This window comes from Mesoplodon mirus (assembly GCF_964341445.2).
Source record: "Mesoplodon mirus genome assembly, chromosome: 14".
Classification (NCBI taxonomy): domain Eukaryota; kingdom Metazoa; phylum Chordata; class Mammalia; order Artiodactyla; family Ziphiidae; genus Mesoplodon; species Mesoplodon mirus.
In genome coordinates, this window is record NC_138990.1 from 50618406 (window position 1) to 50906763 (window position 288358).

Below are 288358 nucleotides of genomic sequence, written 5' to 3' on the forward strand. Positions count from 1 at the left end.
CTCCCAAGGTGGTTCTGATGGACAGCCTGATTCGAGAATCACTATTAACTGCTCCCAAAAGTGGTAATTTTCTCTCAATCCACTCTCTTCTATTTCTCTTAGTTCTCCCCTGAAGTTGATGCCCTTCCCAAACTTCAGGAATTTTTCTCCTATATGTCTGAGAGGGAAAAGCCCTCCCCATGCCATGTGTGTACAGATTTTGATAGGATGTCTGTGGCTCTGATATTACTTTAAAGTGGCTATCCTCTTTTTTATTTTCAGTTGAGGTAAAATTGGTATATAACATTATATAGTTTCAGGTGTACAACATTTAATTTTACGTCTGTATACTCTGTAAAGTGACCACCCCCCAAAGTCTAGTTACCATCTGTCACCATACAATTGACGCCTTCACCCCTTTTCCTCAGTCCCTAACCTCTTTACCCTCTGGTAAACACCAATCTGTTCTCTGTATCTACGAGTTTGTTTTTCTTTCTTTCTTTCTTTGTTTAAATTCCACATATGAGTGAAATCATATGGTATTTGTCTTACTCTGTCAGACTTCTTTGACTTAGCATAATATCCTCAAGTTCCATCCATGCTGTCTCAAGTGGCAAGATTTCCTTTTTTTTTTTTTAATGTCTGAGTGGTATTTTATTATATATACATACCACATCTTTATCCATTCACCCATTGATGGACACTTAAGTTGTTTCCATATCTAGGATATTGTAAAAAAATGCTGCAGTGAGCATAGGGGTGCATATGTCTTTTCAAATTAATGTTTTAGTGTTCTTCAGATAAATACCCAGAAGTGAAATAGCTGAATCACATGGTAGTTCTATTCTTAAATTTTTCAGGAATCTACATACCATTTTCTGCAGTGGCTGCACCAGTTTACATTCCCACCAGTAGCGCACAAGGATTTCCTTTTCTCTACATCCTCTCCAACATTTGTTGTTTTTTGTCTTTTTGATAATAACCATTCTAACAGGTATGATGATTAGTGATGTTGAACATCTTTTCATGTACCTGTTGGCCGTGTGCTTGTCTTCTTTGGAAAAATGTATATTCAGAACTTCTGCCCATTGTTTAATTAAGTTGCTTTTTGTTGTTGAGTTGTATGAGTTCTTTATATATTTTGGATATTAACCCTTTGTCAAGTGTATGATTTGTAAATATCTTTTCCCATTCAGTAGGTTGCCTTTTCATTTTGATGATGGTTTCCTTCACTATGCAGAAGCTTTATAGTTTGATGTAATCCCATTTATTTATTTTTGCTTTTGTTTCTTTTGCTTTTGGAGTGAGATCCACCAACCATTGCTAAGACCAATGTCAATGTGTTTACCACCTTTGCTTTCTTCCAGGAATTTTACGGTTTCAGGTCTTAAAATCTTCAAGCCATTTTGAGTTAATTTTTGTGTATGGTGTAAGATAGTGGTCTAGTTTCATTCTTTTGCATGTGCCTGTCCAGTTTTCCCAACACAATTTATCAAAGAGACTGTCTTCCCTCTGTTGTATCTTCTTGGCTCCTCTGTCATAAATTAACTGTCCATATATACATGGGTTTATTTCTTGGCTCTCAGTTCTGTTCCACTGATCTGTGTGTCTGTTTTTTTATGTGAAGTGGCTATTCTTTTCTTGTCTGTGAACTGATTATCCTCTTAATGCATGAAAGTACATGTTACATTGATCATGTGGATAAGAGAAGTGTCTTCAGATCGAAAACTGGAATTGAGGAGGCAGGTAGGGAGACTGGAAGGTAGAAATCTCCTTTCTTGTTCCAAACTGTAAAAGGACATCACACAGAAGTCTGCTTGTAACATTTACAGGGTGAGAGGCAAGATGGAAATGAAGATACACATGCCATTTTTAGGTTCTTAATCAAGCTAACAAAGTATTATGTGAAATATGTCCTATAATACTACTTTGACAAATATATTTTCATAGCAAAAAATGTGTTAAACTAAGTTTTTTATATACGTGCTAGTCATCAAAATAATTAAAATAATTTATTGGGCAATTGAAGGGCCAGTAATGTTTGGATAAGTAATGAAATAAAGACATACATAATTAACATTATATACTTATTCCATAAAATGTATTTATCTTGCCTTTACTTCTACAAAATCATTAATTATATTTTAATACTTGTATTAGTTCCTAGGGCTGCTGTAGCAAATTACCACAAACTCGGTGACTTAAAGTAACAGAAATTTATTCATTCACAGTTCTGGAGACCAAAAGTCCAAAATCAAGGTCTTGGCAGGGCTACTCTCCTTCTGAAGGCTCTAGGGAAGAATCCATTCCTTGTCTTTTCCAGCTTCTGGTGACTGCCAGCATTTGTTGGCTTGTGGATGCACTACTCCAACCTCTGCCCCCATCTTCACATATCTTTCTTGTGTGTGTGTGTGTGTGTGTGTGTGTGTGTGTGTGTGTGTGTGTGTATAATTTCCCTTTGCCTGTCTCTAATATGGACACTGGTGATGGCACTTTGAATCCATTGGGATTATCCCGGATTATCACCTCATTTTTAAATCCTTAACCACAACTGCAAAGACTCTTTCCAAATAAGGTAACAAGGATTAAGACTTGATGTCTTTGGGGCTACTAGTCAGCTCACTATAATAATCAAGGGTTTCCTGCTTCTTTTAATATTAATCAACTAAAGGATTTAAAAACATATATTTTTATTTAAAGTATATAAAGTTTAAGTGTATTGTTGGCCTGAAACAAATAGACTGCCAGATATTTCTTCAGCAAAGATGGGTTTATTTAGGGTCATCAGAGAGTTGCAATTTGGTGCCTGCAACCATGGCAAGCCACGTGTAAGTACCCCCTTCTGGTCTCCCAACTCTGTTTAATTGAAATGTCTGTTTGTTAATTTTTTACATTTCCCTCTGTTGATCAAGGTCTTTCTCTGAAAGCATCCCTGATCAATAGTCAAGTTTTCTAGTTTCAGTGGCTTTTTGTTCCTCTATGTCAGGAAGGACCTCTCCTGAGTGTAATGTCTCATGTCAGAGGGAAAGTCGACAGATTGGAAACTGATTAAGGTCATATTCAAGTAACAGGACAAGTAGGAGGGAGAACTCTCAGGCACTTTTTGTGTGAAGTCCGTATGTTATCAAGATCATAGACGTTGGAAATCACCTGAAGCATTACATCATCATCAAAGGTTTGGCAACAAAATTCTAACAGACCTAGTCCAGATATCTTGGGAAAGCTGTCTCATCAGATGTTGTTTGCTTCAAATTCAGGAAATCTTTACTTCAGGTCACCAGATGGTATGTAGGTCCAGTCAGGTTTTGGCACTTTCTTTAGCTGTGACATGTGAATCCAAGAGTCTGTTGATTGGAATTTGGGGGCACAAGGGTTGGTTAGCAATACTTGGAAGGGGCCTGTCCAGTGTGGTTGAAGAAAGTTCTTCTGAAGGTTTCCTTTTCAATAGATGAAATCTCTAGGTTGCAAGATGTGATGCTTAAGGTCTTTGTTTCCTAAGGGTTTGCTGAGAAAAGATTGCTCTAACAAAACAAGGTTATTTTTAATAGAAGCAATTAGTCCTTTGCAGTATTGGACTACCTTTCCTTTTATCTGTTGTGGATCAAAAGAAGCAGAGGCCAATTGCATTGGGCATCCTGTGACTATCCCAGTAGGTGAGAGTTCATGAGTTCCAAAAGGGGTGGGTCTGAGATTTAGAAGGACCAATGGCGATGCTTTTGCCCAGCGTATTTGGAGGACCTCTACAAATTTTGCCTGTTGAGTCTTAATAATGCTGTAAGTGCGTTTGACTAAACCAGAGGTTTGAGCTTGGTGAGCACAGTGAAAGTGCTGTAAAACCAGCGAAGCAGCATAGACTTGTTGAAGCACATGGCCAGTAAAATGGGTTCCTCAATCACTGCGAAATTTGAGAGGAGTTTCCCAGGTAGGGGTAATCTTTTCCAAAAGGACTTTAGCCATAGAAGAGGCAGTAGCCTGTCTGCAAGGGAAGGCTTCAGTCCAGTGTGAAAACATACAGACCACGACTAAAACACATTTATATTCACTAGACACAGGAAGTTGTATCAAATCCATTTGCCAGAGCTCGAGCAGTCCATTGGGCAGTTTAAAATGTCTGGGAGCAGTACCAACAGGCTTCCCTGGGTTGTACTTTGGACAAGTGGGACAAGTGAGGTAGGTGCTTTTGTGGCCTTGTTGATATTGTGGCCTTGTTAATAATCACCAATATTGATCCATGCAGGCTACTATTTTGTCAGTAGACCAATGGTTTAATGCATGCACAGTGGTGAGGTGTGGGAATTTTAGAGTCTCCTGTAGGACTGGGTTGTAATTTGGTCCAAACCAGAGCTTTCTCTTTTTATCAAACCAACAATTGTTGAATTTCCAATCTTGTTTTTCCTTTTTTGAGGCTAATTGTTGAACTCTCTAGCCAGTTTTTCTAAATTATCATTTGGGGAAATATCTCTTCGAACCATGACAGAGATTTGGCTGCTTTAAGGGCAGCATTCCTTGCAGCAATATTGGCAGGATGATTTTCCCCTAGCTTTCAGAGAGTCAAGTTTAGAATGCCCCAGTATCTTAAAAGTAGCTAAAGAGGCAGGTAAAAGCATTACATTAAATAATTCCTGAACATAGGGGCCATTTAAAATTTTATTTCCACTAGAAGTTAGGAAGCCACACTGCTTCCACAACATTCCAAAATCACAGGTAGTCTAAAAGCATATCTACTATTGGTATAAATATTGGCAGTTTTGTCCTTGGCTAAAGTACAAGCCCATGTAAGAACATGTAATTCAGCTTGCTGGGCTGAAGTAACCGTAGGTAAAGATGCTGCCTCAACAACATCAAAAGGAGTTGTAGGGGCTTCCCTGGTGGCGCAGTGGTTGAGAGTCAGCCTGCTGATGCAGGGGACACAGGTTCGTGCCCCGGTCCGGGAAGATCCCACATGCCGCAGAGCGGCTGGGCCCATGAGCCATGGCCGCTGAGCCTGCGTGTCCGGATCCTGTGCTCCGCAACGGGAGAGGCCACAACAGTGAGAGGCCCGCGTACCGCAAAAAAAAAAAAAAAAAAAAAAAAAAGGAGGTGTAATAGAATACCCATAACGATATTTACCATTGTCATTTAAAAAATAAGAACCATCAGTGAACCATGTGAAGTCAACGTTACCCAGTGGAATCTCCTGCAGATCATCATGGGGAGTCAGGAGGTGGTCCGTCAGCTTTAAGCTGTCATAAGGGTCTCATCAGTAACAGAGGGAAGAGTAACTGGGTTAAGGTTATTATAGTGTGAAAGAGTTATGTGAAGGACAGTTAACAAAAGCACTTCATATGAGGTGACTGACTGAGAAATATTGAGTGTGATGAGAATTCAGGAGAGCTTCTACAGCATGAGATACAAAAATGGCTAAAGGGAATCCCACAGCGATTTTCTCAGTGGCCTTAACCAAAACGGCAGTGGTTGTAATGGCTCCAAGATAAGGGGGAGGGTAGCCCCATCCGGTTGCTGGCTTTAATACCCTATGGGCTGGTGATGGTTGCCATGTTTTGGGTGAGTACTCTATGTGTCTGTGTTCTGAGGGACACAGTGTTTGGAAAAGGTAGAGGACCAGTGGTGGGATGAGAAGAAAGAATTGTATGTCAGGAGAAGGAAGGCTTTTGGAGAATATTAGTCTTGGGAGATCAGGTTTTAAGCCTTAGAGAACAATTTTTAAAAGACAGAGTTAGAGAGGTCTAATTGACATAGAATAAAGTGCACATATTTTAACTGTACAGGGTGATGTTTTTCCATATGTACATTTCCATGGAACCATCAGCACAATCAAGATAGTGAACACATCCATCATTCCCCAAAGTGTTCTTGTTCCTCTTTATAACCCTTCCCTGCTTTCCTCTCCACCTCTCCATCCCAAACAACCATTGATCTGCTTTCTATCATTAGAGTTTAGTTTACATTTATATAAATGGAATCATATAAGATGTTCTCTTTTTTCTTCTGACTTACTTCACTCAGCGTAATTATTTTGATACTTGTGTATGTTGGGTGTATCTATAGTTCATTCTTTTTTATAGGGGAACAGTATTCAATTGTATGAATATACCACAATTTGTTTGTTCATTTACCTGTGGATGGGCATTTGTGTTGTTTCCAGTTTTTGGCTATTACTAAAAATGCTGCTATAAACATTTGCAGGGCTTCCCTGGTGCACAGTGGTTAAGAATCCGCCTGACAATGCAGGGGACACGGGTTCGAGCCTTGGTCCAGGAAGATCCCACATGTCACGGAGTAACTAAGCCTGTGTGCCACAACTACTGAGCCTGCGAGCCTAGAGCCCGTGCTCCACAACAAGAGAAGCCACCGCAATGAGAAGCCCACGCATGGGAACAAATAGTAGCCTCCGCTCACTGTAACTAGAGAAAGCCCGTGCGCAGCAACGAAGACCCAGTGCAGCCAAAAATAAATAAATATAAAACAGAAACTCCAAAAAAATTTGCAAACATTAAAAAATTATTATCATTATTAAACATGAGAGTTGTTAATGAATATGAAAAGGGATTGAAGGGTCATGAAATGCTGGTTACAATCCTGACTTCTCCATGCTAGTGAAGAAGTTCTTGAGCTAGTGAAAAGATCCTGCCTCCCCTTTACTACCTGCAAGACATGAGATAGAATTAGTTAAAACACATAAATGTATCAAACCTGAAGCTACTTGGAGAAAGGTGTCATTTACAACACAATTTAAGGTTCTGTGTAAACATGGCATATTGAATATGCATCTAATTTCTCTCCTTCAAAACCCATTAAAACTATGGTAAAGACAGCTCATGCAGCTCAATATCAAAAAAACAACACAATCAAAAAATGGGCAGAAGATCTAAATAGACATTTCTCCAAAGAAGACGTACAGATGGCAAAAAAACACATGAAAAGATGCTCAGCATCACTAATTATTAGAGAAATGCAGATCAAAACTACAATGAGGTATCACCTCACACTGATCAGAGTGGCCATCATCAAAAAATCTATAAACAATAAATACTGGAGAGGGTGTGGAGAAAAGGGAACCCTCTTGCACTGCTGGTGGGAATGTAAATTGGTACAGCTACTATGGAGAACAGTATGGAGGTTCCTTAAAAAACTAAAAATAGAACTACCATATGACCCAGCAATCCCACTCTGCATATATCTGGAGGAAACCATAATTCGAAAGGATGCATGCACCCAGATGTTCATTGCAGCACTATTTGCAATAGTCAGGACATGGAAGCAACCTAAATGTCCATTGACAGATGAATACATAAAGAAGATGTGGTACATATATACAATGGAATATTATCAGCCATTAAAAGGAATGCAATAATGCCATTTGCAGTGACATGGGTGGACCTAGAGATTGTCACACCGAGTGAATAAGTCAGAAAGAGAAAGACAAATATCGTATAGTATCAGTTATATGTGGAATCTAGAAAAATGGTACAGATGAACTTATTTGCAAAGCAGAAATAGAGCCACAGATGTAGAAAACAAACTTATGGTTACCAAGGGGGGAAGGGAGGGGTGGAATGAATTGGGAGATTGGGATTGACATATATACACTACTATATGTAAAATAGATAACTAATGAGAACCTACTGTATAGCACAGGGAACTCTGCTCTGTGGTGACCGAGATGGGAAGGGAATCTAAAAAAGATTAGATGTATGTATATGTATAACTGATTCACCTTGCTGTACAGCAGACACTAACAACATTGTAAAGCAACTATACCCCAATAAAAATTAATTTAAAAAACTACGGTAAAGTAGTAAAAAGTAAAAATTAAGACATAACTCTCAAGGAAAGAGAAGATGAGAGTAGTTAACAGTGTTGGAAGCTATGTAACTGATTTCACTGACCGAAGAAAGCCCAATCCTAAAAATGCAACAGGGAAAGCTAAGGCCACATTTTATCTACACTGAAGAATCCCCAAAAGACTCAGGAACTGGGAGCACTAGGTGCCTCTGGGACCGAAGATTATGGGGTGGGAGAAGGAGGGGCTAAAATGAGGAGGACTGCTGCACAGCTGAGTCAGTCGTTTGGAAGGTGCATCCACTGCTTTCCCTCCACCACCCCTGCAGCGGTGTATATGGACCCTGTAGAGAGTCCCATATACAGACTGGGTCCTGAATGCTGAGACTCCTGGCTTTCTTGCTCCATTTGGCTTTGAAATTCTGGCAACCAGACACCATCCAGGTGGGAAATTTAAAGAGTCTCCCTGAGAAATCTGATTAGCATAAGAAAAAGGACTTATAAATAGTGACATCTGGGTTCCCAACAGATCTTCCAGCCAAGGCACTCTACACTGATCCTAAAGTGGACATAGCTCACCTACCAACTCAGTTTCCACTCAGTATTTTCTTTTTAATTTTTATTTATTTAAGTTTTTTTAATTTTTAAAATTTTTTTGATGTGGACCATTTTTATTATTATTATTATTATTATTATTTTTCGGTACGTGGGCCTCTCACTGTTGTGGCCTCTCCCGCTGCGGAGCACAGGCTCCGGACGTGCAGGCTCAGCGGCCATGGCTCACAGGCCTAGCCGCTCTGCGGCATGTGGGATCTTCCCAGACCGGGGCACGAACCCGTGTCCCCTGCATCAGCAGGTGGACTCTCAACCACTGCGCCACCAGGGAAGCCCTGATGTGGACCATTTTTAAAGTCTGTATTGCATTTGTTAAAATACTGCTTCTGTTTTATGTTTTGTTTTTTTGGCCTCAAGGCATGTGGGATATTAGGTTCCTGACCAGGGATCAAACCTGCACCCCCGGCATTGAAAGGCGAAATCCTAACCACTGGACCTCCAGGGAAGTCTCAGTATTTTTTTTTTTTAAATTGAGATGTTTTTTCTCCCATTTTTATTACTGGAGTCTATTTTGTTTCAAGGGAGATTAATAGATTTAATGACTATCATTGTCTCGCAAATCACATTTAAAATAAACCTTGATACAGCAGAACTTAACACAACATTGTAAATCAACTATGCTTCAATTAAAAAAACAAAACAAAACTTGAATTATAGTGAGAGCTCCAAGTTCACCCTGTGGGTCAATGGGGCTCTACACACAAGTGAGGAACTTGGGGTAGTGGTTAGTGTGTTTCTGCAACTGTTGATCTTTAACAACTGTCAAATAGTTCCACAGTGCTAGATTTTGTGCTTGAAAAAACAGATGATCGCACCGATCAAAAATGGTTCCCTGCACAAATACCTTTTCATTACTTCTCAGTGAGAAAACATTCTAGGGCATCTGCTCTTCTCTCACAGCCCAGGTCTGGCTTCTGTTGCCATCTGCTGTCAGCTGCTGAGCTAAGCCGAGCACCTCTTCCTTTCAAAGTCTAGAGGGGCTCTGGGTCCTGAGGAAGAAAGTGAATTAAGAATTCGTAGGAGGTGCTGACTGTCCCCATGGCGGCTGCGCTGGAGCCCGGGCCGGGGGCGGGGGGGGCCGGGAAGGCGAAGGTAGAATTAGAAGATCATGTGACATTTGAGTAGGAGGATTTATCTTGGTGACTTTAGGATGCTGGTTCCATTGTAGGTATAATTATGCAAAGCTAAGAATCCAGGAAAGACTTGCCAGAGAAGGAATTACAAACAAGATTTTATATGAAAGTACCCACCTTGATCCTGAAAGAAAAAAACCCAACTGTGGCAGCAGCAGCAGTTGAGCAGTCTTGAGCACAGAAAACACAGACACAACTCACTTCGGTGTGAACAAAGCTGAGATCAGCTATAGAAAGCATTTTATGTACCATAAGGCTTTCAGTCAAGTAAATAAAGTATGTGTAAGTTGTAAAAAAAAAAAAAAAAAAAAAAAAGAAGAATTACTTCGCTTCTCGCCTTGGAGCCGGTACTGGGCAAGGCTCTTCCAGAACTGCACTTGATTCTTCCATGAATCCCGTGTGGTCAGTGTCACCTTGCAGCTTTCTCCTGGATCGTGTACGGCAGGCGCACTCACGGTGCAGGCTTCAAGCTGACTGGGGCAGAGTCCTGTTCCACCAAGTCTGGCTCTCAGAGCTCCGTTTTGGCCTAGGAGTGCGGCTATGAAGATTAAAAGACGTGCGACTAAGGCGCCAGCTCTGGGCCGGCAGCAGGCACGCAGGGCTGGGAGGTTTCTCACAGTCTAGCCTCCAAAAGTTTCTCTGCACCAGTGGCTGGGCCAGATGTCCCACCTAGTTATGATTTATGTAGTGGCAGCATCAAAACCAGATACTTTTCTTACACTTGAATACATTCAAGAATAAAGACCTCTGCTGACAGGGTTCTTTTTTTTTTTTACAGTATTTTTTTTATTTTAATTTTTATTTATTTATTTTTGGCTGCGTTGGGTCTTCGTTGCTGCACGCAGGATTTCTCTAGTTGTGGTGAGCGGGGGCTACTCTTTGTTGCGGTGTGCAGGCTTCTCACTGCGGTTGCTTCTCTTGTTGCAGAGCACGGGCTCCAGGCGCGCAGGCTTCAGTAGTCTGGCACGTGGGCTCAGTACTTGTGGCGCGCGGGCTTCGTTGCTCCGCGGCATGTAGGATCTTTCCGGACCAGGGCTCAAACCCGTGTCCCCTGCATTGGCAGGCGGATTTTTAACCACTGTGGCGGCAGGGAAGCCCTGCTGACGGGGTTGTTAACCTGGGGTTCACAGACTCCAGAGGGTCTCTTAACTCCCTGAAATGGTACCCCAGTGTTGGTGGTAAGGGTACGCGTCCTTTTGCGGGAAGGACTATGGCTTTCATCAGGTAGTCTGGAGGGTTCTGACCCAAACAGGTTTAGGAATCAAAGCCTTAGACCTTCCAGGTAAACCGCAGCTGAGCAAAATCGCGACTTTGAACGGCATTTCAACCTGCCTCCTCGGTGGGCGGTACAAGATGACTCCACGCCCTCCACTCCTTCGGCAGCACCTCTGGGGGCAGGGCTGAGGTCGGCCACGCCCTCCAAACACCGCCCATTCCCCTGCTCGGGGTGGGGCATTCCTACTGGGCATGCTCAGTACCAAGGACTCGGGTTGGCCTCCTAGGCGGAAGCGGGTTGGCCTCCTAGGCGGAAGCGGGTCCCTGAGAGTTTGTGTGTTCTTCCCAGGGTTCTCCGCGCTACCGTTATGGTCGCCTCCTTGGGCCGGTGTCCGCACATGGGGTTCTGGGGCTGTGGATGTGCTTACAGGAACTGTCGCCACTAGTCTTCGACGTCTTTGGACCCTCTTCCTTTCACTTTCTTTTGTTGACTCCTGTGTGACCCTCGTAGGGTTCTGTTTCGGTTGCACCGATGTCTGAGGTGATGTGGACCCCGGAGCTGGCCCTTCTGAGGGGCTTCCCCACTGAGGCTGAGCTGCAGCAGTGGAAGCAGGAGGGAGTCGCCGGTTCGGGTGAGAGGGGTGCACTTGCCAAGGAGGGACTGAGGCCAGCGTGGGGACTGTGGGGAGGAGGGGTGGCGGCGGCTGGGTTCTTATCCCTTCTGGTTTTATTTTTTTCCTACTCAAATCTATCTGATTCTTAATGCTTTGGGTTGCTGCATCCTTGACATAGTGGGCGCGGTTCAAAGGCTCCGTGCATGTCTTTACCCCAAACTTCTCACCGTCCAGGTTCAATAATAATAATGTCAATTGTTTTTCTAATCTCTGAACATTTCTTCAGTCATTTAATGCTTAGAATAGACCTGTAAGGTAGACACTACTTTTATTCCCGTTTTGCAGATGGAGGCATTTAAGTACAGATTGGTTAAGTAATTTATTCAAGGGCACACAGCTGGTAAGCACAACAGCTGAAATGAGGCAGCAAAGATGTAATCTTGTAAGCAAAGCACATTTACCGGACAGAGAAAGAGTTAAAAGGCACATTTACTAGTGGGTTATAGGCACATCTGGTTGTGGGATTTAGGCTGGACCCAAAAGAGAAATAACAATGTAGGACAGTATATATCCTGTCCTATATATTTGTGTGTGTGTGTATGTATGTGTGCGCGGGCCCGTGTTTGTGTGTATACGCAATAGGTGCTTCAGGAGAGAGGTAGTTTCTGAAGTTTGGGTCTGCAAGTCTTATGGAACAAGTCAAACTTGACCTGATTTTTGTTTAAAGAGTAAGACTGACAAGTGGAAAAGTTTCCCAGGAGGAGTCACAAGTGTAAAAGTGTGGAGGCAGGAATGTGCATATGGATATTAGGGGAACAATGAGTGAACCAGGTTTTCATCAGGGAGGACCGTGGGGGTAGGAGGAGCCAGATCGTGAAAGGAAACTTTGTCAGGAAACTTTTCTGTTGTCAGTAGGAATTCTTTTGAATTCCCAGCAGAATTCCTTTTGATGTTACTTGCTAATGAGGAATATTATTTCTGGGTCTAACTTCTGCCATGCTATTCATGGTATGAATGAGCTTCTAATTCTAGGAAAAGTGATGGGCATTTGCTCAGTGCTTTGTGGTTAATGTATAGGAAACATTCTAAGTATATACATTTTTTTTGACATGCTGAAATGGTAATAGTGTTACCTTTTACGGTATGAAAGTAGTTGTTCTTTGGATTATTGGACTAATTTTTTTCTATTACAGAGAGTGGATCTTTCCTGCAATTGCTGCTAGAAGGGAACTATGAGGCCATATTGTTAAATTCATTGACTCAAAGTATTTTAAATTCAGCAACGATGACTGAAGAAAAGATTGACAGCTACCTAGAGAAGCAGATAGTAACATTCCTGGATTACTCAACAGATTTGGACAAAACCAGAAGGTAGAATTTTATTTGAAATTTTCGTAGGGAAACAGATTCTGAATACATTTACTATTGCCTTGACAGTGTAAGGCACTGATTTTTGCAGTTGTTGAAAAACCTGGCTTTATGTTTACTCAGGACTCATGATGTACCAAATAATCTATGTAAGAGTTTCTGTCCAGAGGACCATCGAGAATGAAAAGGTAAAGTGGTGTAGGATATAGAGGTTTCATATATAACACTGACTTATGCCTGGGTGGTAGCTGCTAACCCACTGAGTTTCTAAATGCTTAAGTCTCATAGGTTTTAGCCATAGACAAGACTTCAGACCTTCTTTTCTTTTAACTTGAAAGTGTACACTCTCCATCTTGCTGTTTGTAGATCGCTGAGTGATAATTGTAACTACTTTTATTATGTTTTAGGTAATCTTTAATGTTTTTATTATGGAACCCTTGGTTTATCTTCTTCCATTGACGTTTATGTAATTTTATAGGGTTAAATATAATGGATAGGTACACAGCAGTGTAACCTAAGTTTTTCAGTGGCTTATATTTTACTGTTGTTAGTTTGTTAATATACCTTCCTTTTCTCTACTATCTCTGGCAACCACATCAAGCTTTAGTTGTCTTTAAAACACAGTTTTGTTTTACCATTATTTCTAGGGAATGGCTTCATTTAGTTCTTCAACAAATCAACTACTGGCTAGGTGTTGAGGTTGTGAAGATGAATAAAACATAATCTGTATCTATAAGGAGTTCACAGAAGAGTGCTACTGTAGGCATTTTATTTAAAAAAATTAGTGTCATTCATTTTTATTTTTTTGGTTTCCTAGAAGTTTACATTCCTCTGATGTCATTCTTGATTATTATTTTGCTGTCAGGTGTGTGTGTGTTATCATAGCCATTAGCTTTGTGTGGTGCACATGAAAACACACATACGCACAAATACATTATACACTGGTGGACCAGAATTCGGCTTGTCACACAGAGCTGAGAAGAGACATTTCAGTTACCTCATTATGAGGTATTTGGAAATTAAACTCTATTCTCAATTCCCCTTAAGGATTGTGATTTTTAGTTATGACAGTTATATTAAGGCTTTCAGATCTTGCTGCACACCTGTTTCCTCAAGTTTCCTAACTTCTAATTACAAGCAGCCTCTTTTGTCACCTGTTTTCTGCTCATTCTTTGCTGTCAGTTGTGCTGCATCCAGGGCATTCCAGCTACCACAGACTTGTAGGCTTGTTTTTGTTTTTGTTTTCCTTAAAGAATCTTCCTTTTGAGGTAGGGCCTAGGGGATATGGGAAGAAGAGGGTGAGTGCTTTTATTTTTCCTTCAATGTGAAGCTACAGGATTCTCTGGCTGCTGTTCGTTAGAGTTGAATCCCCACCTATTTGTGTTTTAATCTAGGGGTTGGCACATTACTGCTGGTGGAGCAAGTCCAAAGTGCCTAAGAATGATGTTTACATTTTTAAAGGGTTGGAAAAAAAGAAACACGTGTGACCCACAAAGCTTAAAGTTTTTTTTTTTAATCTCTCCTTTGCCGTATAGGTTTACCTACCCACTCCTGTCTTCAGCCAAAGTAGGATTGAAGAGAAATGGGTTCAAGTGAAATTTCTAGGGTTTTTTTTTTTGTTGTTGTTGTTCTAATAGTTGGTAGTACAGGATCAGTAAAATATTTGAAAACTTTTTGTTGTCAGTTTTCTTTTGTATAAAATCAGTTTTCCATCCAGTCAGTGTCAGAGCTGTTAAACAGAACACAAGACAAAATTCTAAGTGCCTGATAGGGTCCTAAACCAGTGCTGTTCAGGAGAACTTCCTGGGATGATGGAGATATTCTGTATCTACGCCGTACAGTACGGTAGCCAGTAGCCACGTTTGGCCATTGAGCACTTGAAATGTGGACAGTGCAACTGAGGGACTGAATTTTAAATTTTATTTAATTGTAATTAATTTAAATTTAAAGCAGCCATATGTGGCTCATGGTAATAATATTGGACATTGCAGATCTAAATTGTTTCAGAAATTTTTTTTGTAATACTCTCAGATAATCTCAATAAATGTTGATATCTTACATTTTTCTTAATAAAACTGAAATGAAATAATGTGTTTGTGGTTATACAGTGATAGTGGCTCGTGTTTATTTCTTTATTCTTATATGCAGACAACAGCTGATATTCCTACTTGGTGTGAGCAGTTTGCAACTTTTTGTTCAGAGTAACTGGACCGGGCCTCTTGTTGATTTACACCCTCAGGATTTTTTGCCGTCTGTTGTGTTCCAGCAGTTTAGTGAGGTACGCTTCTTGGAAATGTCATATATAGGCATTATTGTGTTGTTTATTCTTTAGGAACGGCTCTTTATAAACTGGAGTTAATAATAGGTAGGAGAGAAACATGACTTTATTGCTTGTACAGAACCTACTAAGAATGCTTGTTCATTGATCAGATTTTCAATTCCAGAAGTTCCATTATCAGACTCAAACTCCTCTTCAGATGCTCCCCATTTTATGGAGCTCTATTAGCTGCTCTTTTTATTAAAGTGCAGGCAGCTGCACCAGTCACCCAGCTGCATATGTTACCACAGTTACGTAAAGATCTTTTCTGGCAAAGTAGAGAATGTGGAGATCTGTTTAATTTTGTTGCAGGAAACTTTTGCTGCTGTCCTTACTAACAGTTCCCAGAGGTGATTTCCTTTATGTCACAGATATACTTATTTGTATATACTTAAAGTGTCTGGCACAGAGGTGCTCCATGGCGATAATGATTCTTATTATCCATATATGGAGATAATATTATTGACCTGCATCAGTAGGTCATCAGTAGAGCTTTCAGTTTGAATTCCTCAGTACTGTTTGAGCACATATACGCAGGGCTTGGGGGATATGACATGATCTGAAAAGAAGTATGGTAACTGATTTATCCAGCCACCTCAGAACTAGAGCATTACTGTCGATCACTCAGCCTGGAAGGCTGCTTAGCATCCAAAACTTGCACAGCAAAAGGGACCTATTTACTGTTACCTGGTTTCTCAGAATTAGAAGTAACAAATGAAAGGGGAATGGAGTTGTTAGAGATTAGTGTTAATAATTTGATGGTGGTTGGAAAGAGAAATACAAAAGCAGTCATAATCTGAAGCCTCTGTACACATCAGTTTGAGTCATTATGTTATATTGCAATAGAGTAATTGAGATTCATAATGCCCCTAAATCGTTATTGAAAGGTTAAAAGCTCTTCCGTATCTTATGTCTAAGAAGGGAATTTAATCTATACTTTACAAAAGTTTTCATCCAAAATGGTTAAAATAAAATCCCTAAGATTTTGGCACTTAAAGAGATATGCTTCAGTTATCTAGGAAATTACTTGTAAGGAATGTCTCATTCCCTCTCTTACTGTGTACGAAACAGTTTCTGGCCTCTCTTGCCCTATAGTGCAGGTTAGAAACCCACCAGACAAAGTCATAAATACGTACCGAGTGCTAATGTGTGGTTGGAGTGGTGCTTCATTCACGTATGCTATATCAATTTGACGTATTCTCCAGATGAGAAGACTGATGCTCACAGTGGTGAAAGAAACTTGTCAGAGACCTTGTAGCTGGGGGATTGGAACACACATTTTCTGGGTCTAAATTCAATACTCTTTCTGCTATACTAAAGTAGAAGCACCTGTAAAGTTAGGTAACAATTCAAACAGTACAGAAATGGGTTACATGAGAGGTTCAACCTATAAGAAATACTGAAATTAGGGCTTCCCTAGTGGCGCAGTGGTTGAGAATCTGCCTGCTAATGCAGGGGACACGGGTTCGAGCCCTGGTCTGGGAGGATCCCACATGCCGCGGAGCAGCTAGGCCCGTGAGCTACAACTACTGAGCCTGTGCGTCTGGAGCCTGTGCTCTGCAACAAGAGAGGCCGCGATAGTGAGAGGCCCTCACATCGCGATGAAGTGTGGCCCCCGCTTGCCACAGCTAGAGAAAGCCCTCTCACAGAAACAAAGACCCAACACAGCAAAAATAAATAAAATAAATTAATAAACTCCTACTCCCAACATCAAAAAAAAATACTGAAATTAATGAAGACGTGTGGAAAGTGAATTTTGTCTGAGAAGACCTTTTCGTCAAGAGTGGACCTTGAGTTAGAACCTGAAAGATGATGAGGAAATGGACAGGTAGAGAAGAGAAAGAAATACGTTCTAGGTGCAGTCACATGAGCAGAAATTTAGAGGGGAGAAGAGTGTGGTGTTTGTGGGAAACGGATGCTTTGAGCCTGTTGGAGCAGCCGTAAAAGGTCAGCCTTGATGGGGCTCAAATCATAGGAAACTATAAATAAGACCTTGATTTTAATTTTTTTATTAGAAGTGCCTCATATGGGACTTCGCTGGCAGTCCAGTGGTTAAGACTTTGCCTTCTGATGCAGGGGGTGTGGGTTCAATCCCTGCTCTGGGAGCGAAGATCCCACATGCCTTGTGGCCAAAATACCAAAATCATAAAACAGAAGCAATATTGTAACAAATTCAATAAAGACTTTAAAATGGTCCACATTAAAAAAATCTTTAAAAAAAAGTGCCTCATACATTCCAAAAAGCATACAGAATGTGTACAGCTTAAATAATAAAACTCCTTTGTTCCTACCACCTGGCTTGAGAGAGAGAACATCACCAGCATTGTAGAACAGAGCTTCCCGACTGCTGTTCCCCAGGTGTTGAGCCCCTTTGCCATTACAGTAGCTGTGTGGGGCTGGGGCTGGGGGGAGCCTTTGAACTGGTCTCATCTGGTGTAGTAGCCTTCTCTAGTTACCTGATGTGCACTACATATAATAGCATCTTCTGCATTTGCTCTGACTTGGAAAGAGTTGGGAAATACAGGGTTACAAGGTCCCCTGTGTGTGCTTCCTGGTGGTATCCCTGGCCCCCTTTCTCGTGAACCACTCTCTTGAATTTTGTGTTAACATTCCATTGCTTTTCTTTTTTTTTTTAAATTTTATTTATTTATTTGGCTGCGTTGGGTCTTCACTGCTCCAGGCGTGCTTTCTCTAGTTGCGGAGAGAAGGGGCTACTCTTCGTTGCGGTGCGCGGGCTTCTCATTGCAGTGGCTTCTCTTGTTGCAGAGCACGGGCTCTAGGCGCACGGGCTTCAGTAGTTGTGGCTCACGGGCTCTAGAGCGCAGGCTCAGTAGTTGCGGTGCACGGGCTTAGTTGCTCCGCAGCATGTGGGATCTTCCTGGACCAGGGCTTGAACCCGTGTCCCCTGAATTGGTAGGCGGATTCTTAACCACTGTGCAATCAGGGAAGTCCCACAATCCTCTTTAAAACTTGGCCATTTCCCAAAACCTCTGGAAGCACATTTAGAATTCGGTTGGAATATCAGTATTACGTCACAGGAAGATAGAAAAGCATTTAATTTTTTAATGATGGTGATGCAAGGTAACTCTAGGAAAAGAAGTTTATTTGTTTATTCATGCATTCACTCCTTTATTTATTTATTATTTACCCTATTAATGACATTTCCAGAGGACTTAGAGTAGGAGGCTTGGTAACCAACTAAACCTTTGAGTATCAGAGGTAATGAGATCCAAGTAGTATATCATGGAGTATCTCTTTGTGTCATTTTTTATTTGTTGCCCTGTTCAATTACCTGTCTTATCTTTAAAGATTTCGTTTAGAAGATAATGATTTAAATTTGTGCTACAACAGGTAGGCATCTTTCTCATCTCAATGTGATTAGAATAAGGATTCTTTTTCTTAAAGGCATGTCTTGTACTTCACCAGCTTGGTTTGTATGTTAGGAAATAAAGACTGTTAAATCCATCTAAATGGCAAGATGATTTGATGAGGCTGCAGGTCCAGCTTGGGCACATTAGGCGGGGTCTTCTCTCTAGTCCTTTTTTAAAATTAATTAATTAATTAATTAATTATTTTATTTTTGGCTGCATCGGGTCTTTGTTGCTGCACGCGGGCTTTCTCTAGTTGTGGTGAGCGGGGGCTGCTCTTTGTTGTGGTGCGCGGGCTTCTCACTGCGGTGGCTTCTCCTGTTGCAGAGCACGGGCTCTAGGTGTGCAGGCTTCAGTAGTTGCAGCACGTGGGCTTCAGTAGTTGCAGCATGCGGGCTCAGTAGTTGTGGCTCGTGGGGTCTAGAGCACAGGCTCAGTAGTTGTGGCGCATGGGCTTAGTTGCTCTGCGGCATGTGGGATCTTCCTGGACCAGGGCTCGAACCCGTGTCCTCTGCACTAGCAGGTGGATTCTTAACCACTGTACCACCAGGGAAGCCCTTCTTTCTAGTTCTTAAGCAGTAGATTCACTTGTGTATTTGGTACCTCCACTTGGAGGTCTCACAAGGTACCTCAGACTCATTGTGTCCAAGACTGAACTCATGGTGAGGCTCTTCTCCAAACCAGGTCTTCTTCTGGTGTCTCTGTCTCAGTGACCCACACCACCATCATGCAGTTGTCCTAGTCAGAAGTCTAGAAGTGATCCTGGCCCTGTCTTTGAGGACTTCCTCATGCTTAGCATAGCCCTGGAGCTTGCTGAGGGGCAGGAAGAGGTAGAGAGGTCTGAGGGGAACGCAGCATGAGGTGGCAGGAAGAACACTGGTTTGGGAGTTGGAAAACTTGGGCTATAATGTCTGTTTAGATGCTGATAACTTCTGTGTGATTTTGTACTGCACTTAACTTTTTTGTATCTGTTTTCTTCTGAAGTTGAGGCAGTTACAGTACTTCAAAATAGTTCCTTGATTATTGAACTTAAAAAAAAAATTCCTTCTATCCTCAGTGTAGGTAACAGTAACCTTTATTTGTGGTTTGGTGGTGGTCATTCACTTTGTCTTTATTCCTCTAGTACACTTTTCAGTAATGATGAAGGTTATGCAGAGGATGAACCCACAGCTATTACTTTCTTACCTTTATTGAATGTTTCAACAAAGCATTGAGCCAGACACTGGCATCACTTGGATTGTTTAATCCTTACAAGAACCCTGTGAGTTTTAGGTTCTATTATTTTATTTTATAACTGATGAAACAGAGGCTTCAGTTAAAAAAAATTTACCTATGCCCACAAATTAATAATCAGAAAAAGGACCCTATCCTGTGTCTGTGACTTAGAGCCCATGTTCCTAACATTGAGCATTCCTACTATCGATTTTGCGGTAACTGTCAAAATGATTCAGTCCACTTTTTAAAAACACAGGTGCTTGGTCTGTTGTAGAAAATCTCTGTTCAGTAAGAAGTAGATTTTTCAGAGGCATCCCTTTTGGGCAGCCTCTGTTCACATTGGTCCATGATTGTATGCCTACTCAGCATTTGATATGTAAGACCTTGTTGTTTTTTGGCTTTATAGTAATTATGGAGCAGCAATGGTTTGTAATGACATTAGCCAGCTGGTGAGGCATATATGAAATGTAGGTGTTGAATATGAATACTTTCACATAGGGATGGTTTTTATTGAGAAGCTATTTTGTTGTAAGTAAATCTGTAAAGTCATGATGCTTCTTCAATAGTAGCATTTTCTTGGGCTTCCCTGGTGGTGCAGTGGTTAAGAATCCGCCTGCCAATGCAGGGGACGTGGGCTTGAGCCCTGGTCCTGGGAGATCCCGCATGCCACGGAGCAACTAAGCCCAAGCGCCACAACTACTGAGCCTGCACTCTAGAGCCCGTGTGCCACAACTGCTGAAGCCTGCACGCCTAGAGCCTGTGCTCCGCAACAAGAGAAGCCACCCGTGCACTGCAACGAAGAGTAGTCCCTGCTCGTCACAGCTAGAGAAAGCCCATGTGCAGCAATGAAGACCCAGTGCAGCCAAAAATAAATAAATAAATAAATAAAATAAATCTATTAAAAAAAAAAAGGGTGCAACTTGGGAAAAGCAAATTAAAAAAAAAATAGTAGCATTTTCTTGATTGCCCTGTTCTCTAAAGTACAAGCAGGCGGCTGTCTGTCTGTCAGGGCAGGCTGGAATTGTAGATCTCTAAGGGCATTTGTAATGTTAGGACTCCGTCCAGTGCCAACTGCTGTGTAATAGATTAGTGCCTGTGTTTCACAGCTGATTACCTGGAAAATATGTATTCTTGTAAGACATATAAAGATTAATATGTTGCTAAATTATATCATCTTAAATTTTTTTTTTCAGGTCAAAGGACTGGATGCACTCGTTCTGAGTTTGCTCATTCTAGATGGTGAATCAATCTACAGCCTGACCTTGAAGCCTATACTGCTATTATTAGCACGAATTTCCCTAGTGAATGTAAGACATAGGCTGACAGCTATTCAGGTAAGAGAAGAAAAGGAGCCAGGAGATTCAGACCCAGGTGTGACTTTTGTGCTGATTAGCATAAAACTTTAGGTGTGATGCTGAAAATGTCTTGTTATATTTGTTTTCTAAGTCTTCTTTAGGTGTTTAATTTTAAAATCTGATGAAAATAAGCAAAAACTCTCTCTCATGAGATTCATCTAGTATAAAATGAGATGTTGAGCCTCTTTAATGCGGTTGTATATATGTGTTGTGTGTATATTTGCATGTGTATAAATGTTCATTCTCTGAATCTTAAAAATAGGTTTAAAAATACCCTTCATGGGCCTCCCTGGTGGCGCAGTGGTTGAGAGTCCGCCTGCCGATGCAGGGGATGCGGGTTCGTGCCCCGGTCTGGGAGGATCCCATATGCCGCGGAGCAGCTGGGCCCGTGAGCCATGGCCGCTGGGCCTGCGCGTCCGGAGCCTGTGCTCCGCAACGGGAGAGGCCACAACAGTGAGAGGCCCGCATACTGCAAAAAGAAAAAAAAAAAAAAAAAAAAAAATACCCTTCATAGTTTTTGTGAATTTCATGTAAGGATAATGAGTAGCCAAAAGTATAGCACTTTCAGTAGATCTTTTTTTTTTAATTAATTTCACTTTTTACTGTTTTTTACTAAAGCTCCTAGAAGTTTTTTTTTAAATAAATTTATTTATTTTATTTATTTATTTTTGGCTCCTTTGGGTCTTCATTGCTGCACACGGGCTTTCCCTAGTTGTGGTGAGCAGGCTTCTTATTGCGGTGGCTTCTCTTGTTGCAGAGCACGTGCTCTAGGCGTGTGGCCTTTAGCAGTTGTGGCACGCGGGCTCAGTAGTTGTGGCTCATGGCTCTAGAGCACAGGCTCAGTAGTTGTGGCGCATGGGCTTAGTTGCTCCATGGCATGTGGGATCTTCCCAGACCAGGGCTCGAACCCGTGTCCCCTGCATTGGCAGGTGGATTCTTAACCACTGCACCACCAGGGAAGCTGTTTCTTGATTACTGTTTCTTGGCTCACATCCTACCTTGTTTCATATTTGGGTTGGATTTAGTAGAGCATTTGTTGAATGTCTGTTATATGGTTTCTTTAGGTCACATATAAATTAGCGAGAAAAGCACTGATACAGATAGCTATTATGCAGTAGAAGGTGACAAAAACCACATGAGAGATTCGAAGAAAGTCCTTGAGGTGTAGTGGAGGTTGTCAGCTGTGCAGTGTGCAGGCTCCGTCACAACTACTCAACTCTGTGCACATAACTATTCAGTCTGCCTTGTAGTGTGAAAGCAGCTGTAGATGATATGTATGTGAATGGGTGTGACTGTGTATCAATAGAGCTTTATTTATGGACACTGAAATTTACACTTCATATGCTTTTCACATGTCACAAAATATTATTTTTCTCTCTTTCTTTCTTGCTTTTTTTTTTTTTTTTTTTTGCAATGATTTAAAAATGTAAGAACCAGTCTTGGTTTTAGGCTATAGGAAAAGAGGTGGTAGGCTGGTTTGGGTCCATAGGCTGTAGCTTCCTGACTCCTGTCCTGATTGTTGCAACTTGGGCATACAGACCTTGTATTTCCAGAAATAGTAAATCTAAATTTTATGTGAGATCTCCCAATTTCCAAGAGTTGGCTGAAAAAGTTTAAGAAACACATTATTTCTATGGGCAAAATGTGGACTTGGTCTGTACTGTATAAGGGCTTACTTTCCTAAGCATTTAAGTTGTGACAAAGTGGAGGTAAGAAAGGAATCATGCCTCTTTCAGCAGCTCTCATGAGGACAGATGATTTGGAATCAGTTGTACCAGAAGGGTTTTTAATAGATGGGTTTCAACATATCCTAGCAGATATAAGACCTTATCTTTGATTTTTTGTTTAGTGATGTTAGCTTGAATAAAAAAATGTTTTCCCAAGTTGATCTGAGTTAAATGATCTTATAGACTGACTAGTACTTGGCCCTAAAGGAAGTATCATCAAAGCATGAGGTTGCTAAATGACATTATTTTCTTTCTAGTGAGACTAATGGTCAATGAGTTAGTGATACAGTTTTCTTGGTGGAAAACTTTCATCAGCAAGTACGTTCGTTAAGCATCATTTGTAAAAAATACATGTAGTATCAACAGCTTAGGAGAATAAGTAAATATGTGAACTGCTGGTTGCAGATGTCATAGAATTGGAGAGATAAGTTACCTGAGTTTCTTGGCAGATGCTAAACAGCTTTTGACTTCTGTTTTAAACTCTATTTTCTTGTACATCTCCATGCAAAGATCATTCTGTGCTGAAACCTTGCCTTTCAGTTGAAATGTTATAGTTTTCTTCCCTTTGGGTCTTTGATATATTATTCTGTAAACGATGATGTTAAAAATGATTTCTTTGAGAAATGAAGATAAAATGATAAAGAAGCATGACATGCTTATCCAAGTTAATCTTAACCTTTTAAATTAATTTTGAAATGGCTGGATCTTACGGAACATATCAGGTTGTTTATTATGATTTTATTTTTGTGGAACTATAAAAGAAGATGATTTTCCCCCACCCCCTGGTCTGTGAAGTGGATAGACTAGTGTTAGTAATATGTGAGTGTTGAGTAAAAAGAATTTTGGCTTTGGAATCAGACCAGAGTTTGTCTGGCTCAGCCACTTAACAACTGTGTGGCCTTAGGCCAGTGAATTTCTCTGAATATCAGTTTTCTTATTTATAAAATGGACTAAGTTGGCAAACATTTATTGGGTTTCTTTTGAGTACACTCATGCTGCCTGCCTTCTAGGAGGTTATTGACGAGTGTGACTTGTCAATCAGAATATTCTGTAATAAGTGCTATAATCAGGAGACAGGATCTAGGAACTATCTAAAGCAAGGCTTCTAGTTTTCTTTTTTATTAATGCCTCAAATTGTCTATAAGTGATTCCTGACAGATAGAAAAAGGTACTTTTATTTTCTAGTAGAAAAATAGACTATGCTTTCTTTCTTTGTTTCACACTCCCCCTTCTCCCATCTGAAGATTTTGGGTTAAGAGTTAGTTTATAGATCTGATTTTTAAGAGCTGAGCATCTTACGTTGTATGTTTTCTTAAAAGGACAGTCTCTTTGACTGGATCTATCTAAATTCCCATGTCTAGAAAAGGAAAGACTGCTGCCAGACCTGACTCACTTATTGCTGACAGCAGATAAGGGACAGATAATTGAAATATAGACTGACTTCATCAGCCTAGTGATAGGAAAAGAATGAAAATGACACAGCACCTCAGGGAATTAAATTAAAAATGATGTGAAACTTCTCTCTATTAGATAATTCTACCTTTCCTTTCCTTAGATGGACTGAGGGAACAGCATTAATAATTAGAAAAGATTTTGTCAGAGGGTCAAAATTCATTTGTGATTTTTTGATTGTTGCAGCACTTGTGTGTAGTTCAGAAGGGGAGCAAGCAGTTTTACCCCTTAATCAAATGAAGAAATTAAGTTCGAGTAAAAAAGAAAATGCTTTTGGTAATTGAGCATGATCTCCTATTAGTAGGTATTGCTTTAAAAAAAAAAGGAAAATTAATTTTTCACTCCTTTGTGCAATATAGTTTAGAGTAACATAGTTGTAATTACTTTAGATGATTCAATGTATGATCATACTTGGTAATTTAATGAGCCTATCAAAAATATTTAATACTTACTACTTGCATGTGCGCGCGCACGCACACACACACACACACACATGCATAGCAGAAGATCTAGAAGAATATAAACCTTTGTCATGGATTTTTCTGGGGGAGGAGAATGGCGCTGAGGCAGCAGAAGAGAGACTTCCATCTTCACTGCGTATGCTTCTGTATTGGCTTGTTGTTGTTTGTTGTTGTTTAATAAGGATGTGTTGAAAAGTAAGAGTAAGCATCAGAGAACTGAGAAAAAGCTACTGTGTTCTCAGCCTGTGCATTAGTCAAGGCAAGGTAAAAATGCAGTTTCTACTCTCCAAAATATATGGACCAGGTACTCACACATTTGAAAAACAAGAGCTCTGCAGTGTGGTGCTAACTTCTAAGCACAGTGTGTAAGTTTAGAGAAGTGAGAGACCAGTGTGTGCCCTACTAGTGGGAGAGGGCTTCATGGAAGAGGGTGTGGAAGAAATCTTCCCAGTTTGGGGAATATCTGAACCCAGGATATATCTTACCTTGTAGTTTGCATAAGCATATGTTGCTTCGAGGAGGATACAGAGATGAGTAAGACGTGATTCCTCATCTTGTTGTCTAGATGGCGGACAGCATTAAAAGCTAGGATGGCATACACGAATACGGTGGAGTGTGTCTGCAAAGAGAGGTGCAAACAGTGTGCTGGAAGTTGAGATGAGGGAAAAAAATCACCCCATAGGAGGTTCTTGGGGGAGGCCTCCTAGGATTGTTGGTATTGGATTATGGTGCTGGTAGAGTGTCACAGCAGAGCAGCACGATTACAGTAGGCATTTTAAAGGAGGAAATGGTAAGTTCGAAATGACATCAGGAAGCCCAACTGGCTACAAATACAGGCTTTGAGAGAATGGAGGAGAGATGTTATTCTCGTGGAAGACATGGCAGTGGATTTGGTTTTATTACTGAAGACATAGCAGCTTATCGAAGGGTAAATTTAATCTCACAAATGTAAAAATATTCTAAAAACCGATTTGAATTAATGTGAAATTTTTTTCCTAAGGGTCCTTTTAATTCAACGTAAACACGTTGGTGTTTCCTTTTTCTAGAGCTTGCCATGGTGGACTTTGAGATGTGTGAATATTCACCAGCAATTGCTTGAGGCACGCTCACCTCAGCTCTTTGCTCTTGCTGAAGACTGTATTGATCGAGGTATGTCGCAGATGTTGTTTGCTATGAGCATGTAGCTCCATTCTGTTTTCTTGGCTGAGACATTCCTTTTTCGTCTGTTGTTTGACAGCAGATGGTAACTTTTTGTGTTCCATTCTTTCTGGATGTGGAATATCACAAATTATTAGGATGTCAGATTATAGGATTTCTTTTTTGTCTTTGAATTTTTAAAAAGGCAATCACTATTATTTATATTACCTACTTAAAAAGAGTGATTTATTCTATGTAGCTCACCATGATTTTATCACAAACTGCCTAAAGGTATTTAAATATTTTCTCGGTTCTTTAATGTAAGAAGCCTCATTAGAAACAAGTGTAAACTCCCTTTATTAAAAAAAATCTTTAACTAATTTGAACTGGAGTAAATTGTGCCAAATTGCATGCAGAACAGGAAATTATTTATCCTATATCCTACTGAGTACATGAAGAAAGGATTCAGCTTTTCTTTTTTTTAAACATTTTGTAGAAAATACATTTTACTGAGGATGACAGTGGGTAGAGAGGCATTTTTGCATTTTTAAATTATTTTTTATTTTAGTACATAATGTACATATAGAAGTGTGCCTAGAATATAAATACAAAATTAAGTAAATGATCATAAACCACACACCCCTGTAAATGCCTTTGTTGCAGATGCCTCATATGTCTTTTAGGGAAACATTTTGAAGAAGGGGGAAAATCTTGGGTACCTTGACCCTTGATTTCCCTGGGATTTTGGAACAATTATTCCTGACAAAAGTTGCCAAACAAAAACAAATTCTCTTGTAGTGAAGGAATACAGAACACAAGTAAACTTGAGTTCAGAAATGAACTTCTGAGTGTCAGAGAAGGGATTTGACGTTAAGTGTGCCTGATTCCAGAGCCCTTATTTCTCTCACATCACAAGAGTATGAAGTCATTATGTATGTGGGTTCGTATGTCTGTTGGGGGTGGTGGTTAGTATCACTCTGCGTGGAGGAGCAGTGATCTGCACTTGATTGAGGCGGCACATTGGTGAAGGCGTAAGACAGCTCTTGTGTATGTGGGCATGTGTAATTGCAAGACGCTGCTGTACCTTTCTGGAGTCTGGTTCCTTTAAAGGTGCATCTGTATAGTTACAGGCTAGGTCACAATGCACTAGAGGACATTAGTTTGTGCAGTAACAAATACTACTAAGCTAGAAACTAGTTTCTCAATTTTTATTTTGTTCTGAGACAGAAATACATACACATATGCTAATCTTAGATAAAATGAACATCTATATGTGATTCAAAATGAGAATGTCAGATAAATTCTATTCAGTCAGTATAATTGTTATTTATATACCTGGACTTAGTTTATATTTGTTTAGGATTTTAGGTTATGTAAGACTGTGGAACAAGCAAGAGTATGTTAAATCAGACTTGTACATGTAAAAAAAAAATTAGTCTGAGCTTAAACTTTGTATATATAAAACAATATTTGTTCTACCATGAGATTTAAACCTGACATGTTAGCAGATTGTTTTATTAAATGTAAGCAGTTTACTTTTCTATACAGTGACATTTCACTACATGTACAATGATGCAATGAAGTAACAGAACTGAAAAACAGTATTTCTTTTTCCTGTAAAAGTCTTTGGTTTAATGCTTTTGGATTACAAAATGAGCAAGTTTAGGCTGCTGAACCATCTATATTTTTGTTAAGACTGTAAGCAACTCTCTAAGTTGTGAGAAACTTGAGGGCTGATTTTTTCTTGTTTCTGCTTAATGCCTAGAAAATAATAAATATTTAATGCATATTTGTTGAATAGTGATAGCTAACATTTATTGAGCCTTTTCTACATTCACTTTTCAGGGGAGAAGTTGCAGAACTCCCTCCATTTGTCCTCCATCTTGATAGCAGTTTTTATCTGAGTTTACTTCTGTACAAAAATTTTTCAAAAAGTGAAATGTTATAGAAGTTATGAGAAAATTGATCCTATCCAGATACCCTATGGGATCTTGAATCTTCTCATTATAGTGTTGCCTAAGTGTGGAGTTCTCTTGCGAATGAAATATGAAGTTGGACTTGGAGAAAATTAAGACCTGATGCCCAGTTTAGCAGACGTCATTGTCCTCTTTCTATTTTTAGTAAAATGAAAACTGCATAGACTAAGTCTTCCCGCTTTCATGCCATTTCATATTTTTAAAATGAAGTGAGATACGTTCCATAAACAAACTTAGTGCAAGGGAGACAGAGGAGTGGGGGCTCACAAAACTGGTAAAGTTTTGAAAGTCAGAGATGAGTTGAACTTTACTGATATTAATGGGGAAAAAGTTGATTTTTCCTAAGGTTAGTGAAAGCGTTTGGAAGAAGATGGCATCAGGATTCAGCCCACTATTTAATTTTGTAAAAGGTTATTACATTATACTTTGTAGCATACTATACAGTTTCGTATGCTTCATTATACTTTTATGGAAAATCGGTAAATGAACAAAAAAACAAGGTGTCACTGGGAGTTTTTATTTCTTTTTGTAAAGGAAATCAAGTTTGATGCAGTTGCCAGAGGGAAAGCTACATCTCTTCCCTTTATCCCATATAATATATATAAATCTGCATTTATGTCTACATCTTTACCACATCTCAGTGACTAATGTTCTTAATGATGACCCTTAATTATTAAGAAAAGAAAAAAAATACCTTTTTTATGCACCATTTTAGAAGGTTAGAACCATATGAATGATAGGAACCATTCTCTTCTTAGAGATAATTCTAAGAGGTAAACTTTAGTTCCTAAACAGAAAGTGTTAACTAAGATATCTGGAAGATCTGACTCTAAGTGACTTATTCCCCAACTGGTCTCAGTTCTTTTCTGCAGTATATTTTAGTATATCATTTGCTTTGCCTTGCAACTAAGAATTTTTTATGTTGCTGTTCTAGGCTAATCAACGATATTTTAAATTTTATCTTCTCATAAATTGGTCCATTTTGGCTATGTCTAAGTGTGCACATAGTCTTAAACTGCAACATTTCATAAACAATTTTATTTAAAAAATGTTCTGGGATTTAACCCAAATGTTGACCCAACAGTCAGTTATAACTGAAATATTGTTCAGTGTCCAGAGAAGAATATTATATTTGAAATGTTGCCCTTGAAGGATCATCAAAAAGTTGGCAAGATTTTTTTTTTCTTTAGTCTATGAAACATAAGCAACTGGGATCTTTATATTTTTGTCCAGGAATGTTGCATCATCAGTACAATGTAGTGGAATACAACCCATCAGAATGTCAGCATAACTTTGCTGGACTGATCACATCTCTGAAAGGAGTTGAGTTAGAATCTTGAAAAGTCTGATCCTCAGTGCACTCTGAGATCCTCTTTTGGATGTCATACTGATGAAACCATGATTATCTGAAGGCTGCTTAAGGGCACACAATCATTTATTGTGGGATCTGATACTGAAAACGTGTTCTGTATAGTGCATGAGATGTAATATTGAGGTTTAGGTATTTGAAGATGAGCTTATGTCTAAGAGAAAACAGGCTAAAATGCTTTGTCCGAGATTCCACTGTAACAAATACAGGCAGCTCTGTGACTCTAGGCTTAGATTGTTTCCACATAGAAAGAGTTCGTCAAGAGATTCGTTTCTTGGTGACTGATGAATGCATCGATTTTTAAAGATAAATTTGATACTTTGGGATGGATGTCTTTAAATATACTAAGTATAATTATCTAATTATAATTATCCATATGAATTCATAGGGATTTCATTTTAACATAGCTTTCAGTAATCTCATGAGAAGAGATTTTGGTTTTAGCATACATTTTAGATATATGCTAAATATATTAAATATATGCTGGTTGACATTCTGATCCAGAAGGTCATGAATATTCATTTCCATGGAGAACCTACTGATTTATTAAAATAATAAATATATGTCTGTTGGGTCAACAAGCTCCTCTTTCTATTTACACTTGAGTTATCCAAAGCTTAAAACTTTGTGTTCATGGTTGACTCATTGTTTTCCATCATTCTCTGTATCTAGCCAGTTCTTAAATCTTATCAGTTCATCCCTAAGGGTTCCATATCCATCCTTCTTTTCCATTCCTACAACTCTTATCCTAGTCCATATCTGAAATCTTTAGTTTGGAAAGGCCCTTTAGAGATTATCTTGTCCAGCTAACTCATTTTACAAAGAACTGAGACTCAGAGAGATTCTCCAAGAACCAGAGCTATGATCTGGAGTTTCTGACTCCAAATCTGCTTACTCTTCTTTCCATTACTTTTCTCCAAACTGGTCAGTAGGGCAGAATTCTAACATCTAATAATAATAATACAGTTTACATTTCAGTAGTTCTTACTCCACACCAAGTACTGTTCTCAGTCTTTAAATATGTTAACTAGCTTATTCCTTGCAACAACTCTGTGAGATAGAACTGAAGACTTGATATAGGAAGGCGTAGTAGTGTATTTGTGTGCGCTTTTTTTTGCAATGTTTTTGAAGTATAATTAACCTACAGTAAGACTCATATTTAAGGTGTACAGTTGGTGATATTTTACATATGTATATACTTGGAAATTATCATAATCAAGATAATTAACAGAACCTAGAGTTTTAAGATCTGACTTTCAGTTTCTCTTCTGTCACTGACATGCTGTGTGCTTCAGGGAGCTCGTCTGACTTCCAAACCAAGAGTTTTCTTCTGCGTAAAAATGGTCTTTAAGTCCTTACTAGGTGTAAAATAATGTGATTCTTTGTAGGCCAGCCTCCCACCCATCCTAATGCTGGGATCTGTTGGAAGATTGTGTCCAAAAATGTTATTTCCGGGCTTCCCTGGTGGCGCAGTGGTTGAGAGTCCTCCTGCTGATGCAGGGGACATGGGTTCGTGCCCCAGTCTGGGAAGATCCCACATGCCGCGGAGCAGCTGGGCCTATTAGCCATGGCCGCTGAGCCTACACGTCGGAGCCTGTGCTCCGCAACGGGAGAGGCCGCAACGGTGAGAGGCCTGCGTACCGCAAAAAAAAAAAAAAAAAAAAAAAAGTTATTTCCTTTTTCATTGGGCTTTCTGAGATGACCTTGAGAAGGAGCTCATTCCATTGTTGGGATCTGTAATTGCTACAAAGTGCTTCCTTTTAGTAAATTAAAAAACCTGCTAGTCTTTCACTCGCAACTGCTAGCTAGAGCTGTGCTGTCCAATGTAGTAGCCACTAGCCGCATGTGGCTAATTAAAATAAAAGAAATGAAATAAAGAATTCAGTTTCTCTAGCCCCATTTCAAGTGCTCAGAAGACACCTGTGGTAATTGGCTACCATTTTGGTCAGTGCAGCTGTGGAGTATTTACATCGTTACAGAAACTTTTATTGGACAGTTGCTCCTGTTGAGCCTTGCACCTGACTTGTAGGCTCTTTCTTGGCCTTCCTTTCTTCTGCCTGTACAGCAGTACTGGATTTTTTTTTAAAAATACCAATTTTATCATGTCATTTTTTAAAAATAAATTTATTTATTTATTTATTTAGGCTGCGTTGGGTCTTTGCTGCTGCGCGCCGGCTTTCTCTGGTCGTGGCGAGCGGGGGCCACTCTTCACTGTGGCGGGCGGGCTTCTCGTTGCGGTGGCTTCTCTTGTTGCAGAGCACGGGCTCCAGGCGCACGGGCTTCAGTAGTTGCAGCACGTGGGCTCAGTAGTTGTGGCTCGCGGGCTCTAGAGCGCAGGCTCAGTAGTTGTGGCGCACGGGCTTAGTTGCTCCGCGGCACGCGGGATCCTCCCGGACCAGGGCTCGAACCCGTGTCCCCTGCATTGGCAGGCGGACTCCCAACCACTGCACCACCAGGGAAGCCCATCATGTCATTTTTAAATTAGGAAAATCTTTAATCATTCCCAGTTTTATTTTTGACTTTCTATTTCCTGCCCAACTTGATATTTAATTAAAAAAATTTTTTTTGCAATGATTGCTGAGTTCCAGTCACTGTGGTAGTTGCTAGGGATATCAGTGAACTCGGTGGGATAGGGAATAAAATACAAGTGAAACCGTGCACCTCAGATTGGGACTTGAACCCATGCAGCCGGGACTTGAACCCAGCCAAAACCCTGATTGGGAACTCGAACCCAGGCGGCCAGCGCTTGAACCTGGCCAAAATGGACAGGTGATACCTCCAACTGAGATCACACACTTGGTTTCAGGACTTAATGAAGCTCAGGTTCTTGATGTCTCATCGCAGAAAGAATTCAGTGAGAGACAAAGTGATAGGTAAGAAGTGGATTTATTTAGAGAGAAGCACACTCCACAGACAGAGTATGGGCCATTTCAGAAGGTGAGAAAGGCACCAGGGTATGGGGTTGTCAGTTTTTATAGGGGTGGGTAATTTCATAGGCTAATGAGTGGGAGGAGTATTCTAGCTATTTTGGGAAGGGGTGGGGATTTCCAGGAATTGGGCCACCGCCTACTTTTTGATCCTTATGGTCTGTCTTGGAACTGTCATGGCACCTGTGGGTGTGTCATTTAGCTTGTTGATGTGTCACAGTGAGCGTATACTGAGGCTCAAGGTCTAGTGGAAGTTGACTTGTACGCCATCTTGGGCCCATTTGGTTCTAATCAGTTTTTGTTTTTTTTAAACATCTTTATTGGAGTAAAATTGCTTTACAATGGTGTGTTAGTTTCTGCTTTATAACAAAGTGAATCAGCTATACATATACATATATCCCCATATCTCCTCCCTCTTGCATCTCCCTCCCTCCCACCCTCCTTATCCCACCCCTCTAGGTGGTCACAAAGCACCGAGCTGATCTCCCAGTGCTATGCAGCTGCTTCCCACTAACTATCTGTTTTACATTTGGTAGTGTATATATGTCCATGCCACTCTCTCACTTTGTCTCAGCTTACCCTTCCCCCTCCTTCCCTGTGTCCTCAAGTGCATTCCCTAGTAGGACTGTGTCTTTATTCCCATCCTGCCCCTAGGTTCTTCATGACCATTTTTTGTTTTTTTAGATTCCATATATATGTGTTAGCATACGTTTTTTTCTCTTTCTGACTTACTTCACTCTGTATAACAGACTCTAGGTCCATCCACCTCACTACAAATAACTCAATTTCGTCTCTTTTTAGGGCTGAGTAATATTCCATTGTATCTCTGTGCCACATCTTCTTTATCCATTCATCTGTCAATGGACACTTAGGTTGCTTCCATATCCTGGCTATTATAAATAGAGCTGCAATGAACATTGTGGTACATGACTCTTTTTGAATTATGGTTTTCTCAGGGTATATGCCCAGTAGTGGGATTGCTGGGTCATATGGTAGATCTATTTTTAGTTGTTTAAGGAACCTCCACACTGTTCTCCATAGTGGCTGTATCAATTTACATTCCCACCAACAGTGCAAGAGGGTTCCCTTTTCTCCACACCCTCTCCAGCATTTAGTGTTTGTAGATATTTTGACGGTGGCCATTCTGACTGGTGTGAGGTGATACCTCATTGTAGTTTTGATTTGCATTTCTCTAATGATTAGTGATGTTGAGCATTCTTTCATGGGTTTGTTGGTAATCTGTATATCTTCTTTGGAGAAATGTCTGTTTAGGTCTTCTGCCCATTTTTCGATTGGGTTGTTTCTCTTTTGATATTGAGCTGCATGAGCTGCTTGTAAATTTTGTAGATTAATCCTTTGTCCGTTGCTTCATTTGCAAATATTTTCTCCCATTCTGAGGGTTGTCTTTTCGTCTTGTTTATGGTTTCCTTTGCTGTGCAAAAGCTTTTAAGTTTCATTAGGTCCCATTTGTTTATTTTTGTTTTTATTTCCATTTCTCTAGGAGGTGGGTCAAAAAGGATCTTGCTGTGATTTGTGTCATAGAGTGTTCTGCCTATGTTTTCCTCTAAGAGTTTGATAGTGTCTGGCCTTACATTTAGGTCTTTAATCCATTTTGAGTTTATTTTTGTGTATGGTGTTAGGGAGTGTTCTAATTTCATTCTTTTACATGTAGCTGTCCAATTTTCCCAGCACCACTTATTGAAGAGGCTGTCTTTTCTCTATTGTGTATTCTTGCCTCCTTTATCAAAAATTAGGTGACCATATGTACGTGGGTTTATCTCTGGGCTTTCTATCATGTTCCATTGATGTATATTTTTGTTTTTGTGCCAGTACCATACTGTCTTGATTACCGTAGCTTTGTACTATAGTCTGAAGTCAGGGAGCCTGATGCCTCCAGCTCCTGTTTTCTTTCAGAAGATTGCTTTGGCTATTCGGGGTCTTTTGTGTTTCCATGCAAATTGTGAAATTTTTTGTTCTAGTTCTGTGAGAAATGCCATTGGTAGTTTGATAGGGATGGCATTGAATCTGCAGATTGCTTTGGGTAGTATACTCATTTTCACAATGTTGATTCTTCCCATCCAAGAACATGGTACTTCTCTCCATCTGTTTGTGTCATCTTTAATTTCTTTCATCATTGTCTTAAAGTTTTAAGACCTTAGAGGTCTTTTGCCTCCTTAGGTAGGTTTATTCCTAGGTATTTTATTCTTCTTGTTGCAACGGTAAATGGGGGTGTTTCCTTAATTTCTCTTTCAGATTTTTCATCATTAGTGTATAGGAATGCAAGAGATTTCTGTGCATTAATTTTGTATCCCTCTACTTACCAAATTCATTGATTAGCTCTACTACTTTTCTGGTAGCATCTTTAGGATTCTCTACCTATCGTATCATGTCGTCTGCAAACAGTGGCAGCTTTACTTCTTTTCTGATTTGGATTCCTTTTATCTACTCTGATTGCTGTGGCTAAAACTTCCAAAACAATGTTGAATAATAGTGGGGACAGTGGGCAACCTTGTCTTGTTCCTGATCTTAGTGGAAATGGTTTCAATTTTTCACGGTTGAGGACAGTGTTGGCTGTGGGTTTGTCATATATGGCCTTTATTATGTTGAGTTAAGTTCCCTCTAGGCCTATTTTCTGTTTTTTTTTTTTATCATAAATGGGTGTTGAATTTTGTCAAAAGCTTTTTCTGCATCTATTGAGATGATCATATGGTTTTATTCTTCAGTTTGTTAATATGGTGTATCACATTGATTGATTTGCATATATTGAAGAATCCTTGCATTCCTGGGATAAGCCCCACTTGATCATGGTGTATGATACTTTTAATGTGCTGTTGGATTCTGTTTGCTAGTATTCATTTTTTTTGAGGTACGCGGGCCTCCCACTGCCGTGGCCTCTCCCGCCACAGAGCACAGGCTCTGGATGCACAGGCTCAGCGGCCATGGCTCACGGGCCCAGCCGCTCCGCGGCATGTGGGATCCTCCTGGACCAGGGCGTGAACCCATGTCCCCTGCATCAGCAGGCAGACTCTCAACCACTGCGCCACCAGGGAAGCCCTGTTTGCTAGTATTTTGTTAAGGGTTTTTGCATCTGTGTTCATCAGTGATATTGGCCTGTAGTTTTCTTTCTTTGTGACATCTTTGTCTGCTTTTGGCATCAGGGTGATGGTGGCCTCATAGAATGAGTTTGGGAGTGTTCCTCCCTCTGCTATATTTTGGAAGAGTTTGAGAAGGATAGGCGTTAGCTCTTCTCTAAATGTTTGATAGAATTCACCTGTGAAGCCATCTGGTCCTGGGCTTATGTTTGTTGGAAGATTTTTAGTCACAGTCTCAATTTCAGTGCTTGTGATTGGTCTGTTTATATTTTCTATTTCTTCCTTTTTCAGTCTCAGAAGGTTGTGCTTTTCTAAGGCCCTGTCCATTTCTTCCAGGTTGTCATTTTATTGGCATATAGATGCTTGAAGTAATCTCTCATGATCCTTTGTATTTCTGCAGTGTCCATTGTTACTTCTCCTTTTTCATTTGTAATTTTTCTTATTTAAGTCTTCTCCCTTTTTTTCTTGATGAGTCTGGCCAGTGCTTTATCAATTTCGTTTATCTTCTCAAAGAAGCAACTTTTACTTTTATTGATCTTTGCTATTGTTTCCTTCATTTCTTTTTCATTTATTTCTGATCTGATCTTTTGATTTCTTTCCTTCTGCTAACTTTGGGGTTTATGTTCTTCTTTCTCTAATTGCTGTAGGTGTAAGCTTAGATTGTTTATTTGAGATGTTTCTTGTTTCTTGAGGTGGGACTGTATTGCTATAAACTTCCCTCTTAGAACTGCTTTTGCTGCATCCCATAGGTTTTGGGTCATTGTGTTTTCATTGTCATTTGTTTCTAGGTATTTTTTGATTTCTTCAGTGATCTCTTGGTTATTAAGTAGTGTATTGTTTAGCCTCTATGTGTTTGTAATTTCTACAGATTTTTTTCCTGTAATTGATATCTAGTCTCATAGCATTGTGGTCAGAAAACATACTTGATACGATTTCAATTTTCTTAAATTTACCAAGGCTTGATTTGTGACCCAAGATATAATGTGCCCTGGAGAATGTTCCATGCACACTTGAGAAGAAAGTGTATTCTGTTGTTTTTGGATGGCATGTCCTATAAATATCAATTAAGTCCATCTTGTTTAATGTAAACACATTTAAAGCTTGTGTTTCCTTATTTATTTTCATTTTGGATGATCTGTCCATTGGTGAAAGTGGGGTGTTAAAGTCCCCTACTATGTTTGTGTTACTGTCAATTTCCCCTTTTATGGCTGTTAGCATTTGCCTTATGTGTTGTGGTTCTCCTATGTTGGGTGCATTAATATTTACAATTGTTATATTTTCTTCTTGGATTGATCCTTGATCATTATGTAGTATCCTTCTTTCTCTCTTGTAATAGTCTTTATTTTAAAGTGTATTTTGTCTGATATGAGAATTGCTACTCCGGCTTTCTTTTGATTTCCATTTGCATGGAATATCTTTTTCCATCCCCTCAATTTCAGTCTGTATGTGTCCCTAGGTCTGAAGTGGTCTCTTATAGACAGCATATATGCGGTCTTGTTTTTGTATCCATTCAGCCAGTCTGTGCCTTTTAGTTGGTGCATTTAATCCATTTACATTGAAGGTAATTATCGATATGTATGTTCCTGTTACTGTTTTCTTAATTGTATTGGGTTTGTTATTGTAGGTCTTTTCCTTCTCTTGTGTGTCCTGCCTAGAGAAGTTCCTTTAGCATTTGTTGTAAAGCTGGTTTGGTGGTGCTGAATTCTCTTAGTTTTTGCTTGTCTGTAAAGGTTTCAATTTTGTCAGTCAAATCTGAATGAGATCCTTGCTGGGTAGAGTAATCTTGGTTGTAGTTTCTTCCCTTTCATCACTTTAAATATGTCCTGCCACTCCCTTCTGGCTTGCAGAGTTTCTTATGAAAGATCAGCTATTAACCTTATGGGGATTCCCTTGTGTGTTATTTGCTGTTTTTCCCTTGCTGCTTTTTAATATTTTTTGTTTGTATTTAATTTTTGATAGTTTGATTAATATGTGCCTTGGCATGTTTCTCCTTGGATTAATCCTGTATGGGACTCTCTGCACTTCCTGGACTTGATCAACTATTTCCTTTCCCATATTAGGGAAGTTTTCAACTATAATCTCTTGAAATATTTTCGCAGTCCATTCTTTTTCTCTTCTTCTGGGACCCCTATAATTTGAATGTTGGTGTGTTTAATGTTGTCCCAGAGGTCTCTGAGACTGTCCTCAATTATTTTCATTCTTTTTTCTTTGTTCTGCTCTGCAGTTGTTATTTCCACTATTTTATCTTCCAGGTCACTTATCCGTTCTTCTGCCTCAGTTATTCTGCTATTGATTCTTTCTAGAGAGTTTTTAATTTCATTTTTTGGTTGTTCATCATTGTTTGTTTGCTCTTTAGTTCTTCTAGGTCCTCGTTAAACGTTTCTGTATTTTCTCCATTCCATTTCCAAGATTTTAGATGATCTTTATTATCGTTACTCTGAATTCTTTTTCAGGTAGACTTCCTATTTCCTCTTCATTTCTTTGGGCTGGTGGGTTTTTACCTTGCTCCCTCATCTGCTGTGTGTTTCTCTGTCTTCTCATTTTGATTAACTTACTGTGTTTGGGGTGTCATTTTCGCAAGATGTGGGTTTGTAGTTCCTGTTGTTTTTGGTGTCTGTCCCCAGTGGCTAAGGTTGGTTCAGTGGATTGTGTAGGCTTCCTGGTGGAGGGGACTTGTGCCTGTGTTCTGGTGGATGAGGCTGGATCTTGTCTTTCTGGTGGGCAGAACCACATCTGGTGGTGTGTTTTGGGTTGTCTGTGACCTTATTATGATTTTAGGCAGCCTATCTGCTAATGGGTGGGGCTGTGTTCCTGTCTTGCTAGTTGTTTGGCATAGGTTGTCCAGCACTGTAGCTTGCTGGTCGTTGAGTGAAGCTGGGTGTTGGTGTTGAGATGGAGATCTCTGGGAGATTTTTGCCGTTTGATATTATGTGGAGCTGGGAGGTCTCTGTGGACCAGTGTCCTCAACTCGTCTCTCCCACCTCAGAGGCATGGGCCTGACACCCGGCTGGAGCACCAAGACCCTGTTATCCACCTGGCTCAGAATAAAAGGGGGAAAACAAGAAAGAAAGGAAGAAAAAAAATAAAATAAAGTTATTAAAATAAAAAATTATTATTAAAAATTTAAAAAGTAATAAAAGAAAGAGAGAAGAGAGCAACCAAACCAAAAAACAAATCAACCAATGATAACAAGTGCTAAAAGCTATACTAAAATAAACCAAAACAGACAGAACCCTTGAGAAATGGTAAAAGCAAAGCTATACAGAAAAAGTCACACACAGAAGCATACACATACACACTCACAAAAAGAGAAAAGGAAAAAAATGTATATATCGTTGCTCCCATAGTCCACCGCCTCAATTTGGGATGATTTGTTGTCTATTCAGGTATTCCACAGATTCAGGGTACATCAAGTTGATTGTTGAGATTTAATCCGCTGCTCCTGAGGCTGCTGGGATAGATTTCTGTTTCTCTTCTTTGTTTGCACAGCTCCTGGGGTTCAGCTTTAGATTTGGCCCCGCCTCTGCGTGTAGGTCACGTGTAGGCATCTGTTCCCCGCTCAGGTGGGACGGGGTTAAAGGAGCAGCTGCTTCGGGGGCTCTGGCTCACTCAGGCCGGGTGGAGGGAGGGGTACGGAGGCGGGGTGAGCCTGCGGTGGCAGAGGCCAGCGTGACGTTGCAACAGCGCGTGGCGTGCCGTGCATTCTGCTGGGGAAGTTGTCCCTGGATCAAGGGACCCTGGCAGTGGCGGGCTGCACTGGTTCCCGGGAGGGGAGGTATGGATAGTGACCTGTGGTCGCACACAGGCTTCTTGGTGGCTGCAGCAGCAGCCTTTGTGTTCCATGCCCATCTCTGGGGTCCGTGCTGATAGCCACAGCTCGCGCCTGTCGCTGGAGCTCGATTAGGCGGCGCTCTGAATCCCCTCTCCTCGCGCACCACGAAACAGAGGCAGGAAAAAGTCTCTTGCCTCTTAGGCAGCTCCAGGCTTTTTCCCTGACTCCTTCCCGGCTAGCTGTGGCGCACCAGCCCCTTCAGGCTGTGTTCATGCAGCCAACCCCAGTCCTCTCCCTGGGATCTGACCTCTGAAGCCCAAGCCTCAGCTCCCAGCCCCCACCCGCCCCGGCAGGTGAGCAGACAAGCCTCTCAGGCTGGTGAGTGCTGGTCGGCACTGATCCTCTGTGTGGGAATCTCTCAGCTTTGCCCCCTGCACCCCTGTTGCTGCGCTCTCCTCTGTGGCTCCGAAGGTTCCCCCCCCCGCCATCCCCGCCAGTGAAGGGGCTTGCTAATGTGTGGAAACCTTTCCTCCTTCACAGCTCCCTCCCACTGGTGCAGGTCCCGTCCCTATTCTTTTGTCTCTGTTTTTTCTTTTTTCTTTTCCCCTACCCGGGTATGTGGGGAGTTTCTTGCCTTTTGGGAGGTCTGAGGTCTTCTGCCAGCATTCAGTAGGTGTTCTGTAGGAGTTGTTCCACATGTAGATGTATTTCTGAGGTATTTGTGTGGAGGAAGGTGATCTCCATGTCTTACCCTTCCGCCATCTTGAAGGTCTCCTCGGTTCTAATCAGTTCATGTTATGTCCTCGGGCTATGTCGTTCTTCCAGTGGTTGTGTCCTGCCCCCTTCCCTCTTGTTTCACAAGTAGAAGAAAAGAGCGTAAAGAGGAGGGGATGGCAGCCATTAAAAAAAAAAGAGAGAGAGAAAGAAACCTTGCCATTTGTGACAACATGGATGGACCTTGAGGGTATCATGCTAAGTGAAGTAAGTCAGAGAAAGACAAAAATTGTGTGATCTCACTTATATGTGGAATCCAAAACACAAAACAAAGAAACACCACAGTGAAAACCAACTCATAGATACAGTGGTTGCCAGAGGTGAGGAAGGTGGGAGGGGCAAAATAGGTAAAGGGGATTAAGAGGTACAAACCTCTATTTATAAAATAAATAAGCCATGGAGACTTAATATACAGCATAAGAAATGGGTCAGTAATATTGTAATAATTTTGTATGGGGACAGATGGTTATTAGACTTACGGTGGTGATCATTTCATGATGTATACAAATGTGAAATCCCTATGTAGTACACTTGAAAATGACAAAATATTGTACATCAACTATATTTCAATTAAAAAAAAAGACGAAGGAATGAATGAAAGTCTAACGTTGAGAGACCAGAGAAGGCTTTACAAAGTGGCTAATGCTTGAACTTATTCTTGAAGAATGAGTAAGAATTTATTAGGTGAAGTTGGAAAGGACATAGAATATGTACAAAGAGAGGCACGTAGACTTGAAACATCTTTGTGCATTTGGGAATTCCAGTAGTTTGGAATGGTTGGAGCGATGTTAGGAGTTGTGTGTCAGGTTATGAGGTTGAAACAGGTTGACAGGAGCTAGGTGGATAGGAAATTGGATTTCTCTCTTGTTGGTGACAGCCGTCAAAGGGTTTTTAAATATTTGTTCACTCCTAGGATATTTATTAAACACCAACTATGGCAAGTGCTAGACTTAAACAGCAGTGAACAAGACACTGCTGTGACCCTTACAGTCTAGAGGCGGAGTTATCGCCAAATTCTACCCATCTTTCAAGGCCCAGCCCTTCTGACAACGTTTGTTCAACTATCCCAGCTTTATGAATTTCCCCCCCTTTGGTATTTATGGTCAGTACCACCCAACTTCAAATCAAATTAACTGTGTTGAATAATGATTATTTGTCTTCTCTTCCTAGTGCTTCTTCCTCCATCTTCTTTTTTGCGGAGAGTAGGGCTTAAACTGTGCTGTAGGATATAGCACAATTGTAAGCATATATAATAGTTCAGTAGATATTGATTAAAATTGTGGGATGGAGGAAAAATCAGAGAGGGCAATGTAGGGAAACAAGCTTGGAAAGTATGGAAGTTGGGGAGAAGAGGATTTTTGTTTGTTTGTTTTTTTAAGAAATAAGTTGAAGTTGGCTGTCACTTTCCTATGGCTCTGTGCCTCCCTGGTTTTCATGACTTATGATGGATACCCTCCATCCAACTGTTGAGGATCTTATGAAGTTTCCATTTGGTTGGCATGTTACTGAGGCAACCCAGGCTACATTTGGCTCTGAAAGTGCAATCTGTCTATATTAATCTTAAGTACATATCTAGAATTCTTTTGTAAAGAACTCATCCTCATCAACCAGGGCTCTGTGAGAACCCTAAAATTTGGTTTATGTAGGAAAGGCCAGATATGTTCTTAATTATTTCCTTTATTAGTTGCTAATATTTTGGACTTAAAAAATTTTTCTTGAAACATAAACCTCTAGAAAAGTTGCAAGTATAGTACAAAGAACTTTTTTTTCCCCTCTGAAACCATTTAAGAATAAGTTGCTGAATTGATGCCCTATCACTCCTCCATAGTTTAGGGTGTTTTTTCTATGAAGGCATTTTCCTATACAACCACAATACAACAATCAATATTAGGAAATTAACATTGATACAATACAAATATTTAATTACTGCCATTCAGGATTTTCCAGTTGTCCCTAAAACGTCCTAAAAAGCAAAATGACCCAGTCCAGGGTCAAGTGTTGCATTTAGTTGTCATATCCCTTTTGTCTCTTTCAGTCTAGATCTGTCACAGAAATCATGCTGTGTTACTGTCATTGCATCCTATCAGATGGTGCACGATTTCAGTTGGTCCCATTACTGGCGATACTAACTTTGGTCACTCGATTAAGGTGGTATTTGTCAGTCTTCTTCACTACAGAATTATCCATTTTCTCTTTATATTTTTTTATTTCTGAAACAGCTTTATTGAGATAAAATTGACATGCAGTACACCTGACATACTTAAAATGTATAATTTGTAAAGTTTGGACATATGTTTACACCCATGAAGCCATCACCACAATTGAGATAATGAACATACACTTTGCTCCCAAAACCTTCCTTGTGCTTCTTGGGAGCCCTGTCCTCTCACACTGCCTGATCTCTCCTTCAGCCTCTTCAGGCCACCACTGATCTGCTTTCTATAGCTATATATTAGTTTGCATTTTGTGGAATTTTATAAAAGTTGATTCATACAGTCTGTACTCTTATTTTTTTTTTTTTTTGTGGCCTAGCTTCTTTGACCCAGCATAATTATTTTGATTCATCCGGTAGTTCATTCGTTTTAATTTTTGAGTAGTGTTCCATTGGATGGGAATACCGCAGTTTGTTTATCCTTTCCTCTGTTGATGGAAATTTGGATTGCTTCCAGTTTTTGGCTGTTACTCTTTATAATTAATTGGTGTTTTATGGTGATGTACTTAGACACCATGTAAGTCTCCTATTCCTCACTAAACTTTGAATTTATGCATTTATATATTGATACTAGTATGTGGTCACAGATTCCTAATTCATTCAGTAGATTATAATTGTTACTATAATTGTTTTGATGCTGAAATCGTCCCAGATTTGGCCAGTTGGAGCTTGTTCAAATTGGCTTCTGTGCCCTTTCAACATATCTTTGAGCACTTCTTTATTTTCTGACATAAGAAGATGCTTTAGCCTTATTTTGTATTTCCTTGCTCTGGCCCTGGAATCAGTAATTTCTCCAAGGAGTTCTGGTTCCTTTTAAAGCCTTTCAACAGACATAGCTGGAAAGTATGTGCATATGTATATATAAATACATGTACACATCTGTATCTATTTCTATATTTATCTTTGTATTAAAAACCACGAGTTTACATAATCTCCAATTCCAATCCAATATCACAGGGTTTATTTTAGTCTTCTCTCTTCCAAATTTCTAACTCCTTTCTTTGACAGTGAAAAACCAGGCTCCCATTAACCTCAATATGAGTACTTGTACAATCTTCCCAGCCATACCTCTACTGTGCAGGCTGCTCCCTTAGCTCTGACCTTGGGGAACACACAGCTTAATCCTTGACCTGGCTCTGTTGAATGTTGGTTAAGTCCCTGGCCCTGTTGAGCACACCAGTTGAGACCCCAGCCCTGCAAACATATTGCTCTAGTCTCTGACTGATCCCCAGCCCCAGCAGACTCTCCGGGTGAGCCCTGGACCTTGCATACATGCTGGCTGAGTCTTTGGTCAAGTCACCAGTCCTGGTTTTAGGAACGCATAAGTCACATCTCAAACTTAGGGCAAGCACCCAGCTGAGGCCCTTGTTGAGACTTTGTTCTTGGCAAACACGCTGGTTGAATCCCCATTTAGACCAGGCCCCAGCAAACATGCCTGTTAAGTCCCTGACCCTGACCAAAGAGCTCCAATTAAAATTTAACCTTACAAAGTGTTTATAATGGTATTTATATCTTTTTCTTAAACTGGAAATCTTGTTTCTAACAATATTAATGTAATTACTTGTTTTACTTTACATATAAAATGTTTCAATGGGGAAAGAGTAGTCTTTTCAACTGAGACAAGTGGGTAACCGCATGCAAAAGAATGAAATTGGACCCTTACCTTATACTGTCTACAAAAGTTAAATTGAAGTGGATTAGAGACCTAAATGAAAGAGCTAAAACTATAAGACTCTTAGGAGGAAATATAGGGATAAATCTTTATGACCTTAGATTTGGCAACAGATTCTTAAATATGACACCAAAAGCATGAGCAACAAAAGAAAAAATAGATACGTTGGACTTCATCAAAATTTAAAAAACTTTTGGGTTTCAAAGGACACTATCAAGAAAGTGAAAAGACAATCCATAGAATGGGAGAATATATTTGCAAATCATATATATCATAAGGGACTTGTATCTAGAATATATAAACTCTGACAACCCAATTATAAAAAAAAAGACCCAATTAAAAAATGGGCAAAGGATCTAAGCAGATGTTTATCTAGAGAAGACATAAGTACCTGAAAAAATGTTCGATATCAGGCTTCCCTGGTGGCGCAGTGGTTGAGAGTCCGCCTGCCGATGCAGGGGACACGGGTTCGTGCCCCAGTCCGGGAAGATCCCACATGCCGCGGAGCGGCTGGGCCGGTGAGCCATGGCCGCTGAGCCTGCGTGTCCGGAGCCTGTGCTCCGCAATGGGAGATGCCACAACAGTGAGAGGCCCGGGTAACACACAAAAAAAAAAAAAAAAAAAAAAATTTCTATATCATTAGTCATTAGGGCACTGAGAATCAAGACCACGGTGAGATGTCAGTTCACACCCCCACGACTGGCTATAATAAAAAACAGTGAGATAATAACAAGTATTGTTGAGGACGTGGAAAAATTGGAACACTGCTGGTGGAAATGTAAAATGGTATAGCCATTTTGGAAGACAGTTTGGCAGTTTCTTAAAACAGTTAAGTACAGAATCACCATATGATCCAGCAGTTCAACTCCTAGGTATATACCCAAGAGAAATGAAAACATAGGTCCATACAAAACCTGTATATGAATGTTTATAGCAACATTATTTGTAATAACTAAAAGATGGAAGTGTCCATCAAGTGATATATGGATAAACAAAATATTGTATGTCCATACAGTGGATTCCATTGTAGTATTATTTAGCCATAAACAGAAATGAAATGCTGATACATACTACAATACAAGTGAACCTTGGAAACATCATACTAAGTTATAGAAGCCAGTTATGAAAGACTACATAGTATATGATTTCAGTTATATGAAATGTCCAGAATAGGCAGATTTAGAGTCAGAAAGTAGATTAGTTGTATTTAGGGCTATGGGAGGGATGGGTGGAGGAGAGTGATAGCTAAAGGGTTCAGGATTTATTTTTGAGGTGATAAAAATGTTTTAGAGTTGACTGTTGTGATGGTTGCTGCAGATTTCTTGGAATATACTAAAAGCCATTGAGTTGCACACTTCAAGTTGTTGGGCTGTACATATGTGAATTATCTAAATAAAGCTGTTGAAAAATTTAACCTTGCATGTACAGCATAGTGACTATAGTTAATTCTGTATCGAAAGTTGCTGAGAGAGTAGATCTTAAAAGTTCTTATCACAAGAAAAAAAACTTGTAACTGTATGTGGTGATGGGTGTTAACTAGACTTACTGTGGTGATCATTTTGCAGTATATACATATATTGAATCATTATGTTGTACACCTGAAACTAATATCATGTTATATGTCAATTATATTTCAATAAAAAGGTGAAAAAAAAGATTTAAGCCAGGAATTTCTTAAAATGTCCAAAACCAAAATGAAGTCAATTGTGTAACTTTAGTAAAAATGTTAAAGACATACATACTATTTTCTTGAATAGGATGATCAATATTGTAAAGATGCTAATTGTGCAATTACAGTAAGTGAGATTACATTTTGAAGAGAGAATATGCAAATTGATTTTGGAAGAAAAAGTATGTAAGAATAGTCAAGAGGATTTTTCAAGAGAAAAATAATGATGGAGACTTTCCCTTAGATATAAAAGTTACTCTAAATCTATAGTAATTTCAACAGTATGATAGTAGTAAAGAAATAATATGATATAAAAAATTTAACCTTGCAGTGTGTCAGTATCTTTGATGTCATATTTATATCCTTCTTCTCTTAAACTGAAAATCTTGTTCCTAACAATATAAACATAATTACTTACTTGTTTTGTTGTATATATAAAAAGTTTCAAAACAATGCCAGCATTCCTACTAACAATAAGACCAATGAATAAGGCTCAAGATTTCTTTGTAACTCTCTTTGCCCCTAGAATATGTTACCTTAAGGATGTATACTATGCTCTAAGGCAAAACATTTTAAAGACATTTGCAATAATTCTTTCCCTTGTCACCAACTTGTTATATAGTTAGAGTTATATTTTTCCATTTGTTTTCAATTTTTAGGGATTGATTTTTTCTTTTTGATTTTTTTTGAATATATAAAATAATTACATGATTCCAGAGTCAGAACTCTTCAGAGAAGAGTCAAGGTCAAGTTAAGGTCTCCTCAGAGAAGTTTCTCATCTATCTCTATTTTCCTTCTACCCTATTCTCTCTTTTTCCCTTTATTAGTTTTATTAATTTTTGGTTTATTCTTCTAGTTTTCTCTTTGCTCTTTGGTATTCTCCCTTCCTTCATGTTACACAAAATATTATATATATATATAACATAAAATATGTTTTATGTATATACACACATACACACACACACATACACACACACATTGCTGTTTGGGACTTTATTTCCTTAATGTATTTTGAAGATCATTCCTTTTTACAGCTGTCTAGTATTCTAGTATGTTGGTGTTTCATAGTTTATTCACCTGTCTTCTTTTGACAGACGTGAGGCCTCTGGACTATGTCCAATCTTCTGCTGTGTTTGGATCCTCGAAGGTAGACTTTAAAAATTAGCTGAGGCAAACAGGAGCCCCAGGTTCCCCTAAGTGGCAAAAGCTTCTATTCCTCATGTATTATAATTTGCACTCTTACTTTTCCCTACCCTTTGTTATCTTCCAGAGGGCTAGTTCTACCTGTCCATTCTTGTCCAATTTTGCTGCCAAATGATGTCAGTTCAGATCTTTTCCCCCAAAACAAATTGCAAAAACACTTTAGGTTTGCAGGGATTTTTAAAAATTTCATCATCACAGATAAGGGATTTTGGATGTATAATAGGCTAAGATAAGCAGTATCTTATAAATGGATGACAGGGTAGTTGATAAATGTCTGACTTGGCAAACTTTGATGCCAGAAAGAAGGGCTTACGTGAACTGTAAAGGCTCTGTGGCATGCGCGAGATGGTCTGAGGTCATTGTGGTTGAAGCAGAGAGAGGACAGTGTGGGAGGTGGAGGTCCAGGACTGTATAGGACATGATAGGGCATGTTTAGGAATTTTGTTTTTATCCCAAGAGCAATGGGAATCAGTTAAATGGCTTTAGCTAGGGCATATTTGATCAGTTTTGTTGATGGTTATGCTGTATATTTAAGAAATTAAATAATCCTGTACGTGCTTGTCTAGTTAATATCCATGAGATTCAGCTTCTCATGAGAATGTTGTCACTAGGATGACGGGGCTGCTTTTGGGGAAACGCCAATTCTCTACCTTTTCATTGCTCTTTACTCTTCTAAGTTTTATGTCTTCATCAGTAGCTTAATTAACATTAGAAAGTATCTCTGCTGAAGCAGATACAGTATTTCCAGCAGCTTTCAACTTTTACTCTAAATCAGAAGCTTTAAAAATAGATAAAACTCTCAACGCTCCTTCACACTTGTTCATAAAGAGACTTGGCCTTCTTCCTTTCCACAACCTAAAGATGTACTGTTTTTTGAAGTCTGAAACTGCAGCGTTGGGTTATGGTCCTTGGCTTTTTCCTGTCTGTCTTTGGGCAATGTTTTCTCATTTTTCTCTACCTAGGGGAGGCATGGAGGTAATAAAAGTTATGTTTTGGGGGACTTCCCTAGTGGTGCAGTGGTTAAGAATCCGCCTGCCAATGCAGGGGACATGGGTTCAAGCCCTGGTCCAGGAAGATCCCACATGCCACAGAGCAATTAAGCCTGTGTGCCACAACTACTGAGCCTGCGTTCTAGAGCCCGTTAGCCACAACTACTGAGCCCGCATGCCACAACTACTGAAGCCCGTGCACCTAGAGCCCGTGCTCCACAACAAGAGAAGCCACCCTAATGAGAAGCCCGTGCACTGCAATGAAGAGTAGCCCCCACTTGCTGCAACTGGAGAAAGCCCACGTGCAGCAACGAAGACCCAACGCAGCCAAAAATAAATAAATAAATAAATTTATTTTTAAAAGTTATATTTTTGTATACTAAAAGTTATTTAAAGTAATTTAGTAGTTCAGTTTTAGCAAACATATCTTGGTGATAAATTCTGCTTCTTTTTACTTGGAAATATTATTTCACACTCCTTGAATTGTTGGCTAAAGGATTCTAGGTTCATAGTTACTTTCTCTCAGTACCATGAAGATATTAATCTGTTTTCTTCTGATTCCACTGTTGGCATTGAGAAATCAGTCGTTGGGCCAACTGTTCTTCATTTGTGTGCTTTTTTCCTTTTGCTGTTCTTAAGATCTTGTCTTTGTATTTGGCATTCTTTAGTTTGACTGTTGCTGGACTAGGTGTGGATTTCTCTTTATCTTGTTAGGGATTTAGTGGGCTTCCTGATTCTGAGATTTAGTTTTTTTCCACATCTCTGGAAATGCTTAGCCATTGTCTCTTCAAATATCATCTCTTCTTCATTATCTATTTTCTCCTTCTAGATCTTCAGACACATTAGAACTTCTCATCTGCATCCTCAATGTTCTTTAATTCTTTTATTTTCTATCTCTTTGTTTCCCTATGTTGCCTCTGGAATAATTTTATTTAGATCTATCTTCTAGTTCTCTGGTCTGTCCATTTAATGTTTAATTTTTTTTTTTTTTAAATGTTAGCTCTTGTTATTTTTATTTATTTATTTATTTATTTATTTTGCGGTACGCGGGCCTCTCACTGTTGTGGCCCCTCCCGCTGCGGAGCACAGGCTCCGGACGCGCAGGCTCAGCGGCCATGGCCCACCAGCCCAGCCGCTCCACGGCATGTGGGATCCCCCCGGACCAGGGCACGAACCCATGTCCCCTGCATCGGCAGGCGGACTCCCAACCACTGCGCCACCAGGGAAGCCCTAATGTTTAATTTTAATTAAAGTCTTTTTTCTAAACTATTTTTGGTTTCTTTTCTGATTTGCCTGGTAGATTTCTATAGTTTCTTTTTCCTTGTTCATATTTTCTAGCCTTTTATTTTTAGAAACCTATTGAATATTTCATGTATGGGTATCTTGCAATTTCCGCCTCTGAAGGCTTTGAAGGTGTGTTTCTGCCTTTTGCTGTTTCTGCTAATGTTCTGTTTTTTGGTGGTTGTTGTTGTTTTCTATGAGCTCGTGTTACTTGGAAATTTATCTGTGGGAATTCATTGAATCCTGGTTGATGTTGCATTCCTGCAAAAGAGGATTTTTCTTTGTTTGTGCTACTTCTCTGGGGACCTAAATTCTTGGCTTGAGGGGTAACGTTTTGTTTGTTTGTTTTTGTGGGTTTTTTTTTTTTGACTAAATTTTGTCTACAAATCTGTGTGAAAGCTGAATTCTTATGGTTATGAATTCTTGGGATAAATGCTTTCCCCTTTGCCCACTGTCATTTTCCTTTTTGACCTCTTCTGCGTGGCAGACCTAGTCCTTTTTGAATTCCATTGAAGACACAGTTATTTGGGGCTCAGCTTTAAATGGAGCTCTCTGGCTAGATTGCCTACTTTGGGTAGGTTCAGGTCTCATCTTTTGTCTTTGGTGCTCCTTGCAGCCATCAGAGTGGAATCCTAAGGTCCCTACAGGTTTGGTAGGTCGCCTCCAGGCAGAATATGGCAGACTGTGTGCTTAATTCCTAAGGTGGCAGTTTTCATTTAGTTTTTGTCTTTTGTTGAACCCTTATTTTGTTCTCAGCAGTCATTAACACACAATCATTAACACAAAAATATATTAAAAATTTTAAATCCAGTTTTTTAAAGGTATTTTTATTGGGAGAGTAATTAGTCATGCTGGTGGAATTAAAGATTAAACTTAAAAAAAATTAGTATCTATCCTATTTTTCTAACAATCTTTGACCCCTGAACACGTAAGAAATGCAGAAAAAGCACAGAAGTACAAGATCAGAACCAATTGTACTAATATGTGTTTGTGTATACACACACACACACACATATTTCTACAAGTAGATAAGTGGGTAGGTAGGAGGGACAATAGATATACACATCTTGCTTTGGGCATTTATGTGATTTATGTGTTATTAGGACAGTTTAAATTTGATGGTCCTCCCTAGACCTTTGTGAGTGATCACAACATAACAAGCCTGCTTAAGTGCAGAAATGGCTGTTTTGTGATATTTGAGAGAGGATTTTGAAAAACCCTAGGCAACATCCCTTAATACAGTTTGCATCCAGAACCTTTAGAGAAGATTACTGTCATTGACAATTAGGCGAAATTGTGTCACTTGTGAATTGTGCTAAGCTCATAGAAGGTTATATTTCTGAGAGTAGTGGCTAGACACTCAGGAATAATGGGCAGACAAAAGAAGAGAAAGTTTAAAAAGAAAAAGCACTCACTAACAGCATTGAGTATCATCAGATCCACCTTTTCTTGAGTTTGGTTTGCATGGAGGAAATCTGTTGAAGGATTTTCACAGTGAGAAGTTTGTGTTTGGATGCCTGTCTGCCTTTTGAAGTAAGACATATACATCTTTTAAAAAAATAATTAATTAATTTATTTATGGCTGCATTAGGTCTCCGTTGCTGCACGCGGGCTTTCTCTAGTTGTGGCGAGCGGGGGCTACTCTTTGTTGCGGTGCACGGGCTTCTCATTGCAGTGGCTTCTCTTGTTGCAGAGCATGGGCTCTAGGCACGCGGGCTTCAGTAGTTGTGGCATGCGGGCTCAGTAGTTGTGGCTCACAGGCTCTAGAATGCAGGCTCAGTAGTTGTGGCACACAGGCTCAGTAGTTGTGGCACATGGACTTCGTTGCTTCACGGCATGTGGGATCTTCCCAGACCAGGGCTTGAACCTGTGTCCCCTACATTGCCAGGTGGATTCTTAACCACTGCGCCACCAAGGAAGTCCTAAGACACGTACATCTTGATTTAGTCTCTTTATTTGAGTTAAGAATCTCTTTAAAGGACTGACAGTATATAGAAAAACACTTTGTTTTTCAGACTCATTTTATTTTCAGTTCATGGTAAGACAAAGGATGTCTGTTTCTTAGCTGTAGGTTTCAGTCAGATTACTTGGTGAGAAAGTAGACTAGGTTTTGTAACATCATCTCTACACCTTTGTCCTTCCTCTGCCAACTCCCTCCTCCCGTTTTCCCAACAAGTTTGGATTCAAATTCTGGCTTTGTCATTTAACAGGTGAGGTGACTAGTCAGTAAGCGATCTAAGCTCAGTTTTCTAATGAGTTCAGTGGGGTTAATGTCAACCCTAAAGACATCATTGTGAGAATTAACACAACATGTAAAATACCTAGTGCTGAGCAGAGTAGCCATCGATCAATATCACTTCTCTCTCAGCTTGAATTATAGAAAACTGATTCTCAATTTTTGGACATTCTAAGTGTGTTTTCTATTCATTCATTATACTTTCATTCATGTAAACTGTTTTGTGAAATGCTGATCCTGTTCCCGGGAACATTTGTGAAGGATAGTTTCTCAGGGATATTGTAGAGGGATGGATGAGGTGACCTGTTGGAAACTCCCTTGGTGTATGCCAACTAGCCCCTTTATTATATATAATTAATTTTAAAAATCATCTTATTTCAGATACCATGTTATTAGGCTATTATTCTCCCATCTTTTCATCTCAGGTGTTTAGAGAAATAAAGTAGAATATGACTGCTAAGCCAATACTTATTCATTTTCTATTTGATACTCATAACTGTCTTAGCTCTATTTTGGATATATATCTGTTTCTTCTTTTAAGGGAGAAATTCTACATTCTTTATGTGGAAAACTGTCTGTAAGCTGATCTGTTCATTAGATTTTCATATTGTTTAACTCTTTGCAGATTCACTTGGTATATTGTATCATCACCTTGTGTTGTCATATTTTTTTATTGTACGATTAAGACAAGTACTCTAAAATAAGAAAGAGCAGGGTTATGAATTGTATCTCCTAGGATTGTGTGGAATAAAGGAGATAATGTATATAATGTCCTTAGCTTCAAGCTTGGAACGTGTAAGTGCTCAGAGAATGCTTACTGTAAACTATTATTATATGTGTCCCTCATCTTCCAGATTTGAAATTCTTTAAGGGCAGGAACTATGTAATATATATATTTCATATATTATGGACTCAGTGTTTTACTTATTAATATATTTTTATTCTCATCATACTTTTTAATGCTTCATCTTTTGTCTTACAGTGATGAAACTAGAGGATCTGTTTGTAGATGATTCAGGTCGATATTTGGCTGTTCAGTTCCATCTGGAATGTGCATATATATTTTTGTATTATTATGAATATAAAAAAGCAAAAGATCAGTTCAATATTGCTAAAGACATCTGCAGATTACAAATTGATTTGACAGGTAAGATTTTTTTAATGTTTTATGGATAATTGGTTTATTTTTATGATAAACTAATATATAATTGGCAGTTTGGCTGTATTGTATCGTTGTATTTTATTATCTGTGCCCTCTTGTTTGCTTTACAAAAATAGATTTTAAAGATTTTATTTAAAAAATTCATAGTTTTAGAACAAAGTTGAAATCATATACTTTCTTTATTCCTGCAGATGCCCATGTCTAGTTCGACCTGTCAGTAATATGTGGCAGCTGGGCAGTACACAAATGAACTTTGTGTATTTGATTGTGCATGTGGGCTTCCCAAGGCCCCTCTTGATTCCCAAGTTTAGTTTTCCCTTTCTGTTAAATACCCACCTGCGGCTTCCATCCTGCCTTTCTTGTATTTCTTAAGAACAGAAATTTTTGACTGTTTTGTTTAGATGTTTCTTCATGGCCTTAGAACACTGTCTGGCATACAGTGGGCACTCAGTAAACATTTGTTGGAAGAACAAATAAATTGCAGAAATTTTCCCAAGATCTCTGTGTTTTTTCTGAGTACCAAATGAGAAACATTATTTTCTCTTAATGTATTGCCCTGTCCCTAGTCTCACAATGTAATTGGCATTCTGTATTGAAGACATTCATGAAAGTCAGACATCATCAGTGGGTCACACCATTTATACCTGTTGAACCTGGGCTCTGTGAATGTTGAAACAACAATCTGTGAATGGTGAAATGATTGAAACTATTTGTCCTGCCTAGGCTTGGTCTAGATTATCTGTAAGGCCCATTCTTAGTCCCCAAACTCTGTGCTTATTGAGGTAGTCCTGTCAATAAAATCCTTCAGATACATTATGAGGTAAATGTGACTTTGTGACCTAGTCTGGGATCGTAACCACCTTTTATTACATTGTTTGTATGGGGAGAATTATTAAATATCCAACTTATAACTTTGTGACCATGGCCAAGTGTAAGTTGGAGTCTTGTATTTGAGATATGTAATATAAGTTGTGAGGTTAGTTTCAGAGATTTTGTTATTAAATATTTCGGTCCTAGGAGACTTTTTGGGGGGGATTATTTAAAAAAGCTAGTATTGGGGCTTCCCTGGTGGCTCAGTGGTTGGGAGTCCGCCTGCTGATGCAGGGGATACGGGTTCGTGCCCCGGTCTGGGAAGATCCCCCATGCCACGGAGCGGCTGGGCCCGTGAGCCATGGCCGCTGAGCCTGCGCGTCCGGAGCCTGTGCTCCGCAGCGGGAGAGGCCACAACAGTGAGAGGCCCGCCTACCGCAAAAAAAAAAAAAAAAAAAGCTAGTATCATGGTCTCAGTATAGTCAGCTCAGTATAGTCAGCTTTAGCTGTTGGTGTATTTACTAGCTAGTTCTTCATATTTTTTTCAAAGTTAAGACTGAAGAACTTAAAAATACAAATGTGCTCACAAATATAAAATGAGAATCAGATTATTACTTTTTTCTTTGCAGCTCTAGCCTTACTATAAAAAAGTAAGTTGTGTTAGACCATCTCAATAGCTATTTTTAGTATAACGTGTTTAAATGGTTGTTGTATAAAGTAGAGCCAGACTCATCACAGGATAAAATCCAGACTTCTTAGACTGGTCTTTGTAATCAAGGGTCTTTGTAATCTGACTCTTGCCAGAGAATAGATGTCAGAGCTTTTGCTTCTCTTAAAGCTGTTTTGCAGCAAGTTATTTCAGATACAAAATGAAAAAAAATTTTGGTCTTACGTGGAGCCAGATAGTGTAATAGAAAGACTGTGGGATTTAGAACCTGAAGACCCTGGCTTTAAGCCCTGGCTCTGATACTGAAAACCCTGTGATCTTGAGCATATGACTGCATTTCAGAACTTCCATTTTTTCATCTGTTGTATGGAGAGGATAGTATTTCTTCTCCCTGTGACACCTAATGAGTTATCTGTTTTGAGAAGGGAGGTAGTTTAGTGAAAAAGTAAGTATGTGGAAACTAGTGGCAGAAATCCTGGGTTTGAGTTCTGGCCTTATAACTTACTGGCTTTATAATTTTATAAAAAGTCATTTTAAAGTCATCTTTGGGCCTCAGGTTTCTCTTATTTGAAATGGAGAAAATACCTCATAAGCTCTAAAGCACTCTGAAAATACTACCCTTTAAGATTGTACTATATGTCTGATTGACAAGTTGATACATATAATTTAATATATATTTTTTCAGGTGCTTTGGGAAAAAGGACATGGTTCCAGGAAAATTACGTGGCCCAACTTATTCTAGATGTAAGAAGGGAAGGAGCTGTGTTTTCAAATTATGAATTCACTCCAGCACCCACCGCTCAGGAATATTTAACCAAGGTAAGTAGGATTGTAAGTTATTTAAATTAGCATCCAAGTCTAACAGTTTCCATAGGTGAGTTTTGTAGAAACACTGGATGGGGTGGGAAGAGACTTCTTTTGACCCTTCTTGAGCTTTTTACAAGGTGGCTGGATGTTTTAAACAAAACAAAACAGGACCCATTTTTTTAAGCCATTTTTACCCTTAAATAGAGATAAAATGTTGTTTTTTTCCTAGACTTCAGTAAGTATGAATTAGTAATGCAGTTAGTTATGTATTACTGCCCTTGAAAAAAGTCCAAAAGGCAGACTGAGTAGAGACTAATTTTTCCAGTGGCTACCATATTTTTTTGCTTTCTGTTGATATTTTCAAATATTAAGAGCCTTGAAATTTCTTGGATTTCTTCTAAATATGTAAACAGATGATCAGAATTCCTTTTTACCAGTTTTCTGATCTGTCCTTAGTTACCATGTCATTACTGGGCTGGTTGTTGCCTTAGTATGTTTTCTTGACTTGGCTAATACATTCTCTTGTAGCTTAAATTTATAGCTTTTAGTCAGTTTACCTGCTCAATAGGCCTTTCCATCTGCTTCCATGGAGGCCATTAGCATTTACATTTTCTTATCCCAGAGACCCCAAGCCAATATTTTTGCTTGTTCTTTGGTTGATGTTACCGTCCTTGAAGCCCATGTTTTGCTACTTTTCATTCCAGAGCCTGCAAACAAATTTACTTGGTGCATTGAACACGAAAATTCTGTTGTGTACTGAAAGTAATGCCAAGGGTAGGGACTAGGGAGATGGGAAAGAGTGGCAGCAGCGAGGAGTCCTGAGGAAGGCCTTTGATGTGATCTTACGTCCCTCTTGGGCTTGCTCCAGGTTCTCTGTTTGCTTTTGTGGTAACTTCAGGGTGGGGACAGTTACTGATCTAAGAGGAGAAGGAAGGAAGGAAGGGAGGGAAAGATGGAGAAACTCAGGGATGAGACTGCACAGGGGACAGCCTGTATATCTCCTGACGTAGGTAGAGCCACAGTTGAACAAGTATTTGTACTGCTGTGTTGATGCTGGTCAGGGAACTGTGTTGATAACCTGCTTCCATTCTCCATTTCCTCCTTGTATATACCAGACCCTCCTCCTTCAGCTATTTGATGTAACCCAAGTCCCTCCCTGAGTCTTAGATAAAGTATCATAAGCTGGTTTTTAGGCCATAGCACAGCATCAATGAAAAGAGATTTAATTCCGCAATCTAAGCATTTAATTCAGTAATCCATTGTTTGTTTGTTTGTTTATTAGTGTGGCATTCTCGTATTGAAAATTGTCTCCTATGATTATAAATAGGATGTGATGACTCTTATGAGCAATGTATAAAAATGATGTATAATTTAATACAGAATTTATTCTTTCCTACTTGAAATAAAATACATTCTGATAATTTTATGATCTTCATTAATTACCACTTAAAGGTGGAAAGTACAAATTATGTGATGTAGGTATGGATTAGATAAAAACAGCTTTTACTCATGGATGGAAGATAGACTTGCTTGTTTAATTAGTTATGTATGATATTTCCTTATTCAGATACCATTAGATTATAAAATACACCATCTGTTTAATAACCAAACTCTTCAGGAAAAAAGGAACACTATTATACCAATATAGTAATTATAAAATACATCGTGATTAGGAGTGTTACAATGTGAAGATGTATATCTTAGAATTGAGGAAATACAGTAATTTATTGCCAGTGAGGAACATAGTGTTTCCCTTTGGACCTTGCTATATTTTTAATCTGTTATTAATGGGGAATTACATAGCCTGAAGCTATGGGACTTCAGGCTTTAATAAGCCAACAGTTATGAGCAACCCCAATGTGCACATCGAAGGCGCAGTCTCTCTTCTTTATTATTCAATCATGGGGGCATGGTGTGAGGAGGGAGAATAAATTAAAATTGTATATTCACAGAAAACACAAATACATGATCAGCATCATTGATAAGAAATATACATTAAATGCTGAATATGGTGTGTCCCATGAATTGGAGATAAATTACGTGCTAATTTCTTTTTCTCTTTTTTTTACATTAAGCACAATACAGCAATTTATAAAGATGCTTAAAATGAATACAAAGGGAAATAAAGATCACAGAATTACACATTGTACAGCAGTGTGTCACATATAAGATGGTGTAAATGAATACACCAGGATGGTGTTTAACTAAAGATAAAACAGCACCCATTGATTTGCTGCTTCTACACAACCTGCTTTCATACAGATTGAAAGGGTGTCAATATTAGTAGTTGGAAAGTCAGTTCTTGCATGTGATTTTAGCTTTAAAGTTTTCAGAAAACAGATCTGCAATATCAGTTTTCATTTTTGTCAGCTGTAATGTCAAGGATATTCAGAACAAGAAAAATGCAATAATACAGGACAGTCCAGATTTGTGCCTTATGTGACTGGCCTCTGTTGCAGGATTGTACAAGGTTATGTGCAAAAACAAAGTCTGTCCAAAAGTCCGCACTCTTGCAGTTTCAGGCTTTAGTTTGATTATCTAGATATAACGTTTATTACACAGCAAGGGCAGCATTAAAAAAAGAAACAAATTTATGATGGGTGAGCAATAACAGTATCATAAACATCACTTGACTAGGAGGTCTGAAAGACTGTAGGTAAATTTTTGATTCAGTAGAACGTTGTGAGGTTGGAGTGGGACTAAAGCAGAACAGTATTTTAAATTTGTGGCTTGTAGAACACATAGGCAAGTAGGTAGTGCAGCCAACCAGTTTTAATTTCGAAGAGAGCTGAATAGGAACGTAGAGTATCTTGAATGAAGATTGAAACTATTTTGATCACCTGTTTGTAGCTGAAGAGTAATAAATAATGCCTTGTTGTTAAGGCTGACCTGTCTCAGGTCTTCTGTGGGGGCTGGAGGGGAAGGAGTCCTCGCTGGGATGTGGAGACTTGGGTCCCTGTCACATCTTTATTGTCTAGCCGAGGTGAGAACCTGGGAAAGTTATTGTATTTTTAGCCTCCTCATTTGTTTTTTCCCACATCACACTTTAAAAAAAATTTATGTGTTTATTTGGCTGCGATGAGTCTTAGTTGCGGCACATGGGGTCTTAGTTGCGGCACGCGGGCTCTTGGTTGCAGTGTGCGGGCTTCTCTCTCGTTGTGGCACGTGGGCTTAGTTGCCCCGTGCCATGTGGGATCTTAGTTCCCCGGACAGAGATTGAACCCTGCATTGGACGGCGGATTCTTAACCACTGGACCACCAGGGAATTCCCCACATCACACTTTTTTTAAGGGATCAGATTAGATCTATAAAGGTACTCCACAAACACTGGATATTAATAAGCAGGTTGATACAACCCTATCTGGATGTGAAAAGGTGAGAGTTTTGGATACTCTAGAGCTGCACTGCCCAATATGGTAGCCACATATGGTTATTAATCACTTGAAAGTTGGTTGGTCCAAACTTTGATGTGCTGAAGTGTAAAAGATGTACTAGATTTCATAAGCTGTGTATGAAAGAGTGTATAGTATCTAATTAATAACTTTCTGTTGATACATGTTACAAGGATAATATTTTTGATGTATTAGGTTAAATCACTTAATTTTTGTTTTTTACTTTTTGAAGTGTAGCTGTTAGAAAATTTAGAATTACATAAGTAGCTTTCTAAAAAAAATATATGAAAGGCTTGTATTGAAAATGGTTGGCCACCAGGGTGCGCTGTGCACCTGCCAGCTCTGCCTTTTGAGGTTGTGCGGGTCAGGGAGGAGGAGGCACTTTTTCAGTGGAGCCTGAGTAGCCGCCTAAAGTTGTGTGTTTCTCCTGTCAGCAGTTGTTGGAGGTTGTTGTACTCTTTTCTCTTTTCTCAAAACCTTATAGATAGAGCTAGGCCTACAGTTTAAAGTCTTCCTAGTTTTAGCTACTTCTATTGAATTAGAAAAAAATTTAAATCAGGTTTATTGAGGAATAATTTACATAAAATAAAATACACTTATTTTAAGTGTCCAGTTTGATGAGTTTTGACAAATAGGTAGACCCATGTAACCACCACTGTAATCAAAATACAAAACCATTTCCATTAGGCCAAAAAGTCCACCCATACTCCTTTGCAATCACTTTCCCTCCCACTGGTCTGCTTTCTGTCACAGATTAGAGCTGTTTTTTCCTAGAATCTCAAACAAATGGAATCATATAGTATGACTCTTCTGTGTCTGGTTTCTTTCACTTAGCATAATGTTTTGAGATTCATCTATATTTTGATACCAATAGTTAGCTCCTGTTTATTGCTGAGTTATTTCATTGTATGGATAAGCCACAGTGTGTTTATCCATTCACCTCTTGGTAGACAATCGAGCAATTTTTAGTTTTTGGCTATTATGAATAAAGCTGCTCGGAACATTCATGTGTAAGTCTTTGTGTGAACGTATGTTTTTAATTCTCAGGGTTAAATGCCGAGGAATGGAATGGCTAGGTTGTGTGGTAAGTGTATTTTCAACTTGAGAAACTGCCAACATGTTTTCCAAAGTGGTTGTACTGTTTCACATTCCCACCCTCAGTATATGAGAGCACCAGTCGCTCTACATCCTTGCCAGTGCTTGGTAAATTTTTTTTTGCTATTCTGGTGAGTTGTGTGTAGTGGTTTCTCATCGTGATTTTACTATTTTTTGATGATTAATTTTTTTTAAATCCATTTTATTGAGATATAACTTATACACAGAAAATTTTTAATTGTACAGTTTGCTGAGATTTGAAAAATATATACACACAACCATTACAGTCAAGGTACATTTCATTACCCTAGAAAGTTCCATCCTGCCCCTTTGCAGTTAATTCCCCATCCTCTCTGGCCCTAAACAATCATTGATCTGCTTTCTGTGGCTACAGGTAGTTTGCCTTTTCTAGAATTTCATGTGACTGGAATCCTACAGTATGCACTCTTTTGTATCTGGCCTCTTTTGCTCAGCAGTTGAGATATATCTATGTAGTTGCATGTGTCAGTACTTCCTTTTTATTTCTGATTAGAATTTCATTAAATGCATATAGCATAATTTTTCTTTTTAATCTGTTTACCTGTTGACAGACATTTGGGTTGTTTCCAGTTTAGGGTTATTACAGATAAAACTGCTATGAACACTTTTTAATTTTTTAATATATATATATATATTTATATATATACACACACACATGTTTTTGGGTGGACATATGTTTTTATTTCTCATAGGTAACTACATAGGAGTGGAATTGATAGCTCATATGGTAAATATGTTTATTATAAGAAACTAGCAAACTGTGTTCTGTGATTGTACCATTTTACATTTCTCCCAGCAACGTATGAAAGTTCTCATTGTTCCAGACCCTTGTCAACACTTAGTATTGTCAGCCTTTTAAATTTTATCTGTTCTAATGTGTGTGTACTAGTTGTTCATTCTGAGTTTAATTAGTATTTCCCTTTTGACTACTGTTGTTGAGGATCTTTTTATGTGCTTACTGCCCTTCCTTTTGTGAAGTGTCTGTACAAATCTTTTGTCCATTTTTATGTTGGGTTGTTTATCTTCTTAAGTTGTAATTCCATATTCTGAATACAAGCCTTTTTTCAGATATTTGTTTTGTGAATATGTTCTCTGAGTCTGTAGCTTGGCTTTTCATTTTCTTAACAATGTTTTCAAAGAGCAGAAGTTTTAATTTGCTGAAGTCCAGTTTATTAATTAAGTTTTTCTTTGATGGTTCGAGTTTCTTGTGTCCTCATTTAAGGACTGTCTGCCTACCCCAAAGTGGCATAGCTTTTCTCCTATGACTTTTTTCCTGGAAGTTTTTTTAGTGTTAGCTTCTACAGTAAGGTCTCTGATTAATTTTGATTTAATTTTTGTGTATGGTATGAGATCAGGACGGAGGGTCATTTTTACCCAAATGGATATACAGTTGTTCTAACATCATTTATTGAAAAAACTTTCCTTTGTTTGACTGACCTAGACACCTTTGAAAATCAATTGACCATACAACATGGGTCTAAAATTTTGGACTTTATTCTATTCCTTTCATCTATATGTCTGTCTTCATGCTAGTACAACACTGTCTTGGCTTTGTAGTAATTCTGAAATCAAGTACTCTACCAAGTTCTCTAAGTCTTCAGGTTTTATTCCTTTCTCAAATTGTTTTACCTATTCTAAATCCTATTGAGAAACAGAGGTGGCAGTTGATGTTTTAGATTATAATTTAGAATCAGATTAGAAAGATCTGGTTTTGAATCCTGATGTGTTAGAGGGGCTTTTGCCTACTAGGCTTAATCAACAATAGCAGTCATTCCCTGTTATTGATGTTGTCCGTGCATCATGAGGTATAGATGCGTGTCCTCCATTTCTGCACAGTAAATTGTCCCCAAATATGTGTTTCACAAGAAGCAGCCTATTGACCATATATAGACATTGTAAAATCTTGAACAAAAAGATGTTATCCCCCAGCAATCTGTTGTGTATAGTCTGTTGAATGAATCAGAATTAATTTTTGTTCTAAGTAGATTCTTTTGTATTCCACCAGAATGTTGAGCTCAATGATGATACTGTTCTAAATGAGATAAAGTTAGCAGATTGTGAACAGTTTCAGATGCCTGACCTATGTGCTGAAGAGCTTGCTGTTATCCTTGGAATCTGGTGAGTTAATGACTTACTTGGCTACCTTGAACTTCTAGCATATTGGTTCTCTTGTGTTGGGGAAATCTTTGTTCGAGCAGGTCCCCAGAGTTGTGCATGAATAGAGAATCTTGTCATGGCTTATGAAGATGAAGAATAGTTGGGCAACCAATTAAAGGGTTAGAGATGAGGAATCTCAGGAATCTGCTGTAAGTTGGTATACTTATCCTTCTCTTTTCTTCATAAACAAAATTTCTTTGGTTAACCTTGGCTAGGAATAGACTCTTAATGAAGTATTTAGGATAGGTGACTGTTTTGACCTTTGAGGGTATTTACGTTCAGAGTATGGAATTATTTTTTATTTTATTTTATTTTTTAAAGATTTTTTGATGTGGACCATCTTTAAAGTCTTTATCAAATTTGTTACAATATTGCTCCTGTTTTATGTTTTGTTTTTTTGGCCCCGAGGCATGTGGGATCTTCGCTTCCCGACTAGAGATCAAACCCGCACCGCCTGCATTGGAAGGTGAAGTCTTAACCACTAGAACTCTAGGGAAGTCCCTAGAATTTTTTTTTAATACAAGAGAACCTTGGGGGCTTCCCTGGTAGCGCAGTGGTTGAGAGTCCGCCTGCCGATGCAGGGGACACGGGTTCGTGCCCCGGTCTGGGAAGATCCCACATGCCGCGGAGTGGCTGGGCCCGTGAGCCATGGCTGCTGAGCCTGCGCGTCCGGAGCCTGTGCTTCGCAACGGGAAAGGCCACAACAATGAGAGGCCCGCATACCGCAAAAAAAAAAAAAAGAGAACCTTATGTGTGGTAGAAATAGTTTTTCATTTTATTTTATTTTTCTATTTTGAAATAATTTCAAATTTGGAAAAAAGTTGCAAGGGCAAGGCATTGGAAATAACTTTTTTGAGAATAATTTTCCAACATGATATTCTATCACCCCTGAATACTTTAGTGTGTGTTTTCAACAAACAAGGGAGCTTTTGTGCATAGCCATAATACAGCTATCAAAATCAGGAAATTAACATTCATATTTCACTATCACTTCCTACTCAGACCCCATTCAAGTTTTGCCAGTTGTCCCAATAATCTCCGTTATAGCACAGGATCCAGTCTAGAACATACGTGTTACGTTTAGTTGTCATGTCCCTTTAGTTTCTATCAATCTGGAATAGTTCTTCATTTTTGCTTGACTTTCATGATCTTGATACCTGAAATTTATAAGCCAGTTATTCTGTAGGCTTACTCTCAGTTTGAATTTGTCTGATTTAAAAAAAAAAAGATTAGTTTCACATTTTGTATCATTATCAGGGGTATCAGAAAATGGAGGTTTTGTGGTTCTTATTGCCTCCCAGCAGGTAGAAAACAATTTTGATTTGTTCCTCTACTGGCCATGTTAAGTTTGATCACATGATTAAAGTGGGATCTGCCAGGTTTCTCCAATGTAAAGTTATTCTTTTTTAACTTTTGTTATTAACATGGTCTTTTAGACTATATAAATATCCCGTTTCTCATCTGGAGATTTAGTAATGTTCAAAATAGAATATTTCACAAAGTTATAATATTGAGACTGGTTAAATTAGTAATAGGCAATTTAATAAAGGGAGCATTTATAAAAAAATTTGTGTTTTAGCTCAGTAGAACTTATCTTTCTGTGTTCACCTCATAGCATTTTGTCTCCTTTACACTAACAGTAGGTTTTCATTTATACAAAAGTTAAATTCAGTTCTACAGTCCCCTTTTGTTTGATTAAAAAGAATCACACATGCAGAGTTCTGTTTCTAATCCAAATCAGTTGTCTTATCACATTATTTCATTCCAGTGACAGAATTTATGCTTACTGCCAAAGAATTATTTGTTCAATTCATAACGATACTTAGTATATAAATAATATAAACAATCATTTACAAGCAATGTTATGTGCTAGGAATTATACCATGTACTTTCACACTATCCCTCCTTAATGTTCTAACAGTCCTAGAGGTTGTTGTCTTTCTCTATTTTTCAGATGGGAAATCAGGGTTCAAATGGCAAAATGACTCACTCAGAATTGCAGTACAGCATTTAGGGCTTGAATCCAGGTTTTACAGACCCAAATTCTGAGTTTTCCTTTATGCTATTTCTTAAAAGGTTATTTTGGCAAACTCATAATTGTCAACTCAACAGGAAACTAAATCAAACCAAATATATATATTCCCAGGCTTCTCTCAGTTGTGCTTTAGCTTTATTGAGTTAGACTTCACAGTTGAGAGAGGACTGAAAAACCAAGAAAATGCTTGTCTTCAAATACTTTTTTCCCCCAAATATGATCTTGGTAGAATCTAAATATATTGAACAATTAAAAGTGCTGAATGGATTTCATGGGCAATTTAAATCTTCACTGTTTGGTAGAAACTACTTGATTATATTCTGAATCTTGGGGCATCTGATACACTTTATAAACCCCTGGGTTGGAACATCTGTGAATTGATGATTTGCGTGTGGGGGTCGTGATTTTATTATACTGTCTGATCTCTGCGTGACCTCCGTGGCCACTAACCCCTGTGAAGAGGTGACTTGGACATTGCGGTGGGCTGGGTTCTTTGGAAAGCAGACATAGGGGGAATTCATATAGATGGTGGATTGACCAAACTGTGGGGCCAGCTTCATGCTCCTTTTCTTCAGCTCCTTCCCTTCACTGGCCTCCTGCTTGAATTTGATTTTACCTGGAGGCCACGTGTCTCATACATCAATGTACCTGATTGCTTTTATGTAAAGTAACTGTGGGAGAAATTCCTTAAAATACAGCAATCCTTCAGTAATTCAGACAACTGGAGTGAGAAGGGTAATTGCTTTTGAATTAATAGTCTGATTTTCAGATATGCAGAGTAATATATTCTAAGCCTAAGTTAGTAAGTTATGGTGAAGAGTGGTGGCCTGATTCAGTTACTATATCATAATTACTTGTAATGAGCCTGTAGCCTTTCAACTTTATCTGTATACTTTATGCAGTGAAGTTAAGATTGGAATTTTGTATGTGAGGGATGAATTTTCATCCATTTTGGTTGAGGTTCTTATTTTAGAATGACTTTTGTTTTTGTTCACTTATCAGAGTCATAGTATTAGAACTGAAAGGACCTTAGGGGTTATTTGGATCATCTTGCCAACTGATACATAATTCCTTTGTGCAATCAAACTAGAAATGTCTAACTATGTATGTGTGTATTGTGTGTGTGTATGTTTTCAAATGAGGTAAATTAGAGAGATAACATTGTATTAATTTCAGGTGTACAATATAAAATGATTTTATAATTCCTTCCTTCCATTCATTTATTTTTTTATCAACAATATATTCATTTAACAGTTATTATGTAAACATTTTATGCTCATTATAAAATCCTCCAACAGTATTGAAAATTGTGAGGAAGTGGTACTATTTTGTGAGGTGGTATTTTCTTTTCATTCTTAATACAAGTAATATTTGCATACAAAATAACTTATGTAATATATAAATATAAGTTATATAATATAATAATAAATTGAACCCACCACCCAATTTAAAAACTAGAAGATTGCAAATACCACTTGCTCAGTCTATGTGCTTCTTTCCCATCTCATCTTCCTGCCTCTCTTTAAAAGGTAATCACTGTCCTGAATTTTGTCTTTGTCATTTTCTTACCTTTTCAAAAGATAAATTTATTCACATCTTTTATACCTCTAAGTCACTTGCTTCATTTTGTTTGTTTTCGAGCTTTATAAAAGCGCTATCTTACTATATATAGTCTTCTGTGATTTGCTTTTTTCTCTCACTAGTGTCTTTCTATGACTCATCCATGTTGTTATACATAGCTGAAATTTACTTTGCCGTATAACATTCCATTGGGTGAATATTTTACAGTATATTGGTTTCTTTTTTGGACATCTGGATTGTTAACAGATTTTTCCTATTACACACAATATTACTATGGATATTCGTATGTATGATTCCTGGTACACCTGTTGAAGAATTTCTCTGAGCTCTTATACCTAGGCTGGAATTACTGAGTTTAGGATATATGAATGTTCACTTTACAAGATAGTGCTAAATTGTTTTCCAAAATTATCCAATCAAATCACACTTGGATCAGCAGAATCTAAGAATTCCCATTGTCCTGCCTCTTTGACAATTTCTTAATTTTTGCCTGTCTCATGGTGATACTAAATTTTGTTTTGCATGAGTTTGATAAATAGGAGTTGTTGCTATATTAATTCTTTTCATTTTCTTTGTGGAGTGACACAGATTGGATTTCATTTTTTTCTTATAAAAGAAATTGTGTTGATATTTTGTACACCAACCACATTTCATTTCTCAGCATTTTATTACTTTTTGTACTTATCTTTGGCACACTCATCTCTACATTTCTATATAATGCAGTAATATTAAAATATGTGCTTTCAAATATGTAAATATAATTACTTGCCTTTTAAAAATTATATTTCATTCATTATGACATGCATTCTGGAATTAATTTGCTTTTTTTTTTTAATGTAAAGCACAAATCTCCAGAAGAATAACCCAGTGCATAAGTTAACTGAAGAGGAGCTGCTGGCATTTACATCAGTGAGTAAGAATGTCTTTTTCCTTTCCATTTCTTTTTTTCCTCGTAAATTATTATTAATAATAATATAATAATATAATTATTATAATAATATTATTATATTATTATTCCATTTCTTTTTTTTCTTTTTTTCCTTGTAAATTATTACCTCTGGTATATTCTTGCCTCAGATTGCTCATGATGAAACACTGCCACCTAAGGAAATTGAGGGGAAAAAAGCTTATCATTTTAGTTTCCAAGCTGCATATATCTTGCTGCTGATTTAGACATAAGCATTTTTCTTTGCACTTGCTTAGATTTGAGGGTGGTGACCAAATATTTCTTGTTCTTTGTTTGATCCCAGGGCCTAGTCCAGTATCTCACACATAATAGGTGCTCAATAAATACTTGTTGAATGAATAAATGAAGTGACAGAGCAAGAGTCAACCTTTACTCCAAAGCCAGTATAGTGTGCAACTCTTTCGTCTCAGATTGAAGGTGATGCGACACGGATGTGATGAGAAAGAGGACTTCAGAGAGCGAGGAGGAGAACCAGCAGAGGGAATGGGTTTTGGAGGCTGAGGCAGGAGGCAGTGTCAAGAGCCAGGGGTACTTGTCAGTGTTCAGCAGTGGAGAGCAGTCTGGAGGAAAGGCTGAGGCTTTGATGTTTTGCGTTGCTTATCTCTATGACAGTTTCAGTGGAATAGCTGGGTAGTCACCTTGCTACAGAGAATTAAGGAGGGAATGGGGTGTAAGAAAATAAAGATGATAGATGAAGACCACAGTTAGAGAAGAATGGCAGCAGTGAAAAGGAAAGATAAAGTAATAGATACTTGAGGATTCATGATCAAAGAAGGCTTTTCTAGAAGAGGAAAGTCAGAGAGCAAGAGGTCAGTCAGTATCTTTTTAGCTTTATGGATAAGAAGAAGATACACACGTCTTTAATGAACATAAGTTGCTTAAGATACATCATTTTTTCAAAGGCATCTTTGTTATCATAGTTAGGGATCAAGTTAGAATTCTGGTGTTTTCTTCCTTTGTTATTTTTCAGATAAGGCAAAAATAAAGCACTTTTATCTGGTAGAAATGAAAGCTAGCTTACTTTGTACTGTAAAATAAATTTTGCAAGTTACTATTTTCTACATACAGTTTTGGAACTGGTTGGATGTTAATCTTCTGGGTCTTCTGGGTGCCTGTTTTATTTTCTCACTTAAGTATTCTTAGAAATCTGCTGTTTTTCATTATAGCATATGAGTGTTTAGGTAAATATGTAGAATGTCCCTAATTAGTCATTACATATGCTATAGGGAATTTGACAAGAAAAGTGTTAAACATTTTTTAAAAGATATATATATATATATATTTTTTTTTTTTTTTTTTTTTTTTTTTTCTGGTACGCGGGCCTCTCACTGCTGTGGCCTCTCCCGTTGTGGAGCACAGGCTCCGGACACACAGGCTCCGCGGCCATGGCTCGCGGGCCCAGCCGCTCCGCGGCATGTGGGATCTTCCGGGATCGGGGCACGAACCCGTGTCCCCTGCATCGGCAGGCGGACTGTCAACCACTGCGCCACCAGGGAAGCCCTAAAAGATATATTTTAAAAATTGTTACGTACCTCCCATTTATTCATTCAGCTAATATCGATTGAATACTTCATATCTACCAGGCATTGTGCTGGTTATTGGAGATACAGCAGTAAACAGTCTTTTCCCTCTTGGAGTTTACATCACTTTACACTCTTGTGAGGGAAATAACACAGTAGACAAAAAAAGAAATAGATATTTAATAGAAGTGCTTAGTGTAAATATAAAACAGTATAAGGGAATAAGAATGGGTTGGGGATGGCTGTTTTAGACAAGAAGGTGGGGGAAGATCTCAATGGGAAGGTGATGTTGAACATGGGTCTTCCTGATGTGAGGCACAGGAAAGGACATGGAGGGTCTGGAATGATGGGGAGCTTGAGTCAGTGTAGGGAAGTACAGAGCTGGATGGGGACAGTCACCTAGTATCTAGATGATAAATGATGACCAGGATGCTTGTGTTTCTTCTGATGACTGAGCTAAACAGGATGCAGCATATGATAGGAAGTGTTCCTGCTGTCCTCTCACGGGGACAGTGGTCAGCAGTAATGCCTTCTTGGGTTTGGTTTCATAAACAGATTATTGTGGAATATAGATTATCCACAGTTATCCTGAAATGACATTAAAACACTCTATTTACATTCAAGCAGTTAACTTTTTTTTTTAGTGTTTTTTGTGGGTGGGGTGTATTCTTTAACCTTTTCTTATTTCTTTTCTGATTGTTTTCTCTTCCTCTCTTTCTTTCTTTTTTCTTTTCCTGTTCTTGTTCCTCTGTACAGTGAGGTGTTTCTGAAGTAATTAACTTTGGTAACCTGTGATGGTAGGTGACTCATCCCTCCTAACTTGCAATGAAGGTCGTAAAGTCAGGTTTCATACTTTCCCCCAGGGCTTTATAATACATAATTTTTCTGCTCTCCTCCTCCAGCTCTCTTACAAGTCAGCACTGACCTGAGGACTGATCTCTTTTTTGAGGAAAGCTGTTCAGTGACAGTGCTTTATAGTGCCGGGCCTAACTCTTCTAAAGAGATGAGTTTGTTAATGCCAAGTAAATGTTTAATTGGTAAGAAGTAAGGCAAGGAACTTATAATGAGGAGGGCTTTGAGGAGCCCCAAGCATACTTTGGGCTGTGCACCACCCATTCCATTTCTTATCCCAAAGGAAGCATACGTAATACACCAGAAAAACCCAAATCACCTCTTCCTTTTGTCATTCAGTCCTTCCTCTTATCCCTTCTTTGTGCATGATTCTGAAGTGGGTAATAAGGTGAATTAGAAGTGGCCCCTGGTTTCAATGAAGAATTTCACTAAAATTTATATCCTATATAACTGTATGTCCTGTACATAAATATCCTTTATTTATATCCTATATAACTCCAGAGGAGTGTTTGAGGCAAGAGGGACCACGTTTAAGTGCTACCCTGCTTCTGAACTCTCTTTTAACAAGGATCATATTTGGGCTTACAGTATTGTAATTATTTATGTGTATGTCTTATCTTCCCCATAAGACTATAAACTTCCAGTTTTAGGCACTGGTCTCTGTTCTTCTCTGGGTCTTCTACAAGGCCTACTGCAGTGCTTCAATGCTTTTCTCACAGTTGTTGCTCAAGAAAAGTATGCAAAATGCGGGAATGAATGAAGTACACTAGAACCAGAAACAGGATTTATTTCTGTCCTGCAGCAAGGTGCTGCATTGCTCCACTTAGTTCCATAATATAGGTAGTACTACCACCCAGTGTACTACCTAGTGTATCCTTAGGATAACGACTTATTTCATCTTCCTCTTCAGTAAAATGAGGGAAGGAGTGGTGTGTCCCTCCCTTGGCACTGAAAACTTGTTTTGAGGATCAAATTACAGAATGTATGTGAAAATACTTCAGAGTGGGTAGATAGAGCCTGGTGCCCCCATAGCATTCAGGAATGAGTCAGCTTATCTGGTTGCTGGTTTGTAGGAGCGCGCTACTGTTTTCAAGGAATAGGACTTCCTAAGTGGATAAGGCTGGTTTGGAATTGGCTTTAGATGTGGAAGAGAAGGGAGTAGAGAGGAAAGAAGCAGCATCCTCTTCCTTCCTGAGCATACGTTTCCATGCTCTGGCTGTGGCATGGTGGCCAGGGTCTGGAGTTGTGAACTCTTGAGGCTGTGAGGTGTCTTCCTCTGTTGATAGAAGAGCAAGTCCCATAGAAATCTCAGTCCCCTACCAGAGTATTGTGAGCACTTGGAGGGACAGGAATCACAGTTATTGAACATTTGATGTATACTTACTGAACAAATGAATGGCTTATTGGTCCTGAATTTCGTTCAGTTTTCATGTGCTATCCTAAAGTTTACTAAACTAATGGTGAAATCTCTTTCTTGGAAGAATTTTTGCCAGTGTTTCCATGTTGGTGTAGCATGTTGAAATATATGTGAGATATGTTGGGAGAAAGTTTTAATTCAGCAATGGCAGAAGATTTTCCCAAGAAGAATACTTTACCTTTTTAACATTGTTATTATGTAATGCTCTTCCTGAGATATTCTTTCCTCACATTTCAGGAAAACTGAATGAGTCATAGTAAAAATAACCCACATTGTTCTAGAGAGCCATTTATGTTGTATTGGCTTAATAATTTAAAATTAGCTGTGTTGTCTACGTTATTTCCTTTCAGATGAGCCAAGTCAGTGACATTCAGTAATGCCTTTAATTTCCTTTCATTGTTGAAAATGGGAACAATTTAGTTAATTCATACAGGTGTTTCAGTTTTCATTGGCAAAAGTTCTGCTTAAGTGTGAATTGGTACTGGCAGCCTGCCTTCTGACTGTCTGCCTGAAGCCCCAAGGTCTCTGCAAATGAAAAATGGAAAAAAACCTTTGAAAGTTACACATTATATTGTATGTATTTTCTCTTTCTGCTATTAATTTTAAGACTACTTAATAAATACTTAACTATGGAATTAAAATAGTTTGCTAACCATTTTTGAAGAGAAAAATGGTACCTTTTTTTCTTCTAGGGCATACTTATTTCTTAATTTTAATTTTTTAAGATAGGGCAGTATAACTGTGAGATAGTCATGATACTTCTGATAGTTTGTCCTCGCATTACATGTTGACATGTCTATATTAAGCAGGATAACCCAGGATTTTGATTTTCTTTCTGGTTTGAATACTTGTCTCCCCAGATGTTACTCATGCATTTTAATTTAACAGGCATTCGGATCATGAGCCTTGTAGCTATATCTGGGTCATAACTTGGTAACTTTTAAAGAAGCAGGAGATGGGTATGTTTTGTTTCAGTTTGTGGGTTAACTGTTATTAAACAGAGGCTTAAAAATATTTTTTTTGATTGGAGTTGAACTAGGTTACTTGTATATATCTTACTTCAAGAATAGACAGAGAAAGAATAATGAGTAATAGGATTTGTGGGATCTTACATGACTCTTTTCCTACCATCATCTACTTTGGTAACTGCTAGATTTCTTTCTTCACAGTTAACCATGGCTTAAGGTTAATGCTTATTTGTGGGTTTATTTCTAGCCATGTTTGAGTAACTGGTACTGCATTTGAACTCTCATTGTAAACAACCACAAATCTGGGGCAAAATAAATATATGAAACAGCAGTATATAAAAAGGATAGTAAGTTATGACCAAATAGTGTTTATCTCAGGAATGCAAAATTGGTTTAACGTTAAACAGTCATTGCAATTCATCTTATTAATGTAGTAAAGGAGAAAAACTGAATGATTATCTCATTATATTTATTTATTTTAGCATTTGAAAAAATTCAACACCCTTTCATTGTAAAAACTTAGTAAACTATGAATAGAAGAGAATATCAACCTGATAAAGGGTATCTATGAAAAATCAGAGTTAAAATCATTATTGATGAAAAACTAGTTTTTCCTCTAAGATCAGGAAAGTGGCACTTCTATTCTTCATTGAACTGGAAATCCCAGCTAGTGCAATAAGACATTAAGAAGATACAAAGGGAGTGCAGATTGGAAAGGAAGATAGAAGATTATCGTTTTGCATAGACAGCACAATTCTTTACATAGGGAAACTCTATAAAGAATAGACATGAAAGCTACTGGAACTAATAAGCAAGGTCTGAGAATACAAGGTCAATATAAAAAAGTCAGTTATGTTTATATATACTAGCAGTGAATAATTGGGAAAGTAATTTTAAAACTACTTACAATAGCATAAAAAAACCCAAATGTTTAGTGATGAATTTGACTAAAGTGTAAGACCCGTACACTGAAAATGACAAATATTGCTTTAAGAAATTGAAGATCTGAATAAATGGAGAGACTTACCATGCTCATGGATTGGAAGGCTTAATATTGTTGAGCTGACAGTTCTCCCAAAATTGAGCTATAATTTAAATCCAATAGCAATCAGAATCCAGGAGAACCCCCTTCTCTTTTTTTTTTTTTTGCAGAAATTGACAAGATGATTCTGAAATTTATTTGGAATACTTTTGCTTCTGTGATGGCCAAGTAAGCTCTTTGGACCCATCTGTCTGCAGATAAAAATTACAAACTATGGACAAAATACAAAAAAACAAACAAAATAAACTACCTGATGACATTAGGTTATATGAATGCCCACTAAGAGAATGAAAGATTGTTAATATCACTAGTCATTGGGAAAATGCAAATTAAAACCGCAACAATATACCACTGTACATCACTTAAAAGGTATATTACCATACAGAGTAGTTGGAATTCTCATACATTGTAAATGTAATGTGACATAAAATGGCACAACCACTTTAGAACACAGTTTGACATTTTCTCATACAGTTAATCATCAATTCCACCTCTAGGTATTTGTCTATGTGAAATGAAAGTATGTGGCTCCACAAAGACTTACACAAATGTTCATAGTTGTTTAATGCGTAATAGCTTAAAACTGGAAACAGTGCAAATGTCCATCAACAAGTAAATGATAAATTGTAGTATATCCATCTAAAGAAATAATACTCAGCAATAAAAGGAAGTATTGATACATGCAACAATGTGGATGAAATCTGAAAAGCATGATTTTGAGTTAAAGAAGCCAGATTGTATGATTCCTTTTCATTAGAGTTCTAGAATAGGCAAAACTAAATCATAATCACAGAAAATAGATCACAGATTGATTGCAAAGAGGTGCAAGGAAACAAGGGAATTTTTGTGGCTGATAGAAATTTTGTATATCTTGATGTTTGTGGTGTATACATTTGTCGAAACAGATCAAACACTATACTAAATATGGGTTTATTTTATTGCATCTATCATATACTTCATTAAAGTCACTAAGAATAACTAAAAGGGAAAATGCATATATGTTATTTAGAGCTGTAATATTTAAGATGGATTAGTTTGTCAAAGTAGATTTCGGTTTCCGTGTAGATTAGTCCTTATCATCAATTTCTGAAGTACAACAGAAATACTCTACCTACCTAAAGTGTTAAATGGAAAGAATGTAGAAGGAGAAGAACAAATGCCCAATGGGAAATTGCTCAGTGTTCACATTCAGTATGAAGCTTACTTCTTTTTCAAGGCAAAATCAAGCTAGTTTTACCCAAATATTTTTTGGAAACTTGTGTTTAAAAGAAACCCTAAAATTGAGTGGATGGATCTACTGTATAGATCTCCAACTGGGGGTCCCTTTGACCCTTAGCATCCAACACAGGTTGTCAATATTAAAATGTTTATTGAATTGAATTGTTTCCCTCTCATGATTGAGAGTCAACAGAAACAACAAACAGAAAGATAGGATGAATGTAAACCTTAGGAGTGCACAGGGCAGGAAACTTGTGTATACAATAAAATAAAGTGAGGTACTAATTTATGATTTCAGGTAACTTCTTGTGTTAATGGATGTAAAAGTAGTTAATTAGTAGAATTTAATTATTTTAAATCTGTAAATGCCATCTTTAGTAGAATCTGTATTGGGCCTGCAGATCAAACTATTGGTTGTGTGGCAAAATATTAACACTTGGGTGAAGGGTGTACGGGAATTCTTTGTATTATTCTCGAAACTTTTCTGAAGAAGAAAATAAATTTGAAAATAAAAAGTTGAAAGACGTCTGGCACAAAACTACATGGAAAATGAGCAAAGTCCATCATTGCCTCATTGCTAGATAACCATCCTTATTTTGGGTTGAAGATATACGCAGGCTCTCTGGAGCATACTCGGGCTACCTTTAAACTTCGGTTGGTCTCCCTGTGTCTCTTACTGGGTTTCAACCTTGTCTTGCCCCATATTGTCTTTAGCAGCAAAGGAAATAGGGAGGAGCTATGAAATTTAAAGACGTGGCTTAAAATAAAAGGAAGAAGGGGGACTCGTGGACCAGAGAGCAGAGGCTTTCACGGTGTTAAGACACTGTTAATCTCACAAGAGGTAAGAAAGGTGTCTAAGGAGTCTTCAGACCTGACTTAAACACGTACGTATGTGCATAGACACTCAGAGAAGCCAGCAGCTGGGGTCAGGGCCAGCAATGAGAGGCAGGGAGCCGAGGCCTCGGCAGGCAGCCGTGAGGGATGGAGCTACCTGAAGTAATAGCACTTTCAGAACTTTCCACTGAGCTAAGACTGAAGCAGGCAAGTCTGAAGTGATTGTGAATGCATGGTGCTGCTTGGCTGTGGCAGCAGAAACCAGTCTCTCTAGAGGAAAACATCTCCTAAACCCAAATTAAAAATTGAGCAGTGAGCTCATAATTAAAGATCAATAAACAGAAGAGAAGGCAAGCCACTGTGGTTGAGAGTCAACAAACAGCAGGTTAAAGGATGAATTGCAGTTTTCTCATTCATAATACATAACGGCTATGTGTGAAACGTTTAAAGAAATATAGGGTATAATCACAAAGATAACCTAGCAACTTATGTTAGTTATTAGATGTTCATGATTTGGGAGAGAAAATGTAACTTCTAGGAATAACTTGAAATTAAAAAGCAGAATTAAAAAAAAATGTAATCCATGTTTATCCACATCAGAGAGATGTCCCAAAACACCAAGAAGTTGTGTATAACAGGTGTTCTAGAAATTCCAGTCTTAGAAGTACACCTAAGAAACTCGTGCATGTGCATCAGTGGATGTGTATAAGAATGTTTAACAATAGCAGTGTTTGTAATGGCAAACAAACTGTAAACAGCCAAAATGTTTGTTGACAGGAGAAGGGATAAATAAACTGTGATATCTTATATCACAAGTATGAAATATTATACAACAGTGAAGTGAAAATAAATGAACTATAGCTATAAGTAACAACACGCATGAGTTTTATAAAGGTAATGATAGGTTAAAAAAACCAGTCCCAGGGACTTCCCTGGCAGTCCAGTGGTTGAGACTCCACGCTTCCAATGCGGGGGACGTGGGTTTGATCCCTTGCTGGGGAAGTAAGATTCCCACATGTCACAAGGTACAGCAAAAACAACAACAAAAAAACCAGTCCCAGATTCACAGGTGCTTATATTATACTTTATAACTTGCATTTTAGTTACTTTTAATCTTCTTTGTATATCAAATAATAAAAAAATCTGAAAAGCATTTTGGGCAAGAGCAAAATAATTTACATGTTATTTGATAAACGATTTTAAGGAATAAACGACACTGACATCATTGTGTACATTTTACTTTTAAAGTGAATCTTGCTGTTTATTAGGCTGGTGATAATGGAGAGCATTAATGTAAGGTGAAGGAAAAAGCCTTAAGAAAGGAAAGCTCCTTAGTGGAGCTTCCAGTCCCCAGATAGGAGAAATATATGGGGCTTATAGCTAAGATGTTGATACATTTGATATTGAGGAGTCTTACTCAGACTCATGGCTTTGTGCTTCGGCTTTTGGCCATCACTGAAGCTAAAGGTGTTAGGCCTTTTGACATTACGAATTCACATGGTGTTAAAGGATGAAAAATCCAGTTCAAAAATAATTTGTATGCTTTAAATAGGTCTGCTTTTCATGACCATGTGAAAGGTGCATCTGATACTGCTGATGAACTGGCATCTCCAGAATGCAGGCGATCTTTCTTTTTTGAGGCAACCAAATGACCATCAGCTTGATCTCTCTGGTGTCTGCTTTCTATGTGAAAATTTGCAGAGTGGAGAAAAGAACTTTGAGCGCGTTGTAATAGCAGGAGATCCAGAATCTCAGGATTTGCCAAGCATGCTGCTAGATACTGTGGAAGAAATAAAGGTATAAAACATAAGACTTGCCTTCATGGAATTTTTAATTTAGCCAAGATCAGATAAACTTATGAAAATGTAATTAGCAGTACCAGGCAATTTAAACTACAAACTGATAGAACAGATAAATAAATCCCCTAACTGCTTAGAAAAGAAGAAAATATTTAGAACAGAGCAGTCAAAGAAGGCTTTGTTCACTAAGGGAGGATTAGAGGGGCCTTGAAAGACAGATGGGATCTAGATGGAGTGATAACACCAGCGAAGGCAAGGACATGGCCATGTGTGAGCTGCACTGGGTTCATCTGGCTGTGTTGGAAGGTTTGTTTAAGGCAGTAGTAAGACTTGGGGAAAAATAGCTTTGAGACAGATTTTAAATGGTCTAGAGAGCAAGGACAGGGCATTTGGACTGCTGTTCTACTGGGAATGGTTTATAGACTACATTTGGAACTTAAAGTTATTTGGTACTGATTTTAACAACGAATGCTCTTTTAAACAGTTCGTTAAGAAGGGGGAATAGTTTTGGTTTTTTATAATATTTCTTTGTTCCTTACTTTTATAAGGTCAGCCTGACCTGGGTGGGTGTTGTTTGATTTGCCTTTAGTGTAGCCAAACAACTATGCATCCACAGGAGAGCTCTGAGTTTCCTTGATTTATGTGTAGAAAAATCAACTATGTGAAAGTTCCTTCATATTTAAAGGAACAGACTGGCTGTCTGTCATGTAAAGGGTCCTAGTGACCTCTGGAAGAAGAGTATTTGAAATGTATAATGATAAGAATGAAAGGAAATTTATTTTTAATAGAAACAACACTCCAGATCCTCTTTGATGGTGGTACATAATTTTCTTTGCACTTATCTGGAAATGAGGGTAATGTTGCATATGGTGGGAAATTGTTAGCTAAGTAAAATCATGCCTTGTGTATAGTGTGTCATAATATTAAAATTTACTTTTTAATGTAAGTTAAAGTGGTATTCACTGACTTTTTCAAGTAGTTACTGGCATTTCCTCTGATGTCATCAACAGATGATTACAGCTCCCTTTCTGGTCTGAGCCCAAGCATCAGCTCAGGTGGCATAGTTTAGTGAGAAACTCCTACTGAGGCGTGCAGAGCTGTCTCCCTTTTGCTCTCAAGGTATCTGGTTACACTCCTTATCAACAATTGCTGAAGTGGATTGATTCTTTAACTTATAATATATTCTAACTATAAATAAAAGAGTTTATTTCAATTTTCACAACAACAATAGAAATGTTAAAGTGTGTATGAAAAATGATACATTTGTAGAAGCCTGCTGACTCAGTGAGTAACCTTTCAGCGGTTCTGGTTAATGAGATTTGAGATATGAGAGAACTTTTCTTAAAAAGAGACACACAAATGTTACCACTTACTTTTAGGGGGTTTCTGGCCTCTGCCCTGGTATGTGAAAATGGTGGAAATTCCATTTCACGTACAAGTATATGGTTGCAAATGGCACAGTGTTCTGTAGCAATTGTCCTAATTCTCAAATTGCTGCTAGTTGAACACACCAAATTTCTTTTTTTCTTTCTTTTTTTTTTCTTAACATCTTTATTGGACTATAATTGCTTTACAATGGTGTGTTAGTTTCTGCTTTATAACAGTGAATCAGCTATACATGTACATACATCCCCATATCGCCTCCCTCTTGCGTCTCCCTACCACCATCCCTATCCCACCCCTCTAGGTGGTCACAAAGCACTGAGCTGATCTCCCTGTGCTATGCGGCTGCTTCCCACTAGCTATCTGTTTTACGTTTGGTAGTGTATATATGTCCATGCCACTCTCTCACTTTGTCCCAGCTTACCCTTCCCCCTCCCCGTGTCCTCAAGTCCATTCTCTAGTAGGTCTATGTCTTTATTCCCATCCTGCCCTTAGGTTCTTCATGACCTTTTTTTTTTTAAGATTCCATATATATGTGTTAGCATACGGTATTTGTTTTTCTCTTTCTGACTTACTTCACTCTGTATGACAGACTCTAGGTCCATCCACCGAACTACAAATAACTCAATTTCGTTTCTTTTTAAGACTGAGTAATATTCCATTCTATCTATGTGCCACATCTTATTTATCAGTTCATCTGTCGATGGACAGTTAGGTTGCTTCCATGTCCTGATATTGTTAATAGAGCTGCAGTGAATGTTGTGATACATGATTATTTTTGAATTATGGTTTTCTCAGGGTACATGCCCAGTAGTGGGATTGCTGGGTCGTATGGTAGTTCGATTTTTAGTTTTTTAAGGAACCTCCATACTGTTCTCCATAGTGGCTGTATCAATTTACATTCCCACCAACAGTGCAAGAGGGTTCCCTTTTCTCCACACCCTCTCCAGCCTTTATTGTTTGTAGATTTTTTGATGATGGCCATTCTGACTGGTGTTAGGTGATACCTCATTGTAGTTTTGATTTGCATTTCTCTAATGATTAGTGATGTTGTGCATCCTTTCACGTTTTTGTTGGCAATCTGTATATCTTCTTTGGAGAAATGTCTATTTAGGTCTTCTGCCCATTTTTGGACTGGGTTGCTTGTTTTTTTGATACTATACTGCATGAGCTGCTTGTAAATTTTGGAGATTAATCCTTTGTCAGTTGCTTCATTTGCAAATATTTTCTCCCATTCTGATGGTTGTCTTTTCATCTTGTTTATGGTTTCCTTTGCTGTGCAAAAGCTTTTGAGTTTCATTAGGTCCCATTTGTTAATTTTTGTTTTTATTTCCATTTCTCTAGTCGGTGGGTCAAAAAGGAACTTGCTGTGATTTGTGTCATAGAGTGTTCTGCCTATGTTTTCCTCTAAGAGTTTTATAGTGTCTGGCCTTACATTTAGGTCTTTCATCCATTTTGAGTTTATTTTTCTGCGTAGTGTTAGGGAGTGTTCTAATTTCATTCTTTTACATGTAGCTGTCCAGTTTTCCCAGCACCACTTATTGAAGAGGCTGTCTTTTCTCCATTATATATTCTTCCCTCCTTTATCAAAAATAAGGTGACCATATGTGCGTGGGTTTATCTCTGGGCTTTCTATTCTGTTCCATTGATCTATATTACTGTTTTTGTGCCAGTACCATACTGTATTGATTACTGTAGCTTTGTAGTATAGTCTGAAGTCAGGGAGCCTGATTCCTCCAGCTCTGTTTTTCTTTGAGAAGATTGCTTTGGCTATTCAGGGTCTTTTGTGTTTCCATACAAATTGTGCAATTTTTTGTTTTAGTTCTGTGAAAAATGCCATTGGTATTTTTTAATAGGGATTGCATTGAATCTGTAAATTGCTTTGGGTAGTATAATCATTTTTACAATGTTGATTCTTCCAATCCAAGAACATGGTATATCTCTCCATCTGTTGGTATCATCTTTAATTTCTTTCTTCCATGTCTTATAGTTTTCTGCATACAGGTCATTTGTCTCCTTAGGTAGGTTTATTCCTAGGTATTTTATTCTTTTTATTGCAATGGTAAATGGGAGTGTTTCCTTAATTTCTCTTTCAGATTTTTCATCACTAGTGTATAGGAATGCAAGAGACTTCTGTGCATTAATTTTGTACCCCACTACTTTACCAAATTCATTGATTAGCTCTAGTAGTTTTCTGGTAGCATCTTTAGGATTCTCTATGTATAGTATCATGTCATCTGCAAACAGTGACAGCTTTACTTCTTTTCCGATTTGGAGTCTTTTTATTTCTTTTTCTTCTGTGATTGCTGTGGCTAAAACTTCCAACACTATGTTCAATAATAGTGGTGAGAGTGGGCAACCTTGTGTTGTTCCTGATCTTAGTGGAAATGGTTTCAGTTTTTCACCATTGAGGATGATGTTGGCTGTGGGTTTGTCATATATGACCTTTATTATGTTGAGGTAAGTTCCCTCTAGGCCTATGTTCTGGAGGGTTTTTACCATAAATGGGTGTTGAATTTGTCTAAAGCTTTTTCTGCATCTATTGAGACGATCATATGGTTCTTATTCTTCAATTTGTTAATATGGTGTATCACATTGATTGATTTGCCTGTATTGAGGAATCCTTGCATTCCTGGGATAAACCCCACTTGATCATGGTGTATGATCCTTTTAATGTGCTGTTGGATTCTGTTTGCTAGTATTTTGTTGAGGATTTTTGCATCTATGTTCATCAGTGATATTGGCCTGTAGTTTTCTTTTCTTGGGACATCTTTGTCTGCTTTTGGTATCAGGGGAATGGTGGCCTCGTAGAATGGGTTTGGGAGTGATTCTCCCTCTGCTATATTTTGGAAGAGTTTGAGAAGGATAGGTGTTAGCTCTTCTCTAAATGTTTGATAAAATTCGCCTGTGAAGCCATCTGGTCCTGGGCTTTTGTTTGTTGGAAGGTTTTTATTCACAGTCTCAATTTCAGTGCTTGTGATTGGTCTGTTTATGCTTCCTATTTCTTCATGGTTCAGTCTCGGAAGGTTGTGCTTTTATAAGCATTTGTCCATTTCTTCCACGTTGTCCATTTTATTGGCATAGAGTTGCTTATAGTAATCTCTTATGATCCTTTGTATTTCTGCAGTGTCAGTTGTTACTTCTCCTTTTTCATTTCTTATTCTATTGATGAGAGGCTTCTTCCTTTTTGTCTTGATGTGTCTGACTAATGGTTTATCAATTTTGTTTATCTTCTCAAAGAACCAGCTTTTAGTTTTATGGATCTTTGCTATTGTTTTCTTCATTTCTTTTTCATTTATTTCTGATCTGATCTTTATGATTTCTTTCCTTCTGTTAACTCTGGGGGTTTTTTGTTTTTCTTTCTCTAATTTCTTAGGTATGAGGTTAAGTTGTTTATTTGACATGTTTCTTGTTTCTTGAGGTAGGCTTCTATAGCTATAAACTTCCCTCTTAGAATTCCTTTTGCTGCATCCCATAGGTTTTGGGTGATCGTGTTTTCATTGTCATTTGTTTCTAGGTATTTTTTGATTTCCTCTTTGATTTCTTCAGTGTTCTCTTGGTTATTAAGTAGTGTATTGTTTAGCCTCCATGTGTTTGTATTTTTTACAGATTTTTTCCTGTAATTGATATCTACTCTCATAGCACTGTGGTCGGAAAAGATACTTCATATGATTTCAGTTTTCTTAAATTTACCAAGGATTGATTTGTGACCCAAGATACCATCTATCATGGAGAACGTTCCATGAGCACTTGAGAAGAAAGTGTATCCTGTTGTTTCTGGGTGGAATGTCCTATAAATATCAATGAAGTCCATCTTGTATAATGTATCATTTAAAGCTTGTGTTTCCTTATTTATTTTCATTTTGCATGATCTGTCCATTGTGAAAATGGGGTGTTAAAGTCCCCTACTATAACTGTGTTACTGTCTATTTCCACTTTTATGGCTGTTAGCATTTGCCTTATGTATTGAGGTGTTCCTCTGTTGGGTGCATTAATATTTACAATTGTTATATCTTGGATTGATCCCTTGATCATTATGTAGTGTCCTTCTTTGTCTCTTGTAATAGTCTTTGTTTTAAAGTCTTTTTTGTGTGATATGAGAATTGCTACTCCAGCTTTCTTTTGATTTCCATTTGCATGGAATATCTTTTTCCATCCCCTCCTTTTATGTCTGTATGTGTCCGTAGGTCTGAAGTGGGTCTCTTGTAGACAGCATACATATGGGTCTTGTTTTTGTATCCATTCAGCCAGTCTATATCTTTTGGTTGGAGCATTTAATCCATTTACATTTAAGGTAATTATCGATATGTATGTTCCTATTACCATTTTCTTAATTGTTTTTGGTTTGTTATTGTAGTCTTTTCCTTCTCTTGTGATTCCTGCCTAGAGAAGTTCTTTTAGCATTTGGTGTAAAGCTGGTTTGGTGGTGCTGAACTCTCTTAGCTTTTGCTTGTCTGTAAAGGTTTTAATTTCTCCATCAAATCTGAATGAAATCCTTGCTGAGTAGAGTAATCTTGGTTGTAGGTTTTTCCCTTTCATCACTTTAAATATGTCCTGCCACTGCCTTCTGGCTTGCAGAGTTTCTGCTGAAAGATCAGCTCTTACATACAAGGGATTCCCTTGTATGTTATTTGTTGGTTTTCCCTTGGTGCTCTTACTATTTTTTGTTTGTATTTAATTTTTGATAGTTTGATTAATATGTGCCTTGGCATGTTTCTTCTTGGATTTATCCTGTATGGGACTCTCTGCACTTCCTGGACTTGATCAACTATTTCCTTTCCCGTATTAGGGAAGTTTTAAACTATAATCTCTTCAAATATTTTCTCAGTCCCTTTCTTTTTCTCTTCTTCTTCTGGGACCCCAATAATTTGAATGTTGGTATGTTTAATGTTGTCCCAGAGATCTCTGAGACCGTCCTCAATTCTTTTCATTCTTTTTTCTTTATTCTGCTCTGTGGTAGTTATTTCCACTATTTTATCTTCCAGGTCACTTATCCGTTCTTCTGCCTCAGTTATTCTGGTATTGATTCCTTGTAGAGATTTTTAATTTCATTTATTGTGTTGTTCATCATTGTTTGTGCTTTAGTTCTTCTTGGTCCTTGTTAAATGTTTCTTGAATTTACTCCATTCTATTTCCAAGATTTTGGATCATCTTTACTATCAGTTTTCTGAATTCTTTTTCAGGTAGACTGCCTATTTCCTCTTCATTTGTTTGGTCTGGTGGGTTTTTACCTTGCTCCTTCATCTGCTATGTGTTTCTCTGTCTTCTTATTTTGCTTAACTTACTGTGTTGGGGGTCTCCTTTTTGCAGGCTGCGGGTTCGTAGTTCCCGTTGTTTTTGTTGTCTGCCTTCAGTGGCTAAGGTTGGTTCAGTGGATTGTGTAGGCTTCCTGGTGGAGGGGACTGATGCCTGTGTTCTGGTGGATGAGGCTGGATCTTGTCTTTCTGTTGGGCAGGACCACGTCCGGTGGTGTGTTTTGGGGTGTCTGTGACCTTATTATGATTTTAGGTAACCTTTCTGCTAGTGGGTGGGGTTGTGTTCCTGTCTTGCTAGTTGTTTGGCATGGGTTGTCCAGCACTGTAGCTTGCTGGTTGTTGAGTGGAGCTGGGTGTTGGCATTGAGATGGCGATCTCTGAGAGATTTTCACTGTTTGATATTATGTGGAGGTGGGAGGTCTCTGATGGACCAATGTCCTGAACTCGGCTCTCCCACCTCAGAGGCACAGGCCTGATGCCCGACCAGAGCACCAAGACCCTGTCATCCACAAGGCTCAAAATAAAAGGGAGAAAAGGAAGAAAGAAAGAATGAAAAATAAATAAAATAAAGTTATTAAAATAAGAAATAATAAAAATTTAAAAAATTTACAAGGTAATTTAAAAAAAAGAAAGAGCAACCAAACCAAAAAACAAATCCACCGATGATAGCAAGCACTAAAAAGTATACTAAAAAAAATGAAGAGAAAACGGACAGACAGAACCCTAGGACAAATGGTAAAAACAAAGCTATACAGACAAAATCACACACAGAAGCATACACATGCACACGCACAAAAAGACAAAAAGAAAAATATGTGTATATCGTTGCTCCCAAAGTCTACCGCCTCAATTTGGGATGATTCATTGTCTATTCAGGTATTCCACAGATGCAGGGTACATCAAGTTGATTGTTGAGATTTAATCTGATGCTCCTGAGGCCGCTGGGAGAGATTTCCCTTTCTCTTCTTTGTTTGCACAGCTCCTGAGGTTCAGCTTTGGATTTGGCTCTGCCTCTGTGTGTAGGTCGCCTGATGTCGTCTCTTCCCCAGCTCAGACAGGGCAGGGTTAAAGTATCAGCTTATTAGGGGACTCTGGCTCACTCAGGCCGGGGGAGGGAGGGTACGGAATGCTGGGCGAGCCTGCAGTGGCAGAGGCCAGAGTAACGTTGCAGCAGCCTGAGGCGCGCCGTGTGTTCTCCCGGGGAAGTTGTCCCTGGATCACATGACTCTGGCAGTGGCGAGCTGCACAGGCTCCTGGGAGGGGAGGTGTGGATAGTGACCTGTGCTTGCACACAAGCTTTTTGGTGCCCACAGTAGAAGCCTTAGCATTTCATGCCCGTCTCTGGGTTCTGCTCTGATAGCCACGGCTCGCACCCGTCTCTGGAGCTCATTTAGGTGGTGCTCTGAATCCCCTCTTCTCGTGCACCCCAAAACAATGGTCTCTTGCCTCTTCGGCAGCTCCAGACTTTTTCTCGGACTCCCTCCCAGCTAGCTGTGGCTCACTAGCCCCCTTCAGGCTGTGATCACGCAGCCAATCCCAGTCCTCTCCCTGGGATCCGACCTCTGAAACCAGAGCCTCAGCTCCCAGCCCCCACCCGCCCCAGCAGGTGAGCAGACAAGCCTCTGGGGCTAGTGAGTGCTGGTTGGCACCGATCCTCTGTGCTGGAATCTCTCTGCTTTGCCCTCCGCACCCCTGTTGCTGTGGTCTCCTCTGTGGCTCCGAAGGTTCACCCCCCACCACCCCTGTCTCCGTCTCTGCCAGTGAAGGGCTTTCCTAGTGTGTGGAAACCTTTCCTCCTTCACAGCTCCCTCCCACTGGTGCAGGTCCTGTCCCTATTCTTTTGTCTCTGTTTTTTCTTTTTTCTTTTGCCCTACCCAGGTATGTGGGGAGTTTCTTGCCTTTTGGGAGGTCTGAGTTCTTCTGCCAGCATTCAGTATGTGTTCTGTAGGAGTTGTTCCACATGCAGATGTATTTCTGATGTATTTGTGGGGAGGAAGGTGATCTCCACATCTTACTCTTCTGCCATCTTGAAACTCTCCCAAATTTCTTTCTTAAGTGTCTGTTTTTACTGGAGTTTTAGCCAGTACTCAGTTTAGTGAGCCAACATTTCATCAAATTGCTTTACTTAATAGACTCCAGGTAAAAATAAATGAACTTTAAAAAGATAGCATTTGCAACTGCCTGTTTCCACTTATTTATATGAGGTACCTAGAGTAATCAAATTCATAGAAAGAAAAAGTAGCATAGTGGGGACTTCCCTGGCAGTCCAGTGGTTAAGACTCTGCACTTCCACTGCAGAGGGCATGGATTCGATCCCTGGTCGGGGAACTAAAATTCTACATGAGATGCCCAAAAAAACACGGCCCCCCCCCAAAAAAAGAAACAAACCCAAAACAAAAAGCAAGCAAACAAACCAGAGAGGAGCATGGTGGTTGTTGCCTTGGGGTGGAGTGGGGAGTTGTTGTTTAATGGGTATAGAGTTTCAGTTGCAGGATGAGAAGAATTCTAGAGATTGGTTGCATAAGTAAACTGTACAGTTAAAAATGGTCAAGAGGGTACATTTTATGTATGTATGTATGTATCTTACCATAATTAAAAAAAATTAAAAAGAGGGGGAAAAGATAGCACCTGCAATAATGTTAAAAAACATCACATTCCTAGGAGTGAATCTGTCAAAGGATTTACAAGCCCTCTGTGCTAAAATCTACAGAACACTATTAAGAGCAATTAATGACCTAAACAGAGGAATATGCTATGTGCGTGGGGGGCTCAGTATTTTAAAGTTTCAGGTCTCCTCAAATTAACCTACGTTGTCAATGCAATCCGTAACAAAATTCCAGCGCTTGATTTTTGTTGTTGCCGTTGCTGTTGTTTTTTCTGGTCTTGTGGAACTCAAGCTGACTTTAAAATTCATATGGAAATGTGAAAGGCTAAGAATAGCGAAGCCAGTCATGAAGAATAGAATTGGAGTACTTCCACTGGCAGATACCAAGACTTATTATAAAACTATATCAATTAAGGCAGAGCTTAGCATATTGTGGTTCTTGGACTGGCAGCATCAGCATCACCTGGGAGCTTGTTAGAAATGGAATTTCTCCGGCTCCACTTCACACCCTGTTGAATCAGAATCTCTGGGGTTGGGGCCAAGGAGTCTGTGTTTTAACAATCTCTAGATTATTCTTATGCACTTGAAAGTTTGAGGAACACTGAATTAAGACATTTTGACACGAGGAAATACAGACTAACTAGTGGAACAGATAGAGAGTCCAAAAACAGAGCCATACATACACAGTTCATCTGACTTATGTCAAATCTGGCGTTGCAGTGCAGTGGGGAAAGGGTAGGCTTTTCAATACATGGTACTAGATGATTTATATCCATATGGAAAAAAGCTATCTTAACCCCTATATCATACTAGATATACAAAAAATCAATTCCAAATTGAATATGTGGAAGTAGAAAGCAAAACTGTAAAGTTTTTAGAGGAAAAATACAGGAGAACATCTTTGAGACCTTAGGACGATCAAAAAGGACAATAAAGCTCTAACCATAAAACAAAAAACAATAAACTGGTTGACTAGTAATATTAAACACTTTAAATTTCAGAAGATACTGTTAATATTTGTAAAGCGCTTAGACCAGTGCCTTACCAGCACAAGTATGTGTTGTGTATTTGTCAAATAATAAGAAGAATATGTTACCCTCTTCCAACAAAAAGACAGGGGAGCTTGTGTTCAGAAAATATAAAGAATATTTAACAAATTATCAAGAAAAGATTTTTTTTAATTTATTTATTTTATTTATTTATTTTTGGCTGCATTGGGTCTTCGTTGCTGCATGTGGGCTTTATCTAGTTGCGTTGAGAGGGGGCTACTCTTCGTTGCAGTGCACGGGCTTCTCATTGTGGTGGCTTCTCTTGATGCAGAGCATGGGCTCTAGGTGTGCGGGCTTCAGTAGTTGTGGTGCCTGGCCTTCAGTAGTTGTGGCTCGTGGGCTCTAGAGCACAGGCTCAGTAGTTGTGGCACACGGCTTAGTTGCTCCATGGCATGTGGGATCTTCCCAGACCAGGGCTCAAACTTGTGTCCCCTGCATTGGCAGGTGGATTCTTAACCACTGTGCCACCAGCGAAGCCCAAGAAAATTTTTGACAACCCAACAGAAAACAGCAGGCAAAGGACTTCAGTAGGGATTTAAAAGAGAGGCATTAAAATGGGCATTAACATATAAAAAGGTGCACAACTTTATTAACCAGTAGAGAAATGCAAATTCGTTAGAGAAGTGAAAATTAACCATAACGGAATACTACTAAATACCCACCAGAATGGCTAAAATGTAAAAAATAGACAATATTGAGTGTTGCAAGGTTGTGAAGTAACAAGGACTCTAATGTTTCTAATAAGAGTGTAAAGTGGAAAACCTTTTAGAAGATTGGATGTATTCCTGAAAGCTAAATACTCTGACCTAGCAATTTCACTCCTAAGTATATGTCCAACAGAAACACTTGTACATGGTCACCTAAACTGATGGCACATTCTGATAGCACATCTAGAATGTTCACAGCAGATTTGTAGTAGCCCCAGATTGGAAACTACCTAAATGCCCATTAGCAGGATAGTGGTTAAATAAATTGTATATTGCAGTGAAATATTATTCAGCAATAAAATGAACTTTCTTCAACTATTTAGAGCATTAAAGCATATATATCCTGTTTAATTTTCTTTTTCTTTACCTAATGTCTCATATTCTGATGATTTTTACTTTGTGGGCAGCAGTGTTTTGTAAGATATATTAAACACAGCCTATCTGCAGTTACCTCCTCTTAGAAAGACTTTCCCAATTCTGTATATCTCCCAGCCAAACAAATATAAGATAAATGCATTCTTCAGTGATATCATTATCCAGTCAGTTCCTTCTTTAAAGCTTTTCAAATGTCTGTTTTTCAGATTGCATTTTACTTTCAGCGTTTAGTGAGAATGTTTTGCTTGAGCTTCACATAAAAGTCTCAAACTCTTGTTCTCATGCCAGCATAGAAAACAGTCTGAGTTGGTAGTTTTCTGAGGAAAATATCTCCTCGCTTTGGTATGCAAACCTTTTAAAGCTGGGCTTTAACTGACAAGCCCACGGCCTGTGCTGGCCCATGTGGCATGATGTTATTGGTGTGAAGTGACCGTGTGGCTGGGGACTGTGGGGGAAGACAGAGTTTTCCTCCACGCTCTTAGGGTTCCAGACTGGGTCTGAAAATTAAACTGACAAAGACAGATTAATGGGAAAAAAGTGCACACATTTCTTAATAGAGATTTTGTGTAACACAGGAGCCTTCATAAGGAAATGAAGACCTGATGAAACAGTTCAACCTGAGTATTTTAGTGCTAGGTTTGATGAAGTGTGGGCAGTCGTGGAGGAGTATGATAGTTCAAAGGTAAGGGTAGTAAACTGGGAGAAATTTAGTAAGGCCTGCTTGTTGGGATTCTTCTCAGGGTCCTTTTGTCTTCAGAGATAAGGATGCACCTTTCCTCTGGGTATAGGGAAGGCACCTCTCATGTGAGAGTTTTATGACCTGTTTCAGGAGAAAAGGGCAGTGGGAAGGTCAGAGTGATCTTCCTGCTTCAGCTGTTTTCTCAGACTCCTTCAGCTTAAAATGCTCAGTATGCCCAGGTGCCATATTTTGGGGATAGCTGATGGTTAGGGCCATCACCTGTGCCCACTCTGGATGGTGCATTCCTGCTGAGGGTGAGAGAAGGCATTACAGGAGAAATCCCAGAGGGGACCACATGTGCTTTTTAGCAGGTACTCTCAGAGGCTAGTTAAGTGTTAACTTATTCATGTTTCTTTAATCCTCACAAGTTTGTGAGAGATGGGAGTTACTACTTCTGTTTTAGAGAGGAGGAAAATGAGATCCTAAGAGGTCAGGTGGCTTCCCAAGGTCACCCAGCTAATCACCTCACTTGGTGGAGCTGGGATTCTGATCAAGCTCTGGCTGACTTGGAGATTATCCCCACTGTTCTACAGAGCCATTTCCTCAGTGCTCTTCCATCCTGTCAAGAGGTACCGAGACAGTCCCTTTAATAAAATGAAGAGAAAACAGGCGACCCACTGTAGGTAGTAGAATCAGTGTGCAGATTTACTTATTTCATGTCTTCTGTTTCATCATGTATATATTTATAGTGCCATATAACTGTATTCCAAGGAGATAAAAGTATTTTAATTTGCAAACTTAGTTATAGAAGAATTAGGTTACTTAATAGTCATTGCATTAGAATGTAAGTTCTCTGAGGGCAGGGACCTTGTCTGTCTTGCTCGCTACTTTGTCCCTGGGGCCTTGTGCACACTGCCTTGTACAGAGTAGGCACTCAAGTGAATTAATGAATGAACACATTTCAGTAAGAATTTATTCTTCTGATTCTCCTTCTCCCTTATTTACATATTCTTTGTTTACTCCTCTTCTTCTACTTCCATTTAATAGAGCCGTTTCCTAAAGTTCTTTACTGAGTCCTCTTCTTACATTACTCTACCAGTGTTTCCTGGGTACTGTCATCCACTTCCTTGGAGAAAGTGTTAAGAAAACAATGTAAATATGTTCTGTGGCTGTAACAAAGTGAAATCTTGCCATTTGCGACAACATGAATGGATCTAGAGGGTATTATGCTAAGTGAAATAAGTCAGACAGAGAAAGATTGCACGATCTGACTTATATGGTGAATCTAAATACCAAAACAAGCAAATAAACAAAACAAGATGAAAACAGACTCACAGATTCAGAGTAGAAACAGGTGGTTGCCAGAAAGTGAGGTGGGGTGGGCGAAATAGGTAAAGGGGATTAAGAGTTACAAACATCCAGTTATAGAATAAAATAAGTCATGGGGATATATTGATAATATACAACATGAGGAATATGGTCAATAATATTGTAATAACTTTGTATGGGAAAAGATGGTTACTGGACTTATTGTGGTGATCACTTTATAATGTATGCAAATATCAAATCATTATGTAGTACTTTTTTTAAAAATAATTTTTAGTTTTTGGCTGCGTTGGGTCTTCATTGCTATGCATGGGCTTTCTCTAGATGTGGGGAGCAGGGGCTACTCTTCCTTGCAGTGTGTGAGCTTCTCATTGCAGTGGCTTCTCTTGTTGCAGAGCACAGGCTCCAGGCGCTCGGACTCAGTAGTTATGGCTTGCGGGCTCTAGAGTGCAGGCTCAGTAGTTGTGGCTCATGGGCTCTAGAGCGCAGGCTCTGTAGTTGTGGCGCATGGGCTTAGTTGCTCTGCGGCATGTGGGATCTTCCCAGACCAGGGCTCAAACCCATGTCCCCTGCATTGGCAGGCAGATTCTTAACCACTGCACCACCAGGGAAGCCCTGTAGTACTCTTGAAACTGACATAATATTCAATGTTAACTCTGTTTCAGTTACAAAATGAAAATGGTTGAAGCTCATGCATCCCAGTGCAATTTCCAAAATAAAAGATGTTGTTTTGGGGATCGAGACCAAGTATTAGAATCAGCTTTTGCTTCTAATGAAGCTGTGACACTGAGCAAGTGATCTAACCTGTTGGTGCTTCAGTCTCCTTTTTATTGTAAGAAAGTTGGCAAAGATTTGGAGTTGACAATTCACATACCTATAGGGGCCAGGCAGGTAATAGAAATGATGGAAGTGAGCTGGGCATGGTACAGTAAGACGTTGCAGGGACGGTGATATAGTTTATATACACTCCATTGAAAGACTTCTTGCTAACTTTTAATGAGAATTTGGAGTTACAAGGGAATATGACCAAAAACAAATACGTGTATTAGCTTAGCCTACTAGTTCTTAACTTTGGCTATGCCTTAGAATTACCTGGGGAGTGTTTTAAAAAACACCGATGCCCAGATCCTGCTCTCAGAGATCTGACTTACTTTTAAAATACCAAGAGCTTCTCCTTCTAGTGCGCAGCTAGGTTTTGAATGATTAATTGGACGCTAATTAACTAGGATGTTTTTTATACCTGACTTTTAGAAATAAGCAGATAATCAAGGATGTAGTCAGCTTTCAGACGAATAAACCTTTTGCCTTTCTTCGAAGCAATCTTCACTGAAAGTTATTGTTGTGAATGATCACTCGGGCAGCATTGGTTTCCATGTCATCAGCAAAGAGCTTAAGTTGTGTTCATTATACCAATCAGTCCCTATTGTCTCATAATACATTTTGCCCTTCTTTTCACGCACCCAAAACTTTCACTTTTTCCCCACTACATTTGTGGTCATATTCAGTGGTTTCTACTGCACTCTGTGAACTCATGGTTGGTCACAGCTTTCTCTGGGGCTAGGATTCAGTATGTGCATATTCAGAGTTTTCTTATGAGCCAGTCTTTCTTAAGATGCCCTCTCTAGGATAGCATTTTAACTAAAATTAGAGACTCCCTACCCTAACCAAGACTAGAATGCATTCTCAAAAATTTTAGAGTGGTTTTCTTAAAGTTTGATTTGCATTTGCATCAGTGGATTAGGATATTTAATGAAAGGTACCAGATTTCTAATTATTTGTTTTTGTTTGTGAGTTTGGATGATTTTTAAAAATTTATTTCAAATTTGAGAAAGATGGCATTTATTTTATGTAGTTTATTTTCTCACTTTTTTTTTTTTTTTTTTTTTTTTTTTTTGTGGTACGCAGGCCTCTCACTGTTGTGGCCTCTCCCGTTGTGGAGCACAGGCTCCGGACGCGCAGGCTCAGTGGCCATGGCCCACGGGACCAGCCGCTCTGCGGCATGTGGGATCCTCCCGGACCGGGGCACGAACCCATGTCCCCTGCATCGGCAGGCGGACGCTCAACCACTGCGCCACCAGGGAAGCCCTATTTTCTCACATTTTTTAATAACTCGTGAGATAAAAAGATTTATTAATTTATGGTATGATACATTCTGCTTACCTTTTGATTATATGGAAATATTCTGATTCATTCCTTAAGGAATTTATTCAGTAGAACAGGTCAACTAGGTTAAGTAATGACTCTGCTCAGATGAACACATTCTTCATAAAAAATATTCTTCATAAAAAATATAAAGCGCATGTTGTCTTTTATTATTTTTCACTGAGGTGATTTTCAAATCTGCACTCAGCAGTACCTGATATATTCATTTTGTTATATTCAGAGTGGAATTATCCAGCTTATCCATTCCTTCTGTGGTCTTTTTTTTTTTTCTTTCTTTCTTTCTTTCTTCCCCTCAGTGTTTGCTTTCGCAACCCAAGTTCTGGGCCATTCAGACATCAGCTTTGATCCTCCGGACAAAACTTGAGAGAGGAAGCACACGCCGAGTGGAACGGGCAATGAGGCAGACACAGGTAAGAATTAATGTGGCAATTTTTGTTATTCTTCCAGCTCTTTATTATTATCAATAACCGTACATGTTTGTTGTGAGTATAAAATCATTTTCCTCTAACACGTTTTATTATTGAAGAGTGTTGTTTCAGAGTTTGCTTGGCTCCAAAGCCCAACTCTGTCACCTAGCTCTGTGACCGTAGTATTTAACCTTTCTAAAGGAAAGCTGTTCCGCTACTCAACATTTCTGACGCCAAGTATGTGGGTCTTTCACACCAAGCATTTCATGATTTCCCTGTGGACATCAACTGGGTGTCCTACAATTTAATTCAATTCTGACCCTCCCTGGAATTAGTGCAGACCCCATATGTTAAGGGCTAAGTTCCAAAAGACAGCCTCGCACATCAGATTCCAATCTCAAGTCTTCTACTTCTGACTGACTGGCTATAAATCAGGGGTCCTCACGACCTCCTCCTCACCTCAGGTTTGATAATTTGCTAGAACTGGCTCACAGAACTCAAGGAAACACTTAATTACTATTACTGGTTTATTATAAAGGATGTTATAAAGGATTCCAATGGACGGCCAGATGAAGAGGTATATAGGGCAAGGATCCTGAGCAAAGGAGCTTCTCTGTCTTTGTGCAGTTTGGGGTGCACTCCCCCTCCCAGAACGTCGGTGCGTTTTCCAACATGGGTGCTCTCTGAGCCCATTTGTTTTGGGGGTTTTTATGGAGTATCTATTATGTGGGCATGATTGATTAAATCAGTGGCCGCTGGTGATTACCTTAACCCCCAGCCCTTTTTCCCTCCCTGGACCTTGGAGTGGGGCTGGAAGTTCCAACCCCCCAGTCACATGGTTGGTTCCTCTGACAACCGGCCCCCATCCTCCCAGAGTCACCTTATTGCCATAAGCTCAGGTGTGGTGAAAGGGACTTACTATGGATAACAAAAGACACTCTTCTAACCCTACCACTCAGGAAGTTACAAGAGTTTTAGTTTCATTTTCATTATCTATATAAGGGGGTAATAATAATTGTACTCATAGCATAGGTTTGTGGTGAGTGGTAAAGAGATAATACAAGAGTTAGTGAAAAAGGTATGCAGTTTCACAGACATAGATTGTATGAGGAAACAAAATTAATCCTAATGCAAAAATATTCACTGATGAACTGGAATGAATAGTCTCTATTCCAAAGTGTTTTTTTTTAAACTACTGAAGAATATTTTATTAATTTCTGTATTTAAAAATATTTCTGATAGACACCTCACTAAGCTTAGAGCACTCTATTGATGCTGCTGGAAATATAGTACAAAGTTATTCCTTAGGTTCTGTATCTTTCCTAGCTTTCCAGTTTGAAACCTGCATGATTCTCTGAATTGTGCAGATGATGCTTTTAGATATCAAATAAACAAGATGTGCTTTGCTTGGGGAAAATGGATTTGAAGAAAGAGCCAAATCACCATGCTTTGGCCCTTTGCCCCTGTCTTGGCCTTACTATATCTGGGGTCTCTTCATCTTGCCATGCAAATGCTACGTGATGAAGAGAGTGGTATACCTTTCTACGTGTACAACAGAATGAGGGAGTTGTTATTCCTGCCTCTACGGGAAAAATCAGAGAAAATCTTTTCACTCCCCGACCCAGAAAATTTGGAAATTAGTCAGATCGTGGAACAAGATCAATTAGACAAAATTTGTCTAATATTCTGTTACTTGTTGAGCCATTTACTTCATAATCTGAACTTTTGCCAATTCCTCTGATTCAGAGTTTGATATTACTAATTGTTGAAGTTATTGCATCCCTAAAGAATAAGAGGAAAATGATTTTTAAAATACATGTATACATAAAACAATGTTTTAAAAAAATTCTCTTTTAGTTTCTGTGGAAATCTGTTCCCTTGCTCAGCTGTACAAAGTGGTAAAACAATAAAGTGGTAAAGCAGAAAGAAGAATAGGCTAGAAGGAACTCTTAGGGAAAAGCTTAATCTTGTCACATGAAAAGTTGAAGAAATGCAGGTATGATGAGGTCAGGTGACTTGCCCCAGTTTGCCTGGCTAGTTAATGACAGAGTCTGGACTTTAACTTACACAGTAGCAGGCAGTTACATTGAAGAATGCAGACCAGCTTTTTGGTGGGGTTAATGGCGGACTCCGGGAGTCTCACTCCAAGGAGTGCTTCCCAGTACTTCTGCTGTCAGTGTTCTTGTCCCCGCAAGTAAACCACAGCCACCCACCACCTCTGCAGGAGACCCTCCAACACTAGCAGCCGTGTGGCTGACAGGGTCATGGTGCTCCAGCTGGGTGTCAGGCCTGTGCCTCTGAGGTGGGAGAGCCGAGTTCAGAACATTGGTCCACCAGAGACCTCCCGGCCCAACGTAATATCAAACGGCGAAAGCTCTCCCAGAGATCTCCATCTCAACGCTAAGACCCAACTCAACTCAACGACCAGCAACCTAGAGTGCTGAACACCCTATGCCAAACAACTAGCAAGACAGGAACACAGCCCTACCCATTAGCAGAGAGGCTGCCTAAAATCATAATAAGGTCACAGATACCCCAAAACAAACCACCTGACACAGTCCTGCCCACCAGAAAGACAAGATCCAGCCTCATCCACCAGAACACAGGAACCAGTCCCCTCCACCAGGAAGCCTACACAATCCACTGAACCAACCTTAGCCACTGAAGGCAGACAACAAAAACAACGGGAACTACGAACCTGCAACCTGCAAAAAAGGAGACCCCAAACACAGTAAGTTAAGCAAAATGAGAAGACAGAGAAACACACAGCAGATGAAGGAGCAAGTTAAAAACCCACCAGACCGGGCCTCCCTGGTGGCGCAGTGGTTGAGAGTCCGCCTGCCGATGCAGGGGATACGGGTTCGTGCCCCGGTCTGGGAGGATCCCATATGCCGCGGAGCGGCTGGGCCCGTGAGCCATGGCCGCTGGGCCTGCGCATCCGGAGCCTGTGCTCCGCAACGGGAGAGGCCACAACAGTGAGAGGCCCGCATACCGCAAAAAGAAAAAAAAAAAAAAAAAAAAAAAAAAAAACCCACCAGACCAAACAAATGAAGAGGAAATAAGCAGTCTACCTGAAAAATAATTCAGAGTAATGATAGTAAAGATGATTCAAAATCTTGGAAATAGAATGAAGAAAATACAAGAAACATTTAACAAGGACCAAGAAGAACTAAAGCACAAACAAACAATGATGAACAACACAATAAATGAAATTAAAAATTCTCTAGAAGGAATCAGTAGCAGAATGACAGAGGCAGAAGAATGGATAAGTGACCTGGAAGATAAATAGTGGAAGTAACTACCACAGAGCAGAATAAAGAAGAAAGAATGAAAACAATTGAGGACAGTCTCAGAGACCTCTGAGATGACATTTAATGCACCAACATTCAAATTATAGGGGTCCCAGAAGAAGAAGAGAAAAAGAAAGGGACTGAGAAAATATTTGAAGAGATTATAGTTGAAAACTTCCCTAATATGGGAAAGGAAATAGTTGATCAAGTCCAGGAAGCGCAGAGTCCCATACAAGATAAATCCAAGGAGAAACACGCCAAGGCACATATTAATCAAACTATCAAAAATTAAATACAAACAAAAAATATTAAAAGCAGCAAGGGAAAACCAACAAATAACATACAAGGGAATCCCCATAAGGTTAACAGCTGATCTTTCAGCAGAAACTCTGCAAGCCAGAAGGCAGTGGCAGGATATATTTAAAGTGATGAAAGGGAAAAACCTACAACCAAGATTACTCTACCCAGCAAGGCTCTCAGTGAGATTCGACAGATAAATTAAAACCTTTACAGACAAGCAAAAGCTAAGAGAATTCAGCACCACCAAACCAGCTTTACAGCAAATACGAAAGGAACTTCTCTAGGCAGGAATCACAAGAGAAGGAAAAGACCTGCAATAACAAACCCAAAACAATTAAGAAAATGGTTAATAGGAACATACATATTGATAATTACCTTAAGTGTAAATGGATTAAATGCTCTAACCAAAAAACATAGACCGGCTGAATGGATACAAAAACAAGACTTGTATATGTGCTGTCTGCAAAAGACCCACTTCAGACCTACGGACACATACAGACTGAAAGTGAGGGGATGGAAAGAGATATTCCATGCAAAGGAAATCAAAAGAAAGCTGGAGTAGCAATTCTCATATCACACAAAATAGACTTTAAAACAAAGACTACTTGTATACAAGACACAAAGAAGGACACTACATAATGATCAAGGGATCAATCCAAGAAGAAGATATAACAATTGTAAATATTTATGCACCCAGCAGAGGAACACCTCAATACGTAAGGCAAATGCTAACAGCCATAAAAGGGGAATCGACAGTAACACAATCATAGTAGGGGACTTTAACAGCCCACTTTCACCAATGGACAGATCATCCAAAATGAAAATAAATAAGGAAACACAAGCTTTAAATGATACATTAAACCAGATGGACTTAATTGATATTTGTAGCACATTCCATCCAAAAACAAGAGAATACACTTTCTTCTCAAGTGCTCATCGAGCATTCTCCAGGATAGATCATATCTTCAGTCACAAATCAAGCCCTGGTAAATTTAAGAAAATTGAAATTGTATCAGGTATCTTTTCTGACCACAATGCTATGAGACTACATATCAATTACACAAAAAAGTCTGTAAAAAATACAAGAACATGGAGGCTAAACAATACACTACTTAATAACCAAGAGATAACTGAAGAAATCAAAGGGGAAATCAAAATATACCTAGAAACAAATGACAATGAAAGCACAATGACCCAAAAACCTATGGGATGCAGCAAAAGCAGTTGTAAGAGGGAAGTTTGTAGCAATGCAAGCCTACCTCCAGAAACATCTCAAATAAACAACCTAAGCTTACACCTAGAGCAATTAGAGAAAGAAGAATAAAAAAAAAACCCCAAAGTTAGCAGAAGGAAAGAAATTATAAAGATCAGATCAGAAATAAATGAAAAAGAAATGAAGGAAACAGTAGCAAAGATCAATAAAACTAAAAGCTGGTTGGTTCTTTGAGAAGATAAACAAAATTGTTAAACCATTAGCCAGAATCTCACGAAGAAAAGGGAGAAGACACAAATGAACAGAATTAGAAATGAAAACGGAGATGTAACAACTGACACTGCAGAAATACAAAGGATCATGAGAGATTGCTACAAGCAACTCTATGCCAATAAAATGGACAACCTGGAAAAAATGGACAAATTCTTAGAAAAGCACAACCTTCAGAGACTGAACCAGTAAGAAATAGAAAATACAAATGGACCAGTCAAAAGCACTGAAATTGAGACTGTGATTAAAAATCTTCCAACAAACAAAAGCCCAGGACCAGATGGCTTCACAGGCGAATTCTATCAAACATTTAGAGAAGAGCTAACACCTATCCTACTCAAACTCTTCCAAAATATAGGAGAGGGAGGAACACTCCCAAACTCATTCTATGAGGCCACCATCACCCTGATACCAAAACCAGACAAAGATGTCACAAAGAAAGAAAACTACAGGCCAATATCACTAATGAACATAGATGCAAAAATCCTCAACAAAATACTAGCAAACAGAATCCAACAGCACATTAAAAGAATCATACACCATGATCAAGTGGGGTTTATCCCAGGAATGCAAGGATTCTTCAGTATACGCAAATCAATCAATGTGATACACCATATTAACAAATTGAAGGATAAAAACCATATGATCATCTCAATAGATGCAGAAAAAGCTTTTGACAAAATTCAACACCCATTTATGATAAAAAAACCCTCCAGAAAGTAGGCACAGAGGGAACTTAACATAATAAAGCCCATATATGACAAACCCACAGCCAACATCGTCCTCAATGGTGAAACACTGAAACCATTTCTACTAAGATCAGGAACAGACAAGGTTGCTCACTCTCACCACTATTATTCAACATAGTTTTGGAAGTTTTAGCCACAGCAATCAGAGAAGAAAAAGAAATAAAAGGAATCCAAATCGGAAAAGAAGAAGTAAAGCTGTCACTGTTTGCAGATGACATGATACTATACATAGAGAATCCTAAAGATGCTACCAGAAAACTACTAGAGCTAATCAATGAATTTGGTAAAGTAGCAGGATACCACATTAAAGCACAGAAGTCTCTTGCATTCCTATACACTAATGATGAAAAATCTGAAAGAGAAATTAAGGAAACACTCCCATTTACCACTGCAATAAAAAGAATAAAATACCTAGGAATAAACCTACGTAAGGGGACAAATGACCTGCATGCAGAAAACTATAAGACATGGGTGAAAGAAATTAAAGATGATACCAACAGATGGAGAGATATACCATGTTCTTGGATTGGAAGAATCAACATTGTGAAAATGAGTATACTACCCAAAGCAGTCTACAGATTCAGTGCAATCCCTATCAAAAAATACTACTGGCTTTTTTCACAAAACTAGAGCAAAAAATTGCACAATTTGTATGGAAACACAAAAGACTCTGAATAGCCAAAGCAATCTTGAGAAAGAAAAACGGAGCTAGAGAAATCAGTCTCCCTGACTTCAGTGTATACTAGAAAGCTACAGTAATCAAGACAGTATGGTACTGGCACAAAAACAGAAGTATACATCAATGGAACAGGATAGAAATCCCAGAGATAAACCCATGCACATATGGTCGCCTTATTTTTGATAAAGGAGGCAAGAATATACAATGGAGAAAAGTCAGCCTCTTCAATAAGTGATGCTGGGGACACTGGACAGCTACATGTAAAAGAATGAAATTTGACGCTCCCTAACACTATACACAAAAATAAACTCAAAATGGATTAAACAGCTAAATGTAAGGGCAGACACTATAAAACTCTTAGAGGAAAACATAGGCAGAACAGCCTATGATATAAATCACAGGAAGATCCTTTTTGACCCATCCCCTAGAGAAATGGAAATAAAAACAAAATAAACAAATGGGACCTAATGAAACTTAAACGCTTTTGCACAGCAAAGGAAACCATAAACAAGATGAAAAGACAACCCTCAGAATGAGCTAAAATATTTGCAAACGAATCAACTGACAAAGGATTAATCTCCAAAATTTACAAGCAGCTCATGCAGGTTAATATCAAAAAAACAAACAACCCATTCGAAAAATGAGAAGAAGACCTATGTAGACATTTCTCCAAAGAAGGTAAACAGATTGCCAACAAACACATGAAGGAGAATGCTCAACATCACTAATCGTTAGAGAAATGCAAATCAAAACTACAATGAGATATCATCTCATACTGGTCAGAATGGCCATCATCAAAAAATCTACAAACAATAAGTGCTGGAGAGTGTGTGGAGAAAAGGGAACACTCTTACACTGTTGATGGGAATGTAAATTAATACAGCTAATATGGAGAACAGTGCGGAGGTTTCTTAAAACACTAAAAATAGAACTACCATACAACCCAGCAATCCCACTACTGGCATATACCCTGAGAAAACCATAATTCAAAAAGTGTCATGTACCTCAATGTTCATTGTAGCTCTATTTACAGTAGCCAGGACATGGAAGCACCCTAAGTGTCCATCAACAGGTGAATGGATAAAGAAGATGTGGCACATATATACAACGGAATATTACTCAGCCTTAAAAAGAAACGAAATTGAGTTATTTGTAGTGAGGTGGATGGACCTAGAGTCTGTCATACAGAGTGAAGTAAGTCAGAAAGAAAAAGACAAATACCGTATGCTAACACATATATATGGAATCTAAATGAAAAAGATAAAAGGTTATGAAGAACCTAGGGGCAGGACAGGAATAAAGACACAGACCTACTAGAGAATGGACTTGAGGACATGGGGAGGGCGAAGGGTGAGCTGGCACAAAGTGGGAGAGTGGCATGGACTTATATATACTACCAAATGTAAGATAGATAGCTAGTGGGAAGCGGTCGCAGCACAGGGAGATCAGCTTGGTGCTTTGTGACCACCTAGAGGGGTGGGATAGGGAGGTTGGGAGGGAGATGCAACAGGGAAGAGATATGGGAACATATGTATATGTATAGCTGATTCACTTTGTTATAGAGCAGAAACTAAAGCACCATTGTGAAGCAATTATATTCCAATAAAGATGTTAAAAAGAAAAAGAAAAGATGTAATGGCAGGTCCTAAAGGTGGCAGATTTGGAAGGGATGTCTAAGTGAGTCGTGCCAAACTTAGAAGGGACTGTTGTGTCACACCTAATGGTAAATAAATCAGTATTATAAAATTCACAGAGGAAGAAGGAAATCCAAGTTGAGGAAAGTCCATTAAAAGCACCCTATCTAATGGAAATTATTCTAGGCTAGAGTTCTTTAATTATTGTATCTTCAGGACTATGATGATGGTGGTAATGATGAAGAAAATAATGTTTATGGAAACATTGGTTATTTTAGAATTCAGAAGCAGCTTGTATTAAAATCTTATATTTTCCAGTATTTATTTATACCCTGCTTTTTACCAGTGGGGTACAAAATACCTATCTATCTATCATCATTCTGCTTCTCCCCCACCCCACCATGCCACATCTCATCCAAGTCCAAATAATCAATATCTTCTGTATCATAAGATCACATCTTTTTCTTCTTTCCTTTAGTATGATGAAAGCAATGTATTATACATATACAAATATGAAGGAAATTAATTGAAACCACATACATTCAAGGGAACCGTCTTATTTCCAATCCAAAAAAACTTGCGCAAACTAAATGTCATCATTGTCTAATAACGTTCATATTAGTGTTAGATAAACTCAGTTCAGTCACTGAGGGTTAATGTTAGGTTACTTTATGTTCATTATTAAGTAATTTTGCTGGTGAATTTTAATTACCCAGTTATGTTTTAAACCTTTTAATTTAAATTGTGAAGATTTGTCCCTGTCGAGGTAGTTGTGCCTCTGAAGATGTTTGCATGGCAAGAGTCTTTTCCTTCACCCTTGAATTTCTGGGAGGACATTGCATTGAATTGAGAATTTGAGATTGCAGCAGTTTTCTGTCACTGGAGACTATTCATGCTGTCATTTGACTTTCTTAACTGTGGGAGCTAATTGAGATTTCACAACTTTTAAATGAGTATTTTTAGAACATCTATTTTTTTTTCTTTTTTAACATCTTTATTGGAGTATAATTGCTTTACAATGGTGTGTTAGTTTCTGCTTTGTAACAATGTGAATCAGATATACATATACATATATCCCCGTATCTCTTCCCTCTTGCATCTCCCTCCCACTCTCCCTATTCAACCCCTCTAGGTGGTCACAAAGCACTCTCTTGTAGACGGCATATATATGGGTCTTATTTTTGTATCCATTCAGCAAGCCTGTGTCTTTTGGTTGGAGCATTTAATCCATTCACTTTTTTTTTTTTTTTTTTTTTTTTGCGGTATGCGGGCCTCTCACTGTTGTGGCCTCTCCCGTTGCGGAGCACAGGCTCCGGATGCGCAGGCCCAGCGGCCATGGCTCACGGGCCCAGCCGCTCCGCGGCATATGGGATCCTCCCAGACCGGGGCACGAACCCGTATCCCCTGCATCGGCAGGCGGACTCTCAACCACTGCGCCACCAGGGAGGCCCCCATTCACTTTTAAGGTAGCTATCGAAATTTGTGTTCGTATTACCATTTTCTTAAACGTTTTGGGTTTGTTTTTGTAAGTCCTTTTCTTCTCTGTGTTTAATTTTTAATTACCTACTTATTAGCAGGAATAATTGAGAGTTAGCTAAATTAAAGATTATATTTTCATCTGGCAATTTAGCAATCTGAGAGGAGTAGAGAGCAGCGTTTGTAATATCCTACAGTCCAAATCTTCAGTCGAGTGCCAAAGCTAACCGGAACGGAGCAATCGCTGTGATCACACTGAGGGTAACGTAGAGGTCTCAGTGGGTAGTAATTCACATTTTGGTTGGTTGTATTTTTTTTTAAGGGGAAAGAGGTAAAGGAATTTCAGTTTTTTTCTTATACAGGGTTTCCTAAAAAATGATGAACTGCATGCATAAATCACTACCCTTTGAGGTCATTAGAAGAAGTGATAAGAATTGTAGAGCAGTTATACTCCAATAAAGATATTTAAAAAAAAGAAACGATAAGAGACTGGAGTTCATGAGTTAGCTACTTAATTATCTGGAAATATGTTCACTCTGTATTTCTCAACATACCATAAAACAAAGCTTTTCCTCTATATTACAAGCTGGTCATTTGTTCTGCATTGCAGACTGCTCTCAGAAGTTTTAGTGTCTCAGAATATGCACCTGCTCTATTACATTTTCACATATCTTCTTCATGAAAGTACATCCACATGAATTATATTTGGCAGGCTTGGCATTGACCTTGATGTGTGGCTATTTGCGTGATGGAATATATGGCTGTTATTATGGATGACAGGAGGTGGAGGGGAGCACGTGATGTAGTAATTCAAGCTGACCTTGGCCGTATTTGGCTTACCCCACGAGGGGGTATGGCTTCACAATTTGAGAAGTTGCATTTGATTTTTATACTTTAAATATCCTTTTCTAAATATAAGGTGCTTGTAATAGACAGATTGATGTTTAGAGCTTTTCGAGACTTTTTATACTTCTACTTCAGTACATTTCAAGGACAGGTCTCAGTAGGAAACTTTTAGTTGTAAGGGACAGAAACCCAATTCAAACTGGCTGTAAAAAAGGAAATTGGGGCTTCCCTGGTGGCGCAGTGTTTGAGAGTCCGCCTGCTGATGCAGGGGACGCGGGTTCGTGCCCCGGTCTGGGAGGATCCCATGTGCCGCGGAGCGGTTGGGCCCATGAGCCATGGCCGTTGGGCCTGCGCGTCCGGAGCCTGTGCTCCGCGGCGGGAGAGGCCACAGCAGTGAGAGGCCCACATACTGCAAAAAAAAAAAAAAAAAAAGGAAATTGGTTGACTGTTATAATAACTGGGAAGTCTAGGGGTATTCCGATCCCAGAGTTAGCTGGATTCAAGGCTCGAAGAGATCATCAGGTCTTTCTCTTTTTTCCCATCTCTGCTTTTCTCTGCCTGCTTCAGTGTCAGAATGTCTGTTGTCAGAAAAGCACCAGATTTTATTGTCCATAGACCTCACAATCCAAGAGGAAGAGATGTCACGTACTGTGGCCAAGGCTAAGCACCCTAACCTCTTATGCTTCACTTCCCTTATCTGGAGAATGGAGAGAGCAGTAATGCCCACCTCATTCAGATACTGAGGGGTTAAATGACTTAATATTTGTGAACCCTCAGTAAATGTTGACTGTTTCTATTATCCTGACTTGAAAGGCGGTACAGGAAAATAAAGCTGCCCAATCCTTCATAACTCACCAAAGGCAATCATTACTACCTAGAATAGAATGCTTTAGATTTAGAAAATCCAAAAACATTGGGATAATTACAGTGCTTCATGTTTAGTGTGCTGAGTCCCGCCACTGAGCTTTTCAAATACCTGAGATATGAAATCATGTCTTCCGTTCAGCTCTGTACTTCACCTGCGTTAATAACCATGTGTAGCGCTTGAAAGTTATTGAAAAGTATACTAGAACTTGCTCCTGTGACTGTAGCTATGCTTTTTTTTTTGGAATCATTATAGTTACTACTCTTTATTCAGAACTGTGTACAGTTACTACCGTTTACTGGATACTCATGTGCCAGGTTCTAAATAATCCTAGGAAGTAGGCACTATTTATATTTTTACTGATGAAGAAACTGAAGCACCGAAAATATAAGTGACTTACCCAAGGTCTAATTGAATTCAAACCAGGTCTGTCTTGGATTTCAAAGTCCATGCTTTTTTTTTTTTTAATTATTTTATTTATTTTTGACTGAGTTGGGTCTTTGTTGCCGTGCGCAGGCTTTCTCTAGTTGTGGCGAGCGGGGGCTACTTTTCGTTGCAGTGCACGGGCTTCTCATCGCGGTGGCTTCTCTTGTTGCAGAGCACGGGCTCTAGGCACGCGGGCTTCAGTAGTTGTGGTGCCTGGGCTCAGTAGTTGTGGCTCGTGGGCTCTAGAGCGCACGCTCAGTAGTTGTGGTGCACGGGCTTAGTTGTTCCACAGCACGTGGAATCTTCCCAGACCAGGGCTTGAACCCATGTCCCCTGCATTGGCAGACAGATTCTTAACCACTGAACCACCAGGGAAGCCCCCGAAGTCCATGCTTTGACTCACCATGCTGTATTCTTCTCAGGAAGCTCTGAGAAAGAAGATATCAGTGGAAGACTTGGCATCATCTGGGGGAAAGGGGTTGAACCAGCATAGGCAGGAAGAACTGAATAGAGGCTTTTGTGAGGAAGGTTCGGTTGTAGAACTCAGCGTCTGAAGGCCTACAATTTAGGTGAAAGGAGAAGGAAATGGATTGTACACAATATCAGGATGCAGTCCCGTGTGGGAGAAGAACGTGCACCTGGGTGAGTGAAACTGGCTTCTGCTAAGGCCAAGGAAGGGGGATGCCTGGACAGAGGCTGATAGGCTGAACCAGGATGTGAGTTTCATGATATAATAGATTAGTAAAAATATAGGCAACAATTAGTTCATAAATAAGTGAGATAAAAGAAGGGAGGAGTGATAAACAACATAAAATATTGTTAATAGTTAAAAAAATATTTTGAAAACCTAGAAAGTTACAGAACAGTGAAAACTCAGTAACAGCAGACAAACTTACTAGTGGAATAGAATAAAGTACACCCACTTAAAGCACACTTCTAAAGGCACTGAATGCTAACTTCAGTCAGATTCTAGTCGGGGCACACTGAAGGTCTTTGACAGAGTCAGATTGTGTTGATTGAACTGACACATTGGTTTTTCCTGGGACAGCACCCTGTGTACATCTTAAGAGCCTTATACAATATTTCTCAAACTTGCCTGAACATATGAATCACTTCCAAGGTGCTTGTTAAAATATAGCTCTTCATGGGACTTCCCTGGCGCAGTGGTTAAGAATCCACATGCCAATGAAGGGGACACAGGTTCGAGCCCTGGTCCGGGAAGATCCCACATGCTGTGGAGCAAGTAAGCCCGTGTGCCACAACTACTGAGCCTGCGCTCTAGAGCCCACGAGCCACAGCTACTGAGCCTGAGTGCCACAACTACTGAAGCCCGCACGCTTAGAGCCCATGCTCCACAACAAGAGAAGCCACCACAATGAGAAGCCCACGCACCGCAACCAAGAGTAGCCCCTACTTGCCGCAACTGGAGGAAGCCCGCACCCAGCAACAAAGACCCAACGCAGACAAAAGTAAAATAGATAAAATTAATAAATTAAAAAAATATATATATATATATAGCTCTTCAGCCCAGCCTGCAGAAATTCAGGGTCTGGTGAGGGTGGTGATGATGGGTACGTTTGGAAGAGACTGCCCCTGACAGAGGCAGGTTGTTACTCTTTTGTAGCTCCAGATATTTTCCTGTCTTACATCCAAGTACAAACAGAACAGAGACTAAAAGGGCATTTATCAAGGCCTGGAGGCCAGCGTTGTGATTTAACGGGACTGGGTGCCAGAAGGAACCTTAGAGGTGAGTGTTACTGAGGGCTGCAGACGAGGGCCAGGTGGAATTGAGCTTGCTGAGGAACAGATGCTTTGCATCTGACTGAGAGTGCTCAGGAAAGTAGGGGTAATTATTATTAGACTTAACTACTTTAACTTTTTTAGAAAGAATAATACTGGGAATTTAAAGCATTCATTTAAGTTTTAATAAGTATTCTTTGCACTCTTATAATACTTGCAGACTGTAAACAGACTGACTTTTCTCATTTCCTAATCTTTTAAGACAAGATAATAAAGGAGAACTTCTAAGTATTGCCTTAAATATTAAGCAGGGTCCCCTGGAGAAGTTGTGGGAGAAGGTTGGAGGTGGGCGGCGTCTGGGGAAGGCACGAGAGATTGTGCATCTCCCAGTTCTCGGGGTGATTGTGGAGCCCCGAGGCTCCTCAGACCTTTCAGAGTGTCCAAGGTCACAACTGTCTTCACAACAATATTGAGATACTGTTTATCTTGTCACTGTGTTGATACTGAATCAGCAGAAGCAATGGGGGATCAAACTGTTGGTCCCTTAACCGGAATCAAGGTCAGGACACCATACTGTGCTGGTAGTCATCCTGTGCTTCACCACCACGAGTTTGTAGCTTAAAAAAAAGAAAAGACAGTTTTGTTTTTTGGGTTTTTTAAATTAATTAATTAATTTATTTTTTGGTTGTGTTGGGTCTCTTAGTTGCAACATGTGGTATCTTCGTTGTGGCACGCAGGATCTTCTGTTGAGGCACACAGGCTTCTCTCTACTGTGGCGCACGGGCTCCAGAGTGCATGGGCTCAGTAGTTGTGGCACGCGGGCTCTCTAGTTGTCGCATGCTGGCTCTAGAGTGCGTGGGTTCAGTAGTTGTGGCACGCGGGCTTAGTTGCCCTGTGGCTTGTGGGATCTCAGTTCCCCAACCAGGGATTGAACCCATGTTTCCCTACATTGGAAGGCGGATTCTTAACCACTGGACCACCAGGGAAGTCCCAAGACAGTTTTGTTTATGAATGTCTTTGATAAAGCAGTAAATATTATTTTATTAAGTCTTCACCCTTGACAGCGTGCTTTTTAATATTCTACGTGATGAACTGGGAAGTACTTGCAAAACACTTGTGCTGCGTGCTGAAGTACAGTGGTTGTCTCAAGAAAAGCTAAGCGAGTTGCTTTTCCCAGGAAACACTATTTTTTACTAAGAAGAACTATTGACAGACTGTGGGTATTCATACTTGGGTATTTGGCAGAAATTTTCTCAAAAATGAATGAAGTGAACTCATCACTTCTAGGAAAATAATTGACAGTATTTCTTACCAGTGATAAAATTTTGAGCTTTTAAGAAAAAAAATGAGACTTTTGGAAATCTTTTATATGCATTTATGAATTTGACAGCTTTCCAATACTTCAAGACTGGGCTGAGAGTTTTCTTGTGAGATTATTGGTGATATTAATGCATACAATTTTTAATATTATATGAAATATATCAACATTTGTAAATCTGCACATTTTCCAAATGACTAATACATGATGTAAAAAATCAAGCATGGGTAAAAGATCCATTCAAAGTTCAAGATACATCAGTGAGTAGATTTTTGTTTTTTGGTTTTTTTTAGACCAGTGGATTTTTACTGTAACAGAATATTTAATGTACAGGGAAACATTCATTTATAGGATTTCAAATTCCACATTGCAGGTAACTCTAAGAAGCTACCACATTTTGAATTTTGATGTAGTATCAAAGAATAATATGCACAATTAACTGAAAAAGCTGTTAACATACTTCTCCCTTTTCCAACTACCTATCTGTATGAGGCCAAATTTTCTTCATAAATTTCAACCAAAACATCATATTGCAACAGATTGACTACAGAAGCTGGTATGAGAATCCAGCTGTCATCTATTAAGCCAGACATTAAAGAGAGTTGCAAAAATGTAACACATTGACAGTTTTTTGTTTTTGTTTTTGTTTTTACTTTTTTCTTTGTGCCACTCAGCTTGCAGGATCTTAATTCCCTGACCAGGAATTGAACGTGGACCCCCAGCAGTGGAAGCTCGGGGTCCTAACCACTGGACTGCCGGGAATTCCCAAGACATTGCCAATCTTTTCAAGACTTCTCTTTTTTTGGGGGGGAAATATAGTTATTTTTCATAAAACATATTATGTATGTTAATGTAATAGATTCATTATTTTCTTTTAGAATGGATTAATATTTAAATTTTATTCAGTTTTAATTTCTAATATGATAAATATTGATAGATGATAGCCCACACAAACAAAAGCTCTTTGGAGTCCCTCAATAATTTATAAGAGTTTAAAGGGTCCTACAACATTGTAAAGCAACTATACTCCAATAAAAATTAATTAAAAAAATAAATATAAAGAGGTCCTGAAACGAAATGGTTTAAGAACTGCTAAGGTGTGACTAAGGGGAATGTTCCAAGATCCTTGTCTGGGCTTCCTTGAAGCCTCCCTCTTTATGTTCATCTCTTCTGTCTGGAATCATAAAAAAGACATCTAAGCTCTCCCAGTCCCCATTATAGTAGACCCAGCTCCTACCAGCCAACACATAAAAGTCTTTGGAACAGGGAGTGGTGATCAAAGATCTTCTTGGCCAGGCCACACCCTGACTCCCATATTATGGGATTAGGTGGGGAAAAACCCAGTTAATTAGAGTTCTCAGTATTTTTCCAGTGAGAAGCTGCTTTTTATTTTCACAGCTCTGATAATTTCCACTTAGGAGGTAAGGTTTTAATGAAGCTGTCAACTTAGTGTTTGGAATCAGACAGACTCACCTATTTCATAGCTTTAAACTTCGGGCAAGCCATTTTTTAAAAATAAATGAATGAACGAATGAATGAATGGCTGAGTTGGGTCTTTGCTGCTGTGCTCGGACTTTTTCTAGTTGCGGTAAGCAGGGGCTACTCTTTGTTGCAGTGCACGGGCTTCTCATTGTGGTGGCTTCTCTTGATCCGGAGCATGAGCTCTAGGTGCACGGGCTTCAGTAGTTGTGGCTCGTGGGCTCTAGAGTGCAGGCTCAGTAGTTGTGGCACATGGACTTTGTTGCTCCGTGGCATGTGGGATCTTCCTGGACAAGGGCTCAAACCCGTGTCCCCTGCATTGGCAGGCAGATTCTTAACCACTACGCCACCAGGGAAGCCTGGGCAAGCCATTTTTTTAATCTCTCTGATTCCCTGCAATTCCCTATACACAAGGTAAAACTTGATTAACTATAGGTTTAATGGTGTTGTTGATACTTAGTAGGTTGTTAATAGGTTTTGATTCTCATTCCCCTTGTTCCTATTAGAAATTTTCTTGGGCTTGGGAGTTTGAGGTGACAGTTAGCTTCACCACTGAATCACGGCTGAATGACTGCAGACTCCTGTCAAAGAGAGTAGTTCAGCCCAACTGTTGGATATATTTGATTAAGTACATATTTTTATAATAAATCCCACCCTCCTACACACACACACACACACACACACACACATTGCACAAAAAAGCAAGGTGATTTGGCATATGATCAATCATACCTTTTAGATTATCAGCTAATTTCTACTTGGCTCTTCAGAAAGTGGATAAACACTTTGATATCACGCAAGCAAGAAAGAATAGCCTTCAGTGAAAGTGTAGGTCCTTAGGGACTAGCTCTGTTCTTTTGAAGATATGTGTGCCATACTTTTAGATACGAGCACATAAATAAAGTCTAAATCATACCAGACCTTGTTCAGAATTGTCCTTCTATACAAAATCATTCTCCATGTGCTAATTTTAAAATGTAGTCTTGATCTTCTCTAGTTTTTTGGAGGGGAAGTTCTTTCTCTACTGAAAACAGAGAATTGAAAAGAGAGGACCCATCATTGTTTTCCAGGGTTTTATTCTTTTTTTTTTTTTTTTGCGGTATGCGGGCCTCTCACTGCTGTGGGCTCTCCCGTTGCGGAGCACAGGCTCCGGACGCGCAGGCTCAGAGGCCATGCATGGCTCACGGGCCCAGCCGCTCCGCAGCATGTGGGATCTTCCCGGACCGGGGCACGAACCTGTGTCCCCTGCATCAGCAGGCGGACTCTCAACCACTGCGCCACCAGGGAAGCTCAGGGTTTTATTCTTTTATTCCCCATTCCTTAGAGGTATCTCCTGACCTCTGGTACTGTGGCTCCTGGAAGGCTTGGGAGTCGTTATTGTCTGGGCTTAGAGAATCCATATGCACAAGCACGTTGTCTCAAAGGACACTCAAAGTATAAATGCTTTGCGATGGAGTTTGGGGAGAAAAAGACATTAAAAGGGAGTCTTAAATCTTGAAAACAGTTTCATATCACAGTAGTTTATACATCATGAGGTCATCTTTGGTGTCTCCCAACAGTTATCATACCTGGATTTTCTGTGACTTGGCTGTCCCCCCACCTCCTGACTGAGCCCTAGACTCTTCCTTACTCTTTACTCATCGTCTTTCCCGTTTATCCACATTTCTTCTGTCACCTATGTACACTCTGCTTGCTTTCAACTCTTAATGATTGGTCTAGGGTATATTCACTTCTCTCTCTCTCTCCATTTTTGATGTTACCATTTTCCCTTAAAGACAACTTCTCATACCAGTTTTAACTTATGACCAAGTGCCCATGACTTTCAGGTGTGAAATACATGAAATTTAGAAACTGGAGAGAGAAAATGGCAAGTGAAAGGGTAGGACACTGCTTTAGAGGTCATTTACCTCAATTTCTGGGGGTGTGTGAAAGCTTACAAAGTGCCAGTTTGTCTCTGAGCTCACTGTTTCTGTCCACGTTCACACACACACACATATACACGGTAGGAGCTCGGGCTTGCTGTTCATTCAGTCCCATTCTCCTAGGACTTAATGTCCTGCCGTTGTCTTCCAGACTGCTTTGGTACAGTTTGCCCCTGAGGAATGAACCTGATACTTGTGTTCAGCTAATGGTACCTGAAACTAGCAATCTCCTCAAATGCTTGAAATTAAACAAAAATACTCTTTTGATAAAGCCATATACTCAGAGTGTTTGGAGTGCAAAAGATCATTTAGAAAATCATTTCGTAGATGAGTGCCTTTGTGTTTAAATGACTTGCTTGTTGGAGGTTGACCTAGAACAGCATGCAGGCCGCTTCACCTATCAGCACTGTTTTTCTTGTAAAGGACTCCAGTTCATTTGACTATAATGGGATTATTCCAGAATGAGTCACTAGAAATAATCCTGCTCTGAAAAACCTAGAGATGAATTGTAAATAAGTCCCTGTATTTGGAGTGAGTTAGCAAATAAGAGAGTACTTTGAATTCAGTAGAGGAAATAGACAAATTAATTTGATGTTCTTGGTTTTATTGGTAGGTGAATCTTTAGGTGGTTGTCATATTTAAGGTAGGAAGAAGTATATTCTGTGCAGGAGTGAAAATAGGTTAGAATTCTGTTTTTAATCTTTTATCATACACATGGCCTATTTGAGTTCTTATAAAGCATGGCTGTACTTGTACAGGGGCTTATTTATGGTATCAGATTCAAATAAATGTTCATTCTCTGCTCTCTCCGGTGGTCTCTGACATTTTGGAGAGTATCTGAGAGTACCAGAGACACTCTGAGATCATCTAAAAGTATCTGAGAGTATCTGAAATACATAATAAATCTGTTTATTTTTTAATAAATTAGGAAGTATTTACTGAGCACTGATTAATACGTTTTAGCTAGATGCAGTAAGTACAGCAAACAGCATGAGTTTTGTTTGAAAATCATATGTCTTGCATGTAGTTAAGACTTCATAAAAATAAATGGTGGGATGTTGCTTTTGGCTTTTAATTATTAAATAAGCATTATTTATTTTTTCTTTCCAAAGGAAGAAAAAGAATTTGATAGAAGGGAAAAGTTGCCCCCCTTAATGAAGTAATTCAGTGAACCTTCTATTTTTGTATTGTAACCATATGTATTCAGCCAGAAGTTTTTCTTCTCTTCTCTCTCTCCTACAACTAAATAGCTTTGGGCAGAAGCATGCAACCTTTTTGCTATTAAGTTTCTCTGAAGTAAGGCCAGAAAGCTTTAAAAATATTTTGATCAAGATGGTTTAGGAGTCTGGTTATGACTCAATTTGTTCTGACTGATTTGATTGAATAACATCTTGGATTGTCAAAGAAGTGATGTAATGAGTGTTTTCTCATCCTGCAGGATATTCTTAGACTAACAAATATATCTCCCACCTATTATAATATAGAGAACTTCCCTTCTCCCCCAGGTGAGGAGCAGTTCCCCTGCTCAGAAACTGGTCTCCTCTTACTTATAGTGGGATTTATTAGATTCTTGTCCTTTTCTTTCTCCTGAGGAAGTTTGAACTTGCTACCTCTTACTTTTTTTGTTGCTGTTGAAATTTTCAATTTTAATTTCATAAAAACTTGAAAAAAATTTCAAACGTACAGAAAAGTTTTAAGTACAGGACCAACTGTGTTTTGTATCCTGAAGTTTCGGAAAGTAAGTTGCAAACATAGTGCTTCATCGCCCTCAAATACATGGACGCTCTCCTACGTAACTACAGTATGTGCGTTAACATCGGAAAATTAACGTTGACGCATTGCTGCCATCTAATCCCCGTAAGACAGGCCTGTGAAAACTAGCCAATTGCCAAGAAAAGAGAATATGAGCGCCGCATTATGCGAAAAAGGTCATGATAATTCACAGTGGAGAGGTCTCTGTATAAAACAGAAGAAACATATATGCGTACTGTGTGTCAAATGAGGAGGCAGGTGAAGATGATCACGGTAGTGGGACTACTGTCTGTGTATTGCCTAGGACTCCTGAGCGTCTGCATTCACTTTGATGCTGAATATGTGGGGTCTTGCGATGACTCATCATGTGACTACCAGTTAATGCCGGCCTTTGGCTTTGCGTTTGGCCCTGGTACCTTTTCTCAGAGTCAGCCATCTTGGTCTTGTTGGTCTGCTTCTTGACATAGCCTCTTCGAGTTCAGTTACTTAGTACAAAGTGCAGGTATTTCAGACCAGCAGAGGGATTCCTCAGTGCATGCAGGTTGAAGCTGTCCACTGCACCTTAAGGGTGGTCTCACATGAATGAATGTCCTGCCCTATGTCTCTCTTGCTGAAGAGTAAGAGAACTCACCCTCTGTGATCAAATAGACACATGCTTTGATTTCACTTTATTCGTTAGAAAATTCCTAAATGAAGTTCTTCATGTAATTTTTCTCTGATTTATGTTAGAAAGCGCCATTGTCACAGTGACAGTGTGGCTGTGAAATAGATATGCTGAAGAACAGTTTTTCTTAGAAAAAGTAAAAAGGCTGATTAATAAGGCTAGTTCTTTGAAAGAACTATTATAGGAAACCTCAATTTAAAAAACTATTTTCCTGGGCTTCCCTGGTGGCGCAGTGGTTGAGAGTCCGCCTGCCGGTGCAGGGGACACGGATTCCTGCCCCAGTCCGGGAAGATCCCACATGCCGCGGAGTGGCTGGGCCGCCATGGCTGCTAAGCCTGCGTGTCCAGAGCCTGTGCTCCGCAACGGGAGAGGCCACAACAGTGAGAGGCCCGCGTACCGCAAAAAAAAATAATAATAAAAATAAAAAACTATTTTCCTGGTAAGTTTTAAATGTACAAATTTACATAAATGTTGATTAATTTAAAGGTTTTTTTAAACATTTAAAGAAATTCAAGGACTTCCCTGGTGGCGCCGTGGTTAAGAATCTAACTGCCAATGCAGAGGACAAGGGTTCGATCCCTGGTTTGGGAAGATCCCACATGCCGCGGAACAACTAAGCCCGTGTGCCACAACTACTGAGTCCATGTGCCGCAACTACTGAAGCCCACGTGCTCTAGGGCACGAGTGCTGCAACTACTGAGCTCACATGCTGCAACTACTGAAGCCCTCACTCCTAGAGCCCGTGCTCTGCAACTAGAGAAGCCACCGCAATGAGAGCCCGCGCACTGCAACAAAGAGTAGCCCCTGCTCACCGCAACTAGAGAAAAGCTCGTGCGCAGCAACGAAGACCCAATGCAGCCAAAAATTTTTTAAAAATTAAAAAATTTAAAAATAAAATAAAATTCAAGAAAAAATTCACACATCTCATCACCTTATCAAAGTAACTTGTGTTCTTTATTGTTTATATGTCTGTTTGTATAACTTGCAATAAGAATCTTGTTTATATTAAAAAGTATTGCACATATAGATTCTGATTATGATACGTGTTCTTAAGGCTCTTGCAGACCAGTTTGAAGATAAGACTACGTCTGTATTGGAACGTCTGAAGATTTTCTATTGCTGTCAAGTGCCACCTCATTGGGCCATTCAGGTATTTTTGTTGTTGTTGTCATTGGGTATGGAAAATACTTCGCATTTGAAAGATAAACGCATTAGATGTTTATTTTTGAGTTTTCAAATATTTCAGTGAAAAGAATAAAAGTAACTAGCTGAGGATTGCCAGTTACTTCAAACTGCTATTTGAGTAAAGTGATATTAGACTTTTATAACATTAAAAAAAATTTAAACTAGATTAACTAGAACCACAGAAGTCTTCATTTTCAATGTTTAAAAGCCCTTTAAGGACCTTCTGCTAAAGAATGAACCTTTTAAGCAAGTTGTGTACAAAAGGTAAAGGAAAGCATTTATTCGATACTTGATATTGTGAGATACCCTTAACTACTCTCCTCTTTCTAATGATATGAGAATACCTAGTTTAGCTCCCACACCATGGTTCTCCTGTGTAAGAGGTGTCGGTTCTCTATTTTGTAAAATTTTAAGCACTGAAGGCCACTTAAGATATGTGGTCCAGTTTCTTAATTCTACAGAAAAGAAAATTGAGGCCCAGTGCAATTAACTACACTTTTCCAATGTTGATCATATAGCTGTTCATGAACTACATCTCTAGTTTCCCAACTTTTAGTCTAGTTTACCTCCTTTCCTGTATCTCCATTGGGTTGTAATTATTACACATAATAACAGCCAGCTTTTACTGCACATTTGTTATGAGGTACACATTTTGTTCTGCCTTTCGCACACATTGTCTTATTTTATTGCAACAATTTTGTGAAATAGCCCCATTTTACAGATGTGAAAGCTATGGTGCATAGTGGCTAAGTGGAGTTAAATGATGCTAGCCAGAAATTTCTAGATGATTTAATAACTATTGTCATTTTAACCAGCTTCCTGTCCTCTCTTGTGGATTAGGCACATAAGTAGTGATTTAGAATTATAAATGCCAACCCACAATTCAATGACTCAGAATCTCCATCATAAGATTTCTTAGAGAGTAGGTTATATTCTTAAGCACAGGGTAAATGAGGGGGTTTATTACACATTGGGATTCATTTTATCTATTGAAGGCATCTCAATAAAACATAGGCACAAAAAAAGCTTTGTTATATCATCTCAAAAGGAGTAGCTTCTTCATCAGGAAGGTGTTAAAAACTGGACCTTTTTGGCATGTTTTTGACCCTGATCTGTGAAATTTAAGTGCTTTGTACTGTGTGATTTGTGGTGTATAAACATCTCAGACTGTTATTATGACAAAACATGTCTGTTGAGGGTGTAACTGTTACTCTGTTTCTGAACAGAAGCATTAGGAAAATTAAATACTGTTCAAATAAATTTAGAATGTAGGCTGTGTTTATTTTATCTGCTTAGGAAGCTGTGGATTTTAGGATATTGGGGCAGTTAGATAAACATCCTCTTTCATTAAGAAATTAAATCATTCTTCTTTCATAATAGGGAGTAACCATATCTTTATGTATTATTTTTAAAGATCAAGAAGTAACAGCATAGTTTATTATAAAAAGAGAATTCATCTTTACTGCTAGCTAAAGATCATATCAGCTTAGATGTCATAACTTTCTTCATCTATTAAATGAAAAGATTAAACTACTTACTACATGAGCATTAAGATTTATTCCAGCTCCCACATTCTATGTTCAGGTTTTGAAAATGTCCAACCACATATTCTAAAATAGCCAAATTCTCTTGTATTTCATGAGATACAGAAGAATTGGACCATCCCTTTTATTTATTTCGATAATATGTTAGCTTATAATTTTCAGGCATATTTCATTTTACTTTCTAAGTTTGTTAATCCTGCATGTTCCATGTCCATTAGCCTCTTAACTCTTAAATATGTATTGAATTTTGAAACCAGACCTTATTCAAGAGTCTCACTTACTTTTTAAACCTTTTTAATATTGTTTTTCTATTCCTGCAGGTTGGATCACTTATAATATGCAGTATGTTTATTTTTGAATATATTTAACCTTCACTCACCTTACCACAATTTGTACCCTTTTATCTGCCAAGGACTGGGAAATTAGTAGCTAAGTTTTTTAGGATGTGCTTAAAATAAATTAGTGTTTTCATTTTCCTCAGCTGTATGCCCAGAAGTGGAATTACTGGATCATATGGTAGTTCTATTTTCAGTTTCCTGAGGAACCTCCATACAGTTTTCTGGAGTGGCTGTACCAGTTTACATTCCCACCAACAGTGCACAAGAGTTCCCTTTTCTCCATGCCCTCAGCAACACTTATCTCTTGTCTTTCTGATAATGGCCATTCTAACTAGAGTTTTAAAAATTGATTTATTGGATATCAGCTTTACAACAGAGATTGTCATATATAGAATCTCTAGGTAATGAAGAAATACAGATTTTGCCTTTTAAGTTCTGAATTCTTGGGAAAAAATTGATATATTGAGTGTTTTGAACAGTTCCTATATTGTTTTTTAATTCCTTACCCCCTCTAAAGAGGCTTGCTAAAGTAAAGGTAAGTATTGAATGATTGCAAATTTCTAATTAGTAGAGGTTGAATTGTAGAAATTAGGCATTTAATACAGTAAGCAGATGCTTAAAATGGCAGATTGGATATACCTACAAGTGGGACAGGAATCTATCTTTGTTTAAAGGATTGTTCATTATTTTAACTTGATTTTCTAGCGCCAGCTTGCAAGTTTACTCTTTGAGTTGGGATGTACCAGTTCAGCCCTTCAGATATTTGAGAAGCTAGAAATGTGGGAAGATGTCGTCATTTGTTATGAAAGAGCTGGGCAGCATGGGAAGGTATGTAATAGTAAAATTCTGTGTACCAGCCAGGGCCTTTCATCTTTGAGCATCTTCTCACTTGTTTTTTAAGCCTACTTTTGCCAACAGTTCACTTATATTCCTTTTTTCACTTTTTCCCCCAGAAATCTTTTTAATGTTTTCTCTGATTTCCGTTGGGGCAGATTATTTTGTCTGCATATGTATGTGTATATAAAAGAGAAAAGCAAGGCCCAAAACTGATACAGTATTTGATGTTTGTGAATAAATAATGAAAGCTTTAAACACATTGCACCTTGTGATCTCTTTCCTTTATTAACTCTCCTGTAGACAACTTCAAAATGAACTCTTAGGAATTATTTTAAGCACCACTGTGTTGCCTTATGATCAGAGGCTGTGGGTCTGAAGGAAGGTTACCTAGAAGGGAGGGCAGCTGGCTCGGCCTGTAGAAAATCCAAAGGGTGTGACAACCCACCCCGCCTTGGGGCAGAAGAGTTGTCAAGTGTGTAATGCACATTTAATTCCACCCTTAAATTGGGTCAAGGGAGAAAATGTTGCCATATTTGCATCTGTTATTAATCTATTGTTTTTTCCCTCATAAATGAAAAGAATTTTTAAAGAATAAAGAATAAAGGACTGTGCAGTGTGTGTATGCTCAATGGACACATTGAAATCATTTGTTAATTTTGGATTAAAATTTTAAATGGCTAAATTTCTATCATAAATGTAGTACACAGGCAGAGTAAAACCCACAAATTGGATCATTTGTGTCTACAGTCAGCCTTTTGCCGTCACCCTGCAAAAGAGAAATGGTGGTACATGTGTGTCTGTTTCTTAATACCTTTCTAAGTGTGTGTATTTTAGACTAATAGTAAAAGTTACGTTCCTTTCACTAATCACTAATGTCAGTGAAGGTCTTTGAATTGTATTGGGTTAAGGAGAGACTACCATGGTGATAACATTTTACTATAGAAGGTTATAGAATTATAATATTTTCATCCTGGGAAAGGGCTCCATAATCATCCATTCCATTTTCCTCCTTTTCCAGGTAAGGAAAGGAGTCTCTAACGATTCGGGTTAGGTCACAAAGCTAGTTATTGATTAATAACTTAAGAGACCACATGATGTAGTGGTTAAAAGCATAGCCCAGACTGCCTGGATTCAATAGCTAACCTTGGCACGTGCTAGCTTTGTGATATTGGGGCAGGTTACTCAAACACCCCCCAGCCCCCAAGCCTCAGTTTCCTCATCTAGGGGCACATAATCTATTTACCTTACAGGTTTTCGTGACATAATGTATGTTAACTACATAGTGCTGTGTGAGTGTTTGCTGCTATTACTGATTCTAAGACATAATGTTTTTCACATTTTAACGTCTTGAATTTGGAATATATCGCTTGATGGCATCTGTCAGTTGCTGTCAGTCAGGTGGCCATTTGGCCAGATTGTAATTGCTTGTGCTTGTACAAGTTTAGTTGTAGCTATATTTAGTATTATCATTTCAATTGAGTTATGTACACAATGTCAGCTCTACATCTGTTGGGTTTAATTGTCATTTAAGATATGTTCAAAAAGATTCCATTATGATATGGCGTTGAAACACAGAGTTATTGAACACACAGTAAAGGACCAAAACAAAGTCAAGAGATGTGAATTTAGCATTAGTGAAGTAAACATGTGCCACTGGCAAAATCATCACAGTTCCATTTACTTTTCTTTAATAACACTAAATGCTTTATGGCAGCCAAGAAAGCAAGACATCCCAAAGTAAATGAAGCTGTGTTTTGTGCTGAGATCTGTGAAAAAATGGTTGCCATTTAAAATGTCAAGCAGTGTATTGAAGGCAGGAAAAATTGCCAAATTTTTCTGAATAGATTTAAAAAACATCAAAGCACTGAGAGGCTGATGTGATTCATCCAAGGCATTGTGTCATAATTTAATTGAAAGCGTTTTTTCTTTTTTTTTTTTTTGCGGTACGCAGGCCTCTCACTGTTGTGGCCTCGCCCATTGCGGAGCACAGGCTCTGGACACGCAGGCTCAGCAGCCATGGCTCACGGGCCTAGCCGGTCCGCGGCATGTGGGATCTTCCCTGACCGGGGCACAAACCCGTGTCCCCTGCATTGGCAGGCGGACTCTCAACCACTGCGCCACCAGGGAAGCCCGTGTTTTTTCTTTATTAGTTAAGAGTTAGTCTTACAATTGATGGCATCTCACATTTGATGAAATATAGTATTATGTTTCTTCAGGGACTTAAGTATTTTTTTTTTTTTAGTGCCCATTGTCTGGCACACAGGTAGTACTCAGATATTTGTTTAACAAAGAAATGAATGGATGAATGAATGGTATCTTGACTCCCAGGATACCATTGATGTAGTTCCCATTGCATCATTCTTCACATCGGTCAGTGAACAAATAAATAATAACTGTATATAAAAATATGGAAGTTTTTGAAATAGTGATTTTTGAAATAATTAAGCAAGTTGGTGAATCACAAATACCCAAAGCACATTTTGAAATATTAAATTTATTTAATTATTTTTAGAAAGTATGGAAAGTAGAGACTTTCTCTTACTGTAAAAGAAAAAGTATAATGAGTCCATTCCTTTGGATGGATGGACTATGGAATGGATTTGACTATGTTTCCTAAAGTAGTTGTGGTATTATTATTTTTTAAATTTGCACATAACCTTGTAAAAAATGTCTTATAGTAATGATAAATTCCTACATTTTTAATCACTCTATAAAATGTGCATATTTTAATTTTTAGGAATGTATAGTCATTTACTTTGTCTCAAGTCTTTTGTGAGTTACAGCCAAACATCCTTCAAAATCTTGATTTTAGCTTTTTATTTGCCACATAAAAGACTTCCCTTACCTGTTTTTCTTATGCTGTATTTACAGATCAGCTTAATCATAGACCCTAAAAACGTTTGCATCAAGTTGGAAGCAAATGTTTTATTTCTAAAACAGCTAAGATTCTTTTAGTATTTGGTTGTGTGCCAGTAGTTGTCACCACATTTTGATTTAAGTAGAAGATTGTGAAATTTTAATCCTTGCATTTAGTGCTTAATGGCATAATTTATTTTTAAAAGGCAAATTCAGAAAAGTATCTAAGTCTAATTATTATGCTCTAGTGCTCATGTTTGCACCCCACTAGTAAGATCTCAGACTTTCTAATTTAGAAACTACCTACAGAAATTCTCGTTATTTAATGACCACTGGCAAAATAGCTAAGATTAGTTTTGCTTGACCTTGGGGTCAGAACTGGTTCTCATCTGCTAGCATTTAATTTTTTAAAGCTATTTGGCACACTGACTGCAGTTTCCCCAAGGCTTTTCTATAACAAAATTTTTATTTTGTTGCTCAAATTGGGTCCATAAGTGAAAAGACAAAGACTGAGCAGGCGTAAGCTGCCTGGAGAGGGCAGGGGGGAAGGAAGTGGAGAGATTCAGGTTGGAACCTCTCTTATTTTCTCTTGTTGCTAGGAAACAAGGCTTACCTGAGATGCAGAGCCTTATCTTTCATTATGCTACAGTTGGCAGATCATTGTAGCCTTTGGGCTTTAACAATTTTTTCCTTTAAATTGCCAAGTAAATCTTTTATTTCTAAAACAGCTGAGATTCTTTTTAACATTTGGTTGGGGTTTTGGTGTTTTTTCTTCTAAGATAGTTTCTTTATATGATTTAAGAGAGTTCCCACGTGTTCTTTTCTCACACTACAGTTGAGCAAGCTTCCTAAAAGGCAAATCTGATCATGTTGTTCTGACTCTTCAGGAACTTCCCTGTGTCTCCAGGATTAACTCAGAGCTCTTTAGCATGAATGGTCTTTACTTCACGATCTGACTCCTGCTTACCTTGCTAACTGCATTGTCTACCTACTCTTTTTAAAAATATTTATTTATTTATTTATTTATTTTGGCAGCGCCGGCTCTTAGTTGTGGCATGCGGTCGCCGCACGTGGGATCTTAGTTGCGGCATAGTTGCGGCATGCGGGATCTAGTTCCCTGACCAGGGATCAAACCCGGGCTTCCTGCATTGGGAGCACCGAGCCTTAACCCCTGGACCACCAGGGAAGTCACTGCCTACTCTTTTATCTCTGCTTTGTCCCCCTTTGTACTCACTCATCCAGGTTGTGCCCAAAGTTCTGGTAGGACTAAACTACTTGTAATTCTTGAATTTTCAGCACTATTTGACCTCAGAACCTTTGCACGTGCTCTTGTCTGTCTAGAACTTGTCCTCCTTCAGCTTACTCCGTATTCTTCAGATGTCTCTTTGGTGATTGCTTCCTACAGTGAGCTTTCCATGAAATCTCCCTTGAAGATTTGGTGATATTCTCCTGTGTGCTCCTGTAACACCCAACAGTGCTCTTATCCTTCATGTGCTGGCTTAGCTCACCTGCTAAACTGTAAGCTGTTTAAGAACCAGACTTGTGTCTATATTATTTATAGCTGTCTCGCCAACACTTACCACAGGCCTGGAGCCTAGGGAGAACTTAAATATATTTGCTGAATGAATGACTAGTAGGTGTTGGTAGAATAGTGATTGCATTGAAGCAAATCTCCAAGTAGACACTCCTTATGGACTTTACATGTGGTGAAAGATACCTCTCCAACCCCTGCTATATATTTTCTCTCCAAAAACAAATTGTAACATCTCACCCCTCCCATTTCAACCTTTTAATTTTAGGAATAGAAATAGGAGCCTTAAAGAACTTTTATTTTTGCTCTGCAGATGCTAAGATACTGTGAGCATGCTGTTATTATGTAATGCAATTTTGAGAGCCTTTTATGTACTACATTCTTTATAGAATTATTTTGTCACTGTCATTTAATATTTGTAACAGCCTACAAAGTATGAATTGTTTTTGCCACTCTACTGATTAGCCTTAGTAAGCGGCAGATTTTGGAATCCAAGCTCTGACCTTCCTTTCCTCTAAAGCCCACACTGCTTCCCCAGCACCTGCCCCCCATCCTGGTTGTTGTTAATCCCTTAAAATTTGATGGTCAATTTGTAAGTTAAAACCTGTTGTGTTCACTTGAATGAGGAAGATAGGCAAAACAACTGAAAATATAACTTGGTGTACAAATAGGAGATGATCAGCTAATTGGATAACAAGGGCTGTTTTTAATTATTCTGTTTTATCTTGGACCTGGAATATTTATGTTGGCAGGTACCCTTTGAAAAATCAAGCCAGAGTATGGTGCAGTTACACACATAAATGTAATGAGCAATTAGTGAATAGTTGGCTCAGTCAGAGAGTGAATAAGACTAGGCATCACCCCCACGGAAAAGGGGAGTGAGCGACTGGGGTGAGATGAAGTGTTTTGTACTTTTCACCTCTCAGTTGCCTCTCACAGAACAAGCATGTAGGCTAGGGATAAACTGCCTCTCTGCTAGAAGGACTGTATGTGACAGCCATAAGAGCACAAGGTGCTTGGTGCTCTCTTGGTTCTGCCCTCTCGTCCCATTCACTGTGTCAAGGGCAGTAGAGCACCTTTCCAGTGGTCCAGCTCCCTGTTTCTGAGAACCAGTGTCTGCAGTAGTAAAAATTAGAGTCCATTTTCCTCTGTGCTTCAGAGGAAAAGACTGAATTAGACTGTGCCCAAAGTTGTTTGAGCTGTACGCACCACACACACACACACACACACACACACACACACACACACACACTTTTAAAAACCTGAAGCTATTGTCAGATGGCCAAATCTAATTCATAATATGACTTTAAATTCTTAGCCTGCCATTTATTGGTCCCCTTGGAGCAAACCTCTCGTTGTTAAGCCTAATTGTGTCATTTCTGTAGTCCTCAAATGCACTCGTTATAATTAGTACCATCACTGGGTCTAGAGCTCATTTCCCCACCTTCATTTTTTTGCCAGGAGAGCTTCCTGTAGTTGTTGGTCTACCAATTCCCCTACCTACATACTGCCCAGATGCAGTGTCAGATGAGGGCCACTCTTATCGCACATTAGAACTTTTAATTCCTTCCTCTCATTCACAAAATCAAGGCCCAAATCGCAGCCAAGAGGGGCAGTTTGTTTTGATAATTCCTTCTGACTCAAGTAGGAATAATTTTCCTGAAATGTTTTATTTTTCTTTTTATTAGATACTGAACTGAACTGTCACCCATATTCTTTACCCCAAACCCAGGGCCTTGTCTCTAACAGGGTGCTTCCTGGAATCCTAGTGTGCTTAGGGTAGGGTCCCTGCTTCAAACCCGAATATCCCATATAACAGCTTGTAGAAAAATATACCTTCATAAATGTAAGTGTGTCCCAATATGGCATATTTTTCACTATATTAACTTTTTTCTTGCATATATCTAAAATTCTCAGTTACCTCTCAACACTGGACTGTTTGATCAAAAGGTACATCACCAGGGTACGGAACTCAGGCTGTCAGCTTCGCTCCTTGGTATTTTTAGTCCTAACGAGAGTCACTTCTTAGGTGTGATCACTTGCATGAGAAGGGCCTGTGAAATTCAGATTCTGCTGTATGACCTCTCTGTTTGCTAGGACTAACTTGTTGTTAGATCATTCCTAATTTAGTCATGCTCAGTGTTGATGTCAGCCAGAGCATGTCCCCCAAATGTTCTCCCTTTGTTCTCAGTAGGAAGAATCTTTTATGTCTCTATTTAGAATCCGAAGCCCTTTGTGATTTCAGTGTTAGTTTCAGTTGAATTCATCCAACATTTATAGAGTACCTGCTGTGTGCTGGGCAATGGTATTCCAAAGATGAGAGTGAGAAAAAAAGTTACCTCCAAGGAGCTTATAGTCTGATAGTGCAGATATTTGTGAGCAGAATACTTTAGTGTAGTGTGACAGATGCTAAGATGGAAGTGTGTGGATTCCAAGTTCTATTTGGCCAGCAAAATATTTCTCCCACTGCTATCCTTCTATAAAGCAACAGTCTACTCAGTTTGTATCTTGTACAGGTTCTTTCCCTGAGATCTCCAGGGCCTCCTCCTGTGACTCTACACATTTTCATAAAAAACTGATGTTTGGTTGAAATCAGCCTTGAGTGGAAAAATTCAGCTTTAACCTTGTAGCATCGGTACTTTCCCCCTTTGTCCTTACTTCCTCCAGTCCTGTTACATGAACACCTGGGTTACATAAACACCTGTTTAACAGTTGACAACAGCAGTTCTTCTATCTTTGGAGAAACTGTACACAGTTGACTAGTATGATTATTTATAGAAAATTTTAATGTTTCTAGAAGCTGTTTCAAGTTCCTTTCCTACTTCCTAGTAGTGAAGCCTCAAGCATCTTGCTTTCCAATCTGGTTTTCCAGTGGAGGGATTGAGAAAAAACACAAACATTAGTTTAGGGCTTACTGTGTGCCTGACAAAATGCTAGGTACATTTCACATCTAATTCTTCATCTTAATTTTTGGATATAAGTTTGGTATTTATTTATTTATTTGGCTGAGTTGGGTCTTCATTGCTGCGCATGGGCTTTCTCTAGTTGTGGCGAGCGGGGGCTACTCTTCATTGCAGTGCGCGGGCTTCTCATTGCGGTGGCTTCTCGTTGCAGAGCACAGGCTCTAGGCATGTGGGCTTCAGTAGTTGTGGCATGCAGGCTCAGTAGTTGTGGCTTGCGGGCTCTAGAACGCAGGCTCAACAGTCGTGGCATACGGGCTTAGTTGCTCCGCGGCATGTGGGATCTTCCCAGACCAGGGCTCGAACCCGTGTCCCTTGCACTGGCAGGAGGATTCTTAACCACTGCACCACCAGTGAAGTCCCTCACAGATCTTCTTATTGTTTGAACTCTATAGAATGAATTATGCAACACAGTTTTCTACGGACATGTTAGGGCTCTTTTGGTTGTAAGAGAACCAACATATACTAGCTTAGGCAAAAAAAGGAATTTATAGGTTCATGCAGCTGAAAATTCTAGTAGACCCATCATGATAGCCGTATCCAGGGGCTGAGATGATGTTATCTCTCCAAGAGCCGGACAGGATGGCCCCTGGAAGCTCAAGGTTAGTAATCCCAGTGGAAAAATACAGTCAATTCCATGGCTGTAACAGAAAAGTTCTGAACTGCCTGAGGCATGTGCCCTTGCCTCTGATAGGCCCTACCTGTACCACATGGAATGGTTTCCCCTCAGGGAAGAGGAGTTCTATAATCAGAAGATCAGAGGATGGATGCTGAGCAGGGAAAAGAGCAGTTGATGTCCACTGTAGGGTGGGAGTTTAATTTTCTAAATCTGAAGTTGCAAGAGGTATTTTGTTTGGCTTACATAGTGTTTTGGAAAAAAATTAGAGTAAGCATTTTCAAGCAATTTCATCTAAAAATCTAGATTTCTTCTCTTAAAGAATCAAATGGGGGTTTCCCTGGTGGCGCAGTGGTTGAGAGTCTGCCTGCTAATGCAGGGGACGCGGGTTCGAGCCCTGCTCTGGGAGGATCCCACATGCTGCGGAACGACTGAGCCCGTGAGCCACAGCTACTGAGCCTGCGTGTCTGGAGCCTGTGCTGTGCAGCAAGAAAGGCCACGATAGTGAGAGGCCCGCGCACCGCGATGAAGAGTGGCCCCCGCTTGCCACAACTAGAGAAAGCCCTCGTATAGAAACGAAGACCCAACGCAGCCAAAAATAAATAAATAAATAAATAAATTTAAAAAAAAAAAAAAGAATCAAATGATGTGGAAACATTGGGGCAGATTCCCATATTATTGTGCTAACTGGCTGGAGTTGAGGAGTGGCTCCTTCCTTTGTATGTTCAATTGCCAGCCTGCTTTATTCATTCTCAATAATTGGCAAGAATCTCTGGGCATTTGAGTGAGTGATCCTTGCTCTAAGCACTGCAGGTTTTCCTGGTAAAGTAAGGAGATTGTTATTCCAGCCATAATTCATAAGGTTCTGTGTAAGTCTTGGCTGACTTAATTTTATGCTGAGATTCACTGTGCCTAGTCATTGCTGTAAAGTTGTATTAAGAATAGTAATTAGTTGTGTGGAATTATAAAATAAAATAGATATGTAAGATATGTATATATGTGTGGGTAAAGGAATGGTCTTTGGGGGTTGCAGGTTCCTGTAGGCACCCCAGGTTCATTGCAGCCATTTGCCACTTGAAGTATGCCTTTGCATGTTTGGGAATGTATTTTTATCCTACTTCATAGTAGGATAAACACAAATTTCTTGTATTGTGTAAGAACATACATCTGTGTTTTCCAGTAGGGAAGCCAGAAATACCAAAGCTTTTCACATTCTGTGAAGATTTCTGACTACCCACATTTTGACACTGCAAAAGTGATATTACAAGCCCTTGTGCTTTATTTATGTTCACCGGGCACCTCTTTTGTAGTTCTTTATTTGATAATAAATTATATAAATTGAGTGGATAAGTGGAGGAGGGAAGAGAAAATAGAACATTTTGGAGAGAGTGAGGAAGACTGAGGGTGTGACTAATTGAAGAGAGCAAATATATTGCCTGCAAGCATTGCCCTTGGGGAAGATAAGTCTGTCAGCAGGATGAAGAGGTGTAAGTGCTCAAGGAGAAAGAATTGACTTATCTAAAGAAATGAGGGATAGGAATTTGAGGAGGCCAATTTAGACTAAGCAGAGTCACTGCTCTAGTGTTTCTTACCTTCTTCTGGAAGCTGCCCCACTCTGGCCCTCCAGACCCATCTTCCAGAATTGATATTATTTATTATTGATATATAGGCATTTATAACTGTAAATTTTTCTCTAAGCACTGCTTTCACTGCATCCCATAAGTTTTGGCATATTATATATTTGTTTCCATTTATCTCAGAATGTTTTCAATTTCCCTGTGATTTCTTTTTTGACTTACTATTTATTTAACAGTGTGTTGTTTAATTTCCACATATTTGTGAATTTCTCAAATTTCTTTGTTACTGATTTCTAATTTCATCCCATTGTAGTTGGAGAATATACTTTGTGTGACTTCTACACTTTCAGATTTATTGAGACATTTTATGACCTAACGTATAATATATCTTCTGGAGAATGTTCTGTGTGCACTTGAGAAGAATGTGTATTCCACTGTTGTTGGACAGAGTGTCCTTTAAGTGTCTGTTGGGTCTAGTTGGTTTATAGCATTGTTCAATTCTTCTATTTCTGTCTTCTGTATAGTTGTTCTGTTCATTATTAAAAGTTGGTTATTGAAGTCTCCAAATATTATTGTTGAATTTGTATTTCTCCCTTCAGATCTGTCAGTTTTTGCTTCATGTAATTTGGGGCTCTGTTGTTAGGTGAGTATATACTCATAACTATTCTATCTTCTTGATAGAGTGAATATTTATCATTAAAATATGCCTTTCTTTGTTCTAGTAACAATTTTTGTCTTAAGGTGTATTTTGTCTTATATTAGTATAGCTACTCCAGCTTTCTTTTGGTTACTGTTTCCACGATGTGTCATCTTCCTTTTTATGTCTTAAAAATTTTCAGTCTGTTTATATGTCTGAATCTAAAGTGTGTCCCTTGTAGACAGCATTTAGTTGAATCATAATTTTAAAATCCTTTCTGCCAATCTTGCCTTTGATTGGAGTATTTAATCCCTTTACATTTAATTTAATTACTGATAGTGTAGGATGTATGTTGGTCATTTTGTTTTCTATATGTCTTTTTTATTTCCCCATTACTGCCTTCTTTTTGGCTTAATGGATGTTTTCTACTTCTAGTATACCATTTTAATTCCTTTGTCATTTCTTTTACTTTTTTTTCTTTTTGAGTTTCTTATTCCTTGTACTAGGCATTATTTAAAATGGCAGATTTTAAGTGTCTTTTAAGTCCATCATATGGACATCCTCAGGGATGGCTTCTACTTTTTTTTCCCCATGTAAGGGCCATACTTTCTTGTTTCTTTGTGTAGTCTCAGATTGGTTAGCTTAATGGTCAGCTAATGACTGGACAGAAAATTCCTTAAATGCCTAAATTAAGGAGTCTCCCAGTCTTTGATGGTGGGCTCTGGGTGTGTGTGTGTTGGGGTATGCTTTCAATACTTAGCCAGGCAGTTGACAACTCTGCCTTAACATTCACTAACTGCTTGTGCAAAGCCTCAGGGTCAGCCTGAGGTGAGAGTATAGGGCCTTCTCAGTTCTTCCCTGAACATGTGCACAGCCCTACACATGCATGGACTTCTAGATTCCCACCAATATGGTGGAGTTTTTCAAAGCCCTTATGTATGTATATCTCATTCCCTTATTTTCCCTTAAGTGTTTTGTGTAGCCTATTGTTTGCCCCAGCTGTTACTACCTCAGGCAGCTGCAGAATTAATTAATTGTCTCTAATTGTTTTTGACAAAGGGTTGTCACTGGACAAGTTCAGAGTTAGGTTAAATAAAGACAGCTTTGCAAGTGGGCTCTTCCAGGGAACCACCAGACAATTTTCTGGGAATGAAACTTCAGAGGAGCTCCAAATCCATTTTGTTCCCTCTGGTGGCTGCTTGGCTGATAATTTTCCCATGATAATATGCTGTTGGTTTTCAAGGCTAGTGCAGAGCTGGAGAAGAGGGAATAGGAATGGTACATGTTAAAATGACACAAAGCTTGCTATTCTTACCAAGAGTTTTATCATTTTCTTGAATAAACACTCCCTGGTTTATTTCAAATCTTTGATTAATTTCCAGAGCTCTGAAAAAGTTGATTCTAACACTTTTTCCAGTTTTCTTTGTTGCTTTTATGGTGCAGGGAAATTTTAGAGGTCCTTATACCACCATTTTTGCTGATGTGAAAATAGGAAAAGTATTGAACCTGAAATCAAGGTCCTATTTTTCAACTTAGTATTTTTTGGTTTTGGGCTTACCAAGTTGATCAAGGAATCTAAACTTGTATTTCTTTGTCTTAAGAATGGGCATATTAGTATCTACCTCTCAGAATTATTACAGAGGTTAAATGAGATAATGCATTTAATAATGTGCTGAATAAAAACTAATCTGTAAATACTGTCAGATGGAAGGACACATAAGGCATTTAAAAGGAAAAATGAAAAAAGCGATTTTGTCATTCAGGTTTTGTTTATGAAAGCAGAGCCACCTTGAGTATTTTGGGGAATAGAGGTTCGCTAAAAGAATTAGATATTACACACATGTGGGAAGGAAAATGAAGGAGTGAAAAAGGGAGTAAGAGGATCAGGGAAAGAATCATTTAACGATCCACTTGAAGCACTGGCACCAGTGCATCAGTCAGAACTTACAGGGGAATCTGAGAAGCCACGTACTTCCAGCCATTGAAATGGGAGGATGAAGAAGGAACTTGTGGAGAGGTCTGTGGAAAGCTGTTGGATCTCTGTAGCTACAAGCTCTGTGGGTCCAAAGTGAAGTGTCTTATGGTGGGCCCGGGGTTGCTATTGGTTGGCAGGGCCAGCAAGTGGAAAGACACATAGAGCATGGTCAAGCTGGGATCTTCAGGACATCTCTGCCTCTTGTTTGATGTCATATTTAACCATGACAACCTTCCAAGAGTAAAGGATGGTTGTTGCTTTACTTCTGCCTTTCAAATCCTTAGCAAGTTTCCCTTCTGACCAACTCTAACACGAAATCAGAAGGGAAAGGGATTTTAGGAAACGTAGTTCCCAGCTTAAGCAAGTACATAGCATGATCTGGTACATATGACTATGCAGTGGTTTAGTCCTTTTACTTGGGAGTTTACTTATTTGGAAAGTGACAAACTACTAATAGGCCCAGAGTATTCTATTTTTTAAATACAATTAATTAATTAATTTTTCTTTTTTTGGCCAGTTTTTTGGATCTTAGTTTCCTGACCAGGGATCAAACCCATTGGACTGCCAGGGAATTCCCAGACACAGAGTATTTTATAGATTGTGTTGTATATGTAAAGAAGAATTTCTGATTTGGGGGAAACATACAGTTTCTTCAAAAGAGGTTTAGATATTGAAGCATTCTTAGGGCATATAAGAACAAAAATAACTAGAAATAATAACAAAAATAACACATAAACATTTATTTTACATATCTTGCTTTATTTAATAGATGAGTTCCTTCTAAGGAACATATAAAATGAATTTTTATAAATGAAAATTTTCCTAATAACAAGTTACGGCGACAAGAGTATGTAATTTCCGATTGGTTTTTGGTTGACATTGGCATATAATTTTTTATTTTAGTTTCTTGACTTTTATTAGCATGATGTCATCAAGACTGGTAAGGTCTAATGGGATAGTGAGACAATCAAGGTCCTTGCAGACTGAATTATACCATAAGTCTATGTAATTCTGAGGAAAGACAGGGAAAGTCTACTTCTCTCTGTGCTAGTTAAAGCCCACTGCATTTGATGTTGCCTGGTTATTGGGTAGAGAAAAATGTATTTTCTGTATCAGTACCTGTTTAGCATATGTCAAGAGCTGTGATTATTTGCTACAGTAAAGAGATCATGTCTGGAACAGTAGCTATAATTAGAGTGCCATTACATTAAGTTTATAATAATCTATGACATTTTCCAGGACCCGTCTGTGTTCTCAATTTAAATGGGTAGGTTAAACGGCCCATGCACACACGTACAAACACACACACTTTGCATTGTCTCTCAAGTTTTTGATAGTGGCACACATGTCTGTGATTTACATAGATAATGTGGTGTTGCTTTGGGTTTTCTCTTTTAATGAGGAGAAGCAGCTTCAGAGGCTTTCACTTGGCCCTTTATTCCGAAGTAGCACTCACTGTGGACTCTGCTTGTTGCTGGATGTATGTAATTCACCTCTGTATTCAGCTAGGAAAGCGACCACTGGGTGGGTTCGGGACTTAGTCCATCCCATGGTAGGCTTAGTATCTCCCATAAACCCACTAACTCAACATGGTGATACTCTGGGTCCCCAGGGATTAGCAGTAACTAAGAGCTAATCAACCCTGAAGAGAGGAGGGATTTCTTTTTCCCCAGGATACAATTACCTGGTAAATGGTTATAATTACTTATTTAGGGAAGAAGAATTGTGTTATATACTTGTTATGTTATCACAGGGTCCTTTCTCACCAATACTGAGTTGCTTGCTTATTTGTTTGTTTGCTTATAAGAGGCTCTGAGTCTGTGAAATGACTCAGGGATAGGAATTGGGTGAGAGACAGTGTTTCAGCATGGTGATTCATGTCAGACATCTAGTCTCCGAATCTAGATTTTTTTTTTAAGTCTTACGTAGATCAAGTTGTACTTAGTTGGCTGTTTATCTAATTTGGTTAAAAATCTTTATGATCAGTTGGCCATCACCTGTGATCCATGCTAGTCACACCGTTCTACTTATCACTCTGGCTGTGCCTGTTACAAAGAACTATGTTCATCTTGCTTCCAGGGGCTATCAGCAAGTCTACTACCTTGGCTTCTGATCATCCCCATTGAAATCAGGAAGCTCATTTAATAGAAGGACCTCTCGGCTTTACCCCCAGCTTACATAGGATATCTACTATAGCACTTTTCAAAATGCTGATACTCCCAGGTACAATGTATTTCTCAAAGTCAAGGTGAAAGGAGTATCCCCTTGGCCTTAATGGGGGATACAGGTAGGGTGGGTAGTAGGTTGCAAATGATAAATTAACAACAGCCTTTTCTTCTAAGTTGTTGGATTCTTTCTTCCATATTACACCAAGGAATTTTTGGCGTCTCAGCCTTAGTTTTGGCCATGCTTGAGTCTTGGTTTTAGTCAAGCAGTTGAGCAAATAGTTTGGAACCATCCCCAGCTGCTTGAGTTAGAACTGTGAATCAAAATTTTCTGATGAGTATCTACATTAAGCTGATTTAAAATTATGATCCTCTTTGTCTATGGTCTAGCTCCCTTAGAATCTTTTTCCACATGGTCCCAAGGTTTTCTCTCTAGAAAGTAACAAAATCTTGCAGTTCTTTTTGTGTATAAACCCATTTACATGTCTGGAGGCAGTGAGGGGTGGGAGGGGTTAGGTAATAGGAGAGAACTGGCATTCTCTTGCAAGGTAACTCCTTGAGGTGTAGTTGTTACACTGTCCTTAAGCAAGGTAGCACTAGTCTTATCAGATAGGGGAGGGTTGCCTCTGCTGGCTTAGGAAACTCCATAGAATCTGGGGGTTTTCTGTTACCTGAATCATCCCAAATGTCCCCATTTAAATTCTTGGGTCTTGCTCTTTTATGATCAGTGTCCTCTTCTCCTGGTCATGATGAAGTAACTGGCACTAGAGTAACCCTCTCGCTTTAAACAACTGTTGCAGTTATTATTGGTATATAACAAACCACATCAAAACATAGTGACTTAAAACAATAGCGGTCGTTTATTTCATTGTTTCTGTGGAACAGAAATTTAGGAAGGCCACTTGTGACATGAGAAAGGTGAGGTGATACAATATTAACTCTAAATGAACTTAGATCAATTGAAGACGCACATGAGTAGCCCTAGAGCAATCATGAAAATTTAATAAAATGATGTGTAGCTAAGAGGCAATAGAGGAAATAAAATGAATGAGTAAAGCATATTTGATTAACCCAATCAAATGCCCTAACTTTCACATAGAACTAGTGAAACTGATTTCATCCTATATTGTAATTCAGCGATCCTGTAAGAGCAATGCCTGCATCTGATTTTTGCCTGTATCAGCTTGGCAGCTACAAGGAAAACAAATTCTTTTAGGAAATTATAGAAATTCCCTGGTTCTCTGGCCTTGAGGATTTAGAACACTGAGTGTCATTTTCTATGTTTGAGCTGTCCGGTGAACTCAGGACCAGCTGACCTACCTCACAGTCCTGTCACTCAAACTGCAAAAGCCTTGCGTTAGATCGGTGCTTCATTCTAAGTTACCGCAGGTGATAATTTAAGTAATCCTTTTATCACTGGATGTCATGGACTAGTGATGTTAAACCCTGTCATGATCACTGGATCCTCATTGTCTTCAACTCCAACCAGATCAGATAACCAATCACAAACTTTCACTTTTTTTAAAAACATTTTTATTGGAGTATAATTGCTTTACAATGGTGTGTTAGTTTCTGCTTTATAACAAGGTGAATCAGTTATACATATACGTATATCCCATATCTCTTCCCTCTTGCGTCTCCCTCCCTCCCACCCTCCCTATCCTACCCCTCTAGGTGGTCACAAAGCACCGAGCTGATCTCCCTGTGCTATGCGGCTACTTCCCACTAGCTATCTATTTTACGTTTGGTAGTGTATATATGTCCATGTCACTCTCTCACTTTGTCCCAGCTTACCCTTCCCCCTCCCTCCCAATGTCCTCAAGTCCATTCTCCAGTAGGTCTGCATCTTTCTTCCTGTCCTGCCCCTAGTTTCTTCATGATCTTTTTTTTTTTTTTAGATTCCATATATATGTGTTAGCATGCGGTATTTGTTCTTCTCTTTCTGACTTACTTCACTCTGTATGACAGACTCTAGGTCCATCCACCTCACTACAAACAACTCAATTTCGTTTCTTTTTACGGCTGAGTAATATTCTATTGTATCTATGTGACACATCTTCTTTATCCATTCATCTGTCGATGGACACTTAGGTTGCTTCCATGTCCTGGCTATTGTAAATAGAGCTGCAGTGAACATTGTGGTGCATGACTCTTTTTGAATTATGGTTTTCTCAGGGGATATGCCCAGTAGTGGGATTGCTTGGTCATATGGTATCAATATCAAAAAAACAAACAACCCAATTCAAAAATAGTCAGAAGACCTAAATAGACATTTCTCCAGAGAAGATATACAGATTGCCAACAAACACATGAAAGAATACTCAACATCATTAATCATTAGAGAAATGCACATCAAAACTACAATGAGATACCATCTCACACCTCTCAGAATGGCCATCATCAAAAAATCTACAAACAATAAAGGCTGGAGAGGGTGTGGAGAAAAGGGAACCCTCTTGCACTGTTGGTGGGAATGTAAATTGATACAGCCACTATGGAGAACAGTATGGAGGTTCCTTAAAAAACTAAAGTTTCACTTTTTTCAGGAGTATATTGAAAGCAGTAACTTCTGTACCCAGTTACTGTAATCGTCATTGTTTAATTGCAGACCACAGAATCCACTCTAACAGTTTAAAGCAGAAGTGGGAGAGTGTGGTATCAAATTTCAGTGACATGCTGTCAAGAGAAATGCCTCAACTACACTGTAAGGTCATTTCAGCAAAAGTCCTGCTGTGGCTACAATCTGTTGTACACAATTTGGTTGAATACATACACATATATACGTAACAATAAATATATTAAATACAAAGTATATTGAAATGTACCTACTGAAAAATCAATATATCGAATATGGAATTATAGTTAGATGCATTAATAACTGCTGTATTATCTGTGAATAAAGGAATTACATGGATTATATTTGAAAACTTCATGTTTATTTTGGCCGTTTAGGACTTGGAATTGTTTTCTCTTAGAACCTGTTTTATAAATTCCGGTTTCATTTTCAGACTAGCCTAAAAGACCTACATAACCCATACTGTATCAGAAATGCAAAAGAGGCAGTGGCATCCAAAGACACTTATAGAAGCACAGCCGTCTTTTAAAAGATTTCACAAAAATTAGACTGCTTAAGACTTAAATTATAGATATGTTGAACCTAAAGAAAATAAGATATACAGACTTTAAGATTGCCAGCCACGCAAGTTAGGGGGTCTAAACTACCATTTTAGCTACCAAAGGATGGCTTCCTGGATGTCTACATCCACTTTGGCCAGGGCTGTCTTGGCATATTTGGTGACCCCACTGCTGTTTATGTGGAAGTATTTGTGTGTGAGGATGGAAAGTAGAGCTGCTACCATGCTTCTTGCCCTCTGTTGAAATTAATCAGAAATGGGGGTGGGGGTGGGTAACAGACATGGGTGGGAGAAGTGGGGTAGTATATGTCACAAGTACAGAGTTAGCTTGGGTGACAAGGTGAATCCGAATTGTGGACACATGAGAATAATACCCAAGCCATGTACTGAGGATGGTCTCTCATTTCTATAGTGAATGGACTGTCTGGAAGCAGATAGGTCTCATGTTGGCAAGGTTTTTGTTTGTTTGTTTTTTTGGCCACGCTGCACAGCATTCAGGATCCTAGTTCCCCAACTGGGGCTCAAACTGTGCCCTCTGCAGTGGAAGCACGGAGTCCTAACTACTGGACCACCAGGGAATTCCAGCAGGTTTTATCTGTGAGGTGTGATGTAGTTTGGTTAAGAGGTAGGTGTTTAGCAGTGCCTATTAAATTGTACCCTCTCCCTTCTTTAAATTTTTCAGCGATCCCAGGCTCCTGAAGCATAACATTTTTATTTATTTATTTATTTTATTATTTTTTTTTGCGGTACGCGGACCTCTTACTGTTGTGGCCTCTCCCGTTGCGGAGCACAGGCTCCGGACGCCCAGGCTCAGCGGCCGTGGCTCACAGGCCCAGCCGCTCCATGGCATGTGGGATCTTCCCAGACCGGGGCACGAACCCGCGTCCCCTGCATCGGCAGGTGGACTCTCAACCACTGCGCCACCAGGGAAGCCCAAGCATACCATTTTTAAAAAGGGAAAACATACTTTTCATTGCTCTTGGGTGGAGGTGAATTGAAGGCTCTGCTCTAACAAACGGTCACAGTGGTGACATCTGGTAGAGGGAGCAGGGAAAAGGGGAGCTAAATGAATCACCCCCAGTATCATGAAGTCAGCCTCTCCTCGGGGCCTTTCCTTGAGGATTCCAGAGGCCAGTGAAGCGTGTTCACCTCTTACTTCTTGTTCCTCTGTTCCTTGTACCATATTGATCTTCTACTGTTCCTCTCTTTTTCAGCCTGTGTGCCAGATGCATGAAATAAGCAGGTCATCTCAAACTTTGAAAATAAAATTTTGGATCATGTGACATAAAAGATTGTATATGTGCTAAAAAATAGGCATTTGTCACTATTCAGCAATTTAGTTATTTCTGTTGTTATTTCTAGGCAGAAGAAATCCTCAGGCAAGAGCTGGAGAAAAAAGAAACACCAAGTCTATACTGCTTGCTTGGGGATGTCCTTCGAGAGCACTCTTACTACGACCAGGCCTGGGAGTTGTCTCAGCACCGCAGTGCTCGCGCCCAGCGCTCCAAAGGCCTCCTCCATCTGCGAAGCAAAGAGTTTAAAGAATGCGTGGAGTGCTTTGAACGCTCAGTGAAGATTAATCCCATGCAGGTTGGACAGTTCATAAAGCCTCATCTGCTCTTGCCTTTCTTTGATTTTGACTTACTGAATGAATACCCGTTTTCTTTCATAAAGACTGGGGAGCTCATCTGTGAGCTAAGAACCTAGCCTTGAAAATACTTCTTGCTTGTCACTAAGAGTGGACAGGTTGCTTTTCTCTTACTTGCTTTCTTTTGTGCTTCTTTTATTCACTTTTCTGTTTCGTTTTGTTATTTCTCTCTGCTAACTGTCCTTAACACAAATACAGCTATTAAAGTTAGGCTTCATTTTGAGTAGATATACTAGGAAGGAAGTGAAGGACTCTGCAAGTAATTGTTGATGTCAATAATGAAAGAAAAACCTTTATATAAAAAGGGTAGCATATAGAATGGGTAGTTGATCATTTTAGGAAAAAAAAGTCTGTATTTACATGCACAGAAGCAGTTTTAAATGTTTAAAAAAATTTTTAAGATTTGAAAAAATAATGCAAAAGGAACCTGGATCTTTAAAATAAGTAAGTGCAAGAGAAATCCACAGGAGAGGACCTAATTTTGAGGGGAAAGAGATCAACCTATTTTGTATTTAATGATACTCAGTTAGTTAAATGGTTTTTTTTTTTTTTTTGCGGTACGCGGGCCTCTCACCGTTGTGGCCTCTCCCGTTGCGGAGCACAGGCTCCGGACGTGCAGGCTCAGCGGCCATGGCTCACGGGCCCAGCCGCTCTGCGGCATGTGGGATCTTCCCAGACCGGGGCACGAACCCGCGTCCCCTGCATCGGCAGGCGGACTCTCAACCACTGCGCCACCAGGGAAGCCCAGTTAAATGGTTTTATTCCTAGAAATGGTTATTTTTTTTAACCAAACTTTATGACTGCTTTCCCAGTCACCAAAGTCACACATACCTGTCAACCATGCTCCTGACAAACATGCACACCGACTTGGTATAATTTTAGTTATAATACTAATTTAATATCAGCCACTAATATTTACTGAGTACTTACTATGAGCCAGGTGCCTCTCTGGGCACTTTGCCAGTATTTGAACCCAGACAGTCTCACTCCAGAGCCAGCAGTCTGTTCTTTTTTAAATTGTGGTAAAAAGCCTGTAACATAAAACGGTTTACCATGTTAACTGTTTCTAAGTGTACAGTTCAGTAGTGTGAAGTACATTCACTTTGTTGTGTAGCCATTGCCACCACCCATCCCTACAACTCTTTTCATCCTGCAGAACTGAAACTCTGCACCTAGTAAACAGCAGCTCCCGGTTCTCCCCCCCCACGACTCTAGTCCCTAAAAACCACTCTACTTTCTGTCTCTATGAATTTGGCTACTCTAAGTACCTCATATGAGTGGGATCATACAGGATTTGTCCTTTTGTGACTGGCGTATTTCACTTAGCATAACGCCCTCAGGGTTCATCCATGTTGTATCATTTGTCAGAATTTTCTTTCTTTTAAGACTGAATGATATTTCCCTGTATGTACATGCCAGTTATTTTATCCATTCATCTGTCGATGGACACTGGGTTGCTCCTACCTCTTATCCGTTGTAAGTAGTGCTGCAATGAATGAAGGTGTGCAGAAATGGTCACTTTTGAACTGGGTAGACTTGAGGCATATCTTTTACATTGAAAAAAGATCAGGACACATTTTTTTTTTTTTAATGACAGGTTGAGCTAATTGCTTACTTTCCTCGCTCTGGGTAGTGAATACAATGAGAATCTTTCTCATCTGTGAGCTGGTGAGAAGCCTGGAGAAGAGAGTAGGACAGGTGGGAGTACAGAATATCAGCAGAAGCTGACAGTTGCATTTCGCAGCAAGAATGCTTAACATAGAGTTGGTTTTTGTTGACAACTTGCTCTATCTCAGAGTTCTCAACTGGGGACGATTTTGTCTCCAGGTCCTTTGGCAATGGTGGGGAGGTGAAGGGGTGCACTACTGACATCTAGTGGGTAGAGACCAGGGATGCTGCCAAACATCCCATAATGCTCAGCACAGCCCTCCACAATAAAGAATTATCCCGGCTAAAATGTCAGTAGTGCCAAGGTTGAGAAACCCTGCACTAACTTGATTATCACTGGGCACTTTTTTTTGGTAGAAAATAGAACTCAGTATTGTGTTACTAAAATTTTACTTCTATGGAAAACTGTATCATATCCTTGCTTATCTGTTTAAAGTTTACCCAACCACAGCTGCCATAAGGAGTGGGGAAAATAAATTCCCTCCCTTAGCCTCCATTGTCTAAGTTAAATCACACACATGAATTGTTTTCTCAAGCACACAGTCTCTTAACGTCCAGCCTTAACATTGTCCTCCTGCCTCACTGGCTACTCCTTCTCAGTCTTCTTTGCTGGTTCCTAGGGCTTAGTCGTTGGGCTGTATATCTCTGTCTACACTCACTCCCTTGATTTAATCTAGTCCCATAGCTTAAATACCATCTGTATGCTGACAACTCCCAAAAGTTTATTTTCAGTCCTGTCTTCTCCCCTTAATTGTAGACTTCCGTATCTCACTGCTTTCTCAGTCTCCCCATTCGTTACTCTGACTAAACATTTCTAATATCCGAAATACTGTTCTCCCCCTCCTAAAAGCTTTTGCCCCCAAGATCATCCCCATCCCTGTAGGTGGCAGCCTGTTTGGTCTTGGAGTCGTCCTTGATTTCTATTTCCCTCGTATCCCACATCTAATCTATCAGCAAATTCTAGGAGATCTGCCTTTGAAATATATCCAGAATTGGACAACTGCTTGCTACCTCCCACCATTCTGGTCAAATACCCATCACCTCTCACCTAGTTAATATATTACCTCCTTACTGGTCTTCCTGCCTGTGTCTTGTTACAATCTGCCTATACTCAATGAACATCCAAGTTGATCCTTTCAAATGCAAGTCATATGTGTCATTCCTCTGCTCCATCACCAGGTCTCTGACTGGCTCAAGGCTTTTCCAAGCCTAGCCCCTGTTGCTTCTTTACCTTCCTCCTCCCATTCTCCCCCTCACTCACCCCATATTAGCCTCTTTGTTCTTCTCTGAACATTCCAGGCACATTTCTGCCTCTGGGTTTCATCACTTGCTGTTCCTCTGCCTGGAATGTTCTTCTTCTGGATAGATATCTGCATACCTTGCTCCATGACCTCATTCACTTCTGGGATCAAATGTCACTTTCTCAGAGAGGCCTTCCATAATCATTCTATTTAAAATCACACCCTCACTTTCCACCCTTACCTTACATTCCTTATTTTCCTTCCCTACTTTATTTTTCTCCATAGTACTTAGCACCTTCTAATATTATATATAGCTTACTTAAAAAAAAATCTTTTTCTCCTCCACTACAATGTAAGTTCTATGAAGGTAGAAATTTTTATCTGTATGGTTCATTTACATTTTCCTAGTGCTTATAACAGGGCCTAACACATATTGGGTCTTTAATAAATAATTGTTGAATGAGTGAACAAATAATATCTTCAACCAGTTATTCAATCAAATACATATTAATTGTCTGCTGTACACATGGCATGGAATCAGAGGAGGAAGCAGTAGCAGCAGACCACCAGATGGCCTGGTTTGTACCCTCTTCTACAATCTAGTGAAATGGACATAGACAAAGCTAGCCAACAGTATGAGGCCTCAAAGAAAAACCCAGAGAGTAATTTTTAAGACACTACTTTTATAGAGGCCAAAGAGACTATTTCTGCCTTTTGTAGACAATGATGAAGAGAGGATGGTGAATTGGGCTTTGAAGGACACATAATACTTGAATAGGCCAATGGAAAGGCAGTGGTGAGGGCATTCCAGGCAGGTGAACAGTATGAGCCCAGCCCTGGAAACACAAAGAGAAAGGGGGTGCGTGTGCGTGTGCGTGTGCGTGTGCGTGTGTGTGTGTGTGTGTGTGTGTGTGTGTGTGTGTACAGAGTGTTAGTGAATAGGCTAGTTTTTTAGAGTGAAAGGGAATAGGGCAGTCCCAGTGGGAAAGCGAGACTGGAGCCAGATTATGGAAGGTCTTGAAGGTGAGGCCTTTGGTTTTTTTTATTTGGCAGGTAGGAGGCTATTAAAGGGTTGATTTGTGTTTGGCTTTGTTGAATTGAAGGAATGTGGTGTGCATGGAGGTGATTTAAGAATATTGTTTTGGCAACTCTGTGGCCATGGGAGACACTAGATGTAGGCAGGCTTAGGAACTATAGCAGTGATCTAGCAGGACAGTTGTCTGTGAGGGAGGGGCAATAGGAAAGAAGGGGTGGAGTAAGGGAATTCGCAAGGGAGGACTTGACAGGGCCCAATGGCCTCATTATATGATTTCAAATTAATTACTTATCAAGACAAAGAAATGACAGTTGCTCCAAGCAGCGTCACAGAGCAAACAGATATTACATGAGGATATTTTGCAGTTTGTCCTATGGATCGAGTTCAGGCAGGCTGTAAGCCATGCCAAAATTTGCAGGCGTATGATACTACAGTTGTACAGAACTACTACAAGATGCAAACTTGAACGCTGTAGACTTACTGTAACTCTTGATGCAAGTTTGAATTGTCTCTGAAGAAGGAGAGCTCCTATATGCTATTGTCTCCTCTAAGTCGTGGAATGAAAGGAAAATAGAAAAATAGAATTTAAAAAATTCTATCCCTGCTTTTCTGACATATCCAAACAATTAGGTTTAATAACAAAACTCAGGCAAATGAGAGAGATATTTGAATGGCTTTTGTGCATTGTAATGGCTTCCTGAAATCAAATTGTTATAAAAATAGGAATGTTTGGATTCCCATCAGGGATGGTCTACAAAACTAAATGCATTTGTCTGTGGTGCATTTGTTAGAGAACCAGAAGACATGTGTACCATTTGCATTTGTGTTGAGATTGCTAGTTACCAATCGTTTACCCCTACCTGTTTCATTTTCCCAAGTAACTTTTTTTTTTTTTTTTTTGCGGTACACGGGCGTCTCACTGCTGTGGCCTCTCCCGTTGCGGAGCACAGGCTCCGGACGCGCAGGCTCAGTGGCCATGGCTCACGGTTCCAGCCGCTCCGCGGCATGTGGGATTTTCCCAGACCGGGGCACGAACCCGTGTCCCCGGCATCGGCAGGCAGACTCTCAACCACTGCGCCAACAGGGAAGCCCCACAAGTAACTTCTGAAACTACTAAAATTCAAAATCAACCATAGACTTCTGGGGATTGTGGGCTGTTAGAAGCTGAAGTGGGTGGTAATAGGAACATACATATTGATAATTACCTTAAATGTAAAAAGATTAAATGCTCCAACCAAAAGACATAGACCGGCTGAATGGATACAAAAACAAGACCCCTATATATGCTGTCTACAAGAGACCCACTTCAGAACTAGGGACACATACAGACTGAAAGTGGGGGGATGGAAAAAGATATTCCATGCAAATGGAAATCAAAGAAAGCTGAAGTAGCAATTCTCATATCAGACAAAATAGACTTTAAAACAAAGACTATTACAAGAGACAAAGAAGGACACTACATAATGATCAAGGGATCAATCCAAGAAGAAGATATAACAATTGTAAATATTGATGGACCCAACATAGGAGCACCTCAATACATAAGCAAATGCTAACAGCCATAAAAGGGGAAATCAACAGTAACACAGTTATAGTAGGGGACTTTAACACCCCATTTTCACAATGGACAGGTCATCCAAAATGAAAATAAATAAGGAAACACAAGCTTTAAGTGATACATTAAACAAGATGGACTTCATTGATATTTATAGGACATTCCATCCAAAAACAACAGAATACACTTTCTTCTCAAGTGCTCATAGAACATTCTCCAGGGTAGATCATATCTTGGGTCACAAATCAAGCCTTGGTAAATTTAAGAAAATTGAAATCGTATCAAGTATCTTTTCTGACCACAACGCTATGAGACTAGATATCAATTACAGGAAAAAATCTGTAAAACACACAAACACGTGGAGGCTAAACAATACACTACTAAATAACCAAGATATCACTGAAGAAATCAAAGAGGAAATCAAAACACACCTAGAAACAAATGACAGTGAAAACATAACGACCCAAAACCTATGGGAGGCAGCAAAAGCAGTTCTAAGAGGGAAGTTTATAGCAATGCAAGCCTACCTCAAGAAACAAGAAACATCTCAAATAAACAACCTAAGCTTACACCTAAAGCTATTAGAGAAAGAAGAAGAAAAAAACCCCAAAGTTAGCAGAAGGAAAGAAATCATAAAGATCAGACCAGAAATAAATGAAAAAGAAATGAAGGAAACAATAGCAAAGATCAATAAAACTAAAAGCTGGTTGGTTCTTTGAGAAGATAAAATTGATAAACCATTAGCCAGAATCATCATGAAGAAAGGGGAGAAGACACAAATGAACAGAATTAGAAATGAAAACAGAGACGTAACAACTAACACTGCAGAAATACAAAAGATCATGAAAGATTACTACAAGCAACTCTATGCCAATAAAATGGACAACCTGGAAGAAATGCACAGATTCTTAGAAATTCTTACTGAACCAGGAAGAAATAGAAAATACAAACAGACCAATCAGAAGTACTGAAATTGAGACTGTGATTAAAAATCTTCCAACAAACAAAAGCCCAGGACCAGATGGCTTCACAGGCAAATTCTATCAAACATTTAGAGAAGAGCTAACACCTATCCTTCTCAAACACTTCCAAAATATAGCAGAGGGAGGAACACTCTCAAACTCATTCTATGAGGCCACCATCACCCTGATACCAAAACCAGACAAAGATGTCACAAAGAAAGAAAATTGCAGGCCAATATCACTAATGAACATAGATGCAAATATCCTCAACAAAATACTAGCAAACAGAATCCAACAGCACATTAAAAGGATCATACACCATGATCAAGTGGGGTTTATCCCAGGAATGCAAGGATTCTTCAATATATGCAAATCAATCAATGTGATACACCATATTAACAAATTGAAGAATAAAAACCATATGCTCATCTCAACAGATGCAGAAAATGCTTTTGACAAAATTCAACACCCATTTATGATAAAAAACCCTCCAGAAAGCAGGCATAGAGGGAACTTACCTCAACATAATAAAGGCCATATATGACAAACCTACAGCCAACATCGTCCTCAATGGTGAAAAACTGAAACCATTTCTACTAAGATCAGGAACAAGACAAGGTTTCCCAGTCTCACCACTATTATTCAACATAGTGTTGGAAGTTTTAGCCACAGCAATCAGAGAAGAAAAAGAAAGAAAAGGAATCCAAATCGGAAAAGAAGAGGTAAAGCTGTCACTGTTTGCTGATGACATGATACTATACATAGAGAATCCTAAAGATGCTCCCAGAAAACTACTAGAGCTCATCAATGAATTTGGTAAAATAGCAGGATACAAACTTAATGCACAGAACTCTCTTGCATTCCTATACACTAATGATGAAAAATCTGAAAGAGAAATTAAGGAAACATTCCCATTCACCATTGCAATAAAAAGAATATAATACCTAGGAATAAACCTACCTAAGGAGACAGAAGACCTGTATGCAGAAAACTATAAGACATGGAAGAAAGAAATTAAAGATGATACCAACAGATGGAGAGATATACCATGTTCTTGGATTGGAAGATTCAACATTGTGAAAATGATTATACTACCCAAAGCAATCTACAGATTCAATGCAATCCCTATCAAACTACCACTGGCTTTTTTCACAGAACTAGAACAAAAAATTTCACAATTTATATGGAAACACAAAAGACCCCAAATAGCCAAAGCAATCTTGAGAAAGAAAAGCGGAGCTGGAGGAATCAGCTACAGTAATCATGACAGTATGGTACTGGCACAAAAACAGAAGTATAGATCAATGGAACAGGATAGAAAGCCCAGAGTTAAACCCACACACATGTGGTCACCTTGTTTTTGATAAAGGAGGCAAGAATATACAATGGAAAAAGACAGCCTCTTCAATAAGTGGTGCTGGGAAAACTGGACAGCTACATGTAAAAGAATGAAATTAGAACACTCCCTAACACCATACACAAAAATAAATTCAAAATGGATTAAATACCTAAATGTAAGGCCAGGCACTATCAAATTCTTAGAGGAAAATACAGGCAGAACACCCTATAACATAAATCACAGCAAGATTCTTTATGACCTGCCTCCTAGAGAAATAGAAATAAAACCAAAAATAAACAAGTGGGACCTAGTGAAACTTAAAAGCTTTTGTACAGCAAAGGAAACCATAAACAAGACGAAAAGACAACCCTCAGAATGGGAGAAAATATTTGCAAATGAAGCAACTGACAAAGGATTAATCTCCAAAATTTACAAGCAGCTCATGCAGCTCAATATCAAAAAAACAGACAACCCAATCCAAAAATGGGCAGAAGACCTAAATAGACATTTCTCCAAAGAAGATGTACAGATTGCCAACAAACACATGAAAGAATGCTCAACTTCATTAATCAATTGAGAAATGCAAATCAAAACTACAATGAGATATTATCTCACACTGTTCAGAATTGCCATCATCAAAAAATCTAGAAACAATAAATACTGGAGAGGATGTGGAGAAAAGGAAACCCTCTTGCACTGTTGGTGGGAATGTAAATTGATACAGCCACTATGGAGAACAGTATGGAGTTTCCTTACAAAAGTAAAAATAGAACTACCATACGACCCAGCAATCCCACTACTGGGCATATCCCCTGAGAAAACCATAATTCAAAAAGTCATGTACCACAATGTTCATTGCAGCTCTATTTACAGTAGCCAGGACATGGAAGCGACCTAAGTGTCCATCAACAGATGAATGGATGAGGAAGATGTGGCACATATATACAATGGAATATTACTCAGCCATAAAAAGAAATGAAATTGAGTTATTTGAAGTGAGGTGGATGGACCTAGAGTCTGTCATACAGAGTGAAGTAAGTCAGAAAGAGAAAAGCAAATACCATATGTTAACACATATATATGGAATCTAAAAAAAAAAAAAGAGGTCATGAAGGACCTATTGGCAGGACAGGAATAAAGATGCAGACAAACTAGAGAATGGACTTGAGGACACGGGGAGGGGGAAGGGTAAGCTGGGACAAAGTGTGAGAGTGGCATGGATATATCTACACTACCAAATATAAAATGGATAGCTAGTGGGAAGCAGCTGCATTGCACAGGGAGATCAGCTCGGTGTTTTGTGACCACCTAGAGGGGTGGGATAGGGAGGGTGGGAGGGAGACGCAAGAGGGAGGGGATATGGGGATATATGTATACGTATAGCTGATTCACTTTGTTATAAAGCAGAAACTGACACACCATTGTAAAGCAATGATACTCCAATAAAGAGGTTAAAAAAAAAAAAAAAAGAAGCTGAAGTGGGGGAAGTGGTCACCAAACCTCCCAAGCAGGATTTTGTAGACTCAGGACCAGAATTAAAACATAAATCCTTAGGTTTACTCTTAGGTACTTATTCTCATTGTTCCCTACTTTTATGCAAAAAATAAAAACAAAGAAATTGTTCAGATATCAAGCTAGTATGTGTAGCCCTGAAAAAGGAACATGTTACTTCCTATCATTTTTTACCCCTCCCTCAGCACAGATACTTTATTTCTTTTATTTTGTCAATTTTCCCCCTTACCCCCCTCAAAAATTTAAAATTTTCCTTGCCTTTCCTCCTCAATTAACTGGTCATCTTTGTAAGGTTATATGATATTACTGGCAGTATATATATGGAAAGATACATGTGTAGGCAGAAGGGCTATAGGAGTTGAGAGGAGGTGAGGGGTCGCTGTGGCCTGATGGAGCCAGAGATGGGACAGAAGTTAGCTTAGATGTTCACTGATGGATGCAAAGTGAGTAGATGTCCAGGAGGGGAACTGGCTTCACGGGTAGGAGAAAAGCATGAAGAAAGGTGAAGATTTGAGAGTTTACTAAGTGGCTCTCCTAGTTTGTGCCTAATATCCTGATAACACATCCAGTTTATCGTATGTCCCAGATTTTTACTTTTTTTTTTTTTTTTAATTTTTGGTCACACTGCACGGCATGTGGGATCTTATTTCCCTGACCAGGGATTGAACCCGCGCCCCCTGCATTAGAAGCTCAGAGTCTTAACCACTGGACCACCAGGGAAGTCCCCAGATTTTTACTTTTTAAATGAAGTGCTATTATTAATAGTTACATTAAAAGAAGTTGGAATGGGTTTTCATAGACATTCATTTTGTACTTCTGTCTTCAGCCATATCCTCATTTAGTGTTGTGTTTAATGCATGTGGTGGATGGAGCTCCCACTTTACGATGTGCTATAAAATCTGAAAGGTGGCCAGTAGGAGCCTGTGCCTTTTATCCCCAACGCTTTCCAGATGCAACTTAACTACATTGCCCTTTAGAGGACAGTGTGTAGGATGCTTGCTGGTAACATCAACTGTGTTTGCTCTGAGTGGCTGAGGGCAGCCACCTCCTTCAGGTTTTGGGTGGTGATAGGAGAAATGTTTGAGCCAATGTCTCTATAAGCCCCTTGGTATATATCAGACACTTGTGCCAAGCTGCAGCCTGTGAGATGCATGATGTTGCCTGGTTACCAGTTGGCAGAATTAGTGGGAAATATGGGGCATTGTAGGCTAGATAGATGTATGGGGAGTAGAGGCAAAGCAGTCCTGCCAGAAATAAAAGCACATGGAGAATAGGCTGAATTCCCTTGCTGCAGGGGTTTGGTCACTTACTGTATGTTCTAAATGTACCACTATTTCTATACTATATTGCTTGGTAACTTTTTATATAGTTTATAGTAAACGCTTTTGGCAGCAGTCATCTCCAAAAAGCAAACAGATTTTTAAAATGTGTTTTTAGGGAATAATTAAGAACTTAATTTTCACTTGTCAAGAGAGTAAATAAATGTATTAATATAATTTGTCCAAGATTTACCTGATATAATTAAATTCCACCTCAGGGGCCGTAATCATATCACTAATCACATGAAAACCAGAAGACCCAAGTCTTCTGAAGAAACATTAGTGTTTATGTCAAAAGTTAGTAGTTGTTGTTGTTTTAATAGGAAGCGTGTCCAAAGATACCAATTTACTATGCAGCTGTAGGAGGTGTATTTTCATGTCATTCTGTGAGACTGGACTTTTATCTAGAGCAAATGAAAATGTGCAAAATTAGTTTAGAAAATTCGTTGATACCAAATTTTTTCGTGCGTATGTGAAAAGTGAGATCATAGCTGTTAATGTGCTAGCTCTTAGCAGAAGTAGTTCATTAACAGTTGAATCTGCCAGTTTTATATCAGTGACATCAGATGCTTCAAATAGAAAACTCATTAATTTGGTTCTCATAATGGTTTTAATTTTTTTCACCTAATTATTGGATTCAAAATAAAATTTTTGGAAATTCACTCTATCAAAGTTGAAACATCTGACATTATTCTGAATGCTATTGTTAAACATCAAAGATAAAAGTATTTCTTTTAGTGGTGATAATAAGGATACAAATTTTCGTGGAGCATGACAACATGGTAAAAGTAATTCTCTTTTTGAATTAAGAAAACCAGTGGAGCAGAAATGTACTTAGAATGGGTTGTAGTGGTGGACATAATATGGTCCAAACAAGCTTCTACCAATGGAACTAAAAACTAGCGGTCGTCATTTACACATACTTTAATATACACTGTTTGGGTAATTGAATTACAAAATTCTTGTGATGTCTGATGTGATGTCTGATGTTGAACTAAAATAAGATTAGTGTGGCAGTGTATACTTTCTCTTGTTGCTGCCCATCACCTAATGCACTATAAAAATGTTTGAGTTTTTTGAAGATTTTTTTTTTTTTTCCCTCGGTACGCGGGCCTCTCACTGTTGTGGCCTCTCCCGTTGCAGAGCACAGACTCTGGACGCGCAGGCTCAGCGGCCATGGCTCATGGGCCCAGCCGCTCCACGGCATGTGGGATCTTCCCGGACCGGGGCACGAGCCCGTGTCCCCTGCATCGGCAGGCGGACTCTCAACCACTGTGCCACGAGGGAAGCCCTTTTGAAGAATTTTTTAATACATCAATTTAAGTGTCCTATAATGATAGGAACTTTTTTTTTTAAGGAGTCTTTCGTTTTGGCTGCATTGTGTTCAAAATCAATTAGAAATCTTTTATGTATTCAATTAACGGAGTTCAAAAAAATTTCAGCTTTTACAACTTTTACTAGATTGTAATTATTGAAAGCAAACTTTCAAACAGGAAGACATTGAAATTTATCTTGAAGAGGAACAATGAGAGTTTAAATCGTGTACAGGATTTAATTTAATAATGTATAATTGTACTTTTGAATATCCCTACTGTGTTAGTCTGCTAAGGGTTGACTAATACTACAGACTGGGTGGTTTAAACCACTGTGGTTTAATTATACTACAGACTGGGTGGTTTAAACCACTGTGGAAACTAATTTTTTCACAGTTCTGGAAGCTAGAAGTCCAAGATCAGGGTGCCTTCAGGGTTGGTTTCTGGTGAGGTCTTTTCCTTGCTTTTAGATGGCTACCTTTTCACTGTCTCCTCACATGGCCTTTTCTCTGTTCATGTGTAGAGAGAGCTCCAGTGTCTTTTCTTCTTCTTCAGAGGATACCAGTCCTGTTGGATTAGGGCCTCACCATTATGACCTCATTTAACCTTAATTATCTCCTTAAAGGCCCTGTCTCCAAATACAGTCACACTGGGGGTTGAGCTTCAACATATGAATTTTGAGAGGGATACAGTTCAGTCTGTAACATCTACCTAGGAGGAATCTTTCCTTTGTAACCTTTTGTTATGAAATTTTCAATTATACAAAATATATACTAGCAGAGACCAGAATAAAGAGTCCCCTCCCATGTGCCTATGAACCAGCTTCAACAGTTACTAACTCATAACTGGGCCTGTTTCATCTATATTTCCCCACTCCATCCCATATTATTTTGAAACAAACCCAATATATCATTTCATTTTTAAATGTTTTAGTATGTATCTCTAAAAAAGTAAGGACTTAAAAAAATAACCAAGTACCATTGTACTTAAGATATCAATAATAATTTGCCAAAAACTTTGGACTGAGTTTTTGATTTTAACTGAATAAATTTATATTCTATTCTAGAATAGAATGTAATTGAGAAGGCCTATAATTTATAAATTTGTAAGTTTGATGAAACCTACAAAGAATCATAAATTTGATGAATTATTTGATGAATTTTGTCCTGTTAAAAATATTTGTTGAAGAAAGGTACTCTAAGTGGAGGCCAAAAGACAGGACCCAAGAAAAATATTTATAAGCTTCAGTATTAACAAAACTAGAATTCAGAATATCCTCTTTTTAGCAGCAGTTGCTCTGAGCTTCCTAGTTATCTCAGTACATTAAAAAAAAATTTTCCCGGCTCTATTGAGATATAATTGACATATTGTATAATTGACATATTGTGTAAGGTATACAACTTGATAAGATTTGATACAGGTATATATTGTGAAATGATTACCACAGTAGCATTAGTTAACACCTCTATCACCTCACCTCTGTCACCTTTGTGTGTGTGTGATGATAACATTTAAGATCTACTCTTTTAGCAATTTTCAAGTATATAATACAGTATTGTTGACTATAGTCACCATGCTGTATGTTAGATCCCCAGAACTTATTTATCTTATAACTGGGAGTTTGTATGCTTTGACCAACATCTCCCCACTTTCCCCCACCCCCAACTCCTGGCAACCACCATTCTGCTATTTCTATGAGTTTGGCTGTTTTAGATTCCACATACAAGTGAGAGCATATGGTATTTGTCTTTCTCTGTCTAACTTATTTTACTTAGCATAATGCCCTCAAAGTTCATCCATGTTGTTGCCAAAGGCAAGATTTCCTTCTTTTTCATGGCTGAATAATATTTCACCCTCTGTGTGCACACACTCACACAATTTCTTTATACATTCATCTATTGACAGATACTTAGTTTGTTTACATGTCTCAGCTATTGTGAATAATGCTACAGTGAACATGAGGGTGCAGATATCTCTTCGAGGAGTGATTTCATTTCCTTCAGCTATATACTCAGTAGTGAGATTGCTGGATCATATGGTGGTTCTATTTTAAATTTTTCCTCAATACATTTAGAATATTTTCTCAGCTAAAATTATTATGACCTACAGAGAAGAGTCAATCAAAAGTTTTAACAATTCTAAATGTATTAACAATAAATTTGACAATTAACAATAAAGAACAACTTTGAAGTAGACAGCACGCAGTTTTATGAAAAAATTACAAGTACTAAGGTACTGAAAAAATTATCAGAAAATATCAATGACATGGTACTAGAATTAAATATGACTAAGGAACTGACTAGAGGATATGAATATCTGCTAAGAAAAATTGATTTTAATTCTGTAATATGTTAGAGAAATATGCACATGTCACAAATATATAGCTTGCTTAATGTTCCTTTTGTTATTTTTAAATTTCAGATAATCTGAATTTACAATTTTTTAATATATTTTATTTTTCAATAAATAATTTTACTTTTGAAAACGGTTTTCGAATAGAACCATCTTTAGGTCCCCTGTTATATCAGTAGTAAAACCAATTTGACAATCAGCAGTTTGTTGGTCAATAAATAAGGTCTTTTTAAGGTCCTATAATTTTAATGATTTTTTAATGCCTTGTTTCATTTTTTAAAATGTTGCAGTTTGAACAGTACATTATGTGGTTGCCTCACTAAGCATTATCAAGATCCTGCTGTGAACCAGACACGGATGTGGGAATGAACTGGGCTGTGTCAGCCTATCAGCAGAGAGCAGAGAGTTTCCACTGGGAAATGATATGGACAGAACTAGTTTGTGAAGGGCCGTAAGTGCCTTTCTTCAGGATTAGTAACCCTACAGATACGGGAGTCTGTTGTGGTTTTGAATAAAAGAGTGATATGACAAAAGTGATATTCTAGGAAGTTTAAATAAGGGATGAGTGATCAGTGGCTTTAGCAGTGAGGATGGAAAGATAGAACAGGTTGAAGCTCATTATAAAGGAAAATTTTCTGGGCCTTCACTGGATTGGCAGCATTGAGGGAGAGTTCGGGATCTGAGAACATGTGGTTTTCTCAATTGTTTGGTTAAAAAGGAAATGTCCCTATTGATAGATACAGAGAATTCAGGAGTAAGGGAGAGTATCTTTGGTAGGGGAAGATGATGTGTTTTGAGTGTTGAATATGAAGAGGTGTTGCTGTGTCTAAGTAGAGAGGGCTCATCACAGTCCACTGAAAGCCAGTCCAAGCCTGAAGCCTAGGAGTGAGGCCAAGAACTGAGCTTGCAGATTGGGGCTTTTCTGTGGAAGTAAGGTGAATCCATGCAAGTGAATGAATTCCTGACAGAAAACTGTGTTGGAAGAGAACACGAGGCAAAATCTTGAACTTCAGGCATCTCCAGGGGTTGGAGGAAGGTAGAAGAAGTAGCACCAGTGAAATATGATTCAAACAAAATATACCAGAGTCTTGGTCAGAGGGAAAGAAGGACCCCAAAGAACGGAGTCATGGAAACTAAAGGAAGAACAAGTATCAGTAAGAAATGTCATGTGTAGTGATAAAGTCTAAAGAGAGCTAAGAAGAGTTTATTGGATTTGGAGCTCACTAATGACCTTCAAAACCAGCTTTAGGAGGCAAAAGAGTGTGTGGCAGCTGAGGAAATGGACATAACATCCATAGACTGTTCTTTTTAGGAGCATGTCAAGAAAATGAGAGTCAAAATGTAGAGTATTGTACCAAGGGGCAGAAGAGTCAAGTAAAACTTTTCTAGATACTGGAGACCTTTATGTGGTTGAATCCAGTGAATGAAGGAGAGATTGAATGTTATAGAGAGAGATGGGTTGCTAACCTAGGGAATGTCATTCTAGGAAAGAGTGAAATGAGAAGAGATGAAGGCATTAGCTCTGGAAACGGAGTAATGTTTCCAACGAGACAGGAAAGAAAATGAGAGCATTAATATTATAATAGTAGTTTCCATTTATTAAGCATCTTCTATAGTGTAAGCTAGAATATGAGTGTAAATGAACTCTTTATAAAATCACTGTGAGGTATTGGGGGAGGGGTTACAAAAGAACTGTGTTGAGATGTGGCCTCTTGCCCTCCTGTGGTTTATATGGGCTAAATGGAGAGAAGAGGCAGAAGTAACTTTCCCTGTGACCAAGGGGTAGAGTAAATAGACGCCATGCTTTGGGTGCCTAGTGATGGCGTGATGAAAAGTATGTAAGGCCTGATGGAGATGCCACGAACTAAGAGGAGTGGTTGGGATTTAGATAGGAGGCAAAAGTTAGGAAAATATGCTTCGGGAAAGGAGACTAGCAGATGCAAAGATCAAGCATGTAGCAAGCAAAGGTTTCTTGGTAGCTGTAGGTTTTGACTATTTATTCTTCTTCTTCTTTTTTTTTTTTTGCGGTACGCGGGCCTCTCACTGTTGTGGCCTCTCCCGTTGCGGGGCACAGGCTCCAGACGCGCAGGCTCAGTGACCATGGCTTACGGGCCCAGCCGCTCCGTGGCATGTGGGATCTTCCCGGACTGGGGCACGAACCCGTGTCCCCTGCATTGGCAGGCGGACTCCCAACCACTGCGCCACCAGGGAAGCCCTGACTATTTATTCTTAAATTCAGTTGTAATAATAATTCTAGCAGCCAACATTGAGTGTTTACTAGGTGCCAGGTACTATTCTAAGCATTTTGCATACAGTTTTAATCCTCAGCCCAATCCCCAAGGTACTTACTGTTATTCCCCTCATTTCACAGGTGAGGAAATAGAGGGTTTATTCATTTACATGAGATCCCACAGCTTATGAGGGGTGGTGCTGGGACCGGGGCGGGGCTTTCTGATTTCAGAGCACTTACTCTTAACCTTTTCATTGTTTTGCCTCTAGAGGATGTTGTCTTATTTAGGAAGGAATGGCAGATTTGGCTGAGGTCAAGTTAGACGTTATGGAAAGCCTTGAATACAAGACTGTCGGGTTTGAACGTTTTTCTTTAATACATAACCATTGGGGCTTTCGTCAGGAGCAAAGTGAAGTTGTAACTTTGATGTAATGGGACAGTCCAGCATATGACAGCGGGTAACTCTCTGCGAGACCAGGGAGTTGTAGAGGAATCAAGGCAGCCCTTCCCTGCCTGTGCTACATGTAAGACTAGACTTCCATGATGTAATACTCTGATAGAATTGTTAATTAACCTGAGAGCTTGTGTTCTTCTTTGATTTGTAAGGGTCAACTTTCTCTTTCATTTCAGTTTTTGAAAGAAGAAATGTTTTTATTTGAAATGGAGTTAGAGTTTCTGTTGTGCACTTGTGTTACTGCGGTGGGGAGGTTCGAGGAGATTGGAGCTTACATTCCAGTGGAGAAGAGAGAATAACCATATGCGAATAATATGTAGAGAAAAAAGAGATTCTTTCCTTTTTGTTCTTCCTTTCTCATATTGGTAAGCAATAAAAAATGAAACTCTTAAGGTCTAACTTGCATAACTGCCAAGAAATATGAGCACTGTGATAACATCTGGGCTGTAGCTGGGACTAAGGGGTAGAGGGGAGGGCAGAGCTCTGCGGCCATAGCCCTGACTCTGAATCCTAGTAATCCCAAGGTAAATCACTTCATCTTTCTGAGCTTCAGTTTCATCATTTGCAAAGTGGATATATAATCCCCATCTCAATTTGCTGTTGGGAAAATTAGAGCCAATATGTATAAAGTATCTAGCCTATTTCCTGGCCCATAGTAAGTTCTCAGTTGTCGTGGAGCTTTCTGTCCTGCCCATTGCAGTGTGGTAGAAAATCATTGTTACCCCATTATCTGTAGCCTAAAGATAGGGAGATACATCTAACCGGAGAGTTTCATGCAGATGATACGTAAACACCCATGTTACCTCACATGTGAATTCTCTGGAAAGAGGAGGCAAATAGAAGAACCAGTGGTAACCAAGCCTAGGACAGGAACAAGAGGAGGACACTAAACAATTAATACCCTTTCTAGTAAAAGAAAAAAGTGTGTATAAAATTTAGTTGCTCTTGTAGTTTAAAAGAAGACACTGACATAGAGGAAACTTTTGAGAGAGAGGGAGAAGCTGGCAGGTTAAGACTTGTGTTTCCTTAGGGAGGAGAACATAGTATTTAATAGTAAATGAGAAATTTGGTTACGAAAGAGTTGGTGGTGCACATTTAAAAAAAATATGAGCAGCAAGCATCATTTTAGGAAAAGATATTACCAGACAACATTGATAGCTCTCTTGGATTTGGCTTGGGTCATTTCCTGTTTAATGAAGCCACATTCAACAACTTATCTGCATTGGGGGTCATGGGAATGAATCGGGGATGTAGAAAGGAGAGAATGGAGAATGTAGCTTGGCTTCAGGATTCAATTATAACGTGTTACACTTTATTATATGGGACATCAGAAAAATTCAGTCAATCCTGTAAGGAAAATTAGTTAAAAAAAAAAAAAAAAAAAAGTGAAGCTACTGATTATTCATTCATTCTGCAGAAACCTTGAGGAGGAAGGAAATTTGAGTAGTCTCATAGTTTAAGAAAGAAAATTGTAATACATAAGTAAATGGCACCTATTGCAGATGTGCTTTAAATGCCCTTGTAAAAATTAACTTTTAAGAGTAATCCATGTCCATTGTCCAGTGGTGCTTAGTGTTCAATTTTTATTTTAATTATTGAGGTTTAGTAAGAATTGCAGTCACTCTGTTCATCACATGTATTGCACACCAGAAACCAGGAACCGTTGTGTGGCTTTAGGAAGGAAAGGAAAGGAAAGGAAATCATTTCCTTTCTAGGCCTCATTTTCCTCACCACCTCTTTTCATTGATTTCTAAGCCTGTAATTGAACTGATTTCCTCCTAGTTTGTCAACCCTGCTGATTCTAAGTGTTCTATTTGCATCATCAGTGTACTTGTTCTGCCACTAGATGGCATCAATGTACCTTTGAACCCTGTCACCTCCAGGTTTTCAGAATCTGAGGTCTGAAGGAGCCTTGGAATTTTTGCTTAATCCACCCCCCCACCCCCTATTTAACAACTGGGGGACTAAGACTCAGAGGTTAAGTGACATGGCCAAGGTCATACAGTACCTTAGAACCTCTTGAATCCCAGTCATTTATCTTTCCCTCTATTCCACTGTTTCTGTAGGGGGCTTTTGAGGGAAATTCAAAGAGAGATCATGTTTTCAACCATTCCTGCTTTTTGATAATTATCTTAAAAATAATTTAAAACCATTCTTCAAGTGCATATATCATCATATTAAAGATAAATAGTTGGTCTGCTTTTGTGTTTCTGTACTGGCTCCCTCAGAGGAAAAAGCTAGACTGTCAGCTTCTAAAGATCACTGCCCTGCCTATAGCTTGCCTGCCTTCACAATTTGCCTTCTGTGGAAATAAGCTCCACAGAAATGTCCACCAGAGCCTCTCTGTCAGATGATTATCTTTCTCCATCCTTGCCCAGTCCCTTGGTAAGAGATTTGCCTTTCAGCTCTTTCCTCCAGCCAAACATAGCCATCCATTCTTCTGCTTCATCTTTGTCCACTTGCCTAATCAAGACAGCTTTTGGAGGGGGGAAGTCGATAATGCCCTGGTTCTTAAAAAATTGGTCTCTTGGGTTTTCCCAGCACATGTTAATTGGACTCTTTCCTTCCCCCCAACACCCCGCCCTCTCTACTGGTGACAAGGATGGCACTGCCGTAAATCGTGGCTGTGTGGGGGGCAGACGGTGTAGCGGGGGGCGACATGGTCACGTGGAGATGACGTGGGCTCTGGAGTCACGCTGACTGGGCCTCGAATCTCTCCTCTCTCACTGACTGCCTCTGGTCCACAGTCACCTCTTTAATGAGGGTGATATTTACTGCCTCACAAGGCTGTTGTGAGGAATAGGTGAGGTTAATGTGTGGAAAGCTCGCAGCATCAGTGCTTGGCGAACATTGTAGGTGCTCTTTAAGTGCTCTTTGTTCTGGTTGCCGTTGTATGGAGAGGACAGCAGTGACTATAGTATATGAAGAGTTGGAGCCCAAGGGAGGGTGTCAGCCAGAGGAGCTAGTTTTTTCAATGGAGAAAAAAGGGAGAGGTGCACGTATGCCAGGGTCTGTCTCAGTGTTTTGGAGAAATAGTGTAGAAGTGTGCCGCCCAGTACGGTGGCCACTAGCCACATGTGGCAGTTGGGCACTTGAAATGTGGCTGGTCCAAACTGAGATGCTGTAAGTGTAGGACACACATCAGGTTTCAAAGACGTCATACGAAAAAATTGAACATAAAATATCTCGATAATTTTGTATGTTGATAACATGTTGAAATGACACTATTTTGGATATGTAGAGTTAAATAAAATATGTTATTAAAATTTATTTCACCCATTTCTTTTTACTTTTTAAAATGGCTACTAGCAAATGTAATGAGGCTAGCATTATATTTCTATCTGATAGCATTGGACTAGAAGATAGAGACCTTTGGTAGTCAGCCATATACAACTTTAATTTGGGGAACCATGTGAGTTTTCTTTTTTCTTTGAAGCTTCTTTTGATTTTTTTTTTCTTTTATGATGTTCTGTTCTTCAGAGCATGACCATCCTAAATCAAGATGCCAGGGCTTCCCTGGTGGCGCAGTGGTTGAGAGTAAGCCTGCCGATGCAGGGGACATGGGTTCGTGCCCCGGTCCGGGAAGAACCCACATGCCGCAGAGCGGCTGGGCCTGTGAGCCATGGCCGCTGAGCCTGCGTGTCCGGGAAAAAAAAAAAAAAAGATGCCAGTGAGGATAATATAGGTTAAGTAATAGTTTAAAATGAAAAGAGTAAGAGGCACTGAATATTCTCCTTAGTCCCCCAAATTCCGAGGACCTCAATTGAGATGCAGGGTATGAATGCAGTTTTGATGGTTTAGTGGGTCAGCCAGAAGCAGTTAGAAGATCCTAGAGGTTTTTTTTTTTAAAGCCATTTCATGATTTCAAAGAATAGGATGTGTACAGAAGTCATCTCCCATCATAATTATATGCTATCAGTAGATGAAAACCTACTAGCAGTTAATGATTCTAGAATTTTTTTTCAGATGCAAATTAAAAAGCAATTACACAAATTACCAAGAGCAAAAAGAAAAGAGAATCATAATACTATATATTAAATTGTCATCTGCCTGATTTTCATCAAATTTATTTTGGTTTTAGGACATTAGTTACAAAATATTGACTTGCTTTAAAAACTTAAAGATCAACAGTAATATCATCACAAGCTTATGTTAGAGCTGTGAGATAATTGCTAATTTCAGACATTTGTAACCTTTGTTTTTTCAGGTGGATTGAAAAATAAAGCTCTTTATTTACATCTTAAATTTACACTTGCTGTTTTTTATAACACATGTGAAATAGTTTTGTGGGGAGTTTGTTCTTTGCTGATGCAGGAAGCAAGCAGGCACATGCATTTTGAGAACTTTGAGGGCAATTCTCATTTTTCTTGATTTAGTCCCAGAATGAGGTATACCTCATTCCAAGTAAACCTGCTGCCATGATTTATTGGGGTATAAGATGCTGTCAATTGTAAGAGGCACATGTAAGTGCCACCTTGTATAGAAAATTGAATGCTGCCAATAAAACTCTGATCAGCTATGGGTTATTAAGATGCATCTATTGCAGAGATGTTAAATGGAAAAAAAAAGTGCACCTTATAAATGATGAAATATAATACACAGATTTTGAAACTTTCAACCAGGTTAGAAGTAAGAGAGCTTGTTTTATATGTTGTTTTATACATTAGCATCAGACTTTAGGCCCTCCCAAATGAGTCACATTTAGTGAGTATGGAACTCTTTTCAGTTAATTCTGTAAATAACCAGACAAAAGCAAATGTACTGAGATGATTGAGAAAAGTGAACTTCTAACTTTATTTCCACCTAGTACCTCTGCATCCCCCTCAACCCCCAAACACACAGCCACGCCATTTCTAGCCACTACCTATACCTCTAACAAAATCTCTTCTCTTAAAGGCTCCTCATAGCAGTTATTTATAGCCTCTTGTGAATTCAAGGCAAAGTGTTAAATTGCCCAAGGATGTTTGCTTTCTAAGCCTTATCTCTGATTATCGGCTAAAAATCTATATCTGCTTAAAGAAATTTCAGGCCTCAACTAGCCATATGGAGCAAGTTTTGTAGGAATGGCAGGGGGAGGAGGGATGTAGGGGCAGCTTCCTACTCGCCTCTGTGGAAGGCTATGGACAGATAACAGAGCACCTCATTTCCTTTCCCACCCTAAAGTGTTCAACCACGTCTGTCTGCTGGCTTACTGCCTTTGTACTGGAAGTCAAAGAAAGTAAGAAAGTAAACTGCATTCTGCTGCTGGCCTTACTAACTATATCTAAAAGGAAAGCAAAGTTGTAATAGCTGCATTTCTGACTCATTTCATTGAATTTTTATCAGTCTTATCTTCCTTTTGACAGGGGCTATTGTATTTTAAGGAAACCCTGTGATGTAAAGAATTCTTTTGTGATTTCAATAGCTACTTCCTAATTTACCTGTTTTGTACATCTCTACGTTTACAAATCATACTAACTTAAGTCAGGCTTTCCTCTTTGAATGACTCTTTGGTAATCCAGATTCTCAGCCTGCTTTTTCTAAATTTTGGGGGGCATGCCTAAACAGATACATGCTAGGGCAATTTGGCTCTTGGTTAAACTGCAGAAGTACTTGTGGTCTAACTTGAAGATGGAAGCAAAAATTTTTCCTCTCAAGTTTGTAATACATTCATCAGTTGTGAACCTGCTGATGCTCTGTATACTTTTTACATAGTTACATAGATGCTCAGTAAAAATGTTAGATTAATCCCACATTTATAATATCAGGGCTTGTCAACAGAGCTCTCCATTGCTTTCATGGAGTTGGTTAACACAAAGAATGGTCTTTCTCGGTAAAAGACGTGCAGTGATACTGCACATGCTTTCAGTGTCGTATTGGCTTTGAAAATTATATGGAAAAATGCCATCTCCATTGCTAAGTTTCCTACATTTAAGCTAATATAAAATGTAAGCCAAATTATAGCTCTGCATTCTTTATAGTAGTGTAGTGTGTTTGTTGATAGTATCTTAAATGATTTTCAGGTTAATTATATAAATGTCTCTATGTGTTTGAATGACTTTGTCTTTTGGTCTTTGCAGCTCGGGGTGTGGTTTTCTCTGGGCTGTGCCTATCTGGCCTTGGAAGACTATGGAGGTTCAGCAAGGGCATTTCAGCGCTGTGTGACCCTAGAACCCGATGTAAGTTTGTTTGGTCTTCGTTCCTTACTAAGCTCTTTGGTACTCTTTAAGTTATTTGAATTGTACTGTAGTTCAGAACAGCAATTCCTATGGGTCTGTAGTTTCCGTTATGCAAGATGAGTACACCTAAAATTTTTAAAAAGGGTGATCTCATGTTAAGTGTTCTTATCACAGGACAAAAAGAGAGCGAGCGAGAGAGAAGAAGGCAAAAAGATTCAAACTTTCTATTATTTTATGTCAAAAAAAAGAAGAACACCAATTCCTTTTGTGTTGGAGGAAGGTATCCCTTTGGCAGAAGGTCACACCCTAAGTTATATGAGTTATACATCTAGAAATAAGTTTCTTCTCGTAATAGCTAAGTTATTCATTGTTTTGTTTAGAAAATAGTTTTGATAAAACAGTTTTTTAGTTAAAAATATACTTTGCTGAGTATACAGCAAAGTGTCACATATATTTTGTCGCTCACCAGCATGTGCTGCCTAGGTTAATTGCACTATTAGAAAGTTCTTTTAGTTTACAGTCTTTAAATATTTAACAGCTTTACTGAGATGGTGAATAATTCGCATGCCATCTAGTTCATCCATTTAAAGTGTACAATATAGTGATTTTTAAAATTATATTCAGAATTGTGCAACCATCCCCACAGTCAATTTTAGAACATTTTTATTACCATAAAAAGAAATCCCCTGTACCTGTTAGCAGTCACTCCTCATTTCTCCCAAACACCTTCCACGTCTACCCCCCATCCCCACCCCTAGGCAACCACTAATGGACATTCTGTCTCTGTAGATTTGTCTATTCTGAATATTTCATATCAGTGGAATCATACAATGAGTGGTCTTTTTAACTGCCTTTCTTCACTTAAGATTAATGTTTTCACAATTCATCCATTCTCTATTCAAAATTTTGAGAAACTGCCAGACAGTTTTCTAAAGCACCATTTTACATTCCCACCGGCAATGTGTGAGGGCTCTAATTTCTCAACATCTTTGGCAACACTTGTCTTGATTATTGTCTGTCTTTTTGATTATAGTCATCCTAGTAGGTGGTATCTTGTTGTGGTTTCAATTTGCATTTCCTTGATGGCTGATGATGTTGAGCATCTTTTTATGTGCTTTTTGGCCATTTGTGTATCATCTTTGGAGAAATGTTTATTGATATCCTTTACCTATTTGGGTTATTGGCCTTTTTACTGTTGAGTTGTAAGAATTCTTTATATATCCTAGATACAAATCCGATATCAGATATATGATTTGCAGATATTTTCTCCTGTTCTGCAAGTTGTTCTTCACTTTCTTGATAGTGTCTTTTGAGGAACAGAAGTTTTTAATTTTGATGAGGTCCAGCCTGTCTGTTTTTTCTGTTGTTGCTTGTGCTTTTGGTGTCATATTTAAGAATCTGTTGCCAAATCTAAGATCATAAAGATTACCTTATCTTTTCTTCTAAGAGTTTTATTGGTTTAACTCTTACGTTTATGTCAAATCTGCTGTTAAACCTATTCATTAAACTTGTTATACTATGTGTGGTGGTGGATATTCACTAAACTTATTGTGGTAATCAATATATACCACAGGTATATACACATATGTCAAATCATTACGTAGTACACCTAAAAGTAATACAATGCTATATATCAGTTACATCTCAATTAAAAAAAAACTAAACATCATTTCAGACAATGTATTTTTTTTGTTAGTTCAAGAATTTTTATTTGGTTCTTCTATAGTTTTCATGTTTCTACTGAGATTCCTTAGTTGTTACCTTATCATGTTCTCTTCAAATCTTTTATTATATTTTATAACAACTGCTTTGAAATTTTTGTATGCTTATGCCAACAGCTCTTTAATTTCTGTGTCTTTCTATTTACTGATTTTTTTATTTGGTTATGGATGAATTTTCCTGCTTGTTTGCCTGTCTACCAATTTTTAAAAATTATATCCTACACTTGTGGATGCTATGTTGTTGAGTTTCTGAGTCTTGTTGTCTTCCCTTGAGGAAGGTAGAGTTTTATTTTGGCATTTGGTTAATTTACCTGTGAATCAGCTTGATTTTAAGCTTAAGGTGGGTCTGGAGTTGTCCGTATTCCAGAGTTGCTGTCAACCTTCTCTTGAGGTATAACCTTTTGGGGGCCGAACTTAATCCCACGGGTGATCAGTAAGAATTCTCCTCTCTGGTTGGTTGGAACCTGAATAACTCCCAGAACTGTGTGACCTCTAGAATCTCCATTCAGCTCACAGCTGTCTCGTAGTTGTTTCCTGCCTGGCCTTAAGAAGTTTTGCCCTGCACATGTATAGCTTAGTATTCAGCCAAGGACTCAAGGAGATGCTTATTGAGATTTCTGGAGCTTATTCTCTGCACAGATCTCTCTTCCCTGTTATTTTGTCTTGCAAATTCAGCCCCTTTTCAGACCTGAACTCTGAACTCTTCCCCCTCCTTAGTAAGACTTGCTATGCTTTGTTTGGTTTCTACCTTTCTGTGCTGCAGCCCTCAAAGTGCCTCTAGATAGAAGTGTAGGTTGATTGTTGAGACAACTCAACTGTCCTTCTCTCAGGGATCATAGTCCTGTGTAACCCTTTGTCCAACTTCTCAAAAACAGTTGTTTCCTAAATTTTGTCCAGTTTGTAACTTTTTATGGCAATAAGGCTAGTCTGGTTCTAACAGTGCTCTGTCTGTAAGGAGAGGTCCATTGCCAATTAATTTTTATATCATATATATGGAACTTGAGAACTATATACTTTATGTTTTATAAAACGTGGAACAAAGAGGAACAAGCATAATTTAAATCATTCTTGTTAGAATCAACATTTATATAGAGGCTTTATTTTTGTCATTGCATAGAGGAATAGGTAGAGAAATATGTTTGATTGATGAAATACTTAGGCTTAACACTGGAGAACACATATTCCTTTGCTCTCCCATCTGATGAAGGATGATGGTAAAATAGCAAAGCCTTTTATGATAGGAAAAACAATATTTTGCATTACTTTAGATTTGTAGTTAATCTATATATTGTGTAAATTATGTTGTAAATTGTCCAACTGTTTTGTAAATATAAATTTGGAAATAAAATCTTAGCAAACTTCCAAATTAGTGCTATAATAGTTATATCACTTTGCTGACCTAAAAATCTATTTATTTATTTATTTATTTATTTATTTATTTATGGCTGCGTTGGGTCTTCGTTGCTGCACATGGGCTTTCTCTAGTTGTGGCGAGCGGGGGCTACTCTTCGTTGCAGTGCACACACTTCTCATTGTGGTGGTTTCTCTTATTGTGGAGCACGGGCTCTAGATGCTTGGGCTTCAGTAGCTGTGGCACGTGGGCTCAGTAGTTGTGACTCGTGGGCTCTAGAGCACAAGCTCAGTTTGTGGTACATGGGCTTAGTTGCTCCACAGCATGTGGGATCTTCCCGGACCAGGGCTTGAACCCGTGTCCCCTGCATTAGTAGGCAGATTCCTAACCACTGTGCCACCAGGTAAGCCCTTGTTGACTATTTTTGTTCTAAATTATAAGTGTTAAGTTTAATTTATTTAATTTTCTTATACATTTTAAAACATACCTTATTGAAAATTAACATTGTAAAGAGTACACCTTGAGCTAGGAAAATATGTTATATTTTTGGTTGCAGCAATTATACCTAAATGAGAATAGTCTGTAACTGTTATCTATCATTTCAGAATGCTGAAGCTTGGAACAATTTATCAACTTCTTATATCCGATTAAAACAAAAGTAAGTGCATTAGAAAAAGATGAAGAACTTTGCTTCCAAAATAAATGAATGAGATTTTCTTCAACTGAACACTGAAACATTGTGCCTTACTCTTTGTCTTTTTCCCCTTGCCTACCCATATCTTTGAGTTAGAATGACTTAATATCACCATTTGCATTCCAGGTGTAGTTTATTTCTTGAAAACATTTAGTATGTAATAAAATAAGAAATATATATATATATGTATTTTTTTTTAAGAAATATTTTTTGACCTCTTTATTTGATACCGAAGTTTTGTATCCTAAATTTCATTGCATGGTAAAAGCAAGCATGCTTTTAGTCAGTCAGCTCAACTGATAGATTCTTAATGATTGCTTGCTGTGTACTGGACATTATTGAGACATATAAGTATGAACCAATGTCTTCAGGGAGTGTGGGTTTAAAAAAATAAAATATTATGTCATATTATTTTAAAAATTGATTAGTAATATAAGTTGTATGTGGTAAATCTCAAGTGAGAAGTACAAAGAGGGCTATAATAATGATAGGTGATATTTGTAGAACAGTTATATTCTCTGCCACTCATGTAGTCCTGTGAGGATCTCAGAGGAGAGAAGGTATGTGATGCTGGTTCAGAAATGCTTCTGAGAGAATGTTGGATTCAAGCTAAAATTTGAAGAATTGGTAGAGGGGAGAGAGGGAAGCCTTTCAGGATTTGGAAATAAATGGTCATTAATTTGTGTACCTAGCGTTCTGAATCCGTGTGACGAAATGCAGAGTGACAGGCATGAATGCCACACTTTAGGATATAGGAAGTAAAATAGTCCAGCTCGAGACTAGTGAGATCTATAGTGGGAGATGAGGTTGGAAAGGTCAGTTGGGGTCACATGGCAGCGTGTTCTGATCATCTGGCTGACTAGTTGAGACTATCCTGTTGGCAGTAGGAAGCCAGAGATTTCAGTGGGGTAATTTCACGAAGAAAGACGTTTTTTAGGAAGATTTATCTGGTGACAATGTGTGAGACAGAATAGAGAGGGAACTGGGGACAGGGAAACCAGTTAGGAGACAGCTGTGGTAACAGTCCAGGCAGGCGATAACTAGACTGGAAAAAGAAGGGGCGGATGCCAGTTTATAAAGAGAACAACCAACTGGGCTCACTGACTGGCTATAGAAGGCGAAGGGAAGGCAAGAGGCAAGCATGGCTGTTGCCCCCGTTTTAAACAAATGAATTAAAGCGTAGATATATTCCCATTTTTATTTTGCCTTATTTTCAAATTTAATTTGTCTTTGTGGATTCACGAGTATTTCTGAAGATATCATTAAGTCCACATCACGTCGAAATCGTGCAGTGCTTCCGCTGCTCTTGGATGACAGTCTACATAAATCAAGTACTGTTTGTTCTGCCGCTCTCTTTGGAAAATAACATTATGTTCTTGATTGCAACTGATTGTGTTAAAACTCACTAGAGACCCTTTTGGGTTAAAGCAGGGGCAGGGGAAATCCCTGTCATAGTTGTAGAATGATCTCAGTGGGTTTTTCTAGTCATACTGATAATTTTGTATGTCGTGAGGCTCTTGACACTCTATGTTGTCCTCCAGCCCATTAATCCTAAGAATTCTCATTGCTTTCTCTCTTAATGGTTCTTGCACATTGTTCCTCAGCTTCTTTTTGACACTTTTTTTGTCTTCCTGCAGCTCCATGAATAGGTTTTTGTGTCAAAGTGGGGTTGTAAGGTCAGAGGTAAATCACTCCTTTCTTCTTGCCTCTTTGTTCTTTGCTTACTTTGCTGCTGCTGCTCCAGAGAGAGCTCATTTTTGACTCAGGAGATTGTTACTTCAGGGGCAAGTTATTAATGCTCCTCTCAAAAGAATCCTATCCCTGCCTTAAAGTGACCCTTTAAACTATCTCATCTCTCCCTCTGCTGTCACCAGGTTCTTCACTAAAGTGCTCTTTCCCCCATTTCATCTGATTCCCCTAGGCATCATGTCCCTACCAGTCCTGTGGGAAATTTTTCCATCTTCCTATATAACTGTCATAGTGCAGTACCACTACCATTGTGGGTTTGATAAATGAATCCGGAATTGAAGCTCCTTAGAAGGAAGTCATACTTCCCAAAAAAAGGATTTCATTGCAAAAATTTTGAGGCCAACAAATTGTGATTAGAGGATAGGAGGACATATAAAAAGGATAATCCTCCTGCTGTGGACTGCTGCTTGTTGAGTCCTTTTCCAATAGGACAACTTCACCCCCACCCCCTATGTAGATGGGAGACCTGCGGAATCTCAGTCCACTGCCTTTGAAGGCAGTTGCTATCACATATGAGGTGGGCATAGGGAGTAGAGTAGAGAAAGAAAAAAAATCACATAGAAACAATTTATGGCTGAATTTGAAGAAGTATTAGAGCAAGGGTGCTTACATTTTTAACTGTAAAGGAGGGTGGGTCAAGGGATAAATGAATCAGTGCATCCCATGACAACTTTCAGTAAATTGTTTAATATAGGGTATAAAAAACTAAACTGTAGTGAATTGTGGTTATGAAAAGACTAAAAGGACTTAATTGTAAAGAAATTTTGGTCAGTACCATAGGTATATTAGAGAATGGGTAAATGATTTGTGTGTTCAGTGACTAGCAGGGAAGGTTACTAAAAAGTTACACTTCTTTTTAAGTGCTTTAGGGGGTGACTCTCAGGACAAGGGCCTGAGTCAGCCAGAAGACCCCCCCCCACCCTCTCTAAAATTTGCCTTGAAGTCAGCAAAGAGGAGGGGTCTTGGTGAAACCCTGTGAGGCTCAGCAGGGAAAGGGAGGTGGACCTTGTAGTCTTAAGTTAGCAAATTCAAAATGGCTCTTGGAGAGGGAGATTGATAGCATACCTTTGAAAGAGGTTACTGTAGTTGTCCAGTAAAGCATTTATGATCTATAAGGGAGCTATAGTGTTGTTCAGCCAGTAGAGTAAAGTATTAAGAATCTTTTTGAGAGTTGAGATGTTTAACTTTTAGAATAGGTGACATGAAGATCTGTTGATTTCCTTGTCAATATCAAGTTTTTAATAGTGTTTTTCTATTTTCTGAAGTAGCTTGGATAAGGCAAGGATTCTGTGATGGTTTGATAAACCTTATCTGTAAAACCACCTAGCCTGATTTTAATTTTTATTGATTTATTTGGCTTTCTATTTTTTAGCTCATTTTGCGTAATTTGTTCATAATGTTCTCTTATGATTTTTTAAAAAATTACTAATTTTATATATACCACTTTTCTAAATTCTAAATGGAATTTAGTTAGACATTTGTCTGTTTCATTAGTCTTTTTCAAAAAGCCAGCTTTTGGTTTTGTTGATCATTTATATTCTTTCTTTATATTTTATTTCATATTTTCTTCTTTCTTAGAATTTCTTTTCTTCTTTCTTAGAATTATTTGGTATTCTTTTACAAAATTAAGTTGGATATTTTAGCTCATTTATTTCCCATCTTTCATAATTATAATCAATACTTATAAAAATATAAATTTCTCTAAATACTGCTTTACATATATCTTGCAGATGGTGGTATATAATGCTTTCATTAAATTCTAAATATTTTGTACTTTCTAATATGAATCTCTCTCCTCCGCCCACTCTAGGTTCCTTTTTTTCAGGAGTGCATTTTTAAGTTTGCAGGCATATATTTTTTTAACTGTCTCTTTACTGTTGATTTCTATATTTAGTTGCAGAGAATATGGTCTATATACTTGTAGTTTTACTTTTTTTTTAAACACAACTCATAATTGTTTTTGGTCTCAATAATTATTTAAATTTACTGACATACTTTGTTTTCTTTTCTCACCATTGATCATTTCTTGTATCCCTTTTCTTCTCTTTGAAGTCCCTTTTATTTTTGCAGGAGGAGATGCTTTAATAGTTCTTTTAAGTTAGGGTCACTAGGTGATAAACTTCCTTAGTCTTTGTACATGTAAAATTTTTTATTTTGTATTTATTCTTGAGTGGTAAGTTTAGTTGATTATAAAATTTTAGGCTGACAGTTATTTTTACTTAGCACTTTAAAGTATTTTATTGCCTTCTACCATCTTCTGCTGCTAATGAAATATCTGCTGTCCTCTAGCTGTCATTCTTTTATAGGTTTTAGGGTTATCTTCATGTTCTGCAGTTTCACATAAAGTGTCTAGGTGTTGGTTTACCTTTATTTGTCGGCCAACCCAATATAATGCTCAGTACACAAAATATACTTTTGATCATAGAATTTAGATCTTTGTTCAGTTCTGGAAAATGCTCAGCTATTATCTTGTCAAATGTAGTGTCTTGCTGTTTTCTGCATTTATTTACTCTGGAATGTCTATCGAATGTATGCTTAAATCTTACCTCTCTTTCTTTCCTTTGTCTCTATTACTCTTTTATTTTTTAATCTGAATTCCTCACTGTTATCTTTCAGTTCATCAGTACTCTTTTTGACTGTGTGTAATCCAGTTTTTGTCACATGTTGAGGTTTTTTGGTTTGTTTGTTTGTTTTGGGGGTTTTTTGTGGGGTTTTTTTGCGGTATGCGGGCCTCTCACTGTTGTGGCCTCTCCCGTTGCGGAGCACAGGCTCCGGACACTCAGGCTCAGCGGCCATGGCTCACGGGCCTAGCCGCTCCACGGCATGTGGGATCTTCCTAGACCGGGGCACGAACCCGTGTCCCCTGCATCGGCAGGCGGATTCTCAACCACTGTGCCACCAGGGAAGCCCGGTTTGTTTGTTTTAATGTCTCTTGCAATTTCAAGATTTCTACTTGGTCTTTATTTATGTCTCCCTATTCTTGTTTCATTTCTACTTGTTTTTGTTTGCCATTTCCTGTTAGGGAAATTTGAGGTGGTTTCGGGTTGTTTGAACCTCTTAACTCTGTTTATTAACATGAATGATTAAGGACTGACAGAAAGTCCACATTAGTATTTTATACATTTAGCTATAGTTTATTTAGCTATGGTTATTCATTACTGGTTTGTTTTTGTTTTTGTTTTTTTAACTTGACCTTCAATAGAGTGAAAGCTTTTAGAACTTTACAAGAAGCCCTCAAGTGCAACTATGAACACTGGCAGATCTGGGAAAACTATATTCTCACTAGCACTGACATTGGGGAATTTTCAGAAGCCATTAAAGCTTATCATCGGCTCTTGGACTTAAGAGAAAAATACAAAGATACTCAGGTAGGATATTCATATTTTGTTATTTCAGTTTGTGTTTGATATTAATACTTCATTATATGATGTAAATTGTTTCCTTGACTCTACGCAGGAAAATTTTGTTAAATACAAGTAATATATAAAAGAGGGCTTTTTTGTAAAGTTGAATATTCTTAGTTACATATTAATTCTGGCATTCCAATGTCAAATATGTTTGTGTAATCATAGACTGAATAGTACTGTGACTCAGTTATGAAAATCTGATTTGTGGTTTACATATGTATAGTCAGCTTGCAGAAACTTAATAGAGTGATGCTTGTGTTATTTATAACTTTGGTTATCTCAGTGCAATAGCTGGATTAACTCCCATACTCATTTATCCACTCATTGAACAATCATTTACTGCAACTTTCAAATTGTTTGAACAATATAGAAATGAAGACTAACATTTTCTTTGCACTGTTTAATGATATGGTCTTCATCTTGCAATGAAGTCAGGACTGGTTGATTCTAACAGTACAAAAAATACTATATCCTTTCAGAAACTGTGGGAGACTTGAAGCCCCTATGTTTGACATCCAGTAGTATTAAATATAAAAGACCTTGTGGGTTTTATTGTGGTTGAAGAGAATGTTTAAAAATAGGGTGTATAGGAGCTTATGGGTTACAAAGTCCAGGGGCTTGAAAATTTAATACTTTATTTGCAATAATCAACATATATTATTTAAAGTGGTGAATTTGGAATTATGAAAAAACAAATAACATGTAATATATGATAATACCTCACTACTCTTATGGCTTATTATAGATGTACTCCAGCTGTTCCAAAATTTACCTTGTCTGGTTTCTGGTTTCGTAGCCCCAGCCCTCAACCTGTTTGCATGTTTTTGCAAATCCAGCTATATAATTCGCTAAATTGCTTTAAAGCTCAGGTTCTGGGCAGTTGTTCACTTAAAGATCTGTGGCTTCAAGTAGAACCATATACCTACTTACAGGAGCATTGTTGACCCCTTCAATTACTTTTCTTTTCCTTGTTGTTTTTTTTTCCCCCTTTTTAACTGTTGTACATTGACCATCCATTATAGAAAGAAGGGACTTGAATTTTATAGAGTGAAGATCACTTAAAACGTGCATGGAAGTATAGCAGAGTTTTACATCCTAGAGAGGGTAGGAACCCTAGCCAATCTGTTTGCACAGTCCTCTGGCCATGTAGTACTTGTCCTGTTCACCATTGTGATGGCTCTTTCTCTTCCACACTTTTAGCCCCTTGGCAAAGGGCACTGATGAGGCTCTGAACAGATCTCGGTGTGTTGCTGAACCACTGAGGATGGTGCAGAGATTGCAAAGTGCTTGTCTCTTGTTTATCTCAACTGTAATTTTTTTTTTTTTTTTTTTGGTGGTACGCGGGCCTCTCACTGTTGTGGCCTCTCCCGTTGCGGAGCACAGGCTCCAGACGTGCAGGCTCAGCGGCCATGGCTCACGGGCCTAGCCGCTCCACGGCATGTGGGATCCTCCCGGACCGGGGCACGAACCCGTGTCCCCCCCATCAGCAGGCGGACTCTCAACCACTTGCGCCACCAGGGAGGCCCTCAACTGTAATTTTTTAAAAAGACCTTTCTTTACTAAGAAAACCTTGTGAAGCCTGTTCTGAAATCTCAGGGAGAATGTAAATAATTTGCATTGGTAGTATATTCCATTTTACACTTGAAATAAATTCTTTTTTTTTTCCTTTCACCAAGTTCTGAATGCATAGAGGTGTATTTTGAGTGTTTTTCAGAAAAGGAAAAAAAGTTTAAAAAAACCCAAAAACTTCTCCCAGCATAAATTAAGATGCTTTCATTTAATTTTTATCTTAAATAGAGTTTCCAAACATATTTTAGTGATCATATTCACAGTTTTAAACTCCTTCCGGCAAATCTAATCATAAGAATTTTCACCCGTAGCAAAACTGTGTTCTAATTCCCATTGAAAATTTTCTAATCCTCTACCTGTTTTAGCAGAGTATTTAACTTATATCATTTTTAACTTAAGTGAAAATTGAGTCGTTTCCTACCTAGAGAAAATTATTAGGATTTAGTTTAAATTCATGGCCAGCTAATATTTTGATTTCTTTTTTCCTGTAATTCTTTTGTTCCTCAAATTCAGAATATGAACCAAACCTCCTTTCGTACAATAGTATTTCATCTGAGCAGTAATATTTTGATGAGTTTGAAATTAGTTTTTATAAAAGTTCAGTATTTTTAGAAACAATCAAGGGTGGCATCTGTATTCTTTTCTTTTCTTTTTTTTTTTTTTTTTTTTTTTTTTGAGGGAAATCTCTTCCTGTATTTTCTTTTCTTTTTTTAAAGAAGATGTTGGGGGTAGGAGTTTATTTATTTATTTATTTTTGCTGTGTTAGGTCTTTGTTTCTGTGCTAGGGCTTTCTCTAGTTGTGGCAAGCGGGGGCCACTCTTCATTGCAGTGCGCCGGCCTCTCACTATCGTGGCCTCTCTTGTTGCGGAGCACAGGCTCCAGACGCGCAGGCTCAGTAGTTGTGGCACACGGGCCTAGTTGTTCCACGCCATGTGGGATCCTCCCAGACCAGGGCTCGAACCTGTGCCCCCTGCATTAACAGGCAGATTCTCAACCACTGCACCACCAGGGAAGCCCGGCATCTGTATTCTTAAGACTTCTTCCCTCAGCACCCCAGCCACACACAGGAACACCAAGAATCATTCCTGTTAGACAAAATACTGCTTATAAACAGAGCACCTAGAGAAACATAAGGTGCTATAAAGATGTCAGATGTTATGGCTGTTAGCTTAATTTTTATATCTGGATTTGGGGAAATATTACTCAAAACGTAAGAACTAGATAACCAGTGACTTGCTTGGGTCAAATGATCATCTTTAGCACCTTATAATAGAGAACTTTCGGGTATTCAGATGGAGAAATAGCCACAGTGAGATAATTTGTCAGTTTATACTAGGCCCTGTTAATAGCTTTCTCCAGAAGTGTCACAGAATACTGATGGAGGTGTTTGGTCTCTGGCAGGTGTGGGTAGAATCACTCCAGAGTGGTTAAATCATCACTGAAGGAAGGTCTTGATGGCTAGCGTGGTCTCAGTCATATTTAGCTTCGTGGCATACTTGTGTCTGCCATCATGTTTTCTCACTGCTAGTCAGCGTGGACTGAGACAGTTGATAGATTGTCTGGAATATTTTTATCTTGGCTAAAATAATTTTACTTAATTCGACTCTGCAAGTTTGGCAACAGGTGTCTTTCAAAAAAACTCTGATATTCTTATGTTTCACACTACCTGACCTCATTCTATTTCAGTTTGCTTTAAAATTCTCTTTTTATCTATTCTTTTTCTATTTCTTTATAGATGTGATTACTGACATTTTAATTTTTTTATTGTGTGTGTGTAAATTCATATTCATTTTAGTACAGACACATGATAAATTAACTATAAATTGTTTTTCTCACTATTTGTAATAAGAGAATGGGTGGATATACTACCTTTATCATTTACTGCCTTTTCTCTCTATGTCCTAATTTTGACTAATGCATAGATTAGTATAACTCAAGAACACTGTTCTATAATAGATATTTATATCCATGTCTGGATTGTACACACTTTTATTAATCTATCATAAAACTAATTTTCATATTTCTGTGTAATTAGTCCCTGTTTGATTTTCCAGTTTTCTACTATTGTTAATAGTGCCATGAATATCCTTGTAGACAAATCCTTGTGTATATACATGCTTCTTTCCTTGGGATAATTTCTAATGTTGATGTGTTCATTTTTTTTCTTTTTCCTTTTCTTTTTTTCTTTTTCTGCTCTTCCCCCATCCCCCCTCCTCCTCCCCTTCCTCCTCTTCTTCCTTCTTCTTTGATAACTTTCAGTCATTTGGGGAAAAATTTAAGTATTGCATTATTGCACCCCATTTGCTGTTTATAAATGGAAGAGGAAGGAAAGGGGATTAATGTATATCCAGTGCTTACTATGTTCTTGGCACTTAACATGGATTATCTTTTATAGGGCATACAGTATTTGAGGTGGGTACTAAATAGTCCTCATTTTACAATGTATGAATATGAGACCCAGAGAGGTTATATAACTTGACCAGTCATATATCTAGTAGGAACCAAAGATAGGAATCCCATTTAGGCATGTCTGTTTTTTGTGTGAATCAAGCCTTGAAGTCTGTGGGAAGATTTATGTTAAAAGGCACATTTCGGTGGTTCCAGTGGGGAGAGAAGGAGGAAGCAGGGAGTGGGGCGGTTGGGGGGGACCCGCCGCGGCTTTTGCCACCGCCGCCACCACCACCATCTCTGTGCTCGTGGCGTGGGAAAGGAGGTGTAAATCCCGGGCGCGAGCCGGCGGCGGCGCCACTGCGGGAGGGTCGGCGGTGGGAAGGCGATGGCGGATATAGATAAGCTCAACATCGACAGCATCATCCAACGGCTGCTGGAAGTGAGAGGGTCCAAGCCTGGTAAGAATGTCCAGCTACAGGAGAATGAAATCAGAGGACTGTGCTTAAAGTCCAGAGAGATCTTTCTTAGTCAGCCTATCCTACTAGAACTTGAAGCACCACTCAAAATATGTGGTGATATCCATGGACAATACTATGATTTGCTTCGACTTTTTGAGTACGGTGGTTTCCCGCCAGAAAGCAACTACCTGTTTCTTGGGGACTATGTGGACAGGGGAAAGCAGTCATTGGAGACTATCTGCCTCTTATTGGCTTACAAAATCAAATATCCCGAGAATTTTTTTCTTCTCAGAGGAAACCACGAATGTGCCAGCATCAATAGAATTTATGGATTTTATGATGAATGTAAAAGAAGATATAACATTAAACTATGGAAAACTTTCACAGACTGCTTTAACTGTTTACCGATAGCAGCCATCGTGGATGAGAAAATATTCTGCTGTCATGGAGGTTTATCACCAGATCTTCAATCTATGGAGCAGATTCGGCGAATTATGCGACCAACTGATGTACCAGATCAAGGTCTTCTTTGTGATCTTTTGTGGTCTGACCCCGATAAAGATGTCTTAGGCTGGGGTGAAAATGACAGAGGAGTGTCCTTCACATTTGGTGCAGAAGTGGTTGCAAAATTTCTCCATAAGCATGATTTGGATCTTATATGTAGAGCCCATCAGGTGGTTGAAGATGGATATGAATTTTTTGCAAAGAGGCAGTTGGTCACTCTGTTTTCTGCACCCAATTATTGTGGAGAGTTTGACAATGCAGGTGCCATGATGAGTGTGGATGAAACACTAATGTGTTCTTTTCAGATTTTAAAACCTGCAGAAAAAAAGAAGCCGAATGCCACGAGGCCCGTAACACCTCCAAGGGGTATGATCACAAAGCAAGCAAAGAAATAGATGTCATTTTGACACTGCCTAGTTCGGACTTGTAACATACAGTGTATAACCTTCATTTTTAAAAGTGTAATGTGTATTGGTCAGCTTGCTCAAAAAGTGTTTGTGGGCCCCCCCCTTCCATTTTTGACTTAATGAATAGTATTTGCTGGTTATAACAGCAAATGAAAGACTCTCCACTCCCAAGGAAAAATGTTTTGTTTTGTTTAGTTCTCTGTTCCTTTTTGCAAACAACTTTAATGATGGTGTTAAAGCTGTACACCCCAGGACATTTTATCCTTTCTAAGGGGTGAGTGTACAACTGATCTTTTTTTTAATTCAGTACAGCCCATGAATAATGTAAATGCTCACTTTCTTTAGGATATAAAGAGAGCCCTAGGGTGCTCAATCTGTACATGTTATTGTCATAAAATGCATATTGTTGGATACAAACCACTGTGAACTCTTTTTTGTTTTTTTTCAAAGGGATTGCTTTTTTTCTCATTGTCTTATGTACAAGCTAGTTTTTATAGCTATCAACATTAGGAGTAACTTTCAACCTTGCCAGCATCACTGGTATGTATATTTAATTAAAGCACACTTTCCCCTGCGATATACTTAAAATGACGATTAAAGCCATTATTTTAAATGTTTGTGACTCTTCCTGAAGCCAAAGTTTCTGTTGAAATATATATTGACACCCCCCTAAGTACAGGGTGGCATGGTTGTGTACATCTGCCGCCTTTATGGGGATTCAAAAACAGGTTTTTGAGTTTGAATAGCAATTAGTAATATAGTGCTGTTTAAGCTATTAATGATTAAAGTTAATAACATTTTGTACGATTTCCATATAGCCTATTCATTAAGTAATCTTTTTACAGTTACATCAGGCCTGAGCCCATCCATTCAGAAAGCTTCAAATTATAGAAACAATACTGTTCATACGAGTGACTGATTATGCTTTCTTTGGCCTACATTCTTTATTCTGCGGTGAAGTTGAGGCTTATAAGTCAAAACAAAGGAACTAACTTACTATCCAGCAGTTTATACAGAACTCACAGTATCTATGACTTTTTTAAACTAAGATCTGTTAAAAAGAAATATGTTTCAACAGATGACCATGTATAATACCATGTGGTGAAAATAAATTCAGACTTATTAAATGATGAAAAAAAAAAAAAAAAAAAAAAAAAGGCACATTTCCCCATTATATTAATGTGCATTTGAACTATATCTAACACAGTTTTTTTTTCTTCAAATTGGGGTATAATTTACATATAATAAAACGCACAGATCTTAAGTGTAAGTTTGATGTGTTTTGACCATTATGTATTCTTATGTAACTACTTCCCAAAACAGATATGGAACATTTTCATCACCAGAGAAAGTTCTATTATACCCCTTTCCAGTCAACTGAACCACCACCCTTTCCCCTCAACCAGGCAACTACTATCTGATTTCTGTCACCACAGTTCAGTTTTGCTTTCTCTTGAACGTCATACAATATGTATTCTTTCCTATGGATATTGTTCTTTGTGTGGATTTCTATTTGGGGAAGGAGGGAGGTGGTGTTGATGGGCAGTGGGGCAGGTTGCCAACCAGATTGAAGTCCTGGAGCAAGTGGTGGCTGGGCTTACCTGAGAGAGAAGAGCAGTGGGAATGGATATATTGTGTACAAATTCTGTCTCTGTGAAGTAGTTACTGTCTCTCTTTTACTGCTGAAGTATCTAAGGCTCAGCAAGATGAACTAATAAAGTTGATCTTTCACAGCTAACGAGCAGTCAAGCCAAGACGTGAAGTCTGAAGTCGGGCCTATTTAACCTAAAACCTGTGCATGCCTTTTCCACACGCGAAGAAATTTTTTCTTTTTTTGCTGAAGGAGTGAAAAATACAATATTAAACTGCCTACGTCTCTCTGATAACCGAGGTGTAGGGAAGCCAAGGGTCAGGGTTATCAGACCAGGAAACAGAGCAGGTTCTTTAGAGAGCTCCAAGTGGAGCTGGGACTTGGCCAAGCCAGGGAGGCGGGAAATGGCTTCATTCCTGGCCTCCAGCCCTCCTGGAAGTGTTAGTAACTGGACCTGAGGCAATCCTATTCCTTCCTGCTTTGAAGACCTCCAGGATTCAAAGGGCCAACGCCTTGTGCTTTCAGCCAAGATTTTGGGGAGACTTGGCCAAGGACCTCAAGGTTAGTGTTGGGGAAGAGGATAGTTACACTTTTCTCTTTGGGGAGATTAGAATTGCTGCTCCTCCATGTGAGAAAAAGTCAGCTCTCTTCAGGGGCTAGTGGTGGTCCCCCACAGTCACACTCTGCTTGATGCAGTCCATGGACCATGATGGAAGTGAGAAATAGGCTGAGGAAAGAGAATGAAACAAAAGTACTCTATCACTGAAATGATTAGAGATGTGGGTTAGAGATTTAGAAGTCATTACATGAAGTTGGTGGTGTGTCATTTGTTTAGTTAGGTAGTGAGGGACTGCAGGGCTGTTTATACTGATTAAAATGAAATCCCTCTAAACATCCAGGCTCAAAAAATATACTTAGATTATTTTATGATACACCAAATGAATTCCAAATGGGCTAAATATATGCTAAATATTTTTTCATCTCCTAGAAAAATTAGCAGTACAAGTGGGTTTTTACCATATTTCCTGAACTTTGAAGCAAGAAAAAAAAAACTTGAAGGAATGACTTCATGGAAAAAATATGTGATGAAATATTTGTAACAAATAGAAAAGATAAAAAGCTAATAATATCCTTATTATATTAAGAGTTAACATCTGCTACAGGAATGAGATGGGACAGGAGAGAGGATTCAGAAACAGACTCAAGTATGAGAATTTAGTTCATGTTAAGGATGGCATTTTAAATCTGTGGGATAAAATAAAATATTCAATATGTATTGAAATAGTTGGCCAAGCATTTGGGACCCAAAATGAAGGCTCTGTTTCACTCCTTAAACCAAAATAAATTCAAATGGTTAAGATATTTATTTATTCATTTATTTATTTTTTTGGGCATGCCACCTGGCGTGGGGGATCTTTAGTTCCCCGACCAGGGATTGAACCTGTGTCCCCTGCAGTGGAGGCACAGAGTCTTAACCACTGGACCGCCAGGGAATTCCCTGGATAAATATTTAAATTGAAATGGCTTGAGAAGCAGGATCATGTTGTAGGTAAGAGCATAGATCCTGGGGTTAGACAGCCTTTGCTTACTACCTCTGCCAGTCACTAGCTATATGACCTGAGCAAATTACTGACCACTTTGTTCTTCAGTTTCGTAAAACAGGGATGATATTAGTCCCTCACAGGATTGTTGTGAAGAGTAAGTAAGTTCATATATGTAAAGGGCAGAGAATAGTGCCTGGCACATACGAGTGCTGTGAGTATAGCTGCCGTCAGCATCGTCATCGTCACTATTATTGAAAAAGTAAAACCATGAAAGCACTTAAAAGAAAGTATGGTAAATATTTTTATAAGCTTGGGGGTGGAGAAAACATTTTTAATAATGACACAAAAGCCAAACTCTGCTAAAGAAAATATGGAGAGATTTGAATTGAAAACTTCTACACATGAGGAAAGGATGACTTCTGACCAGAGGGCTGAACGTCACTGTCCTGATGAGGGACAGGCTGAGACATGACAGCCTCATTTAGTGCTTCCTGAACTGAAACTGGAAGAGGGTTAGTAGAAGCCAGTTAAATGCCCTGGGAAACGTTCGTCGTACTGTTCTCCATGTTGCCTTAGTCTTTCTACATAAGACTGCTGGATTTGTTACCTGGGGCTTCTCTACCAAATTACTACAAGCTTGGTGTCTTCAAACAACAGAAATTGATTCTCTTCAGTAATGGAGGCTAGAAGTCTGAAATCAGGGTATTGGCAGGGCCATGCTCCCTCTAAAGGCTCAGTGAAGAATCTTTCCTTGCCTCTTCCAGCTTCTGGTTCCTGGCATTCCTTGGCTTGTGGCTGCATAATTCTAACCTGTGCCTCCTTCTTCACCTACTTTACCTCCTTCCCCCATGTCTCTGTTTGTCGGCTCCTTTTCTTAGAAGAACGTTAGTCATTGGATTTAGGGCCCACACTAATCTAATATGACTTAAGCCTAACTAATTATTTCTACAAAGACTCTATTTCCAAATGAGATCACATTCTGAGGTTCTGTTTCAACATGAATTTGGGGGGGGAATGACACTATTCATCCCACCACAACTTTCATGCTCCGTTTCAGGGAGAAAGCGGTGGCTTTGAGAATAGTGAGGTTGGTAAAGGTAAGAGAGTGTGTCCAACACACACCTCATTGGTAGCTTTGGTAGAAGGAGAGGCAACATGCACAGAGGTGCCCCCGAGAGAAGGCCAGAGAGACCTCAACTGATCACATGAAGGTCTTGCCTAAAACAATACCAGAGATTTGAACATCTGGAAGGGACAGAAGGGATAATAAGAATAGGGAAGGAGTTGATAGAAAACTAATAAAGCTTTTCAAAGAGATACACTTACTTAGTCATATGCTTAGTCGTATGTAGTATTGAGAGAGAAGACCGGAGTCCCATGCCATGGTGGACAAATTAGAATTTCTAAGAAGGATCTATTTTTAGGCTTCAGAAGATTGTGAGATTACCTGAAATATCATGAAAAAAATTTGTGTACGTGGCTATGTACCTATTCTGGGTAGAGGGTTCAAAACTCTCAATTAGATCCCCAAGGGTGTCCAGAACCCCAAGAAAAAAACCACAGACGAAATAAAGAATATCTTTGGAGTAGAGTATTAGGATTAGTTTTCCAATAAAAAGGCAAGTGGACCTTCCCTTATAATCACCATGGGTTAGTTTACCTGTATAGCTGTGTTATATTACAAATGCTTTTATCATTGCTCTTGTTTTTTGAAAGTTCTCAAGCTTTACAAACTGTGCACAAATAATTTATGTGCACTCCCCCCACCCCCAGCCCAGTCCCCACCCCATTTCTCTGCTGCTCTTCAGGGCTGACTCTTTGGGAGAAGCATCTTGCTGCACAGTCTCCACTTCCCCTCTTCCTGTCCTCTTTGGAGCCCACGCCCTCTAGGCTCATCTCCGCCAGCCTACTGAGCGTGCTGTTGTCAGGGTCTATATTGCCACATCCAGGGGACAGCTGTCAGCCCTCAGGTTTCTCAGCCTATCTGTTACACTTAACGCAGTTGATCTGTCTTCCTTCAAGTGCTTTCTTCAGCTGGCTTCCAGAATTTCACAACTCTTATGCTACCAGATGCAGCTTCCTCATCTCCTTTGCAGAATCGTTCTCGCCTTTCCTTCCCTGTGAGAGCAATTCCAGGCTCAGTCCTCACGCTATTTTTCTTCCCCGTTTATACTGCTACCCAGGGGATCTCACCATTCCCTTTGTTTTTCCCGCTCATCTTCCTGAGGATATGTATTATGAAATCAAGTTTTCCTCCACATGTCTCTTTAATTCTTTTTCACATAGGCTGTTCAATTTGTTTCTTTCATTATGGTTGCACTTTTCAGATGTCTTAATTTTGTCCCTATTGGCTCATACTTCCCTGGGGATATTGGCTCCTTGACTGGTAATGCGTACTTGGTGAGAGGGTCTAAAGCAAGCCCAGGACCAACTGTGCCCCTCCTGGTGAGTTTGGGCCACAAGGGGAGCTCTCCTTTTGGAAACACCTTGCCACTGCCTCCTCCCACCACCACCACCACCACCACCACCACCACCGCCAAGTGGCCTGGCTCCTCAGGAAACCTTTCTTATCTCTGCCAGGCACTGCTTTCTTCCAATCCCATCTTCCTGAGTAGTCATCCAACCACAGCAGGTGGGGGGCTGGCCAGGCCCTCTGCCCCCAGACGGTACCTGCCTGGTCCCTGGCTTGCACTGGGCTGGCACTGCTGTGTTTCAGTCTCTCCACGTTGATGGCGAGTGGTGTATAGAGTAGTGTGTGGAAGAAAAACAAAGCACAACTAAACAGCTTTTCTCAGCCCATCTGTGAACCTTGGTACTTTGTACGTTTCCATCCTGGGCTGCTCTTCTCCACCAAACCAGGACCCAGCCAGTCTCTGTCTCTCCAGGGTTTCCCATGTGTTTGCTGTTACTTTCTCAGATTCATCAACTTTCTCTTTTTTTTAAGCAGTGTACAGAATTGGGGTTCAGAAAAAGAGGCTCGCAACGTGTTAGTGCATCAGCTTGTAGGCTATGTAATCTCCATATGAAGATGAACAATAAAACCGTTTTCACATTGGAAAATAATGAGTTCCATACAAATTAAGAAAAAATTTAAATATCTTAAAAATGAAATATACTCACTCAACAAACATTTGGAAAGAGTTTTAAATTCATTAATAATAAAAGTAAAATTCAGAATAATAACTGCGTATATTTTTAGTGGAACAAAATATCAAAGATTAAAACACCTACACACACACATACACAGACACACACACACAGTGCTGGTAATATGCAGTGAAATGACACATTTTCATATACTACGATGGACATCTAATTTGATTTAGCCCTTTTTGAAAGTATTCAGCTTATCTCTAGAGTCTTAAAATGTTTATTCCCTTGATTCCATAATTCTGTGACTGGAATTCTAAACTAAAGAAGCTTCAGTATGAAAAAAATCTTTAGGCACAAAAATCTGCAGTGAAGTGTTCTTTATAATGATAAGGACAATGGCAGTACATGGAAACAGCCTAACTATCTAACTGCAGGGGAATTGTTAAATAGACTGTGCTCTGTCAACCCAGTGGGAGGCTTTGAATCTGTTAAAGTGATCTATCTAAAGAATATATGAAAACATCAAAAAATTCTATGACATAATGTTAAGTGAAAAAGGAAGATAAAACAGTTCACATAGTATTATATTTAAAAATTTACATACAGTAAAGAAATTAGAAATTAATGACAATGTTAGTAGTGCTTGTGTTTGTGAATTTTATTTTCTCTTTTTATTTTTTATTAGCTCCAATGTCTTGGGGAAATTTTTAAGTTAAAAAAGAAAGAACTACAAAAACTTGTCTGGTTTGGGTTGATTCAAGATTTGGCAAAAAAACAATAATGAACTGATCAAAGTTATTGGCATACATATTTCATAAAAGAGCAAATCTTTCCAATGAAAAGAACTTATTATTAGAAAGGAAGGAACAACAGAGGAGTAAGGAGCTGTGCTTTATCATTTAATACAGCAAATGCTTGAGAGCAAGAGCCAGGATGCGAGCTGCAGGTTCAAATCCACCTCTGCCTTCCCTAGGTGTGTGACCTTGGACAAGTTACTTAACTTCTCTGTGCTCCAGTTTCTTCATCTGCAGAATGCAAATAACAAGAGCACCTTCCCCCTAGGGTTGTTAGGAAGATTGTGTTCATAGAGCCCCTGGCTCCTAGGAAGGTGTATATATGCGAATATTACCTGCTATCATCGTCGTCTTCTCTTCATCCTCATCAAAACTCAGGAGGCCAGTATCACTTGTGTTCAAGACCCACCTCCACCATTCACTTGCTCTGTGCCCTTGAGAAGTTCATTTTACCTCTCATGCTTCAATTTCTTTGTAAAGTGGAGATAATAAAGTCCCTGCTTCCTAGGGTTACAGTGAGAACTAAATGAAATCATGTTGGTCATGTACTTAGAATGGGGCTTAGCACATGGTGAGTGCTCACAGCAGGGGTAGTGGGAGGTATTGAGGGCTGATACCATGGTGGTAGAGTTTGTTCTTCTTTAGCTCCATTTTAATCCAAGTAAGTATAGGGGCACATAATGAGTGGGCGACAATGAGGGCTTTGCTGTCCCCTTTTGACAGAGTAAGGAAGTTGAGGGTCAGTGATAATCATGGTAGTTTATAGGTTTATATTGCTTTACAGTTTTTGAAGCTCTTTACCTGTATATTGACTCCTTGATACAACAGTTCTGTGATGTTGCAGACAGAAGACGTGTCCTCGTTACTGCTGTTTACCAACTTCCTAGCCATTCCCCCATATTCATGGTGGACTTCAGCAACCGACTATGTATATCTTCCTCTCCACTCTAGATCTACTGTCCTTGAACACTTGGTTTTAGGTAGATGGCACGTCGAATACTTTGGACTTAAACTTCTTTGCCTTCATCTTATTTCATAGGAACAACCCATCCAAGTGGCCATATCTTGGATCCTGTTTCACCAAGAATCGTTTACCTCTAAATTCTTAAACTTTAGTACTCTACCCTTCAGCCTCTTATTACATACTTAATAATTTATAGTTTTAACTAGTTACTGATGGGTTCAGTAATCATATTTTTACCCAGTTTACAGTAGATAAAAACATTTACCTGTTAAAAAAAAATCTTTTTCGCCTTTGATGGTGCAAAGGACTATAATGCAGGTAAACTTTGTAGACTGCCCAGGAGAAAATCATAATCCTTGGTGATTCATTTTATCAAAGAAATCCTACTACAACACCCTTTGCTTTTTTTAAGTTAAAAATACCTGTTTACTAAAGAAGGGTTAAATATATGTTAAAAGTTACTATTTTGGTAGTCAGTCTGGATAACAAGAGTGTGATTTTTCTCACCAGTTAGAGGGAGGGAAATGGTGATATTAACCAGTAAATTATAACATTAATAGTTTAAAAAAAATTTTATCACTCTAAACCCAGTTTTGAAGATTACATATTAGCTCCATTTTTTAATGTATTTTAATAACTCTTATTTTTTTTCCTTCAGTTTATGGGGCTTTCTTAATTGCAGGAAATACATTTTTAATTAACTTTTATTAAAATAGAGTGAAAATATAGAAAAGTACACAGATCATAAGTAAACATGAATTTTCACGAAGGGCAACACACCTGTGTAAACCACCCGGGCCCCCACCCCCACCCCCCCACCGCCCCACATCCTTCCCGGAGTGTGAGTCAGAACATCACCAGCATCCCAAAGTCCTCACGGTCCCCTTATAGTCTTTGCCCCTCCCCCCTCCGCCCACACACACCAAAGATATAATTTTAAAGTTTATAAATGAATATTCATGTGTGCTGTCATTTTTTGTTTCCTCTTTGCCAATCTTTGTATTTACTCTTTTTCTCTATTTTTAAATTAAATCTTTGTGTTATTAAAATAACACATAACTTATAGTTTTTACAAGTTAAGTCGTAGTATAAGGCTTATGACAAAATACAGCAAATTTCCTGCTCCACTGCTCCCCCCGCCTATTTTTTATTAACCAAATTTTAGGTATTATCAGTTGACTTCCTATTATAGTAAATAAGGACTTAATTCTCTTATATTAGCATTTCCACTACTTCCCTTTCTTATTTTTCCAATATATTTATATTAAAAATTTTGGTTATATGAATATTTTCTATTACTATTATATCCCTATGCAAATTATGTTCAAAATAGGTACTATAGGATACTATGATTGGGGGGTATTTTTTGCTTTTTGTTTTTTATGATGTTAATACTTGTCTTGGTTTTCATGTGATTCCCTTTGTGAGCCTCTTGTCTAAAATCATGATCTCTCATGCCCTCCTTTTTCTGGCTTTAGCTCTGGATACAGTCACTAACCCGTGTACCTGCCAAATCCAGCAGAATCTTCCAGTTCTGATCTTCTGTAGATGTACTCTCCTTGTTACTTTCTCCTTCCCTGGTTTCCATGACATCGCTTTCTGCCACCTTTTCTTTGTGCATAGACTTCTGTTCATCTACCCTCCTTTTAAATGTTGTGTTCCTTAAGACTCTATCCTTGGTCTGATGCTTACCCAACACAGTCTCTCTAGGCAATATCTGCCATGGCCATGAATGACTTCTATTATGTATTCTTCCATATAGAACTCTCTTCTAAGGCCCAGATCCAGCTATTTAACCATTGTACATCAAACAGAGAGTATAAAAACAAATTTGTTATTGCCTCCACTTATATTCAGGGTCTCTCTACTTATGGTATCTGCATATGAATTGGGTAGAGGTGTTTGGTATCTGCCCCCTAACCCCAAAACAGAGGCATTCTATCTAGCTCCTTACCCTTTTGCAGTTCCCTCTATGCACCCGCAAATACACACACACCCCCCGCTTCACCAACTTTCCCCCTCTCAAACACCAGTACTGCAGCTCTCCATTTTTATTGGCAAGAAGGCCAAAAGATTTTTCTTCCCCCTTGGCTACTCATCGTGGCTAAAATGAAGGGATAGGATGTTGGGCCAACTGTGATATCCCAGAAAAAACAAAGAATTTTACTAATTTAGTATGCCTCATTTGTCCATGTTATTAACTATTTCAATAGACCATCTCTTTCGAAGTATGTTAATCCTTGAAATGTTTACAGAATGATTACTCGAAACAGGTAGTGCACATTCATACCATTTCTTCTGCATTGTGACTTTCATATTTAAAACTATGAGTGGAATTGTAATATCTATTTCATTACTTTCAGATTTAAAACTGTACATTTTGTATTGTAATGTGAATTTATAGGCAGAGATAATTTACCTTGTCCATCAAAAAAGAAAAAAGCACAATTGAGTGAGTGTTCTCCTGTCCACTTTTATCCCTGTATATAATTAGGACCATAAGTCTGAGCTCACATTCCTAACAGTGTTCATGGGCCAGAAGAGCCTTGATTCCTTGGATGCATCTCATGCCTAGATCAGAATGCTCTATGGGGAGATAGAGCAAGATGTCACACTGGTTGCATTTCTCTTAGCAAAGCTTTCTGAAAGAGGTGTGTTCATTCAGTCTTTCTTTGAGGCATAAGTATTTATTGCAGAGCTGTGTGCCAGGCATGATGTTAGATACTGGGGACACAAGGTGATGAAATGTGGTCCTCTCTCTGAAGTTCAGAGGAAGAATAAAGATGTGGCACCCTGTCTCTTGGAACCTTGCCACTCAAAGTGTGATCTGTGGACCATCAACATCAGAATCACCTGGGAGCTCATTAGAAATGCAGAATCTCAGTTGAGATGGAGCGGCATCTCCATCCAGGATTCCTCATTTACAGCGAGCTCCTGGGTGATGCCAATGCTGTCAGTCCAAGGGCTGCACTGAGTAGCAGCAAGGTCTGAGGGCACTCTCCTCGAGCTGGTTCTTTAGGTGGATCCACGTGTCTTTGCTGGTCTCCTGTCACAAGAGTGGATGATGGAGGATGCACTTTCTATGCTTACAGGAAGCCTTGAGATACACAGCCTAATATAGATGTGACAGATGTAGCTTGTCATAACAGTGTAACCCACGGTGGGGCTCACCTTAATTCATCTATCAGCATTCAAAGCATCTGACTAATGAAAATGAGATGGCCACAAAATTGCAAATGGTGAGCGGACCTGGGGTAGTTGGAAGGTCAAGAGCTACTTTATGGGTACCCTGCATACCTAAGGCAAATGCACTAGCAGTTTATTATGCAACAATTAGGAAGGGCCAAGACCTCTTTTAGCAGAATTAGAGTGTTATCACTGCAGTCCAGGTGGGAATAGTGCAGCCCAACCTAAAGGAGGAGAAGCTGGATTTAGGACTCATTAGGAATGTTGAATCAAATTGGTTACATGTGGCTCAGCCGGGAGAGAAGAGACTCTAGGTTGGCGCTCAGGTCACTGGCTCTGAGACTGAAGGAGGAAGAGGGATCTGGGATCTAGGTTTCCCTTTGGGATCGATGGAGCATGAGATGTTGATGGGACATGGCTGGTAGATACAGAGGTGCACAGTCCTGGGGCTCCAGAGAGGAGTCGGGCTGGAGCTGCGCTGACAGTATCGGGTAGACTTGGTCATAGCGTATTTGCAGCTACAGGTGTGGATCAGATCATTCAGAGAGAGCCCTCAGAGTGCGAAGAGAGGTGCACAGAGCATAGGGCCCTGTGGAAGCAGAGCCCTCCAAGGAGCCTGAAAAGGGACACTGGGAGAGGTAGTCGGCCTGTGATTCCAGACAGTGGTTCGGGATGGCTCGTCTTGTATTTTATTTTTCAAAAGTGACAGGTGATATTCTTACAGGCCTGACCAGGTTTTTCACTGTCATCATCGTTGATGGTGAGGGTAGCTCTTTGTTTTTAGCTATTGTTTGGTTGTTTCTAGCTTCCCAGTTTCTCCTGTGCATCTTTTAAGGTCCTTACAATTCTGGTCAGGGCAGTGATGGATGGGATGGCTGATCGTAGTGGAGATGTTGCACCTGGCCTCAGAGGAAAGCTGCAGGAGCTGTTTGGCAGAGTAACTTCAAGAGTGACGAACGACGGAGAAATCTGGAGGCTGTATGCCCAAGTGTATGGCAACGGGCAGAGTGACAAGCCTGATGAAAATGAAAAGGTGAGTCCTGCCTCAGTCCTCCGGGGCTCTTGCCTTCTGTTTGAACATAGGTGTAGTGGATCTGCTTTTTTGATGGTTGGAGGAAGACTGTGATAATTTGAAAGGTAAGATTAATACGCTCAAGTTTTCAGGTGTGATTCAGAGTCCTTAACGTAAGCACCCTGAATTGTGGACAGGTTAAGATGTGTAAGTATTCATCTTTTTTCTTTCCATGAATTTTTCTTAAATAATTGTTCTCTGTTTCCTGCAAAAGGGTCTGTCTTAACCTGCTCTCCCTCCAGAGCTGCAGCGAACAGCTGGTTCTTGTTATTTACTCCACACCCCTTTCTGCAGGCTCCTTGCTGAAGACTAAGGTAGACGGTACAAGGACAAAGGAGTGTTTAAATCCAAGATGGAGACTATGAAAAGGAGAAAGAAAAAGGGGCTAGATAAGAATATCAGAGAGGAGCTTTTAAAGTCTAAACATAAAATATTTCACAAAGGTTACCCTGCCCCTTTCTCACAGTGCAGTAGAACACCAGATAGATTCAAGTTATGCCTTTAGCTTCTTATCTTAGAATGTAGATGCACCTCCAGAGTTTCCAAGGTTGGAATACTAAATATTTTGTGCTCTTTTCAAAACATCCACAACAAATCAAATGTACTTCTTGTGTAAGTTTGGAATTCGCCACAGAACAGCTAATCTGTGGGATTCTTAGCCATTCTCTCCTCCCTCAGTCCACCCAGCTGGCTTCCACCAAAGCCCTGTCAGCCCAGAGAACACATACTCACACGCAGGCATGCACACACTCCTGCTTTCTGTCCTTCCATTTTGTCTTGAATTATGTCCTCTCTTTATGTGCAGAATTAAGGGTACTCTGAATTCTCTGATCTGTGACTTCTCCCTCAAGAATCCACAAGGGTAGGGTTGTGAAAGGGAGTGTTTTAAACACCTGTGAGTTTACACACCTACCAGTAATTCAGTAGTTTTCACCAAGTTCACACCTCATTCTCTAAACTGGTCTCTTAAGCTGATGGCTACAAATGCTAGGGAAATGTGTATACTTCTTATAGATTTTCAAACCAAGCGTTTTTATTTTTCGGTTTGGAGGGAAGTGTCTCTATCCAGACACATTCAGTTGATTTCTTTTAATTGCTCATTGCTGTTGGATGTGCATCTATGCCCCTTCTTTGATGAGAATCATAGAAACTGTGCTACATAACAACAGAGACTGGTTTTTTGGTTGGAATTAGTTCCATATGACTTCCAGGAAGCTGAGTTTGAAATGTGAATTCTACTTGTTATTCTGAAAGTTGTTCTTTCTCTTTCCTCAGGCGTTCCAGTGTCTCTCTAAGGCATACAAGTGTGACACACAGTCCAGTTGTTGGGAGAAAGATATTACATCATTTAAGGAAGTGGTTCAGAGAGCCTTACGACTCGCACATGGTATTTGATGTAATGTTTGATATCCATGGCATATTTTAATGTATTTTTACTGATAAGAAGAAGTATTAGTCAAAAGCAAAGTTCCATTACAAATAATTTCAGGTTATTTCGTTATATTAAAATTGTTGTAGTTAATTCAGCAAATATTTACAGACCAACTATTATGTAGTAGGCACCCTGGAGCAATAAGAAGAAATAGGCTAGAGGCTTAAATAGTGTTTGAATAAGTGACAGATGATAGAAACTTTAGAGATAGGAAACACTTTTACAACTGTATTTAATCTTCACTTCACACAGAAGTAACCTTCTCCTGCATTGATGATGTAGTAGTAAGAAAATATTAACTTGTCCTGACTCATGTTCTTCTTTTATAAATGAAAATATTTATTCATAAAAATACATAGATTTCTGGAGTGCATAGCAATATACATAAGAGCTATGGCATATACAAAGGAAATTAAATATATAGTCTCATCCATAACTTTGGGAAATTTAGTGGGTGATATTTGAGGGGAGGGAAAACCTTACATATAAAATTGTAGGCCAGTTGGGGAAAGATATTCCAGATAAAGGCCACCTTTAATTATTTGCATTAATGAAAAATATACTAGTTAAAGGTAATAATGCACTTTTGTATTTATGTTTGAATATAGGCATGTGATGCCCTGGGAATGCAATTCAAATAAAATAATGAAGCCACACTCTCAAGAACTGAATCACAAGGACTGTGAACCTATCCTAAAGTCCTCCTCTAACTTCTGCAACTAATAGTTGCAGCAAATAGGTAGCCAACAAGGGACAATAAAAAGGGCAGAACTTTGGACTCAGGGAGGCCCAAGTTCCAGGACCAGCTCTACCACATACTAACTGGGTGACTTGGGGTCACCATGACTTAGCTTCTCTGACTCTTAGTTCCCTCATGGGGAAAATGGGGATAATATCTACCTATGGTTATGAAAATAAGTAAAAACATATTTAAACACTTACCAGTATCTTACACATGGTTTAAATGTTAATCCCTTACCTCCTCACCCCCACCCTGTTCCTTCTATGGTAGAGGATCTGAGCTGTATGATAAGGGACTCAAAACTAAAAAGAAAAAAAAAAAAAGAGGAGGAAAGAAAGAAAAAAAAAAACTAAAAAGAAAAAAATGAACAAGAATAAAGTTTAACTTTGCCTTGAAAGAAGTCGTAGAACATTCAAACGATTTAGAACTGGGCTTAGTAGTTAATAATTCTACTTATCATTGACAAAAGGATATAAATATCCAAAAGGTTGAGATAATTGCCGATAGACCAGTGGAATGATGGTCTAGGATGGCTAGAATTTAGGTAGCTCGTGCTGGCCTCCTGGTGGGTGGGCTCAGATGGAGCTCATTCTTTATCCTTTTGGCCTTTGTGGCTATGGTACTGTATTTGAGGAAACCATGCTAAGCAGTTATAACAGGGTTCAATTTTCTCTGAAGAATTTATCTGAGCTACTTCAGCTTGCCAACCCTAAACATTTCGGTGAACAGCAGGCTCTATAACAGTCAAAGCCAAGATATTTTCTGTAATCACTAAGTGATGGTGTTAAACCTGTCAAATATAAATATGCAGGTTAAAGAAGTACTCTAGGAAAAATCTTCATTTTGCATGTTAAAGTTGATTGCGAACTATTTTTGGTACCTTTTTTTGTTTTTTCATCCAGGCATTACTCAGAGAAAAACAAGTGTCTGTTCTTTTAAGTTTCCCTTTGACTTAGTGAATTATGTGTTCGTGCTCCTACAACATTTTAAGCATACTTGAGTGGATGCTCAGCTTTCTCTTCTCGTGATATTTTAGATTTATGGAGATAAATCTTAACCTTTTCTATGTTGCTTTTGTATACCAGTGCTCCATGGAAGAATGAGCTGAGTTTCTCTGTTATTTCTGTTCTCTTTTTTATCTTTCTCCCCATCACTGTTCTCCACCTCACCCAATTCCACTGGAAAAGGAAATATAACATTTTAAAAAACCTCCACATGATTTATTCCCTTCCGGGTTGCTATTTTTAAGAGTAGCCATGTGCTTCAGAAAGCTTGGTGTAAGACATTGTGGTCTCCACGTAGTGTTGGAGACCCTTCTGTAATAGTGTTGTCATCGTGTACCCATTGTTCTGTCTGGAGGGTATTCATTTACAGTCTCTGCTGTTCTGTCTTCTGGGAAAGGGTGGACAAAAGTTCGTTCCTTCTTTGCCATCCAGGAACTTCTAAAATAATAGTTACGCATTTTAACTACAGTCTGCCTGGAGGAAGCACAGCTGTCTTGGATTTCCTGATGATTTGAAACAGCAGGTTATTTCTCTCTCTCCCTGTCTCTGTCTCTGTCTCTCTCTCCCTGTCTCTCTGTCTCTGTCTCTCTGTCTCTCTGTCTCTCTCTCTGTCTCTCTCTCTGTCTCTCTCTCTGTCTCTCTCTCTCTCTGTCTCCCCATCTCTAACGCCTTTTGGAAATGGGATTGAAGAAGGGGACTAATGGAGCACTGTTTGTCTTTTTGCTTTTTTGTTTTTCTCAAAATGACAATAAAGGATTGGAAACAGAATCACAGCTGTTTTTGATATGTTACTAGGTACTAAATAGCCCAAGTACCTCAGTAATAGCAGTTACAGCCTTCCTCTATTATGGGACACAGACATCATAATCCTCACTATCTCCATGTTAACTGTACCCTTTGAAAATGAGTGTAATGTTGTTGATTACCATGCATCCTTTCAAAGTCTGATTATTATTTTAGAATAGGAATGTCAAGCATAGTTCTCACCAGCCATGGAAGGTGTTAATGAATGGCAAAACTATTTTGCCAGGCACAAGCAACCTCCACCAATTGGTGAGAGTTTGCATACAGAAAGAAATCTGTTTTCCATCCCTGTTCTGAGATACAGGCTACTAAGTAAACTTCAGTTGTTGCACTGTTTAGTGTAGTTTTAAAATAGGATCTGATTATTGATCTGTTTGTAGTGAGCATAATTTAGAGGAACAAAAACAACAAATCAGTGGAGAAATACGAGGCATTTTATATATATATATATATATATATATTTTTAGCAAGACATTAAATATTATTTATTCCAAGTTAGTTTCATTCTTTTAGAATTTCTCGTTTTGTGTATGTTTTATTTTTTTTTTTCTTTCTTAATTCAGCAGCATTTTATTTTGCCCCTCTGCTCATTAGGCATTTACCTTCTCTTTTTTTTTTTTTATATATATGCACATTCATATATATATGTGTGTGTGTGTGTGTGTGTGTGTGTGTACTTAAAAAATTTTTTTAACATCTTTATTGGAGTATAATTGCTTTACAGTGGTGTGTTAGTATTTGCTGTATAACAAAGTGAATCAGCTATACATATACATATATCCTCATATCCCCTCCCTTTTGAGCCTCCTTCCCATTCTCCCTATCCCACCCCTCTAAGTGGTCACAAAGCACCGAGCTGATCTCCCTGTGCCATGCAGCTGCTTCCCACTAGCTATCTATTTTATATTTGGTAGCGTGTATGTCAATGCTACTCTCTCACTTCATCCCAGCTTCCCCTCCCCACCTGTGTCCTCAAGTCCATTTTCTGCATCTGCATCTTTATTCCTGTCCTGCTCCTAGGTTCATCAGAACCATCTTTTTTTAGATTCCATATATATGTATTAGCCTATGGTATTTGTTTTTCTCTTTCTGACTTCACTCTGTATGACAGACTCTAGGTCCATCCACCTCACTACAAATAACTCAATTTCGTTTCTTTTTATCGCTGAGTAATATTGCATTGTATATATGTGCCACATCTTCTTTATCCATTCATCTGTCGATGGACACTTAGATTGCTTCCATGTCCTGGCTATTGTATATAGAGCTGCAGTGAACATTGTGGTACATGACTCTTTATGAATTATGGTTTTCTCAGGGTATAGAGGCATTATATTTTTACAAAGCTCTTCACTTGTTCTTTTTTTAAATTAACTTATTTATTTGGCTGCGTTGTGTCTTTGTTGCTGCGTGGGTGCTTTCTCTAGTTGTGTTGAGCAGGGGCTACTCTTCGTTGTGGTGCGCAGACTTCTCATTGCAGTGGCTTCTCTTGCTGCAGAGCATGGGCTCTAGGCATGCAGGCTTCAGTAGTTGTGGCACGCGGGCTCTAGAGTGCAGGCTCAGTAGTTGTGGCGCACGGGCTTAGTTACTCTGCGGCATGTGGTATCCTCCCGGACCAGGGCTCGAACCTGTGTCCCCTGCATTGACAGGCAGATTCTTAACCACTGTGCTTAACCACTTGTTTTTAAAAAGCATTAATAGGCAGGCCCTGTGCTAGGAAGGGTTACACGCTCTTGATAATTTCAAGTTTCAGGAAAATGGGCTCCCCAGAATGTGGAGGTAGAGGTGTTGGGAATGAGTGACTGTCCTCTCCCCCACTTCTTGCTAATGGATACCAAGCATGGCTTAGTGACCCCAGAGCCTGGTCATGGTCACATTCCCTAAATGCAGGCACCTAGATTGTTGGCGTCACTTCTTCCAGAATGGTGATGTAAACTCTGAGTACAAAAATGCAGTAAGAATTGAGCTGTAAATATCTGGCATGTCACTTCTTTGGGCTGGTGTCATCGGCAATTGTGATTCCCCATTAGAGACTCAGTACCGTGAGAAGCTACATTAAGATGAGCTGCATATGTTTTTGTTCTCTGTGGGTACCTTGTGTTCAATTAGATCTTGTCTCTGCCTAATTTCATTACTCTGTGCTTATGTGTGTGCACGTGCATGTGTGTTTTCACGGGTCCATTCCCAACAGTCTGTAACTCACCAAATGTCCCTCATTTTCCTCAAAATTTTCCTTTTAGCAATAAGCTATCCTTCTTAAGGGATAAAAGGAAAAATTATGCATATAACTTATTTTCCTTTCACCAAAATAGAACTTGTCATGTAGAAATATTTCTGAAGTCTGTTACTATAAAATCCTAATTAACTAATTGGTTTTTGTACTTACAAATTATCATTATCAATTTTTAATGGATGTTTTCCCCATATTTATCTTCCAGTGGCTATAAAATGCAGTAAAAGCAAATCCAGTCCCCAAGAGGCTATACAAGTGCTTTCTTCAGTTCGACTCAATTTACGGGGCTTGTTATCTAAAGCAAAGGTGAGAGTGAAATGTGAATTAATTAGAATTATCATAGAAAATAAAAGGTCTTTGGTATCAGCCAGCTGCTCTTAAGTCTTCTTTTACATGAAGGATAATTTTAGGCCCATGTTATATTTTAGACGTCAGCCCCCACGTGATTAGTTGTACTGGTGAGGAGATCATTGACCCAGTGGCTAAACCACCCTACACATGGGTAACGTAGGAGTCTCTGAAATTAATATTTATAATCCGGCTCTTGATGCTTTCTTTAAGTCAAATGAAAACACTGCTCTACTACTTACTATCACTCTTTCCCACACTGTGGCATATATACTACTAGTACCACTTGGGTAAACATTTTATCTTAATATGTATTTATTTCAGTGCGTGTTAGAAAAAGTATAACTCGCATATCAAACCTACAGTTTCATGAATAGTATTGCTTATTTTCTATTTACAGTAGTGTTCTAATGTTTCCTTTAAAATACTTTTATGTAAATAAAAAATTGATTTGGAGATGAATATTAAGTAGGTGATGTATGGATTTGACACACATAAGGTAGATAGGTTGACTCAGGTTTGACAACTAAAACATAACGCTGTCAGTTTACAAATGCCAACCTATGAACCAGTGCTAGAATGGGGACACCCAAGAATTATGGAGGGAGGTTTTTTGAAGATTGGACTCCACATCTCTACCTGTGACAGATCGGCTCTGGGACAGAGCCTGGGAAATTTGTGTTAAATTTCCCAGGTAATTCTAACATGCAGCCAGGTTTGGAGTATACCTCAGGAACAAAATTTAAAGGAATATAACTTCTAACACACTTTAGCACTTTTTTTTTCTAATCTTTCCTTGCCTTCACTATTTAATCCTGGGTTGCAAACTAATTTTACTTCACTTCTGAGAGCAAGTCCATGGCATGTGAAGGTCACTTCTGGACACGTGTAAAAACCTTTCCAGACTATGCTTTTTATTAATTGCTTGATCTTTTCAGGTCAGAGCATCGTTTTTGCCTCTTTAGATTATTAACTCACTTTTCTGTCCTTATTAGTCTGCATGCTGGAACCAGGTTTCTGTAATCTACCTGGGGAAACTGTATTTCCTCCCAACAGGAAACTTCAAACAACTTCAGATTATGAGTCTCTCAGAAAACTGCAAGAGCTCTCTCAAAGAAAGTCAAGTTAGCAGACTTTTTCTGTGACTCTCCTTCCCAAATTGGGAGCTAATTTTCCTAGTTTTGGTGAGATCATTAACCTACCCATGATGGTTTATTTCTTCAGGATGTACTCTACAGATTTCCCTATTCTGTGCAAAGCTTTCTCTTATAATATATTAATTTTACATAAACCTGTACTTATATGACTTAAATAGTCTTGTCTGTACTACCCATCCGTTCATATTGTGGAATTCCAAACATTGAAAATGAGACCTCAGAACATCATCTGTATTTAGATTTTGTTCTCATTAGATCACAACTGGATTATCCGAAAATGGGAAAAATTGCTTCCCAACATCTCCTTTTTTTTTTTTTTTTTTTTGCGGTACGCAGGCCTCTCACTATTGTGGCCTCTCCCGTTGCGGAGCACAGGCTCCGGACGCGCAGGCTCAGCGGCCATGGCTCACGGGCCCAGGTGCTCTGCGGCATGTGGGATCTTCCCGGACCAGGGCACGAACCCGTGTCCCCTGCATCGGCAGGCAGACTCTCAACCACTGCGCCACCAGGGAAGCCCCCAACATCTCCTTTGAAAGCACCTTTTTGCATATAATATTTAGGAGTCTCTGATTTTGTAGTAAATCACATGCCTTTTCTACTTTTTCAACAAATTGGGTTTGCTAAACAGAATTGCCTTCCAAAAGAACACTTTTTCAGAACACTTTAAAAAGTGAAAATGAATGACGATAACTGTGTTAAGTAGCAGGCTTGGTTTGCATGAATCTCTGGTCTTTTCTTGCCAGGCCTGGGACTTCATGGAATTAAACTCCTAGGTAGAACCTAGAGGTTCACCTAAAGTCATCAAGTCCATGCTTGGCCAGGACACAGTAACTCCTCGGCCCTCAGCACCCTGTCCTTGTACAGATTTGCTGCAGGGGGTCGTGAGGGCAGTTGGTGAAAACGCTGGAGAGCCTGGAGACAGAACAGATTTACCACTTACACTCCATGGGATCCTCAGCAAATTATTCATTCTTTCTAAGCCTCAGTTTCTCTCTGCTTTCTCCTTACTCTATAGGGAAGTGATGCAGTTTTTTAAAAAAATTATTTATTTATTTTTGGCCGCATTGGGTCTTTGTTGCTATGTGTGGGCTTTCTCTAGTTGCGGCGAGCGGGGGCTACTCTTTGTTGCGGTGCACGGGCTTGCCTTCTCATTGCGGAGCACGGGCTCTAGGCACGTGGGCTTCAGTAGTTGTGTCTTGCGGGCCCTAGAGCACAGGCTCAGTAGTTGTGGCTCATGGGCTTAATTGCTCCGCGGCATGTGGGATCTTCCTAGACCAGGGATCGAACCTGTGTCCCCTGCATTGGCAGATGGATTCTTAACCACTGTGCCACCAGGGAAGTCCCAGTGGTGCAGATTTATGATGATTTGTAAACACTGTAATTCTTAGTAAAAACAGATATGCTATGTGAGTCCAAGTTACTTTCCTCAAAGGTGTGTTCTCTACTGATCACATCTCAGTGGTTGGTATGTCAATCTGTTGTGAAATGCTGTACAAGGTGTGACTACACAGTAATGTGGCAAAGCTTTGCAAAGCATTTTTGAAGTTCTGCGTTCAAGTGAATGTTCTTTGCTCCATAAGTCACTATGAGAAACTCTAAGCTTATTGTAGTGATGATGCCGTCACTCAGAACATCTTCAGGATTCCCTTTTTAAAATAGCTGTCAGAACAATTGCTATCATCTGTGGTGGAAGTAAATAGTTATATTGTAATGGTAAATTTGATTTTTGTAAACAAATCATCTAGTCAGTTGTGATGAAAAAGATTTATGGTAAGCTGAGTAAATTACATTTCTGATTAAAACACGTGTGTGTGCGTGTGTGTGCGCGCGCACACACACACACACACACACACACATGGTCATAAAATCCTGAAGCTGATTTTCTTGGGTGCCTGTACCGGCTCAGCAGGCAGCTCCTAGAGAGGCATTCCAGAATGTTTCAGCCGTGGTGGCATTATTGGAGTATGTTGCAATATGCCTCCCAAGGCAATTCCTTTTACCAAAGGGGGGCACTTTTATTTTGCTGGGCTTTTTTGCTGTCACCAAATTTTGATGATCTTTGTGGCCTCTGAGTCCTAAGCCATATTAATTTTCAAATAATTAGCATAAAAGTATGATTTATATGAACTTGGATATTAAATACATTTGTTTTGCTTGTATACACAAAGAATAGATTTGTTTTGTTTGGATGAATGATGTCTCTTTATCCAAAAACCATCTTATGACATTGAAATGAATAATATAATCAATATTCAGTGCAGCCATTTAGAAGAGCAGAGCTGATTTGAATTGACAAGTCCAGGCATGTTGTTTGATTCATCCTTTAATTGTTGCAGCTTGTACATTTCAGGATGGTGAATAGAACAAATACTGGTGTTGCTACTATAATGTATTATTAAGCAAAGGGAATTTTAATTCTGTACTCTGTATCTATATTATTTTAAAGAGATTTTCATTGTTTTGATAGTTCTGCCTTGTTCTTTCTGTTGCAGCAACTTTTTACAGATGTGGTAAGTGGAGAAATTTCCAGGGAGTTAGCTGATGAAACAGCAGCAATGGACACCTTAGTAACAGAGCTTCAAGACCTAAGCAACCAATTTCGAAATCAGTATTGACCATCCTCGGAACAGCTTCTGGAAAAGGTGCTTCACCTTCTGGAATTTCTCTTATACCTGTGTATCTAAACCACAAGATACTAATTTTTTTTAATAAATTTCTCTTGTATGGGTAACATTCTTGTTTTTGTGATCTTTCCAAATGTTTGAACTTTCTGAAATACATTAAATAAAATGTTCCTTCCTTTTTTCTTTAGGCTTAATTACAGTTGAATTCACTATTTTTTTTTATTATTCTTCAGGTATTTCAGCACAAAGAGCAAAAAAAAAATGTAGTTTTCTTTTTAGGATAGGGTTTATTCTGTCACAGCCTAAAATGAATTAGATCATTCTTTGGAAAAAGTCTAAACAGGGAAAAAAGAAATCACACGCTGCAAGTTTGTGGAATCATTAGATTGGCTGATGTATTATCCAGAAGTGATAAAAGAGTACTTTTGGTGATGGAAACCTTTACACTTCTTGAGATTTTGTATTTGGGTCCAAAAGATACGGGCTTGGCTAAGTTAGAAATGTGGGTATGGTTTAACTTCTAAATCAGGGAAAATGCAAGAAAAAAATGACATAACTCAAATTTTGACTCAGCCATTAGCCACTAGTAACCAGGCTGACCCTCATTGTGTATACTGCCAGCCCTAAAGATGGTTATTTAATAAGGTTATTATGAGTGAAGACAGCTATAAATGGTGCCATATTACAAAAATGCCAAAGTAAAATGTTTTCTTAGTAATGTCTATGGAAACAAATATTGAAGGCAGCAGCTGAGCTTAATAATCTTACTACAAAAGTCCTAGTAAGGAATTTGAAGTCCTGGCTTGGGTTGCTGAATATTGGGTCCCATGCATAAGTCATTTGACCCTTGCTGTTTTCCATGTTCTTATTGATAAAATGTGAATAATTTCTATCCCTTGCTGCTTTGGAGTTTCTGCTGCCTTTGGAAATTTAAAAATATGTAATCCACAAATGTAAGTATTCTGAACATTAAAAAAAAAGTTTTTAAAAACTTTCATCAATGAATTTTGGTTGTGAATGCTTAGCATTCATACTCCAGCAGTGCTTCTTTTACTTAACCACCTGCTTCTCTTTTCTAGTATCATACTAGCCTAAAAAAAAAAAGCTGATGTATGTCTCAAAGCAGTTTCTCTTACAGGAGATGCAGTAACTATGAGAAAGACCAGTAAAACGATGTAGTAGCATGAATTAACATTAAATGTCCACTTGAATCTTTTATGGAAGCCATTGGGGAATAGGTGGGTGGGTGGATGGTTGGACGGAGGGAACGAGGTTTTAAGATTAAAACCTCTTTATCGGTACCTAGCTGTGAACCCCAATAGAAAACAGATAAATACTGGAAAGGGTAAAGATTTCAGGAATCGAGTAGAAGATTGAAGAAGAATTTCCAGGTTTTAGAAGTTTTTAGTTCTCAGTTTGTTTTCCTTTGGGCTCAAAGTAGAAAGGCACTGGTGAGTGTGAACTGCCACAAACCAAGTCCTAAAAGGATTATTACCTTCTAGTCCTATTTTCAAATGCTGTAGTGGACCAAAGTCTCCAGGAAGCTGCCCTACACCTCTTTTTTCTTGGGATGATCTCACAAAAGAGCTATTAGATATCTTCTTTTAAAGGTATAGATCTATTAGTTATGTTTAATAGTCTTACTAGGCAAGTGAATGTTAAGTGAATGTTTAACATAATTGAAGAAAATGCCGGGGATAAGTACTATGGTAAAGTAGGAAAAACTTGGGTTTTAGCAAAACCTCATCTCTACCACCTCCTGACACTTAATACTTAATACTCTGGTACTTGATTTTTTCATCTGTAGAGAGTGTTGTGATAATAGTACCTCCTATCAAGTTCTTAATATCTCTTATAGCACTTTCACCCAGCTGCAGAGTCAGTCACAGAGTGTCTGTTTAAACAGCTGTATATCATTTCCGATAGGGTCTTTGGTGCTTTGTATTGCTATGTTATGATTTATATACTTGCTATTTCCAAATGCCTTATCTTTTATAGATTTTAACTTTGGTTTTTTAGTATTAATACATTGGTTTTCAGAATTACTTTTTTGTTTTATCAACTAGAAAAATATAAAGATGTTATCCTTTAATCTTTATTTAGTTCCCACAGCATAAATAATAATACTTACTGAGTTCTCACTATGTACTAGGTAGGTTTGTGACATCACCAGTAAACTGAAGAAAGAGAAATAGCTGGACTTCGAAGACTGCTGAAACCTGCATTCTTTGTACTTGCTATGTTGGGGCTAGAAAGAACTTCCAATGGTCAGCTGATTTCAGTCTTCTCTTTCCAACAATGGGATACCTGGAAAGATTGCCTTTCATTGTTTATAAAGTTTTTCAAGGAGTGAAATTCTGTGAGGTCTCAGTTAACAATTGCCTGTGGTCTGTTAAGATTATTTAGGATTATTTGATCTTTATTTTAATAAATTCTTTGTTGGCCTTTTTCCAAAGAAGCAACATAGTAAATGGGGACCCTAACTGCAAAGGAGTTAAAATAAACCCAAATGGAATAAGAAATCACTTCCCTACACCCAAACCCAAAACTCAGGAAGCTTGGAGAGTTGATACTGAGTCTGGGAAGCAGTGCCATGGGGTGTGTGTTGAGGGGTCGTGAGTAGAGTGGTGAGGTTCAGAACGGCAGAATCCCAGAGTGGACTTTGAGGCTCCCATGTAGGGGTGGACATCTTGGCCTTACCTCAGATGGAGACTCAGTACAGTAATGAGGACCCCAAACATTGAAAGCACTGACTTATTTAATATATATATATATTTTTTTAGATTTCTTTTTGTATGTGTGGACCATTTTTAAAGTCTTTATTGAATTTGTTACAGTATTGCTTCTGTTTTATGTTTTGGTTTTTTGGCCCCGAGGCATGTGGGATCTTAGCTTCCCGACCAGGGATCGAACCTGCACCCCCTGCATTGGAAGGCACAATCTTAACCACTGGACCATGAGGGAAGTCCCCGACTTATTTAATGTTGTATCAAGGCTATCCTCTTCATGCTGTACTTATTTCTGTTGGACATCTATTAGTGTGCTTTCATAAGCAGAAATGTGAAGAAATGGTATCAAGTATGTGTAGTAAATTCACCTACTTTCCAGACTACATTCAAAGATTGTGACATAAGCAGAGGTATGGCTAAGTTTGGGCTATTTGTGACCATTTATCCAAATTATGGTAAGTCTACTAGGTTAAAACCCTAGGTGAGTCTGATGAAAAGTATTCTTTTTTCTTATTTCTGTTTGTATAACATTCACATTCATCTAAGTTGGTGTTTAGATAAGGTAACTCTACTTGCCAAGAGTGAGGAATAAAACCTGTTAAGTGGGTGCAGCACACTTCCTTTTTGCCCGTTCATTCAGCAGGCTCTATAGTGAAATGGCAAAGAGCCTTTGTTCAAATGGTGGGCGCCATGCTGTGGTGATACAGATGGATTTTTCACAACGTGCAGAAGTGCTTATAAATAGATAGGTTTCAATCAACAAGCAGCTTATTCAGGCATGTGCTCAAATATAGTAGCTGCATTCATTAGATAGACATTTCCACTAATCCCAAGACTATACTAATAAAAGAGTAATCCTTTATGGGCTAAGGGTAGTGCTGGCTTGCTTTTAACTCTTAGAGAGTCTTTCACAGACCAAGGCCTAATAATAATTGTAGCTGCATTAGGTTTTCACCAGGTGGACTATAAAAGCTGAGCTTATCTTGAAATTTTGTCTTTTCTTATTATTTAAAATTGCAGTAGCTTAGTGGACAAAGAGGTACTTTTTACTCAGGATATGCAGCTCACAGCAAAGCCAATTTAGAAACCAATTTTGTGTGCATTTGTGTGTGTGTTCTCATTACTTTATTATAAAGCACCTTCTCTTTCACCCTGGTTAATAAAGTGGTTGATAAAGAGTTTACTTGAGCAGATTTTGTCTTCCCCTTTGACTTTAGGATAAATAACAAGTTAATGTCAATTTTGAGGAGATTTGCAAACTCTTAGTTAGAGTGGTTGGACTTTCTATGTGGACCTTTTCGGGATTGGATTTGTCCAACAAGGTCTTCACTCCTCCCACACTGTTCAGAGCTAGCTGTAATTAGTTCGCCTTGCACAGCACTAAAATTTTTCTCTTGCCAGTGATGTCAGATCTGCCTTCCTTTTTATTATTCTGACTTTTTATAAACACAGTGACCTGTGAGTCAACCACACCATCTCTTGGCCATGTGCCAACATTGTGATTTATGAAGAGGGACTCCCGCCAAGTACTGTGAGGCAGAAAGCTGCTATTATGAAAGTGGTCCTCTGAACGGTAAGTATCAGCCATTTTTGAATCTTTTTGTGGTGTTGCCAGAAAGGGGTGGGGGGAGGTAAATCATGTTAATGTTGTTAAGGAGCTGACCCATGCATTGCTAACGTTTTCCAGACTGAGGGCTCAAACGAACATGAGCATCTATAGGCATACAGATATTATTACACAATGCTGCTCACAGACAGAGAAATGCTTCCTAAAGCCTCTGTTACCATGGGACTTGAGGAAGTCCTTAGCCTCTCTGTAAACTGTCAGTGACCCATATGACAGAGATGTTATCACAAGATCAATTGGGAAGATGCATGTAGAAGTGAAAGTAAAAAAGTTTGATAGAAATACAAATAAGAGTGTCTTAGAAACCATTTGGTAATAAGCATTGATACAGCCTTTTCTGTTCTCCATTGGGAGCTTGATGACGTGTAGTACTGCTGGACCATGATGCCAAAGTGTCGTGATTCTCAGCATTTTCATTCTGTTGCAAAGTTTCCACGTTTCTGGGCTACAAGTGCGGATAGGGGAAGGGAAGAAGGAAAGACTGTGATAGATTTTTCTAAAGTCAAGGAGAAACAAAATCAAGTTCCCATCATCAGGATTTCTTGGGTTGGTGCTAGGAAAAGGAAAGAGAAACAGTGATGAGGGAGAGTAGGCAGAACAAATGCTGAAATGGGGAATTGACTGCCTAGGATAAACTCAGGGTTAGAAGACCTGGATTTAAGTCCCAGCTTCACCACTTCCTAGCTGTGACCACACCTGAGCATCTGAACCTCTTTGGGTCTCAATTTTCTCAACTATAAAATGCAAATAGCCTACAGACCAGACAGGATTGCTATAGGGGTCATATCAGATGATGTGTGCAAAGTGTTTTTTGAGCAACTGAGCACAATTAGTTCTTGTTATGATCAAGAGAAAGGGGCATTGTGGATGGTCTTTTGGGTCCCAGGGACTGGTGGAGTCCCTGGATGGGGGCATCCAGCAACTTGGCTCCAATTTCTGAAATCCCTGTGGGGTCATGACCCTAGAGCTTGAGAAACAATGCTGCAGAATTGTTTCCAGTCTTCTGTGTGCCCTTTATCACACTACTTACTGAAATCAGTTTGGCCTATAAGATGTCTGGTGCCAGGATTGATAAAAGCTGTCTTGGTATTTTTACAGCCGTCTGGCCAGAAAACCTGTTTATGCCCCAACAGTTCTGTTTCACAAAAAAAATATGTAGCAGTAGCAGAACTAGAGTGTGCTTCATATGCGCAGTTGGTGCCCTTGACCATAACCAGTAGGAAACAAGGTTATTTATTTTGGGGGGGTGGGTAGGCATGCCCTGATTAATGTTCACCTTCCTACTTTAATAAATTACACACGTGTTCCTTCCATGTTCATTGCCAAAAAGCTAACAAGCTAGAAGAAAAATATGAATCACCCAAAATCCCACCCCTTTACTAGATAACCATATTAACATTTTTCTGCATATTCTTCTAGACTGTTTCCTATGAATGTGCACATACACATCTGAGAGAGAGATAGGCTTTAAACTTTTTTTTAATTAATTAAGTTTATAATTAAGCACATGGAAGTAGGCCTGCCTTTAATATGGTGGGGCTTTGAGCCAGAGTACAAATGGAGGCCCACATACCATATGTCTAAATTATTTAAAAGTTATAAACCAAACTAAGAAACTGTTAAATAAAATTTGTTTTGTTTTTTGATCTTGACAAATATTCCTTCACACTGACTTGGAAGGGCATTTAAAATTTTTTTTTATTTATTATTAAAAATTTTTATTGAATGAAAGATTGTTTAAATTCTATAGTGCTTTACAGTTTCCAAATGTTTCACACACATGATTTCATACAATCCCATAATAACCCCTTTTTTCCCCCTACTGCTATATTGCCCCTCCCCACTTCAGTCTCCCCACTGGTCACCAGTAGTTTGTTTTCTGTTGATATATCTGTGAGTCTCCTTCTTTTTTGTTTTATTCACTAGTTTATTGTATTTTTTAGATTCCACATATAAGTGGATATCATACAGTATTTGTCTTTCTCTGACTTATTTCACTTAGCATAATGCCCTCCACGTCCATCCATGTTGTTGGAAATGACAAAATTTCATTCTTTTTTATGGCTGAGTAGTGTACCATTGTATATATATACCATGTTTTCTTTATCCATTTATCTGCTGATGGACACTTGGCTTGTTTCCATACATTGGCTATTGTAAATAATGCTACTATGAACATTGGGTGCATGTATCTTTTCAAAGTAGTGTTTTTGTTTTTTTCAGGTATATACCCAGGAGTGGAATTGCTGGGTCACATGGTAGCTCTATTTCTAGTTTTTTTGAGGAAGCTCCATACAGTTTTCCACAATGGCTGCACCAATTTACATTCCCACCAACAGTGTACAAGGGTTCCCTTTTCTCCACATCTTCACCAACATTTGTTATTTGTGGGTTTTTTGATGGCCATTCTGACAAGTGTGAGGTGATATCTCATTGTGGTTTTGATTTGCATTTCCCTGATGATTAGTGATGTTGAGCATCTTTTCATGTGCTCAACATCTGATGAGCTGTTGGCCATCTGCATGTCCTGTTTGGAAAAATGTCTATTCAGTTCTTCTGCCCATTTTTTAATCAGGTTGTTTGTTTTTTTGATGTTGAGTTGTATGGGCTATTTATATATGTTGGATATTAACCCCTTATTGGTCATATCATTTGCAAATATCTTCTCCCATTCAGTAGGTATCTTTTTGTTTTGTTAGTTGTTTCCTTTGCTGTGCAAAAGCTTTTAAGTTTAACTAGGTCCCATTTGCTTATTTTTGCTTTTGTTTCCTTTGCTGTAGGAGATGGATCCAAAAAAATATTGCTCTAGGTTATGTCAAAGAGTGTTCTGCCTATGTATTCCTTTAGTAGCTTTATAGTATCTGGTCTTACATTTAGGTCTTTAATCCATTTTGAGTTTATTTTTGTATGTGGTGTTAGAGAATGTTCTAATTTTATTCTTATAAATGTAGCTGCCCAGTTTTCCCAGCACCACTTATTGAAGAGACTACCTTTTCTCCATTGTATATCCTTGCCTCCTTTGTCATAGATTAATTGACCATAAGTGCGTGGGTTTATTTCTGGGCTTTCTGTTCCCTTGCATTGATCTCTTAGTCTGTTTTTGTGCCAGTACTATACTGTTTGGGTTACTGTAGCTTTGTAGTATAGTCTGAAGCCAAGGATTGTGATTCCTCCAGCTCTGTTCTTCTTTCCCAAGATTGTTTTGGCTATTTGGGGTCTTTTGTGTTTCCATACAAATTTTTTAAGACTTCTTGTTCTAGTTGTGAAAAATGCCACTGGTAATTTGATAGGGATTGTATTGAATCTGTAGATTGCCTTAGGTAGTATGGTCATTTTAACAATATTAATTCTGGAAGGGCATTTTTAAAAATTGAATGATAGTTGACTTACAATGGCAGGTCATATTTTAGCTTAGAATATTCAAAACCTCAGAATTCCAGACCAGAAGAGGGTGGTGCAGGGATAGTCGGCCCTCCTTCAGTGCACCCTAGCCTTCTGGGGCCTCTTGTGCACCGGTGTGCACACCCCAGCACACATCTCAGGTCTATCATACCCCCCACAAACAGTTATAATGCTACCCCTCAGACCTAGGGGTGCAAGACCAGAGGCCACTCTACCCTCGGGAATATAGGCCTGGGAAAGAGGTCTACGCAGCTCTGTGATGTAGGCTTTGGGTGTTTGGGCAGGGGATTCTGGGGTCTCAGTTACCTAAGCATGGCCTAGAAGGTAGGGGTAGTACAGGCTTTAGGTGGGCATGTCCCTTTCCCTTGGTCCCATGAGTGAGGGGTGTCTGTGGAGGGACAGAGAGGGACCCATCAAAGTGAAAGGTCAAGGCAGAGGGCCCTCTTGACTGGTTTTAAGGGAGGTACTGATGGGAAAATAGTGTTAGATATAGGAGGTGTTGAAAGGAACACCTATTCACCAGTCATTAATTTTCCTTAAAAGAAACAGAATTTCCTTCCACATTCTAGAAAGGAAAAGAACAGGAGGAATAATTTAGCATCTCTACTCTGCATTTACTCCAGTGCAGGAATGACTTAAGGAACTAGACAAGTTCAGCCCTCCCTCTCTTCCTCTCTTCTCCTTCCCCCTCCCTCCCTCCCCCATTCCCCTTCTCACTTTCCTGCCAAAAGAGAGGTCGAATTCTCTTCCCACCCCTGCTCTCAATGGAAGCACAAAAAGTCAAGGCCCAGCCTTGTCTGAGAGTTAGCCCCCCTCTGAGTCTCCTTAATGGGGCAGTAATTCTGGGTTGAGGAATGTATCTGCTCTGTAGTCCCAAACTCTTCCTTTATGGATCAATCCAAGAACTAAACTTCAGGAGAAGTATCAGGAGGCCCAAATGTGATAACACATCAAAATAATAAAACTGACATTTTAATTTCCATCTGTCTGAGTCCAGCATCATCAGTACGTTAATTAGTTTCAAAATCAGTTCAGAGAGGGGAGGGGGGAGTAATTAACTAGAGTCAGAATTCTTGGATTCAAGCCCTAGCTGTGTTCAGTGAGTTGTCTAGTGGATTTTTTTAAGCATGGTGAATTTTTAACCAGGGCTGTGAATCAGAACCACCTGAAGAATTTTACAAAAACCAACACAGGAAACAAAAAAATCCTAGATTCAAACCTAGGAGATTTAGATCCCCTAGCCCTGAGCAAATGTGTTTTTTTAAAGCTCCAAAGATGATTCTGATACTTGCCTGTGTTTGGGGATTGCTGAACATAATTAAGCTTTAGAAAATGAAAATAATTCCTGTATTGCTTCGTAACAGACTGATGGTAAGGATTAAATGAAAAGAAGAGCACTGAATGCTAAAGGTCTCTCTCTATATATATATAAAGTATTGTTACTTCTATTATGAATAATTACTTAGTATTACTCGTATTAATAATTGTCTAGTATTATTAATTACTACAGCTATTAAGTAATGTACATTTGGAACAAAATATAGTAAAATAAATATCAGTGTTAATTGCCAACAATATGATTAGACATCCAGAGAAACCCATACTTAAAAGAACTGAATATACTGGATAAAACATTTATTTAAAAATTCCTTTTAAAGGGATGGCTGAATTGGTGGGGAAATAGGGAAATTCTTGGTGGTCATAAAGCATGAATCAAGAGAAGTAAATAAATGCTAAAGGGGCTGTGTGCTCTGAAAGCATCTACTAATCCCTGGGGGGTAAACTTAGGTATTAATGGGCTGAGCATGCTTGGAGACATGAGACAAAACCTAGGATCCATTTGAGTAAGAAGACTGGCTCAGGGATCCTCTGTGTCCGGGACCATCCTCCATGAAAAGTGTAACAACAGTTACAACAAAAACTCACTCCATAGAGGGACATTGATGGGATATTTATCTGTCTCAGACTTGGCTCTGGGTTAAGGGGGAAAAAAAATGAAAAATCTCTTCTCTGAAAATTCTGTGATAATTCCTAACAGCAAGGCTGCTTAATGTTGGAATTCATACTCCCTGTGTGGGCCTAAAGACAAAAATTATATCTGGCCCACCCAGATTGATGTGCCACCAGATATTTGATAAAATAAACCTCTTTGGAAGAATGCATTTTGAACACAGACCTCAATGAATTATTCCAATAAGGTTCTAAGGAATAAGTATTCACAATAAAAAGTAAGAAATGCAAATATGTAAATGATATCCAATAAGGGATTAATATCCAAAATATATAAAGAACTCATATAATTCAACATAAAGATAAATCCCAATTTAAAAATGGGCAGAGGGGGACTTCCCTGGTGGCAAATCTGCCTGCCAATGCAGGGGACATGGGTTCGAGCCCTGGTCCAAGAAGATCCCACGTGCCTCGGAGAAACTAAGCCCATGCGCCACAACTACTGAGCCTGTGCTCTAGAGCCCACGTGCCACAACTACTGAAGCCCGCATGCCTAGAGCCCGTGCTCCACAGCAAGAGAAGCCACCGCAATGAGAAGCTCGCGCACTGCAATGAAGAGTAGCCCCCGCTCACCGCAACTAGAGAAAGCCCACATGCAGCAACGAAGACCCAATGCAGCCAAAAATAAATAATAAATAAATTTATAGAAAAAACTGGGCAGAGGATCTGACTAGACATTTTTCCAGAGAAGAGAGGTACCTGAAAAGATGCTCAACATACTAATCACAGAAATGCAAATCAAAATCACGGTGAGATATCGCCTCACAACTGTCAGAATCACTGTCATCAAAAAGACCACAAATAACACATGTTGGCGACAGTGTGGCAAGAAGGGAGCCCTTGTACACTGTTGCTGGGAATGTAAATTGGTGCAGCCACTATGGAAAATAGTATGGAGTTTCCTCAAAAAAACAGAGATAGAACTACCATATGATCCAGCAATTCTACTCCTGGTATTTGAAGAAAATGAAAACACTTATTTGAAAAGATATATGCACCCCTATGCTCATTGCAGCATTATTTACAATAACCAAGATATGGAAGCAACCTAAGTGCCCATCGATAGATGAATGAATAAAGAAGATGTGGTATAAATATACAATGGAATATGACTTAGCCATAAAAAAGAAGGAAATCTTGCCATTTCATGGATGGACTTAGAGGGTATTATGCTAAGTGAAATAAGTGGGGAGGTAGTCAGTAACTATGTAATATCTTTGGTGACATAACTAGACTTATCATGGTGATCATTTTGAAATGTATAGAAATACTGAATCACTACATTGTGTAACAGGAATTAACAGTGTTGTGGTCAATTATACTTCAAAAACAAACAAACTTACAGAAAAAGAGATCAGACTGTGGTTACCAGTGGTGGGTGGGTGGGGGGAGGAGGAACTGGATGCAGCCAGTCAAAAGGTACAAACTTCCAGTTATAAGACAAGTACTCGGGGCTTCCCTGGTGGCACAGTGGTTAAGAATCCGCCTGCCAATGCAGGGGACTCAGGTTTGAGCCCTGATCCGGGAAGATCCCACATGCCGCAGAGCAACTAAGCCCATGCACCACAACTACTGAGCCTACGCTCTAGAGCCTGCGAGCCACAATTACTGAACCCATGTGCCACAACTACTGAAGCCTGCACGCCTAGAGCCCATGCTCCACAACGAGAAGCCACCACAATGAGAAGCCTGCGCACCGCAACGAAGAGTAGCCCCCACTCGCCACAACTAGAGAAAAGCCCGCGTGCAGCAACGAAGACCCAACACAGCCAAAAATAATAAATAAATTTTAAAAAAAGATAAGCACTAGGAATGTACTGTACAAAATGATAAATATTATTAACACTGCTATATGTTATATATGAAAGTGGTTAAGATAGTAAATCCTAGAAGTTCTTGTCACAAGGAAAAAGTTTTTTTCTATTTTGTATCTATATGAGATGATGGATGCTTACTAAACTTATTGTGGTAATCATTTCATGATGTATGTAAGTCAAATCATTGTGCTGTACATCTTAAACTTATACAGTGCTGTATGTCAATTATATCTCAATAAAACTAGAAGAAAAATAATCAGAAATGCACCATGGGTAAGAATCAGTTGAAACAGCAACAGAATAAGATTGAGAAAGACCACAGATGTTGGAATTGCAGAATATAGAAAAAGTACATTTTTTTATGTTTAAAGAAATAAAAGGGGAAATCAACTTTGAACTTAGAAGACTATCAGAAAGTTTCAGAAAGGTTTAAGAAGAGCCATATTAAACTTTGGGAAATGAAAAATATGATAATTGAAGTTAGAAATTCAGTAGATAGGTTAAACCAGGGTTTCTCAACCTGACGTTTTCAACATTTAGGCTGGATAATTCTTTCTTGTAGGGGGCTGTCCTGTGCATTGTAGGATGCTGACTAGCATCTTTGGCATCTATCCTCTAGATGCCAGTAGTATGCCCCTCCCAGTTGTGACAACCAAAAATGTTTCCACACACTGCTAAGTGTCTCCTGAAGGATAAAATCACCCTCTTTTGAGAACCACTGAGTTAAAATGGCAGATTAGCCAGAGCTGAAGAGAATTTGTGAAGAAAAGGATAGCTCTGGACATAATACAGCACATTCATATCAGAAGGGAGAAAAATAAAAGGGAATTTAGGACACATGGAGGACAGATTTCCAGAAGGATGTTTCTAATCAAAATTTCAGAAGAATATTAAAGAGAATGGGAAAGAGGCATTTGAAGAGTTTGTAAATGAAAATTCTTCAGAATTGATGAAAATTATTCTCAAATTCAGAATTTCCATATAGATTTAAAACTCAACTTCTCAATTTACACATATACACAACCTTCAGGGATTTTGAAAAGAAAAAAAAAACGATACCATTTGTAGTAGCATAAAATCAAATACTTAGGAATTAATCTTTTTAAAGATAGCAAATACCTCAACAGAAAACTAAAACGTTTTCAGAGAAATTTTAAAAGTCCTAACTAAATAAGTGGTAGGAGATACTATGTTCATGAATTAGAAAACTCAATATAGTAAAGATGTTGTTTCTCCCCAAATTGATCTATAGATTTGAAAATAGTCTTAATCAAAATTCCCATAGATTTTTTGGTAGAAAATAAAATTTTAATTTTAAAATGTATATGGAAAGTCAAGCACCGTGAATGCCAAAACAATCTTGAAGAATGAAGTTGAAGACTTACACTACCAGATATTGATTTATTATAAAGCAGCAGTAATTAAGACAGTGGAATATTGGTGCAAGGACAAATAGACCAATGAAGCAGAACATAGAGTCCAGAAATATACATATACAGACACTTGATTTATGGCAAAGGTGGCATTGCAAAAGAGTGGAGAAAAGATAACCTTTTCAATAAATGGTGCCAGGTATTTAGATTTCTATATAGAAAAAAGTTACTCTTGACCCTCCTACCTCACACCATACATTAAAAATCAATTGTAAGTGAGTAGACCTAAACGTGAAACAATAGTGTTTCTATAAGATAATATAGGAGGGCCTCCCTGGTGGCGCAGTGGTTGAGAGTCCGCCTGCCGATGCAGGGGATACGGGTTCGTGCCCCGGTCTGGGAGGATCCCATATGCCGCGGAGCGGCTGGGCCCGTGAGCCATGGCCGCTGGGCCTGTGCGTCCGGAGCCTGTGCTCCGCAACGGGAGAGGCCACAACAGTGAGAGGCCCGCGTACAGCAAAAAAAAAAAAAAAAAAGATAATATAGGAGAATATTTTCATGACATTGGGAGAGCTAAAGATTTTGTTAATGAGAAACAAAAAAGCACATTTAAAAAAATATATTGAACTACGTTAAAGTTAGGAGCTTCTGTTCATCAAAAGACATGACAAGGGGAATCGAAGCTAAAAGGTGGGAGTAGATATTTGCAATACATCTAATTGGAAAGGATGTGTACTCAGAATATTAAAAGTAAATAAATAAAAACCATAATAAGAAAAAAACCAACCCAACTAAAAAAACTGAGCATTTCACAAATGAGGATAACCAAATGGCTAATAAATTCCAGAAATATGCTCAGACTCAGTCATCAGAGACTCAGTGATCAAATGCAAATTGAAGTCACAATGAGATGACCACATACCCAACAGAATGGCTAATACTGAAATGATTGCGCATACCTAGTGTTGGTGAGGGTGTGGAGTAACAGATGCTCTTAAACATTGCCGATAAGAGTATAAATTGATACAAATATTCTGGAAAACAGTTGAGCAATGTCTACTAACAGAAGACATACATACGCTAGGATCCAACAAGTTTACTCCTAGGTGAACGCACATGCACAATACAAGTGCATACACACGTGCACCAAAACTCTCATTCAAGAATGTTTATAGCAGAATTATCCATAATAGCCTCCAAATGCAAGCAATCCAGATATCCACCAACAGTAAAAGGCATACACCCATGGGGGGATAGCCATGCAATGGAATAGTATGCATCAATGAAAAAGAATTTATTATAGCTGCACCACAGCAACAATATGAGCGAATCTCTAAAACATGTTGAGCAAAGGAAGCCAGTCATGAAAAAAATGCATGCTGCATGTTTCCATGTACATAATATAAAGTTCAAAAAGCATCTGAGGGCTTCCTGATGGCGCAGTGGTTAAGAATCCGCCTGCCAATGCAGGGGACACGGGTTCGAGCCCTGGTCCGGGAAGATCCCACATGCCGTGGAGCAACTAAGCCCACAAGCCACAACTACTGAGCCCACATGCCCCAACTACTGGAGCCTGTGTGCCTAGAGCTCATGCTCTGCAACAAGAGAAATCACCGCAGTGAGAAGCCCACGCACCTCAATGAAGAGTAGCCCCTGCTGACTGCAACTAGAGAAAGCCCGTGCAGCAGTGAAGACCCAAAACAGCCAAAAATAAATTTATTTTAAAAAAGACAAGCAGCTGAAATTATAATACTTAATGATGCAGGCATGGGTGTGCAAACTGTAAAGGAAAGCAAGGAAGTGATTACCACAAAAGACCGGACGGTGGTTACCCCTGTGGGTGCACAGGGGTGATGGCTGGGAAGGTGTATGGAGGGCTCCTGGGGAGTTGGCAATATCATTTATCGACTTAGGTCCTGGTTAACGTGATTCTTTTGCCAAATCATTGAGTTATACATTTTTGTTCTATATATTTTTATGAATGTGTGCTACAGTTCATAGTAAAAAACTTTAAAATATTAGAAACAGTACAGTCAGGCTTAATGTGAATCTGAGTGTCTGCTTTCCCCTCCGGATCTTTGCACTTTTCTACCTCTTTGGCCTTTCCTTCTTTTTAAGGAGACCTGACTCCTTTTACTTGCAAATCATAAAACTGACTTTTGAGAAAGCATACTTCTTTTTGAGGTGAAATTTAACATCACAAACCCAAACTTAACCCCATGTAACTTTAACTCTCCATCCACCCACCCCAGCCTCTCAAACACCTTAAACAAAATAAAACATTTTACAACTAACTCTAAGGTGGTTTTACCCTAAGACCAAAATGTGGATAATTTTACAGTATACCCTAAAAGTCTCTATTTCTTTTGTCTAACATAGTTTACATCCTGTGCTTTCCACATTGCTCTCTGGCTAAGTAGCAGGGTACTAACCTAAGGGAACCTGGCCAGCTTTGACTCATTGATAGAATGTGGCCATCTTGGTGACCAAAGCCAGCTTCTCACATTTCTTCTTGAAAAGCATGGTGTTGACATGTTTAATATCCTGTGGCATTTCCTCTGGGCTCTGTAGTCTGATGAAAAAAGTCCCTGTTGTTGTCTGATGGCCAAGTTGAATAGCAAGGCCTCAAGACCCTCCACTCGACAGCTCTGGCTGGGGTGGCGATTTCCCTTGAAGTTGTACTAGGAATCCTGATGGTCATATTTGTCAGGATCCCTACACTACCACCTTCAGGGAGAGCATTTATGTGTGCCTGGATGATTTTGAACAAATAAAGGTGAAATCTCACCCATAACTTCATAGGGAATGATAAATCAAAACCTAGCACACCACAAAGAAAAGAAAAGAAAAAGATAACCCTAAGATTTTAAGCTTTTCTGGAAGAATTCCAAAAACACATATTTCAAGGGAATTTCTCAGGACAACCCTAAATAAACTGGCGACCTATAGATCAAAGACACTGTGTTTTATTAGCCATCTCCTGACCCAGCCAATCCTACAGTCCTTCTCTGATTGTTACATGCATTCAGATAAACCCTCTCCGTCTTTCCTTTCCTCCTCTGAGAATCACAAGAATCACAAATCAGCCCTGACAACATTTGGTTTCTCATCTTCAGGAATGTAGCTGGTACATTCTTCAAGTGAAAGAGGCAATCCTAGGAAGGCATATGAACCAGACCAGACAGAGTGAAGAGTATCTTATTTCATCTGCACAGAACAAAAGAGCGTCTTTCCTTTCCCAGCGCCTGTGCAAGTCTGAGGACTTGAATGAAAGCAGACTGGCCGAGCTTCGTCCTGAGGACAGAGTCACAGCTGGCAGGGGAGAGGGGCCCACTGAGGTAAGGGGGACCACTTTCCCTGCTCCAAGACTGTTCTTACAGTAGGGTTCTGACTTGCCAGGAAAAGTGATTGACACAGTTATTTCTCCTTGATTGTAACATTCCACCAAGATATATGCTTCCCACACTGATCTCAAGTTCTATAGGTTCATTTAGAATATAATTATTAAAACATTATGAGTTTCTCATAAGTTTAATCTGTGCTAGGAAGTTAATGAGCTGTATAGGCAGCTTGATGTCACTTCCCAGGTTAGGTTACATAAGACAGTGACTTCTATCTTACAGGCAGACCTTCTCCCTCGCTGGCTTTGATAAAATGGGCCTGCATGTTGGAGAGGCCCAGGTGGTCAGGAACTGAGGGTGGCCTCGGGCCAGCAGTCGGCCAAGCCCTAAAGGAAGCAAGGATCTGAGACAGCCCTTCAGTCCAACAACCTTCAAAAACTGAATTCTGCCAAAAATTACTTGTGCTTGGAAGCAGGTCCTTCCTCAGGTGAGCCTTCAGATAAGACCCTAGTCCTTGCCAATTCTAATTTTGGTTTGGTGAGAGACCCTGAAGTATAGGATCTGGCTCAGCTGGCCCTGGCCTCCTGTGTCACGAAAATTGTGAGATAATGTGTGCTTTAAGTTGCAAAGTTTAACCTAGCAATCTGTTAAATAGCAATAGGTAACTAACACAGTAGATTTCACCTGTCACCTTTCTTTCCATAACATAAATCCTTAAAACTCCTAATAATTACAAAACAGAACTTCTTTGGAAAACTTTTCCACTGTTATTTCTAAGACGGTAGACTGACACAAGTTAAACTCAGTATGCTTTCACTGTATATAATATTGTGTTGGGATCAGTCATCTCCTTAGAGAGTTATGTGTGAACTAACAGATGGTATAAGGGTAAGCATCAGGAGGGCTCTATGGTCTAAAATATGGCTCTAGTTATATCACCCCACCACCCCCCACTTAAAGAGCTTCCAGAGTTCTCCACGAAATACAGACTCTTCTTGAGGCATTTGTAATGTGAGCACAAACCTCCTTCCCAGGCTTTCTCCCCGTGACACCACTCCCTGCCCCCTCCCCACGCTGGGGCCTGTCCCTCCCCGTGTGTGTCTCCCCCTGCCCTTCATAGCACTCTCCCCTCCGCCCACCATCTCATGTCTGCCAGTGGATGGCCCACCTCCTCCATGAGGTGTCTCCCTGATCCCATGGCCACCCCTGAGCCAGGTGCTCAGTCTCCCCCACTGTGCCCTCGCACTGCTTTTGGCCTTGCTTGGAAACCTGTCACGTGCCGACCTTCATCCCGGTTTGACCTCTGCCTCTTCTCTGATTCCTCCTTCTGTCATCTCCCACGTGAGACCAAAAACTCCACAAGGGGAGAGACTGTCCATCATTCTCTGTGTGGCCCTTCCCACACCCAGAACATCACCTCGGCGCAGGGAGGAGGGGGTGACCCGATGTTTGTGGCATTGAATGTAACGCAGGGCAGATCCCCGTGTGGGGCAGCACTACCCAGAAGTTCTACTAGAGAAGGACTGTGTGGCCCAAGGAGCTTGGGAAACAAGGTGTGCCCTGTCCCTGCAGGAAGAGTCCTCGTGGACATTAGATGATGAAAGTTTCTAAGAAGTGCCAGTAGAGAAATGGGTGCCCCACCTTTGGGCTCTGGCTTTCTGTAATGCCGGGATTTGGGCAGGAGGTTTGGTAGCAGCCTAGTGATATACCTACGGCGCCGCTGCCCATTTGGAACTCACAGTGGATGCCACGTGCTGGCCTTTTTCTTGACCAGGCTGCGAGTTTATCATGCTAAATAGTCATTCATGCCCCTGGTTTACTCACAGGTGATGCCAGAATGGTTTCAAATCACGATGCTCTGAATGGATTCTCAGCTCCTAAAAATACACAGATCCTACTGTTAGAAACAAAGCCATCTATACTGTGTTCCAAGCCATGTTTGATAACTAGTTTGACCTGACCCTTGTCCTCCTGGGAGTTTCTGCTGACGTTGCAGAGACTGTATTTAAAGATTTCAGATGTTAGAGACTCACCTTTCCACCCACCTTTGCCAGAGTCAGTCCTACTTAATGGATGTTTAATAAGCATTTCCTGTGTGTCAGGCACTATGCTAGGTGCTCAGGGTACAAAACTTGATAACAAAACTGTTCCTGCCCTAAAGGACATATAGTCTGACTCAGAACATAAGAGATTCTCTTCCTACAATTCTGTGAGCGCTAAAACCCTGTTATACACGGGGACCACAGCACGGGTTGGGGAGGAGTCATAGTCTAGAGAAGGCAGGCCGAGGATGAGAGTTAGCTGAGAGATGCCAAAAGCTTACTCTGGGATTAAAGGTAGAAAAAACTGGTCCAAATTCAACAGACATTTTTTTTCTTTTTCTTTTTTTTTAAATTAATTTTTATTGGAGTATAGTTGCTTTACAATGTTGTGTTAGTTTCTGCTGTACAGCAAAGTGAATCCATTTTACGTATACATATATCCCCTCTCTTTTAGGTTCTCAGTAGTTATCTGTTTTGTACATAGTAGTGTATATATGTCAATCCCAATCTCCCAATTCATGCCATTTCCTTCCGCCCCCCCCCATACATACAGCTTTTTGTTTTAATCACACTAAATGACCAGAGATGCCCGAATCGCAGCGCTCTGTCACCTCCAGCCTCTTGCCCGTGTTGTCCCTTCTCTGGAAACACTCCCTGCCTTTTCTTTGCCTACCCGACTCCTGCTCAACTCCCAGTCGGACCTGTTTTTTCTAACACTCACTCTCTGCCCACAACTCTGTCTGCTAGGTCCTAATAGTTCTAAGATGAATGAGACACACTCCCTCCCGTCCAGGACTTTAGCTGGGGGTGATGGGGGCAGAGGTCAGGTGAGGGACTGATTAACGGACACTGAGAGACTCCAAGGACTGCATGATGAATTGCCAGTAGAGGAACCTTCCATTTTAATTTAAGCAATCATTTCTTGCCTCTAATCTTTTTTTTTTTTTTTTTTTTTTTAAGAGCTAACATCATTCCTCTCGGCGTCTTGAGCCCATAAACCTAAAGACCTAATAGCTGTAAGCTTCAGAGTTTCTGTCTGGTCACTGATCACACGCCCCCTGCCTTAAACACTGCTCCGCCTTCCTCTCTCCTCGTGCTTGGCTTCCGTAAAGGGCAGTGGAAGGAAGGAAAAGGAGGAGGGCGTGCCTCCTTCTGTGGTCTTGATGACGCTTCCCCTGGGATTCATTCTGGAGAGCCTACGGAAAAGCGACAGCAGTAACTAAATCTGGAATCTGTGTCCATGGCTGCAGCCAGGGAGACCCTGCGGTAGTTTTGACTCTGCCGCGCATTTATTCTGTGTCCTTGGGCGTGTTTCCTAAGTCTCTGTGCATGTTTACCTCATCTCTAAAATGGGGTAAAAAGTATACTTCACAGGGCTGTGTGTGGATTGGTATTCTGTGCTGAGCATGGTATCTTCATAAAGGCTGTATGTGGTGCTTAATAAATACTAATTCTCTGCCTTGTTTTCCTTTTCTTTTAAATTTTTATTTTATGTATTTTTGGCTGCATTGGGTCTTTGTTGCTGCATGTGGGCTTTCTCTAGTTTTGGCGAGCTGGGGCTATTCTTCCTTGCGGTGCGCGGGCTTCTCCTTGTCGTGGCTTCTCTTGTTCTGGAGCATGGACTCTAGGCGCACGGGCTTCAGTAGTTGTGGCACACGGGCTCAGTAGTTGTGGCTCATGGGCTTCGTTGCTCTGCGGCATGTGGGATCTCCCCAGACCAGGGCTCGAACCCGTGTTCCCTGAATTGGCAGGCGGGTTCTTAACCACTGTGCTACCAGGGAAGCCCTCCCTTGTTTTCTTTAAAGCAGGGTGTCACACATGTTCTGAGTGTATAAGAACATTCAACTTTCAGATCAGGAACTCAGCCATCAGGACCATTGATTGTAGCTTTCAAAGCTGGATTTTTATACGGTGACCCTGGTTACAAGTAGGCTGTTCCCTTCTCCTGATACGTGCAGGTGTTATACCTTTTCTATTGGAGTTGAGAAAATTTGGCCATTGTATTTGTACCTAAAACAGGTGATGTGGAAATTTTTGTTCCATTCTTGGAGAACTCCATCTCATTTTTCTCCAGGTTACTTGAGAAAACCAAAGGAGTTGGTAGTTTATGTTGGCATGCAGGGTTGAGAGAGAACATAAAAATGGGTGGGACATATCTTCAGCGATGGATGGAGATGTGAACATTTTTGGCTTAAAAATCAATTTTCCTTTGCTATTGTACTCAGGCCAAGAAAGCACCAATTGCTTTAGGTCTTTCCTGCAGTAATTAATTCACCTGGAATGCCTTCCTCTCCTCCCTTCCTGTAGCCCTGTCCCCATGAATTATTTCTCTTTATTCAGATAATATTTACTGAGGTTCTGTTCTGGATGGATGCCGTCCTAGGGACAGAGCTGGAAGAAGCCAAGCCGGGCGGCAGAGGAGCTGGGGAGGCAGCGGAGACAGACACACGTGCGCTCACTGCCTCCACCCCTTGTCTTGAGTTTAAAGCATCTGGCCTTGCGACTCTCAGTACAGGGAGAAAGAAGGGTGCCCTGGGACCTGAGGGTCCTGAGGGGATAACTAAACTCGGAGCAGGGGAGTAAGTGGACGCAGGCACCACAGGACCCAGAGGGGAAGCAGCAGAACCAGGATGGGTGGTGGGTTTGGGGGCTCATGGGCGGCGCTTGAAGAAGCAGCACAGGTCAGCAGGGACGGCACGCGGAGGAGTAGTGAGAATGCCAGCGGTGCAAATGCAGCAGACAAAGGCCCTCTCCTCTCACATCTCTGTGGGTCTGACCGTTTTCTGGATCATTTTAGCTCCAGTTAATGAGCTGCCATCACGTCGTTTAGGGAAGCATCCAGTGGGTCAGACCCTGTTCTGGAAATGGGGATACAAACAAAAGTGGGACGTTGTCCCAGCCCCCAAGGAGTTGCAGCCAGTTGCTGCTTTCCCAATCCGGGCTGTGTGAGAATCTCCCCAGAACTTTAGAGCACACACCAGCCAACGTTTCTGACTCTGGCGACTGGACTGGTCTGCCATTTCCCCACCTAGTGAGTGAATATGACCAGGAGGAGGAGGTCAGGGTCCCTTCTTTTCAGGCGCCGCGCTAAGGGCCTCACATAAGAGGGGGTGAGATAAGTAAACAGTGGTGTGCTTGAGTGGCTCAGCTCAGCTCACAGGAGTCAGTTATGCACATTTCTCAACTTGATATGCAGTGACATCACGCTGATACTTTGAAATCAGCCATGGAGGTATTATTTATGCCATGGAAATTGGCAAATGATAAAAATCACTGGCATTTCCCTTTCTAGAAAGCCAGTTGTTAAACACCTCTGTGTGGTGTGTGTGTGTGTGAATGTTCTCATTTAATTTAACCTTCACAATAAGCCCAGGTTTTATGCATGGAATAACACTTTACGGCTTTCAGATCACTTTTTTTTTTTAATGTGGACCATTTTTAAAGTCTTTATTGAATTTGTTACAATATTCCTTCCGTTTTATGTTTTGGTTTTTTGGCCACAAGGCACGTGGGATCTTAGCTCCTCAACCAGGGATTGAACCCGCACCCCCTGCATGGGAAGGCAAAGTCTTTAACCACTGGACCGCCAGGGAAGTCCCTCAAATCACTTTTAAATATGTTATCTTCCTCTCCCTGTAATCCCATGAGAATAGGTAGGCAGGTGCATTATCTCCATTTTGAAGAAATAATGGCTCAGAGAGGTCGCACAGCTAGGAGGGCCATACCTGACATGGAGTCCAAGTTTGATTCCCGGCTGTACTTTTCCTACTCTGGCAGGCACTGCCCAGTGGTCAGATTTCTGTTTCTGAGTCAGTGTCCTGATCACAAGAGCTGGAGAGACCAGACCTGACCTCATTCTCAGATATCTGATAACCGGAAGTTTCCCCAACACTGGCAGGTGTCACTTAATAAATGACATTCCTGCTCTGTTTATTTTTATGCATTGCATCTTCTCCTGCTAGGTTCAGGGCCTAAATAGGCAGGCTTAACAGAGGCCTCCAATTCAGAGGGTTTATATTTTGAAGGGGTGTTGTGCTGTGCCAGGGAAGCCTGCTTTTGACAGGCATGGAAAGAAGAGAATCCAGAACATTACAAAACCTACCCCATTAAGGTCTTGGCCAAGGCCGTGGGAATTTCCAGAGTTCACTTGTTCTAACTGAGGTAGCAATTAGTGTACTTTGCTAGTATGAGGCCTAGAGATTTATGTCACCATGGAAAATCCCCAGCAGAGAAGGAGCTAGTTCTAAAGTGGTGAAAATAGTGGCAAACTCACCCCTAATACTGCCTGCTGTGGAAACAAGAGTGTGTCCTGAAGAAGAGAGGAAAGAGAAAGTCCTAATTCCTAGGGTGTCACTCCCCACACTTCCGGTTTTGTCGAAACCTACCTGGTATCTGCTGGGAAAAACAACTGAGTGAAAAGCGGGTCACGTCATGGAAAAATCACAGTGAAAGGCCTTTCTAAGATAGAATTTTCCATTCTGTCTGGTGTTTGGGCGCCTGGGATTGTTCCGCTCCCGTGAGCAAACGCTCCAGATGGCAACCCTCATCCTTCTCAGTGTGTCTCTCACACTCTGACCACGACCTGGAATTTCCACGGAGGGTGTCAGATGTTACTTCCTCTTTATGTCCTGAAGGGTGTCCTGTCTGAGGGATGGGCCTCCAGGTGGCACCGGACGGAAAACTTGGGAGGCTCGTGATTTGTATTGCTGTGGGTGGGAGAGGGGACATCAGGGCTGCAGAGGTTCTCGAATGGACGGGTCCAGCGCCTCCGGGGCCTGTTGGGGAGAGGCAGCTGACCCCTTCACCAGGCACCTTCCACAGCCCCCATGCTCCCTGCCACCCCCAGTGCTTAGCCCCACAGTGAAAATTCATTTTCTTTGGAATCCGTAAACACGAGGGTGCCCCAGAAGTGTCTCAGACCACGTGGATGAGCAGCAGTCCCCACGGTGTCTGCGCAGAATGCCCCCAGGTTGGGGCTGTTGACGGGAACTCTGGGACTCAGCCCTCCCAGGTGGACCCAGCCGTACCGCAGCCGGGGAATTGGCCTCAGGAGCTCTGGTGCTTTGGGGAGCAACGTAGACGGACCCAGAGTTTCAGACTCAGGATGTGAGGGGAGACTGGAGGCAGCTTGTGTAACCAAAGAGACAGCAGCAGGAAGGTGCAGGATAAAGCAGATTTGTTGGTCAACATTTTCAAAAACATTGCTGCAGTGCGGTTCCCAGAGAAGCAGCACCGGCCCTACTTGGAAACTTCCCGGGCGGTCCAGTGGTTAAGGCTCTGTGCTTCCACTTCATGGGGCACAGGTTCAGTCCCTGGTTGGGGGACTAAGATCCCACATGCTGCATGGTGCGGCCAAAAAAACAAAAACAAAAAAAAGGAAACTTGTTAGAAATGCAGAGTTGCTGACCCCACTCCACCCACCTGAATCAGAATCTGCATGTTAACAAGAGCCCAGGGCACTCCTGTGCAGTTCCAGCTTGAGCAGCACAGTTCTGGATGAAGCCAGGCCTTTGTCAGCTCCCCATGACTCTACCCGCTGACCAAGACAAGGTCCGGGGCACATCCAGGTGCTGAACTATTTATTCTACTGTAAATATGTTCACAGTAGAGAGTTCAGTGGGGGAGATCTCATTTCTCTCTCACACACATAGACGTATATTATGTCATAAAGGACCCAGACTCAGAAGAGATTTAAGTTTCATGCTCGGTTTTGTCATCTAATCCTTGTGGAGCCTTGACCAAGTGCCTGACTTCTCTGAACATGTTTCCATATCTCTAAAAAAAAGATAATCGATGACTCCACTGAGCTGGGCACTCACACGTGCTAACTCATTTAGTCCTCTGGACAGCCCATACGTGCCAGCACTACTGTTTCTCACATTTGACAGGCGAGGACCTGGAGGCACAGAGTGCTAACCTACTTGCTGGGGATCACACGGCTCGTGCGTGGTGCAGTGGGTCTGGTGCCTGGGTGGTCTGCCTCTGGAGACCCTTGAAAAAGCAGCCCGCCCCTCATCTCCATCCTGCCTTCCAAGAGGAGCAGAGTGTGCCACTTGCAGCAGAACTTAAGAAACTCTCTTAGGTCTGCATTTCAGCATCGTCCCCACCCCAGGGACCAGAACCCTGGGGAAGGGGGACTGTCCCTGTGTCTCCCTAGTTCCACTCCAGCCAAAATGAACACTCTGGAGAATAAGGCTTTCAGTGCATAAAGTAAGGGCATGGAAGAACGTACATATTAGAGACTCAGGGTTAATGACGTTATAAGTGTGCAAAAGTTTCCTCCAAAGTGTTTCCAATTATAGAGAACTCACATAATAAATGATGAAGGTTCCTAGACCTTGGCGGCAGCAGTAGCAGAAGTCAGAGTGAGGAAGAAGAGGGAGTTCTCAATTCCCAGGGCCTGGCATCCCACACAGTCTTCCGGGCTACTGTGCTACCAATGGTTTCACATCCACACCTACCTAGGGGCTCTTTAGATAAATAATGGAAGTGGGAAATCAAACGCATTACTTTTTTAAAAAGTCATTGACAAAGCCCCTAAAATAGATTTCATTTCTCTTCTCCTTTCTGGACTAGAAATGTTTGGGAGTTTGAGACTGGCACTGATCACATTGTTCTTTTATGTCCCTAAAGGGGTTTGTTGTTGTAGGTTTGTTAATGACGGTCAAATACACACATGCCTCAGTCATTTTTAACCTGCTAGTAGCTTGTTGGACCAAACAAACAAACCACCCCTGATTCTCTGCTGACTACTTTTACCAGGATTAGGCCCTATAGTTACAGGACCTAATCAGGTTGCTGCCTAAGCCAAAGTCTACTCCCAGCCTTCCTGGCTGAACCATCTTTAGCTTCTTGACAGCGGTGAGCCCCCTCACCCCTGTGGGTGGAGGAAACCAGTAAGGGTGCAACTGACGGAAGGATTGTGGACACCTACATCTCTTTCATGTGCCCAAACCTTCCTTCCCTGAAGCAGGGAAGGGCATGGTCTTGGCACAGAAAGGATACTCAAAGATGTATCAAAAATGCTCAACAGGATGGAAATTATGAGCTAACATTCCTGGGATCACAGCTACTTGAACAGGTCTATTCCAACTCTGGCTAGTCCCCAAAGAATGAGGAACCTGTCAGAAGCTCCCAGAACATCTCCTTAAAAATCAAAAGCCCTGAGGAGCCCTGGGCTTTTAGTGGGCCTCTAGAAGAATATACTAGACCAATCACTTGTCATAGCATGAGAGACATGAGTGTTGTACTGGATATGAACTCATGGCTGTGATGTCCATTTTATGAACAAGTTGAGACTCATCTCATGAGAGATTGTCAGGGATTGCAGGGCACATGTTTTGACTCTGAAAGTCCTAGGAGAGTAGAGGGAAAGGTCACCATGTTATTTTAAACTCAAACTTGATCCTCAGATATATTAATGGCCTGGCATAATAACTTCATACAGCAGTTAAAAAATAACTCCCTACTCCCCTTGCCACTGCTCAAGGCTTCACCACACATGATTTTGGGGTTTGGACTCTACATTCTGAGAAAGATTAAAGTATCCAAAGAGATTCCAAGAAGATGGAAAAAAAATCAACATGAAAAGAACGGATGGAATTAGGTCTTATGCAGAATGTTTAAACATATTGGGAAGAAAGCCACAGGACAATGAAATTGCTGTATTTAAGTAAAAGAAGGTTGATGATACAAACAGTGCCTATCTGTTTTCTATTGTCAGCTAATTAAATGATTTTATTGCCCGGCTCCCATGAGGTTCTATCTTGGGCAGTGTAGGCACTGAATAAGAGCATCTTCTAAGGGAAGACCGTGAGAGTTCTGTGGACAGAAACCGAGGAACAGATTCACCCTCCATGGTCCATGCAAACAAGGGCCTGTCACGTTTCAGTGGTTCTTCCTGAGCCTACCTGGTGACCTCAGGTGATAGAGAATCAGGGATCCATTCTAGAGAGGAAGATTGAAAGACATGTAGATAAGAGACAAAAAGGAAATACGTAATTTAAAGGATATGAAAGAAAAAGTGGAGTTTCCTTCCATGGAGAGTCTTAAGTATGGTAGCCACCTTTGTTATTTTAAGGATACTCTTGCCTGGAGGCAGAGGGCTGTGTTGGATATCCTCTCAAAGGTCTACCTATTTTTATGAGTCTATGATGTATTAGGACTGTGAGGACGGAAACCCAACTCTGGCTAGCTTGGACAAAGGGGCAGACGTAGGGCTCATATAACCAATCTCCAATGGGGCAAGTTTGTGGTTGGTCTGGGGGCCCCTAGAACCAGGGAATGGCGTGCCACCGACACTGCATTTCACCTCTTCCTTTCTCACAGAAGAACACATAGTCACCGAGAGGCCTGGCTTTGCGTCTCACTCTTCGCTGTTAAAGGAGAGCTGCCTCTCTTTCTTTGGTCCCAGGCCAAAATATTCTAGAGAAGGGCAAGGTCAAGTGCACACCTCTGAAGGCGGGCAGCCCACCTCTCACTGGTTGGAGTGAAGGGAGGAGCAGATCTCAGGAAGAAGGACTGAGCAGACACACCATAGATATCCAGCATGGTACCAGTCAAGATGCCAAATCCTAAGGATGTGTGAGTGGGGGTGGAGAAAAGAGAGAGAAGTAGGAAAAAATGTCTGGGAAGGGCTGGGAAGAGTGGGGGAAACAGTCATTCTGTAGCATAAGCATGCTAATTGGAAGGACATTCAGTTCTGCTCTTGAACAAAGATGCCTCAGGTCATACACATTTCTTGCCAATTTCCTTTCAACCTTAACTAATAACTTTTCCTCCTTAAGTTCTGTCTGAGCTCGTTGGCAAAGTGTACAAACATTTTCTGTTTATTTGTGCTTGGTATGGCTAGAAAGATTCCCATGAAGTGTTTTGCCCTCATCATTTTGTCTATAAATTTCTACCCAACATGAACCTTTTCTTAATAGGCTACCTGGGAAATGGTGAGAGGTAGTAGTATTTGTCAGTAATTACATCTTTTTACTTGGTAGAATATATCTTCCAGTGATGAACTCTAGCTGTGAGTGTGATGGAAGCATGTTTGCCCTTGAAGCTGGACACAGAAGCAGGGTCTTAGCTTTCCCAGAATGGATCACCAGCCTGACAGTGGTGGTAACAGGGCTGTGCAGTGGACATGGCAGGACTTTGGAGCCAGAAAGACTAGGACTTGAATCCAGGTTGTTAAATAAGGACAGTAATGACTAAGGACTGATGGAGTCAGAGCTGTAACAGAGGATGTAGTGCACCATCCAGATCACCCTTCCCGACTAAGGCGTTCATTCCCCCAACTACTGAGGGTATCGGGGGCTGATCCCTCACTGCCAAGTCCCTTCCAGGTGTTGCCGTGGCCAAGGGACCAAAGTTATATCTCTCCCAGAGTGGCCTGGACTGATTCAGGGGTTTAAAGGCCCAGCACTCTTACCTCAGCTCAAGGCAATTTTGAATGTGTCCCAGCTCTGTAATTCCCATGGGATCTGCTGTGGCCTTTTTTTTGTGACTTCCTCAGTGTTCAGCCTCTCCCTCTGCCTCGTCCTGTCTCCTCACTCCCTAACAGGTGTTGCTTCAGAGGGCACTCCCCAAATAAGCTTCCTGCATGCAAATGTCCATCTCAACGTCTAAGACAGGCATTTACCTTGTAGGACTTTTTCCATTGGGATTAAAGCCAATGTATGTCTTGAGCAGGTGCTTGTAAAGTTATTCTAATGCTTTTAAAGCCATGACTTAACGTGGTTCAGTCCTGGAATTAAGCCACAGTTAGATAGAATACAGTTTATTCAATCAGAATAATTTCAAAATAACTCAAGTCCTTTACTAGTTCTATTAGGAGCAAGACTTTTGGTTGCAAGTTATAGAAAACCCCACTAAGATTGTTTATGGAGAGGAAAAGTATATATGTGTATCCATATGGTTGCTGGGGAAGATCATGAAACTATGAAGTCCAGGGGTAGATGTTCATGCACATTGGAACCAGGGACTTGGTGAGGTCATCAGGACCTAGTTTCTCTCTGTGTTGACCTCATTCTCAGGTAGTCTTTAACCCCCTGGTGGTAAGATGGCTGCCATTACCTGCGTTGTCTACACCAAAGTTTCAACCCCGCAGCTCATGTCCAGTGGAAGAGAGGATGCCTCCTTTCTAAGTGCTCAAGTAAAACAGGCATGTTGTATAGTGGTTGAGAGCATGGACTCTCCCCCCAGATTGCCCAGGTTCATATCCCAGCTCTGTCCCTTACCAGCTGTATGACCAGGGGTGAATTACTTATCCTCTCTGTACCATAGCTCCCTTATCAGTACAGTGGTTGATGGTAGCCTATGCTTTTCCACAGGATTACACATGTGAAATGTGTTAATATTTGTATTGTGTTTAGAACAGTACCAAGCATATTGTAAACACTACATAAGAGTTTGTTAAAATTAAAAAATACATATCTGATTAACCTGACTTGGGTCACATTCCCACCTCTGAATTTATAACTGTGGGCCAGAAGGAAACGATGCCCACCCCAGAAAGTGAGGATAGAGTTAGCTCCACCGAAATACAGGGTCTGAGGTGGGAGATTCTCTAAAAGCATTCAGGCATCTGTTACCAGATGAAGGGGAATAGGTGCTGGGCAGGAAAATAACAAATGTCCCCTCTATTTGTATTTTTAAAAATTATATACATGCGACACACAATTGTTTAGCCATAGTTTTAAAAATCTTTAAAAGAAAATTAAGATATCTGTATAATTAAGTGATCTGCTAGACACCAGATATTATCCAAGTGAAAAAAAGTTAGCATCACCTCAAATGAAACAAATTTTATGCTTCTTAATTTAACACAATGAGAAGATATTCCCCTTTATTATCTTCTAAAAGTTTCCTTAGGACTATCTGGAATTGTGTGTGATGTGAGTCTCCAAATTTATTTTTTTCCTATATGGATATCCAGTTTCCCTGGTATTATTTATTGTAAAATCCATCCTTTCCCCACTGTTCTGCCCTATCACTTCAATTATATTTCAACTGTTCATACAATTACGAGTTTATTTCTGGCTTTCCATTCTGTTCCATTGGTCTATTTTATTTCTCTGCCAATACCACACTGTGTTCATTACTACACAGGCTAAAGCAAGAAGGTTTAACAGATAATAGAAGGTCCTAAAAAGAGAGCAGGAGAGTCAAGAAGGCAAATAAATCCTAAGTAAGATAAATAAATATTAATAATAATTAACGTAAGTAATAAGATGAATAAACAAATAAAGCAAGAGAAAGCAATAACAACAATCATTTCACATGAAACACATCAACAAAACTAAAGAAAATAAAAAACAAATGGAAAGTCTTAAAAGAAGCTAGAAAAAAAAGATTACTTATTAATGAGTGACGCTTGACTTCAGTGGAAACAATGGAATCGAGAAAACCGTGAAATGATACCTATAATGTATTGAAAGAAACAACTGCCATCCTAGAATTCTGTACCCAGTGAAAATATTCTTCAAGAATGATGGTAAAATAAAGATATTTTTAGGTAAAAAGAGTAGTTTGCCACCAACAGGAAAGGGAAATTATTCTAAATGGAAAGTCTGAGATACAAGCAGTAAAGAGCAAAAAGCTCGGTAAATGTGGCTACAACAATTATAATGGTCATTTGTGATGGGTTTTTTTTTTCTTGGTTGTCTATTTTTGTATAACTTTCATTATTTCTCATGATTCTGTGTGTTGACTGGACTCAGCTAGGCAGTTTCTGCTCGTTTCACTTGGAATGTCTCATGTGGTTTCCATTAGATGCTCTCTATAGCCAGAGTCATCTGGAGGCTTAACTGGTCCACCATCATATCTGGGCCTCTCTCACTCTCTGTTTGATGTCAGGGCCTCTTCTACCCTTGTGGTCTCTCCAGCAAGCTAGCCGGATTTCTTATATGGTATCTCAGGACTCCTAAAAGTGCAAGAGGGAAAACTGCCAGGCCATCTCAACCTTTGGTTGAGAATGTCACTTCTGTATTAGTCAGGGTTCTCCAGAGAAACAGAACCCATAGGGTGTATATATATTTAAATATAGAGACTTATTAGAAGGAATTGGTTTATGTGATTATGGAGCCCAAGAAGTCCCAAGATCTGTAGTCAACAAGAAGGCAACCCAGGAGAGCCGATGATGTAGTTCTAGTCTGAGTCCAAAAGACTGAGAACCAGGAGAGCTGGTCATCTGTGTTCCAGTCCAAAAGTTGGCAGGATCAAGACCCCAAAAGAGCCAGTGTTTCAGTTTGAGTCCAAAGACAGGAAAAGACCAATGTTGCAGCTCAAACAGGCAGAAGGAATTCTCTCTTTTTGTTCAGCCTTTTTTTATTATTATTAATTTATATACTTCTGGCCGTGTTGGGTCTTCATTGCTGTGCGCAGGCTTTCTCTAGTTGCGGTGAGCAGGGGCTACTCTTCATTGCGGTGCATGGGCTTCTCATTGCGGTGGCTTTTTTTGTTGTGGAACACGGGCTTCTAGGTGCGTGGGCTTCAGTAGTTGTGGCACATGGGCTCAGTAGTTGTGGCTCGCGGGCTCTAGAGCGCAGGCTCAGTAGTTGTGGAGCACGGGCTTAGTTGCTCCACGTCATGTGGGATCTTCCTGGACCAGGGCTCGAACCCATGTCCCCTGCATTGGCAGGTGGATTCTTAACCACCGCACCACCAGGGAAGTCCCTGTTCAGCCTTTTTGTTCCATTCAGGTCTTCTATTAAGTGGATGAGTCTCACCCACATTCGGGAGGGCAATTTGCTTTACTCAGTCTACCAATTCAAATGTTAATCTCATTATGAAACACCCTCACACACCCAGAATAACGTTTTTTTTTTATATTGGACTGTAGTTGATTTGCAATGTTGTGTTAGTTTCAGGTGCACAGCAAAGTGATTCAGTTATACATACACATATATCTATTCTTTTTCAAATTCTTTTCCCAGTTAGGTTATTACAGAATATTGAGCAGAGTTTCCTGTGCTATACAGTAGGTTATCTATTTTAAATATAGTGGTGTGTATATGTCAATCCCAAACTCCCAATTTATCCTCCCCCCCAACTTCCCCTTTGGTAACCATAAGTTTGTTTTCTATGTATGTGAGTCTGTTTCTGTTTTGTAAATAAGTACATTTGTATCATTTTTTTTTAGATTCCACACATGTAAGTGATATCATATTTGTCTTTCTCTGACTTACTTCACTTAGTATGATAGTCTCCAGCTCCATCCATGTTGCTGCAAATGGCATTACTGCATTCTTTTTAATGGCTGAGTAATATTCCATTGTATATATGTACCACATATTCTTTATCCATTCATCATAACATTTTTCCAATTATCTGGGCACACTAAGGTCTAGTCAAGTTGTTTTATAAAACTAACCATCACAGCTTCTATTGATTAAATCAAACCATGGGCCAGAACAATTAGACAGAAAACCACTGTGGAAATAGAAAACCTGAACTGCATTATAAACTTATTAGGTTTCACATACATCTCTAGAATACTCCACCTAACAGTATCAGAATGCATTCTTTTCAAGTGCACGTGGAATATTCTCCATAATAGAGCATATGCTAGACCATAAAACAATAAGTTCAAATGGACTGAAATCATACAACAACAATGGAATGAATTTAGAAATCAGTAACAGAAAGAAACTTGGGAAATTCACAAATGTATGAAAATTAAACAACACACTCCTAAATAACCAATGGGTCAAAAAGAAATCACAAGGGAAATTAGAGAATACTTTGAGATGAATGAAAATGAAAACACAACATAGCAAAACCTAAGAGATGCAGCTAAGAGATGTAGTGGTAGTGCCTATAGGGAAAATTATAGCTATAAATGCCTATATTAAAAAAAAGACGGACTTCCCTGGTGGCGCAGCGGTTAAGAATCCTTCTGCCCATGCAGGAGACACAGGTTCGAGCCCTGGTCCAGGAAGATCCCACATGCTGCGGAGCAGCTAAGCCCATGAGCCACAACTACTGAGCCCGCGTGCCACAACTACTGATGTCCGCGCGCCTAGAGCCTGTGCTCCGCAGCAAGAGGAGCCACCGCAATGAGAAGCCTGCGCACTGCAGTGAAGAGTAGCCCCCACTCGCCACAACTAGAGAAAGCTCGTGCGCAGCAACCAACACAGAAGACCCAACACAGCCAAAAATAAATAAATAAAAAGAAAAATCTCAAGTAATTAACTTAACATTCCACCTTAAAACACCGGGGTGGCGGGGGGGGGGAAGCAAACTAAACCTAAAGCAAACAGGGAAGAAAATGATAAGGACTAGAGTGGGAATTAATGAAATAGAAAATAATAAAATCAACAAACCCCAAAGCTGGCTCTTTGCAAAGATCAACAAAATGGACAAACTTTTAGCTAGACTGACCAAAGAAAAAAGAGAAAAGCAAAATTAATAAAATCAGGAATTAAAGAGGGGTTGTTACTATCAACCTTATGTAAATAAAAACACTTATAAAGAAATACTATGAACAACTGTATAACAATAATTAAATAGATGAAATGAATAAATTCCTAGGCAGGAATTTATCAAACTGATTCAAATAGAAAGAGAAAATCTGAATAGACCTATAACAAGTAAAGAGATTGAATTAGTAATAATAATATACCTTGCAAAATATACCTTTTGTAAAATCTGCGTGTAGACCAAAAGAGCAGACAATTTTCAGTGTGTAGCTGGCTTCTTCCAGAAACTCCTTTTGCTGGAGCTTTTCTATGTTCAGGCTTTGAATCTCAGTAAATGCAAAAGTCCCTTGAAGAAGTTACACACTAAACTGGTACCAGTCATTTACACTTTAGTACACACCAAGGACTTGAGAGATGTGATCTTTAATAACGTGATAAAAGGAGATATTTCAAAGCCTTGAGGCTCAGAGTGGAAAGAAAGGAACTTTACGGAAGGATGGGTGGATAAGCTGGATGCCAAGATCAGAGCCCAAAACTTACCTCACTCACTCTTTAAATTTCCACAGTACCAGGCATGCTTAAGTCCTTTGCAGATAATGATAGCCAAGTGTCTCTCCAACAGAGGATCTTAAATAGGAATCTCAGTGCAAAGCCATGAATCTATAATAGTACGGTTTTGGACACATACCAGCAGGAAGGTAATGGGTTTGGGAGCATCAGAGACTTCACAGAGCCCCTAAAATCTCGAATTAGGTTTGCAGTTAAGTCTGCTGGCAGCCTCCTAATGGATGTCCAAGCTACAATTACTACAAAGATTCTAAACTTTTCCCTAAATATCATGCTTCTCTTAGAGACTGGAGGATATACGAATCTTTGAAAACTGCTGTATAAATATTGACATCATAGTTATTTTGACCTCAGTAACCCCAAGCTACCAGCAATGGCAGAGGAGCCAGAGGGTTCAATGTGATTGGCCAGTCTGATAGTTCTTCTCTGATTTCAGAAAGCCAGTGATTCCTTAAGTGCATTGGGAATGGAAACTAAACAAGAGACGTTGCTTTCCTCTTACGTAGTGGTTTCCCATCTGAGCCTCACATTTCAAGTCTTACCTGTACCTAGCACAGCCTTTGGCGTGAAATGCTTCCATGAATAAATTAATGCTTTTAAGTGGCTTGCTTAACTTCGTTCTCCTGCACACATTCAGTGAGCTAATTCTATTAGCCCGGGCTGTTAATGGTCCGAGAAAGATTGAAGGAGTTCATTTTTGGCAAAGACTCCACATTTGTAACGTTAGTGGTTACCGCACCCAAGCCTTCCAACTTAATTGGAAACAGTGGAATGTAATTTAGTTGTGGCTGTTTCTCGAGCTGTAAATTTAGCTGATTTGAATGCCATTAAGGTTTTAATGGAAATAATTCCTCACTAATTAAGCAGAACCTCTATTTGCTGGTAGCTGGTTACAGGTAGGATATGCACCGAGGTTCACTCCTCTCTGCTTCTTAAAGCAAACTCTGCGAAGGTCCCCAGCCCCAGCTCTGGATACATTTGGCATCTAGAAACTCTGGTGTTTATAATCAAAACCAGAGTCTATTCAGTGACCAAACACTAAAACTGCTTGAGTTTTGCTTTTCTAGCTGAATTTCCAATGACAAAATATTGAAGGCGTTTCGTGTATTGGCTCTTTCCAGGAGATCTGCTACTAAGATAAGGCTAAAGCTTTATGACTTTGTTTAAAAAGAGAAGTTAGCATCTTAAGAATCATCTTTTGAGAAAAAAAGGATAGAGCCAATACTTTCCACTTCATTATTTTATTAAGACTTTAGTGACTTTGAAAATCTGATATTTTTGTCTGCTAACACTTGTGGACCAATTGTAGTTTTCTAAGTTTTCCACAGGAGTGTTCAAGCCGATCAGGCAGCCCCATGCTCTGAAATATTTACAAGACATGGACAGTGATCCATCTCAGTCATTTCTCCAGGTCAGGAACCCCTGACCTTATATAGGTAACTCTATGCCATGGAACCCCAACACAAAAGTTCTTCTACAGGGTCATGGTAAAATATCACTTTTAAGTTGCAAAGGCAAATGTAGCCAGAATTAGAGAACTCTGTGATTGCATTCCCTGCATCTTCACCATCCCCACTCCCCCAGCAGCTGAATCTTCCTCCTTCATCCATAAGAACTCACTCCACTGCTTGTAAATTGCCTTAGTTTTCGGCGGCAGCTTAGATGTTGGCAGCGCTTTATTCAGTCTGGGAAAAGGAGTCTGCAGTCAGCACATTCAATTCTGAGGTCTGATGGGAATGTGTGTGACCACACAGCAACAAGGTGATTCCACCAGCCCCGCAGGGATCAGCCTCGTTACTTCACAGTGACGTGACATGGGTCCTTGAGGGAGAAACTTCTTAATTCCTGCTTTCATCAGGCCATTAGTTAAACTATATGCTTGTCTCATCTCAAAATTCACTGTTTAGCTTACCCGGACTGGAGACCTAAGGATGAACACATCACTTCACTGAGGGAAAATAATCTGTTCTCATTCATTCATTATTCAACAACCATTTATTGAATGTCTAATCAGGAATCGGATAATCGGATTTTCCAAGATAGCCCCATTTAAAGAAATTTCGATATTTCCCCTGAAGACAATTTGTTAATGGTATCTTAAATATGGTCATAATAGTTGAGGTTCCTTATAAATATACAGATTAGGAAAACAAAGGGGGGTTGAATTATGTGTTCCACATTTGAGGTTTGACTGTCTGATCACTTCAGCTGTGTGTTAACATCTTCGTTAGAAGCAAAGATGAATAAGGCAGGATCCCTGCTTTAAATTGTTCACGTGTAACGGGATGGGAGGCGTGTATGTCAGTAACTCTAAATAGAAGGTGGAAGGGGACAGGGCTGAGAAGGAACTCACTGGGCGGCTCAGAGAAGATCATGTTGTGCTGGAAAGGCCACCCAGAGGAAGTGTTTTAGCCAGTGTGAAGACACGGAGGTTTTGGATTAGCAGAGGTGTGGTGGAGGGTATTGAAGGCAGGCAAAATGTGTGAGCAGCAATCTGCAAAGAAGGGTGGAGGAGTTCAGGGTGTGGGGGGAGTATAGTGAGATGAAGAGGGAATGATAAACCCACCCATAAATCTCAGGCCAGGGAGACTGGACACCATGTAGTAGGCAGTGAGGGTGGGGTGAAGCTGAACATTCAGGCAGGGGGTGGAGGGGCGTGATCAGAAGGCCAATATGACATCATGAGTAGAATGGGGGTGGGCAGGGGAGGCATGGGGGGAACAAGAGGAACGCAGGGGACTAGGAAAGTGGGCGCACCTTCCATGGTGCGCAGGAAATGGTCAGCCTCCCATGCAGGAGGCAGAGGATTGTCTGTGAAAATCTGCGGCCACGTGGGGTGGCAGGATGCGTTCTGACATCTGACGGTGTGCGTGGCCTCAGTCTGGCAAAATACTCTGACCAGGAGAAAAAAGGCCTCTGGGCGTGTTAGAGCAGCACTTCTCAGGATTTAATGTGTACACAAACCACTTTGGATCTTGTAAAAAGGTGGATACTGAATGTGTAGGTCTGGGTGGGGCCTGAGATCCTGCATTTCCAACAGGTGCCCACCTGATGCCCATGCTGTTGGCCCAGGGACCACTCTGAGTAGCAAGGAGCTAGAAAGACACACTTGTTAGTTTTAGGCAATGATTTATAATGGCTGAAAATCTGAGAAAGTGACTCAGTTGTTTCTTAGTGTGTTCATTTCTTTAAAATCTCAGTTTCAATGTATCAAGAAGCTGGCACGTGGCAAAATTGTGTTTGCGTTTTGGTTCTAGCTTGACCCATGCAAAACTAGCCCTCTTCCCAGGAGCATGTGTGAACTGGTGTTCTGAGTGGAAAGGTCACAAAGGAGACTCCACTTGGCTGTGAGCGACCCTTTGAGACAATGCACGTGGCTGCCCTGGGTTCAGGGAGGGGATCCCTCCTTTGTTCCAGAAGGCTCCCTTCTCTGTTTGAGATCTAAAGGACTAGAAGGAAGGAAGAGCATTGTCCAGAGGTGGCAGATCCTTGAATGCATCCTGACCCAGTGTTCTGAAGTCAGGTTGCAGCTTGGGAGGGGCTGGGGTGGGCCAGTGCCCCAGCAGGGGAGCAAGCTCTGCCACGTTTGGGGCAGGCCCCATGGCACCGAGGGATGCTGCCGCCTTGGTCCCTGTTACTGTGTGAGGCTCTTCATGTATGGGGAGACCAGCTGCAGCTTCGTGACAACCCTCCAGCGGCAGAGGCCCATGGCCTCTGTGTGAATCAGAAGAGCTGGCTTCGAGCTTCTCCTGGAGCTGGATGAGGGCGTGCATGTGTCCATTAATGCACTTTGAGTGATCCACTTATAAATAAGGGGTCACTGTTTATCCCTCTTCATTATCTTAGGCCACAGAGGAAGTCAGATTTCTCTTAATAATCAAGTTAGTAGTATTCTGAGCCACCATTCGATGACTTGGGCCATGGAAGCACATCCTGCTTTCCTCTCCTGGGACAGCCTTCTGGTCTCATCCCCGAAGTCAGAGCTCCAGCCGGACCCAGTGAGCCTGCAGAAGGGCAGGGCACTGCTATGGACCGTGGGGCTTGTGGTCCCTGTGCACAGCCCAGGCCCAGTGCTGACTGGCCAGAGCATCATCCTGGAGGCTGGGAGCTGGGGGATCAGCCTTGCTCATCATATGGGATTTTTGCAGAAGCCTGTGGCTTTGCATAGTGTGCCTGTGAGCCCTTGCTGGACAACAGCCGCTTCTCAGGGGTGGTGATGGGGGCTAGTAGATGGTTCCCCCGCAGGCCTGGGCCCAGCAGTGCTGCAGCCATGTGATTTTCACTCATCTGGGTCCTTAATATCCAAGCCCAGACATACTGCTCAGAGGCCCCACCATAAGGATCCCCATCACAGTTCATCCCCGGACAGTCGAGGTCCTGGGATAGAACTGGGATCAGGGGTCACCTAGCTGGTCTCCTTCTTGTTGGGAGGGGTCCCTAGGTGTCATTTTCACCCACTGATCAGCACTTGGGCCCAAGTAATCATCAGTTACTCTAATAATTAGAGGTGCATGCATGGAACTTCTGGAGTTGAACAAAAAGGGTTCAAATTCTGGTTTGCCATATATACATGGCCTGCCCGTCAGGCACGCACATTGGGGCCAGCTTGACTGTGATCTGCGTTCCAAATCCTTGTCTTCCTTGTTGTTAGACCTTGGGCAGGTCAGGTAGTCATCGTGAGCCTGGGTTTTCCCGGCCATAAAGCAGAGATGGTGATGCTCCCCTGCCTCCTGGGATTGTGGGAAGAATGGAGTGATGAGATGCACAGGGAGATCTTTCATACTTTGTGTGTACACGGGAAGCACCCAAAAAATATTAGCTATTACCGTGAAGTGCTGCTTATTCAATAAGTAAGGAGTTGTGGTTTTATTAGAAACAAAGTAGGTACATCCGCTTCTTAGTCCCTCATCCCTCTGGGAAGCCAGACCGTGAGCTCATAAATGCACGGTGTCCACCTGGTGGCCGCATCCCCAAACCTCTCGTCAAAAACCTTAGAGGAAATGAAAAGGCTTGTAATTTATAAGCCGAGGCTTCTCAAAGGGGCAAGGGGAGTGGTGAGGAGGGTGGAGTGCACACTCTGGGGCTTTGTGGAGGCTGCGCAGGCAGCTTGAAAACAAAGCAGCACTTTGTCCTGTGACTTTGTTTTCTTGTCATAATATTTAATTAAATTTGAAATTTCAAATAACATTAAAGGAAGTGGGAGATACATCTACTCAAGAAGGGAGCATGGGTTGAGAGCCCATCTACAACCTAGAAAATGCAGCCAAGCTCACAGGAAAGTGACAGCTACAGGGAGCTACGGCATTCCACACCTCTGCCCGGCCAGCCAGCCAAGGCCCACCCACCCCCAAGCTGGTAGTGGAGGAGTGAACCCCATGAGCCCTTGCAGTTGGCCTAATTGGAAAAAGCTGGCACCTGTACAGGGCGCTTCTGTGTTCTGGACCCTTGCTTTGGCTTTATAATGCTAATGAGTGAAACGTGAACAAACGTTCGTTAAAACCATTTGAAACACGATGCCCCTTCATCCTTAGGATTTCACTATTATTCCAATGATCCTTTAGGATGTGGGGCATAAACCCTTTATTCATCCTAAGAAGTCCATTCGCCACCCTGGCTAAATAAATCTTCTTTGTGGGTCTTTTTTATCCGCCCAGTTCTAATTTTCTGTACACTAAAGACTTAATAGAAATTTAACAGTTCATAAAAGTGAAAAATAAACTCACTGAAAGGTGCACAAGTGTGTGGCTTAATGAATTGTTATGAAGTGGATGGAACCAATCAAGAAACAACATTACCATACTCTCCACATGCCACGCGCCCCCCCCCCCCCGCCTCAGTCTAGTCACTAACCACCCCCAGAAGGGTGAGCCCAAACCTGGCTTATAGCAGCACAGAATTATTTGGCTCGTTTTTGAACTTCATATAAATGGAATCACACAGGATGTATTCTTTGGGGTCTGCCTTTGTCCAGCATTCTGTTAGGAAGACACGTTGTAGATCATTCCTTCTCAGTGCTATCTAGTGTCTGTTGTGTTGTCCATCATGATTGCAGACATCCCCGGAGGAGGTGGGTATATGTCCCTGACAGCATTGGTCCCAGGGATGGACATGTGGCCTGGGTCCGCCAATTGGGATTTCCCAGACTGGAAACAGATAGTATCTATCTTCCCCATGAGAAGTGGTCTACCATAGCCGACCTGGAGTCAGGCCATCTGTGCTCTATTCTGGCTGTGTCACTTACTAGCTGTGGAATCTGCTGTGAGTTATTTAACGTCTTCACTTCCCGTCTTCATTTCCTCTTCTGTAAAAGTAAATAATAATAATAGCATCAATGCCATAGAGTTGTTTCCAAGATTAAGTGAATGCTTAGAACCATGCCAGACATATGTTAAATGCTAACGGGTGGGTTTTTATTCTTGGATTATGAACTCTAAAGGTGTAAGGGCTGTGGTGGCCACTGAGTTGCCTGCAGTGTGAACACTGAGTTCTCCGAGGTTCTTTGTGCCACACGCCTGCTGTACCTTTGCACATGCTGTTCCCTTTGCCTAATCTATCATCCTCCTTTGATTCTCACACAAAATTTCCATCCCTCTTGCATGTCTCAGCCCAAAAGGACCAGAGTACCTTCTTTGTTTGTAATAAAACACCATCCCCATTGCTGCCCCGATCATCATGCTACAATAGCTCTCAAAATGTGGTCTGCAAACCCTGGGGAGTCCTCCTAAGACACTATTTCCCTTTCCTACTTTGGGGTCATTTGCACTGATGGTACAAAAGCAACAGTGAGTGAAACTGAGGCTGCTTAACATGAATCAAGGCAGTGACACCAAACTGTACTACTGGATATTGGATCTTTCACCATCATGTGCTAGTTAAAAAAAAAAAAAAAAGCCAGTTTCACTTAAGAATGCCTTTGATTAGGGAGGAAAATTTGTTAATTTTTGACCCTTGAATGCATGTACTTTTAAATTTCTGAGATACCAAATAGGAAGTATGCATAAAGCATTTCCTAAGTACACAGAAGTAGGATGGCTGTCTCAAGGAAAAGCACTTGTACGAATGACCTACAAGCTGAATTAGCTGTTTTTTTCCATGGAATACCATTTTAACTTGAAGGAACAAATGACAGGCAGACGGTGGTTATTCAGGCTTGGGTGTCTGGCAGACATTTTCTTGAAATGCATGAAAGAGAGCCTGTCATATCAAGGAGAATATCAGTCAGTATGTGTGGCCAAAGATAAAATCTGAACTTCAAGTGAAAACTGGAATTCTAGAAAACATGTCAGTGCCACCACAAGCGTGACAGCTTCCCGCTAAAGACTTTTCTGGTGAGATGGGAGGAGATGTTAACAAATGGGACTTGGCCAGCATATTACATCTGGTTCTTTACAGGCGCCTCCCCGTCTCCTCCCAATACTAACTCCATTCCACTCATCGTCTTCCTCCATCTACTGACTTGTACTTCATCCTTCATATCTCAGTGCCACCATAGATTTGATAGACTAGTTCACCCCGGGAGGGGCTGGGCTGACCCCAGGACACCTGCCTGTGGATGACTGCCTTGCGGGGACAATGCTGGTGGTTGGGTGATCCCTTTGTTCAGGGGTCCAGGAGGGATTTGGATTCTTATGGTGGGAGGCTAAAGCCAGCTGAGTGCAGGGAAGCTGGCTCCCTGGAGGGCTGACTCAACCCTCAGTGAATCATAGAAAAATTTAAATTACGTTCTTATTGATATCTGATTAATATTACTCTTTAGCAATTATTGTGAGACACCCTTTAAAGTCCCTTTTGAGGAATATTTTTCTTAGGACATCAGAATCTCTTATGTCTCATTCCTTTATTTGCTTTAGAAAAATTTTAACATTATTTGGAAATAATTCTATAATCAAAACTAGGTGCAAAAATAGTACAGTGAGTAAGTTCCTCTATACCCGTCACCCGGCTTCCCCCAGTGATAATGTTTTACCTAATCATAGTCCATTATGAATACTGGGAAACTGACATTTGTGCTATTGTCACTAAACTACAGACCTTACTTATTCTGTTGCCACAAAGAAACTCCTTTATGCTACTCCTTTATAATTAAACTCTATTCATCTTTAAAATATAGTTTTTATTTTAATGAAAACTACAGTTCATAAAAATATCTCTGATTGGAAACACTAGCACCAAGCATAGGGCCATGAATGTAGTAAATTATGTGGTATTTAAGCTTGAAAACCTGGCTATAAACATTGACCTGTGGCTCACTTGCTGTGTGATTTTAGGGAAGGAACATAACGTCTCTGAGCCTTGGTTTTATAACCTACAGAATGAAAGTAATAAAACCCACTTGGTAGAGATGGTGCACAGGCTAGATACAAAGTATATGAAGTGCCTGACACGTCCGTCACAGGCACCCTGTTGTGGTCAGTGTCTTAGGTCCGGTTATCCAGGAAGCAGAGAGATGGAGATCTGCATGCAGGTTGTTTACAGGGAGCACTCAAGGGATCCACACTTATGAGCTAGTTGGGACACAAGACGGCAGAAAGAGAAGGTGAACTGTGATGCAATTGCAACAAGAGGCATCAGATGGTCCTGCAGGGAGCTGCGATGGCCCTTTAGAGCTGTCTAGGCCTTTGTACCCCTGCATCGACCAGCCACTGTATGGGGCTGCTCTGAGGGAGGGGTGTATCTCTGGGCAGGGTGGCTCCCTGCAGCCAAGGGTAAGGCCTGAGGACAGACTCAGCTGTGAGCCTCTGCACTGCTGGGGAATCTGATCAGTGCTATCACAGCATCTACTGTGCTCACTATTACTATTACGGCTCTGAGGAAGGGGGACATCAAAAGCAGAGACATTCATAGGTTTCTCATCTGCCCCACGTGTGAACCACATCAAACGCAGGCAAATGTGAATGGCTTGATAGCCCTAGAAAAAGCTGTTTCCTTTTCTGTGTTAGGCCATTGAAGGGGATCTGTTTACGTCTTCAGGAATTGCTATTTTGGGAGAAAGGAAAAAAAAAAAGGCAACGGATTCTACTCTTCCTTATAGCTGCTAAAGGGAATTTCCTAAAATTCTCTTTGCCAGCCCCATAAAAGAACTCCATCTTGTACTATCCTGCCCCTGAAGTGAGGTTTGGAGGCAGACTTTTAATAATAACTTTTCAAGAAAGCCCTTCTCAGTGTGCCAAGGACAAGTTGGTATCAGTGACATTATCAGTAGTTGTGTTTGTTTAGTAATAGCTGGAAACCTACTGGAAGGCTGACACTGAGCTAAGGCCCGTGGAGGACACCAAAGAGGAGGTACTGCGTCTCCCACTCAAAGGATCCCATTTCGTGCCTTCTCCCCATGAAGAGCTACTCAGAGATAGAATAAGTAGTGGAATTTTGAAAGTACCAACCTAAGAAGCACAGTATTGTTCTGATTACTCAGTGGATGTGGATTAAGATCCTGATGATTCATATCTAAACTTGATTAGTGTAGTTTGGTCTATAAATATTATGATATCGTGTCTCCTTTTATAAGGTAAAGATCATATATGTTAAAGGGAAGCACACCTGTTCTGGGCAGCATCCTGAGTTTTGGGGTGAACAGTTGAAATAAGTGTTCCTGACTTGTTAAGTCTCTGGAATAAATTTCTTTGGCCCGTTATCCAAGCAAATATTTGACTTTATTTGTTTATAAATAAAGATACAGGTCCATTGTACACAATGATAATGAAATGATAACAAGAAGAATTTTCGTAAATTAAGGAGATTTTTCTGCCAGAAAGCTTGATACACACTTTCTGCCTTTTTCAAACATGCATGCTCAGTATTTGGGGGAGGTGTCTGCACTAACACATAGTAGAGATTGACCTAGAAACTTCCACATCTGTGACAAGGGTATAAGCCCTCATACTCTTCAGAGCTGGGAAGGGTTAAACTCAACCCTGCTGGTCACTGTCCTCCAGTACGCTGTCTCTCTCCAGACTTACAGCCGTGGCCTTCTCAGGATGGGAGGACAGAGGGGGGTAGGTCACTGCCCTGGAATGCCAAAGGATGAAACTCTGCCAGGGGAGCGCCCTTGCAGGATGAAGGGAGGTGAAAGCACATCACCCCAGGGGTCTTAAATTGCACATGTTCCCCCTTTCCTCCTCACTTGAGGGAAAGGTCTGGGGGGAAGGAGCCAGATCAGATCCCCTTTGTGTCTCCACAGGGCCTTGCACAGATAGAGTTGGTAATTAATAAATGTTGGGTTGCTTCCATGTCCTGGCTATTGTAAATAGAGCTGCAATGAACATTTTGGTACATGACTCTTTTTGAATTATGGTTTTCTCAGGGTATATGCCCAGTAGTGGGATTGCTGGGTCATATGGTAGTTCTATTTGTAGTTTTTTAAGGCAACCTAAGTGTCCATCAACAGATGAATGGATAAAGAAGATGTGGCACCTATATACAATGGAATATTACTCAGCCATAAAAAGAAACGAAATTGAGTTATTTGTAGTGAGGTGGATGGACCTAGAGTCTGTCATACAGAGTGAAGTAAGTCAGAAAGAGAAAAACAAATACCGTATGCTAATGCATATATATGGAATCTAAGAAAAAAAAAGGTCATAAAGAACCTAGGAGTAAGACAGGAATAAAGACACAGACCTAATAGAGCATGGACTTGAGGATATGGGGAGGGGGAAGGGTAAGCTGTGACAAAGTGAGAGAGTGGCATGGACATATATACACTACCAAACGTAAAATAGATAGCTAGTGGGAAGTAGCCCCATAGCACAGGGAGATCAGCTAGGTGGTTTGTGACCACCTAGAGGGGTGGGATAGGGAGGGTGGGAGGGAGGGAGACACAAGAGGGAAGAGATATGGGAACATATGTATATGTATAACTGATTCACTTTGTTATAAAGCAGAAACAAACACACCATTGTGAAACAATTATACTCCAATAAAGATGTTAAATAAATAAATAAATAAATAAATAAAATGTATGTATGTATGTTGGGGACTGAATGGAGTTTTCTGTTACCTTATTAACTGCCAGAAAGTGACAATATGAGTTAACCAGCAGTGATCAACACCACAAATTAGTCATCCTTAGAGGCAGCAGGGTTTTGACTGTTATGTCAGAGATCTTGGGTTCGTGCCTGGAAACTTCCTTGGGCAAGTGTCCTTTTAAAATCAGGATCTGTGGTGAACTCATCTAATGGATGGTTCACACTCGTCTGGGAGTCAGAGGAGGCCTGGGCTCAGGTCCTTTCCCAGCTATGTGACCTTGGAGAAGTGGCCAAACCACCTTAAGGCACAGTTTGCTCAGTGGTTAAATTGGTTGATCCAATGCTGCCTCTTACAGGCCTGTTTTACAGGTCTGATGAGCTCATGCCTGCAAAGCATCAGGCTCACCCCAAGTGCTTAATAAATGGTGGCCAGTATTATCATTACTAGGATAAACATATGTCATCCAAATCAAGATACTTTGACAGCAGAAAGGGGCATAAAAACAATTAGAATGATAACTTTTTCTGAAAGATTTACTTACTGGCCAACAAATTGTTGTCTTATATTGGTAGACCAATAAAATGGTTCTATTCAGGAGCTATGTTCAAGTGTAAAATTCCTTTGAAGAAATTAAAGAACATCTATCTCTGTACATTAAAGAAAATTTGAAAACTTTCCTTATGTTGATGTGATCATTAAAAAATATTTTTCTTGATATATTTTTTTAACATCTTTATTGGAGTATAATTGCTTTACAATGGTGTGTTAGTTGCTGCTTTATAACAAAGTGAATCAGCTATATATATAATCCCATATCTCCTCCCTCTTGCGTCTCCCTCCCACCCTCCCTATCCTACCCCTCTAAGTGTTTACAAAGCACCGAGCTGATCTCCCTGTGCTATGTGGCTGCTTCCCACTAGCTATTTTACATTTGGTAGTGTATATATGTCCATGCCACTTTCTCACTTCGTCCCAGCTTACCCTTCCCCCTCCCTGTGTTCTCACGTCCATTCTCTACGTCTGTGTCTTTATTCCTGTCTTACACCTAGGCTCTTCAGAAGCTTTGTTTTTTTTTTAGATTCCATATATGTGTTAGCATATGGTATATGTTTTTCTCTTTCTGACTTACTTCACTCTGTATGACAGACTCTAGGTCCATCCACCTCACTACAAATAACTCAATTTCGTTTCCTTTTGTTGCTGAGTCATATTCCATTGTATATATGTGCCACATCTTCTTTATCCATTCTTCTGTCGATGGACACTTAGGTTGCTTCCATGTCCTGGCTATTGTAAATAGAGTTGCAATGAACATTTTGGTACATGACTCTTTTTGAATTATGGTTTTCTCAGGGTATATGCCCAGTAGTGGGCTCGCTGGGTCATATGGTAGTTCTATTTGTAGGTTTTTTTTTTTTTTTTTTTTGAGGTACGTGGGCCTCTCACTGTTGTGGCCTCTCCCGTTGCGGAGCACAGGCTCTGGACGTGAAGGCTCAGTGGCCATGGCTCACGGGCCTAGCCGCTCCGTGGCATGTGGGATCTTCCTGGACCGGGGCACGAACCCATGGCCCCAGTATCGGCAGGTGGACTCTCAACCACTGCGCCACTAGGGAAGCCCTATTTTTAGTTTTTTAAGGAACCTTCGTACTGTTCTCCACAGTGGCTGTATCAATTTACTTCCCACCAACAGTGCAAGGGGGTTCCATTTTCTCCACACCCTCTCCAGCATTTATTGTTTGTAGATTTTTTGATGATGGCCATTCTGACAGGTGTGAGGTGATAACCTCATTGTAGTTTTGATTTGTATTTCTCTAATGATTAGTGATGTTGAGCATCCTTTCATGGGTTTGTTGGCAATCTGTGTATCTTCTTTGGAGAAACGTCTATTTAGGTCTTCTGCATTGAGCTGCATGAGCTGCTTGTATATTTTGGAGATTAATCCTTTGTCAGTTGCTTCATTTGCAAATATTTTCTCCCATTCTTTCTCCCATTCTGAGGGTTGTCTTTTCATCTTGTTTACGGTTTCCTTTGCTGTGCAAAAGCTTTTAAGTTTCATTAGGTCCCATTTGTTTATTTTTGTTTTTATTTCCATTTCTCTAGAAGGTGGGTCAAAAAGAATCTTGCTTTGATTTATGTCATAGAGTGTTCTGCCTATGTTTTCCTCTAAGAGTTTTATAGTGTCTGGCCTTACATTTAGGTCTTTCATCCATTTTGAGTTTATTTTTGTGTATGGTGTTAGGGAGTGTTCTAATTTCATTCTTTTACATGTAGCTGTCCAGTTTTCCCAGCACCACTTATTGAAGAGGCTGTCTTTTCTCCATTGTATACTCTTGCCTCCTTTATCAAAAAGAAGGTGGCCATATGTGCATGGGTTTATCTCTGGGTGTTCTATCCTTTTCCATTGATCTATATCTCTGTTTTTGTGCCAGTACCATACTGTCATGATTACTGTAGCTTTCTAGTATAGTTTGAAGTCCGGGAGCCTGATTCCTCCAGCTCCATTTTTCTTTCTCAAGATTGCTTTGGCTATTTGGGGTCTTCTGTGTTTCCATACAAATTGTGAAATTTTTTGTTCTAGTTCTGTGAAAAATGCCATTGGTAGTTTGATAGGGATTGCACTGAATCTGTAGATTGCTTTGGGGAGTATAATCATTTTCACAATGTTGATTCTTCCAATCCAAGAACATGGTATTTCTCTCCATCTGTTTGTATCATCTTTAATTTCTTTCATCATTGTCTTATAGTTTTCTGCATACAGGTCTTTTGTCTCCTTAGGTAGGTTTATTCCTAGGTAGGTTTTTTATTCTTTTTGTTGCCATGGTAGATGGGAGTATTTCCTTATTTTCTCTTTCAGATTTTTCATCATCAGTGTATAGGAATGCAAGAGATTTCTGTGCATTAATTTTGTATCCCGCTACTTTACCAGATTCATTGATTAGCTCTTGTAGTTTTCTGGTAGCATCTTTAGGATATTCTATGTATACTACGATGTCATCTGCAAACAGTGGCAGCTTTACTTCTTCTTTTCCGATTTGGATACCTTTTATTTCTGTTTCTTCTCTGATTGCTGTGGCTAAAACTTCCAAAAATATGTTGAATAATAGTGGTGAGAGTGGGCAACCTTGTGTTGTTCCTGATCTTAGAGGAAACGGTTTCACTCTTTCACCATTCAGAACAATGTTGGCTTGTGGGTATATCATGTATGGCCTTTATTATGTTGAGGTAAGTTCCCTCTGTGCCTACTTTCTGGAGGGTTTTTATCAAAAATGGGTGATGAATTTTGACGAAAGCTTTTTCTGAATCTACGAGATGATCTCCTTCAATTTGTTAATATGGTGTATCACATTGATTGATTTGCATATATTGAAAACTCCTTGCATTCCTGGGATAAACCCCACTTGATCATGGTGTATGATTCTTTTAATGTGCTGTTGGATTCTGTTTGCTAGTATTTTGTTGAGGATTTTTGCATCTATGTTCATCAGTGATATTGGCCTGCAGTTTTCTTTCTTTGTGACATCTTTGTCTAGTTTTGGTATCAGGGTGATGGTGGCCTCGTAGAATGAGTTTGGGAGTGTTCCTCCCGCAACTATATTTTGGACGAGTTTGTGAAGGATAGGTTTTAGCTCTTCTCTAAATATTTGATAGAATTCGCCTGTGGAGCCACCTGGTTCTGAGCTATTGTTTGTTGGAAGATTTTTAAATCACAGTTTCAATTTCAGTGCTTGTGATTGTTCTGTTTATATTTTCTCTTTCTTCCTGGTTTAGTCTCAGAAGTTTGTGCTTTTCTAAGGATTTGTCCATTTCTTCCAGGTTGTCCATTTTATTTGCATAGAGTTGCTTGTAGTAATCTCTCATGATCCTTTGTATTTCTGCAGTGACAGTTCTTACTTCTTTTTCATTTCTAATTCTATTGATTTGAGCCTTCTCCCTTTTTTCTTAATGAGTCTGGCTAATGGTTTATGAATTTTGTTTATCTTCTCAAAGAACCAGCTTTCAGTTTTATTGATCTTTGCTATCATTTCCTTCATTTCTTTTTCACTTATTTCTGATCTGATCTTTATGATTTCTGTCCTCCTAACTTTGGGGGTTTTTTGTTCTTCTTTCTCTAATTGCTTTAGGTGTAAGCTTAGGCTGTTTATTTGAGATGTTTCTTGTTTCTTAATGTAGGATTGTATTGCTATAAACTTCCCTCTTAGAACTGCTTTTGCTGCATCCCATATGTTTTGGGTCATTATGTATTCATTGTCATTTGTTTCTAGGTGTTTTTCGATTTGCTCTTTGATTTCTTCAGTGATCTCTTGGTTATTTAGTAGTGTATTGTTTAGCCTCCATGTATTTGTGTGTTTTACAGATTTTTTCCTGTAATTAATATCTAGTTTCATAGAGTTGTGGTTGGATAAGATACTTGATATGATTTCAGTTTTCTTAAATTTACCAAGGTTTGATTTGTGACCCAAGATATGATCTATCCTGTGGAATGTTCCATGAGCACTTGAAAACAAAGTGTATTCTGTTGTTTTTGGATGGAATGTCCTATAAGTATCAATTAAGTCCATCTTGTTTAATGTATCATTTAAGCTTGTGTTTGCTTATTTATTTTCATTTTGGATGATCTGTCCATTGGTGAAAATGGGGTGTTAAAGTCCTCTACTATGATTGTGTTACTGTTGATTTCCCCTTTTATGGCTGTTAGCATTTGCCTTATGTATTGAGGTGCTCCTATGTTGGGTGCATAGATATTTACAATTGTTATATTTTCTTCTTGGATTGATCCCTTGATCATTATGTAGTGTCCTTCTTTGTCTCTTATAATAGTCTTTATTTTTAAGTCTATTTTGTCTGAGTTGAGAATTGCTACTCCAGCTTTCGTTTGATTTCCATTTGCCTGGAATATCTTTTTCCATCCCATCACTTTCAGTCTGTATGTGTCCCTAGGTCTGAAGTGTGTCTCTTGTAGACAGCATATATACTGGTCTTGTTGTTGTATCCCTTCAGCCAGTCTATGTCTTTTCATGGGAGCATTTAATCTATTTACATTTAAGGTAGTTATCAATATGTATGTTCCTATTACCATTTTCTGAATTGTTTTGGGTTTGGCATTGTAGGACTTTTCCTTCTCTTGTGTTTCTGACTAGAGAAGTTCCTATAGCATTTGTTGTAAAGCTTGTTTGATGGTGCTGAATTCTCTTAGCTTTTGCTTGTCTGTAAAGGTTTTAATTTCTCCATTGAATCTCCATGAGATCCTTGCTGGGTAGAGTAATCTTGGTTGTAGGTTTTTCCTTTTCATCACTTAAATATGTCATGCCGCTTCCTTCTGGCGTGCAGAGTTTCTGCTGAAAGATCAGCTGTTAACCTTAAGGGATTCCCTTGTATGTTATTTGTTGTTTTTCCCTTGCGGCTTTTGATATTTTTTTCTTTGTATTTAATTTTTGATAGTTTGATTAATATGTGTCTTGGCGTGTTTCACCTTGGATTTATCCTGTATGGGACTCTCTGTGCTTCCTGGACTTGCTTGACTCTTTTCTTTCCCATATTAAGGAAGTTTTCAACTATAATCTCTTCAAATATTTTCTCAGTCCCTTTCTTTTTCTCTTCTTCTTCTGGGTCCCCTATAATTTGAATGTTGGTGCATTTAATGTTGTCTCAGAGGTCTCTGAGACTGTCCTCAATTCTTTTCATTCTTTTTTCTTTATTCTGCTCTGTGGTAGTTATTTCCACTATATTGTCTTACGGGTCACTTATCCATTCTTCTGCCTCAGTTATTCTGCTGTTGATTGTTTCTAGAGAATTTTTAATTTCACTTATTGTGTTGTTCATCATTGTTTGTTTGTTCTTTAATTCTTCTAGGTCCTTTTTAAACGTTTCTTATATTTTCTCCATTCTATTTCCAAGATTTTGTATCATCTTCACTCTCATGACTGAATTTTTTTGGGTAGACTGCCTATTTCCTCTTCATTTGTTTGGTCTGGTGGGTTTTTACCTTGCTCCTTCATCTGCTGTGTGTTTCTCTGTCTTCTCATTTTGCTTAACTTACTGTGTTTGGGGTCTCCTTTTTGCAGGATGCAGGTTCATAGTTCCCGTTGCTTTTGGTGTCTGCCCCCTGTGGGTGAGGTTAGTTCAGTGGGTTGTGTAGGCTTCCTGGTGGAGGGGACTGGTGCCTGTGTTGTGGTAGATGAGGCTGGATCTTGTCTTTCTGGTGGGCAGGACCACGTCTGGTGGTGTGTTTTGGGGTGTTTGTGACCTTAATATGATTTTAGGCAGCCTGTCTGCTAATGGGTTGGGTTGTGTTCCCGTCTTGCTAGTTGTTTGGCATAGGGTGTCCAGCACTGTAGCTTACTGGTCGTTGGATGGAGCTGGGTCTTAGCGTTGAGATGGAGTTCTCTGGGAGAGCTTTCGCCATTTGATATTATGTGGAACCAGGAGGTCTCTGGTGGACCAGTGTCCAGAATTCGGCTTTCTCACCTAGAGACACAGGCCTGACACCTGGCTGGACCACCAAGACCCTGTCAGCCACATGGCTCAGAAGAAAAGAGAGAAAAAAATAAAGACAGAAAGAAAAAAATATAAAATAAAATAAAATAATTAAAATAAAAAATTATTAAAAATGAAGAAAAAATTAAAAAGTAATTTAAAAAAAGAAGGAAAGAAAGAAGAGAGGAACCAAACGAAAGAACAAATCCAGCAGTGACAACAAGTGCTAAAAAACTATACTAAAAAAGCAAACAAACCAAAAACGGACAGACAGAACCCTAGGACAAATGGTAAAATCAAAGCTATACAGACAAAATCACACAAAGCCCACCGCCTCAAGTTTGGGATGATTCGTTGTCTATTCAGGTATTCCACAGATGCAGGGTACATCAAATTGATTGTAGAGATTTAATCTGCTGCTCCTGAGGCTGCTGGGAGAAATTTCCCTTTCTCTTCTTTGTTCGCACAGCTCCCGGGGTTCAGCTTTGGATTTGGCCCAGCCTCTGCATGTAGGTGGTGCGGTCATCTGTTCTTTACTCAGACAGGACGGGGTTAAAGTAGCAGCTGATTAAGGGCTCTGGCTCACTCAGGCTGGGAGGAGGGAGGGGTACGGAATATGGGGTGAGCCTGTGAAGGCAGAGGCCAGCATGATGTTGCAACAGCCTGAGGCGCACCGTGTGTTCTCCCAGGGAAGTTGTCCCTGGATCACGGGACCCTGACAGTGGCGGGCTGCACAGGCTCCCAGGACAGGAGGTGTGGATCTTGACCTGTGCTTGCACACAGGCTTCTTGGTGGCTACCGCAGCAGCCTTAGCGTTTCATGCTCGTCTCGAGTGTCCACGCTGATAGCTGTGGCTCTTGCCCGTCTCTGGAGCTCGTTTAGGCAGTGCTCTGAATCCCCTCTCCTCTTGCACCCCGAAACAATGGTCTCTTGCCTCTTCGGTAGTTCCAGACTTTTTCCTGGACTCCCTCCCAGCTAGCTGTGGTGCACTAGCCCCCTTCAGGCTGTGTTCATGTAGCCAACTCCAGTCCTCTCCCTGGGATCTGACCTCTGAAGCCGGAGCCTCAGCTCCCAGCCCCCACCCGCCCTGGCAGGTGAACAGACAAGCCTCTCAGGCTGGTGGGTGCTGGTCAGCACTGATCCACTCTGTGGGAATCTTTCCACTTTTCCCTCTGCATCCCTGTTGCTGCGCTGTCCTCCGTGGCTCCGAAGCTTCCCTCCCATTACCCCCCTACGTCTCCGCCCACGAAAGGCCTTCCTAGTATATGGAAACTATTCCTCCTTCACAGCTCCCTCCCACTGGTGCCGGTCCCATCCCTATTCTTTTGTCTCTGTTTTTTCTTTTTTCTTTTGCCCTACCCAGGTATGTGGGGAGTTTCTTGCCTTTTGGGAAGTCTGAGGTCTTCTGCCAGCATTCAGTAGGTGTTCTATAGGAGTTGTTCCATATGTAGATGTATTTCTGATGTATTTGTGAGGAGGAAGGTGATCTCCATGTCTTACTCTTCCGCCATCTTGAAGGTCTCCATTAAAAAATATTTAAGCAGAATAATTATTCTTGTTAGGTACTTAATAGTTTAATCAATTTCTTTGCCTACCTGTCATCATATTCTTCTGCAGAATATAGTTTTCAATAGTTTTATAATTTTTAACTTTTTCCACAAAATTCCCTGCATTTTAAGTTTAATAAATTTGAAAATGCTGTTACTTCAATTGACTTCTCTACAGAGCACTATATATTTCATTGAGAAAATACTCTTTACCAGTGATAAAGTACCTGGTAAGCCAGGAGCAATTCTGCTAAATAAAGGCTATTCTCAATTCTAATTTTAAAAAATTTTGAAATGTAGAAATAATTCAGTCCAAATATTTTCTCAGGTAATTTTGTCCTCTATTCAGAGTACCTTTTTTGACAACTATTTTAATGACACAGCTTGTCAAGTAAGTTGTGTCTGTTTATGATTCTTTTGAATGGTTCCCCAAATTTAGAGGATTCAAGATTGTATGCCTTCTCAATTACATCCTGTTCTAGGACAGAAGCTAAATTTATCCAAATAAAAATAGGAGCTCCATCAAAATATTCCTCTCACAGGTTGAGATCATCCAGGACACAATTATAGAGTTTCAAAATTAAATCTTACACTTCATTAGAGGGCTCATGGTACCCATCCCCCTCTTTGCAAGATATATTTCAATGCCTTCCTGTTCACAGGGCTGGTTTTGTGGGCTTGTGACTTTCGTGCAGTGCTTAGAAAGGCTCCACACTCTGTTTATGGACCCACTGTTGCCATCTTGAAATTCTTAATTTTTTACCAAGGGATTCTGCATTTTCATCTTGTACCGGGCCCCAGAAATTATGTAGCTGGTCCTGCCTGTTTGTCAGCTTGGTTTTAAATAATTGTATCTTTCTGAAAGATTCAAGCTCAAAAGCTGAATTTAAAAAAGCAAAACAAAACAACTCCATTTACTCCACACTTTGAAGACTTCTAAATGATTGTGAACAAAATGAAACCAAAATTCAGAGCATTGTACGACACTCAGGTTGATTTTAACAAGGTAGTTTATCATGAGGACTCAAATTTTTTAAATCAGTTGATAGGCAGAAAGGAGAATTTTGTGATCCAGTTACTGTGTGTGTCTGTGTGTGTGTTTTTGTGTGTGTGTGTGTAAAACTTGACAATTCAGCTTCCTTTTCTGTTGGTAGACCATCACAGCTTGTTTGGACAAAAGTACTAATTACATACATACATTTCACTACCTAGTCCAAGTAAGTTTCTGCTCTACAGGTTCTTAATTTAGCAAAAATATTTTTTCTATCAGGATTCCAACCATCAAAATTTATTACCCCCCAGGGCTTCCCTGGTGGCGCAGTGGTTGAGAGTTCGCCTGCCGATGCAGGGGACATGGGTTCGTGCCCCAGTTTGGGAAGATCCCACGTGCCACAGAGTGGCTAGGCCCGTGAGCTATGGCCGCTGAGCCTGAACATCTGGAGCCTGTGCTCCACAACGGGAGAGGCCACAACAGTGAGAGGCCCACGTACCACAAAAAATAAATACATAAATAAAATACCTAGAAACAAATGACAATGAAAACACGACGAACCAAAACCTATGGGATGCAGCAAAAGCAGTTCTGAGAGGGAAGTTTATACCAATACAATCCTACCTCAAGAAACAAGAAACAGGTCAAAAAAAACAACCTAACCTTACACGTAAAGCAATTAGAGAAAGAAGAATTTAAAAACCCCAAAGTTAGCAGAAGGAAAGAAATCATAAAGATCAGATCAGAAGTAAATGAAAAAGACTACCAAATGTAAAAGAGATAGCCAATGGGAAGCAGCTGCATAGCACAGGGAGATCAACTCGGTGCTTTGTGACCACCTAGATGGTTGTGATATGGAGCATGGGAGGGAGGGAGATGCAAGAGGGAAGAGAAATGGGGACATATGTATATGTATAACTGATTCACTTTGTTATAAAGCAGAAAGTAACAAACCATTGTGAAGCAATTATACTCCAATAAAGATGTTAAAAAACAAAAAACAAAAAAAAGAAAGAAATGAAAAAGAAATGAAGGAAACGATAGCAAAGATCAATAAAACTGAAAGTTGGTTCTTTGAGAAGATAAAATTGATAAACCATTAGCCAGACTCATCAAGAAAAAAAGGGAGAAGACTCAAATCAATAGAATTAGAAATGAAAAAGGAGAAGTAACAACTGCCACTGCAGAAATACAAAGGATCATGAGAGATTACTACAAGCAACTATATGCCAATAAAATGGACAACCTGGAAGAAATGGACAAATTCTTAGAAAATCACAACCTTCCGAGACTGAACCAGGAATAGAAAATATAAGCAGACCAGTCACAAGCACTGAAATTGATTAAAAATCTTCCAACAAACAAAATCCGAGGACCAGATGGCTTCACAGGCGAATTCTGTCAAACATTTAGAGAAGAGCTGACACTTATCCTTCTCAAACTCTTCCAAAATATAGCAGAGGGAGGAACACTCCCAAACTCATTCTACGAGGCCACCGTCACCCTGATACCAAAACCAGACAAAGATGTCACAAAGAAAGAAAACTACAGGCTAATATCACTGATGAATATAGATGCAAAAATCCTCAACAAAATACTAACAAACAGAATCCAACAACACATTAAAAGGATCATGCACCCCGATCAAGTGGTATTTATCCCTGGAATGGATGGATTCTTCAATATACGCAAATCAACCAATGTGATAAACCATATTAACAAAATGAAGGAGAAAAACCATGTGATCATCTCAATAGATGCAGAAAAAGCTTTTGAAAAAATTCAACACCCATTTATGATAAAAACTCTCCAGAGAGTAGGCATAGAGGGAATTTACCTCAACATAATAAAGGCCGTATATAACAAACCCACAGCCAACATCGTCCTCAGTGGTGAAAAACTGAAACCATTTCCTCTAAGATCAGGAACAGGACAAGGTTGCCCAATCTCTCCACTATTATTCAACACAGTTTTGGAAAATAAATAACAGAAAAATAACAGAAATAAATCCAAATCGGAAAAGAAGAAGTAAAGCTGTCACTGTTTGCAGATGACATGATACTATACATCCAGTATCCTAAAGATGCTGCCAGGAAACTACAAGAGCTAATCAATGAATTTGGTAAAGTAGCAGGATACAAAATTAATGCACAGAAATCTCTTGCATTCCTATACGCTAATGATGAAAAATCTGAAAGAGAAATTAAGGGAACACTCCTAATTACCATTGCAACAAAAAGAATAAAATTCCTAGGAATAGATCTACCGAAGCAGACAAAAGACCTTTATGCAAAAAACTATAAGACAATGATGAAAGAAATTAAAGATGATACAAACAGATGGAGAGATATACCATGTTCCTGGATTGGAAGATTCAACATTGTGAAAATGACTCTACTACCCAAAGCAATCTACAGATTAATGAAATCCCTGTCAAACTATTAATGGCACTTTTCACAGAACCAGAACAAAAAAATTCACAATTTGTATGGAAACACGAAACACCCCGAATAGCCAAAGCAGTCTTCAGAAAGAGAAATGGAGCTGGCAGAATCAGGCTCCCTCACTTCAGACTATACTACAAAGCTACAGTAATCAGGATAGTATGGTACTGTCACAAAAACAGAAATATAGATCAATGGAACAGGATAGAAAGCCCAGAGATAAACCTACGCACATATGGTCACCTTACCTTTGATAAAGGAGGCAAGAGTATACAATGGAGAAAAGACAGCATCTTCAATATGTGGTGCTGGGAAAACTGGACAGCTACATGTAATATAACAAAATTAAAACACTCCCTAACACAAAAATAAACTCAAAGTGGATTAGAGACCTAAATGTAAGTCCAGACACTATAAAACTCTTAGAGGAAAGCATAGGCAGAACACTCTTTGACATAAATCACAGCAAGATCCTTTTTGACCCACCTCCTAGAATAATGGAAATAAAAACAAACAAATGGGAGCTAATGAAACTTAAAAACTTTTGCACAGCAAAGGAAACCATAAACAAGGTGAAAAGACAGCCCTTAGAATGGGAGGAAATATTTGCCAACGAAGCAATTGACAAAGGATTAATCTCCAAAATATACAAGCAGTTCATGCAGTTCAATATCAAAAAAACAAACAACCCAATCCAAAAATGAGCAGAAGACCTAAATAGACATTTCTCCAAAGAAGATACACAGATTGCCAACAAACACATGAAAGGATGCTCAACATCACTAATCATCAGAGAAATGCAAATCAGAACTACAATGAGGTATCACCTCTCAGCAGGCAGAATGGCCATCATCAAAAAATCTACAAACAATAAATGCTGGAGAGGGTGTGGAGAAAAGGGTATACTCTCACACTATTGGTGGGAATGTGAATTGATACAGCCACTATGGAGAACAGTATGGAAGTTCCTTAAAAAACTACAAATAGAACTACCACATGACCCAGCAATCCTACTACTGGGCATATACTCTGAGAAAACTATAATTCAAGAAGAGACATGTACCACAATGTTCATTGCACCTCTATTTACAATAGCCAGGAGATGGAAACAACCTAAATGTCCATTGACAGATGAAAGGATAAACAAGATGTGGCACATAGATACAATGGAATATTACTCAGCCATAAAAAGAAACGAAATTGAGTTATTTGTAGTGAGGTGCATGGACCTAGAGACTGTCATAGAGAGTGAAGTAAGTCACAAAGTGAAAAACAAATACCGTATGCTAACAGATATATATGGAATCTAAAGAGAAAAAAAAACATTTTCTGAAGAACCTACGGGCAGTACAGGAATAAACACGCAGACATAGAGAATGGACTTGAGGACACACGGAGGGGGAAAGGTATGCTGGGAGGAATTCAAAGAGTGTCGTGGACATATATACACTACCAAATGTAAAATAGATAGCTAGTGGGAAGCAGCCGCATAGCAGAGGGACATCAGCTCGGTGCTTTATGTCTACCTAGAAGGGTGGGGTAGGGAGGGTGGGAGGGAGACGCAAGAGGGAGGAGATATGGGGATATATATATATATGTATAGCTGATTCACTTTGTTATACAGCAGAGGCTAACAGACCATTTTAAAGCAATATACGCTAATAAAGATGTTTAAAAAAAAATGAAGCACCTGATATATGTTAAATTGCCTGAGGCTGTCCTAGGAAAACCTGAAAGTATAATCAACCAGATTATCATCCCTTGCTTTGGTTTTCCTGTAACTTCCCGATGAAGGGTAATCTCGGACTAATTTTACAAACAACTTGTATGTAAAAAAAATGACCTTTTGTTTAAATGAGAAGGAGAATGAAGTTGGTGCAGTCTGGAATGGGATAATATAAAACTAAAAGATGCAAGGCAACTCGGGCTTATTCAGACATCATGACTTACCTCTCCTGGAAGCTAAATCCCAGGGACAATTTCTGATCATTTTCTTACTGGTCCAGAATGATTTCCAGTTAAAGCAGGCTGAGTTCTCAAGGGGAGGGGGAAAACTGGGTAATTTATCTTACTCTTGCTTCATAAGCCCAGGGCCTGCATAAATGCGAGTCTACAGCACTGAAATCCCCTTTTAACTGTGCCCCAAGTGAAGTGTCAGGAAATCACTGCTGTTTTTCTTTTCTTTTTTTGAGGATGTGGCGTTAGAAGTCCAAAGTTATATTCGAGACCAGCTGTATACGAGTTGTATAAGCTTTATTGTCTGAGGGCTTCATCACCTGTAAAATGGTCCTTCATAGCATGGGCTGCCAACACATTTGGGTCACAACAGCTGGGAACAATTTTCAATTGGAAAAATAACTTATGTGGAAAAGGAGAATAAGCTTTCATCATATACTGGCTGGTTGTAAACTAAGGCCATGTCAGGGAGAAGTTCTAATGGCTTGTTTTTCTGTTTGGTTGTAGTCAGATATTTTGGGGGCATATAAGGCACACATTTCCCAGGTGATGAAACATTATAATAAAATGAAGTGGATTACCTTTTTACCTTTTTTGAGTCCTTTACTAGTGGATTTTGGGAAACAGATGCTGAATGTCTAACAAAATTTTTATATAACTTTGTTAGGGCTTTTTCACAGTAACCTGATCAACACATTGTAGAGCAAACACATCAAAGTAAAGAAGCATATCAAAGTATATAAGTATGACCTAACAGATTAAAATTGAATTTTTCAAAATATCAAATAATGCTATGTGGACTTGGGTGATCAGATGCCTGTGACTAGCGAGTCCAGATAGGAGAAAACAGAAGAGAGGGTCCTGTCCAGAAGCAGAGTAAAACCATATTTTAAATTTGGAATCTGTTATAGTTTTAATCATCAGATATCCTGTTCTTTTTCTGGTTTAGGAAGTGAAAAGCATGAGTGGACCTCAATCCACAGAGTGTTTCAGAAATAGAATTGCACGAGGTACTTGTAAATTCTACCTAGATTTGTATCTTGTCAACTCTAAAAGTCTTTCTGTTTGCCCAAAGTCATGATAAAAGGTTAGTTTTTTTTACAATTTCATTTGATGTATTTTTCAACTATTATTTATTTTATAATTTCTAATTTTAAAAATTTGTTGTAGTAGAACATAACATTTACCATTTTAATAATTTTTTAAGTGTATAATTCAGTGGCATTAAGTCCATTCACAATGTTGTGTAACCATCATCCCTATCTATTTCCAGAACTGGATTTCTAATTTTTTAAGCTTCTTCAAGTTACGAGACTTTAGTGTAAAAGAGGGAAAATACATGATTTTGCTTTAAAGTGAGATCAATAAGCAGCTGTTTGTTTGCTTTCTTCCTGCCTGGGGATGTAGATTATCACTGAGACAGTTCTTGTTAGGTATGTCTGAAATTGTCAACTTACTGTGCTTTTTTGAACTCTGCTTTTATTCTGGGATGGTTGTAAACCAGGAAAGAGCTACAAAAACCTATACATGCTCTGAAAAGACATTTCAGCAGGACTATATGGCTGGTGTGGGAGCTGAGGGGAAGTTTATTATGTTCATATATGGAAGAAAGGGAAGTCATTCAAGACCCACAATGGTTAGATGTGGCTATGTGTGTTAACTAAATAGGGGGACAGATAGGAGTTTAGTTTCTAAACTTCTGCAGTTCAGATTGTGTATGGATGTTATGTCAAATGAAGATGCTTGTAAAATGAAATCTCGGAGTATGTATGTGTTAAAGGAAATCAACAAAGCGTAGACCTGAGTAACTTTAGACTCAAAGCTCCCGGAAGCTCCTGATCATCAGATCTAGCCACTTGGGTGTTTACAGAACGTTTAATCTCTCCTAAATGTCCCATATTAATGTCCCCTGCAGACTCCCTCACTGGCAATAGCCCATCTCTAGGTAGCAGTGAAACCTTGCTGAAGTCCCATTTGGAATATTTATGGTCTATTTCTGAACCCATGTCTCTTCTGTTTTGAAATCATGGTTGCAAAAGGCTCAGAATTGAAAGGTTTCATTGTAAATGTCCCTTAAAGAGAAAAATGGAAATGGGACTCTTGGCTTAATTTATTTCATGAGTCGAGTAGGGATATCCATCATTATAATTGGTTTTGACAGAAATATGGTGAAATGTTAGCATTTGTTAAATCATTATGGCTACTATATGGATGTTGGTTTTACTACTCTCTATACTTTTCTGGATCTACTAGGACAAAACTGAATATATACAATTTATAGAATTGACAAAGCAGGGGGCATTATCCTTCTGGGGTAGGCAAGGAAAATTTCAACTTTATGTTAATTTGGAATTTACTGGGCTCCCTAAAATAAAGTTGCTTCCAAACTCCCAAGCAATCTTATCTGCACATCTTTTGAAAAAGACTTCATTGTTGCATTCATCCCATTGCTTCAGGGGCAGTACAGCTTACAGTGAAAGAACATTTCCAACAAGTACTAAAGATTGTCCCTATGTTGGCTGGTTTGGAAACTGTGGTAAGTGAATTCAGAAAATAAATCATTCTGATTCTTTCGAGCTGTGAGGCTTTGAACAAAATAATGAATACCCCTTAGTAATTGACATGCTTTGTTTGTTTTTGGTTCTTTTGAAAGCAATTAAGGAAAGGAATGGAAAGGAAAGAAGTGCTCAGAAGGCCCCCCAAAGCACTTTGGCACTCCCAAAGCAGCCATATGATGAATTACACAGTGGGGGTATATAGCTAAGTGGGTCCTATTTTTGTGTTATTCAATAACACTAGGAAACATGCTTTAGTTCACAGCATTGTTTCTCTTGTAGTGTCTCCATTCAGCAGCACGTAGCTTTTGGTATTGCTAGAGTGATTTCAGTGTACCAAGTGTCTTTGAGTAGATGTCTAAGGGGATAAAGCTAAGGAAAAGAAGAGGTAGGCAGAGGGCATTTGACCACAAAGACTGAGAATTTCATTGGTTTGTGGAAGAATTCCTTGGCTAGTACCTCTGGGAAATAGGATGGTTTATAGCAAAGATTCCCAGGCATACATGTTCTCAGTAACGAAGAGGCTTTGGGATGCTGTGTTGGTGAGGGTGCTTTTAGCTTCAAGAAACCTCGGACCCAATTAAGGATGGCTTGAGCCATGAGTGGATTCATTATCTTGCATAACAAGCCCTAAAGTAGGCATGCTCCACTCAGGCCACACCAGGGCGCTGGCTCCACTTCTCTGTGGCTTTCTGGATTCGTCCTCTTCTCTGTGTTGGCATCATTTTGCAGCAGCTCTGAACACAACGGTGTTTTGTGGTCTGTTTCACACCAGTCTTGCTGGACAATTTCATATTCACTAGGGAGTCCCAGCAACTGACTCTTTTTTTTTTTTTTTGAAGTGTAATTGATTTACAATATTGTGTTAGTTTCAGGTATACAACAAAGTGATTGAGATACACACACACACACACACACACTTTTTTTCCGATAGGTTATTACAAGATATTGAATATAGTTCCCTGTGCCGACTCTTCTTAATGAGGAGGTGCTGGAACCAGCTACCACTGAGGACAGCTGAGGTTGGAAAGACGGAGGTGCTACAAAAGTAAGAAAGGAATAATTGTAAGTAGATCAACCCCAATTCTTGAGGAGGACACACCCACCTTCAGTTACTGTTTTCTGACTTCTGGGATAAAACAACCAGCAAATCAAGTGAAAATGATGCTGTGCTCCATAGGTCACTGCTCATTCTTACTCTAAAAATGAAAACAGTGTGCCTTTAAATCTGTCTCTTAACAGGATTTAAGTCTGTATGCCTAAATTTGTAAATGCAATTTTCTCATTTTCTTTATTTTCTAAATACATTATGCTTGTGGTTTTCATTTCCTCTTTGACCAGCTCGTTATTTAGGAGCAGAATCTTCAATTTATAGGAATTTGGTTTGTCATTGATGTTATCTAAACTTCTATAAGTTCTATAACTTTTTTCTTTCTACTAAACAATGTTGTGGTCTTAATTTTTGAAAAAACTTTATTTATTTATTTATTTATTATTTTTGGCTGCGTTGGCTCTTTGTTGCTGTGCACAGGCTTTCTCTAGTTGCAGTGAGTGGGGGCTACTCTTCATTGCCGTGTGCGGGCTTCTCATTGCGGTGGCTTCTCTTGTTGTGGAGCATGCGCTCTAGAGCGCAGGCTCAGTAGTTGCAGTGCAACTTAGTTGCTTAGTTGCTCGGCAGCATGTGGGATCTTCCTGGACCAGGGCTCGAACCTGTGTCCCCTGCATTGGCAGGCGGATTCTTAACCACTGTGCCACCAGGGAAGTCCAAACAATTTAAACAAACGTGTACGTGGAAACAGACAGGGCCTAAAATTCCAAAGGCCAGATAGTTACGCCATTTTGTATGGTATGGATTTCATGTTGGGCTGTGGCTCTTTAGTGAACCAACTGGAGACATAATTAGCTTAGGGAAACAAGAATATCTTCAGAGATTTGTCCGTTTGTGTAGGCAGGCTTGTATAACTCTTTAGAGGATCTCTGAAGAGTAGTAGTAACTATGGAGAATGCCTAGCTTTACTATGTCCCAATCAATCCTTAGGTTTCATGGTCTGGAATAAACACTAAGAACCAAAGAATTAACTGACATATTATGTGGCTCTAATAATAAGTAAGGACTCTAATTTTTTTTCAATTTTTATTTTATATTGAAGTATAGTTGATTAACAATGTGTTAATTTCAGGTGTACAGCAAAGTTATTCAGTTATACATATACATGTATCTATTCGTTTTTAAGTTCTTTTCCCATTTAGGGTATTACAAAATATTGAGCAGAGTTCCCTGTGCTATACAGTAGGTCCTTGTTGGTTATCTGTTTTAAATATAGCAATGTGTACATGTCAATCCCAAACTTCCAATCTATCCCTCTCCCAGCCCTTCCCCCTGGTAATCATAAGTTTGTTCCCTAAGTCTGTGGGTCTGTTTCTGTCTTGTAAATAAGTTCATTTGTATCATTTTTTAAGGTTCTGCATATAAGTGATATCATATGATATTTGTCTTTCTCTGTCTGACTTATTTCACTTAGTATGTTATCTCCAGGTCCATCCATGTTGCTGCAAATGGCATTATTGTGTTCTTTTTAATGGCTAAGTAATATCCCATTGTATATATGTACCACATCTTCTTTATCCACTCATCTGTCAGTGGACATTTAGGTTGCTTCCATGTCTTGGCTATTGTAAACAGCACTGCAATGAACATTCGGGTACATAAGAACTCTAATTTTTAAACAAGCATACCAGAAATTATGCATTCAAATGAGTGCTGTCCTCTTCAACATGGTATAATGCAAAAGGACAAATTAGTTGAGTACCCCAACTTCACTGGTTTGGTTCCTTAAATAGCTATGTTGGGGATTCTGAGGGTGAATCTTGCTCAGCAGAAAAGAGTACCTTGATCTACTGTAAAGTCTGCCCTGAACCTGGGTGGGGAGGGTGGAAACACAAGTGCTATATAATTGTCCTTCCTGGTCTCATGGTAAGACCCCTGGATTTGGGGGTTTGAAGACCTGTGCTTGATGGCTCTGTCATTTACCAGCTGTGAGATCTTGTGAAAACACATGCTGTGCACCTCAGCTTCTTTAATTTAATGGTAATTAGTCATAAAAATAGTTCCACTTTCTATTTCATAGATATGTATGTGATGGCCCCCTTCATAACCTATAACACACTAATTGTTATGTTACTCTTCAAGGTGGTCACTCTGGTAGGCTATGATCTTATTTGCAATTATTTGGTCATTGTACATGCTACTAAATGGGAGTACATTTACATTTTGAGCAACTTGGGAAAAGCACTTTTATATGTACCTTGTTTTCTTAATTCAGTTAGATTACCTACAAATTAATTGATCATGACCTTTGGATCTGAATGACATGATTCTTCCCCCCAATTAAATTCACTATCAGTGGTGAAGATTTGCCACCACTGGGTTATTAAATAGAGTATGCCACAGGTTTTTGAAGGTTCTTCCCAAAGAGGAATTCCAAAAAATGATTTATGCAATGGCAGTCTCATTAGTACTAGAGTATGGTCTTCTGAGGATACTATATTGAAGGCCCAAACTCACTTGCATGTATAACTTTCTGCTAGCTTGTTTATAAATCAGTCATTTTGCATTAGAATCTCATGGACTGTATAGCAATATTCCCATGTGTTGAATCAGAATGATGTTCCTAGGCTGATCCTGCAGTAATTTCTAGGAATGCACAGTGATGTAAACAAGGAGCACAGATGAACTCTCAGCTCCTGATGGAAAGGGAATTGGAGATTTCTGGTATTTACTGATAATGTGTCAATCTCCAAGCAACCAAGTGTTGGTAACTCCAGAATTACAGAATATGGATTTAATACAGCTGTGAAAAACCTGTCTGTCCGTAAGCACTACTAAGGTGAGGGGGAAGCAAGAAATATTGGCAAGAAAGCAAATGAATGGAGGAGAGTCTTTCAGCATTGGAGTCTGGGCTTTCTGAAGGGAATGTTGACATAGTTCTAATCCTAAGCTATGATGGGGGGTGCAGTACCTCTCTCGGGGGTGAGGGGCCTCTGCCCCAGGTCCTGAGCTTTCAAAGGTCATTCTCTGGCCTTCCTCTCACCATGAAAAGAAGAGTCCACAGGGCCACAGGATGTAACCATCTTCAGTCCACTGTGGTAGGAAGAATTCTAAGATGCCACCTAAGATTCCCACCCCCTGTATCTTCCCCTCTCCCTGTGGTGGGGCCTAATAATATAATGGATGTCACTCCTGTGATCAGATTATGTTATATGGCAAAGGCATTTGGAAGAGATCATTATAGTTCCTAGTCAGTTGACTGTAAGCTAATCGAAAGAGAGATTGTTCCTGTTCAGCCTCGTTTGATTAGGTCCAATTCTTTAAAAGGGGGACTGAGCCTTTCCTGACAAGAGAGATTCTCCTACCGGCCTTAAAGAAGCAAGTTGCTAATAGTTCTACAGCCACAAGGAATGGAATTCTACTGACAGCCAGTGACCTTGGAAGAGGACCCTGAGCCTCAGATGAGACGCCAGCTCTGGCTAATACCTCGATTGCAGCCTGGTGAGACCCAGAGCAGAAGACCAAGGTAAACTATGCCTGGACTCTTGACCCCTGGAAACTCCAGATAATAAATATCTGTTGTTGTAAGCCACTAAGTTTGTGGTGATTAAGATGCAGTGTAGAACACCTATGTTCATCTTCTCATCCAGTGGTATGCAAAGTGTGGTCTGTTTGCTACTGGTCCACGATGAGCTAAATAAGAGTCAGTGTTCAGTGCTTTCTATAGCAGTTTGACACTTCTCAGACATTTAAGTTGTATTTTACAAAAGCATTGGTCCATAGTGGAGAGGACATTTTAAAAACACAGCAAAAAATAGTTCTTGCCCAGAGAAGCATGGTCCCAGTTCATGATCTGGGTACCTGTAACCCTGACTTCCCTGCACAAATGACCCGAAGCCAGGGCCTGCACAGTCCTCTTTCTCTGTTTGCTCATCTAACGGCAGGTAGTCCTGCTGAGGAAATGACGCTGGGCCTGAGGGCAGCCAATGGGCAGCTTTTTATGGGGAAGTGAAGACGGAGCTTAGAAGGTGTGGGTTGGAGTGTCCGCAGGTGATGTGAGCCCCTCAAAGTGCTGGTGGGAGATGGGAAGAGAAGGCGCTAGAGGCTGTGGCGATCTCTCTACACGCCCCCTCAGGGTTTCCTGACAAAACACAGGAAGGCCAAATTTCCTAAATTCAAGTATGGCTTTCATGTCATTGTGAAGCTCTGTTGAACAATGTAGGAGGAGAGAACATATTTTACTTAATGTTATCTTGATTTGTATTTTTTTTTTTTTTTTTTTTTTCTTTTTGCGGTATGCGGGCCTCTCACTGTTGTGGCCTCTCCCGTTGCGGAGCACAGGCTCCGGATGCGCAGGCCCAGCGGCCATGGCTCACGGGCCCAGCCGCTCCGCGGCATATGGGATCCTCCCAGACCGGGGCACGAACCCGTATCCCCTGCATCGGCAGGCGGACTCTCAACCACTGCGCCACCAGGGAGGCCCTTGATTTGTATTTTTTAATATTCTAGACACATGCTATGTGGGCTTCCACTTGTACTTTTGCCCTGTCCTTGCACGTGTTAGGAGTGAGCCTGGAGTGTGGTCTTTGCTTGTGGGACTGTTCCAAGTTCTTCTCGTGGTGCCTGCAAACCTAGACCCCTGGCATGTTTAAATGGAGGTTTTCGTTTCTTTGTTTTATTTTTAGTGAGGCCCTACTGTAATCAACACTGAAGGGTTTTCTGCCCTCATTATGCTTAGATTTTTACTCCTTTTTTCTCAGTTACAAAATAGTGGGTTATCCTGGATTTGTAATATGCAGCAGGAACCCAGGGAAGCAGCACCTTTCTTGAACAGCATTTCAGATCCACAGCAAATGCATTTGCCAGTGTGGTAGGCTGAATAGCAGCCCCCAAAGATATCTCGGTCCTAATCCCTGAAATTTATGAAAGTTACCTTTTGTGTGAAAAGAGACTTTGCAGATATGATCAAATAGAGGAGACTGAGATGAGGAGTTCCAGGGTGGTGTCTACATGCTATCGCGAGCGTCCTTATAAGAGGGAAACACAGAGAGATTTGACTCAGTAGAGGAAGGAAATACGACCTTGAACTGTGGTGTGACACTGCTGGCTTTGAAGGTGGAACAAGGAACCACAAGCCAAAGACTGTAGCTCTAGAAACTGGAAAAGGCAAGGAAAAGGATTCTCCCCTAGAGCCTCCAGAGGGAGTGCAGCCTGACGGACACCTTGATTTTGGCCCAGTGAACTGATTTTAGGTTCTGACCTTTCAGCCACCAGGTTTGTGATAACTTGTTACAGTAGCCATAGGAAACTAATACACCAAAAATTAAGGCTCTTTCTTTCAGTCTGAATTAAAAGCCTGGGGGGTTTGGTGCGTATGTGCAACCACTGTCACTTTTCTAGATGCTTTCACTATCAGTTTTCTAGAAGCAAGCTTTCTGGAATAGGCAGAGTACATGAGAGTGAGGAAGAGAGTAACACAGGCCCAAAGGACATGCTTCCAAAGCTATGTGGAAGGCTGGATCTCAGCTGATACAGTACTTTAGAACAAAAGAGTGTTTTCTTAAAATAACTGAAGGAATGCGGGAAAGGACTATATACGTGTTCAGTTTTATGAATGGCCCACAGTTGACATTTATGATGTATCAGTCCCTGTTAATAGCTTGACTGCCAGACAATTAAGGGATGCATAAGGCTTCCATCCGTAAATAGTCCTGAGCACACCCGAGAAGGAGCATGGTTTAGGGCAGCCTCTGGGGACTAGATGGAAATTAAAAAGTGAAACCAAGCGAAGGAAAACTCAGGGAAAAACTTAGGGAACAAAATTTCTGACCAAGATATCTGAGCCTGGAGTCATCTTTTGATCAGCAGGAAATGGTGAGAAGCCCCACATCTAAAATGACTGGGACGTGAAAGGATTTGTGGCAGGATAATGGGCCGTCTTCTCCACCTCTCACTTCACTGGTCTCCGCTGAAGCCCTGAGTTAGTCCCAAGGACCGTGAATACCCTTGAGGCCAAGAGAGTGCCAAGTAGTGGAGCACATGAGCTGAACTTTCATTCCTGTCTTCCCTGGGGCTCAGAGGAAAGGCTATTTTGCAAGCAGCTGCTGCACTTCTCCCAAAAGACCTTTCTTTGTTCCCTTCAGCTCCCAGCCTTTGAACACATTCTCTCTTTTTCTGTTATGCAGGTGTATGCTTGGGTCCAGCCTGGAAAACATCGCTGAAAGTTACTTGTGTAGCACGTCATGCGTCTGTGATGAGCTTGCTGCTGCCGACTTTCACCTCTGCTTGCCAAACAGGTTTAAAAAAATTTTTTTTAATTCTTTGAATCAGACCTTCTGGCCATAATGTTGTCCAAACAGCTGCAAAACCGTCTTGCTCAACTAGTCTAAATTTGGATTTGATTTACATGAGAAGAAAAAACTGTAGAAAGGAGAGCTTACCACCCCAAATCCACTACCTCCTCTGGCTTCTCAAGAGGTCAGTGTTTGCTGGTTGTGAATGATGGTGATCTGCATGGTGAGAAGAAAGATGTTCCCCAGAAATACTTTGTTTGTTTTCTTTGGTGTTTAACACATTCCACCTGAGATTTATTGCTGTGTGTGCTTTTATTCTTCCTGGGACACAGGGAGATCCTCAAGGCCATGGAGCACATCTTTCTTGTTTTCATATTCCATTCTCTTGCCCACCGCCCTTGGCTGTCCAATAACACTCCAGCAACTGCTGCAATTCCACACTTAATATTGCAGTCCATTGAATGAAGAGAAACCTTTGCACATTAGTTATTTAACAAATTGGTAACAAAAGTACCTTGAATGTGCACAGCACCTAACTATTTTGACGTGTTTTTTAATCTAATGTCTCATTTTATCTCTACAACATCCCTGAGGACTCAGTATAACTAGTAGTAATAGTTCCATTGAACAGGTCAGAACACTGAAGTCTGGGAAAGTTGTGACTTAAAAAAGGTCACGCTGCAAGTTATTGGCAGGCTTCATGTTAGGATTGGTTTCTTATTCTGCATCCTTGCCATGACAGCAACAACGTGATGCTTTAGTCCATCTAGTTGACCCACAGTGAAGTATAAAACTTTTCATTGGGCTTCCCTGGTGGCGCAGTGGTTGAGAGTCCGCCTGCCGATGCAGGGGACATGGGTTCGTGCCCCGGTCCGGGAGGATCCCACATGCCGCAGAGCGGCTGGGCCTGTGAGCCATGGCCGCTGAGCCTGCACATCCGGAGCCTGTGCTCCGCAACGGGAGAGGCCACAACGGTGAGAGGCCCGCGTACCGCAAAAAAAAAAAAAAAACAACAAAAAACAAAACTCATTTTTGCAAGTTGGGAGAAAACGGGGACCCAGTCATCTGAGTTTTGACCTGGCTGTAAATTGTGCCAATAGGGCTGGAACTGTGGTCTCCCAGATTGGAGAGTGTCAATCAAACCTTCACTCTATGGATAACCCACAAGGACAGCCTCGTAGTTCTGAACCACAGCAGTTAAACCATAATATCAACTTTGTCCATTTTCTTAATGTACCCTCTTAATTAAGTCAAGTTATTTTGTTGGGAGTGATGGTGGGAGGCTCCAGGTATCGTGATTTCCAGAAAGAAAATCTTATAGATGCTTTTGAAGACTCAGAACCCAGAGGATGATACAGATTCTTGCTTCCTTTCCCATCAGGGCACTGCCTGTCCATATTGGAGCCCACCCTGGAGGCTAACTAGGATTTCCTTGCTCACCCACAGTCCCCTCTGCCCTTGGACCGCCCTTCCCAGGGCCCTCTCAGCTGAGTGCTTTCAGTCTGAAGGGGCAGCAGTAGATGCTTTAGGTTTTCCCCAGAGAAACCAAACCCCCCAACTCAAATCACATTTATCTTGAAACGTTAACCACTTTTCACAGCATAGCATCCACAAGTTACTCTGCTAACCGAGCATCAGTCTCTGCTTCATCTTACAAAAGATATTTTCCCAGCAAGTATCTGGGAAGTGAAGGCAAGAGAAGAGTGAGAAGGGAAGAAAATCCCAGCCTGTCCCACTTAGAGTTCTGAGCGTGATCATATGTCCTAGTCTGTCCCACTCATTCATTCAACAAACGTTTATTGAGGATCTGCCTTGTGGCAGGAATTACATTATGGGATATAAATATGAATAGGACATAGTCCTTGACTTGAGGGAGTTCATGGTTTAGAAAAGGAAACAGGTTTATTTTAAAGGGAGGTAGAATTACAGGGATAGAGAAATGCCCAGCGTAGCAGGAATGAGGAGCATTCCTGAAGGAGGTGAGGCTTCTTGGAGAAGAGGGTACTTGAATTGCCCCATTTTGCAGGTGAGGAAATTGAGACTCGGCAGAGAATCTGTGGCCAAATCACAGACTGCAACGCCGGGAAGAGCATCGCGTCCACTTCAGCATGATCGTGGCATGAAGAAAAGTCTGGCTTCACCACAGTAAGAGCCTGGGGGTCGTCAGAGTGGACCTGGGAACAGCACAGCCCAGGGAGACTGAGGAGAACCTCCAGGAACAGGAAGAGGATCCCCAAGAGGTAGACAGGAGGAACTACTATGACCCCTTAGGTGTTCACAAGATGAGGTATGAGGGCTTTGGGGTTCCAGAAAATTTACCCAGGGTGGGGTGGGGTGAGGTGGGGCAGCAGTAGGGGAGGAAGGTTGAGAAAAACTAGGATTTTCTCAGAATTTTATAAAACATCTCCCTTTGCTTTTCCCTGCATTCACGTGCAGCCTTGCAGCACCTAATAATGTGAATAAGCTCAGCCTCTGAATATGTCATTTCATTCCCACAACAGCCCTGCAAGGAAGAGTCTTTCATTATCTCTCTCTTTAAAAATAGATGAAAAACTGTGGTTTCAGAGGTTTAGCAGTGCATTCCAGACTGCACCTGGAGTTTGAACCCTGGTACTTGGACTTGGGGGTTCTTAGTTGCCACACTAACTCAAAGACCAGAGGCAGCCTTGACATGAGACTAAATCCATAAATATCAGGTATTAGACCAGTACAAAAGGGGGCTAGGGAGTGTGCTAGCTGATATTTATCTCACCTATTAAGAGGTTTGTCTTATTAATCCTCACAACATCTCTATGAGAATAGCCCAGTTATTGCTCCATTTTACAGGTGAGGAAATTGAGGAACAGAGATGTTAAGTTACTTTCTCCAGGTCACACAGCTAGTAATGTGTGGGCCAGGATTTGATTCCAGATATGTTGGATTCTGAAGTCCATATACTCGCAGCTATAATATGTAAGTTGTGAAAATAAGCTAATGCCACAAATGTTTTGATATTCTAAATCAGTGATTCTCAACTGGGGCAATTTTACCTTTTAGGGGACATTTGGCAATGTCTGGAGACGTTTTGATTGTTGCAACTGGGAGGGGTGTGCTATTGGCATCTAGGGGGTACAGGCCAGAGACTCTGCTAAACATCCTACAATGCACAGGACAGCCCCATGACAAAGAATTATCAACATGTCAGGAGTGCGGAGGTTGAGAAACCCTGTTCTAAATTTAAATAAATTCTAACACATTTTGAAGAAATAGCATATTTTTCTCTACACTATGAATTCCTAGATTAAAGGTCAGAGGATCCTGATTCCAACTTCCTTCCAACTTTACTTTGCTCGTTCCAGAACCTTTTGGGCCATGGGACCACTGGCTCCTGTTTGCAGTCCCTGTGAGGATAGATGATGTGAGTGCCAATGGTGGGCCCACCCTAGCCCTGAGACCTGGCTGAGAACACAGGAGTATACCTCACCAGGCTCCAGGTCTAAAGCAGGGACACTGACTCAGGACAATGACAAGGGCAGGGCTCCTGGGAAGTGGAGCATCCATACCTTACTTGATAGTCTTTGGGTATTGTCGACTAAAAAAACAAGAACAACAACAACAGAAACACACTTGACCTAAAGTTGAGAGTTATGTTTTATTTAGGGAACTTGCTGAGGACTATAGCCCAGGAGACAGCCTCTCAGATAGCTCTGAGGGACAGTTCCAAAGAGGTAAGCAAGGAGCCAGAATATAGAGGAGTTTTTGCTGGAAAAAAAAAAAGTAGTAAAACATCAAAAGATTACTGCTAATCACAAAAACCAGACATCTCAAATAATGATTTTAGTGCTTTTCTATGTATGGGAAGATGCAAGAGTCTGGGCTTATTGGAATTTTTTATTCGAGAAGCATCTTAACTATCTAGGGCCAGTATTCTGTTTTTCTCCATCCTAAAATCCTCTCAGAGCACAGCACTGGGGCAGCTACAGTGGCTGATGGCTTCATGCTGGGCAAAATTCATTGTTTAAATAAATGCTGGAGAGGGTGTGGAGAAAAGGGAACCCTTGGGCTTCCCTGGTGGTGCAGTGGTTGAGAGTCCGCCTGCCAGTTCAGGGGACACGGGTTCATGCCCCGGTCCCGGAAGATCCCACATGCCACTGAGTGGCTGGGCCCGTGAGCCATGGCTGATGAGCCTGCGCATCTGGAGCCTGTGCTCCACAACGGGAGAGGCCACAACAGTGAGAGGCCCACGTACCGCAAAAAAAAAATAAAAGAAAAAAAAAGAAAAGGGAACCCTTTTGCACTGTTGGTAGGAATGTAAATTGTTACAGCCACTATGGGGAACAGTATGGAGGTTCCTTAAAAAACTAAAAATAGAACTACCATACGACCCAGCAATCCCACTACTGGGCATATACCCTGAGAAAACCACAATGCAAGAAGAGACATGTACCCCACAATGTTCATTGCAACTCTATTTACAGTAGCCAGGACATAGAAGCAACCTAAGTGTCCACCAACAGATGAATGGATAAAGAAGATGTGGCACATATATACAATGGAATATTACTCAGCCATAAAAAGAAATGAAATTGAGTTATTTGTAGTGAGGTGGATGGACCTAGAGTCTGTCATACAGAGTGAAGTAAGTCAGAAAGAGAAAAACAAATACCATATGCTAACACATATATATGGAATCTATAAAACAAACAAACAAAAGTACTGAAGAACCTAGGGGCAGGACAGGAATAAAGACGCAGACGTAGTGATTGGTTCAAGATGGCGGAGTAGAAGGATGTGCACTCACTCCCTCCTGCAAGAGCACCAGAATCACAGCTAACTGCTGAACAATCATCGACAGGAAGACACTGGAACTCACCAAAAAAAGATAGCCCACATCCAAAGACAAAGGAGAAGCCACAATGAGATGGTAGGAGGGGCGCAATCACAATAAAATCAAAGCCCATAACTGCTGGTGGGTGACTCACAAACTGGAGAATAAATGTCCACAGAAGTCCACGCACTGAAGTGAAGGTTCTGAGCCTCACCTCAGGCTTCCCAACCACGGGGTCTGGCAACGGGAGGAGGAATTCCTAGAGAATCAGACTTTGAAGGCTAGTGGGATTTGATTGCAGGACTTCGACAGGACTGGGGGAAACAGAGACTCCACCCTTGGAGGGCACACACAAAGTAGTGTGCGCATCGGGACCCAGGGGAAGGAGCAATTACCCCATAGGAGACTGAACCAGACCTACTGCTAGCGTTGGAGGTTCTCCTGCAGACGTGGGGGGTGGCTGTGGCTCACCGTGAGGACAAGGACACTGGCAGCAGAAGTTCTGGAAAATACTCCTTGGCATGAGCCCTCCCAGAGTCCACTTTTAGACCCACCAAAGAACCGGGTAGTCTCCAGTATTAGGTTACCTCAGGCCGAACAACCAACAGGGAGGGAACCCAGCCCTACCCATCAGCAGACAAGAGGATTAAAGTTATACTGAGCTCTGCCCACCAGAGCACCAGCCAGCTCTACCCACCACCAGTCCCTTCCATCAGGAAACTTTCACAAGCCGCTTAGACAGCCTCACCCACCAGAGGGCAGACAGCAGAAGCAAGAAGAACTACAATCCTGCAGCCTGTGGAACAAAACCCACATTCACAGAAAGATAGACAAGATGAAAGGGCAGAGAGCTATGTACCAGATGGAGGAACAAGATAAAACCCCAGAAAAACAACTAAATGAAGTGGAGATAGGCAACACTCCAGAAAAAGAATTCAGAATAATGATAGTGAAGATGATCCAGGACCTTGGAAAAAGAATGGAGGCAAAGATCGAGAAGACGCAAGAAATGTTTAACAAAGACCTAGAAGAATTAAAGAACAAACAAACAGAGATGAACAATACAATAACTGAAATGAAAAATACAGTAGAAGCAATCAATAGGGGAATAACTGAGGCAGAAGAACAGATAAGTGACCTGGAAGACAGAAAGGTGGAATTCACTGCCACAGAACAGAATAAAGAAAAAAGAATGAAAAGAAATGAAGACAGCCTAAGAGACCTCTGAGACAACAATAAACAGAATAACATTCACATTATAGGGTTCCCAGAAGGAGAAGAGAGAGAGAAACGACCTGAGAAAATATTTGAAGAGATTATAGTCAAAAACTTCCCGAACATGGGAAAGGAAATAGCCACCCAAGTTTAGGAAACGCAGAGAGTCCCAGGCAGTATAAACCCAAGGTGAAACACGCCAAGACACATAGTAATCAAATTGACAAAAATTAAAGACAAAGAAAAATTATTGAAAGCAACAAGGGAAAAATGACAAATAACATACACGGGAACTCCCATAACGTTAACAGCTGATTTCTCAGCAGAAACTCTACAAGCCAGAAGTGAGTGGTATGATTGATGAAAGGGAAAAACCTACAATCAAGATTACTCTACCCAGCAAGGATCTCATTCAGATTTGACAGAGAAATCAAAAGCTTTACAGACAAGCAAAAGCTAAGAGAATTCAGCACCAGCAAACCAGCTCTACAACAAACACTAAAGGAACTTCTCTAAGTGGGAAACACAGAGAAGAAAAGGACCTACAAAAACAAACCCATAATAATTAAGAAAATGTTAATAGGAACATACATATCGATAATTACCTTAAACGTGAATGGATTAAATGCTCCAATCAAAACACACAGGCCTGCTGAATGGATACAAAAACAAGACCCATATATATGCTGTCTACAAGAGACCCATTTCAGACCTAGGGACACATACAGACTGAAAGTGAGGGGATGGAAAAAGATATTCCATGCAAATGGAAATCAAAAGAAAGCTGAAGTAGCAACACTCATATCAGATAACATAGACTTTGAAATAAGAATGTTACAAGAGACAGGGCTTCCCTGGTGGCACAGTGGTTGAGAGTCCACCTGCCGATGCAGGGGACTCGGGTTCGTGCCCCGGTCCGGGAGGATCCCACATGCCACAGAGCAGCTGGGCCCATGAGCCATGGCTGCTGGGCCTGTGCATCCGGAGCCTGTGCTCCGCAACTGGAGAGGCCACAACAGTGAGAGGCCCACGTACCCCCCCCCAAAAAAAAAGAATGTTACAAGAGACAAGGAAGGACACTACATAATGATCAAGGGATCAATCCAGGAAGATATAACAATTATAAATATATATGTGCCCAACATAGGAGCACCTCAGTACATAAGGCAACTGCTAACAGCTATAAAAGAGGAAATCGACAGTAACACAATAATAGTGGGGGACTTTAACACCTCACTTACACCAATGGACAGATCATCCAGACAAAAAATTAATAAGGAAACACAAGCTTTAAATGACACAATAGACCAGATAGATTTAATTGATGTTTATAGGACATTCCATCCAAAAACAGCAGATTACACTTTCTTCTCAAGTGCACACAGAACATTCTCCAGGATAGATCACATCTTGGGTCACAAATCGAGCCTCAGTAAATTGAAGAAAATTGAAATCATATTAAGCATCTTTTCTGACCACAATGCTATGAGATTAGAAATCAATTACAAGGAAAAAAAAAGTAAAAAACACAAACACATGGAGGTTAAACAATACGTTACTAAATAACCAAGAGATCACTGAAGAAATCAAAGACGAAATCAGAAAATACCTAGAGACAAATGACAATGAAAACACGACGATCCAAAACCTATGGGATGCAGCAAAAGCAGTTCTAAGAGGGAAGTTTATAGCTATACAAGCCTACCTCAAGAAACAAGAAAAATCTCAAATAAACAATCTAAACTTACACCTAAAGGAACTAGAGAAAGAAGAACAAACGAAACCCAAAGTTAGCAGAAGGAAAGAAATCATAAAGATCAGAGCAGAAATAAATGAAATAGAAACAAAGAAAACAGTAACAAAGCTCAATGAAACTAAAAGCTGGTTCTTTGAGAAGATAAAGAAAATGGATAAACCATTAGCCAGACTCATCAAGAAAAAGAGGGAGAGGACTCAAATCAATAAAATTAGAAATGAGAAAGGAGAAGTTACAACAGATACCGCAGAAATACAAAGCATCCTAAGAGACTACTACAAGCAACTCTATGCCAATAAAATGGACAACCTGGAAGAAATGGACAAATTCTTAGAAAGGTATAACCTTCCAAGACTGAACCAGGAAGAAATAGAAAATATGAACAGACCAATCACAGGTAATGAAATTGAAACTGTGTTTAAAAATCTTCCAACAAACAGAAGTCCAGGACAAGATGGTTTCACAGGTGAATTCTATCAAACATTTAGAGAAGGGCTAACACCCATCCTTCTCAAGATCTTCCAAAAATTTCAGAGGAAGGAGCACTCCCAAACTCATTCTATGAGGCCACCATCACCCTGATACCAAAACCAGACAAAGATACTACAAAAAAAGAAAATTACAGACCAATATCACTGATGAATATAGATGCAAAAATCCTCAACAAAATACTAGCAAACAGAATCCAACAGCACATTAAAAGGATCATACACCATGATCAAGTGGGATTTATCCCAGGGATGCAAGGATTCTGCAGTATAAGCAAATCAGTCAATGTGATACACCATATTAACAAATTGAAGAATAAAAACCATGTGATCATCTCAATAGATGAAGAAAAAGCTTTTGACAAAATTCTACACCTATTTATGATAAAAACTCTCCAGAAAGTGGGCATAGAGGGAATCTACCTCAACATAATAAAGGCCATATACAACAAACCCACAGCAAACATCATTCTCAGTGGTGAAAAACTGAAAGCATTTCCTCTAAGATCAGGAACAAGACAAGGATGTCCACTCTCACCACTGTTGTTCAACATAGTTTTGGAAGTCCTAGCCACAGCAGTCAGAGCAGAAAAAGAAACAAAAGGAATACAAATTGGAAAAGAAGAAGTTAAACTGTCACTGTTTGCAGATGACATGATACTGTACATAGATAATCTGAAAGATGCCACCAGAAAACTACTAGAGCTAATCAATGAATTTGGTAAAGTTGCAGGATGCAAAATAAATGCACAGAAATCTCTTGCATTCCTATACACTAATGAAAAATCTGAAAGAGAAATTAAGGAATCACTCCCATTTACCATTGCAACAAAAAGAATAAAATACCTAGGAATAAACCTACCTAGGGAGACAAAAGACCCGTATGCAGAAAACTATAAGACACTGATGAAAGAAATTAAAGATGATACCAACAGATGGAGAGATATACCATGTTCTTGGATTGGAAGAATCAGTATTGTGAAAATGACTATACTATCCAAAGCAATCTACAGATTCAATGCAATCCCTATCAAACTACCACTGGCATTTTTTACAGAACTAGAACAAAAAATATTAAAATTTGTATGGAGACATAAAAGACCCCGAATAGCCAAAGCAGTCTTGATGGAAATAAAACAGAGCTGGAGGAATCAGACTCCCTGACTTCAGACTATACTACAAAGCTACAGTTATTAAGACAATATGGTACTGGCACAAAACCCGAAATATAGATCAATGGAACAGGATAGAAAGCCCAGAGATAAACCCACGCACCTATGGTCAACTAATCTATGACAAAGGAGGCAAGGATATACAATGGAGAAAAGACAGTCTCTTCAATAATTGGTGCTGGGAAAACTGGACAGCTACATTTAAAACAATGAAATTAGAACACTCCCTAACACCATACACAAAAATAAACTCAAAATGGATTAGAGACCTAAATGTAAGACTGGATACTATAAAACTCTTAGAGGAAAACATAGGAAGAACACTCTTTGACATAAATCACAGCAAGATCTTTTTTGATCCACCTCCTAGAGTAATGGAAATAAAAACAAAAATAAATAAATGGGACCTAGTGGAACTTAAAAGCTTTTACAAAGCAAAGGAAACTACAAACAAGACGAAAAGACAACCCTCACAATGGGAGAAAATATTTGCAAATGAATCAACAGACAAAGGATTAATCTCCAAAATATATAAACAGCTCATGCAGCTCAATATTAAAAAAACAAACAACACAATCCAAAAATGGGCAGAAGACCTAAATAGACATTTCTCCTAAGAAGACATACAGATGGCCAAGAAGCACAGGAAAAGCTGCTCAACATCACTAATTATTAGAGAAATGCAAATCAAAACTACAATGAGGTATCACCTCACACCAGTTAGAATGGGCATCATCAGAAAATCTACAAATGCTGGAGAGGGTGTGGAGAAAGGGTACCCTCATGCAGTGTTGGTGGGAATGTAAATTGAAGCAGCCTCTATAGAGCACAGTATGGAGGTTCCTTAAAAAACTAAAATTAGAATTACCATATGACCCAGCAACTGCACTACTGGGCATTACCCAGAGAAAACCATAATTCAAAAAGACACACGCACCCCAATGTTCATTGCAGCACTATTTACAATAGCCAGGTCATGGAAGCAACCTAAATGCCCATCCATAGATGAATGGATAAAGAAGATGTGCTACATATGTACAATGGAATATTCCTCAGCCATAAAGAGGAACGGAATTGAGTCATTTGTAGAGATGTAGATGGATCTAGAGACTGTCATACAGAGTGAAGTAAGTCAGAAAGAGAAAAACAAATATCGTGTGTTAACGCATACTTGTGGAACCTAGAATAATGGTACAGATGAACCGGTTTGCAGGGCAGAAATAGAGACACAGATGTAGAGAACAAACGTATGGACACCAAGGCTGGAAAGTGGTGGGGAGCGTGGTGGTGTGATGAATTGGGAGATTGGGGTTGACATATATACACTAATATGTATAAAATGGATAACTAATAAGAACCTGCTATATAAAAAAATAAATAAAATGAAATTCAAAAAAATAAAAAAATTTAAAAATCACACACACAAAAAGATGCGGACGTAGAGAATGGACTTGGGGACACGGGGAGGAGGGAGGGTAAGCTGGGATGAAGTGAGAGAGTGGCATTGACATATATACACTACCAAATGCAAAATAGATAGCTAGTGGGAAGCAGTTGCATATCACAGGGAGATCAGCTTGGTGCTTTGTGTCCACCTAGAGGGGTGGGATGATAGGGAGGTTGGGAGGGAGACACAAGAGGGAGGATATATGGGGATATATGTATATGTATAGCTGATTCACTTTGTTATACAGCAGCAACTAACACACCATTGTAAAGCAATTATACTCCAATAAAGATGTTAAAATATAATAATAATTTGCAGTATGCTTTAAAGGTCTTCTCCCTCTCTTGGGCCATTGATGTTTTCGTGCTTTTGAAGAGTATTCACTCTCTGTTACGTTTTTATAATACTTAAGTCACCTTATATTCATCTGCAAGATCCAGTGTGTCTCATGATTTGCTGTGGAGATTAGTGCATTACTGATACTTTTCCTTTCATATGCCTTCTAAAGAAAAAAGAAAAAGAAGCATGGATGCAAAAAACATAATTATAATTCATTGTTTACTGAAATGGGAGGCAACATTTTTTGTCCACAGCATTCTCCAGGATACAAATATAGCCTTTTCAGTTCAAAGAAGTTTTTGAATATCAAAATATATCAGGACTGCAGTGTATTGTTGTGCAGGTCACACCCTTGGGGATGAGCTGGGGCTGAAATCCCTGGTTTGCCTTGCTCTAATTTGCACAAAGGCACCAAATGAGCTAGCAAAGACCCAATGCTTCAGCTGACTTTAGAGTCTTTTGACTGAGAGAATATATGGTAACCCCTTAACTACTGTGAATTTGGTAACATGTTAAAGTGAATTTGTATTTTATTAATCATGGCATCGCCTACACTTTTGAAAGACTGTAGTGCCAGTATAGGCCAGAGGTTATTTATTCAATCTACAGACACTGCTTGGCCCACATGGATTTGTGGACTCTTTGCAATAGCTCCAAGTCCTCCCAAGAGTCTGGGGCTGTAGTTCAGACAATCCTACCCTGGACCATCGTACACAAAGTCCTTCTATTCCCTAGCTTAAGAATTTATTTTAGGGGCAGAGGGCCAGTTGGCAATATATGAAAAGTTTTAAGCATTAATGTTACACAATAAAAAATGCAAACTTTAAACATTTTCCATTTCCCCATTTGAAAGAAATTATTCTTGGATAAAAACCAAAGAAATAACGGCATTGTAACCCACTGCCAATCCCCTCTCTTTCCCGGATCTGCCACAGCTTTGTTGTTCTGTATTCGAAGACCTCACTTGTCCTATAGACAAGCTCTATCCAATTAAAATATAATGCAAGCCACATATATATGGTAAAACTTTCTAGTAGCCACATTAAGAAAGAAAAAGAAAGAGATGAAATTAATTTTAACAATATATTTTATTTAGCCCAATATATCAAATATCTTATCATTTCAATATGTAACTGATGTGTTAAAAATTATTAATATAGACTAGAATTAATATATGTGCTGACATGCACTGTGACACTAATATCTTCCATGATCTAACAGTTAAAATCAAGTGTAGTCCAACTGAAACAATAAAGTTGTGTCTAACAGAAAAATATTTTATACCACGTTCCATTTTAAAATTTAAAATTTGAATTATTTGAAATTATATAAAATTTAAAATTCAGTCCCTCAGTGATCCTGGACACATTTCAAGTGTTCACCAGCCACAGGTGGCATGGCTATTGTATTGGATGGCATAGCTCTGGACCTTCCATGTGTTTTAACAGACCTGTATCTAAACCTCATAGGCCCCTTTACCATATGTCAGTGGTTTGGGGAGAAGTTCTAGAATCTTCTCTGCGTAATATTAGAGCAGATCTGTGGTTGTTGTTAGGATGCTCTTGGTTTATGTTGAACTTAAAACCTTCCTGTAATGTTAGTCCATTTCAGGCTGATGTTCCCCTGTGGAGATGAAGAATACTCTGCTATTCTGAGTCCCGTAGCGATTGCCATCCACAGTCGAAAGCCATTCCCAAGCAGAATGGTTTTCAGGGAGTCGTGCGCCTTTTGCCTTGTCTCCAGGAGTGTGGTTTTCTAAAGGATGAAAAAAGGTAGGATTCTGAAGAAAATTTTCATGGGTGAAGGTCAGGCTGAAGCAGAGGAGGGGAGAGGACTAAGGATGGAGCGGCTACCATCTCTGAGGGAAATCCACCCCCCACTAGAAGGAAGCCCTGTGGTGTGGTCAAAGCTGGGAGGAAGAAAGAGGGTCTCGAAAAAAAAATTCAGGCAACAAAGTTTACGTGGACACAGAGCAGCAAACCCAAGGTCTACACAGCTACTGTGAAACAGTACATGGTCAGTACCTCTACTGACCTCTCGGCTACTCCAGAATAGTTCAATAATTAGACACACCCCAAACATGTTTAGCATCACACCACCCGCTCCTTCTCATGGTCAGCATTATTTGTCATAAAATTTGATCCCAATGTTTGCCGTATTATTAGATATCCTATGAGACAGAATCTAATAATACACTTATTTTTTTCTCTAAATGAGTCCTAACCTTGCAACTGGGGTTGCAACTATAACACTGTTGCCTTTTTTTTTTTTTTTTCCACTTTCAAGGATTAGGTAATAATATTAAACTCCCCATCTCATGCTACTCTCTGCTATTTGCACTTGGCTTGGTGCTTGAAGAATGTTATTGCTAAATTAAAGCTGTGCTACTTTTTATCTCATGCAATTATCCCACACAGTTATGGGTTTATAGATTTGCTGTATCTCCGAATGTTTTCTGTCAAGCTGAACACATCCAGTCACTACCTATTGAAGTTCCTCAGCTGAAATTATTTTCATCTCTGAGAATTTCTTCAGAGCTGTTTCTGTTATGGAGGATAAAAGGGATAAAGGATTCATAGTTGCCCAGAGTCTGTGCCTCTTTGAATACAGGCCTTGCATCCAGAGTTTGATTTCTTCCTTTTATGGGGGAGAAGTCCTGCTGTCAAGGATGGAAGGATTTAGGGAGTAGTTGAAGCAGCAGGTTTGCCTGGGCTTGTGTTCTGCTCTTGTGTGGCTGCTGAAGACCTTCTGGCATGTTCTAAGAAAGCCAATTAAAGCAGAAAAGGCCCTTAGAACCAAATCTATTGCCCCCAATATAGCTGTTAAACTTATAACTTTTTGGTGAGCTGCTGGTGCTTCTTGTGGCCCTATAGCAGCCCATCTATGCTGCCTTATGCTTTTCTGTAGCCTTCTTGAAAACCCTTGTTAGATGTAGTTTAGTGAAATGTATTCATCAGAGACAAAAACCACTGGAGTATTGACTGCAAAATCAGTTCACAGAGTGAAACACACATTTCTATATCTTCATATTCTTCTAAGCACCTATTCAAATACACAATTGTTCCCAGGCTCTATGACCACACAACATTTTGTCTGTGAAGGGTAGATAGTTTAAGAAATTTACTTCTGTTTGATTTCAAATAGAAAAGAGACAGCATTTTTTTTTCAGAAAGGTACATTGCCTCTGACTCTTAAAATAGATTTTCTTCTTGTTCTCACTTTGTAACTGCTGTAGGTATGCTACTTGTTTTAATTCTCTAGAAAGAGTTAAACGTCTTAAAGGTGTTAACCCCAAATGGAAATAATTAGTCCCTAAACTAAACTTGTTCTTTATGCGAAATATAAGACTCTAAGGGATTCTAGCCTTTTAGAATTATCTCAGAATTTGCCCAGGAAGTATGACATTGGCAGAAAGGGGATATAGGTGCCTTTTCCTATGTTTATATGGACATGGATTCTGGGTTTTACAAATAGAGAAATACGGTACAAGTCCATGGAGATACTGGAGTGAAATGTAGAGAGAGAAGGAGAAAGATCTTTTTGTATTTTAAAATGAAATAGTATAACCAAGTCAGAGAAAAGAGAGTATAAAGGTAAAGCTATTTTGACATTGTTTGCTCTCTTTAGTTCTCTGTATGGGGCATCTCAGAGAGAGAACACAGTTTCACAGCATGGATGGAAAGTGTAGGAAGCGTTTTTAATCTAGAATAGCCAGAAAAACCTTGAAAAAGAACAAAGAGTTAGAGACTCATATTTCCCATTTCAAAGCTTACTACAAAGCTGCAGTAATCAAGATAGTGTGTTGGGTTGGCCAAAAGGGTCGGTTGGTTTTTTCCATGAGATGGTTCTAGTAGTGCTTAGCTGTCTTTAACTTCATTCGAAACAATTTTGTTACATTGTATCGTGACAGCTGTCATACCAGCGTGCCTTTAAAAAAAAATTATCAGAATTGGTGAACTTTTTTTTTTTGCGGCACGCGGGCCTCTGACCGTTGTGGCCTCTCCCGCTGCAGAGCACAGGCCCCGGACGCGCAGGCCCAGCGGCCATGGCCCACGGGCCCAGCCGTCCCGCAGCATGCGGGATCCTCCCGGACCGGGGCACGAACCTGCATCCCCTGCATCGGCAGGTGGACTCCCAACCACTGTGCCACCAGAGAAGCCCAGAATTGGTGAACTTTTGTGTAGCCATTTTAATAGTGAAGGTGGAAGAAAAAAGCAACATTTTCAGCATATTATGCTTTATTATTTCAAGGAAGGTAAAAACGCAAAAAAAGATTTGTGCAGTGTGTAGAGAAGGTGCTGTGACTGATCAAACATGTCAAAAGTGGTTTGTGAAGTTTCGTGCTGGAGATTTCTCTCTGGACCATGATCCATGGTCGGGTAGACCAGCTGAAGTTGATAGCCATCAAATCGAAACAATAACTGAGAACAATCAACGTTATACCATGTGAAAGATAGCCGACATACTCAAAATATCCAAATCAAATGCTGAAAATCATTTGCACCAACTTGGTTATGTTAATCGCTTTGATGTTTGGATTCCACATAAGTTAAGGGAAAAAAACCTTCTTGACCATATTTCTGCATGCGATTCTCTATTTAAACGTAATGAAAACGTTCCATTTTTAAAACAAATTGTGGTGGATGATGAAAAGTGGATATTGTACAATAATGTGGAACGGAAGAGATCGTGGGGCAAGCGAAATGAACCACCACCAACCACACCAAAACAAAGGCTGCTCTTCATCCAAAGAAGGTGTACATGGTGGGATTGGTTTTCTCCTTCTGGAAAACCAAACGATTAATTCCAACCAATACTGCTCCCAATTAGACCAACTGAGAGCAGCACTCGACAAAAAGTGTCTGGAATTAGTCACCAGAAAACGCATAATCTTCCATCAGGATAACGCAAGACTGCATGTTTCTTTGATGACCAGGCAAAAACTGTTACAGCTTGGCTGGGAAGTTCTTAATGGAAAAAAATTCAATTCCCTGGAAGACTGCAAAAGGTACCTGGAACAGTTCTTTGCTCAAAAAGATAAAAAGTTTTGGGAAGATGGAATTATGAAGTGGCCTGGAAAATGGCAGAAGGTAGGGGAACAAAACGGTGAACATATTGTTCAATAAAGTTCTTGGTGAAAATGAAAAATGTCTTTTATTTTTACTTAAAAACTGAAGGCACTTTTTGGCCAACCCAATAGTATGGGCATAGGGTAAACATGTGGACCAGTGGAATCCAAAGAGTCCAGAAAAAAACCCATACATCTATGGCCAATTGTTTTTCAACCCACGTGTCAAAGACTACTCAATGGGGGAAAAATAGTTTTTTCAACAAATGGTGCTTATCCACTTGAAGCCAATGAGTCTTACCCAGAGTGAGCCATCAGTCTTGAAAGAATCTGGGAGGGGAGTGCTGCCGTGGAGAAGACGACTCCTCCCAGAGTGGGACTGGAGAGGGGAATAGGCCTCCCCTACCTCCCCCACACCATCCCCTTTCTCAGTAACTTGCTGTGGTACTTGAAATTCCACCAGCAGCCAATCCCCTGGGTTAATGAAGGGCTCACAAGTGGAAAGGCCTGTGAGAGCCAGAAGGTGCTGGGAGAGAGCAAAGTGGGTGGGCTGGCAAGCTGGGAAGCACATCCCACATGAGGGTGCTCAGGACAGAAGCTGCAGGAGTTGTGTACATGAAAGAGTTTGAGAGCTTGCAGTCAAGCAACAAGTGGCTTCTTGGCCCGGTCTACGAGATTTGGAACATGGGCCACGCTAGCCTCCCTGATCCGTGGACTAGCTCTGGCATCCTGGGGGCTCACAGATGTCTCTGCAGAGGCGAGCCAGGCCTTGCAGGGTGGGCTCTCTTCATGAGCACCAGCACCTCACAGTGGCCTGAGACTTGAGCCAGTGAGTGAGGGTGGGCTTGTTCCTGAGCCATGGGGCTCTGCTACCCCAGCACCCTTTTGTTAACCTTTTAGGAGGTGATGGCTAAAGTTCCATATGGGGGCTAAGAGCCATCATAACTTGGGCCATAATACTGCACTCAAGGGCCAGCAAGGCTGGGGTAACTTAGGATTCATTTCTAAAACAATATTCTCCGTTCCGCAGCACATCGAATATTTTATAATCCAAATGGGCCGATGGCCTCTTGGCTTGCATTAGTGCAATGCTATTATCTGAATAAGTGTAAATCTCCACTCTGTTTATTTTGGACAAGTTTTGGGGCCTCAGATTGCTGTTCTTTGGTCTTGCTCTGAGCTTTGCTAGGAACGTACAAATGTGCAGACGACAAGAACAGATGTCAGAGCCCCTAGAAGATCAAAGTGTCGGCACTGCCTTAGAAAATCTGCCTAGGCCACGTAATTCTCTGAATCTGCAGGAAGACTGTCATAAATATTCAATACAGATCTGCTCAATTGAATCAACTCTAAAGCAGGCCTATTCTTCACCACTCTTCACTGAGGCTGGTGCATCGGCGGTCATGACTGAAAGCCAGTCGTGGGGTGGGACTCCTGGCAACATTTGTCACTGCTGGCATCCTTCCCCCTAGCATTTGTCCCTTTCCCCAATATCGTAATTAATTTGGTGCAAAGAAAATTTTCTCTCTTCTGCACTAAAGCTGCCCTAAAATTGTTTTCATGGTTGTTTGTCTTTTCAAAACAGAAAATAAGAACATACTGTTTCTAGTGTTGTGGACAGTGATTCCAGACAAGGGGAAACCAGAAGGGTTTTATAACTCAGGAAAAGAGAGTTCCCAGAGGGGCCCAAGCTGTTTTTCTTCTGTCCTTCACTATTGCTATTCTCTGATTCTCTTTTTGATTATTTTTCAGTTTCTCAACTTGCCATTCCACATGCCAGCCCTCTCTTTTCTGCCGTCCACTGCTTCACCAGGTTTCAGGTCCAGATTTCTGCCAGGGCTTCTCTCTCACATTTATGCAAAAGCTCAAAATTATTATTGTTTTGGATAAAGATGAGCAGAATGCCAGTAGGATGATTTATAAAAAGAGAAGCTCCCCCCCGCATGCCCACTCCTGACTGGGTTGAATCCTTCTTATGGGAGCATGCTTAATTGACGCTGCATTGTTTGCAAGGTTTCATTCAACTGGCTGACTCCGTTATCTTTTAAATTGTATACTTTTCTACAAAGACATTTCACTGGTACAGCTGGATAAAACAAATGTCAAATGGAAAAAAAAATCAAAAGTTGATATTTTTAAGACCTATCCTTAACCTCATTAAGGTTATCTATGCCAAAACCAGCATCTGGTAGTAAAATCTGTCTTTTTCAAACATTGTTTTCTCCAAAGAACCATCCAAAAGTTGCTACTGTGTGAAAGCTCTTTAGCCATTTATACGTTGTGGCTTTTAACAGCCGTGTCTTCCTGGCTGACTTTTCCTGGTCAAGGTTATCACCCAGCACTCAATAGACACAGAGTTCTGACGAGATCATGACGTGCAGTCTAAGAAATTACCTGCCACCGAGGATGATAATTGACAAGAGTCTCACCTTTTGCCATATGGCATGAGCTATCTCTGTCCCCAAATATGCAACTCTCATGGTGTGACAAATTGTTTGTGGGACAACACATGTTTTAGCTCAGACAGTTAGACAAACCACCCCATTGGCGTTGAAACCACAGCCTAGGCCCTTGAATAAGAAACATGCAAAATCACACCTGCTGGCCAGCATTGCTCCTTGTGTTTTCCTCCTCTCTCTCTTTTTCCTTTCCAACAAAGAACATTAAATGTCAAATGAATTTAATGTTGAGAAAAGGACCCAGGGTTAGGTTCCCACATAAACTTCATTCCATCAATATTTTAGGTGGCCTAACTATGGATTGCTTGAGTAGTGTGGCTGAGGTCACGCTGTTTGTGATCTGGAGTTTAAAGCCTGATGTTTGATTGATGCCAGACAGATGTGACATAGATGGCTGACAACACAACAGATCTAGCCTCAATGGTTATCTGTGGTTTAGGTCTGGTTATCCTTTAAAGATTGACATATTCCAGCAAAGAACTCTTTTGCCACAGTTATGTTCTCACGTGCATGGCCATTAGCACCCAATATTGATGAGAGGATTCAATTGGCTGATCTATTCTGATATGAGAAAGCCTTAAGTCTTAAATTTCAAAAACTTCTCTTTACAAGAGAGAGTTTCTCCTGGTGACTTAGCAAGACGAGAATGTTGTGCTGTCTTTAGTAAAATTTGTGGTATTTGTGTCTGTTGGGTATTAATGTATATTATGTGCATTGAAAGCATGAGTGCCTTCTCTATTTTAAGCTATGAGCAAGGGACTGCAATTTTATAAGCCATATGTATATACAATATATAGTATATATAATAATGTAAAATGTATTTATAATATGCATATAACAAAGTATATATGCAACTTTGCTAATTTTCTTGTTGTTTTCACTGGGAGCACTGTGAGTTTCCATAGAAACATGCTTGTGATAAAGTTTATAACCGTTTGCAGTTTAAGAATTGTGCCAAACCAAAAGCCTCTTTTCTGGAGCTTTTGGTAGACGCACAGCATGAAATGGGTGCCTGACATGTGTTTTCATGAGTTCTGTTGTCATCACTGAATCAAATGCAACCTCAGTCTTTCCAGTCCATCCTGCCAGCCCAGTTCCAGGTCCCATTTTGCAGGGTCCACTCAGGTGGCCATTCAGTGCCTGCCACCCAAGTCAAGTTTTGTATCATTCTAGCCATTTTCCCCCATCCCTCAAATTCCGTATTCAATTTGTCAGTAAATTCTATGTTACTTCAAAAAAAAATTCAAATGAACTTCTCTCCAACTTGACTACACACCCTCAATGCACACTTCAGCCTCATCTAAATACTACAGTAGCCTCCTAAACGCTCTCCCTGCATCCCCCCAGCCCCACACGGATCCATTTACCACAGAGCAGCTGGAATAACTATCAAAACACACACATCAATCAGATCGTGTGACTTTCCTGCTCAAAACGTTCAACGGCTTCCCATATCTCTTGGCACACATTCTATATTCCTTAGGATGGCAACATCTTAGCCCCTGATTCCTGTCTGTCTCTTCAACCTTATCTCACAACCTCCCATCTTCCCCTTTCTTGCTCACCAAGTTTACTTTCCTGGCTCCTTTCAGTTCTGGGAAGAAGTCAAGCTCTTCCAGTCTCAGGGCCTTTGCACTTGCTGTTCTCTTTGCCCCAAAGTGTTCACACAACTCTACCCTTGTCATCATATAGGTCTCAGCACAAATGGCATCTCCTCAGAAAAGTTTTCCCTAAAACCATCTTTAGATAGATACTCACTGTTATTCTCTCTTTCTCCTGTTCCTTCCTTCCGGGCTTTGCTATAATCTGTGATTATGTTCCTTATTTACTTGTTTATTGTTTTCCTTCACAAGACTAAGTCCAATGAAGGTGGGAACCGTATTTATCATGTATCCTCAGTGCTTAGCATAGTATCTGGCACAAAGTAGGTGCTCAAGGGAATTCCCTGGCAGTCCAGTGGTTAGGGCTCCATGCTCTCACTGCGGACGGTCTGGGTACGATCCCTGGTTGGGGAACTAAAATCCCACAAGCCGCGTGGTGTGGCCAAAAAAGAAAAAAAAAGTAGGTGCTCAATAAACACTTGCTGAATGAATGAACAGAAAATACTTTCAAATATTAAAGAAAAATCTGCCTATTTAAAATTTCTACTGTTGATTCTAGTTCTGTTTTTGAAGGCAACATAAAATGACTCTACGGCTTTTTATACAGACATTTCAAATCTTTGATACCCTTCTTAGTCATCTGATTTCTGTGCTATACACACCTCTGAACCTTACCTTGTAGGGCATGGCTTCCAACTTTCTCATCACAGTGTTCATTCTTTGTTGGAAGATACCAGTTTCACGACATCCCTCATTGAAAAAGCAGATGTGTTCTGACCACCACAGGGTCCAGTAGGACTCACCTTCTTTGATGAGAATCATATCCAGCTTATGGATCTTTAGTTTTCAGGATCTGTTGTTTTTTTCCCCAATATATTGCAAAATAGAACATTTCCCAGGGTTTCTGGCATCTTTCCCATTCTTTATGGTTTCTCAAACTCACTGCTATGAGATTATATCTGCAAATTCTTTTCGTACTCTGTAATATAATTTGTCTGGATCTGGAGGTTTGAAATAATCTGTATGCCTAGATTTTTCTTATTCCCTAAATTATTGTGGGCTCCACTTTCCTCTTTTCATGGTCTCCTTTGCTGCACAATTAGAATTCAAAATCTATTCTCCTTGCTTCAGAATATGGAATTTGAGTATTTGGCAACTTGGACCTTTAGTTGCCTGTTAACATGACACTTTCTTCCTGGATCTGTCACTTCCTTGTTCTCCTCTTCCTCATTCTCTTCCTCCTTCTTCCTTGGCCATGGCTCATGGGCCCAGCCGCTCCGTGGCATGTGGGATCCTCCCGGACCGGGGCACGAACCCGTGTCCCCTGCATCAGCAGGCGGACTCCCAACCACTGCGCCACCAGGGAAGCCCCTATGTTCTTTTATCTTATGTTCTCTCCCTTCTTCCTTTCCTCCTTTCTCTCCCTCCCTCCCTCCCTCCCTTCCTCCTCTCCCACCCCATTCTCTCTCTCTCTGAACTGAATTTTTCATGGAAGACCTTTTTAATCACTTGTGTTTCTTAGATTTCCCATTAGCTGAGGCTTTAGCCTTCCTGAAAACCATCATTTTTTGTATTGGTTCTTGACTGTATGTCCCTCATGATCTCTCATGAACTGGTCCTTTAAAAAAATATGAGTTCATGAGAAAGTTTTCTGTGTGGCCATGCTGGCTTACGAGTTTACTTATCCTTTTCCTTTTCACTGGAATTCTTCATTATTACGTTGCCTTAGAATGTATGTAATCCTCCCCTTCCTTGCTATTATAGACTCCCAAAAGACATGGTCATGTTCTCCCAAGGTCCCTGTAATTTCTGTACGGAAACCAGTTCTTTCTCATTGGTTAAAATTATATCCAGAATGGCAGTTTCTCCTTCTGTCTGAGAGCTGAAATTGTTAGCTAGGAATGTTAAAAATGTTTATAAGCAACTCTATTTTAGCAAACTGTGAATTCCAAGAGACATAAAGATAGTTCAAGTCCCCATCCCTATGATTGCTCGCTTGTAGTTATGTGGTCTGCCTTCAGAAAGCCTCATCCTTGCCTGGGCCATCCATGGTAAAGGCTCACCCCAGAAGGACCCTTGTTTGTATTTCTCCTGTAATTCTATCCTGCTTCCACTCTTCCTGAGTGGCTTTCTGTACAGGACAGTGGCATCTTTTGCATCTCTTTTTCATATATAAGGCTATTTCTTCCTGCTTCTTTTGAACCTGCTGCTTCCTTTTCCTGCTGCATTTCAGGCAGGTGACTCATCTCACCTGTGTGAGAATGGCCATGCTTATGTTAACATTCCAAGTTCTCTTTCTTTACATCCCATCCTCTGTGAATCGAAGTCAGAAATCTTTTAGCACATAAGGGTTTTTCCTGATGAGTTTCTCTCATTTTCAACTAAGGATTAGGTATGAGGTACCACCTGTAGTGTTCCATTCATTTCTCCAGATTGTCCCATTCTTCTCACCCTTGATTCCCATCCTCCTTCATCCCTTCAGAAGACTTTCCCTATGACTTCCTAGTGCTCCATCACCCTAGTCTTTTTTTTGCTAATACTCTTGTGTATGGAAAGGTGTTCCTCCAGGAACTCTGTTGGTGAGGGTGATTAACTTTGGAGTCAGATGAAGTTTGAGAGCTGGTTCTGCCACTAACTAGCTGTGTGATATGGGGCAAGATACTTAACTTAAGCCTCATTTTCCCCAGCTATAAAATGGGAACAACTATAGAACTTACCATTTAGGGTTGTCACGACTAAATGAGATAATCCACACAAAGCATCCAACCCAGCACTTGATGCTTAGCGAGGGCTTCCAAAGTTGTTGTTACTATTACTAGTGGCATTGGTAATTTTGTTCACCCTCTTGCCCTCCGCAGCCCTGGGTCAGGAGAGAATTTGGCTGCCTGGTGAGGGAAGAGAGGAGGACAATGAGCAGAAGACCCCAGAAGGCATGAGAGAGATTCAAGCCCTTGGGAGGAAGGGAGAATAGATGGAAGGAGCAGCTGGAAAGGACAAGCTCAGAGAGGATGTGGATTTAGTCGGATGAGCACCTGGCACTCCGTTGCTTTTGTTCTTGTCTTGTGCCTTTTCCATCATTTTTACGGGCTGGTGTGTAGACATTTGCTGAAAGGGCTATCCCACCTGGATCTCATTGAAATCATGAAGCCTTTTCCTTCGCCGAACGTTTTTCTATCCCAGTGACCATATAAATGTTCCATTTGTGATGTAATTGTTCTGTTTCAGATTTTCTTTCCTAAACTAAAGACAAGAGTTATCCAAAACATTTGAGACAATGGCTTGAATGTAACGCTTTGTATGACAAACTCTTCATTTCCTAAGGTTTTCATATCTTTTTCCTATTTAGTCGTCTACCTCTGGCTCGAGGTGGAGGCTCCAAAGGTCAGAGGTTGCACTGTGAAGGGGATGGAAAGATGAAGGGAATTACTTCTGTTGTAAAATTTCCACTTCCTAGAGAGTAGGGGGAAGCGTGAGCTAAACAGGCAGCTTTCACTTGTTCGGAAATGCAAATCCCAACCCTTATTTTGGTTGCTTAAAATGTCTGCAGAAAACAGCCAGTTTCTGCCAAAATTATTTTTATAAAGAAAATATCCTGTTGCTTTAGCTGCCTATGGCAGTGACTTTTTCTTGGAGTCAGTGAACCTTCCTTCCATTTCATGATTCTGCCATATAACCACACATGGAAAGAGGAGGGAGGAAGGAGGAATGGGCCAGAATTTAACTTTGACCTTTTTAAAGGTAGAAAATGGAACAGGTCTTGTTCAGTGAGGAAATCAGGTGGGGCATGAATTATTTATTTGTGGTAAAGTGGAAGGAGGAGTGGTTTCAACGTTAGAGACCTGGACTCACTCTAGGAGGGAGACCTCCCTTCCCTCGTGCTCAGGTTCTCTAGGGCTCCTCAATTGTCTTCCTCTGTCCACCCACCTGCAGCCCGCAACCTTGACCTGTGCTCTTATGGAGGCATCATGGAGAGGTTATCCGACCACAGAGGAGAGCGCCCTTAATCCTGACTGAAGATTTGGGAAAAGGCTTCTCAGAGAAGATGACACTTGATATGGACTTTGCAGGGGGCTGAGCAATTCGAGAGGCAGAGTAGTGGTAGAATGGCATCCAGGCAGGTGGATAAATGTGAGCAGTCACGGAGGTGGCATGACTTCATCTCCTGTGAAGACGGAGAGGAGCCTTGTGTGCTTGGGTTTTATTCTGAAGACAATGGGAAACATCAGGAGTTTTTGAGCAAAATGGGAACATGATGAGTTGTATGGTTTGGAAAATAAATCCAGCAGCCATGAGAGGTGCAGATTCAAAGTAAGGAAACCCCACAGGGTTTGGTGATGATATTGGTGAGAAGTGGAACTGGGGCAGTGGGAATGGAATAGAAAAGAGGGACACAACTCCATAGAGACTCATCAGGGAGGGTTGGAGGAGAGTAAAAGGCTTCTCTGAGCTTACATCTGGAATGTTGAGGGGATGGTGGTGATGTTAAGTGCGTCGGAGCTCAAGGCGGAAGCATGACTGGGAGGAAGATGATGCGTTATGGATGAGAAGAAGTGTCTGTAGGTCCAGCTGAAAGCAGTTGGAAACACAGATGAGGAAAAAAGATGAAGTTGAGTTGAAAAGTTGGGCTCATTTTCATATGCATGTTAGCTAAAGCAGAAGGAGGAGAGATCATCCAGGGGAAACATAAAGAAGGAAAAGAAAAAGCAATTGAGCATGGAATCTTGAAGAATGACTGTATTTAAGGATGAGCAGATGAAGAGGAACCCCCAGTAAAGACTGAGAATGAGCCTCCGTTCGTTCGTTCATTCATTCAGTCAACAAATATTTATTGGTCACCCACCATGGGCAGGTCCTGGGCATCAAGGCTACAGTGGGAAAAGAAGCCCGCCTCCCACAGCTTGCGGTGTGGGAGGTGCTGGAAGAGTGCAGCGCCCTATGGAAGCCCAGCAAAAAGGGAGGTGGTGGCTGGAGGGTGGAGGATGCGGGCGGTCAGGAAGAGCTGGGTCTGATGATGCTGACTGCACTGGAGGCTAAGACGTAGAGAGGAGAGGTGGCAAAGGGCGGGGGAGGAAAGAGGGACCGATGGGAGAGGAGACAAGGCAGAGGCCCAAAGGGGGGATTTGTCGCACTCGCGGAGCCCGACCTTCTTTCTCCTGCTTCACCTGGAAGCAGAGTGAACGCCGGCCCAATCAGCTTTACCTCGTAGCCATAGCAACCGCTGGGAGTGGCTTTGTTGCACATTCATGAACCTTTTAAGAGAGGAAGCTGCTTTATATCGAGTTACACACTAATTGGAAATACAGCACCGTTCCTGTCTCTTTAAGACTTCTCTTAAAGGCTTGCCCCGTTGTCTCTTTCCAGAATTCATATTCCCCGTACTATTTCATTCACAGAGATTCTGGGCCATAATATATATAAACTAACAAAATATTAAAGATATAAAATAAAATTATGCTACTATCTGATTATAAAAGTTCTCATTGCAAAAACTTGGAAAATAGAATACAAAGTAGAAAATACAAATTATTCATTTCCCTATCTCTTACTATTCTTTTGTTTTTCTTCCTAATCCTGTTTCTAGACACATTT

The 288358-nt window shown here is 39.8% G+C and overlaps 2 protein-coding genes and 1 pseudogene across 4 annotated transcripts; all 3 read left to right on the forward strand.

Annotated features, from left to right (window-relative positions):
* The first annotated feature begins 1646 nt into the window (after positions 1 to 1646).
* Positions 1647 to 9871, forward strand: LOC309815515 (cytochrome c oxidase assembly protein COX20, mitochondrial-like; annotated as a pseudogene). The gene is made up of 2 exons: positions 1647 to 1725; positions 9397 to 9871. The product of its transcript is annotated as a cytochrome c oxidase assembly protein COX20, mitochondrial-like (transcript).
* A 1173-nt stretch (positions 9872 to 11044) lies between these two features.
* On the forward strand, positions 11045 to 194932 carry TTC27 (tetratricopeptide repeat domain 27). 2 transcript variants are annotated; one of them, XM_082642250.1, is made up of 20 exons: positions 11046 to 11356; positions 12532 to 12709; positions 14855 to 14984; positions 20800 to 20940; positions 25648 to 25750; positions 51893 to 52057; positions 54235 to 54368; positions 60888 to 61000; positions 65498 to 65564; positions 91111 to 91224; positions 112899 to 112994; positions 115617 to 115739; positions 134562 to 134789; positions 157888 to 157986; positions 161664 to 161716; positions 166704 to 166869; positions 184245 to 184442; positions 185757 to 185868; positions 190902 to 191002; positions 194694 to 194932. In XM_082642250.1, the coding sequence occupies exons 1-20, from the start codon at positions 11257 to 11259 to the stop codon at positions 194814 to 194816; spliced, it is 2544 nt and encodes an 847-aa protein (XP_082498376.1). In that variant the 5' UTR covers positions 11046 to 11256; the 3' UTR covers positions 194817 to 194932. The 2 variants fall into 2 exon arrangements, with proteins under 2 accessions (XP_082498377.1, XP_082498376.1); XM_082642251.1 differs by lacking the exon at positions 190902 to 191002 and having other exon boundaries at positions 11045 to 11356.
* Positions 171084 to 173384, forward strand: LOC309816088 (serine/threonine-protein phosphatase PP1-gamma catalytic subunit-like). Its single transcript, XM_082643298.1, has 2 exons — positions 171084 to 172196; positions 173083 to 173384. Exons 1-2 carry the CDS (start codon positions 171254 to 171256, stop codon positions 173154 to 173156), a joined length of 1017 nt encoding a protein of 338 aa, XP_082499424.1. The 5' UTR covers positions 171084 to 171253; the 3' UTR covers positions 173157 to 173384.
* Positions 194933 to 288358: the final 93426 nt, after the last annotated feature.

Coding starts and splice junctions, on each gene's coding strand:
- LOC309816088 (XM_082643298.1), top strand. CDS start 171,254: ATGGCGGATATAGATAAGCTCAACATCGACAGCATCATCCAACGGCTG. Junction 172,197..173,082: donor GCCCGTAACACCTCCAAGGG/GTATGATCACAA, acceptor ATCTTTTTACAG/TTACATCAGGCCTGAGCCCA.
- TTC27 (XM_082642250.1), top strand. CDS start 11,257: ATGTCTGAGGTGATGTGGACCCCGGAGCTGGCCCTTCTGAGGGGCTTC. Junction 54,369..60,887: donor CTCAGGAATATTTAACCAAG/GTAAGTAGGATT, acceptor GTATTCCACCAG/AATGTTGAGCTCAATGATGA. Junction 157,987..161,663: donor GTGTGACCCTAGAACCCGAT/GTAAGTTTGTTT, acceptor CTATCATTTCAG/AATGCTGAAGCTTGGAACAA.